Source organism: Pieris brassicae, chromosome Z (assembly GCF_905147105.1).
Source record: "Pieris brassicae chromosome Z, ilPieBrab1.1, whole genome shotgun sequence".
Lineage (NCBI taxonomy): Eukaryota > Metazoa > Arthropoda > Insecta > Lepidoptera > Pieridae > Pieris > Pieris brassicae.
Genome location: NC_059680.1, coordinates 11,803,183 through 12,047,563, shown reverse-complemented (window position 1 = coordinate 12,047,563; position 244,381 = coordinate 11,803,183). Strand labels below are relative to the sequence as shown.

Here is a 244,381-nt window from a genome sequence, read left to right as displayed (position 1 = left end):
CACGGGATGCGTGAAACTTTCCCAAAATGTTGTTCATTGTTTTGATTTTTTGTTGCCCTATAGTCTTTTGGAGCAGCAATTCAGAGAGCAATGTTGGCCTAGTTGCTTCACCGAGTGACTCTCATCACTGTCGTAGGTTCAATACGAAACTAAGGACACCTGTCTATAAGTGCATTTAGCATTCTTTTAAACGGTGAAGGATAACATTGGCGTGGGTTCAGGCACAGGAGGTTGATCGGCTACTTGCCTATTACGTATAAATTGAGAAATGATTATGAAACAGATACATAAATCTGGGGCTTAGACCTAAAACGGTTGTAGCGCCGGTGGCTTATGGCATTCAGAGGATCCATGGGCGGCGGTATCACTTATCAACAGGTGAGCCTTACGGTTTGCCCCTGGTCTGTAAACAAACCTATTTTTTAATATACTTATTTATTGACTTAACGTATGAAGAAATCAATCAATTAAGAAATACTAAATACAATATGAGTTGTATTTATATTGTCAATTAAGATTTACGGGACATAGGATGTATAATTAAAATGTTATGTCATATTGTAAACACAAATGTATGCCTTACAATCAGATGTACATTATGTCACTGAGAATTGAACCCCGTACTAACGTGGTTACATAACACGTCACGTAATTACGTAATGTGTGAAAGTGTTGAAGTGTAGAGTTTTTGAAGTTTGGCTAGTGACGGTCACTTGTGACGGTTTTAGGCTCTTCGAAGATTGAATAAGAATTTACCGTTTTGGGTCAGTATTAATAATATTAATAAAACTGTTACTAATTATATAAAGAAATTAATATAACTGCCGATATACCATTTAGTAAACTTAGTTTTTAATGACTACGCACTAAATGTTAATAATTTTTCATTTGACTGTATAGCAACGGCACTACGCAGTAGCGACATCTTCAGTCGAGGGCTGAAATCAGTTGTAACCCGGGGAAAGAGCAACATTACTTCAAACCCAACCCTAGAGTTGAATTACGAAGTCGGTTAATACCCCATGTGTAACAACATGATATAAACGGGGACCGACGCTTTTAATCACCGAGCACTTTACTCTAAATTCTTAATTTTCCGGAGATACTTTTAATTTCGAAACAAACAAAGCGCTGTCCATAGTAAGTGGTGAATGTTTGAACCTTTACGTTCGCGATTGATCGGTCCGCCCCCTTGCCCCGCATCCCTGTCACGCGCGTACTTCCCGCCGTGGCCAAGAGAGTAGCACCCACGAACCGCACCGCTTCACCAATTACCCTTTGTTTATTCTGCTCCATAGCCGTTGATCGTGTCGTTAAAAGTGCGAGGCGCTAGTGGCGTGCGAGCTGGTGGTGAATAGTATCTCGTTAGGGCGCGAGGCGCATGTCGGTCGGACGCGCGCTCGGCCGCGGAGCGCCGGGGGCACCACGTTCCGCCACACCAACTTCCGGTGCTCCAACCGCGCGCCGCCGCGGGCCTCCCCGCTGCGGCCCCGCCACTCGGTGAAAGCTGCGTCATTGAGCCGCATAGAGAGCGCGCCGCGCGCCGCGAGCTCGGCGAGCTGCGACGGCGGTGGCGCGCACCCCTGCTATCCTTACGAGGCCCTGTCGGCCGCGAGCGATGGCAGCGAGCCGGAGGAAACGGAGCCGTGGGCAGAGTCTTGGCGAGGTTCCGCCAAGGTGAACTTCCCGCCGGACGTGCCCGAGCCTCGTGCGGCGCCGACCTCGTACCGCCCGGCTCGCGGCCGCTCCATGAGCGCCTTCAGCGATATCAGCCGCTCTAGCATCCGTTTCGAGGAACGGTGAGTAAAATATACATACTATATGCATGGGAGAGAGCATCAATACGTTATTGCTCCGGGTATTACATGCCCACGTAAATATCATGAAAATAATGTTAATTTTAATTTATAAAATAATCGAAAATGGTATAATGACAGGTTTCTTATGCAACCAGTGGTTATAAAAGTGTATATTAAATGTTGACCTTAGCATATGATGAAATAAGGAGACAAATTGTCAAATAGAATTGAAGAGATTCATTGAGTATCAAATGGCTACATATGTTTCCACTCACAATATGAGAAAGAAAAGTTATGAGGACATAAAAGACAACATGATAATCATCACAAATGTCCCAACTACTTTCAGGAATTGTATAAAATGTGATAGTTTGTTAGTAAAAAACATAGAGAAACCTTTGACGCGATACTCAAAGTAAAAATCTAGTGTAACGTTTGACGTGTCATACTAATTATGTATCCAACAGATAGAATCCAACGACCCTAAGATAAGGTTAACGCTGAATCGTACCCAAAAAGAGTCCATTAAAGAGTCAATGAACTACATGCCACAGCATTCATTTATCGATTTTTTTTTCGAACATTATACTAACTGTTAATGTTAGTATAATGTTCGAAAGTTTAAATTATAAAGTTAATTTAAAAAATTGAGTATGGCCAGTGTTTATCCAGTGGAATCAACGTGCGACTCTCATACCTGAGGTCGTAGGTTTGATACCCGGCTGTGCACTAATGGAGTTTCTGTCTATGTGCCCATTTAACATTTGCTTGTACGGTGAAGGAAAACATCGTGAGAAAAGCGGCTGACCTTAGGACCCAAAAAGTTGACGCCGTGTGCCAGGCACATGAGGATTACCTATAAGATTATAGCGCCACTTATTTTTTTTAAATAAAAATCTACAATTAATAAAGGCCTTAAAAGCCTTCAGAAATGTGTGGAGTCCCAAAGATAATGAATAGGCCATAATACTAAAATATTAATATTTTCCTTTTTTTGGGGCATAAAAGTTTCCCTGGTTCCTTTTGTATAAAATACCAAAAAGAGAGGAAAAGCCAGTGGTCCATTAACGATTTCTAAACACACTTGTCGACCAATTGAGACGCTCATATCATCAGCGTCTGGTCTCGTACCAAGCGTCATCCGATGAAATTCGACTAAACGGGAAACTTCACTTAATAAAAGGTCAAAAAAGGGACTGCAGGGTTTGTTCAAGGCCAGATATAAGCGGTAAATTTCGTATCACTGTGATTCGTGTCCCGATAAACCTTGGATTAATTACAGAGAATCGCGTCTTATAAAAGTTTGGTAAATAGATTGATATCGAACAGGCTTAATTTATTTCCATAAAAGGAAAAATAACCAAATACAATTATCGTATATAAAGTAATCATACAGATAACATAAATTAATAAAAAAACAAAAAACAAAAATCAATATTAAAATATAATTACTAAAATACATATTACAGATTGTGTAATATGTATCAAAGTTAAAGACATGTAAAAGAATAACTATTATTTGTATATATTTGTTTGTTTATTTTGAAAAACCTATAAGACTATCCTTATTATTACTTAATATTATGTTATATATAAGTAAGTGAATAAATTTGGACATAATTGTCCTGAGTGCAAAGGAATTATTCCAAGGATGTTGGAATGTATCCAACAGTATTAGTTTAGTGACCTCAATTCGGTATTTTTTTTAAGTATTGTTTTCTATCGTATAAATCCAATTGTCTGTGTCCAATGATACGTTTTCCGGTTAAATAATCAATTATTTATTTCCTATATAGAAAAAAATTCGTAGCACAATTGGAGATTAAACGTAGAAGATAAGTTAAAGTTGGCAGTTAAGCTCGCTAAGTAACATTGCGAATTCTAATAATTTTCAAGAACAGAACAAATTCTAATAATTACCTACTTTTTAAATCAATGTTGGCTTCAACGGCTTCATCATCTACAAGGTAGTAGATTCGAACCCTGGTTGTGCCGGTGTGCATTTAACAATAGTTCGTACGATGAAAAACATAGAAAAACAAATGTTCACGATACATATGCATAAATCTAACGCCAAGACTGTTGTAACGTATTATATATATTTTAAACGTATATAGAATAGTGTATCATTTTACATAAGCACACCAAACTACCATATATGTATTATATACATCTTGATATACCACTTAACAGTTCTCGCAGCCGAGGACAGTTCGAACTTTATAATAACTTCGGCACATTATTAAAGGTCAAGGATGAGAGGGCCATTTATTATTTAAATTTACAGTTTCATAAAAATGTTATAAAGTTCAAAGATAAATACCAGGTACAACCAAACGCGGATGGCAATACCACTATACTTTAATCGGTGTCCTGTTTAAGATATTTATCATTTTTGCCGGGAACGAACTCGGAAATTATTGCGACAAATATTTACTAGAACAAAAAAAAGCCATAAAAGGAAACGAATAAATGTGTAAATTGGAATCCTTCACTAAGAAGGCCAAGGGGAACGCATTCTGAGGGTTGTACGTATTTTTCTAAAGAATGATTAAGCATAATATGACGCTTTTAGTTCACCACTTATATAGCTTCTTCATATAAAATATTTCGTGATTTAAAAATAGGATACAATATAAGTATTGGCTAATGAATCATTCATAATAAGAGTTTAATAAGAGTTGTGTAACTTTTAACTACGCCGTAAAGACAATTTGACGAAATATTATTTTACAAAAAATTAGGTTTAAAACGGTTTAGGTTTTTGTAATTATATATAAATGCTATTTCATTGGCATAAATTGTTAAATAAAGGAAGTCACACAAACAGTATATAGAATTTTAATGCCATATCAAAATATAATCCTCGATCGAGGTGCATTAAATTTTAATTAAATTTCCAGTTTTCATTAATTAATTAACAAATGCAATGAACTGACGTCTGAAACTTTGGCAATATTTCTTTAAAATAATTTAATACCTTCCCACTTGTACAAGGAACCAGCCATGAGCAATGATAAATAATTCAGTGAATGCTTAAAAGTCTGTCAAACGAAATAACACCATTTAATAATTAAAAATATTATTCCAATAATAATATTATTCCTTATACAAAATAATAAAATCACTGCGTATGAAGAGATAATTATTATTAAGCAAAGTAAATTAAAATATCCTTAATAATAGTCAACGTGCAGTTGGACAAAACCCCTCGTAAACACCAATATACTCGTAAAACACCAAATTTCTGATCGAAAAACGTGTTAAATATATCATTGCCTTTGCCAATAGTTCAATGAAGTTTCTACTATTCAAAATTCTTTCGACTAGTATTTTGAATCCTGCCACAAGAGAGAGGAAGTTATTTTTAAAATATAATTATAATTAATTAATTAATTAAATCACACATAATTAGATAATATATGCAGCACACATTATCTCATTTTCACTTGTAATTAAAGGATTTCCTCCGACCAATTAAGGCTTACTTTGTAGAGAATAATTACTCTTGATAATCAGCAGTTTTGAAATGAGCTTTGTAGGACATGAACCAGAAAAGTTTGAATATAGAACCTTTCTAAAAACATTCGTATCATTGGCAAAGCAGTGTTACGGAAGATCACACACATTATGTTTATTTTAACGTTTAATTTTAGACAAGTGAAAAATTTCAGGTGGTCATTGAACAAACTATATAAACAAAATTTTGCTATACGTTAGCAAACGTGATGTGCTCAAATGCTTATTGGTTAAATCCTTAAGCTTATTATTCCTCAGACGCGGTCTATGTCTCAGCAACTCAATCAGTAATACTAGTAAATAGATTTTTTTGCCAGAATAATTTGGTTCATATCAGATCCTTCATTGACAATCAACATTGATATATACTGATGGCTGTTATAAAGTGCTATTTAATGAAACAATGGGCTCTGCAATACCCAGTACCGCGAGATCCGAACTATGTACTGCAGACTAGCAATGGGATCACTATCTCTAATAGAAGATACAGGAAAATCGGCACAGGCCACGAAAAAATTTCATAACGTAGAATATCCAACAACCTAAAAGCGACTACAGGAAGCTCCAAGCAGAGCTTTTTTGTAAATGTAGTCTTTTAACTGTATTCCAATAAATCTTTATTAGAAGTCTAAAATTTATACAACCTGTATTATATGTGCGTGCTAACTGTATATTTACCTGCCCCCACAATAGATTTATACCCTAAACAAATAATTTTGACAAATAAAACACGGTATATTTATGAAAATTTAACAGCCTGCGTGGTCAATCTGTATATAAGGTGTACCAAAAAAACATTTTTACCATATTTACTCAGAAGACTTACAATTTTTGACTTATTTATGTACTAAATATAATAATAATTAATAGCGTGGTACAAAATTGTAAGGGTGGTACAAGCGAAAGTTCGCATTAGCTGCCACACATAAGGCGCAAATTTGTCTTAAAAGGGATTTTATATAGAATTTACATACATATATATGAGTTATATCATGATAGTGAATTCTTATTTTATTAGTAGTGATAAAATATCACATTATTAAAATATATTATTACGTTATCAAATTAATATTCATTATAATTATAAACAACTTTGTACACCAACATAAATTTTCACATATTGACTACATGAATTTTCACATATACGTACTAATCTATGTAAATATGTAGTTATAACACACTTTATAACTATATATTTACATAGATTACATATTAAATTATTTAATCTTATATCTTTGTATGCCTGGATACAAAGAATAAACAAAATAAATTAGTAGGAAACACTTAGCTGTGAATCTATGATGTGCGTTATATGCCCGATTTTTAATATTTAATTAAATAATACATTAAAACTTATTTATCACTGCAATGCGAATAGATTGACCACAAATGTAAAAATTGATGGGTGGGGGAGTGAGGTGTCAGGGATCGAGGGTACGGGAGGTACAAGGCATCTTAGAGTCGTGTTCGAACGCGGGCCGGATGCAGCCGTGTTTCGCACTGAAAATCGTGACAAAACACTTATATTTCTTTTATGATTGTGGCCTAATAACATTTTAAAATTAAATAGTCAAAATACCGTAAATTTAAATCGCGAGTGTTATTTTCGGATGGTTATTAAGTATATGTTGTACGGATATAAAGTATATCTATTTTACGGAAACTTAGAACGTGTTTTGTTTTGATAATTAAAATTTGATGTGTGGTGTATTAGATTATTATATTGGTAACAAGTCGTGAAGTAAAAAGCTTTGTTAAGAATATTTATAATATTATAAATTTTCTAATTCGCATCTTGTATTATAAATTCCCATGAAAAAATTGCGAAATTAAATAAATTGTGAAGCGGAAATACTATTAATTATGCAAATGCTATTGTTATTTGATAAATTCGTCTTGAGAGGAGGAATGCCTGCTGCTTGATTATTTTTTAATATAATTTATTTTAAAATTCCTCTTTCATTTATTAAGGTAACTTTAGAGCTTTGGTTCATAATTTTTGCGTGTAACTTTAACCAATTTTAGGTTACTTTATTATACAAAATTAGTTTTTACCCAATTATTGAGATAATATTCCGTTAAATAAAATTCATCTATTTAAGCTGTTGATACTGATATAAGATCATTACTTCAGTAATGATTATAATTATTTGCGTTAAGTTAATGAAGCGATTCGAAATTTTAAAACTCGTTATTTGCTTTCTACCAGGTATTTTTCATTGCCAAGCTACAGGTAGAAATCTTCATCTATCATTTATGCATCTGTGACAAAAATTGTTCGAGTATAACATAACATAACCTGTGTTACTGCTCCATAAGTGACAATATATATTAATCTATTAAAACCTAATTTGCAAGTGTACTTTATTTTGCTACAGGAGGTAACTGCTCATAGGCTGCCATAGTTTTAACCATACCTAGTTTATGCATCCCACCCAAGTCATTAGTAATGTTTGTTCTGTAAAAGATGCAACGTTTAAACAAGCGTGACCTCTCTTTAAAGGAACGTAATATCACTGTTGTACTTAGAACACTGCAATTAATTCTGTCGTGACGTTGTCTTTGTAATTTTTCAGTATTAAAAGGTGTTGTGTATTTTCCAAATACGGACATACGTTTCTGTCTATTTCGTAAAGGGACTGATTTAATTATAATTATTAAGCAAATATTTAAAAAATTCCGTTTGATATAATAACATAAACCAACATTAGTTCATAGTCCGTTGCATTTTTTTAAATGACACCTGCTAAAGTCTGTGTATTACTTGTAATAAGGTTTTGGGGCTTAAAAGCCTTGCCTACCTAAGTAAAATAAATAAGATCAACAATCATTGTTTCAAAAAACAAAATTAAAACAATGAAGTCGGTAATTTGTGCCACGAAGAGGTTATATTTTAAAGTCATTAATACAATAGAATACTTGCATAATCAAAAATAACAGAGAAATTACTTAGCATAACATTAAGAACAGAGTCTAGCAGTTGAGGCGACTTTTAGGCCTTAAGCTAGAAACGGCTGACACTAATTAATTTTTTTGGTGTGTGTGAGCGCTAACACTTGATTGTATGGTGACGGAAGATGTAATTAGAAAACCAGCATGTCTTTGACTGGAAAATCGAGACGTGACGAGACACTGATCACCTACTTGTATAAGAAAGATCATCAAATGCCTCATTCCTTATGTGAATGTAAGCTCGGAGTAAAATGATATTAACAAATTAATACAACCAAGCAGATAATTATTCAATACGGGATTATTTCAACCAAGTTAATTATTTACTTCATATAAGTATTGAAATAAAGTTGATGTAATTTAAATTATTCCTAGCGGCAAAATGTATTTTATCACGCAGCGAACTTTTACTGGATTCAATTTTTTATAATTTTTATTTTATTTCTATGGTATGTGAAATGTTTATTAACTGAAACCCAATATTTAAAAAAGGCAGTACTTGCAAAAAATAAATTAACCAATAAAATGTGTTTAAAATGTTTTGTATTTATGCAGTAAATAAGTTTATAACGAGAATGTTTAGATCGAAAGCTTCAGTTACCGTGAGGATATGGGAAACTGTTCATTCATGTTTGGGTTACGTGACGATGCCAGTGTTTCAACTACACTATAGGTTTAGGTATTAAGAATTTGCACGTTCATTTACATTTTCCCAAAATGGCATTATAATTGTCAGCATATATGAGGTGCATAGTTAAAAAAAACTTTGTTTCGACTTCGCATTATTTTCTTGACGGAGTCAAGTTCTTCAAACGGAACAAAGTTTGTCTTAGGGTGAGTCCTTTTCTGTACCTTCTCTATAACCTGACTTATGGATCAAATCATTCTTTTTCCGTCAAACCATATTGCATTAAGACCATATTGCGTAATAATTTTTTGGTTCTTCGACACAGAATTTTGCTACAAAACATTTTATGTAATTACGTAATTTAACATTCGTTTTATTAGCCTACCATATCGTCGTCTATATTATTGGAAAAGTGTTTTTGTGGGACGTATTGAATATTGTAAGTATAAATTGTTACAATTAGCGCTAGATCAAAGTATGCAGACAGAATATTATAAAAAATATCTTAACGCTAAGAAATTAATTTTATTCCTATTAGCTGGAATTAATTACAATCCTACATCAAGCAACGATTTGTATATTATTTACTAATTAATTCAGCGGTTACTTTAGTAATTTTCTCTGGCATTTAATTGATTTTTTAATTACGCATCCGTTACAGTCGGAACGTAAGAATGTTTTTATTTTCCCTACCGCTAAACAACTGCCTTAGGGCACCCTCAACTCTTTTATGCAGCGTATTTGGTTTTTTCGTCAAGTGTAGACCTTTCTAATTTAGTTCTGACGATTTTTGAAGATTGCACCCTTGCCAACTGATATTTATATGTACATATTAAAAAAAACATTTGTCTTACTATTTTTATTTTTCCTGGATTATTCCCCAGAAATGGATACGTAGGTTAATAACTTGTTTAAACATATTTAATATGTTGTTATAAAATATTAAAGCTAACTAAATGTGTCCAACAAAAAATATTTCGTATATTAACCAATAGGTTTACATACAAAATTCAGTTGCCCTTATTCAAAGACTCCGTTATTTTTTATTTTAATGTAAGTGGCGTTGTTTTGCATAAGCTACACAATTATGTAACACGGAAGAAGTGGCTATTTGATACCTTCTTCGTTCCTTGCATCTTTGTAGCTAGTTGTCGGTATTTCAGATAATAGTGGTAATACAATAAGTTTGCACAGTTTTTGATTTCCATGTTTTTTAACATATAGGGACAGGGTTTGTAGAGTGAGTGATGAACGAAGGAATGATAGAATGAAAGAGGTGTGTTGGTGATAAACCAATGAATTATGTATCCGCATTTCCGTATGTACTGGAAGGAAGAGAAAAAATTAAGTTAGTTTACTGTTTGTTACGTACAAAATATAAAAGGTTTGTAATAATTTATTAGAACAGGGGCAAACGGGCAGGAGGCTTATCTGATGTTTAGTGATGATTATACAATATATATATAATTTGTCTGGCCATAAATACTGTTACATAAAAACTTTTCTTTTTTCAACCGTTTAATTATTTTGAATATGGAATATTATTATTTTAAAAACTTTTTCGATTGTGCGCCATTTCACATATTTTATCGTGTTCATTATCAAATTACAATATGGAATATGTTAAAGTAAATAGTGCAGTGATCGCCTTGTCGCGCAAGTGGAAATGGAACCGTCGGTTATATTCCATACATTTCAAAAGCTTGGGCTACACCCATATGTTCGTATATCGTATTATCAACAGATACAACAATATTTCGTCGTAATAAGCAAGACCTGAAGACCGGTGCTTATCGTCGATATACAGGACATGCCCTAAATCAATCTTTACAATTAAAGAGAGTGGATCAAAACGGCTTATGTCGCGATACGCAGGTGAAAAGCACAGAAACATCCTCTTGAAAGAAAACACTTTTTTACCGAATGAAAGCTATGTAATAAACTTATAATTATTTTACATAATTTTAAATTAAAATTTTTCCGACGTTTCGCGTGCTTTACAGTGTGCGTGGTCACAGTGACTGAAGACAAAAGGTGTTGAATGTCAAAAATATCACAGCTGTAGAGAAAGTTGTGTTATCTGTATTTATTTCCCCGGAGTTGATATCGACTAAAAGAAGACAGGTTTTTGCAGAAATATCCTCTTTACAAAATAAAAAAATAATCACGATTGAAGAATACGTAGGAACACAGTTCAAAAGAAGCTGCTCAAGTGATCGAAAAAGTACAACGTGAACATGATCTTGCGTCAGCGATGGTTTTGTGGGGCGTATAGTTTTGTGAAAAAGGAGTGAAACTTCAGTCAAAGTGTATCATGATTTAGTCTTGGATCATGTCGTGAAACTTGTCAGCTTAAAGCAAAAGCTAGTCAAACTTAAAAATATACGTCCACTGATTTTCGAGCAGGATTCTGCACTTGGTCACAAGGCACGATCTACCCAAGCCTGGCTTGAAACCAACGTTCCGGACTATATAAGAATTGCAGACTGGCCTTCATCTAGTATAGTCATAGGCCATTTCTAATTGAATATTTATTTTATTTTTTTGCTGAGACATAAATAAAAATGTATATTACTTAATTTAAAAATGCATTTCATTTGTAACAGAAGTTATGGCTGGACTAGGTATAGTCGATTGTAATTACATGTCTTCACATTCTTCGCCACGACAGTTTATTTAACATTACAAACGTTTGAGATATTTACAAATTAAAATTAGGTAAAAACCTCGGGTTAACTGATTTAATAAGCGAGAGGGAACAAAGCTTGGTAAGATCGTTCTTGACCTGTTTCCATAAAGACGCAGAACCCGTATTTAACAGTTTTCATAAAGCTCACAATGTAAACATACACTTGACGCCGCTTCGTACCACCACGTACCAACACCACGGTGACTTTTGAACAGTGTTAAAGTTCCAAGTGTAAGTTATGTACGCTAGGAGATAAACGATCCAAGCGTAGAATTGTCCGGGTGTTCCGGGATAATGTCGATCTTCTTCTTCCGCTTACACAACCTACGGCGAGACGAGGGAAAGATGCGCCGATACAGACGAAACCTGAATGCTGATAATTTGACAGCTCCATCGCGTCTGCTGGAGAGACCGCTAAGCCAGCCTACAGACAGCCTCGACGAAATCGCCTTCCAAATACCCAGGTGTGCAACCCCCTTTCTTAGACACTACACCCTTTGTGATTCCTATAATTCTATGCACCTGTACCTTCTGCTTTGTCTATTGCACAAGCCTTTTTGGAAATACCACAGTCCACCGGAGTCATAGTTACCCCCTTAGATTAACTGTTCCATAATTGGTTTATATAATTTATATTGGTTTAACAGGTTCGAAATTTCAGCGAAATCCTTTATTACACATCCTAGGCTTTACACCTACTCGTAGTTACAGGTTTTATATATATATATATATATATATATATTGAATTTTCATATGTGAATTAATAATATTTTTATCGAAAAGGTCGGGACATAGCGTGGATATAAAACAGAGGGTTCGGTAATAACGTTTAATGTACTTGAGCGTAAGGGTGGAACTCGGAAAGTATTGGCCATAGGCTCATTTGTCGAAGGGAAGTGGGAGGCTCGTCGGGCATCTTTCCAGTTTTCTGTGGCAACTTTAAATAAATATTAGCCTCGAACAGTGTAAACATTTATTTCAAAGGTATAACTTGGGACCAGAAATCGTAGTGGTTGTCATTCAATGTCATCAATTTATGGTGACATTTTTGATGTCTTTATTTATCTTCAATAATTTGTATGGCTTAACGCTCATTTTAGGGATCAAGTAGTGTCGTATTAAATAAAGTTTTTATTAGTGCATATTGGGAGAGGTTTAAAAAAGTAGAGGATTATCATATTACGAAATTAACTCGCGTAAAACCGGAGGAGCTGTGTCTGATATTTAGGTTTCAGTTGTCCACACTAACTAAAGCGGAATATTCCAGGTGTAATTTTGTATCTCTGGTTGTCTCCTTAGAAAATCTACATAGAGCCCGTCCTATGTGATGTAGTAGGCGTGAATGAGTTACATAACAACCTACATAACATTCTCGTATTGGATCGTAAGATAACGCGATACTCTACATAAATAATAAGCTTGACCCATTTTATTTCGAATGTTTGTTATACAGTCATTTGTCTTTTCGTACCGTTATATGGGTATAAGGGGAATGTTTAGTGTAACGCTGATGTACTTTATAATATATGCACATAAAAAAACATGCTATATATAATTGGACTTACTAAAAACTAGCTTAACAATAAAAATAATTATTTCACTATGATACGCCGTTCATGATTAATTATTTTATTGTAATAAGTATCGCTTCCCATCTACTAACCGTGCTCAAGAATCCTTTTGCGGGATCTTCAACATAAAACGTTACAGTGCTATTTACACAAAACAATAATGAATTGTTCACATAAGTATCTTTTGAGTTTATCGCGTTCATATAGAAAGACTTTCTGGATCTTCATTAAATAAATAACTCGTTTATTCCAGAGAAAGAGGTACTCTCAGATTAATTAATTATAAAAAAAACCTCATAATAAGCCATGGAAATGTCATATTAATTATCGTAATGTAATAATAATAACATACGATAATAGGAGGCAACGGGCAGGAGGCTCACATGATGTTAAGTGATACCGACGCCCATGGACACTCACATTGCCAGAAGGCTCGGAAGTGCGTTGCCGGCCTTTCATGAATTGGTACGCTATTTTCTTGAAGGACCCTAAGTCGAATTGGTTCGGAAATACTTCAGTGAGCAGCTGGTTCCACATAGTGGTGGTGCGTGGCAAAAACTAATAATTGTAGTCTTCTGAACTAAAACCTTACTTTGCCTTAAAAATTTATCAATATTTTTATAAATCACATTATCCTTGAAAGCATTACACGGTTGTCGTCTATAGCTTCTGGGAAGGAGATTAAATAGTTCGATAGACATAGCGAAAACTTTTTTTGAATACATCGTGATGCTACTTGTTGACACCCACAGGCTTATTGAATCCTTATCGAGTACAGGCAAGTTTAAATGTTTTAAATATTTTGGATACGTTGTTTAACAGCTTCTACAAGCTATAAAATTGGTACCGAGTTCGTAAATTATATAATATTTTGTAACTATTAATACCTAAACACTACAAATAAATACTCATCTAGTCATAGACATATCAACTCGTCATACATTATTGCAGTAAATCATCTGCGATTACAGAGAACGAGCGCAGATAGTCCTTCTTATTCTTGTCGCTTAACAGTTTATCCTCCATTTATATTCATTTGAGAAAAATCAGTTTATATTTTAAAATGACTATATATTTTTAATGTTTTTTCTTATTGAGTTCAAGTCCGAAGTCAAGTTGCCCAAGAGTCTACTTGCCACTCCCTAAGTGGGCACTTTATGGGCAATTTTTGTCACTACTTTATTTAGAATTATCGATATACTTAGGGTGGATTGATGAGGGATGTCGTAGGTTTAATTCCAGATTAAATAATAGCTGTTGAAGGCCAAAAGGCCGTCCGATTTGGGGTTATGGGAGTACAAACAATGTTTTTAAATATGTTATTATTTATAATTCTACCTAAACTGTTGAACATGTATATTTTATTACTTTTTTACACTTCTTTGGAGAACATATAAATCAAACATTTTAACAATAACCTTGGTACGACGAACGGCCTCAATTCTACTAAGTAACTTTAAATAAATAGTGCTAAACATAATTTATAATTAAACAATATATATAAGCTAAGCTACTAACACCTACACACACGACCAATAAATATGACTATAATTATGAATATGAGTGAGTGTTTTTCTTCGTGAGTGTTTCAAGACGGCACTGACGATACACCTGCTGTACGCTGTGCTGGTTTTAAATACCCTTTTAACATGTATATACAACTAAAAACTTCGCTTAAAATCTTAATGTTGATTATAATGACAACAATGACACAGAAATATGATGCTGACGTATTTTCTTTACTTCCGGTAAAAAAGAAAAAAAAATCTCCAATAAATCTTCGCTCTAAAAGCTTCACAATAGGAGGAAAATTCTAATTGGAATAAATTAGGAGAATATTTTTAGATATAATCGATTGAGGTGTCCAGGTTCCAGGTAATTTTGTCTGAACTCTTATGAACCTAAACAATTCTGGTGTTGGCCAAAATTAGCTTAGCTTACGGTTGGCACTAGCAATACTTAAATAGTTGTTACCGATACATGTATATTTTGTGTACAAACTGCGAACAAGATTATATTTGATTATATTCGTGTAGCCAATGCAAAATTTACAAATTGTATAGACGCATAATTGACTAGCTACCAATCGTATGCACCAGATTTAAGTCGGTATTGGCGGCATGAAAGGTACTCAGCCTACCTATCTAAGGTCCACATACGTCTTGTCTTAATTTGAGTTGCGGGGTACTGATAAAAATACATTGAGCGGCTTCGGCTCCGGTAGCAGTTATAGACTATAGATTATTTCTTATTAAAATTAATATAACGCACCAAAATGCACTTCATCACCTATATAGTAGTATTAAAAATAATAGTGCTTTTCTACTGTCGCTCAACGAATTAATATCGCAATGCTGCCAGCAAATAATCACATCACTCACAAGTCATGGTGCACTGTCACTCCTAAACTTTAAAAATGATTATTAATATAATTACTATATACATTAATAAGTAATTAAATCAAAATATCATCATCAGCAGAATTTAAACACTTTGAAAACATTATGTTAAGGTTTGAACGGTTGAGTTATTCTTAAATGTACACAACATGAAAGATGCGACGAAGGCACGCCTCGCTTCTCTTACTAATCTCTTAAAGTACCAGTCGACAGTGATGTCTTGTAAACACATTATAGCCAATTAGGTGAAAACGGCAATATGGATGTCTTATTTAGAGCATGAAGCCGTTTGTTTATTGATCAATACTTTTAATAAAGACAAGGACAAGGACGCTTGTTCGAAAACAAAAACTGTTGGCCGAATGTCAGGCTTAATTAACTGACCGTCAATGACTACTTTTACCATATGGCCGTCAAATTATCTATTGTCTGATATTAAGTTTAAATTACTGGTCATAATCAGAGTGAGATTAAAAAACAAGAGAACGCGATCTATGAATCCCGTATGAGAAAATCCAATGTATTTACCAATCAAAGTCTTGTTCCTGAATATCATCTTAAGGCATCTGCATTTAAAAAAAAACTGTTGTGTAACAATATCTACAATCTGCGGTTACAAAACACACACATCCGGCCGGCCAGTTATTATTTAGACTGTTCAAGGACCCTCGCTCTAGGTTGGAGGATCAGTACGCCAACCTTCCTCCACAGTTAAAACTTGCAAATTTCCATACACGCGTAGTGTTTGACTACGAGACTAGAGATCCCGTAAACCATCGTGTTTTGTTTTACTTAACGAAGTACATAGCAACAGATTGCACATAAATTGCTAATATTATATCAGTTAGAAAACAAAATAAAGAAGAACGGAGCTCATTTTTTTGATGAACTCGAAATAAACCAGATTATGAGAGATCACAAAAGCCTCTTTGTTAATATAATTACGCAACTTTTGTTACGCCAATCCACATTTTGATCCTTCATAATTTGAATTTATAACTTGTTTATAATATTGTAAGGTTTTACATTTTGTCTAGTTCTTGTTCGAAACATTTAAAGCTTCTTTCAAATAATGCATTTGAAAAGTTAAGAGAAATATGACAAAATTGTTAAACAATTGTTGGGGCGGTAAGGTTGCTGAATTCTATTTTAATGCAATGAAACGACCGCTTCGCGTTAAGTCTACTTAATAAAGTAATTTTCATTAATTTTGTAAGTTATTACTCAAAATTTAAATTACAAACATACGAACGAGGAATGATTATGAAATTAACAATCATTATTTTACATACAGGCCCACTTAAAATTTAATTGTTACTTGCTTATTAAAAATATACCTACAATTAGGACAAAGGCCAAAAAGGTGATACTTGTCGGCAGAACTGGACAACTCACTAAGACTGGAAGTCCAGTGAATCATCGTCATCGAAGTCATCTGAACTGGAATTTGTCAGGAAATACCTTGGATCACTACCGTCTCATCAGGGAGGAAGTGAAAGAGAATAAAAAATTCTATAAGGCATAACAGAGTCTAGTACTGGATAAGCTGGTTGTCGAGGGCAAGGTGGAAGGCCGCCGCCAACCCGATGGTATAACAGCTGCGCTTAGGAAGCTATAGACCGAAGAAAGTGGGGAGATAACACTAGAAGGACCTGTGTGCCTGCTACTTTCAGCGATAAAGAATATGACTGAGAAGTAGGACAAAGGTCTGAAGATTAAACTCTCGTAGATAATAAGTATTATAATACCGTACCAGATCTGAAAAAGCCGGCAACGCACTTGCAAAGTAAGTGTGCATGCCTCATTCCCGTTTGCCTCCTGTTACATTTAAAAAAAAATCTTATTCCAAAAGCTCCGTTATTGCATCTATTATATGTCTGTAAATATGGCAGCGCTGAAGCGAGAATATATATCAGATATCCGTTACGTGAGCATAGCCTTTATCATGCACGCTTATTGCAAAGCAATAATCACTAACAAGATATTCATAGCTTGTAACTTTCAAGTTACAATTCAGATTTAGAAAGAAAAAACTTTATTTAACTCAATAAAAAGGATATTTAGGTAAAAAGAGAGTTTATAATATTAAAGTGACAGACAAAGCTATACTTTGTATCTATCTACAACTTGTGACATTTTCTGAATGAACCCACGCAGTAAAGTTATACCTTATATTTTAAAAGCCTCTTAATCCCCGATTCCAGTTTTAAAGTTTGGCTAATGGATTATTTTTCCATATTGGGTTCATGCATATTGAACGGACCTGGCGTTAATCACAACTTGAAGCTCACAGGTGCGTGTAGATTGAAAAAGCTGTATTTTAGAAGTGAAAAAAAAACAGGTCAACTCTAGCAAACAAAAATTGAAAACGAATTTTTCAATTTTCTTTTGTTACGGATTCTTGATAAATTATATAAATCAGTTCATAAATGTATGTTTATAGTAATAACAAATTCTAAATCATTTTAATGTAATACAATTAATTCAAGTACATTAATTATATCGACCATTGGAAAAAAATTGTTACTAACGTTTCATTTGACCTTTTTACAATAGGCCCCTATTAAGCAATCTCTACCAGAAATCGGATTTTAAAAAAATATGTAATATTCATAAAGCTTTGGTGAACTCTATACCTATTATTACCGGAAACGACATTGAATATGTCCAAGAATATACACAGCTGTGCCAGATATTTACCCACACTGATTAAAAGTTCTAAAGAACTCAGCTCCAAACAAGTCAACAGTACAAAAGGCAATGCGTGGAAAAATATTGGCTACTAAATGAAATAATGAGAAACAGGAAAATACTCGTAAGTATAGCAGTCCAGAAAATATATACGATATATATGCATTTTTCCAATTATTTAAATACGGATCCTAAACTTGGGCTTAGCAATGGAGAAAAGTTTACTAAATATAATCAAAGAAGACAAGGTTAGATAAAGTTACATTAGAAAAACGATCAGGAAAGAGGACATTACAAAAAGTATTCGAAAAGACATGAGGACATAGACGAGACACAGAAGTGCAGGAGGTTTAATGGGTTTATTAAAAAAAAAGATAAAGCAAAAAACCCAGTACAAGCGATGGAGAGATGAAAATAATGGTGGCAGGCTGGATTTGGTCAAGAATGTGGCGAGTACGGGCAGAAGGAAAAGGTCTGGAGGAGTCCTGTATGTTGGCAAACGGTATTAAGTTTGTATTTAATTAATTGTGTTTTAAAAAAGAAAATATTAAAATTACTAATACATATAACTATACCGCAAATGACAAAATGGACTATTTCTTGTCCTTCGACCTTATCTGAAGAAGGTGCGTCGTGAGTACCATGTTGTTATATAGCATAGAAAGTACTTTTTAATATCCACCACATTTATTGTGTAACATCCAATATAGACAAATTAAACTGAATGTGGTCATGCCATTGACAGAAGCGCGTCAGTTTCGGTTTCCATCGTGGTTGACGCGCAAAACCATGATTATGTGGTTGAAGGTAAAGTTGAAATGAAGGGAGCAGGGCAAGGAGTCTTAATTTGCAAGTACGATCGTGGTTCAGGCCAAGCCATTGTACGCAATTATCGCTTGCGATCGTGGCTTAACGTAAATACAGAGTACATTCGATATGCATGTAGACATAGCTTAAATGTAGTGGACATTTCATCTACTGTTTTTAGTCGTAGTTTAGTTGTTGTCGCCTGAAGTACCTTCGTTATCGTTGCACAACGTTGGGAAAATAAATTTAAGCACACAAATTTGTCAGATTCTGTGGTAATAAAAACTGAATTATGCTCTCTAACCCATGAGTTTTGTAAAACATAATAATTAATTTTCTGTATCGCTGTGGCTTCTTGTCTCTTGACCTATTTCGTAACTTTGACATTACTCATTATAATATTCGTAAAATAATAATTCATATTCGTTGTGGAGAACCTTATTAATTAAATTATATACGCCTTAAACTATAATAATATAGAATTTATTTAATAATCCAATTTTTTAAGTAATGTTTTTTTATTTATTTATATAAAAACAAAGAAGAATCATCCGGGCAATTTTTTTGCCTATGCTTAACATTGCTGCCTTTTTGAATGTAATGCATTCTGAAGCACTATTACCGAAATAATTGATTCTTATACATAATAATACTAATTGTAATTATAATAAAAAAAATGTTTATTCAATTTAATTAGGCGAGACGGTACTTCACTCCCGGCCACTACTTGTAACTCTATGAAGCGCTCATTAAGCCCCACATAGTACTGTTCTCACCTGTGGGTGGGAGTGGACTCCGCAGTACCAGCTCCATCCATTTCCATTCCACCGCATTCAACGAAAAACGCGAGCGGCTAGTTCTTAGCGTTGCGTAGGGATGTTGGATCTCTCAGCATGTTCTACCGTATTTACCATGGGGAGTGTTCAGGGTTGTTCAAATTAATACCCGAAACTGTGTCTCATCCTCGGACGTCGACGCAGAATACGAAATACCACCACTACAAATAATACCACTAGTATTTCCTCGACATCCCTCGTTCCACAACTGATCGTTTTTTTAAATCAGTTTTTGCCGAGCACTAAGTGGTGCTGGCTATTGAAGTATTTCCAAATCAATTCAACTTAGGGTTCAAGAAAAGAGCGTATCAATTTTTAACAGTGACGCACGTCCGAGCTTTCTGGCAACATTAGGTGAGCGTCTAGCCCGTTTGCCCCCTCTTATACTCGTATGTACAGAAATAAAGTTTATCAGTCCTATTTATTTAAACTTCGAATAAAAATCAGTAGATCATAATATATTACGTTCTTCATACGCGCTAGAAACGAAAGCCCTTTGATATGTAATACATATGTAACTACTGGAATATAAAAGTAAATAATCTGGCATATCGTGTCAAAACCCAATTTGAATGCCCTCTTAGGACAAATTGTCTCAATTTTGCCCGGAAAGTCGTAAGGCTCTATCTCAGCTCCATCCAATAACGTATAAAATTTCACGTCATTTCACCATTCTACTTAAAATTTACAACCGCAATAACTATATCTTATATACGATAGTTATAAAGAATTTATATATATATATATTTATTTTTTTATTTATTTATTTACACTTCGTTACACTACAAAATAAAAATAAAAATTAACATAATTAAATCAAAAGGAGGGCAACTGGCGGCCTTATCGCTTACGAGCGATATCTTCCAGGCAACCACTGTGAGTAAAGAAAAAAAATAAATGTATTAAATAAGATAGGCAAGTAGTGCAAAATACATGTAATACACAGTTATTAAACAAAACTAAACAGGAATAAAATATTAAAGATACATTAAAGAGTAAAAAGACACATAAATCACGATAATTTAAGATAAGTCTCACGTCAGTTAGTAGTTAGTAAGAAAGTTCGGGATACGATGTGGACAGGTAATGTTTGTACAGAAGAAATTTAAAGGAAGATAAAGAAGGAGCTAAGCGAATAGGGACGGGAAGTGAATTCCATAGCCTAACTGCGGAGACCTTAAAGGAATCGCCAAGAAAGGAGGAGTTATGAGATGGGATTTCAAGGGTATATATATATATATATATATATATATATATTACATTAAAAAAATATATATATATATACATATATTTAAATGTTACGTATTGCTTGGACAATGCAATACGTAACATTTAAAACTTTTGCAGACGTAAAATTATTTTTAATATCTAAGTAAAAATAACAAATTATAGGTATAATTTATTATTGAAAATATTGACTTTTATATTTAGTAGGATTGTAAATAATATTTTTTCAATAATATTTCTAGGTATTAAGGTAGGTAGCGAGGCAAGTGTTCAGGCATATATAACACACAATGTCACACTATGCCATACATTTTTGCTTACACTTCCACAGATATTCTCAGAGTGTCACTGCCTAGAAATTTGAGATTCTTTGCGGGAAAACGAATGGCTACAACCACTTTACTCTTCTTATCGCTTCCACAAAATGTTTTTTTATTTGTTTATAAATAATATAATTTCTTTAGTCCAACATAATTTTAAATGGGTTAGTATCTAGACAGACATAGGTTCTATGTTAGTATTGGCAAACAAGTGGTTATGATGTGTCACGTACGTTCTAACATCTGGTTGCATGATCAATTCACAGGTCAACAGAGCGTCATTAGAGCTTTTCCAAACGCGATGATTCAAGAACATCAATATTTTCTGAATTACTATCGCAATGAAGTATCTCAGCATCGCAACCTGAAAGTGTTGAAAACAACTTCGACACTTTTTGGGTAAAAAATGTATTAATTGATAATAAAAAACATTTAATTTAGTACATAATAACATTTGAAAGGTAATCAAAACATTGTTATGAAAGCAGACTGTCATACGCTTATAGATAATGTATGGAACCTAATGTATGCCTCTACTCAGCGAAAATAATAATTAATAATAAAATAGAATTTTGCGAAAGTGCGAGAGTATAATTGCGCCGCACAGTGCATCAATAGGAATATGTAATTCCTAATGTACTCTACAGGTAGATTACATAGGTTGATGGCCAGCTGCCAATTAATTTCCAGCGATAAATATATAATAAGACTCTTGTATAATGTTGTTAACGTTTTGATATAATTTCGTATCAACAATATTTTTAAAGTTTTTTTTCAAATATGAATGAATCGGAAACGGTTAGGTGAGTGTCACCTCGTAATTAGGCTTTACCTGTAAAACATATTTTGATGGTAACTTTAGATTTATCTCAAAAAACAAAACTATCCCAAAAATAAGTATTTGACACGTTTGTGTTTGCATGTAACTATTTGATATGTAACTGTTCCTTGATAAATTCTCGATTGTTATAGTCTAATATTGTTCCAAATTTTGATTACAAACTTATGTTTCAAAGTAGCAGTGATATCTTTTATACATATTTCATACTCATATACATTATATTTTCGTATTTAAACCCCGTGATTATTGCAAACGAGATGGCGCTGTATACTAATACTTTATTATTTTCGTATGTCGTATATCCGTTCTGTTGTATGTAGTTTATAAAATGTCGATACGTTTTACGGTACGCTTACTATTATATTATATTATAAGGAACCGCGGTATATACTTAGAAAATGAATGAAAAGGCGCAGACCTTTTATCTAAAGTATTGACTTCGTAGTTGAAACAGGAACCGATAGATGTCGCTTATACTTGTCGAGGATCGAACTCGCGTATAAAGTATTACTCATATATATTAGAGGCAAGCGTTGATAAATTGTCGTGATTCAAAATATCCTATACTAAGTAGTAATAACATAAAACATGCTGCTATAAGGGGTCAAAGCCAAGTGATTCTTGTATTTATAGGCCATTAGAATTGAATCGAATTAATCATGGCAATTCCAAAATGTTATAGATTAGACAACTTAAAGTTGTTATCCATAACATTGTAGGAAGAAAGAAAGTAAAAACTGTAGTATGTCTTCAACAATTAGCACTTTGAAGTAACTGTAGTCTGGCAAAACCACTTAGCTTCAGTCAGTGCTTAAAAGGAGATTACAGTGTCTTTAAATGCTTAGCATTTGCAAAAATGTTTTGAGGTCCAAACAAATTGAAAGTTTATGTTAATATAAATAAATAAATAATTTATTTGCAAAGATAATGGTACATTCTCTAAATTTATTAAAAAATCCACACAACCAGCCATATAAACTCTCACAACATGGCTGTGCCTAACCAAAGTCATTATTGTAACAAAATTATAATATGTCCTGTTAAGTTATTTATAATTGTCGTCATACTTATGATCTAATAAATTAAAGCTCTTTCGTTCGAATTTCTGATTTCTTGACAAGTAATATCCAAAATATGTTGATTGAATAAAGTTTTAATCCCTAAATCAAAATATCTATGTAGGTAAAGATATAAATACTGTATATTTGTATGTTGGAATTGAATTTTATTGGAAATGTTATGAACATATATTATATATAACTTTACTTTTAAAAGGCATATCTCACAAAATAAACTGAATTTATTAAAGTGTAATACGTCAACATAATTCACCTTTTTTTTTAAATTTTCACATTAATCAGCAACGAGGCTACTAGCAATGGTTTGCCTTTTTGTTCCTAGATGTATTCAATTTAATGCCTCATTATTCGTTTATTTCACTGAGTAACGGCTTAGAACGCTACGCGATTCATTAGTTTGCTACGTAATTGCGTAGCTAGAACGTAGCGGACATAAACGTAGCTCTACGGGATCTAGTAAGCGTAGCAGATACTTGTTCGTTCAAATAAATTTCACTTCATCTATAAAACATTTAAAGCATGTAAAAATATTTTTTTTTAACGTTTATACTTGAACCTTTTATAGTTGCAGTTGATAATTCATTACACATCTATTACGCGTCATCTCATTTCTATTGCAAGTAAATAAATTATTAAAAAACATAATAAATAATTAATTAATTTTAGAAAAGAACGTTTTCCTTTTCAAATAATCTTATAAAAGCTTCTAAACAGTTCATTTCATTCAATATTTATCGTCGAAGGCTTTTAGATGAAAGTGCTCGTGCTGGATTCGGGATAAAGTAAATTCTTCGTGTATATTCTACTGGGATGTCTTTATTTCCAAGGAATTTGTTATTAAGTAAATAAAATATATATTTGAAATTAGCATGCAATTTATACTTATTAATAATAACAAAAAAAAACCTGTTATTGTCAAATTTCTATTTCTAGTTTTCAGAATCTAGTATCTGCGTCAAAATTTAATTTAAGAAGAATGTTCAGATGTATATGTTATTTATACTCCCTTATACAAAAATAAACATATACGTGTTTTATTTATACCCGAAACTTTGGTTTGCTTAAATTCTCATGTCTTAAATACCAAGGTCGCTTTTTCTTAAGGCTTTAGGCAGATTGTCCTGAGATACTAACGAGTGAGGACTGTAAAAAATTTAAGGCATAAAATGCATTCGTATATCTTTAGTTTCATACCACCTCTCAATTTTGCCGTATGTTTTATATTTGAGTTGATAAAAGGCACCCCCAGTGTGTCGTGTGTCAGCTAGCGCGCTCGGACAGCCAGAAAGATCCCTCAGTCGAGGTTAGGTCGCGGGCGGGGCAGTCGTCCCGCGAGTTTCACATTTACTACTTATTTTAAAAAAATAAAGACAAAAGTGATGTGATGTCCTTAATTGTCTATGATTCACTTTTGACGGACATTAAGAGAAAGACGCGAATCAATTTCGAAACAATTTGTGGTTTACTTTGTATTTCTAAAATAAATTCGTATTATTCATATTTTATTTTTCAAAAATGTTTGTCCGATTAGTTAATTAAGCAACTGCTTAAGCAGGCTATCGGATCGCAAGTTTTATCAACTGAGGTTACTTCGTCAAACAATGATTACAATCTTGACTCATAATAATTGTCATCGTATGCTTAGTTTTGATGCTATTTTACATTAACAGAACTAAAGTTCCAATTCAAAAATATTATTTGATTTACTCCGAGCTCTCTAAAACATCAAACAATGGAGTCGACGCTCAGAAGTGAGATAAATAAGTTTATATCTCCCTCTGTAGCCTGTTTCTGCAAAATTATAACAGATAATCAACTACTAACTAAATCAGATATTAGCTTATAATTCAGATAGCTTATTGGATTGAAGTATTTTTTATTGACATAGACAATTTTCTTAAATAAATCGCAATAAATATTAGTTGAGCGTAAACCATGAATTTATTTATTTAATAATTAAAACATTAAAATATAAATAATAGAAAAATTATCTACTTAAATTAATGAATGCAACTCTATATGATCTATTGTTAAACGTTCGAAAACGTTATATTTAGGGATATACAAGCAACAGGTGCATAACAGTATATGTTACGTCACTTCTACGCACAGGCTTTAATATGTTAACTAACAAGATCTAAGAGAATATCCTCTCGCTTAATGCCCAGTCTAATAGAAGTGTAGGATAATCTGAATAAACAACACTTGAACAATGGCTGGCCTAAGTCGTTACTCGTCATACAACTGTTTAACTGGATGGGACAGCTACGACCGAATTCCGAGGTAATTAAGAAATAATTATGGCGTAATTGTTTTAAATAATATTATTTAACAAATTAGTAATATTACTTTAAAGGAGAACACGGTTATTTTCCTAACTAATTAGTGTGATTTCAAAAGTGAGCGTGTTTTAAATTAAAATCTATTACATTGTACTAAAATACGTCAAATTGTGTTTATAGACTGAGACACACCTAACAGTATGAAACATGATTCCAAATTTTTTTGAGATCTGTAACAGAAGTTCTATTATTACATTTGCGCAATTAACACTCACTCTTAGGGGAAGACATCAAAACCGACATATCTCGGATCCAAAAATCGACGGTGTATGTCTAATTCTTGTCTCTATATAATAAGACTAATCTAATAAGATCAAAGAAATTTACGCTGAACCAAGTGTTGAGACGTATGAGGACAAGAGCTATACAGAGTTGTATCACCTCTGGAAGGCTGTTACAGTTATTATGGTTTCTAAGTGGCGATATATTGATCACGCCATCATCAGCCATTTCAAGCATTTATGGCACACTAAGAAAACTTATGCTTTCTCAAATACCATATGTAGAGAGTGTGAAGATTACTTTGTTGTATCCCTTCGTCGGTAACTATTTCTGCGAGGTGCTGCGTCACGATCTAATTGACAGTAAAGTACTGAGTTTTATTATAGGACCATAAAACCTATCATAAACAATGAATCACATTTAATGGTTGGAGACATAAGATTAATAGGTCGAGGTTTTCGAGCGGACTTCATCAATCTAAGTTTAAGACGCTTTAGGATATTGTCTTGTGTGAATATTTATTTTTGACACCCATAAGATGGACCCGAGCTCCTAGCACGCATATGTTATATGTATATATATCAACAAATAATATAGATAACATAAGCGTGCTCCCATGTCTATCTTATGTTGTCAAAAATAAATATTTACACAGGACAATATCCTAAAGCATTGGAATCTTATGAATATTGTTTTGTTTTCAAATATTTCATAGATTCTTGTATTGTTGGATATAAATGTTTATAAACATTATAATGGAGATATCCATCATAGTTGAGTCTATTTTTGAAAGGTTATTTAGGTTACTGTTTTAAGCTGTACCATTTACGAATTGTAGCGGTATATTAATTTTGTCACAGCCTATTTGTTATGACTAAAGTTTTTATTATTATTATAACCACAAAAGATAGACAAAATTAATTAAAAACAAAGTCCTTTATATTTTAATTAAAAGTCTACAATTGTTGAGTTTCCTTAAATTAATTTAGCATAATTTACGATCTACTCATAAACATTAGTCGTAGGCGGACACGTGGTTGGCGCCATTAGTATTAAATTAATATATTTATTTTTACATTATACGGACTCTGGACCAGGAAAATGAATCGTTGAGAAGTGGTTGGCTTGTTAAGTGTAAACGAGGCGAAATGTGTACCGAGAATGATGCACGCTGTGTATGGTGGACTGACGTCCACAGTGTCTGTTACCGACAAAATTATCAAAAACGTCCACAAAATAATTTTGGCTAACCGAAAACTGAAGTAAGATAGCTGTTTGGAATGAATTGGATACAAGCGACTTTCTCCTATTCCTCAAAATAATGTTTCCTCGACAGAAATTTTGCGCTGATTAAGAGGAAATTGCCGAATCTAAATCCAATTTGTTGCTTTATACAAATCGTAGTATAAAAATGGTATCTAACTATATATTGAATAACCAAATCAAATGTTGTATTCGCCTACGAACTATTTAGCCTACCGTAACCATTACAATTAAAGTTAAATAACTCGGTTAAAGATCACCTACTTGTCTGCAAAATAAATTAATGTTAAAAATAGAAGCCGACGCCATATAGAGTTTTAACGACGTTATTCTATTCCGTATACAAAACATATTTTAAACTGTCCAAAAACTTGAAACTAAAGTTATGGCCAAGAAAGAAAAAGACAAGTTGATGAAGACATCAGAGTCGTTTTTGTAAGTTGCTTACTTGTGTTTGTACAGTTATACACACACATGTGTGTATGTTTGAATATATAAATAATACCTAACCTTTTATATATATATATATATATAAAACCTTCGTTAGCTGTTAATTGAAAGGAGCTTAATTATTTAGCTTTCCAAACTGAAGATAATGATAATAAGCTAAAATACTTTTGCAGACATCAGTGATATAATTAAGCCTACAATTGTGTTGTACAAATAAATGAGAATTGCCAATCACAATCAACCGAAACGCGCTCGCATCGCGTCATTTTTCATTTTATATCTCGCCACTATCTCTGGGAATGTAATGGAAAACAACATATCCCTAGTGTTATCTATAATTATTGTACTGTGTATGTAATTCAATAATCACTCAGACAGGAGTAATTAATTAATTGGAGATGATATATAGCGGTTTAGTTCTTGATGTAATAATTATTTAGAAGCACATTGATTGAGGATCATTCAGGCCTACCTCAACCGGGAGAACTAAGGTATAGCGTACATAGTACTCAATTTTCTTCATAGTTTATTTAAGTGATAGAGTTTACATTACCTGTAGGTGAAGTTACATTATGTTTTGTAGCAAAATTCAAACGAAACTTTGTTTAAAACTAATTATTTTTGCTACACCGGGGCGGTAAGCCAAACACAAACTGTTTCATTCACTCGTACCAAAAACCAATTTTAATGGAAGGAAAAAATCATATTTAAAAAAAAACAATAAATAAAATAGATTCCTCTACAATAATATTGCAATTGGGAAACCGTGTTTGGTTTCAATCACGCTAGAACGATAGATACATTTCATTCTAGAAAAACGTATGATTCCCGGCGGACTTGGTTCCCGGAGTATCGGAAAACGAGTTTATTTTTTCTTTATAGATCGGATTTCAAAATCAGTCTTCTTACCGTTATTGCTAACATATACCAAGTAGAACCACGAGTGATGGGGTTCTATTAGGTAGGTAAGATAAGCTACGACATTGCTAACTTAGGTTTAGATATCGTGGAAGCTCCCGAAATAAAAAAGCGTTTGACGAATAGTAGTCTAACTTGGAGCTACGTCCCTTTATGTCAAAATGGCATAACAAAATAGACTAATAACATCTTCCTTCAGATCAGTATCAATACCAGGAACTACCAACTAAAATAGATGGACGTTGGATTCAGTTCCCCAAGGGAGAATTGTTTACGAGATATGTTGCATACATTAATGATAGCTTTGAAAGTTCTTCGCTTGTTTACAAAGTTTAAGCTCGAGGGGACATTTTTATAATTTGAAAATTCCTTGATATTGCTGACGTCATGAACTTTGACACACGGAAGTCAAATTTAGTAAAAAAATGTGTTCATAAATCAATATTATTGCATAATTAATGTAATATATTTCGTAGGAAGTAAGTGAAACATCTTTATCGGCGTTGTAAAAAAATACCGTCACATTTTTCCGTTACGCGTCATCTTTTCCTGTCCCTACCATGGTTGATTCGAAGAGATTCGAAGCCATTTATAACAAAAATATATAATAACGATAACAATGACTGTATTAATTCTATTACTATTAATAAAATTCTGTAATAATCTTAGTAGTAATAATGTAAAATGAAATAATAGTATTATTTGCATTCATGTCTATTATAATAAGAGCCTTTTGTTAAACTTTATCTTATTTATTTTTATTTAACCAATTTCTGTAAAGTTGCATATAGTAGATCATTTTTCGAAAAATAAAGTCATAAAGAAGTTTCACTTCTTACGTGTGTACAGTAGGTAAGTGAACAGTGAACACCAACCACTTTTTTTTACATATTGAAGTATCATTTTGCGAAATTCGGGCGTACCTAGTATACTAATGAACCCTTATTTATTATAACGCAATAACAATTGATCGTTTGGCGAAAACAATTGTGAGAAAACTGCCATGCCTCTCATGACTGACGTGATTAAAAGGCAAGACAACAAGGCGACTGATGAATTTTAAATTACAACTGCAATGACATGATTCCGACCTTGTTATAAAATTACATAGATGAGCCGTTTTGTCGTTATTAATTCAACGAAAATAGAACCACTTTAACTATCAATAAATAAGTCGATAATTTGTACTTTAAAGTGGAAAAGATGCATAACACTGACAGGCGTAGTTGCTCCTATCATTAACTATGATTGAGTTCCAAAAATTTATAAATATATTAATTTATATATTGACATAAAATGACGATTACCAATGTTAGGATTAAGACTTATAAGATGCCTTACCGCTGATGATTTGATTCCCTAGATTCAAGGAAATTCTTCTGACATAGATTTAACAGGGATTAAATCAAATGTTCACATTTAAACGAGTGTACAGATTGCATTTCAGTAATTTACAAAAATATGCCTATTAGGTATCTTGTGGTTTGTTACGTTTTTTGTTCCCTTTATCAGTCCGGTAAGGTTAGTTAATAATATTAATTTTCCGATATTCCATACCTAATAAGCGTGTTAGGTCGTAGGATAGGATTATTTACAAGCCGATGGCAATTTATAACAAATACATTTAATGTGTATTCGTTATAAATTGCCATAGGCTGCCAATACCTTTTCACTCTAAGCGCATTTACGTAGTATAATGAACCTTAACACAATGGAATAAAGACGGAATTTCACTAAATTTCATTTCGTACTACTTAAGGCTGTATGTGCCCAGATTGTGCGTAACACATGAGGTAATTAGCTAAACACTGGCCTGGAACTGAACACCCCCCTCCTCCAGGCCCCGAGGGACGAGCGTGACATTTGGAACACGCTAACTTCTTCACGGCATTTACCTAGAACAATTTTCGCGTGTCAAATTGTTCATATAGTTTTATACTGTACTGTTACTCTAACAATAAGAACAATGTGTTTTTATGCTTGCTTCGCATATTTTTTTTAAATAAAACTATCATAAAAGATTGATGGGTCAAGAAAATATTTTTTTAAATATTAATAATAAAACTGGTACACAATCCTGAAATCTAAATAAACACTAAAAGTCCCTTCATGGCCCCTATGGGAAACTAAAAAAACGAGGCTCGGTATTAGCTGCAAAATTTCTTTATAAAAAATAACCAACACAGGACAGTATGGTTCCCATTCAAATAATAAATGATAAACACTCACCTACCCGTAATGTCATGCACAACATAACGGCACTCTTTAATTATTGATTTTGCGGTATAATGCGGAAAAACGCGGTGTAATATGAATGTGCTAATTAATAAGTAATATGTTAATTATTATTACTACTTATTCTTGATTAAGAATATCGTAAATACTTTATATTTGTGGGTTGGAAATAGATAGATGATATATTATATGTAGATTATATGTTCTATAACTGGTGAAAATGGACGGATTAATTTTACAGCCATAGATACTACTATAAAAAAGAGTAATATGTACAAATTATAATTAACAATGGAATTTCTATTCAAACATAGTGATGTCCTCTCATCTCGACATAAAACTCAAACGAGTATAATACTTATTTCTTTATAGTTGTTGACGAGATTTTTGTTGTTCGTATTTTATTCAATTTCATTTTAAAAACATCATAATTCAGTGTGGAATTGCCAGTTTTACTCTGGCCTCGGGGATAATTCGATTGATTATTTGTTTTTGGTTTTATTTGTTTTAGATAATCAAGATATAATAGAAAAGTAACTTGTACAACGTGCTTGTTTACAATTAATATTTTTGTACTACCTGAATCAATTAATGGAAAATATATTATATAATATAGTATATTTGTTAATAATAAGTATGTTTGTTATTAATAAACCATAACATTAAATGAAAAAACAAGCAGTCATTTTATCAGCAGTCTGCAGCATATACACGCAAAGTCATACGCCGCTTTATGATTTGATATATTTAAGAAAAAAAATATTAAATTAAAGAGAAAATAAAGCTTTTATTACAAATTAATTCTTCAAGTTCTATCAGTTATCTGAGTATTATAGACTACTAAATAGTATAGTATATAGACTAATAAAACGATACATATGTTTATTATAATAATTTTACTATTCGATTTTCGTATTATTCCTGTAAAAATTGTCTCCATGATCCTTACCCCAGGATTGTCAGCGAGTGGTTGACACATATCTGTATTGTTGCAGGGTCCGAGTGGAGTACTACGTCAACGAGAACACGTTCAAAGAAAGACTGCAACTATACTTTATAAAGAACCAACGCTCGAGTGAGTAATTCATTGTACTGTTAAGACCATTGTAATGCGTAATCTTGCTTTCATACGAACATGGAACACAATCCGGCTTTATAAACGTACTTTAAGCCTTCAGTTATGGTTGCTTTCTCTTGTTTATTCAAAGAGATACGAGAGTGCAAATGTAATTAGCCTTCATTTTACTTTACATAAAATTTTATAAAAATAAATCAGCGACGCAACAACCTTTTTAGGTCTGGGCCTTAGATTTTTGTATCTGTTTCATGACCATTCGTCAATCAGGCGGTGACCCGACAGACGCCGTCGACTTTTTGGGTCTACAGCATGACAGTTTCTTCACGATGTTTTCCTTCACCAGGGAATGTTAAATACGCACATAGAAAGAAAGTCTATTGGTGCACAGCCGGCGATCGAACCTACGACCTCAGTGAGACTAGTATACTAGGCCTACACAGCTAATTACACAATTACAGTTTACAAATATATACGCATTTGCCATTTTGTCGATGTAAAAATAAAACTGTTTCGGAAAATATACTAATTTGATTAAACCATTAAATTAAAAAAAAACCTTTTTTACAAAATAAAAGTATCATGTTTAAATTGATATGTTTCCCTCTCAACGATTTTACACTGAGCTAAAAAAAGCTGAACAAATCATATAATAGTGTCAATTATTGGCCTGACGGGTTTCTCAGTAATTTTCGTTACAAAATTAATTTGTCGAATTCTTCTTATCGTTATTTATTTAACGTGATGTAGCCAAAAGAAACAATAAAAAGTTACTATTTATAATTTAAGGTCAACTCAGTGGTCCTAAAATGTATTAACATTAAAACTTCGTCATATAACGTGTTCACCTGACAGTTCTTTAAGGTTGTTAGAGCTGTATGTATGTGATAATGTTGGTATTAAGTATGGTGTTTTCCATTTGGTTGTTTTACAAAAGACATTCAAATTTTTGATGATATCAGATGAAGTCAATATCTTATGTTCCAAGTATCATAAATAAAGCTGACAAGTATTTGAAGTCGGTTTAGTTATTATAAATTACATAGATTTAATATGAATTAGGTGCCGTTGCAATTGTTAAAAATAATAGATTCCAAACCGTTTAGCTGAGAGCTTTATGTATGCCACAATTTACGTACATAAATTCGCTCACAAAAATATTTTTTCTGACTATTAAATAACAAATACGTAACCTGCTACGAAATTCTCTACCAATTGATATCAGACGACGATTTTTCTCCTGTCTCGTAATTAGTTACTCAATTAAACTTTGGATTAGCTTTTACATTTTTGTTTATAAAAAAAACATTTATTTCAGACCATTAAAAGTCCATAAATTGTTAGTAGAGATACTTATAACTATGTTAGCAGAATTATTAAAACATTTAATTCAAAAATCTCCGTTGATTCGAGGCATCAGGTACATAGGCATGTATATGAACCCAGTGTCTCAAAACAGCACATTCGGGTTTATTAGCTATAACCATCAGGATATTGTTAGTACTGGCTCGAACCCCACGCATCAGTGAGGCTGTCCGTTTGCGGATGATTGATGAAAAGTCATCCACATGTGCATCTGCAAACATACCCGACGCGCTACAGTACCGCGATAGCCCCAAGAACATCCTGAAAGCGTTATTATATTGCACCCGGAGAGCATTGTATGCCCGCCGCGTATATCCAACCCACAGGGCACATGTATAAAAGGACTGGCAAAACACCTTGAACAAGGTTACCTTAACGGTAGAACCTGCGGGCCAGCATATTGCAGCGGACAGCCAACCCTTTCCCTTTCAATATCTGCATCGTCTTTAAGGTGCTCAGTTACAATATGGCCAAGGTACTTGAACTCCGTAACCCTCTTCAGTGGAACACCTCCGAGCGTTACTGGTGGCACATAAGTATATACATATTATTATTTATATTTTACTTTATTTCATTTTAGTTATAGTTACATGTTATTTTGAGTTTTTTTGTTAATTAATTATGCACTTCTTGTACTATACCCTCTGTGCGTGTTACTTTTTCTTTATTGTTCCATATTACGGTTGCGGTTTTTTTATATCTATAATTTATATATATGTATATTATGGTAACAAAGTGTAATTAAATAAATAACAAAGAGATGCTTGTCTTTGTTTCATACCCCTATAATTTGATTTGACGTCACTTCACGCAAGGACACACCCAGCACGACAATCAAATATCTCTTTTAATTACAAGGCGTAGGAAAAATCAATACTAAATAGTTTGCACATGTTTTTCAACAACATAATAGATAAAGATGGGTCTATCGTAGACAATAGAAGATTTGATAACGCGTTCCTTGTTTTGGTCGAAAATAAAACGGATCGTGTGGCGTAGCTGTGATTGGTTAAGGATGCTATTGACCAATCACATTGAAATGTACCGCGCAATTAGGTTCCGATATTTTAGGACGCATCACGTAAATAAACGATTGACAACTAAGCGTTTTTAAAGTAGTTTTTTTCCGCGCACCACCCCTATATGGAGCCAGCTACCCACTGAAGTATTTCCGAAACAATTCGACTTAGGCAACGTAATTGCGAGCCTTCTTGCAAATTGCGTCCACCCGCGGCGGTCTCACTTAACATCAGATGAGCCTCCTCCCACTCTTCTATAAAGAAAAAATAATGTTTCAACCCATTGCATCTAATCAAGACTTACTGTCAGTGATAAAATAGTAATATAGGTAAGATTCTTAACCCGAAGTCATGCCACCATCTACCGATAAATATTTCTTTCTCGGTGCCCAATTAACATGACAGTGAAAACAACGCGAGAGAACCAAGTTTAGCCAAAGGACGACTGTCCTATGCCACATTAAGGTGGTTAGGGACTTTTATCTGTCAAGGCCAAGCCACGATTTAAATAGCGAATGCGCCTAATGAATAGTCAACATGGTTGACCTAAAAACTGTTATTCTTGGAAATATACAATAATTATAACACCTGGTAACATGAGTGTTACATTGCGACTGTCAACCATGATATCGGGCGTTCAAATCACGGCCACAAATTTTCTTATTATAACTCTACGGTGAGGGAATTGTAAAGCAACCAGAATGTTTCAACAACCGAAAAATTTGTGTTATGTACAAACATACCTACTGGATTATAAAACTGAAAATCGTCAATGAAAGAAGCAGTCTGAGGCCAAGACCCGTATACAGTTGTAGCGCCGCTGGATAAACATTAAATCCTTGGTATTTTTATAGCTATAGAATTTTAAAAAATGTATACCGAGGCATACCGCGAAATAACAGTCTGTTCGAAAGTCACTTCAACATGGATTTTTCATAGTTAAGTTCTCTTTTTAATGAAAGAAAATTTTAAGGAAACGAATTTGAAATTTTAGCTTTTACATGTTGACAAGAAATTAAGTAGCAATGCAACTTAATATATTTGCATTGTAAACGCTATATAATATATTTATGTATTGAAAACTAAAGAGTCTCTTTGGATCTTTTGCACAGTTGTGTCACTTTATTAATAAAAACAGGTACTTTATAACTTGCTTATTTATGATTACAATTATTTAATCGTAATGTTCTTTTCAGGTTTACGCATTAGAATAGTCAACTTATTTTTCAAGATATTGGCATGCCTCCTGTACATATTTCGCGTGTGCGCTGATGGAGATCCCATTAATGCTACTTGGTGAGTAGATCAAACAATAATACTATATTTCATTGTATTTGACAGGAACTAATAAGGATAATAATAACTCACTTAGTTTAATAAACAATAAAATACATAAACATCTAATAACAAACAACTTAACCAATTTCTTATTGACACTGGAAGGAACTAGCGTTTAAGATACAGGCCAGGCCTAGTTTAAACGCTGGTGCTCGTAGAAGTAAATATACATAATAGTATAAGGTTAACCAAAATGAATATTGTATCTCAACGTTTCGTTGCCTATTGTATGTTTACAAACTTTAGAATGTGAGTAGAAAATGTAATGTTTTTTGAGTCAAATAAAGTAATTTTTAATTTTAATTAACATAGAAGCAAGAGTTGGATAGAACGCGGACATCTCACCCGCTGTGTTATAGCTTATCTGCATAGCAATAAAATAACCTAACATTGAACCAATAATTATACAAGCAATATCAAAATTTCTGTCCTTCCTATTCCTATCCTAATCCAATTCTAATCCTTCTAAACTGTAAAATTTAAATTATAATAATATAAAAGAAGATTAAGGACATCTGTCAAAAATATATGCATCATAAATCCAACTAAATCCAATAAATCTAGAGGAGATCCTTCAAATGTTTCTCGATATTCTAAACGGTTGTTTCTGTTCAGTGGGTACTAAATTAGCTTCCGTTATATTGTCCGTTACAAATCAGGCCCAAGAAATCCTTTGCTATAAAGTATCAATTACAGCTAAATCAAATGCTTTATTTTCCTTTATATTACAGCTGATGATATTTTAAGTAGCCGAGTGCTGTTTAATAAACATTCTTGCTACACCAATTCCGTATATCTGCAATCTTAGTTTTGAGCACCTTGCTCTTCCTTGAATCCTGTAAAATAGCTTTTATAAAAACATCCATCTAAAAATAGAAATTTCAAACTACAATCCCATTTGTCTTCTCCCAACTCTTGCTAAAATTACAGAAGAATAATTAACGTCCGTCCTAACGACTATCCATCAATTCGGGTTAAGACATATTACCTCTCTAGAGTCTACAGGTCAGGTCTACAGAAGATGCAACTGCTGGAATGCTGTTATATTGGTGTTTTTCTCGACGTAGTAAAGGTTTTGACACTGTTTCCAGGAATTCGTGGAATTTGAGGCTCCATTGGTTTCAGTCCTATTTATCGAGTTCTAGTTATTGGTATTGCTAGATTGAGGTTTGATGTAGTTTTCCCCGGGGAATTGTTCTTAGTCCAACCCTATTTTTACTTCTTTCGAGCTCCCAAGTGCCAAACTCTTCTACTTCGCTGATGACACAGAAATAGTGATTTACTCAAACTCTTGTTAACAAGCCACACTGTCAGCTTAATAAGGCCTAATAATCTTTCACTCAAGCAAATTCTATGCTTCCACATGTTGAAGTCCAGGAAACGAAACCTCTTCCCGTCTACTAAACTGTGCAACCTTCACATCAGCTTCAATTTTCATTTTCTGGAAATGGATTCCTGGATTTCCCAAAGCTTTGTTAGGGCCCTAAAACCTCTGTTCTCGAGTTCGCAAACTTATAAATGTATTCAAACGCCTCAAAAAACCTGATCTTTTAATGACTAAATTAAATTTATTTTCTAATAAAATGCGGTGTTTTCTAACATTCGGTGAAGAAAAAAACTATATTTGGTTTATTGTCGGTTTCTTTACTAAAAAATATAAATAATCAATTTCCAATTACTTGTATTATTCCCCCCCCCCTAACCCTTTCCGCGTTTTGCCTTACTATTATTTGTTTAACTTAGTCTACCTGGTCCAGCCGTCTTCGAGTGTTGCGCTTAGCAACATATTTTGTAATTGATTGTTATTTATACACTAGTAAGTATATACATCAGATACTACCATAAGTAATTTCTACATTATATTTAATGTTATTTAACTAAAAAAATAGTATTAATACGAATGGTATATAATCAAGCACGAGTAATAATAATTTGAATGTAATGACCACAACATCTAACCTTTTAAGTTAAAAAATTACCTAGGATATTAAATTTAATTATGTTAAGAGGAAGAGGGTTGTAGAGATAGATATACATAATATATTGCCTTATTTTAATGTATTACAAAGTATTTTAATAACTAAATCATACGATTTTAACTTTTCTTAAATCGTTAATTATAATCACTTATATGCAGGTGTATTTCAGTCAAGTGTTGCAGTGATTAGTTGAGAAACGATCTGAATATAAAATATAAGTTAAGTAAACATTACAATACAGATAGTAAGTGCCCGTTTGAGGTTTTTTAGAGTAATTCGAAAATTTTATTTCAGTTTTTTTTAATAATATGATTTTAATTCATGTCTAAGTCATTCCTAAAGACTATCATTAAAGTTTCTAAAGTGACCAATTCAATATTTTATTATTTAAAAGTATGTTTGTTTCATGGTACATGAATTTTAGAAAGGCTAAGGCACAAAAAAGTTTGGGAAACACAGGACTACACAGTTATAATTATGTTTACATAAGCATTTAATTGCGTGGATACATACGAAGAATAACAAAAGGGCGTCGTTCATGCAAAGACTAAAACAATTACCGAAAGAGCGTATATGAAATGATATAAACAGTTCTATTATCGTATAGTTTACTCACTAATCCAATTTAATATTAGAAAACAATTTTAGTTAAGAAATATGCTTGTTAATATCTCTTTAATGAAGCAAAGAGTCAGGAATAGTTCATTCAACTTTTCTTGTAGAAGGTCACTGTTACGTAGCAAAAGGCTTTACGCTAATGATTTGATCTGAAAGTAAGTATCATCATATAACTATTCTATATAACTCTAGCACATTGTAAAGGAGATTGGAATATGGCTCAAAATCTTTACCTTTATCGATATAATGAACAAAACATTTTCATCTACCTGTGTATGTGTATTTCACTCCATAATATTGGTATAATATAATAAAATGTTTCGTCTGTTTTACGTTGTTATTATTCTGATTCATTGCTTGAATGTTATATAGGTACCTTACCTTACTATCACCATGTAACCCACAAAACTTTGCAATAAAAAAGAGTGGAAGACAGTCTCTTGTCCGTTGACGTCCAACGCCTTTTCTTTTGAAAAATTCAATGTAAATTGAAATGAATATCTTTTTGACGTATATGCCAAACCGATTATCTAGGCAACGATCTACATCCACTTAGTATAGTCTTTTGTTAACATAGCTTTTAGACACTGAAAAACGATTTTATTTTGCAAAAACCCGTCATCTTTTAGTCGCTACCAACTGCAGGATAATAAATACAGATAACGCAACTTTCTCTACAGCTGTGATATTTTTGACATTCCACACCTTTTTTCTTCAGTCCGTTACCACGCACGCTGTAAAGCACGCGAAACGTCGGAAAATTTCAAATTCAAATTTATGTAAAATAATTATAAGTTTATAATAATACAAATAGCTTTAATCCGGTTAAAAATTGTTTTCTTTCTATCTCCACTTGTTAAGGTTAACCTCTCTATCCTGCTCTTTTTCAAGAACATTATACGATATTATTTTTCAAAAATGTAATTTACCTAACCGGAATACATTATAGCTACGGGTGTAAGCCGGGTAACAAGAGTGTGTTCGAGTACTCCGCTAACCTGACAGAAGAGGAGTTCCAGGAACATCCCATCATCAACTGGGATGGTATCGTGTGGGTTAACCGCCCACTGTTCTTGTGGGTGCTGCAGGTCATCCTCGCAATGATTTCGCTCTCCGAGGCTATTCTGTTAGCCTACCTCGGGTACAAGGTGAGTTTAGCTTACCCAACATTTTAAGAGTAGAGAGGTTCCAAGTATTGTGCATTAAAAACAAATTCTTATAATTATTAATAAAAAAAAAATATTCTTATAACTTACGGAATTCCTTAGACTACCAGGGTGTAGTTCTCCAACGAATGGTATGGGTCTCTAGGGAAGAGTTTTGGCCTTCAACGATTAGTAATAGATTAGGGAAAGCCCCACCCTGTTGGCCGAGTGTCCAGCTTGAACGTTGAAGTCCACAGTGGTATCTCACAACTCATTTACTAAATGAGTGTTAACTGGATAAAAATCTATTGGTATACCGCCGTCTGAACTATTAAATGACTAGACAACGCATTTAATATACTTTACAAATAAACGCAATGATAAATGATACATTTCACCATTCATTGGACGTTGCTTCATTTGAATGCATGAGATGCAATGTCGTAGATATCATACCTAAGACTAATGCAGAGTAACTTTATTAGTCTCAAAGCTCTCTCTGATATTGTATCCGATTGGCTATTATTAATATTTACATATGTAAATACAGTTATGTCTGTCAAATCAATAATATAGAGCGATAATAGTCGATTATATTCATTAATATGTAAAATTAAAGTTGGAATCCCGGCTGTGACTCATACATTTATCAATCCACTAACTTTTCTTTAATCTTCACAAAGGAAACTGTATTGAGATGAAAATTATTGCTTGTATGGGTTAAACCTCCTTGCTTAGCAAAAGACCAAGGAAGAGTCCGGAAACATCGTTCATTTCTTTATAATTTTCCGAGACTCAACCACCCTTTGAATTTTCCTTTAAATTTTATAATTTTATACCTAGTACGTATCAGTGTGCCAAACCTTGATTTTGCAAACAAAGTTACATAGTTTCCAAACATAATGTTTTTAAAAGTATATATTTGAAATTGAATAAAACTTGCTCAACGGACGACTTTATTATTTGATTTTCATAAATCAAAGTTTTCAGTGCTTTTCTGAAAACATGGTCAGTGAGAGCCGGCTTCATCTTAAGAGCACAGATTCTCAGTAACTCCCAATAGCGATTGCATCTTCAATATTAAATTTTTGTACCGGGCGATCATATCTATAAAAAATCAGCGCTACGGATATTAAAAGAATTATATCGCATTCAAAAACGTATTAGAATAAGTGTCGCTATTGGAAGATATAACATTGTTTAACTCATACAAACATTATATAAAATATGAACTATTAAAATTAAAAATAGTATAATAATTAAATACATTTAATTAGTAATCAAAACAATCGAATATACAGTATTTGCAATTTTCTTAATCTACACAGTAATAATAAAAAGAGTTAAAAATTAAAAAGTAGAAAGTTAAAACAAATTTAAAAAGTTTGGTCCCTGTGGCAGTGTACCTTTAACGCTGGCAGCATTTCTTCGCTGTATTGCGATCCTTATTCGTTAAAAGAGGAACAGCACCAGCTCTGGAGTCACCGGAACTATATACTAACCACCAACTGAAATCTTTGATTAGCACCTGTGCACTTGAGCTCCACGGCTTAAGAGTCTCTTCTTTAAAGGGAACAACATCGAAGTTGGATGAAGGATTCTTAAATTTGAGCTTATAGTTTTCCGCCTCCTCTGGGGCCGCAGCTTTTTTGCTTATCTGAGGGAAGTGAGATGGGGAAATTTGTCCACACAAGTATAATCCAAAGCCCGTCCCACCTTCCCAGAAATCAATGTCATACCATCCGGCCGCTTGCCGTCATCTCTTGCGAACTATTAAATACTTTTTTTTCCAGGGTAACATTTGGCAACAAATCCTATCCTTCCATTTCATACTGGAGATGGTGAACACGGTTCCATTTGCCCTGACGGTACGCAATTAAATTGTTTAATTATCTATTATAAAAATTCACAAATTAATACATATATTTATTATACTCACAGATACCCTATCCCCCTTTGAGAAATCTGTTCATACCAGTTTTTCTCAACTGCTGGTTAGCGAAGCGGTCTCTTGAAAATATGTTTGTAAGTATTAGATATTTAATTGAAATTATCGTAATTCGCCAGCTGTGTCTCTTTTTAGCAACTTTTAATTAAAAAACCAATTAAATAGATTCAAATGTCTGACCTTTGGCAGATTTTGATATATATTTATTTAGAACGCTGAAAATATAAGACATGATGAGGATTGCATAATTTTTTTTACATTTATTATTCAACATGTCGACGCACATTGAGCCAGCACCTCCAAATCTGACAGTTGTATAAAATGACAATAAAAATTAAGTCAAATCCTATTTCAGAATGATCTGCATCGAGCCATGCAGAAGTCACAATCCGCCCTGTCGCAGCAACTGATGATTCTATGCGTTACTCTGCTATGTCTCGTATTTACCAGGTTAGTCAACTATGGTAATATATGGTCTTAAACGAAACTAAAAGTAGGAAGGCTTTACATACATATAATATCTACAAAATCAAAGAAATTGCCGGGCTAATTTCTGTAGCAAATCTTAGGAAAACTGGTCCTTATTGCGGGAAGCCTATTACCTAGTGACATAAAACAAGATATTGTTGTACTAACAATTTAACTGTTTCATGAGATTTTTTAACTTATTTATGGATATAGCTGGGGTTAAGTCGGGAGATTTAGGCTACAATATGTCTCCAAAGCGGTTTATGATTTTTCCCGGAAAAAACGCGTTTAGTGTGTCCATGGAGGGCCTAGCTATGTGGCCTATGGCCCCAGCTAATACCATACATCTGACTTGTCAATATACTCTTCTTGCAGATGTGGTACAAAAAAAAATATGATTCATGTCAATATACCGGGTCGTAACTGTATCCGAAGCACCTTGGTCATTCGAAAGAAAAATGGTTAAAACCCATGATTTTCTTCGCCAATAGTGCACACCATACAGTAACTTTAACAGTCACTGGTCACGCAGCCACTCCCCTCCCGCTCGTCCCGTCGTTTATCGAGAAATTTGTGTTTAAAATTTAAAATCGGCGCTTTATTTTTCAAGATTATCCAAAATATGGCTACCCGAACTACAACCCTCATCGTCATGTTCCATTATTATTTATGATTTAAGGCAACATATTAATCTAACGAAAGGCAGGATCGTAAAATGTAGGATTCTCATGTAGATTCTAGGTCACAAAACTTTCATATAATTTATTACGTGTCGTGAATAATGCACTTAGTTGAGATACATCTGGGATCACAATACACCGCATTTTTCAGCCGATATTTTACATAAGTATTTTGGCCAAGTATCCCACAACTGCTAGCACTTTTATAAATGAAAAGCTTCGAAGTATGTATTAATTAAAATAGTTCAAAAATATATTATTTAAATGTAATTTTCGCTTTGAAATATTCATACGCCTATACGTGTAACTTGAACAATTACTTTATACATTGGATTGTACGATGTCTGAAGCCTAAGTTGTTCTTGCTTTCATCATATCAAATTCAAATTACGTGTAGATTAAACCGATAGTGAATTGACGTTAATCCAATTCTGCATCGGATTAAAGGCTTTTATTCGCTAACAGATTTCAGGGATTTAACGCAGAATGTGCCATAAAATATGTATGAAAGGGGAATCATATAGTGAGAACTAAGCGCTAGTTAAACAGACGGATAGTTTTATCTAATTGGAGCGCAATAGTGCTTTTATAGGAGCATTTGTAACTTTGGAATATTCAAAGCTTTTAATAGTTTAACAACTTCTTGTGAAATAATTTCAGTTTAGAACATATATTACTGTCAGTATTGAGCGATTTCATCTTTGGGAGTATAAATTAAAAAGCGGAAGTACAGGTAGCCTCCGACCTGTACGCGCTACGCAATATTGGCAGTCAAGCCTTGAGATAGGCATAGGCAAGTAAACGGGGTTGACGACTATGTAAAAACTGTAAATTAATAAATTTAACTTGAAACAAATAGAAAATTTGGTGGCGTTGCAATTGTTTCTTGGTCATTTGTTTTTCTAATATGCAAGTAGGTGATCAGCCTTCTGTGCCTGACATACACCGTCGATTTGGATCTTTGATCGTTTTTATTAAGATGTATCTGTCACTACACGAGCAAATATTAATTGTACACCCTAAGAACGCACGATCGCCGAGTTAAGAGTCGCAACAAATATTATTGCTCTGAATTCATTATTATTCAATGTCGACAGTCGACCCAAAGACCTGACACTCATAGAAATTCTGCTCGAACTATGAATAAATGCACTGAATCGCGGTATCGATTTGGCTTTGTGGGCCTCTTTTTATTTTCAGAGTGTATCTTTCACAAAAAAATTCGATTTCGTATCAGCGATCAAGATTGATTAACAAACGACCTCAATCATCATAACGTGTGGTGGCGTGGGTCGAGTTGTCTCTCACCCTAGATTATGGCGAGGGGATCATAGCTGTCCATATGTCGTACTTGTGACTGGTCTGACTTGGATCGGTGTATATACAACAATGTATGATTTATTTTCTACCGTGATTCATCTATATACTATATTAGTGTGAGGTTCTCACAGTATTGTAAGTGCATGTCAGATATGCCTGAAAATAATTAACAAAAAAACCTTAGCGATTTAAAAGAGCGTTGGCCACTTTACCAGTTCTTCTCGTCCGTTTACTTCATTGATTTGAGAACTGGCAGTAAATGCAAAAAAACAATGTTTTTCTGACGTTCATGTATAAGTTTCTTACACGATACGTGATACTTATACATGAACGTACTTATATATCAGCCGCGGCACCTCGACGTCCGTCCTTTCATAACTGGGCGTTTCTTATGTCAGTTTTTGCCACGCACTACCAGCTGCCCACTGAAGTATTTTGGAACCAATTCGACTTAGGGTGTACCAGCTTTTAAAAGGCTGGCAATGCACTTGCGAGCTTGCTGGCAATGTCAGTTTCCATTGGTTACAGTATGCAACATTTCAACAAACAGTCATCATTTATTATGGGATTCCCATTATTACAACACATTCAACTTCATAAACTAAAAATGCTTTTCTAACTAAGGCATTGTTTCTATTGTCTACCAGATGCAAAATGTTTTAGAAATTTCTCTCCAATTTTTATTCTCACAACAACATATTTGTTCGTATTGCTGGGCTATTGTGTAAACAAGTCATGTAGATTTTTTATTAAAACAGTTGTTAAGTGGTCCACAAGTACATTTGTGTTTTTGGCTTGAATCGCATCTGTTTCTTTGATAACTTCTCTTCACATATGCTGACACGCTTGGATGTTAGACATGCTGTATTCCAGGAATAGTTCTCACTTAAAAAAGCATTGGTTAGCTGGCGTTTCAAGGCACAACGTGAGGGTTGATGTCTGTGAAGTTAGCAGAGCACTTACCAGCAAAGCACTAAAAACATTGCAGTACTGGTACATAATAGTTCTATTATTCTGTTCTGGTTATTCGTCGAAGACATCGTAGTCGAAACATTTCCTCCAATAGTTATATGACAAAATAATATCGATATATAATAGATCTAATAGAAGCCGCGGAGCTCCTATGTCTGAGCAACGTATTTTTATAATAATAATAATAATGAATGGCGCTACAACCTTTTTTAAATCTGGGGGCCCCAGATTTCTGTGTCTGTTTCATGATCGTTTGTGAATTGAATAGGAAAGTAGGTGATCAGCCTTCTGTGCCTGACACACACCGTGGACTTTTTGGTTTTAAGGCAAGCCGGTTTCCTCACGATGTTTTCCTTCATCGTTCGAGCTAATGTTAACGTATTTTTATAGTTTAGTAAAAGTAAAAATAACTATTTCATTTGTAACTGTTGTTTAATTGAAAAAATTTTTTCGAAATCCAGGAGAAACGCTCTCTTGTCATCAGGATGCTGGCAGAGCGTTTTATGCTTAGTAAAAATTTAATTCTCTGGACTTAAGTGTGCAGACCTCACTATAAAATCTATCAAGAACTATAGAACTACTAGCGGATCCGACAGATGTTGTCCTGCATGATATTTCAAGCTATTAGGATATTAAACAAATTATGAAAATACCGACTGCAGCGCCATCTGCAGGCCCATCTGATTTGTGAATCAGAACTATCTAGGGCTCCACCCAAACGCATACAAAAAGAAACAATTAAATCGGTCCAGCAGTTCAAAGGGATTTCAGTGACATACACACGTACAGTAGAATTATATATATCCTATATTTTAAGTTATATCGAATTGCACACGGTGTGTTGATTGAAATCGGTTAAGTAGCTTAGGAGTTCATAGCGGACAATTAACGTGACGCGTAATTTATATATATTAAGATATGTGTGTTACCAGAAGTCAATTTTTGGTGCTTTCTGGTAAGTTACTCCACAGACACCTTAAGTTATGCGTCGTAAATCCCAAAGTGCCGAAAGTCGTAATAGTAATAAGTTTGAGTAAATTATTTACTCTTACGCTAATATTTTTTGGTATAGTCCCATTGGTCTACAGCAAAAGCCATTTCAGTAAGTTTATGTATTCACTAATGCTGAACGACGTATGGGGTATGAATGTTTAAAGACAATTATAGGATAATTATTTGAACTCCACTCCGACAAAGTCCGTAAGCAATTATTTCTGATTCATAGAAACGCTATAATTAACCTATATAACAACTGCTTAAACGTATCAATAAACAATTATAGTTTATAACTGATTAGAGAACCTTTTCAAATATTGTTGATAACGTTTTAGTCATTTTATGTATTTTGAATAATTTAGCTACCAACCTTGCTATTTCTAAGTTTATAAATTTTATGACTATTAGGATTACGAGTTGTTACAAGGAGCTTAGACAAAAATTACGCTGAGCGTAACCCGCTATATAAAACGCATAGTGGCGTCACGTGAACTTTTCTTTGAAGTACTTATCGCAAAGTATTTTTGTTTATGCCCTAGTGAATATGCGGGCTTAGTCAAGGTCAACTAAATTTGTATGAAAATTTGTCGACACGAACTGTCATTCTCATACAAATTCTATTTTCGACTTTTTACATACACTACTGTTAAGGCATCTTGACTAAGCCCCGAGGAAGATGCCATAAAATGTTGCCATTAAAAACTCGTTCCGAAGAATACAAATGTAATTCCTTTAAATGCTTAAGCATTTGACTATGATTATATTACTAGATTGAGTAATCTCGACATGTCAATTGTCATTGTCAAAACTGATTTCAGTTCAGTTTCTCTTTACATTAAGAGCCTTATTCCAGGAGAAACAACTATAACTACACTACGTTTTTCAATAGAAATGTCCAAACGTACATATATGATATGCTACAAAGTATAATTATTTTTATCAATAACAAAACGAATACATTAATGTTTTACAGTGTTTGTGGAATCCAGCATTTCCAACGTGCAGGACACCGGCATCTAAACTTGTTCCAGGCAACGTACTTTGTGGTAGTCACCTTCTCAACGGTCGGTTATGGTGATTTCGTACCTGACATTTGGCCCTCCCAGCTGTTCATGGTCATCATGATCGGAGTGGCTCTGGTAGTGCTACCTACGCAGGTAAATTATTACTATTTACTTTCGTAAAATAAGTAGTAATAATAATATGTAGTAGTAGTAATCACTAGTGCTAGACCCTCGACAGGTGTAGCACTACCTTCCTAAATCCGGCAAGCACTTGACCACATAGACGGTAAAATGTATGTGCACCAAATCTGGATTCAATTATACGACCTTACGATAAGCAAGCACAAGTTAACATAGTTGGAAATAGAATCGTTTCAATAAAGAAAAGAAAAAATTAATATAAATGGAATATAAGCATATTTTTCAGTTCGAACAACTTGCGTTTACCTGGATGGAGCGGCAGAAGTTAGGCGGATCTTACAGTTCTCATCGTGCCCAGTCAGAGCGTCATGTGGTCGTCTGCTCCACCACGCTGCACGCAGACACTATCATGGACTTTCTCAATGAGTTCTATGCACATCCTTTGCTGCAGGATTACTACGTTGTTCTACTCTCACCTATGGAACTTGATACTACAATGAGGATGATTCTACAGGTACACTTTAGGTTTAGTTTAACATAACTTTTTCGCTGAGAAGATGCTGAAATATCACAGTGATAACGTAATAATCTTCTAGACTTTAGCCACTTGGGTCTTCCTTCCCCATTTCGAAGGAAGAGCAGAACCTTCGTGCCTTAAAAAGTACCTCAAATGGCCAATGAAATTGATCTTTAGATCTTGGATAAAACAATAATTTCTTATGTCTGTTAACACAAACACTTAAATTTAAAGATGCAGCGACGTAAATATAAAAATAATCACAACTTAATTAAGCCAAGAACAAACCAAAGAAATATTGAAACTATAATAAATGACTACTTCATAAACGAATATAATATATTACATAGATAAAGTATTTAGTATTAAATGTATGGGAGTTAAAAGCTATTTTGATGCCACAGGTTCCGATTTGGGCTCAGCGCGTTATCTACATCCAGGGATCTTGCCTCAAGGACACTGATTTGATACGTGCTCGTATGAACGAAGCCGAAGCTTGCTTCATTCTAGCTGCGAGGAATTACGCTGATAAAACTGCTGCAGACGAGCATACTATTCTCAGGTAAAGACAGTGTCAATTGAAATTTTACAATGCTGCACTTTCTTCGACCAATAATGTTCTCCTTCAGAGGCTCTTTCATCTTTAACTACATTCTTAAAATCAATCTTATGCTGAAACGGATAATAATCTTGTGTAACAATAGTTTTGTCAACTAGAGGCCTAGTTTTTTTTAACTAAACTTCCTTTTTTATTATGTACAATAAACTGTTTTTTTTTTCTTCTCAATTAAAACACAGTATTGGTTATAAAAATAAATCAGCCTAATTGCACACTTTGAAATGACCTCAACAATCAAAAAGTCTCATCTTGTCTCTGACACAAGAATATTTAAGTAAAATGTTGTAACTTTTAAATATTTTATTGTTATCATTTAGAATAACGTAATATAAATTTGATTTAATTGTGTAGGTACTATAAGAGCATGATATGTGCAGTGTAAGCCCAGTGGTGCCCAGCTTCAGCGTGCGACTTTCATCCTCGAGGTCGTAGGTTCGATTGCCGGCTGTCCACCAATGGAATTTTTTCTATGCGCATATAAAACTCACTCGTACAGTGATGGACAACATCGTTAGGAAAACGACATGCTTTAGACACAAATAGTCGGTGGTGTGTGTGACAAAGAAGGCGGATCCCCTACGAGCCTGTTAGAAAAACAAATGATCATGTAACAGATACAGATGTGTGAGGCACAGACCTAAAATGGTTGTAGTGTCACTTTTATTTTTACTATCAGAACATTCCTATTACTAATTATGTGTAAAATAAATTAATGTCTTAAGAAAAACACTTTTTGAACGGATCGAAGCTATGTATTATTATTAAAAACTTTCCAAAGTTTTGCATGCTTTTCAGAGTGCGTGGTCACGGTGACCAACGGTGAAAATAATTGTAAGTTTTTAATAATAATACATAGCTTCGATCCGTTCAAAAAGTGTTTTTCTTAATGTGTAAAAGCTATGTTAAAATATAAAAAAAAACCTGTATAGATCCTGGGCAGTCAAAGATTTCGCTCCTGACGTGGCTCAATACGTACAAATATTTCGACCAGAGAACAAGTTACATGTGAAGTTCGCTGAATTCGTTGTCTGCGAAGACGAATTCAAATACGCACTTTTGGCAAACAACTGCACTTGTCCTGGGGCTTCCACTCTTGTTACGCTTCTGCTGCATACCAGTCGCGGACAGTAAGTATTTACACTGGATACATACTTATTAATGATAATATTATTTGTTCATCTTTCTTTGACTAAATTTATTTACGATTAAAAATCATCTCAATTGTATGACTCGTATCAATTAGGCATTGTTTAAGCATGTTGTCACTTGAAGTGATAAGCCCGCCCGTTGCAGCGAGTTTTTAAATTTACGTATAGATTTCATTATTTTCTTGAGCTCCATTAAGAGTAAATAAATTAACATCTTAACCTAACGAAATCACCGTTGCTGACGTACAAAAAAGACGGTAATTCGAAAGTAAACTTATGTTAGATTAATCTCGCAGCAACAACAACAAAAAATGTTATATCTTAAGTTCAAGTTCAAATTCAAAATCATTTATTCATATAGACGTCATGGTCATATCAAAATCAAAAGTTTTTATTTCAAATAGGCCTTTGCAGGCTCATATGAAACGTCTAGTTGCACGTTGCATATCACATATGAACGTCAAAATTAAGAAATGTATATGAAATGCTACTAATTTTACTTTTACTGCTAGTTCTCAAATCAAGGGCGTAGAACAGAAGAGAAGGACTGGCAATAAACTCTCCGCCACTATTTTTAATCGCCAAGTTTTTTGTTTTACACAACGCTTGTAAGGAGCTGCAACCATTACACTATGTTCGAAATGACATCTTAAGTAATTAATAATAATAAAATAAATTAAAAACAAAGATCAGCAGGAGGCCTGATGATGGGAGAAATACGAAGTCCAATAATTTAAAAGTCTCTATCCTCATTATCGTCTTATTCAAGTTAATTTAACGCTCAACAATGCGAAAAATATATTAATCGACTTATTTTACTTCAGGGAAGGTCAACAATCCCCTGAAGAGTGGCATCGGTTGTACGGCAAATGTTCCGGAAATGAAATTTACCATATCGTTCTTGGAGACAGTCGTTTCTTCGGTGAATATGAAGGAAAAAGTTTTACTTACGCTAGTTTTCATTCACACCGCAAGTACTTACATTTCGTAATTATTACTTCTTAGGTAGCATTAGATCTAGATATTACAAGCCTTGTCTTTTTAAGGTACGGGGTGGCATTGGTAGGAGTTCGTCCAGCCGAATTACCAGAATTCTATGAAGAAACAATACTTTTGAACCCGGGACCGAGACACATAATGAAAGCGAGCGACACTTGCTATTACATGAGCATAACAAAAGAAGAGAATTCCGCTTTCGTAGTTTCTGATCAACAAACCGAAAGCAAACCGTTGATTACAAAAGATCAAACTGCATGTAGCCTCCTCTCTAGCGAAGGAAGAAGAAAGGGCGGGGACGGCGAGGAGGCCGCGGCCCAGCCCAGAACAGCAGACGGTAGTAACATGGCTCAATCCGCCCTTCCACAAGTGGTTCTACAAGCTCCCGCGACCTCCCCACCAAATGCATCGCCATCACGCATCAATACTGTATCATCCGCTAATTTAACTGTTGCTAGCTGTGAGTGCCACGGTCGGATACTGTGCAAGTAGGCCGGATACAGATGCCCGAATGCAATACGGCTAGCATTCGACCTACTTACTAGACTTTATTTTGCTTAGGTTGCTCGATGTCATCAAAATTTACTGCGGCTACTGCGCACTAGCAACTAATAAAACATAATTGGCACAGCAGACAAAGAGCAGCTCACTCACTGTATATGTTGCAAATTGCGGACGCAAGGAATCAATACCAAGTTATCAGACCGGCTCAGTGGTGCTAACTTCTACAGAATGTTCCTACTAGGACTAACTTCAAATAACCCTAAATAAAATAATTATTATTATTTCTCCCATATAACATTTGCAACAACAATTCGAGTACAGTTAAGAAGGTACTGGTTAAGCTAGGTAAGAACCTGTGATATGGATTACCAGGCTTCCATTTCATAGCAAAGTCATACTGAGTGAAAAAAAAAGTACATACATATATGGGTAGGCAAATCGATTTGAAGTTTAACTAGTTAGAAGTTAGAAATAAAGTTGTGTGGGTGTATGTGAGGGTGGTGTGTGTATTACCCCTAAAATTGTAGTTGTACGCTCAGTTTGAGAGGTTATTCAAATATGCAAAAAAGAGTCATTCAAGTATATAAAATTTAGATTTTGGAGTTTTATACCTTTTTGATATTTTTATGCTTTAGTTTTTTGTTTTGGCTCTAGGCTTACTAAAAATTTTATAGAATCGTATGAATTTGAATAAATTGTTGCATCCCTAAATCCCTAAATAAAATGTACCTTCTAAAAACTCTCAAGACGTCTTGATTTCCCCTCAATTTTAGGGAAATCCCCCAAATTGGAATAGTTCGTTTCGTCCGCAATGCTATGGATGTTTGCACTATAATTTTTAATTTGATAATTTTTAAAATGACTGAAAATGGCTGGTAAGATCTCCGAGGAATGTACATGTTTTATTATCATCGTGAAGTTTTGGAGTTCGTCCATTTGTCGTAATAATTGAGATGCATGCCATTTAGAGGTATTAATGGCTTTCCTAGGATATGCGTAGAAAGTTTGACAAAATTGAAATTAGAACGTAAATATTAAACGAGTATCTATCGCAATTTAGTATTCGCTTTCATCCAGAAGTAAAATATGCTCGTAACGCTCATTTATAATTCGTCGGTTAATAATTCAATTCAACGTTAATTTTAATGAATTTTTCTCATTGGCATGTTCTGCTATATATTTTTTGGAACGTGCTACAGTTTTCATTAATCGGCTGCGTTGGTGCGGCTTCTCATGTATAATTTGCTCTCGCGATCAGATATTTTTATATCACGTAACGATGGCCAGGGCTGATGACATTATTCATGATGATATTTTATGACCTAGCCCCATCATGATAGTTGCCTATTAAACGGGTTTAAAATTCGGTACCATACAGCCGCATAACAAACAAATACAGATTTATGTTAAGTTTCAGTAAATTTGTCTATACTGTAAAGTTTAATGATGTGGCCTTTCGTAATTACCGTGTTTGTATCAGATAAAATGGACGGATCGGACCACAGGGGGGGTCTTAAAGATTCACCAGCCACAGATAGTGCCACGGACAGTCATTTGCTACTACCAAGAACAGATAATCATTATTTAAGTCCGGACACTCTTCATCATCGGCGAGGTACGTTCGAGGTTACAAATATCAAATATTTTTAATCACACCAGTTATCATGTTTATTTTATTTGCATTGTGCCGTCGATAGCAATCATCCCTTCTCCTGATTTTCCATATAAGATTTTTTAATTTAAATTGGAATATGTAAAAATTGTGTTTATCGTGATTATGTTCTGGTCTGGTCATGGTCGCTCCACAACTGAGAGCTCATTAAGGCTGTTTTTGCCGCGCTCCACCCAGCTGTCCACTGAAACAATTCGACTTAGGGTTCTTCAAGAAAACAGCGTACCAGTTCTTGAAAGGCTGGTGACGCACTTGCTAACATACTGGCAATGTCGGTATCACTTAACATCAGGTAAGAGTACTGCCCGTTTGGCTACTATTACATAACAATATGTCCTAAATTTCATTCATTTTAAAACAAGCCGAGAAAGATTTCTGACCTTCTGATTTTATGATTTTAAAACGTGTTGAGTGAGTTGTCATCTTTTTATATGTTTTATATTACAAGTTTAGTCGATATTTTAGGTAGTCGGCGACCATCCATCCTACCAGTACCGGACATGGTAACTAGTAGCTTTAACATCGCAGAAGAAGAACGGGAAGGGGAGAGGGAACTAGACATGAGCGAGGAAGAGTTAGAGGATAATGTTCCCTGGCGTACCCCTTCAGAGAAGATTGCGTAAGTGCAACCAGGCAAACAGTAATTGCTCATCCGCCTTCCACCACATATGCCACCCGCAAGCATGCAACATCCTCTTTATTCTATCTTTCTTCTCTATTTCCGTGTATCGTCGTTTTACTATAGACAAGGAGATGTTTTTCAACTTAAAGACTAAAAATAACTATTGAGTTGGCATTGACTGTGTTATTTGTCTAAAAGCAAATTTGTTGGATTATTTAATTGAGTATATTCTACGCGTTTTTACTCGTTAACTAAACTAAAGCAATGTTAAAAATGCCTATAACTGGCAATGCTAACCACTAGTGGTACCCAATTTCTGATATTAATAAGAATATTATCTACGCATCGATAAAATAAACATTAATGATTTTCTACTTTACCTCATATAGAATTTATTTTATTTTAGGTTATCGGAAATTGGGTTCTAATAAATACTATTTTTTTATAACTCTCTGTCGTTATAGCAAGCACATTCACTATAATAATACAGTTTGCATTTGGATGGACGCATTTGTTTTTTATTTATTGAATTTAATTATTATTATGTTCTTAAATAAAGCTTTGCATAAAATTATACATAAATAATAAAGAATGTTATTATTTATAAACGTTTTTCATAAAGATCAAATCTTTGTCAATAAGCATGCACGTTATTAAGTTACAATGATTAATATGACGATATTGTTTTTTTACCTTACACCTAAAAAGTGCCACTGCCTGCGCAGTGAATGTACATATTAGATATACAATAGGATATAGTGCGCAACGTGTGTGAGTCCGCAAGTGTGTAGCAGCCCCCAATAGTAATGCGTGCATTATGTGTATACTGTGTACTGTAAGCCCTAAGCCCCACGTCTGTCCTAATGTCCCGGCGGCTGCAGTGACGACGCCACGTCAACCAGTCTCTCATCGTTGGCACTCGGCGACGCGGCACCCGCCTGGCGCAATGACTTTACCAGGTAAGACTGCCTGCCCTACGACCCATCCCACCATCCCACCTAACGTCCACCTAAAAACGACCGCAGGGATCGCTGATATGTACCATCATTAGATTTTACTGTGATGCTAAGCATGCTTTAACAAATGTAAACGCACTTTAGTTGAAGATCACTTTTTAAAATAAGTATTTCACCCTTTTCAATTTTCACCTTTTGACTATTTTTTAGAACTAGCTTCGCTTTTGATTCATTTACTTTCTTGGCTTGAAACCTAACCTTTGGAGTAATCATAACATAATGGTATAGGATAGTGAAGGGGTTCCCGCCCGTGTCACCGTTCATCGGGGTCAGCCCTACTCTCTGCTACCTCTTGAAGGAGAAGAAGCCGTTATGTTGCTTGCAGCTAGCACAAGTGTGTGAACACTGCGCCTATCGGAACGCTAAAGAGTACCAGTGGCAAAACAAGACAATCATTCTAGCCGCAGACTACGCTTCAAATGGCATATACAACTTCATTATTCCCCTTCGAGCTCACTTCAGGACCAAAACATCTTTGAATCCTATCATACTTCTCCTGGAACGAAGACCTGATATCGCCTTTCTCGATGCTATATCTTACTTCCCACTTGTCTACTGGATGATGGGATCTATTGACTCGTAAGTTTCTTATGCGATAGTAGAGATTTCAAGATTACATTACATTACATGATTAAATAAATTCGTCTTCTGCAGGCTGGATGATCTACTGAGAGCTGGAATAACACTTGCAGAAAACGTAGTGGTTGTAAACAAAGAATTATCCAACTCAGCGGAGGAAGACAGTTTGTCTGACTGCAATACTATCGTCGCCGTGCAGACCATGTTCAAGTAAAGTCATTAGACTTATTTTTTAATTTAATCTGGTAGTATTTAATAATTATTGTCAAGAATTTCCGTTATCCTTAAATCTAATATATTTTCATTCTTTGCAGATTTTTCCCATCGATAAGATCAATAACAGAACTGTCGCAGTCGTCAAATATGCGTTTTATGCAATTCCGCGCACATGATAAATATGCATTGCATCTTTCCAAGATGGAAAAGGTAATATCAAGGACCTCTTTTAACATATAATGTTGTTATAAAACAGTAAAGTACTAATAAATTAGTCGACCTTACAAGCTTTTACCACCGCCACAGATAACATGATATATTATTTAATTAAGTAATGAGTTTTACAGAGTATTATAAATAAGTAGATTGTATCACAAAATATATAGGTATTTAATTCCTTTCAGAGAGAGAAAGAGCGAGGTTCTCATATCTCGTATATGTTCCGTCTCCCCTTTGCGGCGGGTTCCGTATTTTCAGCATCCATGTTGGACACACTACTCTACCAGGCCTTCGTCAAAGATTACGTCATCACCTTCGTGCGGCTGCTGCTGGGGGTCGACCAGGCTCCCGGCTCAGGCTTCCTAACATCTGTAAGCTTTCACGCTAGCGATACGCGACTGCATTTTCATTTACACCACCATTTCATTCATCCCCATCATGCTACGCGTTGTTTTTGCGAATGCTCAGATGTGTTTTTTAATAAACGATCCTTAATATGTTGTAATGTTTTTAAATTGTCAGATGAGAATAGGAAAGGAAGACATGTGGATTCGCACGTATGGCCGACTATACCAAAAGTTGTGCTCGACTTCTTGCGAAATCCCTATTGGGATCTATAGAACGCAGGATACAAGCCTGGCCGACCCCTCACACCACGTGAGTATGTCGCCACGCGGCTCGCCAAGTTGGTTGTGGTCACGACTGACGGGAATGCGACCATCGCGGCCATCGGTGAGTCGGTTATTTACTGGAATCTCCTCAAATACAGTCTGTATCCTATCCGCTATCTTCCGTTAATTTCTGATCTCACTTTATCTTCCCATCCTTGGACTGTATTTCAGGCTTTATAAATCTTTTTTGTCTTTTCCTCGAAACATAGGCACACACGTCAACTTTTGTACAACCAAGCCTACACTTGTGGCGTTCTTATAATTAGTTTAGCATTGACTAAAATTTACCTTTTTCACGATATCTAACTTATTTTGTATAATCCACGTGCTTAATCTTTATACCTGTATTTACATATATCATTGCAAACTGCTAGCAAGCAAGCTAAGTGACTACTAATGCTTTTGCGTTTATCACTTAAATAACTTATTGGGATATACTCTGGGGAGCGTCACGTTATGTTCGTGTGGTCAGCGTCGCGCGCGTCCTGTTCGCGTTATCAGACCGATTGTCGCAGTCCCGCTCCTTCGCATGTACCTAGCGTAGATGTGCTCTATACGACATAAATCTAGTTTTCATAACGTTCTCTAATAACGATAATATGTGTAATCTTGTAGCGAATAATTAATTTATAATTTTATTCTCTGTATGATTATACTTCAGCTGTACATTGATTGGACATTATAAGTATATTAAACAAAACGTTTCAACTCATAAAATACCGAGAACAGTGTTTGCATGTTTCATAGAGACTCAAAGCGAACTTAGATGGAGCATAAAAAAATAAATAGTTGCTGAAATAGATAATGTAATTAAATAATACAATTTGTAGATGGGCCATAGACAGCATGAGCATAATCGTCACTCTCATTTCCAACTAAAAATAATTTTGTAATTAAAATCCTATTATACTTCCATGTGCCATGAATCACCATGTTATATCACAGTGTGAGTGTGTGTGTATGAGTTCCTGCGGAGAGCAGGTGTAGGTGTGTGTATATGGCAGAAGTGTGAACAGCTAGTTGCAGCAGGGCGGGCAGAGCGAGGCGCGGTCTGGGGATTCGAGGGGGGCGCGAGACACGAGTTCCAGCTCCCCCACGGGCTGTCTCACGGGCTGCTACGGCGACCGCACGCCGGTGGTAAGCTCCCCGCAACTGGACGCTCGAGCCGGCTAAGGGACTCCGCGCACGCTCACCTTTACACCCTGCCTCATAGCAGCCCCTTGGCCGGCTCCACGCATACCCTAAATATATCTCTTCAATTATAACTTCCATTGTCACTCGGAGACGTATTGCAGGTACTAGATCATGTTATGTATAGAACTCACTGGTTCCAAAACGATCACTTTGCAGGCTTTAGATCCGCATAGTTTAGTGTTAGACTGTGTGTGTTTGACCCGCACACTTATGCCGAGGCCTCTCGGTGACCGGTGTAACTGCAAGCATGCAATATTTTTTTATGATAATAATTCTTCATTTAGATAAAAGATTGCATACTTGCAGTGACTCCAGGTGGAACCGTTTTATTGTAAGAATTTAGAATCTACCTATAGAAGTTATGCTATAGATTCTTAAAAAAATATTCACATATCAAGGCACGTATGTGCTTGAAGCTTTCTACGTCAATGTGTGTACTCTGTGGCGAGTAAACACGCTGTTGTAGATTTGCTTATAATTAACATGAATTCAGCATTAATATAAAGAAGAAGAGTAATATTTCCCAGTATTCAGCAAGTCTAGCCGACGAGGCAAGAGACAACCACGCGCAACAGATAGAACGCGCGGAGATTGCAAATCTGGTTCGCTCTCGCATGGAGTCGCTCAACCTTAACGTCATTGATTATGACGACGTGAGTGAGAAGAGGAACAGTCTCTCCTACGTTATAATTAACCCAAGCTGTGACCTTAACCTGTGTGAGGGAGACGTCATGTAAGTATACAATATTACCTGTAATAGAATGACTAGAATGTAAAATAAAATTTGTATATTTTGTAATTCAAATCTTTGTTGCATTTCAGATATTTGGTGCGGCCATCACCATTCGCAGCTCAAAAAACATTCGAAAGGCACAATAGCAGACGTAAATCGAACATTAGTTTTTGTTCAAGTGTATGCGCAATGGCAGCAAGTGCTGGGAGCGGACGACGTGGCTCTACACTTTCGGCTGTACGGGCACCACCACTCAGTACCACAAAAGCGAATTCCTTATCATTACCAGATAGTCCAACTGTCCTCACAGATTTTCGTGGTCGCTCAAACTCTCTGCGTGTTGTGGATGATGCAATGTTGTGCCGATCGGCATCGCTCCGTCAGGGGCTTGGCATAGCAAGCCCTCGGAGGCGAAAGAGCAGTCTCGAGGAAATCGGAATTACGCATTTTAACTCTCTGTTACAACATCAGCAACAACAACAAGAGCAGGACGCTGAAGCGATTAAATTGGCTTTGCAAGGCAGTGCTGGACTGGAGGTGACACCACTGGAAGAAAGATGGCCGGAGTTGCATCCATCTTCGCCTGAGCCCCAACACCTGCAGGGAACCATCGTGTAATTCGGTCCCATTTCGGGTTCTCTAAACAATTGTTAATGAATATTTATACAGTACTACAGCTCCAAAGAGTTTAGTGTCTGTCCCCTTCATAAACGTAATTCACCTTAAAGTTATTTTGCGAGGATTGCACGGAGTCTTCAATCTGGCTTTTGAAATTCTTCAAAGTCCCAATTGTAAATTGCAAATTAAATGACATGTTTTAGAATTGGGGCTGATGTATTGTGTAACTGGTTAGAGTAAAGGGCTTAGCGTCGTGTTAGTAGCCTGAAGTAGCGCGAGCGGCAGTGTATGTTAGCGGGATCAACTAGGTAGTTAGTGATAAGGGGAACACGTCGGCGTAAGGCTGTACATATTCGCTTCATCCCCCCTACCCCCTCACAGACCAGTTAACCCTTCACTACTCCCTCCATAACTTTATGCCTTGTCTGTAAATATCTAATGTATTACGCAGCTGCAACGTTAGGAAGTTTAATTTCTTCTGTGTTTAACACAATCAGATATCAAGACATTCGCATATTTGTTTGGACGAAAGAAAAAGTACAACAATGAACATTCACTAAGTTAAGTTATTCGACTTTAGAGCAATTATGTCGACTGTTTACTACGACGGCTAACGCGAAATCGTTACAGTTTTAACGTAATCGTGTGTCTGCACTTACTTTAAAATTGCCAGTGAGTCTTGGCCGCTTCAAATGGATATAATATTGAAGGGGTTTGATTCTATACAATTATTTTACTTACAATAAGTATGCTTGTATTATGTATTATGATATAAATGTGGTAAAAACATTGATCGATCGATAATATTTAAACAGGGCTTCTATGTAATACTATTAGCACTTCTCAATGAATATTTTAATAATCATTTCCGTCGTTATATGATGATAGCAATTTATTGTATTGTATTTATTGTATTTAAAGCGCTATTGATATTAGGGGGTAAGCCAGCAGTATCATCTTTAAAAAAACTGTATTTTTTCTCAATGATTACCAGCTGTATAATAGTAACTTTTCTTGATCTCGTTATCGGTATCAGATATGATTGTGAGGCCCCATTATTGTATTGTTCTTATTAGACAAAAATCATATTCATCAGATCCTTAAAATCTAGACAGGTTTATATATACTAATGCGATACTTGCTAGAATAAAAAAAAATGTATTGTTAGTGTAATGTATGAATTTCGACCGAGCTTATAGGACTTTTATTTTCCAGCCACAATTCTATTCTATAACAAATATTAAACACGTTTTTGACGTAAGCAACTCATTTAACAGAAAACGCAGATTGCGAAATATTTAATGAAATAATATTGAAATATTTAATCTTGTGTTTACGGCTTTAAATGTTGGTCATAGACCATGTCAATGTTAAATAGAGTCTCTCGGTTCAGATTTTGTAGTATACATGTGGATATATAGATACACATGTTAGCGGAATTATCCAGCGCTAATTAACCTTGGCCAAGACTTATTGGCCTTAGTGAAATTATAATTTACTATCAATGTAAAAAAGAGATTTATAATGTATTATTAGTATATAGCGTAGAATATTTGAGATTATATCAATATATTTATCTTTATTCCACTATGTTTAACTTTATCTTGGCGGTGATGCCTTTCATTTAATGCGATTCTAATAAATTTAACACACAGTAATGTATTTTTATTTCCGAGCCGCTGAGAGTGAAGATCATTATTTATTTCTGTATAATATATATATAGGACAGATGATTCAAATATTCTACATCACAGACATTTTGAGGATGAGAACTCTTGGCCATATTTTACAATCTGTAATCTGGTCACCACATTTCAAAATGCATATAAATACAATTGAAACAGTTCAACGTTTCCCTAGAAAGCTTTGCAACTTTTGCTTTCGTCACTTGGGTGGAATATTGCAAACATACGAGGCTGGACTATTTCAAGTTAGATACTCTAAAACTCCAACGTGACTTTTTTCATCTAGTTTATTTGTATATACTATTGAACTTTAATACTCATACTAACCTTCTTGCTGAATTCTCCTTTCTTTATAATAATAGAGTTACTAGAACTAAATTATATACGCACTTAATTCTTCTAATTTAAATGCTCCAGTGAATAGGCTGTCTCACTCTTACAACGAGTTACAACTTCTCTTGTAACGTTTTATACATACTCGTTGTTTTAGAACTAATAAATAAAATTAAGAGCATCAAAGTCATATCATTTTAAAACCGCTAATACTTGTTAATTATTAGCGGTTATTAGTTTAGTTTTTTAAATTCAATTTGCTAATATTACTTTATTTATAAATTACCGAATATTCTTTATTCGATTGTGTAGTTATTGTTATTATCGAAAGAAATATATTAAGTCGCAACAATGGCGTTACTGTCAGCTGTCATTTTGCCACAGAGCTAATAAACTATCAACATCGAAGCTGACAAAAATAAACGACTTAACGAAATGTTTTATTTTTAATGAAGCCAACAGAATACTTCGTTAATGATTTAATTTCTAGTCGTAGTAAATACTGATAAGTTGATCAACCAAGAAATCAATTAAACACAATAAAAGATAAGATGTCGTTATATACGGTCACTTTTGCTGCGTTTTTAATTATGGTAAAATTTTCTTCATTTTTTAAATTCAATTCAAGTTGTAAAGTAATTTTATTTCTTAGGTTTCATTGTTCTCTCAAAATGGTTTAATGGAAGACTCTGGGCACGTAAGTTTAATTACGCAAGTTTCATCATATATTTAGCTTTTTTTTTGCAAAAATCACTCATAAAAATACTCGTTCATGTTTACAACCGAATATAGATAACCAAAATAGCGAAAAGATCTCTATTTATTGTTTGTCTCACATAACCTGACTGATTCCTGAGACGTCCTGAGGTATGCTGGGTAATCGCGTGTTGCATCAAATGCACTCTGACTAGGCGGAGTAGTCTCCAAACCCAGGCCACCATCTACAACAAGACAAGGGCCGGTGAAATTTAATATTGTTATAATCTTTTTTTGATGGTTTAGTGTATGTAGCGTGTACCAATTGAGGGGCTGTTGGTAACGTATGAAGAAAAGTTATAAAATAGTCTATGAAATATGTGTCAATCAATTCTTTAAAGGCCGGTAACGTACTTGCGAGAACTTCTGGTAATGTAAGTGTCCATGGGCGGTGGTATCACTTAACATCAGGTGGACCTACTGCCCGTTTGCCTCCTATTCGCCCCAGAGAAGTGTTGGATTAGTGGCTAAAGCGTGTGATACCCATGACACCTATGATCGTTCAAATCAGTGATGTGGCCTCTTGGATTTTTTTTTCAACGTGTGCAATGAGTAGTATTGTGGGAGATAAAGGCAAACCTCGTTAGGAAACCGGCATGTCTCAAAACAAAAAATCTCGTGTCTGATGCAGAAGACTGATCTTATCTTACCGGATGCAATCTGAGGTAAAGATTCATGTAGGCTTGTAGCGCTACTGGATTATTATTAAGGATTACCCATAATTATTGTAATATTTCGTTAATAGCGCTTTAATTGGCCCGATTTCATTAATTTTATAGTAAATATTAATAGTTGAATTTTACTTTTGTTGAAGATGAAGAAGAACTGCGCAGCAAAGGTGTGTTTTATTTATATTATTTGTCGGTTTCATGTATCATAAATTCTCATACAGTAAATTTCTATTATTTACTAAAGACGACGCATTTGGAATCGAGTTGTGGGGCAATGATGCAATGCGATGCGTCATCGTGACCTTCAGAACTAAGAAATAGAACCTAGAAAAGAGATGACTAGAAGAGGTCCTTTTGAGACCACATTACGATCTATGCAGTTTCTCTATGATTACGTCGAAACAAACATTTTAATCTTACAAATTAAAAACTTTTATTTTAGATAGCTATAAATTATTTCTAGTAATACTTAACATAATTTAGCATATCGATCGTACCTAACCCTTTATTGAAAGTACAATTACGGAAATCACTTCATCTCTCCATAAGATCTGTAAGTGCGAGCGAGACAGTATATAAATATGATTTATGACCCGAAGCCTCAGTTCATATTGCGCCGACTATAGCGGAATCAATGTATGCAATGTTTATCATAATATAAGTTTTAGTTTCCAAAAATGTTACAGTTAAATAATTATAATACAAATTCTTAACTCTAGTTTTTACGTATGTTGCCATACGTATGTTGATGGGGTATAGGCCTCTTCCAACTCTTTCCAAAGTTTCCTTGCTTGGGCTTGCCGGATCCACGCAACCGCGAGGGTCCTTGCTCTCTCGTCACCTGGATGCTAATGCCTACATTACTCGTTCACTCGACCGATTGTCTTTAGCTTTACACTAAGTATGTAGTATTGAAATTGGTCAATCAAATTTAGTATTTCGATATGATTTAAAAAATTTCAGTGTAAAGGAAACGACTGCCATTCTTATGTAAGTATTTTTTTAAATTAATCGATATAAATAATTCCTTAAAGGTAGCTCGCATTCGGTTTACGATTTATAAACGTTTTCTTCAAGATGTACACCACGATGTACTATTTTCTCGTAGCAAAATTGTCAAATAACCGTTCTACGTTTTTTGAAATAGCAACATAAATTATGATGCTACATTTTTAAATGATATTGCTAATTGAGTCAAAGTTAACTTACAATAATACCCTTAAAACGTGTACACACAATTTGTTTAGTTGTACATTATTTAACTAAATACAGAAGACGCGCTGGAACGAATATTTTACCAAATACTGTACTAATTGTCTAGTTTTAACTAAAGTTTTCACATTGTAAACACAGAAAGAAAAAGAGACGAAAGTGTATTAAAGTTAAAAAAGATTTTAAACTGTTATCGTTTGAAGAAGAAATCAGGTTGAGCAGAACACAAAGGGGTTTTTGAACGCAACACAAATACGTAACCTTTTTGACAACTGTTTAGAGCGAGTTAAGAAATATATTTTTTAAATTCATGTTTTAAAAATGTTCTTTATAGTGTTACGGCAGCATGTCGACTGCAATGGTAAGTATATTAGTTGTACACACGCATTGCGATGCCATGCCAAGAAACAGAACAGTAATAGGCAAGCAGACTACATCTACCATAAAATAAATAGGCCATCAATATCTACCCGCTCACCATCCAAAATAAAGAAAACGGTTAAAGGACCGGCTTCTGAAGATACTTTACTCAGAATTGTAGATGATACTGGGACCTGACACCTAGTTACACATTCATACTCACTCTCACATGCACCCACACACACACTGAATGTAATAACTCATTTATGCCATTGCTTGTCATTGCCTTTCGCTTAACAAAGCTCAGTTGATACTATTGTATATATATATATTAGGATAGGATAGGTCTCTGGTTTTATTAATCGGCCTAGAAGTATTGCAATTTCTGTATGAGCTTCACAAACGCATAGAAAGATAGCCACGAACGCAAGAATCAGACGCGATGCCATGGATATATAGGAACTGAATTTTATATGGAATTAAACAGAAGAAGCCTGTAAGTCTTTTAAATAGTAAATCAAGAACGTGAAACGAAAGAAAAGAACTGAAAAGAAGCACTCCGCCATTCTTTTTAATAGCTAAGTTTTTTGCTTTACATAATGTTTGTAAGGAACTGCAACCATTACACCATGAAAAGAACATCCAATAATAAACAACCATTATTAAAGAAAGAATCAAGCTTCCAATGGACTACACAGTGCGAAGAAGCCTTCACCAAAATCAAAAGAGAAATGTGAGATGTTCTTGAGAGGGGAACTCCGAACACCATCAGTTAAACACCAGCCACATCTTATCAAAGAGTTTTATCCAGGTGATCGCATCCAGGCCTGTGATTATACCGTCGGCTCCACGGAGCGCTGGCGTTTCGGGACCATTCAGGAACGTTTAAGGAGACTACATTATAAAATAATAACTGATGACGGCTCTGTCTGGCGTAGGCACATTGACTAGCTCCTAGCTGCTTACTTGGTCCAAAGCTAGGGGGGAGAACTGTGGTGTACCGCTTCTTTGATAAGTAAGTTACTGGCTGGTAAGCCAGTGAGATTAAAATCATCATCAATCAATCAACATTATGTCATTAATAAAATAATGGAGATATAGACAACAGTGTATTTTATTTCTTTATGTATATTTAATATTCCACATGGCTTTTTTATGAAGGAGGTAAAAATGCACAACTGCAGGCCCGTGTGCGCATGCAGTCACTATCGCGGGGACTGTGAGGATGGTTAACTCTTATCCCTCTGCTAATCAGAGGGGAGAAACCCGACCCACAATTTTTTTTATCCTGAGCCCTCCATATCGCCTGTTATGCCGGATAGATTCATTATAAATTAATGACGTCCGGCACCACATTGAGTCCCTCGGGGGTCGCACTAGGCATTCAATTCAGGGAACTCAGGCGAATATGTCTGCATACGGGATCAGCGACGGCCCAGCGGAACGCTGTTGGTCAAACGCACAACCCCTCCGGCCATCGCCACGTACCTCCCGCTGACGCTCGGAAGCCTCATTCGCAGAGCACGCTCACAGAAGAAGGCTACCGCACGCCATGCCTCTTGGCTACCAAGCATTGCTGCAACAACGCTCGGTAGCGAGAGGTGCGTCCCGACGACCGACATAAGGTCGTGGCGTGGCCTCGACCAAGTGGCACAATCGGCTAGGATGTGCTCCGCCGTGTCCTCTGGGGCAATAGTGGCAGATGGGAAGGGTTTCCTACCTTGCCACCTTGTGCAGATACCACCGAAAGCACCCATGCCTAGACAGTATCTGCGTCATCCGAACGGACACGATTCGGGCAATTCACCCATTCCCGTAGGCATGGGCCAATCGCCTCTACGGTAGAGTAGATGACCCTACCACCGAAACTACCACCAACTCTACGGTAGAGTCAATGACTCTTCCACCGACTCTACCACCAACTCTACCTCCGACTCTACCTCCAACTCTACGGTAGAGTCCATGACCCTACCACCGAAACTACCACCAACTCTACGGTAGAGTCAATGACTCTACCACCGACTCTACCACCGACTCTACCACCAACTCTACGGTAGAGTCGATGACCCTACCACCGACTCTACCACAAACTCTACGGTAGAGTCCGCCAGATGTCCGTTGACCGACGCTTCACGACGATATCCTGCACTTGGCACCAAACTTGTCAACAACAAGAAGACGCCGAATATTGTATATCACTAATCATCAAAGATGCTAACACCAATATATCCACTCTTCTTTATCCAATCTCAGATATCTTCCGACTACTCAAACCGCCTAATGTAGACGAAGACGGTGGTTCTATTCTCCAGGTACTCAGACCTCCCTCCGAAATAAATTGGTTGTACAACCACTTCCAGATTTTGTAAAAATATTTTTGGCCAATTTCGTGAGCCAATTTTAAGATAAAAAGTACTCACATATACGTGGCAACCCACTACACAAGGAAACCACCAAAAACTAATATGTCATCGAGACAAAAACGACACAAAAAAAACACCGGGTCAACTTCCCACACTTCTTGTCCTTTATATATTAAAATAAATATTTAATATAAAAGTCAAAACATATATCACCAGACTCAGCACACCAGTGCGAATCTTTTGGAACCTTTCATTGCTCTCCAACACCGGAAAAGCCCTCAAGGTATTTTATTAGAACGCGAAGCGCAAGGAAACACTGCTAGGACGGCTCGACGTGAACTATGCCATCTTGAGTATATCCAAACCAATTCAACTTAGGGTCCTTCAAGAAAAAAGTGTACCAATTCTTAAAAGGTCAGCCACGCATTCGCAAGCCCTTTGCTATTGAGTCCTTGAGCGGCAGCATCACTTAACATCAGATGAGCCTCCTGCCTGTTTCTCCCCTTGCCTTGAAAAATAAGTGAGAGTGATTGAGCAAAGATGATGTCAAACATGCAAACACCTACGGTGATCTTATTTTGACAATACTTTATATATTTGATAAATAATAATTGCAGGCAGTTGGATTCAATTCCACAGCGAAGGTAAAGTATGTTTTTTTATCGCGTATTATTTAACCAAGAAATAATTTCACGTTCGGACAATCTTTTAACAATTTTTTTATTCTCAAACTAGTCTCCATAATATATAGAGACGTACGATAAAGGAAGTGTAATAATAATAAAAAAAACTATCTTGAAACTCATCCTACCTATGTTCTGTGCTATTGTATATAAACTCAATATACTTATTTTAAGTTGATTTTTTTGTTAATCATTCTCTGTTCAAGTAACTGTAAATAAAAAAAGTGTAACAGTAAGTAAAATCAAAATTATAAGTTTAATCAAATAAATTACAAAGTATATTTTTTATAGGACTTCACCTGTGTAAATATTCTATTTGTAGGTGAAAGGCGACCTTTCTTCAGTTGAGGTAAAGAAAAAATCATTATTGATAATTATTTATTAAAAAATTCTAATCTACATTCATGATAGATAGATCTGTGCGTACGTGCGATAAAATAAATATATGTAAAAATATTAAACTCTGGTCTATTTTCAGTGTTTTGGTCCATTCTGCAAATCGTCGGTAAGGATTTAAAAATCTTAAATCATTAAAAATATGTTAAAACATTTTAATTTCATAAATTATTAAGTCTATCAATATCTATATAATGAAGGGTTTTTTTAAATAAAGTACAATGTACGCAAGACTAAGACTTGCTCGTCAAAAGGTAAGAAAAAGCGCACGACGACGCAATTCCTTGCAAAAGGATCCAAGTCGCTAACTCTTACATTTGGAGTCGATATTTAGAAGGATCTATGTCTCCCATAAGTCAATACCAATACGTTATGATTATATACCCCAGAGTTGTTGCGGTCCATTTTGACATCACCATACATCTCTATGTCAAAAGCTACGCAGGATTAACTTACTCTACCAGTATTATAATGAACAAAGAATTATATTTTCACTGGACCGATTTCAAAACATTAATGCTCCCTGAATATTATTTATTTTCTAAAAATATCTACCCGTGCGAAGCCGGATCGCTAGGTGTTTATTATTGAATATTTTGTCCAATTCCCAATGGGACATGGAACAAAAATGATCTACCGATAATTTCTTTCATTAAATGGTCTGCCTGAACAATTATTGTTTCACGACTTCCAGCACAGCTGAGTTCCTGTGTTTCAAATTGATCATGAATCATGACTCAATAGTCGAAATAGACGTTAATTATTTTTCTGTGTGTGTTTTTTTAGTGTGATGGAGTACTAAACATATGTATGTCAAAGGTATAGTTCACCTCTTACTTTACGTTATGCCTATGCCACGAGGGCATCCTGGCTTTGGGACTTTATTCATAATCATTATCTAAATAAAGCTCTAGTTATCATTGCTTTAGGAGCAATTGACTAAGTTTAAAAAATAAAAATCAGTGGCGCTACAACCTTTTTTTAGGTCTGGACCTAAGATTTCTGTTCTGTTTTATGATCATTTGTTAATCAAGTTGGTGATCAGCCTCCGTGCCTGACATACGCCGTTGACTTTTTGACTTTAAGGCAAGCCGGTTTCTAACTTTTCTTCACCTTTCGAGCAAAAAATTAATCAAGTTGATTCTTCCAAAAGATAGTTTCATATGGAGAGGAATGAGCAAGAAACGCCATACATACTCTTTTAATATAGTTTTTAAACATTGATTTGGTAGTTATATCTGAAGACCAAGTACCTAGAATAAACAAACTATACTAAAATAAAATAGACGCAAGGTCTTATAAAAAAACAATGCAGCAGATAACTCAATTATTATGTATAGATTATATATTAATATTTATAGAAAATAAATAATTAACAAACAGTCTAACAGTGTGTGAGTACGTCAAAGTCGATTTCTTATTCAAAAAAGAAGAAGAAAACCCTGTCTTGATTAGCAACCAGTTCATTTTGTCTAGTTTGATTGTCCTTGGAGTAGGGCCAGTATGTTTAAAAGCATTTTAATCTTTCATAAATATTAATGCATAATTGCGAAATAAAATTTAATTTTCAGTGCAACGGTCGCGCGTGTCAATCTAAGGTAGTTAATAATATTTTATTGAGTTTATGCTTCCATGCTTCTCTATAACGCCGCCAGGCTGTTACAAACTACATGACTAATGTAGCACTGTTATTGAATATTTGGAGTTGAATTACATTCGGCATCACATAAGCCTACACGTATCTCTAAGGACAGATGAAAAACAATAGCAATGATTCTGTGACCTGTAGTAAAAATATTATACTGCGATAATATCAACAGCAGCGAATAAAACGCTGATGATATGATATAAATTATAATCTTACGTGAAGTGCGTAGCTTCAACTTGTACATTAAAATATATAATAATAAACAATATGATAGTTTTAGTTAATCTCTAATTGCAGTGCAACGCTGGTGCGTGTCTTACATTGGTAAGTTCAAATATGATATTTTAATAGCTAGTTTACAGTCGAATTAAATTGAAAAAACGTATCTTCAAACTTACTTTTAGTATGAGTGTACGTTTTTTAAATTCACATTAAGAATTAAATAGAATTTATAGAATTAATAGAATTAAAACACTGTTTTACCGGATACCTTTAGGACTTGATTATTGAAATTGTATATTAGCTATATAATAATAGGAACTATGTAATATTTTTTAGAGCGAAGGTGCATCCGCCATATCAAACGTAAGTTTTTTTTACGTTCATACGTATTACGTAAAGTACAATAAAATATATGTAGTTATTTTTGATTCAGACTAACACTACAATTTATTTTCGAAAAAATAAATAAAAAGTGCAAACGGGCAGGTGGCTCACCTGATGTTAAGTGATATCGCTGTCCATGGACACTCTCAACGCCAGAGGGCTCGCGAGTGCGTTGCTGTCCTTTTAAGAATACCCATTGCCGGCTATCTTAAGTACTCGTTAGTTAGTTTAATTGGTCAGCCATTTGGGATATACGCACCTCCGTCTATTACTCAACAAGAGAGCTTTTTCTAAATTAATTTTGTATGTCAAAATAAAACGTATTATTATTTTGTTAACGGTGGCAATTCTCTTCAAAGTTTGCTTGCGAGAACCTAATAGTTTCACTTCTTTAAGCGTTCACAGTTTTCTGCCAAATTTTTATGTCAGTTTAGGTCCCTAGACCATAGTTTAAATAAAGCATTCTCGTAGTATTATTTACATGCTTCGACGTTTCGACTGCTTTTCAGCAAGTTTAATATAGGAAGTCGGTCCTAAGTCGGGTGATTTTAGGTAGGATAAGAATATAATTTTTTGTTCGTACTTAAAAAAAACATTGTTATGTTATACCAATTTGGAATCCGGACTAAATCTGCCTTTTGCCAATATTGCATTATACAACATTTCATTTACTTCTTGGACTGGCAAAAGTTAAAAAAAATCGCGACTGATCTTCTGATTATTGTATTTCTGAGGTTGACCACTACCACACGACTTCTCGATGTTGATTTATGGGACATCCATGGAGAGTAGAGTACGAAATGTAGTCACTCGTGCGAAGTGAAAAATCGCAAAATATTTGTAATAATTCGGGACCGTCTTGTGTTCTGTCGTTTAATATTCGTATACAAATTTTGCTTTAATACTTTAGAGTTGCCATAATTGTATTATGTGTATTACAGTGTCATGGTCATAAATGCAGGTCGAATGTAAGTAGTAAACATTAAACCCCGTTTTTATTTAATGTTTAACGAAATGATTATTTCACCAGGAATAGAAACATTCCAGGACATGTTTAACAACATCAAACATAAGCATATTTTGAGCATCAAACAGAATGTACATGTAAGAAATGATAAAATCCATCAAGAGTAGACCGCCATCCTGGTCCGTCTTGTGCAGTCCTTTTAATTTCACTTTACAGCATCCTTCACCTCGACAATAAGGGCTCATTGCCATCTCAGTCTGTTTGGAGTTACAGTTAGGGCCTACTAACTAGTTGTATGGAAGCGAAAAGCGAAAGTGATTCGTACTATATAAACAATTAAGATTTTTATCGTTTTCAGTGTACAGGCGACTTTTGCGAAGCAATAGTGAGTACACGAGATTTAATTTTTAACGAGTATATTAAGAAATACAGTCCAACTTGAGTACTGACAACTGGATAAGAGTTGTGTCAGTGGCGGGTTTACCAGGCTGCAGAATATTTGGGCGGAATTTAGGAATTGAATTTCTGCATGACGGGCCTTTAATGTTTTGCAGATAGAACTGTTGTCTGCAACAAAATTTTCCAATGAGTTTCCCCTCTCACTTGTCATTGTACATTTGGACTAGCAAATTTCCATATTCTAGAGTAAAAGTGGTGATATTATTATAAGTTATTATGACCACGTATTTGCGTGTTGATCCCACGAGAAGGTAAGTGCGTGCTCCTATATCACCATGCCTCCTGCTGAAAGAGGACAAACCTTTGTTTTTGCTTTATTTCATTATTATTATTTACTAGAGATGTCATTTGGAACATGGTATAATGGTTGTAGCTCCTTACAAACGCTGTGTAAAACAAAAGAAACTTGGCGATTAAAAAGAGTGACGGAGAGTTTATTGCCAATTCTTCTCTTTCGTTTCTACGCCCTTTATTTGAGAAGTGGCAGTAAATGTAAAATTAAAAGCAAAAAAGTACATTGTGTTACCTATATGAATAAATAATTTTGAATTTTATTATAGTGCTCGGGAACATCTTGCTTAGCTGAGGTATGTAATAATTTAAATAAATTTCATATGTACGTCAACGTCCATAACACATGTCCAAAACTTAGGGTCCTTCAATTTCCGAAAAGTCCGGCCACGCACTTGCAAGTGTCCTGCCAATGTAAGTGTCCATTAGGTGAGCCTCCTGCCCGTTTGCCTACTGTTACTGTTACATAAGACAAAAATACCAACCATTACGCAGTAGTTACTGTTATTATATTTTGACCAACTCGATTCGAATTAAATAGTTGTAAATAATATTATAACTACGTTTGTGTGACAGTTTCACAAACTTCTCCTTTGCTTATTTTAGAATTTAAATGTCAAGTCGTAATTGTCATTACTGTCCCTATACAGTACGTATACATCGGCTTTTCACAACTGAGCATTTTTTGCAACCATTGCAATTGGTGCAACCAGCACCCCGCTGAAGTATTTCCGAACCAATTCTACTTAGGATCCTTCAAGAAAGAGCATACCATTTCTTAAAAGCCCGGCAACGCACTTGCGAGCCTGAGCGGTAATGTGTCCATGGGCTTCACTTAAAATCAGGTGTGTCTCCTTCCCGTTTGCCTCCTGTTCTAAATAAAAGTTAATGTGCAACGCTTATAAATAATTGCAGAAATCAGTGTAACTATACTTTTGGTATAACTTCCAGTGTCATTCTAAGAGATGTACCGCATGGGTAAGTTATGATTGGCTTAGATAAAACGTTTTTATTTATCTCACTGTACAGTGAAAAAGGAAATGGCGGTCATAGAAGGAATTTGCCAAAACACAGATAACAATTAGAAATATTTTAATGTATAAAAATAAATCACGTTATAAGACACCCATAATAAAAACTAAATCAAGACTGTTGGATCGCTTGAGTAACTATACTACCAGAATTAAGTACCTAAATAAATAAAATATCGTAGCAATACAACGTTTTTAGGTCTGGACCTTAGATTACTGTATCTGTTTCATGATCATTTCTCAATCTAAAAGGCAGGCAGGTGATCAGCCTCCTGTGCTTGACACACCCTGTCGAGTTTTTGGGTCTAATGCAAGCCGGTTTCCTCACGATGTTTTCCTCCACCGTACGAGCTAATATTATATGCGCACATAGAGAGCAAGTGAACCATTGGTCCATTGATCCAAGCTTGGGCTCGAACCTACGACCTCATGGACGAGAGTAGCACGCTGAAGCCACTAGGCCAACACTGCTCTACCAAGATTTACTACTCATAAATATTATATATTATTAATTTATCGTTAGACCTGAAGATCGTAACCACGTAGAGACTAAACTATTTTATTATTACAGTGTTCTGGAATTGCTTGCGAAGCTGTTGTGAGTAGAAAAAAAATTAAGCAATTAAATAAAATTCCGTACTTAGTGTATAGTGACCATTTAGTTATAAAGTACTACCGGTGCCTAAGAGGTTGCCAGAAGTATGTAATTCTAATTCATAGAAATTCTTATCATTTCTTAAAGTTAATGACAAAATTAGTATTAACTAATCCAATCCAAACCAATACAATATTGCCGATGTTTAATTTGGCCGATTAACAACATTATTGGTTTAGAGAGTTACAGAGTGGAGGGAGGTATAGGAGTTTTTTAAAGCAACCCTTTTAAGTCCCGTCTTCATTTTAATGTGGTTTAGCACTGTATGAACCATAAAATCGTTTGTCCCAAAGCCGGTGTTGCAGCAATATATTTTCCATGTAAACATTTAATAGTCGTAAATCCTTATATATTGACGTTACTAAACTCATCAGTCAGGCATCATCAAGAAAGATCAAACTATCAAGGATACAACATGTGGAGGCGATGGGCTGAATTTGCAGTGATTAACTCATTTCTGTATTTGATAATTTTATGTCTTATTAATCTTCCTTCTGTTGTTTAAGATACCGGTCTTCTCACGATATTTACCTCCCCTATATGCTAGTGTCCACTGCGGACACAAAAGGCAACTAGTGGTTCATAACCATATCAGAACTACCTTAGGGTTGACAATCGCATGCGCAAGTCACTAGGCAAACATTTATCTTTAACTTGCAGTAATATATAATATTTTAAATTCTCTACAGTGTAAAGGACGGCGCTGTCGTATAAGAGAGAGCCAAGCGGCAAAAGTAAAAGCTAAATCCGCGGCAGATGTGGCAGACCAACAACAGTTTCAGCGCATTTCAAAACGTACCAAATTTTAAAATCATTATTAAAATATATCCTTTTAATAATTTGTTTGTTTAAGCAGACAGTCATAAGTCCATATGGTTATTAATGTTTCATTTGTCCTAAATATTATAATTTATTAGTAGGGTAACTTAAAAGTATATTTAATCATTTCATTTAAATTTAATTCACGTTTCGCACGATGAATGTCTCTTCCTTAAAAGAATTTCCTGCAATTTTCGAAAACGATTATTTTCACGCGTACATTTAAACCGTAGAAAGAATAAAACTAAACTCACTAAAATTGTCGAACAACGTGTCAAATTCGCTATGCGCAAGTTGATTCCGCAGGCAGGATCGCCTTGTAAGGTTTGGTGACGGCCCGAGTTATTAAAAGTGAAACGAACAATACTACGTATAATCAAGACATAATGATTATTATATAGATTTACATAAAGTTGGGTATACATATAATGCGATAAACAGCATACATCACAGGGACACCAAAATTGTCCATTCCCAAAGAAAAGGTTTTCTGTGGATTTTGTAAAGGTGACCTATATGGATTGTAAATAAATAAATTTAACACTACCTCGTACAGTTAAGACAGTTATGCTTAAGGCTGGTTTCTCGAGTCACGCTGACGCTCGGCGCTGAGGGACCAATGTGTATGGTGACTATAGAAGCGTTTCAGAATGACTCCGACGCGCTACCCAGCCCAGTTATCACTACTGTTTCACGTAAAACGCACGCGCCGAGTACAGACAATCGAAAAATGAGTCGTGATAGAAGTTCGGTTGCGAAAATAACGAGTAACTTATCCTGTAACTTCACCAGTAACTCCTCAAAACTTCTTGATGACATGCGAAAGTAGTTAAAGAACTTAGTTTCGTCTACCCGTAATTGATCGAGTAATGTCACAAATGCACCCACTAGTAATCTTTGAGCAATATGTGGATGAACTTGAAGTCTTCGTTTCTCTTTCCATAAATGATACACGGCAGCAACTCGAACATTCATGGTGAGCATGTCTGTATTTCACAGCGGTCAGAATAACACTGAAACCAGTTGGCGCTGACAGCTACGCGCTGATAGCTACGCGTTGATCTACCAGCGCAGAGCGTCAGCTTGACTCGAAAACCAGCCTAAGACATTAAAGTCGACTAAAACTGATCAGCTACTCTGCTATTAGAAATCCCAAAAAGGATCAGAAAGCTTGTAGCGCCGCTGGTTTTTTATCATTATTTTAAAGTTAAAGCCCATATTTTTATCTATACAGTTAAAGAAAACCAGGACGCACTGCAAATAAATTGTAACAGTAAATAAAAATCGATACAATTCTGAAGTTTATTCATACAAGTGTACATTGACATAAGTGATTATTTGGAGAAAATATCGTGAAACATTGCTCTATACATACTATATACATTTGAATAGATTTACTTAATAACTATTCAATATAAAATTGAATTTAAACAATAAACATTTTTTACACCTGAAAATAGACACACAACACAAAAAATACAGTACATAATTCACTTAGATAGGTTAGGTCAAACATGTGACACAAGTAGATTCTATATCCGAAACCGGACAGAATTATCAGTCTCTGTTTGAAGATTTTGGTAGATGATGAAAGGGGTTCGAAAATTACTATTGAACACCTTAAAAATAGGAAAGCTGAAGGATATGACGCTATACCAATAGCAATCATTAAAGCTTCTATTGACACCGAGTACCGTGTCGCTGGCTCAGGAAACATGGGCTTGGCTGCTAGATTGAACCACGATCGTACTCGCTTAATGACAATTGGAGAGAAGTTATAAATGTTCCATTTCTTCGTCAAACGTTAGTGGCAGATACAAATTAAAAGGCGAGCAGTTATGTAGATATCATAAAGGTAAATACAGTTTATGTGTTAAAAGGAAGAGATTGGCTGCCCACAACACAGGGAATATGTGTGGAGGCCTGTGCAGTTTGCTTTACCTAAATATCCTGTATATTGTGTATAATAAAGTTTTTCTTTCAGCAATTAAACTTAAGACTAACGTCCGTCAGGAACAGCTGCATAAATGTATCTGCTAAAGTATACTATTAATAACATAACCTAACGCCTAAAACTACACGCTAACGGAACATTTATAACTCCACGAGCTCACATATTATTAGTGCCTCTGCAAAAAAGGCTCCATGAAGGTTTGCCGCAATTGCCGCCTCATCGCCGTAATATTTTAGGCCATGATAATACATATAATTATAAAGGAATGAAGTTTTTATTTAAAGAAATCGCTCTCGAACAGGCTTCGTAATTCAACTTATACGCCTTGACGTGATAACGTATTAGGGTGCGTTGAAGTATTACGCAATTTTTGTAGATTCACCCCCCCCCCCCTCATGAACACGCCGTAACGTTTTCTGTATGAAATAGTAAAACGTTTCGTGACCACCCCCCAGTGACTCTTTATACCTAAAACTAACCATTATGTGGTGTTAGGTACGGGAAAGTCGAAAATAATATTATCAATAACGCGTAATTCAATCCCCGCCCCGAATCGTAACGTTTTACAAGAGGGAACCCCCCCCCCCCCCCCAAATTCGTTACGTAATACTTGAACGCTTCCTTTTAAATGGATTAACATGTTAACAATGGTCGTCACGTTCTGCCTGAGCTGAAGCGCAAGCGAGAGAGCAAACGATAGAGAGGCACGATCGGCCTAAGAGCTTGGCCTGTGACGCATTTGTATTAAGATGCAAATAAATGTTAATTTATCGAAAAAATATATAATTTTCAATTTTTTTTTAAACAAAATAATGGTAACACTTCCATTCCTAATGTTTTTATATGACGTTATCACGTAAAATCATCGTTCGTAAACCGACTTTAAAGACAACCAATATTTTTGTTATTGACGAGGCCTGCACGACTATATAATGGTGGTATAACACTCCTTATTAGGCAACAAAAAAGCGAGAGGCTTCAGCCGCCTAAGGAGGAAATGATGATTGAAATGTTTGATACTGAGGGCAAATGTGGTCACTGATGCACCAAGAATAATGGCCAATGGCCTTTTTTGATGACCCCCGAAAGCCTCTAGTGAGTGAAATAATAATTACATACAGTTTAATATTTTAACACGTAATACTGATTATGTAGTTTTACTTTCGTTCTTCACAGTGTTGATGATGTATGGAGAACGGGCACGACGGAGTAAGGAGGCGGTGCTGGTGGTGGGACTGTTTCACTATAGTGTCCGTGGGCTCTACGGTGGTTATGCAGTGCTGTCCCCTAAAATAATGGCGTTGTTCCAGTTGGATCTTGATAGTAATAGTTAAATGGCGTGTTTTTTGTGAAATTATTATTACGCCACTAAATCCCCCCCCCCCTACATGGCGCAATCTCACTTTTTCATTTATCAATATCAAATTTGTACTCAAGCAGGGCTACTCTGTAACTTCCAATAACAATCCCGATTCCATTAATAAGTTTCTGTTCCGATCTCAAGGATTTTGAAATAACTAAGAACTTTCAAACAAAAACATCGGGAAAAGAGCCGACAACGCACTCGCGAGCCCTCTGGCAGTGAGAGTGTCCATGGGCGGCGGTATCACCTAACATCAGGTGAGCCTCCTGCCTGTTAACGTATCAATGAATCTCTGGCCATAACATACCTGTATGAACCGCTCGCCGCACAGCTCACAAACGTAGGGTTTGTCGCCGGTGTGTCTCCGGACATGTAGATTGAGATCGTTGCTTTGAGAAAACGCCTTTTCACAATACACGCATTTGTACGGCTTAACGCCTGTGTGCACGCGCATATGTCGAGAGAGCTTGTTGCTACGGCTGAAGCCTGAGAATAAAAAAATATCAGATAAATAAAAAAAAGTTTAAAAGGTGCAAACATATTTATCATGTTTGTCTGTAGCCTTTGTACTAAAAACATATTTTTACTTATTTAATTTCGAATTCTTCGCGATTATAACGGATTATATGTCCGGTAGTGGGCCGATCAATTGTTGCTTATCTCGTACCTAATCCACTGTTATCCCGTTTTTTTTTCATTTCTTAATATATTCTTAAAGTATTTTAATTGTTTTTAACATTTATGTTTACCAAAATTGTCATATATTTTGGATAAAAGAGCTCATAACCCAGTTCCTAACGTGGGGCCCACGACCCACAGGGGGGGGGGGGAAAGACATTATCTGGATATAACACAACATGGAGAGACTGATGCTAGCTATATTGGAACCCAGTAATCTCTGTGCAAGCGCAAGGATCTAACTAAATTAATATTGAAACATCTTTATTAAAATTATTTGGAATTTGAATTCCAGTTTTCCAGTAATAATATAAATTATGTTTGTTACATAGCCCACATAAGAATTTTAGGTAGGCTGTGAGCAGTCTTGGCCTAATGGCTTCAACGTGCGACTCTCATCCCTTAGGTCGTGGGTTCGATCCCCGGCTAATGAATTTTCTTTTTATGTGCTCGTTTAACATTAGCTCGAACGGTGAAGGAAAACATCGTGAGGAAACCGGCTTGCCGTAGACCCAAAAAGTCAACGGCGTGCGTCAGGCACAGAAGGCTGATCACCTACTTGCCTATTAAATTAACAAATGATCATGAAACAGATACAGATATCTGAGGCCAAGACCTAAAAAGGTTGTAGTGCCATTGATTTATTTTGCACAAAAAGGTTAGGAAACACTGTTGTACTATAGATTTAGGATTACGTATAATATAATGAAATTGAATAAATAAATAACGAATATTAGTTATAACTAAAGTATTTAAATTTGCGACCAGAGGCAACCCAAAACCCTAAAGATACAAATAAACAGAGATATAGTTTCGTATCTATCATCTACATCCAAAATAAATAAAACCGGATAATTAGGATCAACGAATCGTTTACGATATATATATTGTTAATCTATGTAATCTGTTTTGGCTTTCTGTATTGTTTAAGTGTTTTGTTTTATAATGTGTTAGCTGTAAGATTATTAGTAAATAATAAATAAATAGGCGAGAACGGTCATAAATAACTTGCGGTGGAAAGGTAAGCTCCACCATGTTAAAGTATTTCAGAAGCTGCGAAGCCCTTAATCATCAGCTGACATCATACACACCCAATTTCTTTTGCCCTAAATTCCAAAAAGATTTTATTTAATTATATAAAATAATCAGAATTGATGACAACATATCTTTTTAACCACATTTAAACAATGTGTATGTTTTTGTGTGTGTTAACGTGCGTGTGTATGAAATGTTTGAATCACCTTTCCCACAAACGCCGCAAATACAAGGCTTTTCTCCCGTATGCGATCGCCTGTGGCACTGTAGGTCGGACGAACGCGGAAAACCTGAAATTTAATACGTAAATAAAATATAACCTCAGGGCATTGACTACGATTCTTGGAAATAAATTTTTCCTCATTGTTAGCTATTTACAGGAATGCAAAGGATGAAAAAGATTAATTTAATATAATACACTAAAATCTTATGTATATTTATTTAGCTATAGATTTTATTATACTATTAGATATTATCATGAAACAGATACAGAAATCTGAGGCCCAGGCCTAAAAAGGTTTATTTTATATGAATGTGAATTCTTTGGCTTTTTTGACACATTTTATTGTGACAATACCATTTTCACAAGGTTACAATAGCCCAAGTTATATATATATATATATATCTTTTGTACATGTGTTTTATATAAAACTCAACAATGGCTTATCCGATTTTGATGACTTTTTTGTGTTTTCAAGCGAAAGATTGGTTTAGATCTTTTTTGCATTTAAGACGTGTGTACTGGTTAACGTCGGTATATGATAAGTACAGGTTTAAATCTGAAGAAATCTTACCTTTTCCACAGAAATCACATTTATATGGTTTTTCGCCTGTATGCCTGCGCATGTGTACAATGAGATTCGAAGAATTGGAGAAGCCACGGCCGCAGTACAGGCAAAGACAGGAGCTAGTACTCCCACCGGTACCGCCAGATTCATGTACACGCATGTGTGTTCTGAAATGTATACAATTTTATGAGTATAAAAATTGATATATCAAAAAAAAAAATTGTTCTTCATTCTGTTGAGAACCCGTCAAATCGCTTGGCAAGATGGGGTCGTGGTCCGTGAAACCTACGAAGTGCCCAGAAGACTTTTGTACTTCTGGAAGGAGCGAGGCTGGCTTACTAAGCCAGGACTTTACGCACAACGGACCTAGTGAGCAGACTGAGTGCGGAAACTGAGTCTCCCAACCTGGAGTCGTACTGTGAGGTACCACGCTTGTATACACGTGAACGTCACGTTTTTAAATGTTAACTATCAATGAAATGTCCATTCTAATTCGTATCTCAACTCACAGCCTCTTCCGAGGAGTTGTCAAATATGTCAAACCTCATTCGGAAAACAGGTTTGACAGACGTATTCTACAGACCTTAATTACACAGATACAGTATGAAATATTTCCAACTGTAAAACAGTCTCCGTCAAAATATAACTCCAAGACAGCCATGTCAACGATGACACGACAAATCATAGTGATAGTGACGTACATAATCATAAAGCCACTTTAATTCCATACTATTACGAGATGGTTTAGGTTTCTGGAGAGATATGGATCTGAGAACAGATCCAAATGGAAAGTTCAGGAGGAGGACTTTCCCTAAAGGTGGTCAATTTGGAACACTAAGTAATGGTGATAACAATAACTAATGTACACTAAGAGTAGACGGTTCCTGGGTCATCGAGATGATTTAAATCATAGAGGATTTTAGTTTTACTCTATTTTAAGTACAACAACAGAATATAAGCAATATAATGTGCACAAATGTTAATTGCTATGTAACGAATGAACAGTTGTCAATGTAACAGTTAAAGAAGTGGCTGCGCCTGGCTATACTCTCGGGCCGTAACTCTGGTTAGGCTTAGGTTAGGTTATTGCCACGCTTATAAAGCAAAAAAAGCTTTAGTGAGAAAAATGTCTTGGTAAAGAATATAACTCCCATTTTAAATGTAATTTTTAACAATATATAATATGGCTTTATTATTATTAAATATAAACTTTACAAATCAAACGAGGTTATGTATGTGTCGCAGTGAAGTAGTTAAATCAGAGAGTTAATTGAATCTCTAGACAGTTAATTAAAAATCGGTATTCAATCAAGTCGCTAGAGTTCCGTCAGACAAGTAAGTGAACAAAACGTTTAACTAGTTTCCTAAACGTTCCTAGACAACAAGACTAACTTAATCTAACCTAACCTAATCATTTACAATAATGCATAATACGATTTTTTTGTTTTACATTGTTAATCAACACGCTGGCTTTCGGTCAGACAGATAGTTAAACGTTTTCGACGCTGCTTCATTTAAATCAAAATGCTAGCGACTTGATTGAATATCGACATTTAATTAACTGTCTAGAGATTCGATAAACCGTCTGATTTAAGATATGGACCTCTTTTGGGTAAAGGGTTTCTGAACTTGTCATTTGAATCTGTTCGACCGGCATCCATACCTCCCCAGATGTATGACGTCGTCAGCCTATCGCTTTTGTGGTCTCCCAACATTTCTTTTTCCTGTAGGTCCCCTTGGTCGTCTTCGGCGGTCCATATTTTGTCTTGCAATATACCCTGCCCATTTCTGTTATAAGGCATGGGTTAGCGTGTGTTAAGTTTTCGCCCTGATCTAGTACTTCGCATTTGACTGACACTTTGGTAAATCGATGATTTGTTTTACTCCACAACACTTTTAAAGCCATACTTTGTACATATTTCTTTAACGTGCTAATAATAATAATAATAAACGTATAGAAATTAAATATTCACCTAAGACTGCATTTCCTGTGAAACTTCTTATTGCATGTGTTACATTCGAACACTTTTTCGCTCGGCTTGTGAACTTTCGCGTGTCTTGCGAGAAGATCCTTTCTGAAATTTAAAATGTTTTTATTTTTAAACCGTACTAGGTATATTGATCTGCCACTAAATTGCTATTGGGACTTATAATACCAGTTCTATAACATTAAATTCCTAGAAGAAGAAAAAAAACCTAATAATTTGTGTTTCTTCGGTCTGGTCTAGTCGTAAACGTCTGGTTAAGTTGTACATAAAAACATTTACAGTACAGATTTCTTTATCTGGTTATATTAGACAAGTAGGTGATCAGCCTCTTGTGCGTAACACACGCCGTCTACTTATGAATCTAAGGCCGGTTTCATGATCTTTTCCTTCACGAAAGTTAAATGCAAGAACGTCCATTGGTGCACAGTCGGCGATCGAACCTACGACCTCAGGGAAGAAAGTCGCACGCTTAAGCCACTAGGCCGACACAGTTCATTTTTATATTTTGTTTATATATATAATATAAACACATTATCACGCCTTTTTCCCGGTAGGCAGATACCATGGAACTCTACTTGTTACGCTCTTGGTATACCTCTTACTTTTAACTTGTTCCTTCTCTAGTACCTCCTGGATTTGGTCCTGTTAATATATCCTACTTCTACGTAACACTTTCTCATCTATCCATTCTATGGCCAAACCACCTGCATATCATAGTTATTTTTCATCCTTCTACCACGAACCCCCATTTTTTATTACCAGATCGGTAGCTACACTGAAATAATCTAAATAAAAGTGCTAAGTAAATACATGAGAACTAACCTGCAGAATTTAGTTGAACATATATCGCATCGAAAGGCGGGATCGCGGTCATTTTGCGGCGGAAGCGGCGGACGAACGCGCACGGGCTGTCCACGATGCGAACGCAAAATGTGTTTGTTAAGCGTTGCGGCATGGGCGAAACGTGCCGCGCACAATTCACACCTATACAAGACCGGACAAGTTTGTTTTTTATTCAAGAAGGTAACACAATAACACAGAATGGAAGCTTTACATCGAGAATTTTCCTGCCTCCAGTGAAATTGATTCACAAATGGAAATATAAAAATTAAAAGGATTATTAAGAAAAAAACAAAGCTTACAACAGCGCTGAAAGTAGTTAATATGACTTTGAGCGAATTATCTGTTCTAAAATAAAAATAAAATAAATCGGTGGCGCTACAACCTTTTTAGGTCTGGGCCTCAGATTTCTGTATCTGCTTGATGATCATTTGTTAATCTAATAGGCAAGTAGGTGATCACCCTCCTGTGCCTGACACGCTATCAACGTTCGGTCTAAGGCCAGCCGGTTTCCTCACGATGTTTTTCTTCACCGTTCTTTAATGTTAAATGCGACAGAAAGTCCATTGGTGCACAGTGCGAATATATGAAGAACCGCGCATCTACGAATAGGAGCTATGTTTCAATGACAAAATTTGCAATAACAAAAACATAGATTTTCTCAAATGAAAATACTTAGAAAATGCGGGAATATATCTTAAGAACTACTGAACCAAATTTGTTGAAGCTGTACACACTACTGTACAATCTGTGATCTTATATATCTTGAAACGCTAACGAAAACCAAAGATACACAGGACTACTACGAGTAGACCTTAGCCACCGGGCCATCAGGCCAGTCAGTGGTTAGACTGATATTTACGTCATAAATTACAGTTATAGAATATAGATAAGGACTTCCAATATATGTATATATATATATATAAATGTAAAAACAAATAATGAATTCACCGTAACGAACGTTCCCGATGCGTACAACGTGTTCTATGACGCGCCGCAGCCGCCACTGAGGCGAACGTCTTGCAGCAAAGCGAGCATCGCGGGGACATCTCTGGATGATCATCGTCCCTGTGTCTTGCAATCGCCTCGCGACCGGCGCAGACGCACCCGCAATAATCGCATATAAATATATCCGAGACACATTCCTGTGTATTTGTAAAGATTGATTGGTTATAAAAATAGTGGTAGAAAAGCGATAAAGTTTGTTAAATAATTATAGCGATATATAAATAAATCAAAAACATAACAATAAAAGAAATAGCATAAAATTGCTGAAAAGAGCGTATCAATTATTAAAAGACCGGCAACGCACTTGCAAGCCTTCTGGCAATGTGAGTGTTCATGGGCGGTGGATTAGACTTTTGTGCCTGACAAGCCTTAGAAACGAGACTTGCGTTCATATCTGTATACATAAATGTACGAAGATATATATATATATATATATATATGGGTTTAGATTGCTAAATTTATGTAATGATGGAAGTGGGTGTACATGGTCTGCGATGACTGCCCTTTTTGGGCGATACCTCGTAAGCTCGTTTGCCCCCTACCCTACAACAAAATAGGCTACTTGAGCGAGACTAAGCTTGGAATCAAGTAATTAAAAATACAGATACCAATTAATATTTAAATTAAATTTTCGCACTTTATTTTATTAGCTAATGGTACATTAAGATCAACTCAGTGTACTTTGTAAACAAAACCTACCAGACCTGACCTGACCTAAGTATCTGAATACAATTGTATAAAGTTGCCTTGGCTCTGCTTATCTCAGACTCCGACAGTGTTACAATAACATATCTGAATCTAACGTACGAACGAATTAAATTCCAAAATCCATTGATGAACGCACTGTACATTCTTATATTTAACTGAATAACTTATTTCTATATTATTCTATTGTAAATGTTTTATTTATTCAAAATTAACCTAATCTTTTTGTGACATGTCGCATAATACAGTATCAAAATAATAGCTTACCGAAATACATAACTACATGTAACTAACTATAATAACTATATACAGTGAAACCTGGTTAATTGGGATCTCAAGGGACCAAGACATATGTACCAATTATTGAGGGTTTTCAATAATCCAGTTTTCCAATTAAACAGGTTTAAATTTATAGTTGTCTCATTTACAGAGGTCGAAATGTGCCGTTATTCCATTTTTAGAGGTGGAAATGTTGATAAAAATGCGTATTTTTGATGTTATGAATTTAATGTAGGTATGAATGTACATACATAATGTATTGCGTCGAAAAAAAAAATACGGTAAAGTTTATGACTTAAAGTAAACGGTTATGTTTGTTTGTATTTGATTGCTAGTTGCTAGCAAAACATGAGATATGTAGTACTGACAATCAAAGCATGCGCGAAAAACGACGAGAAATGCATGTAAATACGTCAAAACGTGTTGAAACCTGATTAATTCGTCTCACTTATACAGGTAATTGAGCTACAGAGTCTCAATTATAGAGGTAAACATCGAAAAAGTCTTAGAATTCAAATCCTATTTAACCAGGTTCAAAATGTCCCATTAACAGAGGTAATTTAATGAAAAAGAACCGGGACTTCGTTCTACAACCTTCGTTGCAACTCTCAATAATAGAGGTTTCTCATTTATCCAGGTCCCACTTAACCAGGTTTCACTATACATACTAAAACTTACCGTATCGGGAATTTTTTCAATTATTTCTTGTAATGTCCCCTCTCCACATATATCTTTGCTCGCATCACCGCCGGGTTGTACCTTAAACACCCATTACTATATCATGATACAATTGTAAATATACGATAATTATCACTCAATATTGTAAACTGTAAGATAAATAATAAATGGTTGTCTTCAAAGTCAGTTTACGGACGATATTTGAACGTGACAAACATCATAACAAAACAGATGCATGATGATGATGAAATGATTGCATACTTAATGTTTTGAGTGGGAGAGAGATAGATGCAGCTCATGCGTACAATGAGCGTAACGGGACAATTGACGTAACAGGACAATTGACGTAACAGGACAATGATAATAACGGGACAATGAGGCATGCTTTTTCGTGCTGCAGCGTCGTTGTCAAAGTTCTGTTGACTCACGTGGGAACGCACATCTCGCTGTTGATCGAAGATGACGGTGGTTTCATTAGCTTTGCATATTGGCGATAACAATTTAGTTTATTATTGGAATATGTTATATATTTCAAAGATATTATTAGATAATAAAAAAACAGCATTATCATTTAAAACTATTATGGATGGCACCAACAGTTTCGATATTATAGGTTTTAACCACGCAAGATGAAATGTGTAAGCCGCACTGGTTAGTATAAAATTATGTACTTATATTTTTCATACTATATGAAATCTGAAGTATTGAGTAAGTAGCCCCTGATACGCACCAAGCTTTCGGTCTTGATTTAGAATAACATGATAGTCCTAGCGGAAATCTTCATTTCTAGCAATAAGATTTTTTTGTTCACCCTAATGGTGTTTCGATAAATTCTGGCTTTAACAGATTTGTCAGCCTTCGTAGTATAAACAGTTCGCGGTTTTCTGGACTTTGACAGACGAAGTGTTGTTGTATCTGTTGATAGCACGATACACGAACAAACGGCTGATACCAAGATACCAAGCTTTTGAAGTGTCTGGAGTATGACCGACGGCTCCATACCCACTACAACTCTATTTTTCAACACCCCATTCCATATTGTAATTTGATAATTAACACTAAAAAATATGTGAAATGGCGCAAAATCGAAAGAAGTTTTTAATATACGTGTTCTAAATTCAAAATAATTAAAATGTTAATTTTTTTTTAGAGTTACACTATTTACGGCCAGACTAGTTTTATACATTCGACCCAGTAGGTAATTCAATTAAATCCGTAGCTCACATTGATTATGGTAGATCTCCATATGTTACCAAGTATCGTTCAAATATATGAATCCTTTTCGTAAATAAAAGATAATGCCTCACCTCTGGCTTATCGCCTTTCTTGTCTTGGCCGCATTTATGTTTTCCAAAATCATCCATTTTCAAAAACATCTTCTTGCATATTAAACAATTCAATAATTTTGTATCTGAAATAAGACAATATATATTTTGGACGCCTTTAACCAAATTACTCCAATTAGACGTTTAATCAGACAACAGTCTTCCTTGAATATGTACCTGCGTGATCAGATTTCACATGCAAGTCTAAATCATCCTTTGATCTAAGCTGCTGCGAACAAAAGGTGCAGCTGAACTTCATGTCTGTCACCCACTTGACATGTACACCATTCTCCGAGAGTTTATTAAGAATTGCCTGAAAATGTTCATCTTTTGAAAAAAATCACGTACGGCATTCACTTGGCACTAATTATGACCTTTGTGTGTCAATAATTTGAGGTCACATACATACATACAAAATTCTTATAAACTATTAGGTATGTAATTAAATATCATTTTATATCATATCTGGTCAATATATTCTTGAAGCAATGTATGTACAAATAAACGATTTTAAAACAAATGGTGACTTTTACCAGTATAGTAATTGAAACAGAACTAATCTAAGCGTACGACCAACCAGGCTCCAGAAGATAAACCACAACAACACAAACTCCGAAAAGCGAAATTAGATAATTATCCCTGAATAAATTCATAATTTCGTTAAACGTAAATTAATCAATGAAGCTTTTTTATAAATTTGACGATTAATTAAATTATCCTAATCTTTGGGATGGATTTGCTCCAGTTCAAATATCACACTGCCTTCGAATGACACAAAATTTGCGATTGCGATTAAAAAGAATGGAGGAAAGATTTTGTCAGGTCTTCTCTCTCGCTATATCCCCTTGACTTGCGAACTGTTTACCTATACTATATGTATAAAGTTATTTTGTGTTTGATTTGAGATTGAAATCACACAGCCTTAATCTATATGACCTTTACAAAATATTACTCAAGAACAAAAAGTGGGTACCAAAATCTATAAGCAAAACATCAGATCTAAAAGTTAATAAAACTAAAAAATATTGTTAGCTTTTAATATTTACTAAATTAAATTATAAACATTTTTCTGAAATTTATAAACATATTCTTTAGATTTTACTCGTGCTGTTGTATACAAATTTGGTCCTTATTGATTTGGTGGCTTTGTGACTTATTGATTAAGCGAGGAAAGCACCAGCTCTGGAGAGACCAGTACTATCTACCAGGCGCCAACTTAAATAAGAGCATTTGCACTAGAACTCCACGGCCCAAAAGTTTCTACTCCAATGTTTAGGAAAACTCTTAAATTTTTGATGTTTTGTTTAACACACTGGTTACAAAAATGAATTAATTTAATGTATCTAATTAAAAGGCCTATCATAAGGTCTCCTAGGATGCGCATTTGAGTTTTATTTTATCCCAGAAGTAATATTAGTATATAATTTACTATTACTTCAGATTTCATTTGAACATTACCCAACTGCTGATACCGAGCGATTAGAACAACATAAGGTTCTAAATATTAACAGCTAAAGGTGTGCAATTCACCAACAGCTCACAAGAATAATATTATGTACGTGGGAATAGGTGTAAGTTGTATTTAAGATATTGTTTTATAACAATAAATCTAAATTTGAACATTCATTCATTCATCTATACAAATTAAGATTCATTGATTTATATTTGTTTAGGGCAATCCCTATCTTACTTATTTCTCGCTTTCTCTCAAAGTAGCGATACTACATCATCATAATCATCGTGGTAAGTCTGCCTAATAGCTTGGAGATAATTCCACCACCTTGAACCCTTGAGCCTACCTCCTCGTAGGCCTCCATCTGTTACCTTAGCGTCTTGGTGCAGACATCCCGTATTTATTTATATATTCACTATTTATGTGTTAGAGTATAAATCTTACATACCGTTGTGCCAAGCCTTTTGGGGCGGCCCCTTTTTTTAGGACCCATAATGTCAGCATGATGCTCCCACATATGACTAGTCAAACCATCTGAGTTTAGAAAGCTTGTGGCGCAAAGAGGACAATATGTACCACCATCTTTATCTGTCAAGAATACATTTATTTACATAGACAGTTATACATGTATTTTATAACAAGATGTACAAAGTATTTATTACAAGAGCTCCTTATAATAGCTTATCAGTATATACTAAATAATCAGTATGTATGACGTGAATTTACCTGAAGTTGGAATTTTATCTGTTTTCTTTTTTTCATTGATATTTGTCTCTGGCTCAGTTTTAATGTTGTCTGAAATGATAAATTTGTAATACAATATTAATGTATTAATTTTAGATGTCTAAATAATATTACTATTAGACTTAGTTTAGGAGACGCTACAAGTATTGACAGTCTTGAGGTACTGGGAACAATCTTTTCATATAAACATTTTCCATTTAATCTATTTATTAAAAACATTATATTGTTTGTGTTTATAATATATGAATTTATGCTTTAAATTATTCTCTTAATCTAGGAATAACACATTTATAATTGTTTTTCTCAATTTATTAAGTATTATGAAAAGATATTCAAGGTACATACCAAAAGATTCAAAGTCATTTGAAAAGTCAATCTCAAAATCTGTTGGGTCCATGAAGTCATCATCAGGTTCATGTTCCATTTTTACAAACTTATCTTCACACTGAAAAGAGACAACTATACTTAAAAAGAAAATAACAGATCTTTACAACATTGTACATACATAGGAATGTAAAATTAAACTTGAGCTAGTACAGTTTAGAAATAGAAGCGAAAAGTCTAATCCTTACCACTTTTGCTTCATGTTTTGTTTTCTTGTAAATTTTACGAAGGTTGGTGTCAGCTTGTATAGATTGTAGTTTGAAATCATATGCATTTGTAGCTTTTTCTTTGCACACAGAGCATACACTTGTTGGAAAGCCATCACCCGTTTCTATCTAAATCACAGACATGGTCATTTAAATATTTATGAAAAAGACAATTGTGTATATAGAAAAAGATACTTGATGTCATGTGGAATTTGTATTTGTTATTTGGGGTAATAAATTGTACAAAAAATATCCAGTGATGAACTCTTGGTCAGCATTCGTATCTTATGTGCGTCGAAGTTAAGTGAGAAATGTGTACATACACAAAACAGTTAATTCATGCACATCCGTTGTTCGAAATTACGCCATCGGGAATGAGAGTCGCAAGCAATAAATTGTACAAGTTCGTGTGAATATTTATTATTAGAATTAGTCATTATAGTTTATACCCTAATTATACGCAGCAGCAGCAGGAATTAGCAGAAGAGTGTATATTTCGCATAAAGGCGTCGCTACCAAGCAATTCGCAATGCTTGACAACAGCCTTAAAATTAAAATACTAAATATCTTTTAATTACCTTTATGCCAGTTAATGAGGATATAATATTTTCCAAAGTGGAATTTGAATATACTTCGTATACAGAAATTAAATCAATTTCCTTTGTAAGGCATGTTCGGCATAACTCTTCAACTTTAACCTGTGTTGAAACCATGTTTACATGTCTAGTCGATAATAGAAATTAAAAAAATGGCCCTGATAACATTTAAACTACAATAATAATAATTATCTAGAAATACTTTCCGAGATCAATATTAAACATTGTTTAAAATTGCTAACACACTCGATTTGGATTGAAATTCAGTCAAAGTGACAGCTTGACAGGTCACAAAAGTGATATTTTTAAATTCATGAGAGGACCACAGATACAAGACCTAGAGCTCAAATAATATAATATAAAAGCAAAATCACGAAATTTGTGTATGGTCCGTCTTAACTCCTTTTTAAGAAGTACAAAAAATGATACATTTTTATAACAAATAAAACTCACTCAAATAATGGATTAACTTCCTTTTTTAGTAGTCTAATATTACTTAATTATATGAACATTTTATCAGATTTTGAAAGACAACTTCCATTTATAAATAGTGCCTCATTTATTATCTGTACGTTCTTTCCGTAGGTAAAAAAATGTCAGTTCTCAAATAAGTGAGTCGAATTGTCATATTGATGTTAAGGTCTTTATTACTTTAGCACCTTCGTGTGAAAGTTTTGTTTTGATAAGTTTCAAAAGTTTGGCTCTATCTAGTTCTCTTGCTGAGCTGGCGCATTTAATTAGTGATTAATGTGAGCTAAAAATATATTGTGAGTAAATGTGCCATTTAATTCTACTACCGAATGGACTTACATAATACACAGTTATACAGAATTTTAGAATCATCAGACTCTTAGTACTTAGTAAATTTTAAATTATTTTACTTCGCGGCTTGCTTTTCAGAGGTAAGTCCATTAAATTTTAGTCTCTCCATTTTTAATCTTCAATTGTTTGTACTAATATTGAACAGAGGTAAGTTAGTTTAAATTATTAAGATTCAGATCTTTACTTTATTCTTCTTAATTACTAAAACTGTTGATCATGAACAAATAATTAAGGGTGATTAATTATCAAAATTAATAGGTTCTTATATATAAAACAAATTTGTAGTTGTTACAAATTAATTAGTAGTTAAGTACCTTTCCACCAGGGAACCTGCTCTTTTTTATACAGATAATACTAAAATTCTCTGTGTTTGTGTGCATATAGTAGTAGAATAATCTTTTAAATATATCAGGTATTTAAAATAGCAAAAGTCTAAAGTATTAAAAATCTTACATCATGACATATGTTATAAATTCAAATCTATTTATAACAAAAGACTATAAGAAAAATTTAGGATCTTATAGAGATTCCAATAAGAAAATAGTTATTAAGAAAACTATATTATTTTGAATTAAAAAGTAGTGCAACATTTATAGATGATACATATACTAACAAAATACATATTTTATAAATATATGTATCAAAAAGTAGTTTGTGGACACATATTTTATGGATTTTGTCAGAACAGTTTTTGTGAATTATATTAATTTTTGTTTAAATTTATCACTGTAATCTGTAAAACATACAACAACATACAAATTTAATTGAAACGATATATAATATATAACAATATTATCAATAGAATAAACTTTGCATGTATAAAAATTACACAAAATGGGACAAATTATTATTATTCTTTATTATTGTTTCCATAAAATTGACATATAACCTATTGTATGGTCATTTTGTTGTAAAGAGATTAATTATATGCGAAGGTGTTTTATAAGGGTGGTACAATTATTTAATAATTGTTGTTCAAATAAATATAATTTATCGCATCGCATTTTAATAACGCTGCGACAAAATAATTATCATAAATATAATATTATAAAGTTCCACGCGTGTATTGGATGTGAAATTGACGCGGGTTAAACCGTAGGACAGAGTTGGTAGCAATATAAAAACTATACAATAACAATTTCTATAGATTTTATGTAAACATTACATTGCGTAACTAAAACAAAATTTTAACACTAATTTTAAAATGTTAACAGGATGAGACAATATTCTCTTTCCATCCAAAACTTATGAGTGCCCAAACTCTGTAACTTCCAATAGAATACCTACATCGGTCTTGATCCTAACGAGCTTTATTTCGGCGCGATTTTAGGGTTGCGACATCAGCGCTACGGATTTTATGAGAACTACATCATATTTGTAAACACAATGGTTGGGATCGCTGCGCTATCCCTATTGGAAGTTACAGTGTACGGGCCCAGATGTCATGTTTATTCAACTTTCAACTTTTTATGCCCTAGCTCAAAACTTCAAGAACGATTCTTCTAATAGATAATTTTTATTTTATCATCACATCCATAGATTAATAATATACAATTTTTATAAGATGTCAGCTGTTGACATATCTCGAGAAATATGTTTATCTGGTATAATCCAAAGCCAAGTTTTGATTAAAGAAAAAAACGAAGGTTTTTGATTAAAATAGGTATTGCCTTATGGTTAGCTTGTCCTGCCTCCTACTGTGCCCCCAGATTAAAATATGAGATTTCAGTATCAATATGATGTCCCTCTCCGCGCTTTATAAAGCCAGAAGCAACAGCAACAATTTTTAAAACATTCACTGCTCGTTTATCTATATTCCAGTGCCTTTATAGATGTGTGAATGTAATGTACAGGTGTGGCATTTTTATTATATACATTCAGAAATGTTATTTTTCTGATGTGATCTTTGACATTATTATCTTCGCTATAAGTATAGTTCATGATAAATGTTGTATATATTTTAAAATACACGCCGAGGACTTGTTGATCTAGTGATACAATTAATATTACATTTTGGAAGCCTAGCCGACTGTTAATATTAGTTTTCTTTCCAATCAAATATGATTTATTTAAAGCAAAATAAATTATATAAACGTAGAACCAAGAATAGGTTGCTACTTTTATTGTTGTCTGTACATATTTAATCATAACATTTTTAGAAGTATGTAAAAGTACCGGGAGAGTTGTGATCCTCTTCTTGTGAGTCATTAGGTCCTTTTTATGGCCCTGTTATACTCTGTGCTAGTTCTGTCACCATAAACAATTAAAGCAAATAGTCAAACCATTGCTATGAGAAACTTGTAACTCTCGTAGTAGTTACAAAATTTGACGTTAGATGTCACAAGTTGTATCAAAAAGATTACATAATAATTCAGAATGTTTAAAGGCCACCGCGAGATGACGCTTTAAAAATCCTGCCTCTAAAAAGCTGGATGGGGTGTGGCGTAGGTGAGGTAGCCGATCTTTGAATAGCAACGGTTGAATGCAAGCAAGGCAACGACGCAAATGCTATGGGTTATATACTCACACAGTGGTCAATATTAACTTTCGTAAAAGGGGAATTTCATTGTTAAAATTGTGTCTTTAGGTATAGGGCTGACTTTGGAAATACATAGTAAACATATATTTTAAAAACATACTTTAAGTCTAATTAGGTAGACTCCTAATTTATATGTAAGATTATTCGTAAATAAATTGATATCCTTTATTGGAATTGCAAAAAACACTGTAAAGATACTAAGCACTGAATTTTAGCTGTTCTTTTTTATTTAAGTAGTTCTTAGGAATCTTAAGATATTTATACATTAAGCTAATAATAATAACGTATAGTTCTCTATACCTGCTGCACAGAACAGTAAATATTTCGCAATGTTTTAATCTTATGCGTATAAAGCGCTGGATTTTTATAGTGTCTAACTATAGGGTTACAAAATACAGTGCTAGATCTCATTAGGGATATATTTATCGGGACCCAACCTTCGACGTAAAGTCGTAAGCGCCATATGATAAAGGTGGCGTATATCACATTTAGATATTTCGACATCCATCGTGTTTTGGTACTCTGGGATTCAATAGAATATGAAATGCATGCAACAGACGTTACAGTTTTTGTAGGTTAAAAGAGACGCAACTTTTAAAAACATACATATATACATACTAGCGGACCCGACAGACGTTGTCCTGCATGATATTTCAGGCGATTAGGATATTAAACAAGAAAGTATGAAATATAAATAATACCGGCTGCAGGGCTATCTGCCGGGCAGAGTTGTGGTTACAATCCATCCAGGGTTCCACCCAAACTCATACAAAAAACATTCAAATCGGTGCAGCCGTTTTAGTGTTCAGTGACATACACACGCACAGTATAATTATATATATATTTAGATAGATCAAACTGCACACGGTGTGCAGATTTGATTGAATTTGGTTAAGTAGTTTAGAAATACAAACAAACAACGTGACGCATAATGTATATATGATGGTATAATATAGCTTGCGTATACAAACACGAAATGATCGGAACGACGACTGACTATATTGCATAAATATAAATATCGGTCAAAATCACACTTAACCTAATCTTTATAGTGTATAGTGTAATTTTCATCATATATGATTTTCATACAAATTTCAAATGCAGTATGACAATTTATCGTCTAATTATTCGTTTTAGATTGTACTGTAATTATTGTAAATGTACTTCCAATAGTTTGGTATTGATTTTTCTTCGAGGTTAATTTTTATTTATTTAATTGGACTATACGTTAACGTGCCATTTGGTGAGTTCAGTAAATCATTTTTGATGTAATGACTGGCCAGACCGCCAGACTTGCCAGTCAGCAACAATACTGGATATCAAAATTAGTAGTAGTTTTACGGAAAAAATAATAGTTTATTATCATATTATACAGGTGCTACATTAACTCATGAAATGACTTGAACTTACTGTCTTGTACAAAAGGGCAGAAGATAAATTCAAATCTTTGCGTTTTCTTGCTTTAATAAAATTACCAACGCGCTGTCATAGACAAATCTTTTCACGGGCCGGCTGTTCGGGTAGAGATATACGGGGAAAGCGTATGGTCGACGCACACGTTGCTATAGTTACGATTAACTACACTTTCTGTACTTATAAATTTATGAATAGCAGTTACAAGTAGCGCGCGATATTAATGGCTAAACACTACAAACGCCAATTTATTGCTTTCCACCGAAACATATTAAAAGATTTCTAAATTTGAATTTGGAAATAGAAATTATTAAAAAAAAACTTATTTATTTAAATTGTTTCATGTTCTAAAGTTGTAAAATAAGTTTTAGCGAATATTCGCAATAATAGAATCTTGGTTTTTTTTTCTTAGATTAAATGATGTTCATGGACGTCTGTTTATCTGTGGCGCCATCGCACCTGAATTTTCGGTATATTTATTTTTATTTGAATATTTATTACTATAATTGTCTCCGCTGTTTTAAAGAAAACATATTTCAGTAAAGGTAAACTGGAATTACAGAACCCTTTTACATTTTCCTCTAATAGTTATGTAATACATCTCAGGGTGAACTTAATATAACTCTTTTAAAGCTTACTGCTGCCAACTTGAAGGAAGGAATATCCGTTTCTTTATTATTCCTTAACGTTTGTTTAGAAAATAGACTACAATGTTAATTATTATTATTATTTAGCCTGTCAGTATAATACATTAACACTTATTTAAGTTACATAAAGATAACTTAATTCTAATACATAAATAGAACTTAATCTAATACAGCACTTGGCCCGTTTTGGGTAATCAGCGTGTCCTGTGACACATAGCTCCCTTCCAGCTGCTTCCATTTTTTTCTAATGTTAGCTCTTCTTGTCCAAGTTGTACCTCCTATTTTCAATGTTAATACAATGTCTTTATATCACAACGCATATTTTAACTATTAAACCATTTCCTATAATAAGTATATATATTATATTCATTTATTTCGAAGGTGATAAGTTTTAGGGTTTGGTATAGAAATTCTGAAAAATGATACCAGTCCAGAGATTTTTTGCGAATCACCAGAGACTCTTAAAAAGAATTCAACGACCTAGCGGGATCCAATTTGCGGCATTTGCTTAAGAAATTGTGGCAATTTGATGGGGTGGAAGTTGGCCGCCGCCATTACGATGGCGGCCCTACTTGGCAGGATTTTTTGCAAGGCGTCTTCTATTCCTTCGGGCAGCATTTTGGAAGAAACTGGTGCACCGGTCTCCCTCTTCAACTTTATCCCCAAAAAAGGGTCGACGGTCTGCCGAAACGGTGGCAGTTAGAGAGGGGTTGCTAGAACAAACTTAAATATATACGCAGCTAATTGGTATAAAATCGGGAATGTAGTAAGAGAATCGAATTGAAGAAATTAAGAATGAATTTAAGAAAACCTTGAGAAATTGATGGGTGACCTTTGGCGTGGTATCAAATGCTGTGGAATCGGCAGAATGGATGTGGAACATGTTATTTACATCCATTCGCATCTTTTAATTTGGCTATGGTGTTGGTCCGGGTGGCATGAAAAATTCAAAGAAAACTCATTAAATTTTCTATATTTTTCAAGACCGTTACTTTTGTTAGTTATATTGCCTACAACTCGCGACGTCACTCTCAACATAATGAAATTACCGAGAGCGGAAAGCATTTGACGGAGAATTTGAAAGTATTTTAACTTCACAGGTATTGCAATTACAGAGTTAATATGGTTCTAAAGCTCCATCACGCGGGCTGTGTGCAGCCCTGCACACTTTTGCCCTCAACATAAAGAATTTGCCGAGAGCGGCAAGTTCTTTTTTTTTTAACTTAGAACGTAGTTCAACGCATGTCTACTTGTACAAGTTTTTTCGACTTTCCATCGCGAAATCCTATTCTTCGTAAGGAATTTGATTTGATTTCCTAATTTATAGTGTATATGGCACGAAACCGTTATGCCCCCAACTTCCGGCCCAGCGCACTGCTCACCCTGGATGTAAGCGAGGGAAAGTCGTTTGATTAATTGATCGAAAGCATTTCAATAACTAGCAGGTATCCGTGCGTTATTCTTCCTTTTGTGACTTATCCCCGTATCTCTGTGTATGAAGTGGTTCTCGCCACCAACACCGCGGACATCTGGTAGTCGTATAAAATTTTGGCAAACACGTTCGTTAAAATTATTCAATTTGTTTATAGCCTCAAACATTTTTACGCCATAATCATTTAGTAAAGTTCCTTGTTGTCACTTTTGAAAAAAATGTGTCTAAAAACGTATTTTATATTGCAGATATGCTTTGGTGCATTCGGTCCGAAAGAATTCTTTGATGTAAATATTTATTATTTCCATGTATCTCGTTGTGCAATTTACGAGTTTCTCGGAACGGTTGATCGATTGCGAGATCGTTTAACTCGGCTAGGGGTGTATAGTTGACACACCGGTTTCATTTTCGTGTCCTTAGCGGCCAGCCTTCGATCTGAATGGGGCTTCCCAGTTTCCCTTCCTTAGAGGTAGTTTTTGAATTAACTCAAAAAGTTAAAAACTCATATGAGAAATATTTTAAACACAGCTTCATTACATATTACATTATAATTAAGGCTCAGGAATAAAAAGTTATATTTTTCTTAGCAAAAATAATCCAGGACCTCGAAACTACATCTATATTTGCTATCGTGGCCAAAGGAAGCACCTAGAACGTTAGACAAAGTCGCAGAACCTGTTTGGTTAAATGCAATTAAACTTTTATGAAAACTTAGATTAATTTTAAAGACCTAGAGGCCTTTGAGCTGCAGTTTCAATAAATGCTTACGGAGTTAGTACTTTGTTAGCCCCGTAATTATTCCGTACACGTGTAATATTTCAAGATAATAATAATTTGTTGTAACGTAATAGTTCGTACATGCGGACAAATAAAGGAATCCCAATCCCCGTACAGGATATTTAGTCCATATATGCAATTATTTTGTATCTAGTAATAATCCGTAGGTATTTATAAGAAAACTAATTGAAGGTAACCGCGATACCATTTAAGTACGCGGTTCATGACGAATGTTAATTTGTCTTCTAAACCATGTCAATTTCCTCATAAATTTCCTGTTAGAACTAGTTGGATTCGTGTATTGCAATCAGCGATCCAAAGAAAAACGTGGCGTCCCAGTTCACGTGTCGTTTCATAATTTTATAGTATTTGTTTCAAAGAAAAACAATTAAAGTAATTGAACAATTGTATCTGAAATTCACATAATGAATGTGTCCATAAACAGCTGTCGTCGTAATTGGCTACACCATCGGTAGGGAATAAGGTCAACGTTTAATATGCAATTGAAAGACTTATTGATCGTTGCATGCAAGAATCGTACCAAAATCGATATCGTTTAATATTTTATAGCTAGGCTACTTATATAATCTTTCTTAATGCTCGATAGCACGAACACTATGTTTATTTTTATAACTAGATTAATCCATAATATATAACCGTAACAAATCAATACATATTTTAGAGTTCATATTTCAAAAAGCCATGCAATATGCGATTATGAAATAGGTAGACATACCTACTATGGAATGTTTGAAATATCAAAGGACCAACTGCCTAAATCTAACAAAGGGAAGCATGCCGTTTGCGAGTGCAGCGGGTGATCCGAGGGTTGGGTGAAAAGGGGGAGGGCGTCACGTTTCCATTAAACAACTTTGCATATGCGATCCCCCCCCCCCGTGATTACTAGTCAATTAGATCTCCTAACTGAGCGACAGAAATTCTCCCTTGACGGCGTTTTGTTCACACGTAATAACATTCTAGTTACCGCACTACTCTGGTAGGTTTATTTTATTTGAGTTTGCAAGTATCAGAAATTATTTTCCAACAATATTCACAGCTATGCAATGATTTTTTAATTACACGCGAAGATAAAATGTCGTATGAAATATCATGCACACCACACGTCTCACAATGCCTAATTTTTACAGAGAGGCACACGAATGATATACTCAGCCAATCTCAAGAAGCTCTGAACTCTAATGGACATTTAGAGTTAAAACTAATTTACTTGTGGTCTGTAAAAGTAGACATTTTAAATGATAATATCCGCAATTTTTAATCTTCTGTAAACCGATTCACGATTGGAATGCAAACGTCAGATTTATAAATCGCCCGAGGTCTGAAAATTGTAACAGTTTTCTAGTTTTCTAGATCTAAATGGTTCTAAGCGAGCGCAGTAATTAGAAACTGCCGTCTACAGACACGTTTAAAACGTAATATTTTATAAAGTTCAACCAAAACGCAAATTAATTCTCCTGATATTATGCGAGTTGAATCCTATTCCGAGACGCTATTATGTAATAAGCCAAAACGAAAAAGGACACTTCAATAATACACGTGCGCTTATGTCCTTTCGTCTTAGGAAGAGGAAGGATATGGGGTGCAGGTAATTATCAATAGGCAACGATTATGTGTTGAATTTGGGTTACCATTCGCCGAACATCAAAAAATATGAATATGTTGTCTAAATTGCGGGCAATTTTTATTACGTATGGAAATAAAATAAAAACTATATTTTCCCTAAAACTTTCAATATCAGTATCCCATTCTGTATATTTGTTGAAACGTGACATTTGATTTCATAGTGAATTTTAATTACTATAATAATTGAAAATGTAAAACCCCTCCACGTATTTGTAGCCCACCAACGCACCCGCCCCCACATCGCACACGTTATAAATATACAATCGAATCCATTTTTACAAATAGGAGTTAACAATATGTTCCAATACATTTTATATTTCTTTTATGAATTTAAACCAATAATTTGTATTTGATATAGATATTTTATCATTTATATTTGGTAGGTGAAATAATTGTCAAGAACTTTTCCAAAAAGATTCTTCTCTCTTTTATCGCCGCATTGAATTTACGTTGTGATGATGACTGACAGATCAGTTTAATTAAAACGTTCGACATAGACTGATTTAGTTTTTATGTATACGAGAGTATATTTATTTATGTATTAGTTCTAAAACAACGTGTCGTCGATTCATAAATTTATACAAGAAAATTTGAAGTCACAAATTTTACACACATATACTATATTAAAACATAAGCAAGCTAGTAAGTTAAATTAAAAAAAGTAATAAACAATGTTGCGGTTAGCTGTAAAATATATCAATATTTTCATCAATGTTAGTAATTAAGTGTGTGACAGCCTATTAACTGGACGATTCAGATTAGCAGATAAGCGAACCGTAGGTACATATAAGACTTTTAGTTCTAGTAACTCTAGGATTACAAAGAAAGGAAAATTATTAAATTAGTAAGACAGAGTGATAGCTTTGATAGCCTCCTATTGGATTAATGGTGATGTTATTTAAACCTTTAGACATAATTACTCTATTCGGATGTTGTGTTGGTGTTTTGGCTTGAGCGAATGTCTCTTAAAACTAAGGTCGTGACTTTGGACCAATAGACTTGTCTTATTTGCGCATTTAGAACTCGCACGGTTGCGCCACAACCTCTGGCCTTTTATTTTTTTTCTATTATTAGTGTGTTTTTTATTTTGGTTATTGAAGATTAATTAATCAAACAGTAATTATTTAGTTTACATCCAGTTTTCCCTTGCTAGTACTCTGTCCCCGTCATCTGTCCGTCTTTTCTTTTGTCGTCCTATACCTCTCTTTTCAGTAGGCCCAGTCCATTTTTTTTGTTTCAAATGTCCATCTTTTCTCACGCTTTTATGTTATTGAATCTTTGATCCGTTTTTAATTATTATTATTACAATGTAGGTTAATAATTATAAATACTATTTATTTGTGTTATGAATGATAAATGTTGAAATATTTAATTATCCATATTTCTGACATCTCTTGGACAACATTCTTCTGGTCTCGCTGAAATGTGCTGCGGTAAACGGTCTCTCAGGTTCTCCTTTCTTTTTATACCTTTTACGTGTCAAATTTTTTTGATAACTACATTTGTGGACAGTGTGGCAGAACTCTATGCCTACATTACGTTATATGTTCATTACTTTGTATAAGAAGTTTATCTATTATAATTAATTATTCATTGTTATTTTATTATTAATATTATACAACTTTATTATTATCTCAGTAAGTGCAGATTTGCATTTGTCTATTTCATTTTTATTGAAATAAAACAGGTCCACAAACAACCAGAACACTTTTGAATTTTAATCTTGGTTTTTAAATCTTGACGTTAAGGTCAAACGAGATTTTTGAAAAATGTCTTTAATGATGATTTGTGTGTGAATCAATCGCTGCCCGACTTTGATATCAAAAAGAAAAAAATTGTCAAATCAATTAAGGATAGACGTGACTGTTCACTAACTATTTGCCGCTCTCTTCCTCTTGTATTGTGTGGTTCGCAGCTTATGGCTCGTTCAACACTTTAAATTGTAAATATATCGTTCACATTTATTTCTCTCTTTGTCATACAGACATGACTATGAAACTATGCCCGAACAGCGTAAATAATCTGTTCAACAATAGATCAAGCTTTACATTTTGGAACATTAATAATAAACTTAGAAAAAAAAGGTAAACGCGCTCACCACGCGTAGATCATACCAAAGCATCAACTCAATCACAGACGAACGGGACAGCTGTCAGATGTAGAGCAAAACTATAATGATATCCTAAAACTGGAAAAAAGGAAAACATGCAGACTGCACAAGAGATGGGAAGAATATATAAAACTGGTTACAGCAAGGATTGGTCAAGAGTGAGAGAAAGTACGGAATGGAAAGGTTTGAAGGAGGGCTTTGTCAGGACAGGTGAACGGACTTTGTTAATCATGTGGAAAAGAAAGGATTTTTGTTGATATTTATTTCAATATGAAAGTGCAGTGATTTTATTATATGCATTAACGTTACTTAAGAAAAGGTTACTTGCTGAACCACCTTTAGGATTAATCGCATTAAGATTTTTTGATACATTGAGCTTATAACTTGTTAGCAAAGGTGACGTTGATGTGTTTTGGACGTTACGTTATAATTCTCCGTGAATTGTGTTTATAAATTTGTAAATAGTGTATCCTTTCGTGTGTGGTAAGTGTAGTTTTAGTGAATTTAGCCATTGCTTAAGTAGTTAACGGATGCTTAAGCATTGGTTAACTACTAGCTTAAAAGTTATTTCGACAGTTTTAAATCAGTCGCTATCTAATACGGTTAAAAGCTGACTTAGGGCAGAATACATCCCTGAAAATTATCTGCTATATTTATTTCCAACATATTTTGAAAATGTCCAGTATATCTTAATGGACAATAAATTCGGCTAACGGTTTGACTGTTTGTTTCTATGCTCTGCTTATGGTGAATGCGCCTCGCGGCCAATTGGCCGAAGTATAGTGAAAGTGCCAACTCCAAACACTTTCACACGGCCTCATCGTATGTCGGCAAACATACCTAACATACATAACGGGTTCATATATCCAAATACCTGCCGCAAATGTACTACTAATTAATGGTAACAAAGGTTTAGACACATTTCTTAGATGTGACCAATTAGCTATAATGAGCTATGATGATTACATAAGTAATGTGTAACTGTCGTCTTAGCAGTTTTTTGAGCAGTGTTTGCCGGGGTAGGCAGGCGCGAATGTCCGAGGTGCGTAATTTAACTTTAAAATTGAAGGAAACTATTGTATTTGGAAAACCAATATGTCTAAGACCTAAATTGACGCTCTGTCACGCACAGAACACTGATTATCGTATCTATATGAAAGATACGAAAAGCGGAGGCCCACCAAAGAGGGTGTACCTCCTTGGTGGGCCTCCGCTTTTCGTCACTGTTTTATTAACAATAATAGAAACCAGAAAGATGTTTAATTCCACTCATATGATTTTTGTGGTCGTTCAAGATTGGCTCCGTCCGCGGACATCTAAAAATCTCTCATAAGTATTTAAATGAAAAGATCTGTATTACGTGTAAACGAATGACACTGAAGGGTCAGTGCATTTTAATACGTTATAGAGTTGTAATTGTTGTTATTTTATAGAAAGTTCGTATGCATGATGCAGACAGTCAAGTTTATCGCGGAACGTACACAGCTGCGCAGTTTTTACTAATTTTAGCAACATAAAAGTACTTTATTACTCAATTGTTGTCGCTATTGAGAATAGGTGTAATGCTAAGTAGATTGTATCATTGTACGAAAGACAACCTAAACCAATCAAAGCTAATTAATTTCGACGCTTTAGAGACTTCATCGTTAAATCGAGGGACGTTACAGAGGGAGTTTAAATTGTATTTGATACTCTTTCTTAAAATCTCGGTGCGATTTTGTCGGACTAGTATTACAATAAGATTAAAATGCCTTTATTTCTACTGAATATATATATACAAAAGATCCTACTCTTAAAATTAATCTTCAGTGGTCGACCTTTCGATGTAGGCAGTAAACAAATATCAGCCAACCCAACAGCAAGGCCCCATGTCTTCCATCTGCTTTTTGGGTTACCTTGTTTGCGTATTACGATCCATTTGGTTAATTTTTTTGTCTATCTGTCGTTGGACCACGTAAAACACTATATTAATAACATTTTATGGTTTTTAGTGCTCTTGATGCCTTATTACAATAATATAATAGCAGATAACTGCTAATTAGTGTTCGTAACGTAAAAAGCTGCTTTGTAGCCCACACCTACCTACAATACAATAACATAAGATTCTATGAAATCGATCAGTTTTATTGAAATATTCTTTGTAGTTATATTTTTTTATCCGATTAAGTCTATACCCTAAATGCTGTGGTAATGTCAACAGATATGAAACGACTTATTCTAATTGATATTTTTAAGACCACCTAGTCCTTTCAGGTAAAATTGTACTATATTTACAAATATATAAGAAGTACTACTTATTAACAACATCTTTTTAATCAATATTTTAACTAAACAGTATTCCTAACTGGTGTTGGGCTAGTATATTTGATATTCGTAAAATATAATAAAAAAAACAAAAGGCTTCTAATTCGTATAGATAATTTCAATATATGATTATATTCATATAAGTACTATTGCTTGGAGTTCCAAGTATAATCTACGACATACGCTTTGAGCGTTAAGAATAAAGGATAAGAGAAGAACGTGACTTCGCAAACTATGCCTTCCGTATGAAGAAATCCATTAAGTTTCTCGCGTACTAAAGTTATAGCATTTTAAACGATCACGATCCTGAAGTTTTCCATTTTTAAATGCATTTTACATGCCGCATCCACAGATGACAGATGGATTGTGCGGGACAATTTACTATGAGTACTGTGGATATCCCGAAAACCCCATGGCGCCACATACAGCGGTGTGCGAAAACAGCGGAGCATCATCTGCTCTCTGACACAACGGCTACCTTCGCGTCTCCACGCCCGTTGTTAGTTTTGGATATTATTCGACAACGCAAGTCTCAGACCCACCGTTCGCATTAACTTCCCTTAGTATCCGGAGTTGAAAGTCTCACACACTCCCAGTCTGTAACCCCTCAATAAACGCTGTTCTTGAATTAACATTATAATAATTCCTAAAATACTACTTAAAGCCGCTTTATATTCTAACTCCATACACAAATGACATAGTGAAGAATCCAAGAATGTTATTAACTTGCGTTATCATACGCTGAACAGGCCCTCCCTGGTTAGTTCGGTAACGAATCTCGGTCAACAATGGATGCTTTCAGGATTGGTAATCCATTGTGGTATAAATGCAGGGCTCAGTCGTGCATAATTTTGACTTATCCTTAACTACCGTCTCCTTTCTCTATACGGTTACAATACTCTTTGTTTGGCTAATATTAAATACTTTAATTTTGTAGTCAACATTTATTCAATTATTCATATAATTGCGTTTAATATACCCCCAATTATGCCTAGACTATGCCTGAGGTCGTACGTTCGATCCCCGACTGTGCACCAATTGTAGCGTGGTAACGTAATAAATCAGCGAACAATGCTATCATATATATATATATATATATATATATATTTCTATATATATCAATGCTATACGATATGTTCTATGACATATCATATATAATATAAATTTAGATAAAACATGCAGTGGAATATTTTTCTAAAATATACTTTAATACATCGTAATTTCTTATTGATTACGATATCAATTAATTATCAGAATTGGTCGAGTTTGTCTTAAATTTGGTGAAAAAAAATTATTACACTGTTTTAATTAACTAACATAACTTTGAATTTTACATAAAAGACAATGCACTCGCGAATATTCTAGTAGTAGTAGCTGATCTGTCTGTGCTTCTGGATTTGCAATAAATAGGCCGCATTAAAGTGTTTTATGATCACATACAATTCCAGATATTAATTTTCTTATGAAAAACCCAAAATTAATGTCGGTGGCAAAAGTTGTACGATGTTATCGTTATATCATCAAGCTGAACATGGGGACCATTCAAGCATTGTCTAAATATGACCTTAAAACAGCAAATAAATAAACTAAACACCTATATTTTACCAGGCCTTCAATAGAAATATAAAGCATTATCATTGTTACCTTACTTCTTAGCCTATTTTCGAGTCGGTAATATAATTTGTTAAAAAGGTATGAATGTAAAAATAAATTGAATGGTCATGTCTCGCCACGCAATATGTTTCGTCCAAAAAATTACCAAACTAATCTTTTATCCGATTTCTGTGCTCTGCAAAGTGAATAATCGGAATGTGTTGGAATTTTATATTATTGAATGGTCCACTCCCACAGAATCACTCAGCCGATTAGACGTGTTTAAAAATAGGAAGCATTGTGCACAAATTCGTGTCTCCTAAACGCGTTATTCAGATTTCCTTTGAATTTTGAAACACCGTGTGTATTAGTGCTCGCCGTGTGAGCCCCTCAAAGAGACACAATGCACGCCTGGCTTATTATGTAACATATACTGTATGCATCTAATGCTTGAATCCTCGTACATACAAATACCATGGCTATTATATGTAAAACTAATATTTGAAAGGATTATGACATACAGATTGATAGAACATAATAATGTAATTTATTAAACTGATACAGTAATGGGTTGAGTCAGAGCTTATTGCGAAGCCTCACAAAATGCCATTTAATTTAATCAAGTAGCTTTTACAGGGTTTTAAAACCTTGCCCTTTATAAATGAATTGAAGTGTAAAAATATAATTTAAATTCATCGGTCTTTTGTCTTTTCATTTGTGGAAATCTTAAGCTTGTAAAGCTTCTAAAGCTTAGACCTATAGATTTTTAATCTTGTTAGTGTATAACATACGGTAATGATTTAACTATGTAATGATTATTCCTTCGAAAGTATATGCTTGGAAGAGATAAAATATCTAAACCGGAAAAAATTGGAAACTCGGTAAAGGATTTTAGGAAATAAAAAAGTCCTAGGAATACTTCATATGTACCAGTGTACCCAAGAAGTACAAAATCCTACATTAGAGCTGAATGTTATTCAAGAACTAAATATACCTTCTCACGATGCAAAAACCCAGCTTCCCTCATTACTCTGCAGTGGTCTCAGCTGCATCACAATCTTTGTTTTGTGGGGGGTAGTAACCTACTACTAAATTACCTTCACCTTAAGGAACTTAAAATCATCATCAAATCTGTGGGTGATTACGTATCGGATATAAATAATCCTTATCCAGATATTAATCATTTTATGGACAACAAAAGGGCTTATATGCCTTATTCTCAATTGAACTGAAAAGCTACGAGCCTTGGTACTCTACTTATTTTCTGAAGTAAAAATCAAATCAAAGATATTAATATATTTCTAAGATTTGAACAATTTATAGTAAATCGATTTTATGCCTCTTCTAGTAATTGTACAAATCTTGCAACCAATACGAACAAACAAAATCTTGGTCTTGCAATCCGAGCTGTACTTATGATTTGATTGCATCCCTTGTAAAACTCTTGAAGTTGTCGCAATGTACAAACGACACAGCTCATCCTTAAATTGTATCTAATAATATGTACTGGCGTGGAAACCCCGCTAAAATAGCAAACGTAACAACGTCCTTACCTAAGGCAATCGTAAAAATGAAATAAAGTAATGTTTGTACTGAATTTTACGTATTGGCAGAAAGTCTCTCACGGACGAATATTTCGACATTTTTAATTGATATAAATAATTTTTATAATATCAGTTTGTTTAAAGGGTTTTATGAACTATGAACGCAATAAGTAAGATAATTGCAAGGTCGCTCGGTCTCTATAAAAATCGTAGTTATGAATATTTTGATAAATGAAAACCCTTAGTAATACGGTATTTGTCGAATGCGACTATTGACAGGTCGGGAATGACCGTAACTATGTTATAGTCTATATACATAAATTCAATTTCCTCCCTCCCACCCTCTGCATCCACTTCAATGCTCTGCGTAATGGCGTAATTGTATTAATGTATGTAAGAGAAAACTATTTATAAGATAAAACATGATATTTTATTACCACATTGATTCAATTTGTGCTTTTAAAAAATGATGATAATGTAGCTGAAATGTATTAGTGCATCGTATTTTATTGCAGATATGTCTCCTATACAACTTATGTACTTCACTTCTATAATGAATAGTTTTCGCAGCGTATGCGATGTAGTGATTACATTATCGAAGATTTCTTACAGACCCCTAACCTTTCTTGAAATATTCTATAGCTATGTTCATCAGATATAATGTCGGATTCTAACAATGACATATTTATTCAAATCGAACCTGCACTATGGCGTATACAATGAAAAAAAAACATTTCCTGTATAATAAATATATAGTGTAAAAAATTGTATTTCCAATATGGAATGCGACTTTTCACTTCTCTTATACAAAATCGTGGGAAATACTTTTAGAAATTCTAAGGGTAGAAATTCTATAAAAGACTTTCGTATGTCGGAAATGTATTGGATTTGACATACGTCATATTTATCACTAAGCCTCGCCTATAAGTTTTACGTTGAAATGGATTTTAGAATTCTAAAAGTCGAATTTAATGTAAGGGTTTTGAAATGAAATTTTTCAACCTCTGATTTGGACATTTATAAAAAAAAAATATTTAAACAACTCTTAATCAACAAAGTAATTATAAGTTAATATGTTTTCATTGCATATTAAGATAATCTTCGCGTTTTGTGAATAAATCTTAGAGGACGTTCGATCAATGACTTTGTCGTTACGTAATAACTATTAATATTTTCCTCAATCCTGTGATTATAATGACTTCGGTTTTTATAAAACTAACGAACAGACGATAAAGTTTCAGTTCGTCCTCATCCATATTTGGTACACCTCGTGATTTATAAATGGCTGAACCTACGGCCATACAAACGTGAAGTTATGTATGAGCTAATAACTTCATCGTGGGCTTCATTCTAGACAGACCAGAGTGCTGTTTTAGTCATTGTTTTTCTCTTTAAGAACTTGTGGTACCTCAACCAAAGTCTTTCTTATACCTTACCCATGAAATAAACGCTTGGCGGTGACTCATTAATTGATGAAAGGAATACGTTTAGACGTATAAATCAAATATAATGTTTGGTCCATATCATTCTCCAGCCGCGTTGCCATTTTTGGTATGAGGCTTTGTTTATATCTGTTTATCTAATTACTATTTAAGGGCGCCTAAATCCACTAAAATAATAGCTCTTAGACTGATACTCCCCACCTTTCTCGCCTTTCGGCAACCCAAAACCAACTGGGCATCTTCAATAGAAAACGTCCTTCGTAGATTTGACCTGTAGTGTTGTCAGTACTGGGTTTTATAAATTGATTTAATTTTCCATTATTTAATATTATTATAGGGACAGTTTACATATCTTGTCACGTTTAAGTATGACATTAATAATCACTTTCTGTTGGCCCGTGAGACACTTATATCATCGATGTATACAATACATATATGAATATAATAAATATATTATACTCATATACACAGCTCAAGATTAAATTAACAATAATTGTCATAGACTTATTATTTTCTTATTTTAAAAAACGTGTGTGTCCTTATGCAAACGCGTTTTTTTAAAGTATTTTTCTACGTTTGTAGAAAAAGCGACATTAACAAGAGAAAAAAGGGGTTTAATGCATTGAAAGTTTTATTAAAACGCATTTTTCTTAAGTAAAGTTTATTTAAATATCACAAAAATACTATGTTGACTATAGCTAACAGGGTGTCCGTTTTTTTGGGACAGTGTGCGCACGCATCGTAAAAAATTACTCTCATAATATTTTCCCTCACGCGCCAGAAGAAGTAGAACTTCAAAAACCTTTGTTTAATCTAAATTTAATTAGTTTTCGATAAGAAGACTTAGGATTTTACTCTATTTATCAAATAATATTTGAGGCTAATATTACGAAGTACTGAATTGCTATCATAATGAATCTGTAATCATGGGCCCAGCATCAGGTTACGTAATATCCGATGCAGCGCAGAGTCCTCGCACAAAATTATAGACAGTTTAATGATAGGTAAGTCATTAAAATAATGGCTTCTTCCGTTTATTAAAGGCTGAAATATTCTCTTATGACTCATGAGATGTTTATAGGCTAAATGAATTATTACAATAGCCGTCACACAAGAATTCTTGTGAATTCTTAAAGGCTAGCGAGAGGACACAAGATATAACAAGTGTAGACACTACATAATGCAATTGTTATTATCTAAAATGTAGCAGCGTAATTGTCTCAAATTAATAATTGTATTATTTTAATTAGGGGCGTAATAGATTACGCGGAACGTATAATATAAGGCAGTACATATTATATGTTTTAATTACAATTAAATCAGAATTTATTTCCATATGTGTAACCAATAGCTTTGTAAGTATTCAAAACTTCTGACAGTTTACAGGTTAACTCATACATAACGACTGTCACGGTAACATTTATTTAATGAAAAGTATTAAACAGTCGTAAAATTTCTTGTGTATGACTGGATTTTTATTAAACAACAAGATTATGCCAAAAAAATATATGTATATAACAATGCTGCCCTATCATAAGTGGAAGACAATATGCAAAAGCGTTAATATTTGGAAATAAATAACAAAAGTAGTAGTTATAGGCCTAAGATCTACTCGTGTTCTTAATAGGCTGCCAACGCACTTGCGGGCCTTCTGGCTCTTTGTTCATAGGCTGTATCACTTAATTCATAATTGTCTTAAAATTTATGCTTTCTAATTTGTTATTAAACAAAAGGCGCTCTTCTGCGATTTCCATTAAAAATTAATCAAACCGGAACATATTTCTTTAATGGCACTATTTAGATAACTTATCATTAACAGAGTTATATTGTAAAACGAAATTATATTTTAAATTTAAGATATTTTAAGGAAAAGTTAGGTATTTCAAAGTGGTGTCAGTGCCATTGTATAGGATCGATGCCGAAGGTTATATACTTTAACTGGTTATCGTGCGCTTTCTCCGTACAAGATTTCCCCAATTTCCATTTCGGCTTTTGAATGTAAGTAAGATTGTTTTTAATAGTTATAAAAATAGACTAAAATCATTTAGGTTTTGCAGCGTCTATTAGGTAACTTATTATTATTTGATTTCAAAAACACTAAAAGACACCGCCTCCACCTACTTACTTATACAATTATGATTTGTAAAAACGATTGTCATCTTCGAAAAGCTCCCATAGAGCTTTCTTTAGTCAGAAAAGTCTCATAAAAGATGTAAAACTCGGTCCTAAATCCATACAATATAAACCTACGTTGATAGAAGAAACGATTTTGTATTCAGACTTAATGTGGGCGTACATTATAGTGGTGATACTCAAATAACTATAATATGAATGTAAAAAGTATTCCAGCAATTTATAAATATTTTTCTGGGACAGGTATTGATTTTTTGAGACAGCCTTTGAAAACTCGTTATTGTCATGCGAGTAAATTATATGCCGTGTCTATACACTGAACATAGATGGCAGTATGACAGCGTTTAGTATCTGGATTTTATTAAATATATGTTAATAATTAATAATTAAGCCTTTTATTCGTTGAAAGATTCATCCACTTTTCCAAAATATGCACACACTTAAAATTTTCCTCTTGGCCTCTTCCAAGTGGTTCCATTTCTCTCTATCTGAGCATTTTCTCCCAATCTTCTCCATCAATTTCTTGAAGGTCCTCATCCCCCGTGCAAGAGGGTGACATCTCTCATTGCCTTGGTGGGCCTTTCTTGCTACCCACTTTGTCCCTCTGCCATTATTCAAGCGATTAAATATATAATAGTTAGACATCGTATATTACACTTTATTGTAGACATTGATGTGTTCTATAAAACTGTAGTATAATGTACTACACTTTCTTCTACTCTCAATTCGGAAACGCTTTATATTTTATTTTTAAAATTCACATAAAGTTTTTTTTTTATTAATTGGTAAACTCTACTGCCATCGTGTCCAGGGACGTTGGGTCTCACGATTTAAAAATATTGGAATTAATGAAATGTATCTTGTGGCGTGTAATGGCGTCACATAAAGTTTACATTTATAAAAAATTTCAAAAGGATTATTAACTTTTTTGAAAATATTATATTGTTTAACGGGGACAATGTAGAATTCTAATGGTAAAATAATTATTCTTATCAACGTAATAGCTTTGGAGTATATGAAAACAAGGAATCCAGGATTCTCATTTTATTATATTCGCTGTAGATAGATTTTTAGGATTGAAAAAAGGAAAATCGATATTTTATGGTTAACCTAGAACCGGTTTGACGCGGAGTAAATAGGAAGAGGATGCCCACCTCCTACCTCCTTTCCTCCTTTTCGAAACGAGGTTTCGAACATAACATTTACGCCCCGGTAGAATGCGAGAGTGACCTCGGACCCTCTGTAACGCGGCTATGTAGGAACTACTCGAGATGGAGTAGTCGGTTTCAGTGGGTATTGCTCACCCAGTATCTGCAGAGATTTTTGTGTGGGCTGAGTCCCATCCAGTCGCAACGTTCGGGGGATGCGGATATGCATTTCCACCTCGGATGAAAAAAAGATCAGGTTCGATAATCTTGACTATTGATAACTTCGGTAAAACGGCATATCAGGTATTATTCAATAGGGAGATTATTATTACATTTAGGGTGGATCAGGTCGCTTTGGTAAATTAATAGTGGTTTCAATTTCCGCTATTTAACATTCGTCTAAATGCATCGTATGGATTGCCTTCTGTCTAATATTGGCGGACTGTTTACAAATATGTTTGGATTGGTATTCGTAATAATAAAGTGTACACAGTTATCTATTTAAATTGAACTAAAATAATAATTCATATGCTATGTATCCTAAAGTGAAATGAGATGGCCGAAGCGACAATATTTCTGAAAACGAAATTTTCTTTTATGAATTTTGTGCAGCCGATATAAGCTGTGAAAACTGATTTAGAATGAGGATTTTAGTTCAATAATTGTATGATTAGCCCAGGAAGAACGTACTTGTCTATAAAAGAAACGTGTTAAACGGGAGCCGTCTTGCATTGAGACTGACCGACATTATTATAGTAATCTATACGTGTCACTTTACATTAGGTGAGCCTCCAGCCCACTGTGATATATAAAAAAATATTTTGTTTATCATTAAAAAACAGTTTGGCTGAGAAAATCGAACATGCTTATTTTTGTGTGTTATATAAGCGCTTGCACGTAAAGTGAAGAGTGATTGGCACAGAAGAGCTGTTTGGGCCCATAAAATAGATGATATCTGAGGGTAACAGATACCATTTTAGCACAAATGGTTACTTATTATTTAAATATTATCTTTTCGTAAAAGCATAAGGAAATTATAAAAAAAATCATAATAATTTCAAATTAACGTAAAACATACGTTATATTTAAAATGTTAATATTAAATTTATAAGAGTGAGCTTGAAGGCTCATAATTTTGTGCTCTTAACAGATTACATTGGCGATGTAACAAAAGATATTGCTTTGAAAAAGCCAATAAAATGCATCAGATAATAATCCGATCTGAAAACCCGTTAACCTAGTACCCTAAAGGGGGAGCTTTTTGGCATGTGAGTGGCACATTATTGAATGGATTTCGAATAATAACGGAATTAGGCTCGAGTCGTCAACAGCCTCGACGCACGGCCAGTAAACTGCATTTTGCTTTTTAATTTTTGAGTTGATTTTTGAAAGTATATGAATTGCTTTTGTTATAATTATTGACCTATCTACAAATTATCACTGGAATTTAAAGGTTTATTATACAAACGATGTTGATACAAATATTTATTCAATTTTTATTTCTATTAAAATAGTTACTGTCTAAACCGAAATAACTACAATTCAAAAATATACTTTTTAGTTTAGATTCTAGTACTAGTAGTACGAGTAGATATAAGTACTGAGCAGTCCCATTTAGTTTCAATATATTGTCCAATTTGATGAATTGATTGCAACGCCCCGAAAACACTGTATACTTCTTATAAGTTAGAAAGATAAAAAATGCAAATGTTAACAACCCTAGAACTAATAAATTTAGTGATACTATAAACAAGTTTAGACGGCTTTTAAATTAATTATATTTCTGCTCTCGGAGCTCATATTAATCGGTGCGTTCGAATCATGAGCCCACTGAGAATTCATAAAATTGTCACCACCACACCAATTATTATGAAATAAATTCAATGTTAAATAGGTAAGAAGTCGACGGCCAAGATCTGCTATTTTGAATTTAAGAAAAACATATTTTATGTCAGTATGAAAACCTGTCGATATTATCCGTCTAATGGTACAATAAAAACCTTGATGTTACGAGAATATCTCCGCCCATAGACACCTACGTTACAAATATGCTTTGTTAGCCGGTTAGGAGTGAGGGCGTTATTATGAAGTATGCTCCGATTATTCTATTTACAACTCAAATAGATTCGCGCTTTTGACTACGTAAAAATTATACACATATATCATACTAATGGTCGTATATTAAATAGTATTGTATATACCTAATTATATACATTCTTAAGTTCAAATTTACATAGCTGAATTAATCAGAAAGCTGAAAAGCACGCGAAACGTCGGAAAAAAAATTAAAATTATGTAAATAATCATAAGTTTTTAATAATAATACATAGCTTCAATCCGTTCAAAAAGTGTTTTTCTTAACAATATTCCTACTTACTGTATTTTTGAAATGAGATTTATACTTAGTTTTAGTTATTTACTGTTTAATTGTTTCCTTGCTAACCTGATATTTGTTTGTTTTAATATAATTGTGTATGCATTTGTTGAGTCATATTTTCTTGTATATTTTAATCATACATGTTTTTCGGATTTAAAAATAAATAAATGTAAGGTATACACACGCGTCTGATATATTTTTTTATGAAAATAGACCAACCAAATACACAAAAACTAATAACTAAATAAAATATTGGAACGCTGTGTTTTCTGCGAACTGAAAATGTACGTTCCGAGTTTTTCACTGCTTTATAACATTTCAATAAACTAAGTAAAATAAATGTATATTCTATGTTACTAAGATATTAAATAACATAATGTTGAATATTCGCAGTGTTTCGGTCTTTTGGTACCGCAACGCAAAGTATCGTGTTCGAGTTCCGGTCATTAGGTTAGGTTAAGTTAGCCGAAACGGCCGGAAGTAGGGCTACCATTGATACCGTGAGGTCTGGGTCATTTCCTGGGCCGAGGGTGGAAGTTGCAACATATTCCTTGGGTTTACTGACTTGGTGACCCACGAGGGCACCACGTCACAGAACGTTAAAGAATGGTGTAAGAATTGCTCAAATCGGTTCAGTTGTTTTAGAGTTTATTCATTGTGATACAAACTCACAGTTTTATCCTTTTCATACTAAACAAGAAACTTCCATTTAAAAGTAATAACAAAAAAAAAACTTAATTCAATATTTCAAAATTATTTAAATTATGCAAGTCCGGAGTTTTTAATGAAATTAGCAGGAGCTATTTTAAACTTCCGCAATGATATATCAAAGGAGAGCGCGTATAAAAAAAATATATTTTCCAAGGATTGCGGATTCATGTTGGCGAGTATTATTAATAGCTTCGTGGTGGTTGTTTGTATTAGAATGTAGATGTTCTTTTTTCAAAAATAAAGGAATGTTTAGGTTTTATGAAATTTAAAATTTAACTTGATTAAAACTTTCCTAGTAGTATTAAAACACTCCACCCACTATACCTTGTAGCAGTTTAAATAAAGAACAAATCCCAAACGATTTGATTTCCTCATTTTATAGCAATCTGTGTGTGCATGACGTCGTGTAATCCCCTTGACTACTTCCGTACTTATTCCGCTGGCTGAGACAGACAGGCTTTGGCCGTAACCAATATGCCATATTGTAGACAAAATACTCTGAGCAAATAGCCAAGTAGGTGCGTGCGTGCAAATCTAACCTTCGAGCCCTAAAATTACAGAAAATAAGTGTTTATTTGTTACTCCATTACAATTGTTAGGGGACTCTTAAGCAAAAGATACCTTTTCAGGGTGTCTAGATTCAAATCAAATTTAACATTTTACTCACAATATGTTATAAATTTTGCAGAAATATAATTTTCACGAAATTATTTGTCCCGGCATCAAACTCGCGGATATACGCAATGTACCTGAAAGTTTAATAAAATTCTTGAACGACGTTATGTCCCGGCAAACAGAAACGTCCTTTGTCTGAGTATTATTAACATTTAAAAGCGAAGGAAGATGTATATAATTCAAACAACTACTTTCTTCAGTAGCTGCCTTCAGCAATCGATTTGACGTTACATACCATTCGTGCCTCATTTTAACGTTTAATGTATCAATGCGTTCGTTTAAATCATTAAAATATGTCATTAAAATTTCGCAACCCATTGGTAACAGTAATTTCTTTTTCTACGAACTAGCAAGCTGTAAAATAAGCTCCTTGTGAAGGTTCCCTAGAAGGCGACCTCCAATTATTTAAAAAGCTTACGAAACGGTTGTGAAAGCCGCAGCCCATGAACACCCATTTTAATGGCTTCGTAGCCGGCCTTCGAGAGAAGGACCCCCAAAGACTTCTGATCTGACTTTCATGGCTGTCTCGTAGGCTGCCCCGCATTCAGTTTTCATTTGTATAAGAAATTAAAAAAAGGTGGCTCTTTCGGAAATAAAAACAAGCTTATGATGGAATATGGCTTCAGCGTGCGAATCTCATCCCTGTTTGGCTGCGCATTAATTTACTTTCTTGCTAGGTGTGCATTTAATATTTGCTTGAACGGTGAAGGAAAACATCGTGAGGAAACCGGCATGTCTTAGAAGACGTGCCGGTCTACACAAGAAGTCGTCGGCGTGTGTCAGGCACAGGAGGCTGATCAGCAACTTGCCGATTAAAAAATCTGAGTGCGAGACCTAAATTGGTGTAGCGCCACTGAATTATTTATGTTTTTGTTATTGTTGGTTAAACAAAAACATACATGTCTAACAAGAGTTCCAATGTTAATAAATTAAGTTCTGTGTCCATGTATAAAATTCATAATTTCGATTTTAGTTATTATTATATATTAATATAACCTTTATTATGTTTCCAAATTAGTTTTACATCATCATCGCCATTTGGTGATGGAGCTATATCAGCTCAGCATCTCCAAGGAACAGCTAAACCATATTTCCATACTTGTGGAACAAATGTCTATGTCTGATATAAACTTAAAGTATTTGAAAATAATATTTAAACCCGCTATAGAACGTACTTGTAAAGTATATGGGACGCACGTGTAAGTTTCTTTGAAAACAAGCAGGAGCTTACTGAAATGTAAGCAAGCATTCATTCAGAATATGCCCTCTACGATGCGCTTTGAACTTTGATACATGCAACAAGTAGTTTACAAAGAACGTTTATTCTTTAGGTATCAATCACGTACGTACACACATATAGATTGTTAAGATTAACTAGATTAAAAGCAAAACTAAATTTAACTATTGTGACATATGTTAAAATAAAGGTAAAAAGGTACCAGGGTTAGCTAGGGATGATAATAAAGCAAATGGAGATGAGAAAAGATGAGGTTTTGGCAGGATAAGAAGCTAAGATAGCCGGGGTCGATTAGTAAAAATGCCGTGGTACATAGTAAAGTTCATTAGTTAATAGTAATAAACGGTTAAATAAAGGCCTAATTTTTATTGATTATATTGCGATTTCAAACATTGCACCATTACAATAATAATGTAGTATAAATTGTGAGGAGCAGGCAATATTTCATTCCAAAATATTACAATGAATAATTGATGAACATAAACAATTAATTTAAAATATAGCGTTCACTTTGTTACATAATTTATTATTATTATTAGATGCTCTATTAGTGTCTGGCCTAATAATATTTTAGAAAACTGTGTTGCTAATATTCAAGAGAATTTTTTTCTGTCAAACGGTCCGAGGTTTACATTTAGACTGTGATTTATAGAATTAAAACGTCTCAAAGTCTAGGAATTGAATGTCTTTAAGATATTATCATTATCTTAAAACTCTTAGAAAAAGTTTCTTGCATCTAGATTAATGTTAGCTCTTAGCAACTTCATTTCTGTCATTGAAAACAGATGTCAGAAATGAAAGTTATCGGCGTTTGAAGACATAACTTATAATTAAATGCTGGACTGAAAAATCTCATCACGGTTTTTATGCCAAAGTTATATCTATATAGTGCGTTAATATTACTTAGGCCATTTCTTTGTAGCAGTGTTGGTCTAGAGGCTTCAGTGTGCGACTCTCATCCCAGAGGTCGTAGGTTCCATCCCCGGCTGTGCATCTATGGATTTTTCTCTCGAACGGTGAAGGAAAATAACGTGAGGAAACTGGCTTGGCTTAGTCCCGAAAAGCCGACGGCGTGTGTCCGGCGCAGGAGGCTGAACACCAAATTGGCACCGACAGATTTACAAATGATCATGAAACCGATACAGAAATCTGAGACCCAGACCAGAAAAGGTTGTAGAGCCGCTTCTGTCTCTGACGCACACCTTCGACTTTTTGGGTCTAAAGCAAGCCGGATTCCTCACGATGTTTTTCCTTCGCCGTTCGAGCGAATGCTGAATGCGCACATAGAAAGAAATTCCATTGGTGCAAAGCCGAGGATCGAACCTACGACCTCAGGCATGAGAAGCCTCTAAGCCAACACTGCTCTTTTCTGTTGATCATGATAACCTCTTGATTTAGTTAGAAACAACAGTTATGACCATGAAACCTTTAAATTTATCATTTGGTTTCTTCCTATAAACTTGTAAGCTTTGGTAAGAGTAGCTTTAGCCGCATTTATTTTAAAAAATGTCTCGTAGTATGGGACGTAATTGATGCATACATACAAAGTAAAAAATACCTTAACTTTATGTATTATATTGATATATATATACTATATAAGATACAGCATAATGAAGAAGGTGGAAATACCATATTAAGGAGATGGTACGCGACGGAGAGTGGCATATTGCAGATAGGAATGGCGGTATTGTTAGGAGCACATTACCTGAAAAGGGCACAGATATATATAATAAGATGATATAATGATAAATGTATGAAGCGTAAAGGTATGAGTAAAAATCTATTATTATTATCATTATTTTATTAAGTTCAGGCACAACAACAACACATGCAATCAACGCATTTGTGGGCCTGACGGCGTCTATGGGCGGCGGTAACAATTAACATCAGGTGGGCCTGCTGTGTGCTCGTTTGCCCCACGTTGTGTATATACATGTTGGTCAGGAATCAATTTGTGTATATTATTAATTATATGCGCCATGCACGCGCAAATAAAATTTGTATAATGATTAACGACGGCGGCCTCGTGTTATTTGAATCTTTAATTGGGAACGTGGTCGATGCGCCGTCGGCAAGAAAGCAAATTAATATTGTAAATATTTTTCATGATATTCTAACTGGTGTTTGTATTCTGTTTAGTTTATATTCCTACATCTGTTACGAGACAAATATCTATAATGATGTTAGCTTTGAACTCGACAGATTTCCGTGTAACAATAATTTAACCATCTCGTGGAGGTTCTATTATAATTCGTCAGCTGTATATTTCGAGTTTCTCCTCGTGCGGCTTGTCTTTGTGCTTTGATGTTCTACATTCATGAATCGGTTATGATAAATACCGACTATAATTGTATTAGAACATAAATAACAACTCTGATAGTGAGATAATTTTTCTTTTCAATCTCTTCTCATCGTCGTCTTCGTAAATCATCTTAATAAAGTTATTAATATTCAAATTAGTAATATAAATGAACCCAGAAACATTTGATTAGTGTTTCATCGCGGCATGCGCGAATTTTTTAATTTTATTGCTCTCATGCATAAATAATTGTGAAATTGCGCAGTTGATATTTGAAGAAATGGTTGGAAAACTGCTATATAAGTTAGGGCGGCAAAGGGGCGGCTATAGTTAATACGTGGGCGGGCGGAGGCAACCCGGCTACAACAGGCCCAGGAGGCTGCACTATCTGGCTGGCGAGCGTCGCGGAACCACGCATTTTGAATGACGCGGTAACTTTAACGGTGCCTCGGAGTCGGCTTCGCGCCAGCCATCGCCTCCCCTCAGTAAGTTTTACAATTAAGCTTTGCGATTTTTTTTTTCGCTCGTTTTTAGAACTAAAATGTTTGAAGTAGATTTTCCGTTGATGTAACTTCACTTCATAAATGTTTGTGGTACTAGTTGGGTTGAAAAAACAAGCAATAATTCTTCGTGGAAATAGTTTCTCTGATTTAATTTATAAAGACGGGTGCACGGTAACGTCCAGTGAGTCCTGCAAGTGCAAATACGAGGAGAACTTTGTTATTTCTCCTTGTATTTACGCTTGCAGGTCGGGGGGTGAAAACTGTTTGTCGAGTATCGGTTTTTCTTATTGATACATTGGGTTTGGTTTTTTTCTAATTAGATTTTTCAATTTTCAAATACCGAAGTAGCTAGTTAAAATTATAGGTGAAAGAATCCTGTCAATATAACTCCTGCGACTTGTACATTTTAACTTCAAACTTTTTCTGTTACAAAGGAATTGTTTTTTTTAATGCATATATCTTGTACCGGATTATGATTGCAACGCGATTGTCTAGTTTGCATTGTATTTGTGCGAATTTAATTTGCTTTATATGTTTTTAAATGTCATAAATGATATTAATAACATAACTCAAACCCTTAATTAACCCCGTTCGAAACACTTTCGAAATCGATGTCTATATATCGATAAGGTTTATGTAAAAAGTATTGCACACGGAAACCGGAAATGATCCGGAGTTTTTCTATCCGTAGAAAGTGTCAAGTTACGTTCGTATTGCTCGCTTCGCGTCTCGAGCTAGGAGCAAGGTCTTTACCATGGTCTCATAGTGAGACTGATAACATATAACTTTTTAATCTCATAAGTGTAAAATGTACCTTTATGCTCTTGTTTTAAGATGCATTTTACAATGCATAGAAATACGTAATATTGTTGTCATACTTTGAGCGCCTGGTAATTTAATAGTATTTAACTGTAATAGCACGAGAGCAAAACACTGCTTATATTCCAGTGAGTTTGTAAGCATTTCTAGAAATATCAATTTGAATCCAAAAACGTCAATTTTAAACTACGTTTGGATTTCTACTATTTTTATTTAAAGTATTTTCATCTACTCGTTCTATAAAGCATTTTCATTACCTGTTTCAACATACATTGTTTCTAGTTTTCTACGTAAAGTATCCGTTGGAATAAAAATAGATTGCTTAGTTATGGTTCCAATTTTAAAAATTATGAACACTCGTTGACTCGGCCCTATTCTTCCAAATTCAATTGTCTTTTGTCTCTAACCATTTATCTATTCTCCAACGGAAGATACCGTTCGATTGGAATTTGCTTAAGAAGTGGTCGACAGTGAAGTTTCTAAGTAAATATCGTTCATCTCGTTTCATAGTGCAGCTTTAGAATCAAATGATGATATTAAAATTACAAAACTAAGGTTGATAAAGATGAAACTTATTACGCAATAATGAAAACAATTAATTTTAAATCTCTTCTTGTATTTAATTAGCTTCTGCAGTCTTTTATTACAGTAAACTGTAAATGATGTCACAAAGTGTATAAAGCATTTAAATTTAATAAGCTAATGCTTTATTGCAATAAAATTTTATGTATGCTAGTCTATATTTTACTTTCTTATTGAATTTTAATTATTATTTGTGAAGCATGGTGTAATAGTTGCAGCTTTTCAGACACGTTGTTTAGATAAAAAATTTCTGCGATTCAAAAATTTTTTTGCCAGTTCTTCTGGTCCATTCTATTTATATAGTAAGGCGACATGCCTTTGATTTCAGAACTGTCAACTTTAGGGACATTTTTTTTTTATGTAGTTTCTTCTTAAATTATATATATTTTTTAAAATTTCATTGTAACGATCTGGTTGTATTAATTTCCTAACACGTGTAACTAGAACCTGTAAAAAGTATCAAACTCGGGCACAAAATTTTTCGTTCCGATGTAGTGGATATGACAGTTAAATTGGAAAAACAATTTCGACAGGGTATACTTTGAAATTTTTAATTGTTTTTCGGTTTTTGTAAAACTATCATATAGTTAGGAAAATGTTTGAAAAACTTTTTTAACGATTTCATGTTCACCCAGTGCGAGCCGCTCAATAATTACGACACTGAAAGATAGAAAAATAAAATGCATAATACAACGTTGAGAGCAGTGTTGGCCTAATGGTTTCAGCGTGCGATCATAGGTTCGATCCCCGGCTGTGCACCAATACACTTTCTTTCTGTGTGGGCTCGAACGGTGAAGGAAAACATCGTGAGGAAACCGGCTTGCCTTAGACCCAAAAAGTCGACGGCGTGCGTCAGGCACAGAAGGCTGATCACCTATATGCTTTTTACATTCACGAACGATTATGATACAGAAATCTGAGGCCCCAACCTAAAATGGTTTTAGCGACATTGATTATGTATTTTTTATTTTTTTTAATACAACTGAAGAATCGTCATACCTCACTATAGTAGGAAAACTATATGTACCTCGCGGTTTTAACCATAATTTAAATTTTTCTTTGAAATCAACATTTATTATATATGTATGTCGACATCATTGGCACCGAATTAGTCAAGCTATTCAAAGGGGGAATGCTGCCAGTATCTTCGGAACCTTGCCTAAAGAGAGTCCTTTTAATTATATATATATAAATATAGAATTTAATGGGGGTTAAGAATATTATATAAAAGATAAATATTATAGCATTATCATATAAAACATAAGTATGTAGAGCGTAATTCATAATAGTTTTTATTATATATTTACTTTCATGCTTAACACATTCAATCACAGTATTTATTCTTAAGTAGTATAAAAATGTAAATGAAATATAGTCTGTTAGTTTTTATGTTTGAACAAAACTATTTTTTTTATAAATTACTTAAATTGGCTGGAATTATAAGAACATACCGATAATAATACACATAGAAATTATGAAATCAAGTATCAGTTTTCCTTTAAATTTCAAAATTTGTTCTCAGAAATTTAGAGGCATAAAAGTAAAAGAGTGGTAGGGCGAGCAACATAGTTGTAACTTTTATATTAATTTTAACACACTACCATCACACAACCTTTTATATTTAATAATAACTTTCTTAAAAAAGTAATGTACTGAGGAACTGGATACCTATTATCTAATTATATAATAAGACTAAAAAACGCAATTAAATCGCTGAGATCAAATATTTTCGATAATTTCTAGTGGAGTAGGGAAATACTAATATACCCTTTTGCACTTAAATAATTTACGAGGTTTTGAAATAATACGTAATAAATAGTCATATTGTTGATATGATACATAATTTGCTACAAAATGAAATGTCTTTAGCGTATCATCAACAGGTTTCAAGAACACTATTTTCACATCGCCGTCATTGTCTACTTCGCATAATGCTTTGCCAAGGTAAATGCATTTATTTTACGTAACACTAACTATAGTTACCTAAAATAAAATAATATCTAAATAATCATAATCATAATAAATGATTCATAATATAAACAATTAATTTAATATAGAAGTACTCTAATTACGAGGTAGAAGAGAAATGCTGAGAAAGAAAAAGACTCAGGTCGTCTGATATCAAGGGGTAAGGAGTTCTAAAGCAGGAAACTTTGCGCTGTAGTAAAATAATATAATTCAGTTTTATGAGTAGGGATTTCCGGAATTAATTATTTTAGTACGAATTTAATTAAAATTATTTAAACTAAACAAGACATTTTTGACGGAATGAGTAGGATATGATGAGAAAGATTCAAGAACGACAAAGATAATTGACAGAAAAAGAGACGGAGACTGTCAAAAAGGACAAGGAAGGAGAATTATAACAAAAACAGGACTTTCATAAATCATTAGAAACGTCATTGCAGACGTCATAAATTAGTCGATTGGCCTTTTACCTTTTAAAGGCTTCTGCTTTGTTCGACCGCTCAATGGAAGTGACGGTCTTTGTTTTTTTTTTGAAATGGACCTCGCTGTTGCCCTGTTTTGGCGCAATGGCTTTTTCTCTCAATTTGCATCTCCGGCGAATCTTGGGCCGTCTCGTGGTGGGTAATTGTCTGAAGGGTAGTGACGGCTCACTGGAGCGATATACCAAGTAAAGGTTTACGCCTATAGAGGCGGTTTTTTACCCGAATCTAATTTTGGTTTGCGCGGACTGCTTTTATTATCCGGATACGCTTCCGTCCGGCGAAGGCGTACCAACCGGTGAATGTATTTACAGAAACCTGACTGTCCTATGATTATTTTAATACTGATTGCCTCTAGTGCTAATAACTTACTTTTAATAATAATAATGAATATCATTTCTATTAAATAATCTTTATGTAGATCTAATAATATTGGCAAAGCGCATAAACCACAAATAGACTAGAATAAGTAACGGTTATAGAGTGATTAGACTTACATTGTTAATTAATGAGGTCTGTGGGATTAAGCACCATGTCATATTTGATTACCGTAAATAACAGTTAAACTTTAAACATTACCATAAGTTCTAGATATTAAAAATTCCTTCATACATAATTTTCGATTACCATTCTTGAGTGGTTTCTAAGATTAGCGCGTGCAACCAAACGAACGACACACACTTCTTTATCTTATAATAGAATAACTATTACAATTTTAAACTCATAACCTTCGTAGTTATCGATTTAAAATTCCGTTCGTCGGAAACTTAAATGTATATTTTTAAATTGGTCAAATTACACTTCATCATTGGATCTCACAATACGATTTATGTCTAGTCAGTACATACGATGGCGTAATTGATAGGCACCGTAACTTGATGCTCAATATTATACGTAATACCAAATCCTTGTCAGCTGCCATCACATGTCGAGGTACTAAACTCGGATCACATAACGATATGGTTAGCAGGCGAATCTAAATTTTAATTATTTTTTTCTTTCCATTAGTCGATACATTATTAGTATAGTAATAAGCCGACTCTATGTGACATATTGCGTTGATATTAGTTTAGTTTTAAATATTGCAGGTTAATTAATTACTACATAATTAGAATACTGGGTTGCAAATGTGGAATTTTATATCGGTCAGTTGCCGACCAACTCAAACCAAGTGCTTACTTTTGGACAGGGTCACGGTGAGGCCATATTGCCGCATTCCGTCCGGCGGCTGTCAGTATTTCGCACAAAGCAACAATATCATGTCATTTGCAGGACCAGTACTGATATTGAAATAATTCCCACGCAAACGCAGCATATTCCCAATATTTCAAAATCGTATGCGTTTATTTTTGCTGAAAATCTTTGTAACTGAAAACCATGATCCGCGCTGCAATAAAAAAGGCGGGTATTCAAACAAACGGATCCGTGCTGCGAAACGTGCAGTAAGGGTTTTGTGTACCTTACCTATACTATTGATTCATCATGTATTGACAGGGTCTCAAACGCACAGATTTTATGGATTTACAGCACAAGTATTCGATACAAAAATCTGTCGGTATGCTTCGCGTTAATTAGTCGATTTTATCTTTCGTACTTACGAAACAAATACAGATAAGTTTGCTTTGTGACGTTTCCGTTTGTAGCAATGCAGTTAGGGCTAACGCGCACAGGTGACTTTTGTCACCGTGATTGTTTCCTCACTCATAACAAGTCTGTTGATATGGAGATGTGCGCGTGTACCACGTGACAACTGGGTGACATGACACTGACCGGCGAACAAGCCCATGACGAAACTCACCGTGCCGTTCGGTTAACATAGTAGTGCGCGCACTAGTGACAAAATTGACACTCTCAGCCTCGTTCGTTCGCATTTCTCTTCCGATTCTCCACTTTGGTGCACGCAAAATGGAGTAATCTATACTAAAAGTGATTATCCGTGAAGATGATATTGATAATGACATCATTATTGAAGAAGTGGAAAAGAGACCAGCACTAGCTATGATAAAAATCTGAAACTCTACTCTGACATTAATTCGAAAATTAAAGCAACTTTCCACTTGCTTTGACTCGAAAGTGGGTGTACCCTGTATTATTTACGTTTCTGTTTCTTCTGAGTCTGATGAGTTCATAGACAACGACCGTGTCTTCGAAATCCATGAGCTAATGACGCTTCGAATTCAAAAAAGTTCGTGAGCGCACTCCACTTTAGAAACATAACGTGACAATCACAAAAACTTTAATATGCCTTAGGTGACAAAAGTAACCCGTCCGCGCTCAGTCTTAGGTTACGGTGGCTTAAGTAACTACGGTTATGTATTTCATCGTAGTAAATGCAGTTTATAATCTATGCGATGTTGCCGATTGTCAAATTTGTGATTCAAATCAGACTGTATAATCAATGTGTTTAATTATAAACTATCAAAGACCAACCGTGAACAATGTGATTGTTACCTGTTTGGTTATAATGACAGCCAAATACAACGGCGCGCAATCACGTTGTTATTTAATAGACAAGAGAATGTAAATTATGCATTTGCACTAATCAGTTTATAATATATTGAAGTGGATTATGCAACGGAGACGTATGTAAAAATCCATCCATTATATAAATCCATTAATGAAAATGCATCCATAGTGGCTAAAAAAACTTCATGACGGAAGGCTTCATAAAATAATCCGCAGAGCTATTAGTGCGAAATGACACTGTAGTCTTTATAGGGTTTATTAGGATTATTCTCTCAATATACGTGGAATGACTAATAGCCGTACTATTGGCGATTCGACGTATTCCCATAAATGCATTTTTAATGTTATATTTTCGATTTTTTAAAAGATCTATGCTGCTGAAGGAGTTATAATTATCGCATAGAGGCACTCCTATATCCTAACTTCCATACGTCTAATGACCAATAAAACTGTTTAATATGACGATCGCTCTGTCTTTCACTATTTCTCCTTGCGCAATCTGAGTATGGTATCTATTGTACGCTGACGTTAACATATACTTTGTAAAAGTTATGTTACTAAATATATATTAAATTAGACTTTTGAATGAGTAAAGTATGTTGTTTACGGCAAAATAATTTAATACGAATGTTAACATTGTAATCACTTGACACCGAATCTTCGTTTCACCTTGGATACTTTATAGAATTGAAACAGGATCTATTATCATAATTTGTTTCGAATCTTATACCAAGTATTGACAGCTAATGTTACGTAACTAATCTTAACCTATATTATGATAAATACGATTGATTTTGATAAGATGTCTTCCTGACGTATTATCTTTATAAATGGCGTAACTGCTCGTGAATGGTATGTAACATTTAATTAGTGATATTAATAATATAAAACCGATACATGTGCTGCACATTTTTAGTTTGCATATTAATCGCTTTCATGGAAGATATTAAAGAATATTATAAACAGAATACGTCAAAATAAACCAGATCTGTTTTAGTGAAACGGTGAAAAATAAATTGGCTGCCGAATTTTCCACTTGAATGATTCCAAGATATCGATCTACTTTGAATTACTGTGATATGTTTCATTAATTAATTTAAGTTTACACGTTATAATAAATAGTATGGGTTAATGGTTATGTTGCCTTCGTTTTCCATATCAGCCCCGGTAACTCCTAACAACGATAGCGATTTTTATCTTGACTTGTGGAGTACTGTACTCTACAATCTTAAGTCGATGTCAGCGTTTTGTTCCGTAACTGAGCGTTGTAAGGCAGTTTTTGACGTCCACTACCACTATGTGGAACCAGCTGCCCACTGAAGTAGTTCCGACAAAAAAGAGCGTACGAATGCTTAAAAGGCCGCGAGCCTTCTGGCATTGAGCTATTAACCAAAGGGTTACGGATATTAATAGAACAAATGAAATTGCATACAAAACGTCTCCATCGCTTTTAAGAGTACTCTTACCGTTTCGGAGATGCATCACCGCGACCTTCAGTAAATTGTATAACAGATAGAGGTACCATAGTTGCAAATTCATATTTAGAAATTGCCCTTCATCGACCGGAGACAGTTCTCCGTACATATGAACCGACATAGTACTCCCTTTTAGTAGCGACTCATGAGTTTTAAATAATAATTATTCCTATATATATACTTTTTAATTACTAATATATTCATGTGTCCCGCCCGATAAAGGCATTGCTTGATTATGTAGTAGAAATTAACTTAATTAATAAAGATTTAACAACCGTAATTGTTTAGTTTGAAAAAATACTTTCATCGGTACTTGATAGTAGAGTTTTCGTTCGGACAACAACGTAAGTTATGCGTTATTACGGAACATATTATATTAACAGTTCAACGCAGCGATTAATTTAATTCCTACGTCAGTTCACCTAATTGAAATAAATATATTATAACAAAACAAGTCTCAAATAATAGATAACCTTGAACGGAACGCCAGTCTCCACTGTGTCTGGCGTTAGGTTTATTTCTAATTTAAGGGTCTGTAAAGTTCAAATGTTAAATATTTTGATACTCTCATACCTAGAACGATCTAGGGAAACCTATGGCAATATTTATTAACCTCTGTAAGTTCAGCGTTTGGAAATAAATTGCATTTAATCCACAATCCTAACAGGACATTTCGGTAGTGATTATAAATGTAATAATATTGTGTGCCGGCTTGAGTTAGCCAGAGCACAATAATGAACACCAGTGTAAGATAAGCTCTGAGCAGATTAGATAACTTTGCACAGAGATATCGGATGATACTTAGAGATTTAACACTAGAGCTAAGGACAACCTCGCCTAATCGTGTTAATCGTCTCATTGTAAAGGCCATGTATATCGTGAATTCAATAGTATTATGACGATGTCAAGCAGCAATGAATACCGATATTTGTCAAGAATATATTCTTATGCAAAAACGTCTTCTTAGTAAAACAAATGTTTGGGTTTCATTGTGTGGCACTTAAAAGTCCAATTATTTTGTCAATCTCATAATTCACCGGCATGCCCATAAGTAACCATAATTATAATTGAATTATTGGATCACAGTGGAAAATTATTTATTCTAATTTAATAAAGAGAACTAACACATATCGTGTATAGTTCGAATGAATACATTTTTTACACACACACACACGGTCATAAAGACTGTTCCATATTTAAATTAATTGTATGGATAAGTATTCGTTTTGAAGTTTTTTTTTCTGATGGGTACTGAGGCGTTGATGGCAAACTATTTGCTACAACTAATAGTGAATATATAATAAAGAAACACCAGTAAACACCTAGTGTGTTATATCATATATATAATATATCAACACAAAGATATTATAATTTCGATAGAAGTAGTATGCAACTATGATTTGGTAGGCGAATCTTGTATTACAAGTATTAAATACGATAGCTGCATTTAATGTAGTCTTGCGCAACGAATATTGAATAAAATAGGTGGCCGTAGATACAAATGCAAATTCTTCTTTAAATGTCATGTAAATATAATGAATACATTTACCTTGTAAATATTTATATGTGGAATGTAATACTGTAAAAAATATGTTTCGAATGCTTAAGAGAGAGAGATCGAGAGATTTTATTTAAATGTACGTGTGTAAATCAATATCAGGTTGTTCATTAGCGGTTCATAGCGTATGATGACCTTACAGGTGTTGTTCTATATAAATTGTTGTTCGAACTTTAAATTATAGTAAAATCATTAATTACCGTTTTTTACAACTTTTGATTGTTTAAAAAGAGAATTAAACTTAATAATTTATATACAAGTTGTTGCACTAATTGTCCAAAATACATCGAAGTGTGGAGAAATGATTCCATTTAAAATAAAATTATTTATATCTTCACCCCTTTTTCCCGAAGGGGTAGGCACACCTCGGATCTCTACTTGCTACGCTCCTGACATCTCACTTCATCCACTTTTATGACATTGTGCCTTCTATTTTGCGCAACGTGCCGCGCCACTTTGTAAATCTATGCAAATAAACGCGCGGTTACAGCGCTACAGCCGCGCTGCAGCCGCGCATCAGTTCATCGATCGACAAGTAATGCGACGTATTTTTTGTACGTCTTGTAACATGAACTTGAACGAAAATCAGGTTGAAGATTTTATCGATGAGGTTGAGAGTCCTCCAGCGATATTTGATTCGAGGTCCGATATGTACAACAATAAAATTTAAAAGAAAAAGGCATCGGAAGAAAGATGCAATAAATTTATTGAGAATTTCACAAACAAAAGCGCAAGTGAAAAAAAAATTGTTTATTATTAACACAATAATTTTATATTTTCATTGCTTCACACGACAATTCATTTATGGTAACACTCAGAACAGTGTTTCTTCGTCAGAGTCCATTTTGAAAATAAGTACTATATTACGATTCTCAAACTTAGCGACAGCAGTGCGGCTGTAGCGCTGCAGCTACGCTGCCGCCGCGCGGCATTTTGCGTCGAGGTCAGGTCGGTTATGGATAATTTTACCTTATTAGTCCTCTAATACGTCCGAAATTTGTTACAAAATCCAACCAATGTCGTATCTCGACTATATGAATGCTATAATGATAATAAATAAAAATAATGTAATACCCTTGACTAGTCGTAGATATATACAGGTTTATTTTTTTTATTGTCCATAACACTATAGTCGAGTCAATTAATACGTGCAACTATAGTGATATCAACTTCATGATACTTAGCAATACTAATAGCTTTATAAGAACATATATCGTCAAAAACAGATTGAGTTTACCCTTAATTTCTTTTTAAATAGGGAAATAACGTTACGCCTGCGATTTGCTAAGAAAACAATGACTTAGACTAATATTTATATTAATTAAATGCCAAGTGATGATACATAACATTCTGTTATTAAAAATATCCTTAAGTTGCAATTTAATCGTTATAAGAAAATTACTAGAGTGCGATGGGCCTTTGTAGTTTTGAAAAGACGGAGCACGGCTTAAGCGGAATCGAGTCTTCTGTGTAACTGACACAATAAAAAAAAATCCGACAAAGTCTCATTTGTAATCTCTCATAATAGGATCCTTTGTTCACATATTACATCAAAGTACAATTGTAATAGTAAAACTTTTTTGTTTGTCCTCTGTTTAGTAATGTGCAACTTTTAAACTGTTTAAAAATGTTCTACAACTTATCCAGCACATATTTCTGACACACGCCGTCAATTGTTGTTGATGTAGAAAAATACCTTTTTAGTTTTTGAGTCTGCGTAAATTGTTTTCCTTAAGGGTCCTAATCTTATACTGCAGTAAAACTTTTGTTCTCGTCTTCTTCCGTCGCCGACGGCATCGGAAGAGTCTGGTCACAGCACTGACCCAGTACACCGATTCCATATACATTTTACGTTAATATTCTTGTCTTTGTGTTTGTTAAGGTGCACATCATTTGGATTTGGTATACTGATAATAAAACGTGGGTGTCGGTGTAGATTGATTACAGGCACGCGTCCCCCAGCCTCTACAACCTGGGTCGGAAGTCCGCCGGAGATCCGATATCCTTAACAGAACATTAAATCTCTGATATCATTAAAAAATAAATAATATAAACGGAGTATGGATGTTTTTATTGCATAAGGCGTAAAATAATTGTGTTTAAAGGGCTTCCTATATTATTAATGATTTACTCATAAACAAATATCCAGATTTATTATAATTCTTTCATATTTTAATGTATAGAGACGTTTAGTTTATTCGGGACGAAGTCTATTTCGACTCAAAGACTCGAAGATCAAATTGGTTTAATGAGTCCATTGTTGATCGTATACAATTCTTTGTGGAAATCACTTGAAAAGGACTTGTCTTAAAATATTGTTTATAATTATTTTCCACAAATTTCTATTTTATTTTATGAACCAAAGTAATAGTTATTAATTCCAAGGGATTTAATACTGGCCGCAAAAGGACCAGGCTAGTAGCGGTAATTAATTTTATCTATTGGCTTTTGCAGTCCAGGGTGGTATGAATCTAGTATAAACATGAAAGCAATACATTCATTGATATTATGGACAGCCTGATTAATATGTAGGTAGGAAAATACATTTCTATTAACATTATTATTATGACCTCTTTTGAATAAAATTCATAATTTTAATTTTGATAAAAATCGTACATAAGTACAATGTACAGGGCATCTAGGTAGTTTTAGGGAGAATCCTTACCGGGGTTATAACACTTTACTCTAAGTGAGGCTAAGTACCCATGCTTTTTAAAGGGCTATGCAAACTTTCTTCACATGTGCAGAACGCACGATGCAAGCATCTCTGTATCTAGTTAACTGGTCAGTAAGCATACACAATTTAACACAGTTTTCATGAACGTAGAAATGCATGAAATGAACTCAGAGTTTGACCAAATGTGTGGCAAACTCGGAAATATTGATTAGAACTTCTCGGTATCGGTATAACATTTCATTTCTGCTCTGATAGTATCCAGGGCGTACATGTTCATCATGTTTTATTATTTCCTGGCTGGATATTTCATTAATAAATGTGCATTTATTTAGGAAAGGAAACTAAACATTGTTATTTAACAATGTCCAAAGATAATTTATGACACACCATCAGTAACAAACCAAACATGTTCTGACACGACATAATAGAAATAAATTTGGGTAAATACAATTCTTTCAGTAAATCTTTAAACCTTTAAATGCATTTCTATTTTATATCCTGCTATATGACATTGTGTATACAACTTGTGCACAAACATCGCGTATGGAGAGTGTTCAAATTGATGCTCCATCACGTAACTGTAAATGCATTCTGAACCTTCAAATCCTTATAATAATTGAAATAGTTATAGTACTTTTTAATCTACTTTAGTTCAAAGCTTATAAACGTTTGAAAAAATCATGAATCTAGTAAAAGAAAGAAATAGAATTCTCACTTGGGATTACGATAAGTGTTGTTCTTTTAAACTCCCGTTGTTTGTGAAGGTGCTTTAAATCGTCGAATCATCGACTTTATTATTGTTTATAATGTATTATCCTCTTATCGTTATTATAATTAATAGGCTCTTCAAAAGAAATAGATACTTGATTGGCCATAATGTAGCTTAATTCTATAAACCGATTAATAATGAATAAACAAATACTCCAATCAAATGTTCTGCTTAGTAGCAACATACAGACAATGGAGAATTGCTTCGATTTGAGAATTTCGAGAGAATACTTAGTGTTGCTAATTAAAATAGACTTATAGAGTAACATACTTTAATACAATTTAGCAGAGAGATGCCTAGTGAAGTCATATTGGCCCTGTATTCGAACATGTTATTTATTTAAATGAAAAATTTAAAAATATATACTTAAATATATATATAGATGAACTTTTACTAGATTAAGCTACTCGTAAATTAAATTTGAAAGTATTTTTTTGAATATACATTATTGACTTGTTAGAATTAAGATATTAATATTGTGTTACATTTTTTTTTGATTTAACTGTAAATATATATAATAATAATACAACAAAGTTTTATATATAAAATCTCTTTACAAAATTTTGCCCCTCAATCAATCTGCGCCAGTGCTCTGTAACTTGCAAAAGCCATACCGAGTGTGTTTTGTTCCCCACGATCTCCAGGAATCGGTGTCGCTCTTGCAAATTGAATTTAGAGAATACTGACGCTGAAACTAAAAGAACTAACTATTGAAAGCGACATCTATAATACTATTGTAAAATAATTTTATGTTGAAAATTTGGTATTAAATAAATTTCGAGAGTCATAAAGCTGGTTACTTGTATCGGAAAGTAATTAGTATCAATCAGTTAAAATATCGGGATTATTTAATGAATCATAACATGTAAATGATGATATTTTCGTGGCCAAAGTGAAATAGTTCAAATAGAATCAAAGTTATTTCATATTTTTAATTATAAACTCGTATGTTAGGTAAATTAATGAGGTGTGACCTGCATATTAAGTGACGATCATTAGTTTAAATTTCACGGGCTGGATAATAGCCAGTTTTCGGCTCTGATGAAGTTTGGAACGTTTGTTTCTTGCTTATTTGCTCTGGGGTTTGTAACGTTACTCAAAAGGCTTGTTTGATGGCCATCAGTTAAATAATCGTGGCTAAACGCGCCATCAAGACACGTTTTATATATTGTAAATTAAACCATTTCTTGATAAATCAGTGCTTATACAGCATTCACAGTAGGACTTATTCAGTGTTTGGATATCAATCATACCAGATTTATTCCATTAGAAGAACCCGTTGCACTAAGTGGGTAACTTTTATGGGGTTCCGAGTGAAGCTCGCATCTACTAAAATTACATTAGCATATGAAATTGTTTTAAAACTTTTGTTTAGACCGGTTTCATAAACATGTATATTAGTGTTAGACAACACAAGTCAAGTTATGAATAAAAAAAACTGACTGAGTGGTTTTATGGGCGAAGTTTTTGTTGAAGTTCTTTTTTATAAAATATCCAATAATTTATAAATTGTATTCTAACTATTTTTTTCTCGACATCATTTGAATTGTATTACGATAGTATAACTTTAAAATTACTCACAAGTGGTCAAGTACGACGCCCGCAAATATGACTTAGATAGCGTGAGTGATTTCGCGGAGAACATATATTACAGAGTATATAGATGTTAGTGATTCTAAATTCATTGATTAAAGACATAGGCTAGCTATAATGGTCCGTTTAATTAACTTTAATTCTAACTAATGCATGTATTTATAAACAATTATTCACGTTAAGCAACCCCTCATGAAAAACTAAAGTTTCATATATATCACATAGCGCAAAGTATGATTGTCATATCCAATTATTTTGAATTCTGAATAAATAATAAAAGTATGTTTAGTCCAAGTTATACTAATAAAGTTTTTCTCTTCAAGGGGGAGGCGATGGCGCTCCACGAGCCGCCCATGGCGTCGCCAGCTAGATCATCTAGGCTTCAGCGACAAGCCCCAATTGTCGTTCAGGAAACTGACCTCGATGACGACATTGTAAGTGTATATATTTTTTATGTAAGAAAAGAACAATCAACACTTGTCCTATAGCGCTGGACGCAACACTATTAATTCTTAGTAATTGTTCAAGTATGGAATGTACTTACGTGTTTTGCGTTGTTGAAAAAAGTAGGATTTTAAAACGCAGTTTGCGAAATTGTGTTAGCCTGTTAACTGAGTGACGCCACCCTGCGGCTGTAGAACATAAATTTTTCGATGAAAATATATGCACATAGCTAATAGGACATAGACAGTTTATATAAGCTTCTATTTGAGGGATAATTCTATTCTAGTCTTTATGTTAATATAGTCATATTAACATAAAGACCGTCCTTAACTGTTGTTTATTTAATTGATACATTTACTCATTGTGACTATAATGATTTTTAATATATATGTATATTATTAGTATGTATAAAAACATAATAGCAGCTTAATAAGCTGATGCGCGATGTCCAACCTATTTTTAAAAGCGTCCAGTCAGGGACTGCTCGGTTTGGGACAAAGTTCTTTAGGGAATTAGTAGTATAATGAGTGGTGTTTTAATGAACTATCCCTCAAAATAAAGAGCTTCTAAATTCCTGGAACATTATAATGACCAGTAAGGATTTTATAGGTTTCAATGAGATTTCCTCTTAATCGCCTCCTTCCTAAATCAGTAAGATCAAGTGCTTTTAGAGGATCATTATAAGTTTTGTTCCTAAGTGCTCTGCAATTCCAGTGGCTTTTTTAAAACCCTTTCAAGCAGATTAATATGAAATAATATTTTTTGTATGAAATAATATTTATACGTTTTTAGGAGACAATTTACCACTAGAAAAATTATGTCAGTTCACTTACTCGTTCATCTAACCTACTACAATTTACATACTTAAAAACTTACTTAAACAAAAAACTATCTAGCTATCATATATTTATTCAATAAATAATAATATTTTATCGTATTATCTATCAAGCAATAATAATGTATTTCATATTATTAGCAGACGCAGATAAAATTTTAACTTAAACAGTGCGTTTACTTATAAAAGAATAATTAAAATATAATTTTAAACCGGCCAATTAAACTTCCGTTATATAATATAATGTATTCACATTATAAAATAATATCCTTCAAAACCATACATGCGATGCGATATCTAACTAATTTCAAAACTCTCCAAACATTTGAACCGTTTTCCAGGAATCCCGAAAGTCTATTTGTTTAGTTCCGAGCATAGTTTCGGTCGGTTTAATGCATGTATTTATTACGATATTTAACAAACTACATAAACATGAAACAATAATTTAAATGGACTAAAAGAGACTTTTATTTGTTATTATGTATATTATATGATGATGGTATATATATATATATATATATATATATATATATATAAATATATATAATTTCCATGACACGATATTAACGCGTTGGTGACCGACGCGCAGTAATTTACTCTAATATAGTCTTAATATGTTTTTCTATTGCAGGAGAAGTTCGAAGATGCAGAGGAACCATCGTAAGAGATTTTATTATTTGTCTACATTTATTGGTTAAAGATTCATTTAGCCATTCCTTAGTTAATATTATAACTATATTGAACATACAAAAGACGGAACCGGACCGAAGTAATCGTCAGCGATTGAAGTTTACTGTTCCGTCGGAAAGCACGATTAATTAAAAAAAAATACTAAAGTTTATCTAGCTTTGATGTATGTTTTTGAATACGTGTTTTTAGTAAATTTGTATTGTTTTGTAAGGGTTTTTCCATACACGTATATAACAGAGTTTTAAAACAGAAATACTTTCAGTATGACACTAAAGAAGGCGCTAGCAGATTGCGAAAGAGCTATAGATAAATTCTTCTCTAATGACGTGGAAGGCGCTATGAACATCATGAAGCCCTGGTGAGTTTCTGTGACGTGATATATGCCGTTCAAACTTTTTCGATAATTTCTGAATTTAATTTATAAATAAGTATTTTATTAATCTTTGAGTATGACGTGAGATGTTAATATAAATGTACTAAATTAAAATAGTTCAGAAATAGACTTGATAGGTACCTTGATTATAGGAGAAGCTTGTCGCTATACCACAGTCATGGGTCGGCAGTATTTGAATTCATACCGGCGATGCTCACACTGGACCCACACCAGGTTCAGATAGCTATAACTGCCATCCAGGAAACATTTGAGCTTTGTGATGGCCAACGAAGGATTTACTCCGTCGTTGAAAGCCTTGGATCTTTGCTTAAAAAGGTATTAAACTTTTGCTTTATATAAAAGTTGTATTCATTATTAATAAGCTCTAAATAATGCTATGAAGACAGGCACAGACAGGACGAGACTTTCTATAGAGTTGCAAGTTCATGAATGAAGGGATTAGTTTGTAGTTGTGTATTTCATTACCGATTCAAAGGTCCATGTTTCAAAAGTGCCTTGTTAGAGATTTCACCTTTATGTATAAGGTTACGAGTCCCCCCTTGTGAATACAGAAGAATATATATATATATATATAGAAGCTTATTTCCCATATGAAGCAGTATTTGTGGTTCCTCAGCCCAATTATGGAATATACTCGGAAGCACAGGCGCATGCTGAATTAATTCGCGCAGAAGCACTGCTGGTACAGGCCTGCCTCCTTGCAGTGGATGGGGAGGATCTCGCAGGCATCGTACGTGCTACGTTACGCATTAAGAATTCACATGATTCTTATAAGTAAGTACTTATCTCATCAAAAATCCTTATAATAATAGTATTCGCAATATTCGTATTAGTATTATTAATTGAAAATAAATTTGTTTACTTTTAACGGTGTACCTTTAACGATGGCAGAATTTCCTCGTGATACTTATTAAATCACCAGCTCTGGAGTACTATCAACAAACTTAAATGTTTTATTACCGCCTGTGCACTTAATCCTCACTAAGAGTCTACTCCAAAGGGAATAAAATCAAAGTTGGAGGCTTTCCTCCAATATGTCTTTACATATTTGAGTCATTTATTATTTTACGCCTGCTCTGATACCGCACCAGATTTAGACTTATTTTGCTAAATTTGTATGCATGTTTGCTTATAGACTTTTATCGAGAAGATCCATTTTGATTTGAAATAGATTTATACCTATCTAGGGAACTACACATTCATAGGATCAGGCCAGTCGTTTTTGTAATATGCGTTCACAGTTCTGGCAATGTAATTAAATTTTTCATAATTAATTTTCAATTAATGTCAGATAATTTAATCGAGCTGTTTGCATGAAGACTGAAGTGACAGTAATGATTATAGTACCTTGAATTAATAAAACAGCAAAATAATTCCCTACATTTTACTGTTGGACGGCACATTAATCGACTCTTTGAGTAGTTCCGATTGTAATTTGCGCGTGTCTCGGAAAATAATTTCAGTGCATACTCGTGTTCATGGACGAATATAGGGGCCTGAACTTTATAACAAATATTGAACAGATTATGTTTGCGGATATGTACAGACTCTGTATAAAACTATCTAAACTTGTGTCCCAACGTGGGGAAACCAGCCTCCACAGGGGGGCAATTTGATTGTTGAGGGGGCTAATCGGAATCAGCTAACAAATTGGAACCTAAATCTCTGTTCAGTAAACATCAAGCGCAAGGATCTTACTAAATTACTATGAAAAAAAACTTTATTAAAATTATTTGTAATTTGATTGTCAGTTTTTAATTATGTTTTGAAAATTTACTAATAGTTTGTTTTCGTTAACAATTTCCTAAAATCGATCATTTAAATTTTTTTTTATGAACAATTCAATTGTTTATTATATATGTTATGTATGTTTGCATATGCATAAGAATTTAAGATAGGCTTAGCACATGCACAGGCGTGGCACAAAAGGCTTGGGAAACATTGTTAGTTGGTAGTATAAATAATATATATAAATTACGCGTCGCGTTGTTTGTCCGCTATGGACTCCTAAACTACGTAACCGATTTCAATAAAATTCGCACACCGTGTGCAGTTTGATCCAACTTAAACGATAGGATAGCTTACATATATATAATTCTACTGTACGTGTGTAAGTCACTGAACTCCTCTGAAACGGCTGGACCTATTTGAATGATTTTTTTGTATGCGTTTGGGTGACGCCCTAGATGATTTAGATTTACAAATCAGCCCGGCAGATGACGCTGCAGCCGGTAATTTCATACTTTGTTTTATATCCTAATCGTTTGAAACAGCAGAACTGTAGGGTCCGCTTGTCAATTATAAAAACATAGGCTTGTGTGGTTATCAACTTTGATTTGACCAACTTTGACTGCGTTTCTCATCCGCTATTGGTCGTGTCGTTCGGTTAGACATAGCAAAAAATGGTTTACATTAATAACAATTTTCTGTTAAATGAAAAACATAATGTAACTTAAAGTGATATTTCATTTGGCGTAAATGATAGGATATGTATGCCATGGAATGGAAATGCAGTTTTGAAGATTAGATTTTAATTTATTCGTATAAAAAATTAATAGTGAGACGTATCAAAATGATACTGGGAAGTATCCTAGTATCTGTAGTAACAGATATGTTTTTTTTTAAATACGCTTCACATTCACCTGATTAGAGAAAAAATCAGTTCGCGTTTCACTTTTATTGCAGCCTTACAGCTGCTGAAGGCCACTTTAATAACGGGCTGTGCATAATACGGTATTCTTGGAAAAATCCTTGATATTAAAATTGCAATGAAACTCTAATTTATTACATAGGTTTCCCGTTTTTTGTTTCGATCTTACATACATTTTACAAGGTTTGGTCAATTAGGTTAATGTACTTGTAATTATCATTTACACTACATTTTTCGTATCGTAGTTTTATAGATTATATTATCAGGTTGTAGTTCATTATTTCAAATAATTAATATAAAACAATATTATACGTATAATGCGAACTTTTGATAATAATTTGCAAACACATGAGATTTAAATACTTAGTTTTGTGGATGGATGGTATACAGTTCCAACAGTTACTTCTACATATAGGGGACATCTTCGACATTATATTATCACCGGCCCAAAGGCCTAGTGGCTAAGGTCGAGAAGTTCTATATATACTTAGCGGCCAGATTATCTACTCGTATAACGCGTTTCAGGGTTTCATGATATCGCAGTGTTTTGTTTAGTTTTTTGAGTATTGTAAAGTGACGTAAGCAAACTAAACCTAAGGAACGTGAAATGCCATATTTTGTATACATTTTCGTTACAGTGGTAACAACGTAACTTAACTCGACGGATGCGTTACGGAATAGATGTCCGCTACGATAAGGTGGTAGTAAAAATATATGGTATTTTTAATATCCTGTCGGTAATCCTGGTGATGCAAGAAATATAATTTAATTTGTTTAAATTAACAATTCAATTTTTATTCAAATTTTCTTACACGGGTATAAGAATTTAAAAAAAGTTGGGGCATGGCAGCACAAAAAAGGTCGTAAGAACGTCAAACGATGTTACCATAGAAACGCGGTTTCATTCTAATATGTAGTCCACGTTATAAGTCAATCATCTGTTAAGTAATCGTATCTTCGCGGAAAACATTATTTCCCTATTATATGCCAGGAATAATTTAATATGTATAAAATTTGCAGGCAGTGCTTGAAAATCTTGAACAAGAAAAGAACTTGGGAAGATGGGAAGTCACGCGAACACTTCGAGAGCGGAGTTCGAATGGGCGTCGCAACCTTTAACGTCATGATATCCATGTTGCCGCCCAAACTCATCACTTTACTCGAGTTCGTTGGCTTCTCAGGAGACAAGGTATGGTACTAAGACAAAAGCACTCGGTGATATGTAATTTTTGTTTATAGCTGCTAAAGTTCATGCATCCTAGAGAGACTTATGGCCTGTTTTCCTTTCCGTACAGTATAAACTTTATTCGATAACGTCGATAATATGAGTTGTGTGAATAGAATGTACCGTTTAACAAGAAAATATCCAATAATTTTTGGCATTCGCAGAAACATAAAAACTTAGTGATACTACTAGAATACTAGATTTTGGTGAGAGAGAATACACAGACACACAGGAGCAGTGTTGGCCTTGTGGCTTCAGCGTGCTAATCCCCTGAGGTCGAGGGTTCGAGCCCGGCAGTGCACCAACGGGCTTTCTATGTGCGCATTTAACAGTCGTTCGAACGATGTAGGAAAACATCGGGAGGAAACCGACTCGCCTCAGACCCAAAAAGTCGACGGCGTGTGTCAAGCACAGGAGGCCGATCACCTACTTGCCTATTAGACAAATGATCATGAAACAGATATTGATTTATTTATTATTATTTACTAAGGCACAGGAACATAAATAGAGTGGTCTGAACTATTTCAGATTTTATTGCAGCGTTCCGACCTTCCGATGTATAAAAATACTACAATTGTTGATTGAATTGCAAATTTAATAAAACAATTGTGAATTCTGAAAATGAGTTGATTTAACTGTAAAAGAGATTACCATTGCGCTTCGATATAACGAGAAAGTTATGGCTTATGAATGTTATTTTTTACACAGAAAATTATCGAGTTAAATAATAAATTTCGTAATACGTAAGGATCATTAAACAAGTTTTTCATATTCAATGTGTGCACTCATTGCGTGGAGTCTGACTCTAAATTTTATTTTTCATTCATATATTGTTCAAGTTTATCTGCCCGTTTTGAATCTAAAACATTTCCTCACTATGTTTTTCTTCATAGAGCAAGTTAATTGCGCTGCTTATTATATAATTAACTAAAGTAATACAACGTCCGTGACATAAGCTCAAAATTAATCATTATATTAATCTGTGATTGACGTCTATCCTTTACTGCATATCTCTTGATTAATATCCTATTCGCTTGTCGGAGTTTAGACTTCCCACATCGGCCAATAGGTTGCATGAGACAATACACTCTTGTCTCTTAGCTATATATTATGCTGTTTGTAATTTCCTTAAAACCAAGTATTAATAGCGATGTTATGGTAACGATTTTAATCATATAAACAGAAATATGTAAGGAAATTTATTAGAGAATTACAATAAAGAGATACTTAGGTTATTATAGAAGCCGGTTTGCGATTCCAACTATCGCCGGGATACTTACACTTCACTGGGCACATCAATTATTTAGTTGGAATTCTGCAGGCATTTCCAGTGAATTATTACTTCTGCTGACATTGTGTAATACAGCAACTATAATTGGCTGCGCTTTTGGTAGATAATTGAGATACCACTATAGATATACGTTAACAAACCCTAAACCCTCAAATCAACAGCAGTTGAACCATTGCCGTTTTGTTCTCACTATATTTGTGCATCATTATTGTGGAGCAAAATGCAATACAGTTTCATACAACATAGGAATTATTTACTTTTTTATGTTAATATTATTTTTAAAACTGTACCGTTGTGTACCGTTGATCTGGTTGCTTTAGCTTGGGACTCTCCTCTCATCCGAGAGATCGTAGGTTCGAACCCCGGTAACAATGGCATTTCTATCTGTGGATTTAATCCTCGGACGGTGAATAAAAACTTATTGAGGAAACCTACATCTCACTCTCTCAAACCTACAACTCAAGTAGGCGGCTTGTCAGGCGGCTCAGAGGGCTGATTACCTACTTGCCTATTAGGAAATAAAATTTATAAATGTAAAAACAGCGACATTGGTTTTTCACAATCCTATTACAGTGAATTCTTTAAATAGCTTACTTAAAGATTTTTTCTTCGCGTAACCATGAAAATGAAAGAGGGAAATGTCAGAATGTCTATCATTGCCTATTGAAGTACTTCATGAACAGTCTATCGAATATTATTCAAAGATTTTTTAATGCATATAAAATTATCTAAATGGAAACTAAGTATATTTAAGATTGCATGTTGGAATTTACAATACAAATGCAAAAAATGCAATTGTCGGTGCGTTCCGTTTGATCTCTCTGCAATACACGTAGACACGTCAAGAAGCAGCCATACTCAACCGATCGACTCATCGAAACATCTTTTAATGAGAGATTATGACTGATTAATGATTATTATATAAATGATTTTAATACTAAATGTTAGATGGAAATTTTTATTCTTAGTTGTTTAGATGTCACTTTGATTAAACTTATTATTATTATTAGATCTTTATTAACGAATCTATACATCAATTGGTTAGTTAACATTTCGTAATGATTATATTTGTATGGTTGTAGGGTAAAAGCCTCGTCTATATTATTGCATTTCTCTTTGTCTTGAGCAACATTCATCCAGTTTTTACCCGCTAGTTATATTATGTCGTCTGTACATCTTTTCTTTTGTCGTCCTATACATCTCTTTGCAGTGGGTCCAGTTCTTTTTGTAGTTTCGAGTGTCCATAGTTTATCCTGTGTTCTAGTAATATGACCGGCCCATTTCCAAATAGCCCTTTGAGAGCGTATGTACCCTATAGAAATTACATATAGGTAAGATATGTTGTAACTATTCTGTATATTTTTGAAACCCTTCCAGCAGTTTTGTGTTTTTTCTTGATATACAAATCTGTGCTCTTTGGAATATATGAAGCATATAAATCATAATATGTTGTATTCCTTCTGTTACAATTCGATCGCCAGCGCTCGAATATATAGTTCGTTTATACGAACCGGAAGTTATATTATAATATAGCAAGTTTATATTCTCGATTTGTGCTCTTTTCAATATACTTACTTTTAAAAGTGTTGAATACGCGCCTGATACCGGAAGTACAAAATTTTTCAAATAAATTCCATTTCTTGACGGTAATATTGGAGTTTGGTGCTATTCTAGTTGCAAATCATCAACCTTGTTCGAAGATAAAATGTATAATGTGGAAAGTCATAACTTAATTTTGTATTTGTGTATCCACAATATGTGCCGCTATTTTCGGTTAATATTATTTTGATTTATTCAATAATAAATGCATTAAATTATTGATTTATTAAATTCTTATGAGTATATCAGTTTAGGTATCCCCGTTGTGATTACCGGTTTTTTATTCGATGCTTAACTCTTGGAGGAAATTTCCTGGGAAGGCAATAAATGCTTATTATAATTAACTGTAGAATTATAGATTATGGCACTTGTAAAATGTGTTATATCATATCATATCAGGTTTAGTAACATATAGTTGTTGAAATCCCTCTTCCTCTTGACGGATCGATCTGAAATTTGGTACACACATTTAGTTTTCATGACAATATAATTTAATTCATTAACCACTGTGAACCCAAGATGGGTGCCGCTACAAAATGGCGGATTACATATTTTTTCACTACTTCCTCAATATGGGTATCAAATAAATGGGCTTGAGTAGTAGAATTCTTTGACAAATATAGACTAAGTAACTTTTATTAGTTTTTTTTAAATTTTGTTCCCCTTAAAAGACAAAAAACAATATTTATTTAATTTAATAACAATGTTCTAATTTATTTACATTTTACAGGAGCATGGCCTTCGAGAATTGCTCAATGGAGCTAATAGCCCAGGCCTACGCTCCGTGTTATGCGCCCTGACACTACTAATGCACAACCTGGTTATTGGCCAGTTTGCTGCCATCCCTCCAAACTACGACCTTGTCCGGAAACTTATCGACGAGAACCTCGCGGTTCGTACCTTTTTTATGGAAAGAGATTAAAGCTATATTCTTTTGAATATTCTATTCCGCGTGTTTTATTATATCGATGTAATGCTACTGTAATGCAACTTCAAAGCTGGGACTGGGTTTTCATAATATTTATTCTACATACCCATGTAAAATATTATATAAAATTGAAAAAGTATTATTTAATTTCCAGACAAAAAAAATACTTTTCTGTCTGGTTCCATTTAATTGAAAGAATTGAACAAATTCCTCAATTGCAGAAGTATCCGGACAGCGCGTGGTTCCTAATGTTCAAAGCTCGCCTCGAGCTTTTACTAGGGCAACCCGCGCAAGCTATTGAAACATACGAAAAAGCAGCTAAAGCCAAAGGTCTTTGGCCCCAACTCGTACATCTAGCATATTGGGAGACTATGTGGGCCTACGCGTAAGTACATTATGAGCTACATTAATGTGATGACACTAAGCTTTGATTTTATACCATGAAGTCATTATTGTTTGTGTTTGACCTTTTTGAAATTCATACTTCACAGAAGTTCTATAAATCACATTGACTGACCGAATTGCGTCACCTGATAACGTTGACCTACTTTTAATTAGTTCAGTGTATGAAATATCAGAACACCTATTAATTGTAATGTAATGTGTTCTTTTTAATATTTTTAGAAATCAAAGGATTTTCCTTCGGTTTAGTACTAAAAAGTGTTTTTATCTACAGTATGATGGGAGAGTGGGATAACTGTGCACTTTTTGCGTCCCGTCTTCTGGAAGACAGTGTATGGTCGCGCACAATATATGCTTACGTGCAGCTCGCCGCTTCTCTCCAAAAGGAAACTCCACCTGACAACGCTTGGATTGAACAGCTCATACAGTTAGTATATATATCATAGTTAAAATTTATATTTTGAAATGTATAATCTGGCAAAATATAATTGAGTATCGTAAAATAACTGATTGGCTTGAATAGTCCGATAGTGGAGCATGGGGAATGAGCTGCGTCAGTTTACGTAATTTCTTCTTCTTGGTTTATTGGACTTGAAAAAATCTAAAGTTCCTCATAAAATTTGAAGGAACTACACTGCTAACTCAACGAAAATGACTCTAAACTCTAGTTAGATTCACTAATTACAATCAAGATTCACAGTCAAGTCCACGCAAGCAAATAGGACTGGTTGATCAAATTATATGATTGTTGTTCAGATCAGCCAAAAACTTCAAGCAACGGGTCCTAGGCAGATCTGTGCCAATAGAGAAATTCGCTTTACGCCGTTGTGAGAGATTGCGCGCACGAGGCTTACTAGTCCTGCCCGGTATCGAGTTGCTCTGCCTTTGGAATATGTTTCCCGCTATTGCGAAGGACCAAAAGAGGGCCGACAAACTCCTTAAGGTATTTAAACTAAAACTTATGTGAGGCGTTATTAACTTTATCAACAAGGTTGTTATCAACTTCAAGAACTTTATACTTAGAACAAAAAAAAATTGTTGTCTGTAAAGTCGAACAAACGATAATTTTACGTGATAACGTCATAAGAAAACATTGATGAAAAATTGTATTTCTCTGTCTTGTCTTTATGAATTAAATAACAGTTCACGTATAGGTTGTGTGCTATCTCTCTTTTACTCGGACGCATCGGCCGATGGAGTGGAAGAGAGATAAATGCGGCACAAGTCATACGCTTAAGCCGAGCCTCTTTATCGCTTATTCCGTGCTCTCGGTTCAGGCGGAACGTGAAAATGACTCATCTATTTCGTGGGTGCAGTCGGCATTCGTCGATTTTTAAGGCGTCATCACGAAAAAAAATCTCAAATAATAATTGTCAAAAAATGTTGTTACAATAGGTATATAAAAAGCCATTAAATAATTTATCATGTTCTTTAGAACATTTGGCCTTTTCTTAATTAAATGAAAAAAAACCTAATCGCAGATCATCGAGGATGAATACAACATGATAGAGAAGATATTCCTCGACTACCTAAAGAAAGGGCGGACGGCAAGCGCCAAGAAAACCTTGGAAGAGAATGGCGAGAAATTGAAGTATGACGCTGATGACTTCAACCTGTGTCGGTATATGAGAGGAACAATGCTTCTGGCTATGGGCTTCCCACGACTTGCCCTTGAGTACTTTGATGCTGTTATTAAGTAAGTCTAAAGTCCTTAAAAAGTATTTGTGCTTGTTTATCTCTGGCTTTTTTCAGGCTTAGTGTGATTCAATCCTTGTCTAGGAATGAAAATTTTCACGATTAAAAGTGGCAGAGGATTTCTTAAAGTTCAGTTCTTCATTAGGTTTAATGACATTTACTCTCATAACAGACTAACATGAGAACGTATATACTAAAGATTCAATTTATCACGTCGTGGGTCATTGAAGATCTTCAAGGATGAATTAGCGAAGTAGAACTTTGGTGGACTTTCATTTACGTAAAGAACTGGGATTACTCCAAGATATGGTAGTCTTAATTTTATATTGCCAGGCTTCATATTTCTGCGCTTCATTTCTAAGAATTTGATTTGAGAATTGTCAGCAATACCTACATAATTCATTAATATTTTCACTTTGATAGTGTACGGTACCATGTGGTGCTTTAAATAATAATTTTATTTATAACCACTAGCCACACCAAATAAATAAATGCTAAATTATTCAATGTTAATTGCTATGTATCGAATTATGCCGTATAACACTTGAATAGTGTGACAGTGGCTGTACTATCGCGCCGTAACTCTGGCGATTTAGGTAATCGCCACGCTTATAAAGCTAGGAAAGCCTGATGTCCGGTACCGATGTATGTCCGATAGTGGGGCATAGGATGTTACTGCGTCAGTATAACAAGTTTTTCGTTAATTGTTTGCTAAAGCAGGAAGGTTCTTAACTTGCGGTATAAGTCCACTAGTAGGGCCGCCGTTAATTTCCGCGTAGTTGTTTTTTTATTAATTGGTTTTTTTCTTAATTTCGATAGAATTTCAAAGGTTTTTTTTTATTTAACACTTGTGATAGATGGGGCATTTATATGGCCATCAAGTTTATAATAACGTTGCACATTATTAAAAAATAGGTATCTATAGAAAAGCCGGGTTTATGTTAAGGTAAGATTTTCAGATATTTTTTAGAACTTGTGTACTATATAGTACGAGCCGTTGTGGGAAGGGCAGTGTTGGCCCAGTGGATTTAGCGTACAGTCATCCTTGAGGTCGTAACGAACCTCGGCTGTACACCTATCTTCTTTCTAAGTGCGTAATTTCATTAATTCGTTCGAACGGTGAAAGAACGCATCGTGAGGAAACCGACTTGGCTTAGACCCAAAAAGTAGACGGCCTCTTAGATTGACAAATGATCACAAAACAGATTTTGAAATCTGAGGCCAAGATCTAAAAAGATCCACAATTATTAACAATTAATATATAAATATTAATAAATTGTATACTATACGGTAGCTTGATGTTGAAGAGAGATTTCTCAAATCTCATTTACGTTTATTTAATTTTCCAGGGACAAGGAGAAGATTAAGGAGAACACTCACCTTATACCGTACACGCTGGTAGAATCGGCCACTTGTCACTACAGCCTTGGAGACACCGACTTGGCCTTGCGACTACTAGCCGAGGCGAGGTAACTACACAATAAATTTTAATTATTTGAGGTATAGTGGCTGTTTACAAGGGAGCAGAGCTGCGCCATAGGCTTTACAGGTCATAGGTTCGATCCCCAGCTGTGACCTATGGACTTTCTCTCCCAAAAAATATGACGTGTGTAAGATTGAACATTTGATCCGTAATCTGAGGCCCAGTTCTCAATTGTCATTGTCGATAAGTATATATAATTAGTCAGAATAATTTTGTGATGGCCTTTTAGGATACGTCAGGCCGTATGTTGTATGTTGCTACATGAAACACATGCATACAGTCTAATCTATACTAGGTTTATTCTCATTAAATACATACATGTCACTTACATGAGAAAAAACATAATATTAAAAATATAAAAAGAAAAATAAAGGCTATATCTTTTTCTACACATTGCCATAGGTAACCGTTTATATTGTTTGGTAGATCGCTATAATAAACAAAATATAAATTGTACAAAACAAAATATAATTATAAAGAAAATCTTCAAAAAGATTTAAATGCATGAATATAGGGGTATAAACAAAAGAATACGAGTTTTGCTCTCTTTTTATAAGCGAAAGCGGTAACAAAAATCTCGGTATAGCAACGTGGCCGTAGTGAGTAGCGAGCGACGTAGACAGACGCGGCCTCACACACGGAAGCAGGGCTTCATTATCCCATCTCATCATCATCATCATCTCAGCTTCAATGTATTCTCTAGGAAAAAATCTGGGTACCCACTCGAGTCGAGACTGCAGTTCCGCATCCACGCGAAAATGGAAATGATTCGGCATCAGCTAGAGCCAAGAAAAACAAACGCAGCCTCAAACGCGACGGCGCGGACCAAACTCGACACGCCCGCTACCTTGGGGACGCAAGGAAATCTTGTGGTGACCACTCCACCCCTGCCCGTCCCTGAGAAAGAGGACGAAGAAGATGATAAGGGGAAAAAGAAGGATAAGGGAAAGGGTAAAGACAAGGGAAAGGGCAAAGGGAAGGGGAAGGGCAAAGGGAAGGGAAACAAGGTATGTATGGTGCACCAAATGCTAAAATTTTAAGTGTCTTAGATTAATTTAGATTGTTTATCATTACGCTAAAGTTTCGGGTACGATCTTTTTATCCTGTCTTCGCAGTCTTACAAAAGTTTAGCACTTAATCTTGCTTTAATTGAACGTATTCTAGTTAGGTAATGAATACCCTAAATTTTATTTTAAGGACAAGAAAGAAGAGAAAAAGGAATCGGCGAAAAGTGTTAGGAAAGTTGACACCGTCGTGAACATTGAGGGTGTTGTTAGCGTCCAACCTCGCCCGGTAAGTGGTTGTGTCGAAATAAGATTATCGTATAAGAAAAGCAGAGTTGGATCAATTGTCGTCCCCTAAAGTTGGACGACCACCAATTTACCACCAATGTGTAACATTGCGATTTTTGTGTCTAAATAACCAAATTATCTACGACACGTGTCTGATATAAAGCTGACCTACTTGTCTATAAAATAAAAGAACAACAAAAGATGCAATCTGGCCAAAATATAGGGTTGCCACTCGATTTTAATTTTAACATTTACTTAGCGTAATCATTTTATAAGAATAGGAGGTTAGATTAAAGAGATAAGACTTGAGTCGAGCACAGAAATAAATTTTCAGTAACTATTTAATTAGTTTTAAAAAAAGGCATGACACAGTTCTGGGGTAGATTCTTTCCGGTAACGGCATATAAAATTAGAAAAAATATTCCTATCTTATCTTATAATTTAGGGGCCTATTTTAATACCTGGAACGCTATGGAATGGAATGGAAAATGTTTAGTTAACGCCAGTAGGTTTTTTTTAAATGTCGTCAGACATTAATTGCTAATTGAGTCGAGTTTTTGTTTTTGTTTTAGTAAGGAGTGTACTTTGTAGGTCTGTGTATTCATAAATATAGCTAATAAAAAAACGTTGATGAAAAAAAACTTTTTAGTATTGCTTGATTAAAATAAGTGGTATTTATCATGTTAAATGCAGGACCCGGTCATCTCATATCAAAATTCGGTTGTAACATATGTAAATGTAAAAATAAATTTCCAACCGTGAGATCGTAATTTTGAGGTACTAAAAAAAACTACTCAGATATATAATAATTAAAATTAGGCGGAATGTGTATATTCATTTGTAAATCTGGCAGCCCTAGACGGACAAGATCCGTATAGGTGGGGCCGAGGGAGGGGCGTTGAATTCCAGCGATGTGCATACATATCGTTACCGGGGTGTATCATGTGTGAACTTTGTTGATATTTGAACTGGCTGTTTCTTATAAGTTCAGAATTATTATTATTAATATTCAAGGACGAATCACTTCTTTTGTTTTGATTAGGTTTGGTGTTTTTTACTGTTGCTAATTTTTAGAATCCTTATTAACGGGTTTAAATTACAGATCTATATATTCTCGTTACATCGTTTAGATATTGTCATTAATAAATATTGATATTACTTATTATATGAAGCCAAATTAAAATTATATGAATTTAAGGCTTCGCCGGTGGCTGGCACGTCCAAAATGGATACGATGATAACGACCGAAGGTGTGGTGTTAGTCCAGCCCCAATCAAGCGACGTACCTCTGAGCATGTCTCCTCCGAAGGGCCAACGCAGCAAGTGACAATCAGCCTCATGCGCGGACGCCGCGTATAGCCGGTCAAACTTTAAAATCTGGCGATACTTCATCTGCCCAGCTTTTCTACCAGCTACTGATATGCCGCACGAGCCATTCGACTAAGCAAGTCTCGACCGTCTAAAATTGATTAAAAAAAAGAAAAACGCGTGCTATTTGCGATAGGACCTGTAGATATTTTGTGAATTTTTAAACTGAATAAATCAGTTTTGACAATGTGATAAAAGAGTTGGTTTGAATTAGCACGTGTCTGACCACCGGACAATGTACAAATGACGACTTCATTTTCAGGCAACCGAGCTTTCGCTCTCGAAAGTTGTAAAAACTATTTTGTATTGCCATGAGCCGAGCAACACGGACACTTCTAACAACATTGCATGTTACATAGTAGTTAATAAATATTTTGTATTTATATTGTAAAACGTTATCGATCAAAGTGTTATAGAGAAAAATATATTTGAATATATGTTTTGGATGTGAAGTTGATGGAGTTTTGATAAAATCTGTATCGAATTTTTACTCCCGTTTACGGTAAGCATACCTTGCATTTTGACCTTTCAAAGGTGTATTTAATATGAAATCGCTATAAAATCTATGTCAACGAAAAAAATGTTTGTCTCTAACGGACATTCTATTTATGTAAGTAGCTCAATTATTTATACACTTTTTGTATGAAATGTTTTGTAAATATCGTAAAATATTAATGATGTATAATCCCGGAAACAGGGCTTTTATAATCAAGCACTCTTTTATAAAGTAGTTTTCAAAGAATATTCACAACATCGTGCTATTCAATTCATGAATTCTTGTAAATAAATCATCCATGCAGTCGCATTTTCATTAGACACGAAATACAGCAGAATGCCGTTAAGCAAATTGAACTGAATTGAACTTTAGTTCGATTTCAACTTTTCAGAGGAAATTCAACAAACTTTCGTTTAGTTTGGAATTGTTTCGTTTGTTTTAAATGTTTTGCATAGTTCTGCAGTCATCACTTACAAAAACAACCTTATTGTGCAAGTTTATGTAGTAACACAAATGCCCTTTTAGAACTTTCATAAAATTCATAACCTGCATAGTATAATAATGGATAATTAAACAGATTGTTGGTCCCTGTGCCAGTGCACCCCAAACGCTGGCAGCATTTCCTCGCTGTATTGCGAATCTTTTTCGATGAGCGACGAAAGCACCAGCTCTGGGGTCACTGGTACTATGACGTGCCAACTCAGACTCTACTCCAGAGGGAACGAAATCAAAGTTGGAGGAAATTATTCAGTTATTTTATTTGTATAAATATTATATTATAATCAGAATTATTAAAGTATCTCCGAACAGTTTGCTTGACACTCATCTGCTTGATTTCTTCAATGCAGGTCTCACTTTCTTAAACGTCCGTAAACATTTGAGTGATAGCTGTTATGATTGAAACTAAAATGTGATGAATGCTTAATATTAAGATAGATTTTTCTATACTTATATCGACTGTCAAAAATTTGTATAACATTTCATAATCATGAAAAACTATAATATCTGGGATTTAATTGATGTCGAATTCATACCCCCGGCCTCTATTAGAAAATGTATTTTTCATATGAATATATCTCATCAATGACAAATGTTTCTAGTAAAACTATTATTAGCAGAAATAGTACAATCAATGTTTAGAAAGAATCGAATGCGCATGTAATGCATATTTTATATAAAAATAGGTTTTATTATAAATTATGTTTCAGCTTAACCTACTAAGTAAAAAGTAAATATAACCTTTTGTATTGTAATTTAATTTTTGGTACACGAAATACACAATAAACATCTGAAAGGCATCGGTCGCACTGGCAAAGTTGGAGTTGATATTTGGACGGGAACTGTTAAAAATAATCCAAAGTTAAAAATAACAAAACTGGCTCAACCCTGAACATAAATTGATAAATTGTATTTTAAAATGCAGTTATTTTGCTGGTCGTGAACATCATTCTAGTATTTACTGAAGTTATTGTGTTGAAAGTTAACTACGTAGACTTTGCCTACACGAATCTTGTAGCAAGCAACAAGTAGCCATAAAGGGATTGTTCAGTGCGAGCGGTGTCTCGTTGCTTGCGATTGCTTTGCAACTTTAATTCCTTTTCGCTTATCCTTAAGGACTCCCAAGCGTGACATAATACACTTTATCGCGAATGTGATAACTTTGTGAATGTCCAGCGCTCGTAGCATTTTTCAATACGAAATTTGTAAGTGCTCATGATAAACGGAAAGTTAAAAGAACTTACGGAATAGGCATAGGATTGAGTACGTTTTGGATATATTTACTGTAAAACCTAATTGAGTTTTGAATAATGGGAATTAATGGTTAGACCGACCAGTTCCTTTATTTTTATATGAGTAAATTTTTTTACTCTCATGTAAATATTGGACAGAAGTATAGTAACGAACGAATTTGTTAAGGATGGCCGAGCCGACTTTGTAAATTAGGAAGGAAAAACGCATTGTAGCTTAAGGCATTTAAAATGTCGATAAAATTATTAATGTCCAAAGTCTGTGTCTATAATCATTATAGAGAAAATGTATATGTAACAAAAAATTGGCTTTGGGTGCAGTTGTGAATGTGGTAATCACATATAGAATATATTCCTGTTAATACATTAGAATTATATAGATGTTTCATATATATAGCAAATTTTAAATCATGTTAATGCTTGAATGGATTAAATGTATATAACACTTGTAACCCTTAGCTAAAAAATATAATGTACTATTTGTATTTAATAAAGCTGTTCACATAAATAATTGTAGAAAATAATTAGCTTTGCAGAAATCCACAATCATTTTTATAGTGTATTAAATTGTCAAACTTATATAAAATTGTAAAGTTTGATTAATTAACTCACGCACTAGTACTGCATATATTGATATGGTTCTTCAATATGGATAGCCCCTGTGGCGTTATTTATGGTTCCCGGCAAAATGATGATTGATTCAAATTGAAAAGTACTGAGGGAGGGCTTTGTCCGAGGAAAATCACTGTCATCGGAAATGTTAGGGTTGTTTTAATATCCCCTTATAGTTGTCGGGAATCAACTCTTGTCACTAGTTTAGTAGTGGACTTTAAAACGTATGTATATATGTCTATTTCGAATAGTCGTTAGTAATAAGCTCAATAAAAAATGTATGTCAACTGATATGAAAATAGTTATTAGATAAATTTAGTTGAAACATTCCCGTGTATTCATTCTGAAGAATATAAAGCTTATTTTTCATCTATTGTGTTGTTTACTGCTATTTTTATTTTGGTGTAATGTAGTGAATAAATATGTTGTACAGAAATCGAAGTCTTTATTTGACAGCGTTAAGCCACTCCATCCACCTGTTGCTTTGAAAACATGCTTTCATTAAAATGAGCTCGTGTAGATAAATATGGTATTTTTATTTCCTAGCATTACTAGATTGGGCGATTTATCGATTTTAATATAAATAGATTTCAACAATTAGGGCAGTCTTTATGTATCAAAAAATTACAAATTCACGTAGTCTGGAATCCAGTGTCCAGGTTATTTCGCATAGCATTTAGAATTATGAAGAGTTTGATAATATTATGTTACTATCTGAGTTAAATTCTCCTAATTAATCGAATAAAATTAGACTTTTTAAATTAAATTAGAACAGTTTTAGCCTATTTTTGAATGAATAAAACACAGGATATATATTTTGGTGAGAAATAAAAAGCAATTAGGTTCATTTTATATTTTATTGTTTTACATCCCTGGTAGGGCCGCACTAATCTTCTACACAATTAGGTGGGAATTAACCTTGTCGGCGGGTTTGGCGCCTGGGGGATTTTCTCGCGTGCGTACTGAAGGGGAGACCACAATAGGGACACATGAACCGAAACATGAATGGTCCGTGAAGGCGAAGATTCAACCAGAACTCGTTCATCTGGCGCAGAACTTTCAGGAATTGATGTAGTTCTTTAACCGATCTTTTGATGTTGAACGGCGGCGCGGTATGGTCATAGTCGACGTCCAACCAGAACCCCCAATCGGGCATTTCGTCCGGCATTTTTTTAGCTGCTCCAAAAAACGGGCGTTCACTGTGAAAATTCCGAAGAACTTATATTTTATTGATCCTGTCAGAGTTGCCACAACTTGATTTACGATTCCCGAATTTAATATATATTTATTGCCACATGTTGCATTCGGTACCCCGAGATTAGACGCAGCCGAACTGAAAGAGTACATATAGGGTTGTTTTGTGGACAAGTTGGGTTTGAGTTTTATTCTTTGGCTTATACTATAAATTATATTTTATCATTTCAGACATTTTATGATTTCTAGTGCAGTCGAATTATCACGAATCGGATTACCGAATTAAATTTATCAATATAACATTAATAATGGCAATTTTATTTATGAAAAAAATTTTTTTGCATAAAAGTTTTATTTATTTAGTATTTTTTAGCGGTAAAAATATATCGTCGCACAGATTACTAATTAACATAAATTATCTGTTTCTGCATTTTACAAACTCCTGTCCAGGAATATGTTATACATAGTAGCGACTCGGAACTATTGACTACACTTGCACCTGCGCCTAAGGGCCTAAATATTCGCGTTTGTTCTGTTTACGCACCCTTTATAAAAAAAAACATATTTCTCTACAATAAAATTGTTCTTCATCACATAAAACTATGTGTACGGATTCAACACTTTATAACATATGTCATGAATGTTAATTTTGCCTGTTTACGGGTAATATATCGTGTATATTTCAACCAAACACTTGAAAGGCAAGTAACGTAAACACTCTATAATTTTCTTATTACATAACGTTTTTCTTCGCAATCTTTAAAAGCTTCGTCTTTATCTGGCAACAACGCTTAATTGAAATTTGATAGCGTTTAGTATTTGAATTATTTGAACGAGTTGTATATCATAATTAGTAGGTTCTATTGAAGTGCATGACCTGTGTGTAGGCATAAATAATAAGTGTATATAATGAAAATAAGATAATTGCCAAAACTCTGTAACTCAGATTCGATTTATGTCAAAATAATAATTGTTTCGCTTTGTATCTCGTGTTATTCGATAGTCCTTTGGCGGATGTGACTATTGCCTTCATACAGAACCTTCTTCTGACATGACCTTGATTCTATGTTAGTTTGCTGCTATGGTAGGCAGAAAGTTATCCAAGTTGTCACATATTTTTGGTAGAATGAGGAGAGTGATATAGATATATTTGGGGAAAATGCTGTTTTATTTTGTTGGGTCCATTTAAGCTCTCTTAAATGATTAAAAAATTCCGTAATATCGTCTTAAAATCTAGTATAGCACGGTGATATTATTAATAAAATTATAATAATAATATTAATTCATTTGTAATCGAATATTTTTATGGCGCCATCTCGTAGCATAAAACGTAACTACGTTGTAGTTTAAACTGTTGCAATTTAAGCTTATGTGTAATAGATGGCGCTTTAATAAAAAACTTGTACTAATCGCAATGTTTCTTATCCTGTAAAACTTCTGCCATAAAATTGCTAAATATGTCACTCCAACTCGCCCATAATTATCATGAGGATATGACCCGGCGGGAGACGCCAAGCCTTGTAAGTAAGCCTAGCTTCTCAGCCTGATGGGCCATGTTGAGGCCCCTTTTCATATAAATCGCAATGTATGTTTAATTTATCCATAAGAAATCCATTCAATATGTCAATAATTCTGATCAGCATGTTTACGTTTTAGCTCCCAACTGTGTGACATTACTCAAAGAAATAATAAAATTGGATGCCTAATGGCGTGGAGCTCATGGTATTGCGATAGTGGAGAAGTTTTATATATTTATGTATCAGGAAAAGAAATAAAACATTATGAATTATGATATCAATCAAACATTTATTTAATTTTCAGTGTTTACAGGACCGATTAACAAAACCATCATAAATACTAAAGATGCGTGTGAAAATTATACTAACTTAAACCTAAAACAACATGTAACGCATGATAAACAAATTGAACTGAAAAACTATCAAATTAAAGGTGCCACAAATGGGCGTGGCATAAAAGCTAGTTCTAATTCAGTATGGCTCTATGTCGCAGAAACAAACTTTGATTTAATGTGTAATTACAATTTGCAACATTACCAAAATGAATAAATAAATGCTCTTCCTTTTTTCAATATATTGAAACGAAAATAATTATTTCCGTAGAAATCATATTTATACAAAACATACATATTTTATTTCAAGTAAATGAAATTATCAATAAAAAAATATGTAGTTTCAATAAATATAATTAAGCTATATTGAAAGCAATTAAAAAAAAAAACACGCGCGACATAGATCCATATAATACATAAACATATTTGTAGATGGTTCACATCAAAAGGAGTGTGTCTCCGTAAGTTTTTTCAACCAGACAATTAGATTGACAAAAAGCTCTAAGCTCTTTGCTGAAATGTGATAACGTAATGCCGTTTATTGAATTGTGTCACGTTTAAAGCGATAACTTTTACACTGCTGAAGACTCACAGACTAGATAACGTAATAAACAGATATTTGGAAACACTATAATACCCGTGAATTTACAGAACGTCTTCTGTAGGCTTTCTGTGTATTGAAACTCATAAAAAATCAATAGATTTTTTTTAGAATAACATTACAAACCTTAATCACATAATAAAACAGCTCGTTTTATTAAAGAAATACAATTGGAAATGTTAGCATTTCATCTCTAAGAGGTGAACAGGGAAAGCTCCCAATCTATCTTTATTAAATGCTAACGAGCGCCTTTCCCAATTTGGCGCGTTTAGACACAAATAAGAATGCCGTTTATTTATGTTCACAGACATCTTTAGGTACAATTTTTTACATAAATACTATCCTAAATTGGCCTCAAACACTGAACTATCCTTAAACTAAGTTGACAGCACTTTTCAGTGTGAAACCTGCACAGCGGCTGTACTTAAAAAGCTGTGATAGAGGCAATTAACTATAACATTCACTATATACGGAAATTGTTTTATAGATGTAAAAGCCTCTAAAGAAGAATTAAGTCTCGTACAATTGGATTATAACTAGGACGGTATCGGATCTGGAAGAGAAATAACTGGTGATAAGCTAAACCCCTCAGGGAATTATTTCTATTAAAACACATTTTAATCGATAATAATTAAAATAATTAAATATATTATTAACATACCTATCTCCATTCTTGCCCATCCAGCGACCGCACTAAGTGGCAGCGAATGCGCAATTCATCTTGATACCTTTACAAATATATAAATTAAAAAAATGTTTACTAATAAAAAATGCTACATCAATAAACCAGGAAATTCTAAAAGAAATAAAGTAAATTTAAAGAAAATACTAATTTTACCCGATTGAAACTATGTATTATTATAAAAATATAAATATTTTACATTATTTTAAATCCAATCCGCGAAAATAGAGGACACCGTGAGTCATTTCTGCAAAAATCTTTTAGTCTATAACGACTCCGGGGACATAAATACAGATAACACATCTTTCTCTGCAGCTGTGATACTTTTGACATTCAACACCTTTTGTCTTCAGTCACCGTGACCACGCACGTTGTAAAGCACGCGGAACGTCGGAATTTTTTAAAATTATGTAAAATAATTATAAGTCTATAATAATACATAGCTTCAATTCGGTAAAAAAATGTTTTCTTTAAATGTGTAAAAGACAATACGCAATTTTAACATAAGCAATTTGTTTTGGATGATTTCATTCTTACCGTTTTCTGTCCTGTGGCGAAATAGTGTGATCAGTGAGGAGCCGCGAAGCGAGGAATCGAATCCTATCATAGTCTGGTGACTGCTGAGCGCGTTCCTCGATGCTGTTGGAGATAAACGCCAGGAACATACTGCGCATACGGTCATCGACATCTAGATTCTCGCCGAGATCGTTTATAACATCTAAAATCATGACGGGTTTAGGTTAACATCGTGTAGGTATCGCAATCGGCATTAATTTGGACCATACAAAAACAAAGTTCAAGGAATACATTATCAACTACAGTGTAAACTCTATATAGCGACATTGAAGTTACTGTTTATTTTATGACGTTAAATGAAGAGAAGATAAACGTATAGATAATCCATGACTCCTTCTTACTAGTCATGGTCAACAATAGTCTACCCGTGCAAGCGATACCAATTTGTAAACAAAAGAACCAATTTCTTAGAAAGTTCGTATGCATGATGCCGACAGTCGAGTTTATTGCGGAACGAACAAAACTGCGCAGTTTTTACTAATTTTAGCGACTTAAAAATTTATTTATATCGAGTGCGTCAGGTTTTCTAAGGGGATGTTAAGTGAACGATTTGGATGTGACACAAACTCGCGACCCTTATTAAAGTGTGAAAAAAAAGCCATTTGGAAACACTCAAACGCGTCAGATATATGGTTCATCTTTATTCGTTTAAGGGATTAGGGATTCGCCTAATCTGATATTTTTAAAAAAATCATTGTACTTAGGTGATTGAGAAGCTCAGGAAATAGTATGCAAATAAAAAAGTGTGTGTTGTTCAAGTAGAATACTTATATATTTTATTATTAAAAAAAAACTGTTTAAAAAAATCATTTTGTATGATTATTCATTGATAAATTAATCATCTTCATAGTGATATACTACATTTAATGAAGATTCTAACGGAAATTTTAAGATTCTCGTATACCGGTATACTTTGACGATATTCTAAAACATTTAAAATTTTTGTAATGTAAATTATATAGTTTTTTCGCAAAGTATTTTCACCACAAAATACACAATGTTATTTATTATTACTCATAGTTAATATTTTTAAAATTTCATAACATAACTCACTTATATTTAAATAAGAAAAAAAGGCCAAAACGTTAGATATATATTAGAAATAATATCATGCCACAAACGAGCTGTGTGATCAGCTGTGATGATGGCAACAAAAACCAGACTGGGGATGGAGTTAGTGAGTAGATAGATAGAGAAAATGTAATCCTCTATGCGGATAGCGGAATATAGGCATCATGCAGCTGCACGTTTGCACAGCAATTTTTGTTACTTCGGCTTGTGGAAATTGCCAGATTATATATTATTCGTTATCCTTGAATTGTTTCCTTCAAAATAAAAAAAAAAACAAATCAGCCACGCTCGAGGATGACGTTTTTTTACACCTTTGCAGCCATCCCCTTGCTTTACATCACTTGCAAATTGTCAGATTAGTGAAATATGCACTATTAGTATGTAATTAACTCACACTTAACTAAAACTAACATTTTTTTACTACTACTTGACGGGAGGCCATATACATGGGGCTCATATTTGGTAGAGGTACTTAACCGGGTACAAGGTATACCCCTGTATATTAATCTGTCACGCTGTAGTAAATCCCGAAATCCCTCTACATACAAGTAAATTTAAATGAAAATTACTTACACTCTGCAAACGAGTTGATGTCTGTAGGTAGACTTGATTCTTGGGTACGCTGAGAATTTCCGACATGATAGGCATCACTAAAGGGCGAATTACGGCCGGAGTCACGCGCTGCATCCATAGCTATCAGCCGATCTTCATCTAAACTCCACCAGTCAACGTTGGATTCGTTCTGAACAAAAAATACATATCACTATATAACTGCAAGATGGATTGGAAAGTTGTGGCGAGGATGAGTGACAAATGTAGGAATTTTGAGAAAGCCTTCACTTGGTTGGAGGTCGAGTACTAATGAGAGGCATAATGTAATCTAATTTAGTACTTAAACAGCTGTTTTAAAGGAATCTTTAGAAAAACTGGTATAAAAAAAGAAAATTTAAATGAATTTTAGCTATGCAAATCTTTGAGTAGTCGAAAATTAGATTGTTTTTAATGAATAAGTAAGATAGCCATATCACGTCTGTAAAAAGCATTCTAGAAGATCAAACAATAGCGAATACAACAGGATAAACACATCTTATCCAGCAAAGCTTGACATATTCGGTGGTGGCTTGATCAATTTAAAAAAAAGCGTTGTTATTTGACACCGAATTCGCATTAAGCAACAAATACTCGTCAAAACTAAAATTGGAAGTATAATATTATTATAGAATAGCTTGAACGATATACTTTAGAAACTTACTTTAGAATATTTGAATAAATAAATGATAATACATTTTAAATAATGAAACTTACCAGTAAAGAATAGGATGCCGCATCGTCAGGCACGCTGAAAGACACAAAAGATCCAGTTGAAGTTCTCAATTTTAAAGAATAATGCTAAAAGATTTTAAACATTTTTAGTTAGCGATAAAATTATTCCAAAACTGTATAAAAATTATCATAGACCTACCATTGAGACGAAAATCTTTATTAAATTGTGTTGTAGTTTGATGGATTTTTTCCCAAAATGATTTTTCGTTTATTACCAGGGTTTATTGCCTTGTCAGATAATATATTGTTACGAAGACGGGTTGACTGAAAGTTATACCCCTTTGATGAAGGAATATTCTAGACATATTTTTTTAGGTGTGGGAAAAAGATGGAATGATACGCGAGAGCGAGAGGGAAGATCGGAACCTTCTTGAAGCCAGACTGAACGGTCTGAAACACCGCCATACGATAAGGAAGTAGCCCCGAACGAGATAGAGTTCGTACGTTCTAGGAATTCTAGTTACTAGTGACCGTATTTTGTGTGCGTAATTTGTGGCGTTTTATCTCTATTTAATCGGCAGGTCGTGGTCAGCAACGATGCTTCTAGAGCGGACTATCTGCTTCCATCGGTTTCTGTCCAGCACCTCTGTTATGACAGTATTCAGTTTTGAGGACTTTCACTTGATCGGTCCATCTGGTTGGTGAACGGCCACGTGATCGCCTTTCGATTTTTGTATAGAACAGGGGGCAAACGGGCAGGAGGCTCACCTGATGTTAAGTGATACCGCCGCCCATGGACCACTCTAAATGCCAGAGGGCTCTCGAGTGCGTTGCCGGCCTTTTAAGAATTGGTACAATCTTTTCTTGAAGGACCCTAAGTCGAATTAGTAAATACATCAGTGGGCAGTGGGTTCCACATAGCGGCTGTGCGCGGCAATAATTGCCTTGAAAAACGCTCAGTCGTGGAACGGCGGCCGTCGAGGTGATACGGGTAGAATTTTGATTTCTGCCTCGACTTCCGATGATGAAATTCAGCTGCAGGTATTAATCCGAACAACTCCTCTAAGCACTCTCCATGATAAATGCGGTAGAAGATGCAGAGTGACCCCACATCTCTACGCATCGCCAAAGGATCAAGCCGCTCGGAGAGGGATTGGTCATCGACGATTCGAACCGCTCTTCGTTGAATACGGTCAAGTGGAAGGAGTTGGTATTGGGGAGCCCCCGCCCAAAGGTGAGAACAGTATTCCATGTGGGGCCGTATTTGCGCTTTATAGAGTTGCAAGCGGCGGCCCGGAGTGAAGTACCGTCTCGCCTTGCTGAGCACACCAAGCTTTTTGGAGACTAATTTAGCCTTTCCATCCAAATGACCGCGAAACTGAAAGTCGTTCGATATGTCAACGCCAAGTATTCCGATGCTGGCTGTGGCTTCAAGAAGAGTGTCTTCGAAAAAAGGAGTAGCGACAAGGGGTATTTTTTTCTTATCTTGTGTCTTCTCGGGGTCCGAGACTCCACGTAGTAGAATTTCGACTTCAACAAGTTTGTTCCGCTACTCATCGACAACTGCCCGAGAAATACCTGTCGGCCAGTGCAAAGAGTATCCCCAGTGCTGTCATCCGAATAGCAATGAATGTTGCTAAGTTGCAACATATCATTGATATGCAGAAGAGACAGGGTCGGGGACACAATAGTGTTATCACGATCAGTTTCTCCAATTTCTTATCGCCTCTGCGCATAATATGGACGAAATAAGATATTTTCGGTGTAAGTAAATGGTAGACAGGAGAGTCCGTATGCGGAGTTGGGTTAGGATCGATGTATTGGTACGCTTCGCTGTCCAATGTATTCTGAGCATTCGCCTTCAGCACCACACCTCAAAGGCTTCGATCCTTTTCAGCATTTCACGAGCCAAGATAGTCCACGATTCTACTCCATACAGGAAGATGCTCGTATCAGTCTTATTTTGTTTTTGATACCAAGTCCTCTTTCCTTCCAGATGTTGCCTAAACGTGTCATGGCATTAGCCATGCCGATTCGCCTTTTTATCTCAAGGACAGAGCTGCCGTTGTTAGAGATTTGTGGCTTTTTAGCGTAAAAACAAATTTCTCGTTGATTTGATTAAAAATAAACGCTTGAAAAGATCTACTTCGTTTTCTAAATTATCTCCAAGCGCGTAACAATATCATTTTGGGACAAATATAATAATTTAGTAACGTTTAAAACCCTACACGGGTTGGTTGGCCTCACAAATAAAAAACTATATAGGGTTGTTTAAAGTAAGTGATAATGAATACGTTGCAATAATTTTACATACTTAAAGTTACTTTTTTATCGTTTCTAAAGCTAATACTCTACTTTTAAATGTCCTATTAGACCTATTTGTTTGTACACTGGCTGAGTTCACAAGAGTTGCTTGCTATATTGTTAGTTATAAGATTAGGCAAATAAATATTTAAAATTTTTTTAGGATAATCGGTGTAGGTATTATTGTGATTTTTTATGGAATTAGAACTGTTAAGGTAGAATAATGATGTGGAAATAAATAAATAAATCTTAAGGTATCTCAGTTCCTATAGAAAGCTCAATTTCTCCTGTGATAAAACAAACAATAACATAAGGGAATTGTTTCTTTTTGAGTATTATATATGGGCTGGGTTATGCCAGTATTTATTTTCTTTTCAGGGAAAATGTATCCCATTACCACTATTTATTATATATATATTTTTATACCTACAAACTAAATTGTGACGAAAATTTTAAGGCTTAGTAGGTAAACATAGTCGACCTCCTGGAACCGAGACGTGGATTAATTAGAAGTATGCAGACATTATGAAATCCATATTTTCTTCTTATATATTGTGTTGATTTGTCAAATAAATAATTTATTTAAACAGTTTATTACCGTGGTCAACGCCATTTTGTAAGAAATGGTGACCATGATAACAAATTATTCAGATTGTACTCACTTGCGAAATACAAATTGCACTAACGACATAGGTAGCGTCGAAGCACTCCCTCGGGGAGCTGAAGTTGATGCGGAGCTAGAAACTGGTGCTGAAGCTAATGTAGACCTGGAAATGGATGCTGAAGAAGCTGAAGCTGATGCAGACCTGGCTACTGACGCTGACGTGGAACATGCTCCTGAAGCTGAATCTGGTGCATACGTCGAAGTTGATGCTGAGGGAGCTGTAGCTGGCACTGACGTGGAGTCTGGTCCTGCAGGAGCTGTAGCAGGTGCAGTGGCTGACGTCGAGGCTGACGTTGAGGCTGACGTTGAGGCTGACGTTGAGGCTGACGTTGAGGCTGACGTTGAGGCTGAAGTTGATGCTGAAGTTGATGCTGATGTAGAAGCTTGTGGAGCTGAATCTGGTGCAGACGTGGAATCTGGTCCAGAAGGAGCTGCAGCTGGTGCCGACGTGGAATCAGGTCCTGAAGGAGCTGTAGCTTGTGCTGACGTGGAAGCTGGTGCATACGTAGAAACTGATGCTGAGGAAGCTGCAGCTGGTGCAGACGTGGAAACTGGCCCGGAAGAATCTGAAGCTGGTGCAGATGTGGAAACTGGCTCCAAAGTTAGAGACGCTGACGTCGTCGTAGAAACTGGTGCATCGGTATCTGGAGGCTTAGCGGAATCCGTTCCGGATTGGGGGATCTCAGACCCGGAATTCCGGGTTGGCCTATTTGGATCCAGCGGAGTAGCTGACCTAAACACGTCAATGAGGAGAATTTGTAAATGTATGTGTGCGATTTAAATTAAAACCCCATATTTTAAATGAAAGCCTTACGGAACCTTATTAAACAGCTACCGTTCCAGGGCCAGGGTCAGAATGTGCTCTGTCATTTAAATTTTATTGCTTAGCAAAAGTAGTGAAATACAATTTTAACTGCAATTGCTGGCAACATTATTTACATTTTCGCTTCAAGAAATAAGTGGACATATTAAAAACTACTGAACCGATTTTGCTAATACTGGCAGTGTTCACTAAATCGAATTCCTGATAATGATTTGAAATAATTCGCGTTTATTCAGTTACTTGGGTTAAAATTACTCTCGGAAATATGGATTATATTTACCTCATTCTCATAGTTTGTACCCTGGAAGTCCACATTGGGCGGGCTCTTGGCAAATTTCCAGAATACATGTCACGGGTCAGGTTCACGTTGCTTTCGGTCGCCCGCGATGTAGACGGTTGTGGAGACGCGTTCCAACGAGCGTCACGCTCTCGCTGTTAAAAATCTATTATGCATTTTCTTTTTATAGAACATGCAGACAGGGGCAGAACAGAACAGGGGCAAACGTGCAGAAGGCTCAGCATATGTTAAGTGATACCGCCATGGACACGCTGAATGTCAGAGCATGCAGGCCCTATAAGATTGGTACACTGTTTTGCTGAAGGACCCTAAGTTGAGTACTTACGAAACCTCTTCAATTATCTTTAGAGCAGGATATCAGACAGGGCTTTGGGCAGAAAAGTGGGATAAATAATACATTAAGGTCTGTAGGAAGTTGAACCAGGGAGAAAGTGGGGAGCAGGAAACTGGTGACTCAAGGGCTGATTGTTAATTGCATTGACTTTTGCAACAAGAAGCATTTAGGGAAATATTTCCGGCAAGAGCTAGACTCTATGTGGTACAAGAAAAGCTTAGATCTTTGTCTGACGGTTTTAACGCGGCATACGTTTATAATAATTTACCAAAACATTCAAAGATCTTTCCACTAGTTTTATTACTTATACATTAATGATTATTTTTAGTGAAACACTATAGTTAATATTATAACGTAATGTGATAAAATAATATAAGAATTGATTAATGATAAGACTCATAATGCAATATGTAACTTCTATGTTAGTATTATTATCATTTAAATCTCGTAGCACTGCAATTAAAATAAATCCTGATAAAATCTAGCCAACGACAACGGCAATCGACCTGATAAGTTAAGTGTTGCCAAAGTTAAAATATTTACTAACGTTTTCGAAGTAAACTTTACAATTATATTAAAAGGGCGTCCGAACTTCATTAAACTTATTATATGAAAAAAATATTACCGGTTCACGGGGAACGATAAAATGCGGAGGCTCGTCTGGAGATATACTCGCACGGTACACTCCCGCAGACATACAATAAAATGCAATATTCAGCAGCAAGTCTCTGTTGGTCTCATCCATATTGCGAATGGAATCAATCTGTTAAAAATATTTAATTAATACTGGAAATCAAGTGGGATTAAACATTTAAACCAAACAATTCCAAGAATTACGATCTTTTTTATCTTCATGAAACCTTGACGTGTGACGTCACTCTACCAGCAAGGTTTCACAGTGGTACAGTGACGTCATTACATTTAGAAATCCCCACCCTGACTTCGATAAAACTATAGATTTTCTAAACAGGTATTCTCAAAATAAATAAGCATGTTGAATGGATTTTTGTAGAGTACATAAAACCGCACACCCTGTACCCACAACGGGCACAGTGGTAAATAATGTGAAACCTTTGTGTATACATGTTTTATTTTGCTTTACTTATATATTTTTTTTAAATAAATAGAATATATGTATGTATTTATATAGCAGAACTTACCAAATAAGCACGGAACACCGTCTCTAAAGCCACACTGCATTCCCCAACGCAATAGAAGAGCACAATACACATATCCTGATAAAACTGTGGCACCAAGGCCCTCATGCTTCTGCAGAACTCGTTCGGGTCCCTTATGGAGATCAAATTGAAAATCGCAGGCATGTGATGGCACAATACCGCACGTATGGACGCGGTCATATTGATGCTCGAAGACACAAAGACCATGAGAGGCTAAAAAATGGTTAACATTAAAATCACATTTATTAAGAAAAGATCCATACTAGAATTATTTGTGCTGTGGCCAGCTCTTCCATTCCACTAATTAACGGAACATGCTTAATAATTTCTAAATAAAACTTACAATTAGTTAAACTACTGTTGCACAATAATAATATTTTCTGTTTTTAGCATAGGTTGAGAAAATCTTTTTTTAAAATTGTTAGTGAATACATAAACTCAAAATAACGTTAAGTATATGAAGAACGTTATTTTGTATATGAATAACCAAGTATATGTATGAACGTCAACAGAAAAGACGTTTAGTTGTTTCGAAATTTACATTTACTACCAGTTCGCAAGAAGAAACTCTACGCCAAGTTTTGAGTCAAATTGTTTGAATTGGACCAAATCAATCCAAAGTATTAGGATCATTTGAATAATTTATAAAAAGCTTTATTGATTCATTTATGTTTAATGAGAGTTTTGAATTTATTCAGTGTTAATTCTCTTGTTTCGTAGAAAATATCGTTGGGTGAAGAGAGTACGTTGTTGTTATGAAGGTTTCCAGTTTTAACGGTTAGACATAGACATGGTGTGATGGTTGTAGCTCCTTACAAACGGTATGTAATACAAAAAAACAACTTTGCGATTAGAAAGAGTTTCATTCTACACCCTTGATTAGAGAACTGGCAGTAAATGTAAAATTAGAAGCATTTAATGTATATTTTTTATTGACGTTCATAAGTGTACATTGTGTACACTATATGAATAAATGATTTTTGACTTTGAAGTCTAATCGTTAAAAGTTTAAAGCGGTAAGTGGATAGAACACAAGAGTGTCTTCCCCTAAATAGACTGTTTTGATGTCTTTTGAACAACCACGACTGACGTGGCTGTTCTATACTTTATTAGCTGGAGATGCGATACACCAGCATCTCACAAAAATAGATGTAAACAGTATTTAAAATGTTTTAAAACAATTAATCAGTTTTAAATATTGCTTATTATTTCTCGCTCCCTCTCAAAGTGGCGAAGACTACTTCCACACCATAATTATCGTGATGAGCCTGCCTGATAGATTTGAGATAATCCCACCACCTTGAACTTCCGATCCTGGCAGGATCTGTTACGTGTCATCCTCTCATATCAAGAGAGGTTGTTATTGGGTTTCTTATGTTAATTGTTCTTTGTTCAGCCATTTTATTAAAAAAATGTCTAATTTTGAAGTCGAGTAGCGAAAAGGTTATTTATTACTTGAAAATAAATAAAAAAATCACTTACAACGCGTCTCAAAAATTGGGTATGCTTGGACATGATGATGTCCGTCACTCTATCAACGGATTCCTCGTAGGGTACACTTTGCAACAGGCCCCTGAAGTAGGTGACCACTACATCACCGACTTGAAGCACCTCGTGGGTGCTGAGGTAGCGGAAAGAGCTCGGTACCACGGCTTCTCTCTGAAATTATTTATTTATTTTATATAGTGCTTCCAGCAGCCGAATTGACCTAGAGGCTTCAGCGTGCGAATCTCATCCCTGAAGTCGTAGGTCCGATCCGCGGCTGTGCACGAAAGGACCTTCTATCTATGTGCGCATTTAAGGAAAACATCGTGAGGAAATGTTGCCTTAGACTCAAAAAGCCGACGGCGTGGTTCAGGCTCATGAGACTGATCACCTACTTGCCTATTATATTAACAATCATGAAACATATACAGAAATCGGAGGCCCAGACCTAAAATGGTTTTAGCGTCACTCATTTATTTATTTATAATGCTTTTAGACTTTTCCTAGTGACTTAAATGTTCAATTTAATTTGTATTCTTTACATTATATTGCAAACAGTTACCGCGGCTTAACGTTAAGCAACATAAAAAAATGCATTTGTCCCGCGACAAGACTACATTAAAACAAAGGTGGTTTTAAAATGTGACAATGGGCCAAGGGGTACAAGAGCACAGGCGCTCATTAAAGATTTTAAGTTGCCGTCTGGCAGTAACGGTGGTTTCCTCGCTTAATCAGCCAGCGTTAAAGGTACACTGCCACAGGGACCAAACTCTTTAAATTTATTATAATGATCTATTTATCAATTTTTAATTATTTTTATTATTGCAAATACTATATATTTCATTGCTTTGTTTTGATTTTAATAAACGATTTTTTTTTTATAATTATTTCATTGGTCTAAGAGCTGTATAATTTAAATAATACGCAAATCTCATTATAGTCAAGAAATAATTTGTTAAATTGACAAAAATCTAAAATATTTAACTCACCAGGAGCAAGAAGTATGCTGTCACCAAATTATCCGGCGATCTTGGGTTCCTGTCGAACCTGTCATACAGGGATTGGACCGTGAACTGTTAAAAAAAAATGTGTCCTATTAATTGCTTTTATGATTTTCTTTTCATTTTCCTGGGATACAGATTCCACAGATAAATAAAAGCATATAACCATGCAAATTAAAATATAATGACCATAGACACTGAACCTTTAGGAAGAACAATACATCACCACCCCATCTTCAAAGCTGCAAATATCCATCAACAACTGAACCTTCGGAAGTCTAGACTGGTCAAGGAATCTCTCTTTAGGTTGAAGGAAACACTATCACTCCTCCACCAGACATTTAGACATGACTTTGAAGTTTTTTTAATTTTTCTTCCATAGACACGATATTAAGAAAATTACGACAGACACAGGAAACAAATGTCAATGTCATGATAAAAACATAGAAGGCAACTCACAAAGGACCGGGTAGACGCCGCATCATTATGCTGCATAGGGAATTCGGCTGGATTGATCCCACTTGAAAAAGACAAAAATTAAACAATTAATAATATTATATGTGTATTTAAAATACTAAATAGCTGGACCGGTTTTGATTACGAGCATCGTATTGATTACGATTTTTTACGAGCATCGTACATCCTGTAGGCCATGCCATGCCATGCCAAGCGTTTTGGCGGGTGTTCGACAGAAAAGCAATTTCTATTGTTTCTAGTCAATAAAAAATCTAGAATTATTTTTAAAATTTTGTCAAATAGCCTATTAATGATATTGTACAGATATAGCTTTTGAAGTGAAACTTCTTTATCGGCGTTGTAAAAAAATCTTAGTAGTAATCTTAGTAGTAATAAGGTAAAATTAAATAACTGTATTATTTGTATTCATATCTATGATAATAAAAGCTTTTTGTTAAACTATATCTAGTGTTGGCTTTTGTTAACATAGCTTTTACACATTAAGAAAACACTTTTTAAACGGATTGAAGCTATGTATTATTATTATAAACTAATAATTATTTACATAAGTTTTTTCTTAAACTACACTGGAGAGCAAAAAAATCTACTCAATTCATACTTTCGTACTCAAAGTGCTCTAGGTTTAAAATTAAGAATTTATGACCTAAATTGAGATTTAGGTCATAAATTCTTAAAGTTTTAGGTCTAGCCATAAAAACAATGATCGCAGAGTTAACTTTTAGACAACGTCACAATAGTCACTGTATCATTTCGTACTCGTTTACTCAGCATTGCGCGACCTTAGGGCGTACAATGGGTATAAAAGGTGACCTACCCCTGTACCCTTATCAGTTGACCGTGAAACGTCAACAGGTACACATCTTCTCAATCTCCAAGGAAGAAAATTTCCCGGAAATGGATAAACAGCAGAAGTAGCGGCTCAAGCACTTACGCTTTTGCAACAGGGCTAGAGTCAACGACAAGTGGCTCGTACTTTGCAGATAAGCCAGTCAGCTGTATCAAGAATATACCGACGGCACCAGGAGACTGGTGGCTTTCACCGAGGAAGAGGTTCCGGTAGAAGTCGGTCCACTTCGGAGCGAGACGATCGCTTTATCGTCAGTACTTCGCTGAGAAATCGTTCTCTCAACTGGAGCTTCGAGAAACACGTGGGGTAGCTGTAAGTTCTTGGACAGTGAGAAGAAGACTCAAGGCAGCAACCCTCTCTTCAAAAATACCAGCAACGGGTCCCAAATTGACTGCAGCTCATCGCGCAGCCGGCTACGTTTTGCAAGAGAACACGTCGATTGGACTGAGGACCAATGGCGCTCAGTTCTTTTCTCGGATGAAAGCAGAGTATGCCTACATAGTAGCGACAGAAGGAGAAGCGTGTACAGAAGGCCGGGGGAGCGATACGCACAATGCTGCATAGCAGAAACTGTTGCGTACGGAGGAGGTTCCTGCATTTCAATGGATGCAAAAACCGAACTGGTTTTTATCGAAACTGGCCGCCATGTGGGAGGTTTGATGGCAATTCGGTATATTGAAGAAATCTTGGGAGACCACGTCATCCCATACGCTGGTTTTATTGAAGAAAACTTCATTCTGATGCAGGATAATGTCCGTCCACACAGTGCAAATGTCGTGCAAATCTACGAGACGTGGGTATCGCTGTTATGGACTAGCCAGCTCGTCCGAAAATGAGGAACCGATTAGAAGCTGTAATCGGAGCAAGAGGGGGTAACACCAGGTATGTTATCATGTTTAATAAAGTTTATTAGGTCCTTACATATGACATTGGCGTTTTGTCGTACTGGTACTTTGACCTCAAATACCTCCTCTTTGGTTAGGAATTTCAAATTCAAATTTGTGCAGCTATTTACTCATGTATTTGTGCTTCGATGACCGTCATTCATTTGTTTTTTTCTGTTTGCGTCACTCATTTTACAAAATGTAAAACTTAAAGTAAACGCATTATTTACGAGTACGAGTTCCGCCGTAGCAGTAGCTGCTGTAACGACTCGAAGGGTGAATGATGTGTATGGCGGTCATGTTGCAAAAGAAAACACAGTTCGTTTTTGGTTCCAACGTTATCGTTCTGGCAATTTCGACCTGCAGAACAAGCCTCGTGGACGGCCTGAGACCCAAGTTGATAATGAAGTGTTGAAGGCTATTGTAGAAGCGGATCCATCGCAAACCACGTCCGAGTTACCTGCAGGCTGCGGTGTTAGTGATAAAACTGTTTTAATTCACTTGAAGCAAATTGGGAAGATTAAAAAGCTTGAAAGATGGGTACCTCACGAATTGACTGAAGCAAACCGGCCGGTACATTATTGAACCGGCACAATAATGAAGGTATTTTAAACCGCATCATTACCTGTGATGAAAAATGGATTCTTTACGATAATCGGAAGCGCTCAGCGCAAGGGTTGGATCCTGGCCAGCCAGCCAAATCCTGCCCCAAGCGAAAATTAACCCCAAAAAAGTTACTTGTAAGCGTTTGGTGGACTAGTGCCGGTATTGTTCATTGCAGTTTTCTCAAATCTGGCCAGACTATTACGGCTGATGTCTATTGTCAGCAATTGCAAACCATGATGGAAAAGCTAGCGGCTTAACAACCTAGGCTGGTCAATCGCTCCACGCCACTGCTACTTCACGACAACGCTAGACCACACACTGCACAACAGACGGCTACCAAATTAGAAGAGCTTCAATTGGAATGTCTAAGACATCCTCCGTACTCCCTGGACCTTGCTCCAACAGATTACCATTTTTTTCGAAATTTGGACACCTTGCAAGGGAAAAAAATTAACTCTGATGGGGCAGTCCAAATCGCCTTCACAAATTTTATTGTTTCCCGTCCGACTGTTTTTTTTTTGTAAAGGGATCAATGAACTACCTATGAGATGGCAAAAGTGCATAGAAAGCAATGGTTCATACTTTGAATAATTAAATATATTGTATTTCGACTTTTTGTTCCTCCCATACAAAACGCCAATTTCATATGTAAGGACCTAATATTTTAAAATGTTATGTTGTTTTTTCTTTTAATTTTTTATCCTTAATTTTTCAAGTTTCACTACTCGCAAAGATTAAAAGCATTTCTTCTTCAAAAAAAATTGTGCAAGAGTATTTGTACACATTATAAAGCTAACATCTAGAAATTAAAGATTTTAAGACCTAAATTGAGATTTAGGTCTTAATTTTAAACATAGAGCACTTTGAGTGCGAAAGTATGAATTGAGTCGATGTTTTTGCTCTCCGGTGTATATCTAATTGAACTTTATTTAACCAATTTCTGTAGTTTTAAATTTTTCGAAAAATAAGGTCATAAAAAAGTTTCACTTCTTACGTGTGTACACTTTTTTTTTAAATAGCGTATAGAACATCACTGTAAAGGTTTAGTATTTTTAGATAATAGAGTATAGATCACCTACCTTCTCAAATGCAGGGCACGGCGGGTGTGGCGGCTTTCACATGGCGTCGCCTGATCATACACGATGTTTGAAATCGAAATACGCCTTGGTTCGCTTCCAGGTGAATCTAAAATTTTACCATTGTTATATAATCTGGCTCATGAACATACCCTACGCAGAATTAGAGCTTCTTCTGAGACCTAGTATATAGTTCAAACTTTATTCATTCACTCACCGACTCACTCACTCGCTTATGCACTCAAGCGTGTTGATAACAGTTAAAAAGCAATAACAAAAAAAAGTAACTAAATTATATATAAATTAAATTGTGTATAATTAAGTTAGTTATGAAAGAGCTGGAAACCCTGACACAGGTATTTTTTACTTAAAAGGGTTCCCAAATCTTACATATTGTGATGCAATTGTACTTAAAATGAATAAACAATTTTTTTTAAATTTTTTTATAGCCATCTGATGTCAAATAACTAGTCTCTCGAGTGCGTATCCTGCGTATAATCGGTACATGCTAACTAGCTTGTTTAATCTATAGTTTTAATAAAACATAAAAAAATTACGTGTTAAATTTAGTTAAGTTCAGCTGCTTTTAATAAATGCATTACTTGAGGGCAGTATTAGATATATGCTGACTATATGACTGACAGACAAAACATTTACTACTATCGAAACACACAAAACATTAATAATAAAAAAAGAAAAATAATGAAAATGTATGAACAAACAGGAATGTGTGTAATGTGTGTTTGTTGTGGTTGTAACTGGCTCTGCCCCTGTATAATGCTGTGGAGCAGAAGTGTTTCAGGACAGCACCTCAGGACATTCTGCGAGAGACCACAACAGTTAGTTGTGGTCTAAGAATGTAATAATAATAATAGTAAAAAATAACAGTGTACGTAAAGAAGTCTTGGAAGATTTGCGTGTAAAAGTATATAGCAAATATAAAATAAGAATAATTGCATTATAACTTGTAATAAAAAATCTTATTATTAATCTAAAAATGTTTAAAATAATACCTGCAGGTGGCCGTCTAGGCGGTTGAACATTTTCTGGTCTTGCACCAGGCTCAGTCGCATTCTGATCGGCGTTAGGCCAGTTAGCACCTGTTACTTCGTTTCTTATAACAGAAGACAGGATCTGCTGGATTAAATCCGATGGCACACTACCAATCATAGGCGATTGCGCTGTAAATAGAAATTTAATATTGCTTGATATATCTATTAGCTATTTATTTTCTCAGTACCTGTTATATCTTCATAAAATTATACTGAACATGACTAAAAATTAATAAATATATACAGTCGAGTCTTGATAATTTTAAACACAAGGGAACAACAATAAATTTCAAATACCAAGAGTTCCAATTACCACGAGGAGGGAAGAGGTCTGGGTACTCATGTAAATAATAGTTTGACAAAAATCGTGATTTATTATATTTTTTTTTAATTTAATTTATATATTAGGTTCGAACAGGAAAAAAAAACACATTCACAAATTTTTATTTAAAAGAAAAGTCCAAAGAAATAAAATAAAAAAAACAATCGACAGGTATGTGCGTGATAAACTTCAAATTACCAAACGGAAATTTTATTTAATATATCGAATATTTTTCAAGGAGACTACTGCATTTGTTAAGACGTTCTTTGCTGCAACCTTAAGTAATGTTTTATGAAACATAACTTATAACGTTATATTTATTTATTTATATAAACTTCGTTACAGTTATAGAAAACAAAATAATATAATACATAAACATTATAAGGGATGGAACGGGGGCGGCGTTATCTCTTTATCTTTATTTATTTATTCATTTATTCAACAAAACAGATCATCACAGACACATCTCTAAAAGTATAAAACAAAAACAATTAACATAAAATTAACACATTGAGTACACAAAACAAAACATGACAGCAGAATGTTATTTAAGTAGACAATACAATACAAAATATTTGAGTAGACAATACAACACAAAGTTTATAAATCGGGAGAACGTCAAACATAAAGGAGAAAGATACAAGGTTTAGGACTTTAATAGTTGATTTAACCTATTCTTAAATGAAGCAGTAGAGGAGTGCGAAAAAAGATCGATATTAGTGGCAGAATCCAAAGTAGAACACATCCTGTGAAGAGGCTCACGGAACCCAATGTTGGTTCTGGGAGGTTTTCGCCTTATTCTACGTTTGTAGAAAAACCGACACTAAAATAAGAAAAAAAATGCTCTCATAATTTTTCCCTAACGGGCCAAAATTATAACTTCAAAAACAATGAAAACAAGGTACGATCCCATAATTTTTATTCTTAACTACATTGTTTTGTGTGTTTTGGGATACAAGTAGCCAAGCAAGCGATATTTTGCTTTGCACACTACACACTACACTAACTGTATGTCCCACCTCAACCTCGACCTCAGTCTGTTTGCTTGTGTCCCTCGTTTTCGAAGCATTTTTGATAAGCTTGGTTTCCCTTTTTTTTTTCTTTTTGCATTAGAAAACATTACCAAATTTATTGTATAACCATGGGTCCGAAGATGTCTATTGAATTAAAGTGTGAAATGATGTTATTATTCAGAAACACTTAACAAAATCAAGTGTGTAAGTAGCAACTGAGTGATGAAACGGATTAATGGCATTTCAAATAATTCCGGAACGAATTAACGTTGTAGGCACAAGTACCACTGTACAATGGTACATATTGATACGGTTTTCATAAGTCTTGGACTCGGCTAAGAGCTAATAGAATAATACACAATTTAAACCGACCCAACAAAGGAATTGCTATACAATTGCCGTAGAATCGCCTGACAGAGAACAAATTATAGATATATAGGCTTGACAAGGATCGAACCCGGTACAATGCGTCACCGTCACTACAACACCGCTTAGCTTAATTATTAGTTAAGTGTGTTATATACTGTCAATGAAAAAACACATTGTGAAGAATTTTACCACAGAATAGGAAGGAAATGTCTAAATGGCTACCGGTTAGTAGCCGCGACGTGCATCACACGTTAATCCAGAAGATTATACACTTATGCAATATAACTAGTCTAGCCATAAATAGTTACATTAAAACATTTCTTTTTTTCAACAGTGCGTAAATCCATACATTCGCGACCATCTTTCAGGCGCCGTTTAGTTAAAAAACTAGGCTAGTTGGCTGCAACATACAGATGGCATTAGACAAATATCTTACAAAGGTGCAATTTCATTTTGAGGGGATAATATTGGTACACACACAGTAACGCTACTAAAAGCTAATTTAAAGCGAACATACCGTTTTGAACTATTCCTGCCAAATTTGGTGGGTTACCAAGAAAGTCCTGCAAATTACCATTGCCTAATGGCGAATCATCCACCTCCATTCCGAAGTCAAGCGCAGCAGCAGTGTTCCGCAAACCTGGTTGCATGGCACCTGTAAATAAATACTCCATGTACTGCATGTATTAGAAGTGTCGAATATTTTAAAAATTCGAGATTCCAAGGTCCCGCAATTCCTTGTGTTTATTGTCTGTTTCTAGTTCACCAATTTTAACCACCATTTTGTTATTACACTATTTCAAACCTTAAACATGTATTATATATTTAAATATATCTGTAACACACACGACGATTAAGAATATTAATGGCTTTAAACAGAGCTACATTCCCTAGGGATGTATTTTGTGATCATTTAATAGGCAAGTAGGCGATCTGACGCCGTCGAATTTTGGGTCTAAGGCATGCCGGTTCAGGATTTTTTCCTCACCGTACGAACAAAATAGAAAGAAAATACTTGAGTTCACAGCCGCGATTCGAACCTCGCGAAATAGGCTCAAGCGACTAGGCCAACCCTGTCCCCAATATATATTAAAAATGATAATCCCAACTGAGACGTCCACAGATAATTTACTACATAACTGTTAGTAAACAATTAAATGCTTTAAATATCATAAGTTATAAATATGTTAACTGTTCGGTGTTCAATAAAAAGTATGTATTCAAGGATCTTTTAATAAGTTATTAAATTTAGACGTCATCTTTACGCTTTATATTAAGATATACTAAATATTTGTAGATACTGTTTCTTAATGCTAAAAACCGCGCCATTTTGGACACTTTCTATATAAACCTTAATTTCTCCTATTACAAAACAAACACTGACACAACGATCCGTCAAGACAATGTTTTCAACTTTTTAACTATTTTGTTCAGTCACTATCGATGTAAAAAAAAATCAGGCAAGGATATTTTATTAAAGCGCGAACTATAATCTTCATTTTAAGAACGCGTTCCGACAGGACGGGAACAAATAACTTCTATTATAATAAGAGAATTGGTAATTATATTTGATTTATTTTTTCAATGAGATTATATCGTATTACCACTATTTATTGAACACCCCTCGTATAATTCCAATATTCAATTATAAAATCAAACATCATTTCGTGATGGTGCCAAAACATGGAACCAATAAACATAATAGTAGAACTTGTCCGCACCATCAATAATCATGGTCACAGTCTATGATGGCTAGAATTGCGGGTAAACGCCAACTCACACATCCGAGAGTAGACGGGAGTCAGATAAATATTTTTTTATATTGGTAATGAACGAGATACTTGGGTTATGTTCAAAGTTCTTGTGTCTATCATTGCCTCGATACATATTTATTCAATGATCATTTATTATTGACGTGACATTAGCCAACGGAAATAAGATGTTGCAAATTCTCAAACGTTTCATATTGTTGCAAATGTTATATTAGAGAAAATAAATAAATGATTATGGAGTTTTATTAATTTTAAATTGTATTATAGTTTAATTACAGTAACAAAAAGTAATAATTAAATTATCTTAATGTGCGCCGCCAGTGTATTAGGACAAGCGATTGCATATCTCAGTGGAGTTTGATTGAATCTGGCGTTCCGCAAGGTGGCGTACTTTCTCCTCTTCTTTTTGCTGTTTATATTAACTCCTTAACTTTCAACTAATTTTCATTTATACGCCGACGATCTTCAAATCTACGTACAATCAAGTCTCGATGATCTCCCTCAAGCCATACAATCCACTAACAATGAGCTGGCAAAGATAGTTGACTGGAGTAAAAATTTTGGTCTTCTAATCAATCCCAAAAAGAGTAAGGTAATATTTATTGGCAGCCCCTATGTCACGACGAGAATGGATTGGGCCAGGGTACCTCCTATCCATATCGGCGGTGCATTTAAAATATAAGCCGTAGAGTGAAAAATTTGGGAGTTTTATTTGATCAAAATTTATCCTGGGAGCAGCATGTTAAAGTAGTTAGCCGCAAATTGTACGGTGCCTCCAGTATCCTTCGAAGTCTTAGTCATTTTCTTTCCTTTAGCACTAAAACCTCACTAGCACAATCTCTTCTCCTGCCTTTACTGGACTACTCCAATTCTTGCTCCTCCGATCTTAACGAGGAATTGCTAAATAGACTGGATCGTCTCCAAAATTTCTGTATCAGATTTATATTCGGTCTAAGAAAGTACGATCATATCTCTGCGTTCCGTAAGCGGCTAGGCTGGTTGCCAATTCGTCAGCGACGTGATTCTCATGTTCTTCATCTCCTATATTCCATCCTGTTCAACCCTAAAACTCCTTCCTATCTCAAAAATGACTTCAAATTTTTGGGAGCCCATAACTATAGCTTACGCTCTTCCGAAAACTATACCCTTGAAATCCCATCTCTAGAAATCTCTCTCTCTTTGGAATTCACTTCCAGTCCCTATTCGCTTAGCTCCTTCCCTATCTTCCTTTAAATTTCTTCTGTACAAAGATGTCCACATCGTATCCCTAACTTTCTTACCAACTACTAACTGATGTGAGACTTATCTCAAATTATCGTGATTTATGTATCTTTTTACTTTTTATTTTTAATGCATCATCTTTTTAGTTTTTTAAAACATTTTTTTCTTTACTCACAGTGGTTGCCTGGAGGAGATCGCTCGAAAGTGATGAGGCCGCCAGTTGCTCTCCTTTTGTTTAATTATGTTAATTTTTTTATATTGTAATGTAACGAAGTGTTAATAAATAAATAAAATTATCTAAAACCAACACTAATATAAGTTAACTTAAATTCCAGCCAGGACAAAATCACGCGAAACCCCCAGCCTCAATAACTAAAAGACAATAACGTTTAATTATGCCCTAGTAGTAAAGCAAACCTCGTTCATTTTATATACGCTACTTAAATATTGGATATGTACAAACTACGGCATGCAAAGGTATACACGACTACTAAGCGATTGAAAAAATAAATAACAAATGCCTATGTCCGCTTCATTTTAAATCCATGCGTACCCATTTTCACTCCCATTTTAAGCCCAATACTTCTTACCAGAATGGTGAACCTCGGGGTAATTCGGGTACTGTAAATCTCGTTGAACTTGAATACTAGGATTCATATATGGTAAGGGTAAACATGGAATGGCTTCGCCAACATTATAAAGATTTTCGAACTCCCTAGCCGCTTGTTCAACGTGCTGTTCAATATCTACAACAAAACCGTACCGTACCCTACATTTTTTTATATAATTACTGCCGGGCTCTTAAGGCCGGGAAACAATAAAATGTTTTATAATACACAATCGGCAATTTTTTTATTTAACTCATGTTCATTTATTTCGACCGTTGAACTTTCCAGGGAGTTCCAGTACTAATGACTCGTTGACCATTCAGAATGTGTAAATTTATGTAATTTGTAAGAATTTCTTTTTTAATTTCGTAAATAAAAGCAAAGCAAATTGCGCGAAATTGAAAAAGCAGATGTCCAAGTGCATGACACAAAGCGTTATATATAAACTAAGTACAAACACACAAACGCCATTGCATACATACTTAACATCCTCTGTTCGAGACTCCTGAGGTATTCTTGGGAAGTGGCATAGGTGGCGTCCTGAGGCATCAGGTCATCGGGGTTTAAATCGTCCATATCTACGTCGGGCGGTGGATTTGCCGCATTTCTTTGGGCCATCGTTGGGTCACTGGTCTCTATTTGTAACTGGATCATAATGGGATCAATTTCCACATTAAACGGCTCGGTCATATTGCCGTCGATATTCCCAGTGCGTCCTGAATGCGTTTCGACGGTGGCCGTCTGACCCTGTATTGACAAATATACATTTGTTTGCAGTTCAAAGACACGTCAATAGTGAATACATAAATCGGTATGGGATCTACCAAGAGACCTAAGGTAACAGACGGAGACCTCCGTGTAGGATCAGAGGTTCAAGGTGGTAAGATTTTTTCAAAGCTAACGGGCAGGCTCGCCCTTTATGGGCTATAATATATATATAAATTTAACTCAAAATTGAACAAGTCTAATAACACTGTATTGAATAATGATACGCTCTATCACAACGTAAAAACAACCGAAAATGTCAAGTTTAAAAAGCTTGATTTAGAGTTTATGGTTAGGTCCTAGATTCGAACACCGGCTGTGCGCCAATCCTATCTAAGTGCGCATTCAATACTTGCTTGTAGGGTAAAGGAGGAAACCGGCATGCCTTAGACCCAAAGTTTACGGCGTGTGTCAGGCACCGAAGGTTGATCACATACTTGCCACTAAACAAATCACAGGCCAAGACCTAATAGGTTTTTTTTATATATATTGTAAATCAAATATATATTAAACTTTTTAGACATACAAATTGATTTCATGACATGTTTTGTTTACCATTAAACACATTTTAAATTAAATTATAATATACAATATAATTGATTTTGTACATGAACACTTGCTCATAAGGTACATTCATATACTTGTCTATAAAAATAAATAGTATTATATCATTTCTTCTTTTAAAGTCGTTTAAAAATAAATAAGAAAGATTAAAAAATTAACATTTATCACAACAATATGGCACAAGACGGTTGTGTGCATATATGTGTAATTGGGGTTTTGTATGGGAGGAATAAAAAGTATTTTTTTAAATAGAATATATTTAATAAATCAATGTATCTACCCGTTGCTATTATTGTACTTTTGCCATCTTATATGTAGTTAATTGATGCCATTAATAAAAACACCATTTGGACAGGAATCAATAAAATCTTTGAAGGCTTCGACCGCACCATGTTATGGTAATCTTTTAAAGCAAGGTCCCGGACCTAGTGATGTATGCGGAGTATGGTGGATGTCTTAGACATTCCAATTATTGAAGCTCCTCTAATTTGGTAGTAGTCTGTTGTGCAGTGTGTAGCGTTGTCGCGAAGCAGCAGTGGCCTAGAGAGATCGACAAGCCTTGGTTGTTTAGCAGCTAGCTTTTCTTTCATTATCGGATGTCAAGTCCAAAATTCCATCCGTATCACCTCGACGTCCAGCGTTCCACAACTGAGCGTTTTGTAAGGCAGTTTTTGCCACGCACCACCACTATGTGGAACCAGCTGCCCACTGACGTATTTCTAAACCAATTCGACTTAGAGTCCTTCAAGAAAAGAGCGTACCAATTCTTGAAAGGCCGGCAACGCACTTGCGAGCCTTCTGCCAATATGAGTGTCCATGGGCGCCGGTATCACTTAACATCAGCTTAACATGAGCTTCCTGCCCGTTAGCCTCCTATTACATTAAAAAATGATGCCTTTCCACAATAGCCTTCAATTCTTCCTCATCAACTTTGATCTCCGGCCGTCGAGTGGTTCTGTAGGTCGTAATTTCAGAACGAAAATGTTGGAACCAAAATGTCATTTCGTTTGAGACACAGCCGCCATACACATCGTTAATCTTTCGAGCCGTTTTTGTATCACTGGTCCATTGCATAGTGCCGCAAAGAAAACATATTTAAACGGGAAAAGAAAAAAAAAACATATTTTTCAAAAAACAAATGCATGTGTAAAAAAAAAGAATTTGGATGTCCTAACCGATTCCTAAAAGAGGCAATAGTTGAGGTCAAAGTGGCCAGTATGACATGACGTCAATTTCATACGTAAAATTACATTACGTGTTTTGAATATAATAAATACATAAGTGTGTCTGTGTGTGTATAATAAATACATACCTGACGTAAAAACGCTTCAGAAGCCAGTTGAGTGCCATGAGGTGATTCCAGCATTGCAATATCACTTAGCAAATGAAACGCGTGCGCCAAATTGTGAAATACTCCATTGATCTGCTCGGAGTAGCGCATTCTCGCCTGGATGCTTCTCTCGTCGCGGGGCCCCTACAGAAACAATGTCTTATAAGAAAATGAACAAATTTAAACGAAAACTATAATCTAAATGAGTCATAAGATGTAAAATTAGTAATTTAATTAAAACGGGGCAACTAAGTCCAGTTGGGACATTTAGAGTGAGATTCAGAAGCGATATTTGTTACTAAAGACGACTTTTTATTTATGTCAATCCATAGAAGAAGTTAGTAAACTTTTACTTAGTATTGTAGTCAAATACATAGTAAAAAGAAAAATACGGGTTGTCTCTGGATATATCAAACGTATACCAATTTTATTTTAAATAAATAATATGTATGACGTGTAATTTTATTAAAATGACTGATCTGTCATACAAAATAAGGTTATCCGGTACCCAATTAAATAGTTTACAAAACAAGGCTATCCAGTACCCAATTAGATAGTTCACAAAATAAGGGTATCCAGTACCCAATTAGATACTATAACTTTTTCTTATTGTTCAGAAATAAATAATATAACATATAAATTGATTTATTTTTCAGATTATTTCAGCTGCAAAGCCACTATTTTTATCAATTATACTATCAAATAAATACTTACATCGGTATCACGAAAATCATTAATGAGGCCGATGTAATTTTCTCTATGGGTTTCAAAAATTCTATCCAACCGATGAACCTCAGCAATCAGTCGGGCAAATTCGGCCACAGGGTTTTCCTCCACAGTCCTAAACACAAACACGTATTGTTAAAGTTGTTCTGAATAGAAAAAAACCAAGGGCAAATGTAGCAAGCATATATGTAATGAACAATGGCATGTTTCACTTGCTATTGGTGAAGCAACCTCTAAGACACTGACCAATGAAAATGTAAATTCTTAGTTTTTATAGTGAGAAGTAGTTCTTATTCTATCATAAGTTACTACAGTGAAACCTGGTTAATTGGGATCTCAAGGGACCAAGACATATGTACCAATTATTGAGGGTTTTCAATAATCCAGTTTTCCAATTAAACAGGTTTAAATTTATAGTTGTCTCATTTACAGAGGTCGAAATGTGCCGTTATTCCATTTTTAGAGGCGGAAATGTTGATAAAAATGCGTATTTTTCATGTTATGAATTTAATGTAGGTATGAATGTACATACATAATGTATTGCGTCGAAAAAAAAAATACGGTAAAGTTTATGACTTAAAGTAAACGGTTATGTTTGTTTGTATTTGATTGCTAGTTGCTAGCAAAACATGAGATATGTAGTACTGACAATCAAAGCATGCGCGAAAAACGACGAGAAATGCATGTAAATACGTCAAAACGTGTTGAAACCTGATTAATTCGTCTCACTTATACAGGTAATTGAGCTACAGAGTCTCAATTATAGAGGTAAACATCGAAAAAGTCTTAGAATTCAAATCCTATTTAACCAGGTTCAAAATGTCCCATTAACAGAGGTAATTTAATGAAAAAGAACCGGGACTTCGTTCTACAACCTTCGTTGCAACTCTCAATAATAGAGGTTTCTCATTTATCCAGATCCCACTTAACCAGGTTTCACTGTATAATATAATACTAATTAATTGTAATTTTTATATACTTGATAAGAGAAAGAAAAAAAACATTCATACTCGCTAACATATAGTCACAATACAATTAACCCAGTATAACTTTATATAAATAAATGTAATATTGAAAGTCAGTAAAGAATTCTTTAAACTAAATAGTAAAGGCAGGCTTTAACTTACAGTGGAGTACACTCAACATCTGAACCCGAGTCCTGTAAGTAGAATATGATTGTGTTGATCAAAAATACTAATTCACATATAGAACTCTAAATCAATCATTAATCAATCATTTAGCATTGACATAATACAAAAAGTATTTTCAAAGATAAAAAAAAAATCTATGGCCAATTCCCTAACTATATTATTGGAGGTATTAAGTCAAGTAATACATATGTATTATCATTAGCAAAATAGCATCTCTAACTCGTATGATTAATAAATCCTTATTTGAAATTTAAAAACAACTGTTAATAAGTTTCAGTATACAAGTGATACATTTTTTGTTTATATCAAAATATAAAGTAAACAAAAACCCCATCAATAACAGAAGTTATATTTTACGGGCATTGTATTTATATTGAATCTAATAAAAATATAATTTTTAGATGAGAAAATTATTATATTTGTTTTTGTTTTGTGTATTAATACAAGTATAAAATAATTGCTTTCTTTGTCAACATACTTAATTCAATGGTGGCTTATGGCCAGAGTGATTTTCAAAATTCTATTAACTATAACCACACAAATTTGGTACTATTAAAAATAAAAGCATTTGTTCATACTATTGAGCAATGTGAACACAACTGATAGATTTGTTAAAAGATTAGGGAGTGAGTGAGACATTATTTTTACATTTTTATGCTTTCACATATAGGCAAAAACTTTCACTGTTTTATAAGGTGATGGTAAGACAAAGGCCACAAACGCAAGATTGACACAACTTACTAGTTCCAGTAATCTTGTTCTTAATTCACAGACAATTGTGTGTAGGATCCTCAAGCGTATTGCAGTAGGTGACATAGACCCTTGATCTTCATGTGTGACAAATACCAAACTTGATGGACCCTAGATGTACAAAAAAAATTACAATGTCCATGTAACAACTTTTTTATAAATTTAAAGATAATGTAAATTGCCATTTATACTAGTTATATTCATAATGCAATTATATTTAAAGTGTGAGGTCTAAATTGTAAGCTAGTTAGATATAACCAATATTTAATATTTATTCACAAAAGCACATTATAAGATTTTATTTTGTATTTATATAGTCAACAACTCATGAAAACAACTCCATTATATGTACTTGCATGTATTAAAGTATAAATATACAATAATATTAAAATATTTCTTAAAACATGACTTGAAAACCTTTTAAATTATATATAATATATTATATACAGATTTTAAAAAAGGTAGAACAGATGACATTATTTTGTCTATTAAATATAAAAACTTTAAGATTTTAATCGCTTAGCTGCATACTTATCAACTTTGTTAATTCCAAACAAAAAATCACAATATTTCCAAGTTATATATGCATTGAAAAGAGATAGGTGTTTTGAATCTTTATAAAATATTCATAAGTCATATCACATGAAATGAGGAGCATACCTTTCCTCTTAATAATAGTAACTAACGCAAGCATTTTTTATAATACATAATAGCAAAAGTTCAATAATTGTGCAAGTAGTAGTAATCGCACCGAGTCTAGACGCATGTTTACAAGAGACACCAAGTTATAGAAAGATTAGTTGTACACATTAATATAATTCATTTATGAATATCAGTTGTATAGTATATCTATATACAATCTGAGAGAACCAACATAATCATTGTGATACAAATATCTGGATATTTCAATTATTAAGACAGAGTGTAAAGCATATAAAATATGCACCGCAAAGCTAGTATTTAAAATAATAACAGGCAACTTACTTCTGATGATTGACCAGGAGCATTGTCACTTTCAGACAGATCTGGTTCCGGTTCACTACTTGCGGGCAATGGTGGTGGTCTAGTAACCATATGTACCACCTGGTTATCGCTAATATCTAGAAATAATTATGATAAATTAAATTATTTAACACACATACAATACAATATGTATTTGGTAATGTATTCCAATTATAAACTGTGAACTTAGCTTATATTACCTTATTCAAATAATATATATGTAAAAAAAGCTACTTACTGCAATCAGAAATCGTCCGCGTATCATCCAGAACATGTCCACAAAAAATCAGCCGTTGTTGTGCAGGTTCAATACCCAATCGGTAATGAAGAAACTGTTTTAATTCCAATATTGTGCACTGTAAATGTAGTCATATTTATAATATACTAATAAAATTTGTAATATTGATATAGTTCACATAATTGTGAGGAAAATGAAATATGTTATGATGGAGCTTGAGTTTATACATTGTATGGGCATATATAATACATATAGATACAAGTATTTCAATTATAATAATAATATAAATTACATATTCCAATCCTAAGACAAAATCTCTATAAAAACTCTAACAAAAAGTACCTTATATCCTGACTTATTTTATTGTAAAAGGTAAAATTTTACATATTTTTTATTATTATTGTAAATTTATATTGTTTTACTAAAATATAATAGGCTATCAACAATGGAATCCACAATGAATATGAAAAATATGATCAAATCTGTGAAATTTCTGTTCTTAGACATCTCACAAACTTGTTAAGTTTTTGGGTGGGTCACTTGCAAAACATTGATTTTTTATACAAAGACAAAGTAAAACGGTCATTTGAATTGCGCCTTGGATAACAAATCAAATTATATTTCACTGGTCACTTGATCGTAATAGTAATTTACACAGAAAGGACTGATTCCTCAATAAATATGGTACTTACGCACTACCTTCTTTTTTTTGTAAAATGGGAAAATATATTTTAGACCTTTAATTTGATGTGGTTTAAATAATGTATACACGTACCTCATCATCAATCTGTATATCTTCATCGCTCCCTTGTAACCTTCTTATTTTCACTATAATTATCATTCTGCTATCAGATGAGAAAATTTAGCCTGCAACAAAAAACAAAATGGAGACTAGTCTAACATTGAAAGCACGTTGCTTTGGGAATCATTGCAAAATTATATTAACAGAGAAAAGATATCCATAAAACTAAAAATGTTTGATAAGAATATCAAAAATCCAATTGCCCTGATACTAACGAAAAAAGATCAGCAATAAGAAATAGCCTCCTCTGAACAATAACTTGATATGGCAAGTAGAAAAACTTAAGTCAATCATCGGCGGGAAACCGGAAACGTGACAACTGACATTACAGTTATGTCAATAACTGCCGAACAAAGTGCTGACCATAGAAAATAAATAAAGGTTAAGCCGAGTAAAAAGTAATAAGACTTATGGATAAGAGTCATGTCCATTTGCTTGGTTGACTTAAACTTAAATTAAAAGTTAATATATTTTGGGTAAATTGTGGTGTGATATCTTAACGTGTTAATGAATTGAAATATTAAAGAAAATCTAATTTATGTTATTATTGCAGTTTATATAATGATTGCAGTTTATGCAATTTATTGCTCATATTAGTATCAAAAAAATGTCTTTATATCCTATCTAGATTCCTTTATGATTTGTTGTATCGATTTATACTGTTGTCGTTCATATTAAAAGCAAAAAAATAACATCGTATATCTTGATAAATTGACTTACAAAGTTATAAATTTTGATTACCCTATTAGTCATAAGAAGGTAAAGGCCAAACAAAAACCTAAAAATTTAATTATTTCTTTAAACTATAACAGTAAAATGTAATATGATGATTTCAGAAAAACAATAAACTAGTTAATCTTGTAGTAATGTATAATATCTATAATTCAACACCAATAACAATTAATATCTATAAAAAAAAATTGGGTCATAATCATATGGGTTAATCTCCTTTAGATAGAATTCTTCTTCATTCTTGTATTTAACAAAATAGTGATTACCACTCTATTTTTTCGTCAAAAAATTAGACATAGAATGGCCTGGCCGACAGTTACTGCCGACCTACGTACATTACAGCACGATAAAAGTGTTTCAGCATTCCTTAGTTTGCTTTTCTAGTGCGGTGTCTATGCTAAGGCAATATTCATTTTTTTCGGAAGATAAAAATCTTGTATTTTCCTTTTTAGTTTATTGAGACAAATTGAAAAAAAAACGAAAACTACACTAACAAGCATTAAATAACAATACTTATTTGTATTTTTTGCTATTTAATTACCAAGATAATTCAATATGAATCATAGAAAACGATATAAATATATATGATATGATAATATAATAATACTTAGATGTAAAAGTTATTTTTTTTTTGCTTCTGACTATTCATAATAATTGTAATAATATATGTTGTATACGATGTCCATTAGTCACCGCTTCTGTAATTTGTTTGCTGCTTAGAAAATGATTTAGTTGTAATAACTATTCATTAACAGACAATCGACAAATCTGTTTCATTTAAGCAAATTGCACGTCAAGATTATTATACAGGGGATTGTCACAGATTTATTTACAATATATAACTATAGATTATGTATATAGATACCATATTCAGTTTCATTTATAAACTGCACTTATTAATAATTAAAAAGACCTACTAAAAATCCTATCTAAAAATTTACTTTATTGAATATTTGTTTAGTAGTCGTTAGTGGTATTTAGCCTTTACATGTTTTGCCTAGAATCGAACTCCGATGGGATATGACTATATCTAACGTATAAGCATTTAATCTAACACAGTTTCTTGAGATCCTCTTCAACTACTAGAATAAATTAATAGTATCTACCTTGGGGTCAATGTCTAGTTCACTTGTCTTCCCCACACAAATTGATAATTGGAGGGGGAGTCAGGCCTTGGAGTAAGTATCGACATCCGTATTTGCCCCATCGGTTATCTAGATTAAATAAAAATTGAACCCAAACACAAGTAACACGTTCTAAAATTGAAGAGGATATTTTTCTTCAAAACTAAGAGATTGTTTAGTCTAGGATTACAAACAAGATATACTAAGTCGAGTAATAAAATAATACGACATACGACAATTTGGTCCTACTCATTATCGCTTTTCATTGAACACCCCTAATACTTTTCGCCCATAGTTGATAAAACACCGGTTAACAGTACCATTTCTGACAGGCGCATTATAAATTATACATTTAAATACTTGACTACTAAATGAAAAATATTCCAATTACTTTGTTCCACATAAATATGCAGAAGTTACAATATTGTCCATATAACTCTACTCCTATCTTTAAAGACACTCTTCTTAAAGCCTCAGCTAGTTCTTTAACGGTCATTTGGAAGGAAGGCTAAATTAGTCTCTAAGAAGCTTGGTGTGCACAGCAGGGCGAGGCGGTTTTTCGAAAATTCGGCCCCACATGGACTATTGTTCTCACCTATGGCAGGTGCTCTCCAGTACCAGCTCCTTCCGCTTGATCGTATTCAATGAAGAGCGATTCGAATCGTCAACCACCAGTCACCGTGCGGCTTGATGTCTTGGCGTTGCGTTGAGATGTGGGGTCTCTTGTATGTAAAAATTAAAAAGTTTCTTTAAAAAGTCCCTTTAATGCTGGCAGGATTTTCTCGCTGTATTGCGATACTTATTCATCGTTTATTAGTTATTAGTTTATGACATCGAATTTCAAAGAAACAAAGACTAAAGAATGCTTATCGTTAACCTTTCTTCCTACCACGAATTGCCGGACTGACACTATTGATGAAAATTACAAAATTTTCTACTCCAATATATATTTAACATATATAGTTATGTATGAACGTACTGTATAGAATACCTCCTGACCTTCTTTTAATTACACTTTCAAGTAGTACTATTGTATGGGTAGTAGACCGTACCTATAAATACTAATTACTTAAGTTTAAATTACCGTTTTATTTTTATGAAAGTATTGTGAAGATATGAATTATTATTATATTTAATTTCCAGAAAGTATTTATGATTAAAAATATTTTTCTGGTATCGACCGCCGGACCGATGACTGTTTTAACTATGGATATTAATTTCGTATAATAACTAAAAAATATTTCAGAAACAAAGTGTTCAATATTCTAATGCTTTATGATAAACAACATTCATTGTTTTCCTGGCGCGTATATGAATAGTTTTGTTTGTATTCCTACACGGGAACAGGCGACATTAACTGGCCATGTGAAAAACGTGGATTTTCAAGATAAATTAGCGACTGTAATTATTTTATATATATTTTATCAATATAATAACTCCAAACTATCAATGTTATGTCAAACGCCATAAGGTTACATGAAAAAAGTTTGAATTGTAAAGCCTCTATGCACTAAAAAAAAATTTGCTATCGTAACAAAACTCTTCAAAAATTTTCACATTTTCCGCGCATTGTCCTTAATTTTTCTTTCTCATAAGAACCTTCTCCTGACCTGAATAACAAATACAACAAAAAATATAAAGCGAAATCAGTCCAGCCTTCGACGCGTGAAGCCGTGACCAAGGGATATAGGATTCATTATTATATATAGATTCCAGGTAAATAATAAAAAATCATCAGTAGTTAAATTAAGTGTATCTTTAGTAAAAAGCATATATATATATGCTTATCCTCCATACCGAAAAATAAGTCGAAAAGAATCCCTTCAAGTCGAAATAATTAGTAAGTTCCTACAACCTGTTTTGATACATATTTCTTTTCTATAACTCAAAAATGTAATTGTACCTCAGTATCTCGAAAATAGCATTTTCTTTAAAACCTTTACAAATCATTATTTGAGTATTACGTGATTTAGATATTATAGAAGAATACAGCGATATTATTAATACCCTTTTGCTGAAAAAAAATGCTCGTAGTAAACTATTCAAAATAAATTTTAAGCGCTTAACCCGCATTTATACAACGTATGTTGTTTAGACAACGTAAACGATATAGAAGTGTAACAAAACTTAATTTGGAAAATTTGACACCTGACAATTGTCGAAATGGTGTTTTAATTTTGGAAATTTTACATTCGTAAAAAAATTTAATTGCACCGATAAAAGATGGATTTTAAAGAACTATATAGGCGATGGTAAGGATGATGGAAGAGGCAATAGGCAGTGGTGGTTAGAATATATAGAAGCGTTAGAATAAAGCATATGGAGAAAGCCTTCAAATAGAGACAATTAGAAAAATCCTGGAAGAGGTATTTACAGGTGAAGGCGTTTCAATGGTACTGAAGGAAGTAAGGTGTAACAAGAAACAAAATCCATAAGGAATTTAAACTTTTATTGCTTTATTATTATTATTATTAAAATACTAGCTGACCCGGCAAACTTCGTTTAGCCATGTAATATACATTTATAGGAAACATTTTTTAGTTCAATAAAAATAACTATCTACTTTAATAAAAAATAGGGGTTGATCGTAGAGGGGTGACAATTAAGGGTTGTGTTGTATCATAAAAAAATTAAAACAAGAAAGATTGTCTAAAAATTAATAAATTTAGGATGGACACCCCTTATCACTTAGGGGTTTGAAATGTAGATATTAGCCGATTCTCAGAGTTACTCAATATGCATAAAAACTTTCATAAGAATCGGTCGAGCCGTTTCGGAGGAATATGGCAACAATAATGTGACACGAGAATTTTATATTTATAGATAAAAATCATTAACTTTTGCACATTGCTAAAAAAGCTTCCGTGTGCAGAAATTTTTTCCATGTCCTATTTGACTAATATTCTCACTATAAACCTAGTATATTACATTAAAACATGATATTTTTTAAAGTACAAATGGGCCAGTCAGCCTATGGACACGCATTTTATTCGGTACATTGCCGGCCTTTAGACTGTTTTTTTTTACAACAAAAGAGGTCGTATCTCCCAGGTAAGCCCTAATGGCAGTCAATTCCACAGTTTGCTGGTTCGCAAAAGAAAATTCCTAGCGGACCGTGGAAGACCAGCCATCAAGGTGATGCGATGGATGATGATGATTGCAAGATATATTAATATTGAAAAATATGATGCATTTGACATCATTGAATTTCAATTACTATCTTATTTGATTATAGATAGAGGAATAGATAGAGGGATATTGTAGTTTTAAGTTTCAACTCCGCAATAAATAGTCAAAGCACTCATTTATTGTGTGCTCCGTAACTCCGTTGCAACCGCAGTGAACTAGTGCATTACACATAAATTTGAAGCAATAACTATATTTTTATTTCATTTATATAAGTTTTTAAGAAATATTTCAAGTTTTATACATATTGTTTGTTACTTTAGTGTTAAATAAAGATACGTAAACAAGTATCTCGGGTGATTAAAGCAACGTCTTTGACACAATTTAACAAGTACAATACTGACATACTTAGCTTCCCTCTTGAAGTTGAAATATATTTTCATTAAGATATTTTGATTAAGACTGAGCAATGTTAGATGGTACCAATTATTTTTTTCATATACATTGAGTATAGTTTTGTTTGTATAAGCTTACACCTGGCGATTAAAAAGACTGGCAGAAAGTGATTCTATCTTTTTTTTAGAACACTGGGAACACGAGCCTCTCCTAAAGTAATACTGCCCAAGGACGCTCACAATGCCAGAGGCCTCGCGAGTTGTTTACCGGCGTAAGAATTGGTACGGTTTTTTCTTGAAGGACCTTATGTCGAATTGATTCGAAAGTACTTCTCGTATGTTCTACAGTTTTCGTACTAGCTGTAATTGTATTATTTGTATCAATAACTCCCGTAAGTATGACGAATTTCGACTTTCATCGTTCGTTATCATCGTAACGTTAATATGCACAAATTGCACTCTGCACGTAATAATAGAAGCTATGGTCATGGAATAAGCAATCATCATATTAAATTGAGCATTTGCTGTAGAGGTATACAATTACAGAATCTTCATGTATACATCAGGAAATTACTAAATGGGCTTGTATATGACAAATATTGTATCAACATTAAAATTGGTTGAAATAATTGTGATATTATTTGCGACGACCTTTTCGTTACGATGTCCTTAGAAGGGTTATTAATAGTCTCTAAGTGAGAATTAAGTGTGTGGAAAGCTATATATGAATATACGAGTAAAAAAGACTAGGTTGAATTTCCACTGTTCCATGGCAACCATTGTCTTACTCTTGATGAATTTTCCTTGTTTTTTGAAACTTATTTGCGCTTGAAAAGGTTTCTTTTAGTGGCTTCAGGGCTGGGGTGCTATATAGTATGCTACACGACGAGAAACTTGCGTGGAACCATTTGATTGCCACGATATTCGTAAAATTTCATGAATTTTATATATCACTAGAAGTTTAGCTAAAGCGAGGTTATACAATTTATATGGCTATACCGTCTGTTAATGTAACAGGGGGTTTGGTTATAACGATTATTTTAATGTAGTATTTGTTTGTTACAATTTTTTTATTCCCCCGAAGTCGACTGCCAATACAGCTACTTTCTTATGTTTTGTATAATCACACATATAGTCAGCAAAATTCCGTTTATCTTTTATTAATAGATACTGGCAAAAGAGTAGGTAAGCGAATATGTCTCGTTAGATTTACGGTTCAAATGACATTTCGGATATAAAGAGAAAATTAGCGCTTTCACTGTCGTTATACCCGAAATCCACTAAATTGTTAAGTTTCATAAATGTTTTAAGATATGTGCTGTTTGAGAGGATTAGACAACATTCTCTATAAAATTACATTCTATCATGTTCTAGGCTCGATTTCAGCGTCAATTTAGTCAATATGAAGACGCTACAAATATGAAATTATGTTTAATTTTACATACTGAGAAAGATTTACGTATTTTAACTAACTCATTTATTAAATATAAAGTTCTCTTAACACCGTTAAACAAATCTTTTTCAAATTAAGTACTTAAAAATTCAATGGGTTGGTAACAATAAAATCGTTTTAATCCAAAGGAAGCAATAAACTAACTAAAATTACTCGAGGAACTTACGGTACTACTGAACTTAAATTTAACTTACTGATAAATCTGCAAAAAAAAAATATTCATTGTTAATTTCCTTTTAACGCGTGTTATAAATGCATGCAATTGTGGTTATAGGTACTTGTAGTTGTAACTTGTAGTTGACAACCTTGTGGTTTATAAGTAAATCGGTGATACATAGACACAAACACGGGTATATAACTTACCAAAATTTATTTATTATTACAAAACACTTACCTAAAAAAATTTTGTGGCGCTACAACCTTTCTAGATATGGGTCTCAAATTTCTATATGTTTCATGATCATTTGTCAATGTAATAGCCAAATGCTTGACACACATCGAATTTTAGGCTTTAAGGCAAGCCGGTTTCCTGACGATGTTTTCCTTCACCGTTCGAGCGAATATTAAATCGCATATGGAAAAAAAGAGCAGTGTTGGTCTAGTGGCTTCAGCGTGCGACTCTCATCCCTGAGGTCGTAGGTTCGATCCCCGGCAGTGCACCAATGGATTTTCTTTCTATGTGCACATTTAACATTAGCTGGAACGGTGAAGGAAAACATCGTGAGGAACCCGGCTTGTGTTACACCCAAAAAGTCGACGGCATGCGTAAGGCACAGAAGGCTGATCACCTACTTGCCTATTAGTTTAACAAATGATCATGAAACAGATACGGAGGCCAAGACTTACAAAAGTTGTAGCGTCATTGATTTATTTTATTTTATGGAAATAAAGTCCATTGCTACAGCACAGCTCAATGATCGTGAATCGAACCTACGACCTCAGAGACGATAGTAAATGAAGATATAATTGTATATAATTTATTTAAGTCTAATAAATTAATGTATTTATAATATGTGATTAAATTGTATACATTGTATACAAAACGACGTTCAATTTGATCTGAGTGGGTAAGATTGCGCGTACTTTTGTTAATTTAATTTTAATTGTCCTTGGTGTCAGAGATTATACAAATGCCACTACCATGAATATACTTTTATTACTCCCAATACATTTCATTTGTTATGTGAGTAATGTCAAAAAATTCATTAACGTCCAAAAGATTTGACAAAAATAATTAAAAGACAAATTATTGTAAATCCGATATCCAATATAATATTAATATAATTGTTAATATAAAAAAATAATAAATAATTACATACTTTTAGAATTTTCATCATTACAGAAAACGTTATCTCAAAATCTTCGGATATGAGAAACTTTGAAAAATATTTATAACTAACTCTGACAAAAATAATAAATCATTAAAATTAGTGATAAGAATGGAATTATCTAGACCCCTAGTGACGCACACGCTTGATCCCATGACCCCTATTCTGCTAGACGATAGGTGATGCCCATTTTATTATTTTTTACATTTTTCGTATCACTGGGATCTTGGTGACATTTTTTATAAAATAAAAACGCGTGCGTACACATGTCAGAAGTGAAACTTCTGTGTAAATTAATTATAACTAAGGTAAAAGCCCCAATAGATGATCTTTTAACAGTATCTGATCACTCCATGTATTTGTATACCTATATTCACACTATTTTCACATTGTATACGTGCTAATGTTAATATAAATGAATAAAAATCTGTTATGTTTTGCTTCTGTATAGTTCTAATATGTGTAACTACTTAACGAATATATCAACTAATAGAGCATATTTTTCTCGATTTCCCTTTGTCACTCTCTCTCAATGGGAGATGCATCTCACTTAAATTTTACCCTCATGCGCCTAAAGAAATTTCACTTCGGTTTACCACGTTCTCTTTTTTTTTTTGGTAGCTACGTAAAAAAATACGGTTTACCATGTATGCCATGTATACCAATGACAGTTGATTCCACACAACGAAAATTAGACTGCCGAATTTAGTTTGACTAAAAGTATTATATACCAACAGGGTTCTTCAAGAAAATGGTAGCAATTCATTAAAGGCCGGCAACGCAAGCTATCTGGCATTGAGAGAGTTACCCATCACTTAATATCAAATCTCCTGCCCCCTGTTAAAAAAAATCTTGTTCAAGGCAGAAAAAGAGATGTCTTATCGACTAACGTATTTCTGTCATTCTAAACGTTTTCGTTAAGTGTATCTAAATGTGAACACAAATATTGAATATGCAAGTCTTAAGGAAAATTTTCTATCCAAAACCTCGTGACAATGTTGATTTTCAATAAAGCAGATCATTGACACTCAAATTGAATTAAATAATTTAACTAATTGGACGATGTAATAGTACAAATACAGTACAATTAAGATGTATTTGTGCGTCCGTTACTGAGGAACCAAATTTTGCGATGGGCTTAAGCCACAGAGGTGATTTATTGTCATCGGTATTATTTTTTCTAGAAGGTTGTTTTTTAATTAAAGTTCACGTATGTTCAAATCATCCAGTCTGCAATAAACTAGCAACTAAACCAGGACTATTGGATGTAGCAAAGCATGACTGTAATGTACAGATGTTTAGAAGCAGTCTATGTTGCCCTCAATATTCTCAAGATAAGGCTGATAAAAGGCATTATCTATCCTTGGTACAAATGTATCTTACATTCAGAAGGAGTAAAGGCTATCGAGCCTTTGTTTAATATTAAAGCTATAACAACACAATCGTATGCGTTTCCTGCCATTATTAGAACTTAGTCCATTTAATTATTCTGCCAAACCGTGTTTTTGTATTGTGTGTGTTTATATTGTTATATTACAGTGGACAATAAGCAATTGGTTTTGAACTCCATTCATACCTCGATGGCGTAAACCAAAGATCAATTTAGAAAACTTTGATGCCATGATATCGTGAGTGTCTACGAGCTGTGTAATGAAATAGCGTTTAACCGTGATTCCCTCTGGGCCGATCAGATTCTACAACATAGGATTCTTACCTATATTTCTTCATTTACTTCACAAGATTCAACATGGTACGCGTGGATGAAAAATAACTTATATGTGACAGAACCCACAATGATTAGATAAATTCACAAAGTGGGATATTATCTAAAGATTCTGCAGGATTTTTATGTGAATGGGCAAGATATGAGTGAGAACATAAAGCATTTTTATCTTAGAATCGAAGGCGTTGTGGTGATGGTTATATAATATATATATATGATATAACAGGATAGTACAGAAATTATCGTATATTAAAAAAAGACGTTGCTTCTTTACTATTATGATAAGACTGTAGAACATAGGGTAACGAGGCAAATCCTGAAGAGTGACATCGCCATGGATACGCAGATTGCCAGAATGCTGGTGAGTACGGTGGGTATAAAATTGGTTCGTTCTTTTCTTGAAGGAGCCTGATAGTAGCACAGTCGTCTCCGAATCCGGTTAAATAACTTTATAATTATAAGAACATGATGTAGGGACCTGGTAAGTTTTTAAATAAATAAACTGGCCACGTACGACGTGTGCTAGTCAAGAACATTCACAACAGATGATTGCTGCTTGTCAGGATAACAAATGTGACGCTCGTGTTTTGCATTACAAATCAGTTCAAGCTCACCAAAATGGTTCAACGACAAAACTCAATAATATTTTACTGTGAGCATGTTCAGTTACCGTCTTGTCGTTTTTTACAATAGGATCTTTTGGGACATTATGTTTAATCACCATCAAGGCGCTCCTTCTTAAACTTCATGCCTTGTCCTGGTCCTAGTGCAAGCATCATCCAGCCTGTCATATACGCATTTTGCTCACCCTTAGGTTGGAGTTCCTGTTGTTCCCCATTCAGCCTTGACAATGATGCCCGGACCAGTTCTACCGTCCTCTATGATGTCTCTTTTCAAGAAAACACAAAAGAATAATTAAAAACTTGAGATAGCGCATTCGAACTTGTATCAATGGATTTTTATGCTCTGAAGGATCGTAAGAAAATCTGCACGAGATCCATAAATCGTTGACGTGGGGCGGGCGCAGTAGTTTTAATTTATTTGCTTAAAACAATATTAAACAGTTCTCAGTGACGACCTCATTGTATGATGCCATTTCCCTTCGAAGTTTGATGGTTATTTTACAGTTTGGGTGCCGCGAATTTGTTTTGGTATTTGTCGACTTTCTTTAAGCCGAACTACTTTCAATGAGCGTGGCTCGAGTAATGTAATAAATAAATCATGAAGAAAAATTATATGCCAAAATAATATAATTATGTTTTAAACGTGTCTACCTAATTACTTTATACTTTAACTTCAAAAAAATACTATCTCACAGTTCACATATGTATCACGCTCTCCACTCGTGTAAGTTACTATGTATCTCGCCTTATCCGGTTACAGTTGGAATGCTATTTGGCAGACAATTAGAAGCCGGTACAATTTAAACTTCGTGATCGCACATATATGCTAAAAATGTATTATTATATATGAATATTAACTTTTTCGAAACGAATACTTTACAAAAAAGGATATAAGCGAAATCACAGAACGCTAAAAAGTGACTTTTGTTTATGTCAAATAAAGAAAATTGTTGTAAATTTTAACACTTGATTCATTTATTTCTAGATTAAATAATTCCGTATTGTGTAACCAATTACTAATTAAAAATACTTCAATACACACTCAGTCAGATTGGATGCGTCTACGGCCAATTAACCTAAGTGTTGTGTGAAATTTGAATCGAGAGTTTTCACGGATTGAAAAAATATTTTAAATGATAACCTGGATTAATGTTGCTTTGCATCTTACGTTTAAAATTTTGATGGAATATGACTAATGTATTCCTACGCAGTTGCTATAATAGAAGTTATTTATATTAAACCCTTTAACTTGATAATAAATTTACACAATATCATATAAAGTTTAAAGCATTGTTATAATCAGAAAAATTATCCAAATTCCATATGTAAAAACAAAGCTAGGAATTTTGAATTCTTCACGATTATAACGTATTAAACAGTACTTATTCGGCAGTGTCCTGATCAAATTTAACAATGCCTATCTCGTACCTAATTAGCTGTTTTGCTGGTATTTTTTGCTTTTTGCTTTTTTTTAATTTATATGAACCAAACTTGTCATATATTGAGATACTTATTTGATATATATAGATAAGAGAGCTTGTAACATGGTTTATGTTGATATAGTAATATGGATGATGTCGTAAACTTGAATAAATAAATAATTAAAGGATGCTGAGTTCGTAAAGGGTGTGCAATTCATTAAATTTATTTTTTAAATTGCATTCTAATATAATAATAATTTTAAATGAAAAGCAAAGATAAATAATTAGTAAATTACTGGTAACGTTTACTGAATAGTCAGTTGTAATGGAAAATAATTTAAACATAGTTAATACGTACATACAAAATTACTAGCAACATTTCGTTACTCATTCTAAAAATAATTATGCATACAATTTGTTTCACTGAAAGAAAACCAATACATCTTTGAATATGTAGTAGGTACCGTCAGAAAATTACGAAATTAGTAAACTAAATCAATTTTATTGTGCATAAATTGAAACATGGGCTTGAATGAAACATCGTGTGGTAAGCGGCAGATCTTACTGAGGAATTCAATTCAATAGGCATGTGTCAGACACAGCAGGGCATATTTTACTGAATGATAAATACGAATAAAATGCATAAGCATTGTTGCTGATGGTACCTTTCAATAAGGAAAAAACACAAACGTCGTGCATAGCGAATGGGACTAATGAAGTGAAAAAATCAAAGTTGTAACATACAAATTTTTATGTCGTTAATGTATTATATGTCTATCATTTTTGTGTATAATTATTAAGAATATTCATAATACTACTGTATTATATCGATTAGAGCAGCGTTGGCCTATTTATTGTCTTGCGTGCGACTCACATCCCTGAGGTCGTAGGTTCAATCCCCGACTATGCGCCAATAGACTTTCTTTCTATCTGCGCATTTTATTCTCACTCGAACGGTTCAAGAAAACATTGCATTAGACATAAAAAGTTGACAACGATTATCAGGAACGTGAGGCGAGTCAGATACTTGCCTAATACATTGACAAATAATCACGAAACATATAGAAATTTGGGGCCCAGATCTAAAAAAGGATTTAGCGCCACTGATTTATTTTATTGTACTATATCATTTATTCATACACGAGTTTATGAGAAAAAATCATCAAGTATATCCTTTCAAACCTGTTTTTTTATAAAACAGGGGACAGGAGGCTCATCTGATGATAAGTAGCATCATCCCCCAAGGACACTCACAATAATTGGTACGCTCTTTTCTTATAGCGTACGCGCCTCAAAGAATTGATTCGGAATTTTGTGGCGAAACGTGCCTCAACTCGCTCAGTTCTGGAACATTATAAATAATATGTTATTTATAATAAATATGGAAAACTTTTATGATTTGGGGCGACTTTTTGATACCAAATTACACGCTTTCGGCTCATGTGTATTGTTGTTCACTGATAAGTTTGAGATCTTGTAACCAACCACGATAAATTAAGGTTTGTTATCGGATGTTTGAAAAATTCTTTAAGCTATGTATGTAAATATATGCGAATTGTTTTTATATCTACATTGGTTCATAATTGTGTAGACACGCCAAATACATTTAAATCCGATTTAATATACGTATAAAATACGCTAATTATTAGTTGAGATGTCCTTTTTATTCCGAATATAATGTTGTAATTATCGAAACAACAAATCTAACACAATCTTGTACTAATCAATATCCATAATTATAAATGTACTCTTCCTTCTCTATTTATCAAAAAGATGAAAGAGATAGACGAGTTCTTTGGTTAAACTGTGTTTAGATTGATTTAGGTATATATATGCCAATATTTCTATTATGAAAACTTGCGTTAAAGATCCAAAAAAATAATCTATTTTTTTTAATGGCGCTTTAAACGTTTGTGTAAAGATCAATAAGTATCCAGTAAACGAACCCATGGACTCAGTTATTGAATTAGCTGCGCACAAGTATCTGAGCCATGGAGAACACGTAATTGGCATTAATTAAGACTACTTAAACGTTTATGTCACGAAAGGAAATTGTGTAAAATGTTAAAAATACGGAATATTTAACGGTTTCAATTGTATGAATTAGTTATATAAATTAAAATGACCCTGCAGGCTCCGAAGCTTTCATAAATGTCAACAACTCTTGCCCTAGAATTATTCCATTTATTCTTATTTTCTTTATAGGCAGGATGAACAGCCTCGTGTCATACGATTTCGATTTTCATGTCAAGGCATAGTTCTTTGCACGACTTGTACGACATGATTGTATGATGAATTGGTTCGGAAATACTTCAGTGGCCCCCAGTTCCACATAGTGGTGGTACGCGGCAGAAACTGCCTTAAAACGTCAAGGTGATACAGGTGTAATTTCGTTTTACTTACAATATGTTTATTTTAAAGACTAAACCAAAACTGTTATATTGTTTGGCGGTTATATGTTAATATGCACGATATATATAATATCCTTATTTTTTTATAACATTACAATATTTTGAAGCTTGGTAGCAATAGGTCCTGTTTCCCGACGCACTATATATTTCATTTCCTATTATAATATTTATCGTTCGTTCACTCAAGCAAATTCAACATCTGACTTATCTTAAAGATTTATAAGCCGTGCAAATTTCAGAGCGTCAAACATTTCAACAATTGAACTGTTCGACTGATGATGATGAAACAATTCAACTGATGTCCGGAGAAGTTTTTAGAGTTTCGAATTTAAAATGTTGATGGCTTTAAGAGCTACACATTAAGCAACCGTCGAAACGACGATTGTTTTGTAAAATCTATCTACTATATATTATAGTAGATTATGGAGTTGTTTTATTTAGAATTTATAAACGATATTTTGAATTTGACTCTATATCGAAAATGTATAGAATTAGACAAACATGAGATACTTAGAGCTAATTCGTGGCTATAGTTAAAAGTATATGCAGCTATTCATTAGTAAATGGGTTTTGCAAATTACTTAACCGCTAGCGAGGTAGCCCATTATGGAATTAAATGAAGTTAGTAAAAGCACAACGCAGTACAAAGGCAGTTTTTATACAAGAATCTTGAAATAAATTTTATGAAACAATATATATACAAACTGCTCTACAACCTTTGAGGTCTGGGCCTCCGATTTGTGTATCTCACGATGTTTTTCTTCGCCGTACGAGCTAGTGTTAAATGCACATATGGACAGATATACCATGATTGCACAGCCGGTTATCTAACCTACGACCCCACGGATGAGCCGCACGTTGAAACCTTTTGGTAAACGCTGCTGTAACAATACTATACTGATTGGTTTACTGCAATTGAAATAAATTCATCTATTTTTTTAAACATTTAGAATAAATGTAAATGCTTGCCTAATATTTTCAGTTTTTACCACTTCTTCGTTTTAATTTTCGTTCGTTATAACTTATAAGGAACGTTTTCGCTACTTACTATTCATACTTTATCCTAGTAGAAAATGTGTCAAATGAAGTCCGTGATAAATCTACGTCAAATTATGATAAGTCTAAAAATGTATAGTTTTTTACTCATGAAACATGAAAAAACCTAATTTAGAAGTTAAGAAAGTAAAATAATTACGGTAAAGTAATAATCTTATATGTCACAGGACACTGTTTTTCAAATTTCATTCTAAGTTCTGCATCATATAAACACACTGAAAAGTGTTTATAAATTTCTGCTGGTTCTAAAACGTTCTCTGGTCGACCCCAGTAGAACACCGTACCTATTCACGTCTATTTAACATCCTAGTCCAATTTGGCTGAACACTTTAATGATACGACGGATGTTGACGTACGGTACGGTGGTACAGTGGCACGCATCAGTGTTTTGCATCCGTACGACGGACGGAAATTTCGCATCTGCACCTGGGTGGATCACTGTAAATCTCCCACCACGCAGGCGCGAAGATGCGCGCGCATATAAACAACACGCACGCCGTTCAGCCATCAGTCAATCTGTAAATTTCGCCCGAGGCGGTTTTATTAGTGCTTCATTCGTTACGGCAAGCACGTTTCGCGCGTGACTTTGGACTTATCAAGGTACTGTAAATTTTAAGTTTTATTTCGAGTTGCGCGCGAGGGGGATTCGATAGTGGAATTAGCCCAGTACTCGTGTCAATCGGTATTTTCGTGCGGTTGCATTGCGAATTGCATCATTCTCCCGGTCGTGATCCATCGAATGCTCCCGCGTTATAAACTTTTTGCTAAGCGAACTTTTAAAGTCTCCCAGATCCAAGTTATAATATTGTTTATACATTAGGTCTTGCTTGTTTCGTCATTTAACAACCTGCCGAGAAAACGACTGGTTTCCCTCGGCTACTTGTTAAACTTGATCCGCTTTTTATATTTTGCTAGTACAGTTGGTTTCAACGCGATCCCTACTTAATTATGATTCTGGGTCACTCTACTCCTGGTTATGCCCTCAGGAGTCTTTGACGTCACTGACGCAACGCTATTTTTTTATTAGTTACACAATTTTCTACTAAATGTATTAAATAAAAGAAAATTCAATAGTCACATAGCTGAAACATATCTCGGGTAGGTACAAATTTTGTATGACGTATATTACTAAAAATAAATAATTTATGGCGCTATTTAATGGTTATGATGTGCTTAATGACTTCGCTCTAATGATATTTAATTAATGTGACCAAAGATCGTTTGATAAGTTTATTACCAAGGCAATCATTTAATAAGTAGGTTACCATTGTTTCAATACTGTGAATCCGTTTTATCCACGTCGATTTCTGTGTTTAAACAAATAACCTTGACGTAACAAATATTTTTAAGATCCTTACGATCCCTGTATATATTTTATACAGTTTTAATACTTTGTGGGAGTAAAAATTTTGTACAATTTTGTAATGGTTTACCAGAATAGGTAACTAGTATATTCGAGCACAAATACCGAGATAAACTGAGATCTTTTAACTACTGGTTGTTTAATTTGAATAACTGATAGTTATGTTTTAATTGCTATTGTCAACATGTATTTATCTAATACGTATTTTTTTAATCTTTCATATATTTCTTAATCAATAAATAAAAAAATATATAGAAAAGTATTCATACGTAATTAGCGGTTACATCACTGTTGTATGTTGGTAGGTACTAAAGTGTTTTTTTAAACAACCGTCTATTGAGAATTTATATCAAATACCTTAGCTATTGACAATTTAAGCCTTTGCAATTAATATTTTATAAAAGCAGCATAAAGGAGTAGGCAAATAGAATGATTGGAATAATATTTATGTTTTATACAATTAATATTATAATACTAATTGACCGTGAAATCTAGCTTCCCATTCAAGTTATCAACTTTTTGCTTTTGTTATTCAGTAACAAGTATTTATAAAATATGTAAATTTATAAGTTGGGCCTATAAATATCGTATCCGTTTCTTCGTTTAAATTATGTTTCGTTATTTAAACGCATTGTTAAAAGTTTTAAATTATTGATTCGTCCCTTAGCGCTAAACACTAAATCACAGCGCTGTCGGCATACCTTTTGACAGTTAAAGATCTCTAGTATCTATGTACGAAATTTTAAAACATATTTGTGTCTAATCAGAACGGATGACGATGATATATATGAAATAGATAAAATGTTAAATATAGTATTTTAAATGATCAACATACGCTTCATGAGTGTTAATATGACAAATGTTAATCTAGATAAAATGACAATATCTAGTCAATTTTCACAAGTACCATTGTGACGCTAACAAAATGATTATAAAAGAAAATACGCTCAGGCGCGTTGTCAACAATTGAAAAAACAAACAATGGAATTATTTATGGAATTTCCTGTTTGGTATGGAAGAGCTGGGAACCCTGACATATGTATTTTTTTACTTCAAAGCGTTCCTCTCACACAATTTGAGGGCGAATGAATGATGATGATAAGTTGAATTATGTAAGCTACATTTGCCAATTAGCTTCCCAATATGAATTCTTATTATAGCTGGGCACAGTATTTCATACAACAAGTTACATTACTACTAAAACATTCTTCAGTTTTTGATAAAGCTATAGTGTAACTGTATTTTATAATTAGTCTACTTTATACTATACTGGGCACTATAGCTACCAGTTTTGCGGCTCTACGTGATTAAAAAGACTTACAACTTTTTTTTTTTTTTTAATAAGTTACGTAAATAAAGTCGCTTGTCTAACAAAGTTTCTCAAGTCTAACAATCCCAATTTACGAGGTAATCCAATGTTGTTGATATCAAAATGATACATTTATTTTTATCATACAATACAGATGTTTGTATTTTCACACATATCACTACATACTTGAAAGTCATTCCGATAATAATAAAAACATAAAGATGATATATTTGATAAAATAATAAATTTACTTTAAACTATATTTTTATCGCATCAAGTGAATCTAGCTGCACGTGAGTGAATTTTTATTATTCACAACAATATTACTATTAATAGCCTGAAATAAAAAAGGGTAATAAATATGTAAAAGTATGTTATAAATAATCGTATTGCATCTTATTTAATTTGCAATATTTATTTATTCTCTATATAACAGTACATTTTTTGCAAGAATTTGTTTCAGAGATAATAAAAATTGTTTACATAACGTAAATATTACTTCAGTTGTATCATTAAATAAAACACAAGCAAACAATGTCAATATTAGTTTACCGTTTAACGCGTGTAAATTTTACAAACAGAAAAATACAGACAAAATATGCTTATGAGACGAATGTGGTAATGAACAAAATATTAAATAAAATTCTAAATAAATGTCTCTTCTATCTAAGGTAGAACTGCATTGTGACATCCCCAGTTTCCAAGGAAATAGCTTACTTTGTCTATCTTGTCTACCGGGTGGGCTATGGTACCAACTTCAGCCAGCGCCGACTGCTTACTCCGGAATCATGGTATTGGATAAACCGAGATTAGGGGACACCGTATCGTTGATAATATTGACCATACAACTCTTCGTCATCTTATTCACTTGAACGAAGAGTTGTGGTTATGGAAATACAATACAATATATTACTAGACATCAAGGAAAATCAATTTTATTATTGGAAAATTTGAGTTTATCGATTTTCTTGGCAAACTAATAGTAGTCTATACATTGCATTTGTAACACGCGAAATAGCGTTATTGTAATGCCAACAAAAACGGCCTTGCTCGTCATCTAAGTAAATACTGATATCGAAATTCAGTAGCATTTCTGTTTGTTGATAAGGAAAATAACTGGTCCTCGTACATTTTTTATTTCTATGCATTTCTATTATAACTTTATATGTGTAGTCATATAATGCACAAATGGGGAGGATACATAAGATTAACCAAACTATTTTTACCAGGAATCGTATCCGAGATTTGATTCTAGGAAATATAAAGTTTTGCCTGTCTAAAACGAAAAGAAAATATGTTTCTAAAATATCCAGTCAGTCCAGAAATAACATAATCTTGACATCATAGACCTTAATATAAACAGTTTTTTTTTTTAAATTAAATGTTTTAGACTCGAACTGGTTTGAAGATTTTATCTACTTCATAAAGTTTTTTCGTCTACCGTCCTGTACGAGTATCAAATTTTCCGCAACTGTTCTAATAATAGAAACCGGCGTTATTAACGTTCTGTATAGGCAATATGTGTTTAGCGTTTTGACTCACACGCTGTCGATTTTTTGTTTTATATATAATTCACTTACATGAATAAAAAACTCTACGTAGCTTAGCAACCCGTAAATGATTACAAATTTAAATATACATTTTATTGTTTTTAATATTAATACTATCAACGTGTTATCATTACTGTCATCAATTTTGATATATGATGGCTTATCTTAAATCAAGATACAAGATAAAAGTGCACATTTCCTAACGAAAATATAATCTCTTTATATCGGCAATATTTTAAGGAGATAATTGTACATGCTGTAAGCACCTGACAAGCATTACACTTTCACGTGAAGGCACTTATAACCTTTGATTACCGCTTTAACTATTTTTATACTTCTGATAAGCATCATTATCTTTAGTACCTTATAGAAACCTTTTTACTCAGAAAACCTACCATATATGTATACCGGCTCGATCAGGGGAGTAGCGTAATCACTATAAATGCCAATACCATTTTGAATACATCGTTCCACCCATCAACACCAACGATACAAAAAGCTCAGTTTTGTATCGTACCGGACGTACAATGACCAATGTTTAAGCCTTGATCTGTTGAAGCTATCGCGGAATATTCTTAAAACAAGTATTAAGAATATATATTAACTGCAATATGATCCATATACACACCTCACTTTTACACCACAGAACTCAGCCGAAGTAGGTATTACTTGGTAAAACGTATAGAATACCTTTATATCTTTTCGTTTGGTAAATTTTTGAACCTTTTTGTAAATATTATGTATTGCATCTTTGGCTATATTTTTTGTATAATTGTTGTTTGCTATATATATAGTGTTAGCTGTAGTATTACGAAATAAATAAACACAAATCTTGAAGACTTTGCTACATCAGCGAATCTAACCGGAATTGAAAAAAAAACACTGTTATAATCAAATAAACGGTTAAAACGGAAGTTATTTGCTATTACACATTAAGGCTATAACACAAAGAGTAAGTGTACAAACTTAATAAATATCAAATGTAAATCAATATCGAAACGTACGATAGATCAATCAAATATTATGTTCAAATAAAGTTGACTGCAACTGAATTATTAAAGAGTTTCAGTATTTGATTTATTTGGTACAATATGAAACGATCTATAATAACCATAGCGTGACCGAAAATATAGGATTTAGTAATGTGTTTGTTTTGTACAAGCATTTCTTACTACAATTTTAGAAGGTCGAATATTACCTGGTTTAACTCAATTTTGTTATCAAGCTGTACTTACAAGAGATTATGGCAAGATAACTTTACTCTGTATTTCAGTTTTATTATCATAGATTGTTACCGCTTGAATTGTATTATTTGCATTGAATATTATACATTTAAGAATATTGAATGATAACCGTCAAGGTAAAAGTTGCCGCGGGTCCTCGAAGTCTGTAATTTTCCGTTTGTTTCTATTATGTACACCTGGATAAAAAGTTTTCGTTCGTTTACTCCAAACTGTATAAAACTCCGTACATCATATAATCATTAATTAACTCACATATAATCATAATATTCATCCAACAACAACTATGGTATTTTTACACTTGCACAATTGGACACAGTATATATGTATATAATTAATAAATATGAATGAGTTTCTTTTAGGTTAAAAATAATTCTTTATAATATTGCGTTTTAACTATTATGTTAAATATTTTACGTAAATACTTTAAAGGTTAATTTTAATCCTTGGGTTTTAGCGCAATTCTCTTTAGCAGTTTTCCTCATATCATTTATTTAAACCAATAAAGAGGTTATAATCGTAAACATTCATAACGTCCTTAAATAAATTGCCTGCTTTATTGGACAGTTTTAATATATTTGATATATTATACGGTTTGTTGATTTGTGATTATTCTCACGTCATTGTTTAGTTTCCTTCGTACTGTCTTAACTTAATATCGGAGAGCATACCTATATGTTTATTAAAATAATATTGATAACATATTGTACCCTAAATCTTAGATTACAGTATGTCTTGATAATATCTTTAAAGCGCTGAGCCTTCTGTACCTGACAGTAATTTCTTCATAAACATTAAATAAAATCTCTTCAATTTAAATAAATGTACTATGCACTTTGAGATAGACTCCAATCGGATATACAAATATGATTTACATTGTAAATAATAAATTACAGTACATTAAGTTAATTACAGTAATAATAAAGGAAATAATGAAATAACGTGTTTATGTACTGTTAGTATTATGCATTTCACAATTATTAAGTGCTCAACGTATACTTAACGTTATGAATCTTTTGTGAATTCCATAAATTGTAGGTTACGTAATTGGAACAAGTTAAAAGTTATCGTTAACAGTACCGGGCTGTTTATTAATTTTCTTATTCATAAAAGTATATATTTCTATGTATTAATGTTATAACTAAAAAAAAATTTTCTGTTACCTTTAACGCTGGCAGCAATTGCTGTATAACGAATAAATGTATTCGTTGAGCGAGGAAAGCACCAGCTCTGGGGTCACCAGTACTATGTACCAGGCGCCAACTTATCCCTTTAATATACTGCTTGTATTTTTCGTAAGATGACAAATGCAAAGTCGGTGTTTTCAACTAAAATGGTTCGTTAATGTTCTCGTACAAAGTATAATATTGTGGTATTATTGTTTAATGGTTACCAATTTCAATACTATGCTAATTATACAGCTGAGCCATTAGACTATGTATTTTTTAAATACATGTTACGTAGGTTCGAATTTTACCTATGAATTAGTTTTAGACAATAGATCTCTATGTCACATCTCTTTTTCATACGTTACGTACTCACATACGTTTTTTGTTACATAGCGCAATTCAACATACAAAATCCGTAATAATTTTATATTACCACATTAGTTACCTAGTTTTATTTACCTGATAAATTCCTATAAAAATCTATTTATACTAAGTTTGGAATCTCTACAAAATAACTAATTAATTACCGTTTTAATATTCATATTAATTTACGATGTCGGTCTTATTGTCTCTGTTCCGTCATCGGCCAACGACGCACTCGTAGGTCATCAGATGCTAATATTAAAAGGCCGCTGCAATCACCCACGAATTTGCCATTTAGTATTAGTTACATACTGTTTATACTGTTATAATTGTATAGCTGAAAGTCCAAATAAAATAAAATTTGCCAGAGACCAATCCAAGTCTTCATATACATAGGGACTTAGACCTAAAAGAATAAATGTTATTTATAAATTTAAAGGTTTTACTGAAATAATATATTATTATCGAAACCAAACAAAGAACATTCCTTGTACGGAAATTTCTTTGTGATCTGAGGTCGTTTACAGTGTGTTATTATGTCAAGGTGATCGAGCGTTGACTCGCGCCAAAAGAATTATAATATTATTCACAATGAGTCTCGTTTCTGTGTAGATTCACGTGTAGCATTATTATCTAAACAAAATTATTGAGACAATGGTATCGCCGGTTATGCGGCCGCTTACATATTGAATCGAAAAGTCCTTTTTTTTTAATAATTCGTCATAATTAATTTTATGCTATTGTTGGTATGTTATATTCATTGTTGAAGTCCTTTATTGAAGTTATACAATTTTCATCCTCTGTACGTACTTCCCTGGTTCATTGCTACATTATATCATATTATCAGAAACCTGAATTGTTTGCACGAAACTTCAGGAACTATTGTATCAAATTATGTTTTTATATTAATCTTATATGACGATGTGTATAAGCAACACGATAGATCCACATGCAGTGTGTATTTGTGTATAAAAACAAAACACACACGCGGTGAATTACAATCCATCGGAAATTTTACGGTCGGTTAAAAAGGACGCTTTCTCTTGGTCAACATGGCAGATCGCGTTTTTTAATGGTCTCGGACTAAAGTTATGTACAAGAACAATTGTAGAATTTACAAGAATACATGAAATTAAGGTACATTTTTAAAATAACTGGATTTGTTTTATTCGATGAACAATAACCACTCGAGAACAGAACTCAATATAACACACAATATATTTTGTTATAAAAATACTTGACGTCATGAAGCGTGACGCAGTAGTACCTGAGTATCTGGTTATAATAACAATACAAATAAGGTCGATGATATATTGCTTAAGACTGTGAAGGGCCATTCTCAAACCACAGAATATAATGCTATGATGTACATATCGTTAACAAATATTTCAATTGAAATAAATAATTGTATTGGAATATAGCCGGTATCATTGACCGCGTTTGTGATGACTGATGGCTCAAAAGGACCCTTACATGGTATGACACAGTGAACAGAACAGACACCTGGGAAAATGAGAAATAAAAGAGATAGCGGCTATTGGAAAGTTGGTAGCAGATTTGTTGTTTTTGTATATTTAGTTAGATATATATTAGTTTATATATATAGTTCAAAGATAGTTTAGAATACAAAATTCTACTCAGGTCCTGATAGGGGATATGTCTTTGTTTTTAATTTATTTTATTATTATTAATTACTGAAAGATGCCATGTGGCACATTATGTAATGATTGCAGCTTCTTACAAACGTTGTGTAAAACAAAAAACTTGGCGATCAAAAAGAGTGGCGGAGAGTTCATTGCCAGTTCTTCTCTTCCTTTCTACGTCCTACTACGAGAACTAAAATAAAGTAAATGTTAAATTAGAAGCATTTCATATATATATTAATTTTTTGACGTTCGTAAGTATACTTTGTGTTACCTAAATGAATGATTGACATTTTTATATTTGGTTTTTTAATAAAAGAACGAGCCTTCTGGCTATGTGAGGGGTCCATGGGTGGGGGGCGGTTTCACTTAACATCAGGTGAGTCTCTTGTCCGTTTGCCTCCTATAACATAAAAAAATATATTTGTTTTTTCCTTACTGACAGATAGACTTCCTTATGACTGAAAGATTTCGAAGACTTCAATCTTGTTATTGTAGCATTGTGTAAACAACAAATTATGTTTAAAGTTTATATGTATTGCATTGTTTTATAAATTCCAATTATCTAGGCTATCTCGGTTTATTGTCCCTCGTCGTGCATAATATATGTTTAACGTACGATAATATAATTTGTGATAGCATATATTATCCTAACAAAGAAATATTGTTTGTGTTAATTTATATAGAGTTGAATTTAGAGGTATCCCAAAATACTCTAATAACTATTATATATATAAATAATTATAATTGTATTTGATTACTTTAGATATTATGAGGGTTATGCACGTATGGCATCATTTTCATGATAAAAAATAATGATTGATATTGTTTGTTTTTATTAAGGGGAAGTACTTTTACGCATTTGATTCCATATGAGAAGTATTTAAAGGTCTTTATACATTCTAGACGTTTAGAAATAAAATTTAGCAGTCCCTGCAACGGGGCAGCTTGTTAGAGTGTGGGGGTCGGACCGTGAGTTGCAATGGACGAGAATAATACAGACTATATCAACACACAAAAATTCCTTGCACTGATATAAAAGCGAAACAATACAATATAATAAAAATCTCCTTCATCTTGAAGGCAATATAATATTAATTACTTGTATAACTTTCGATCTATTGATTGCGTTCCAATAGTAGTTAACGGGCTATTTAAAAGTTAGCACCCATTATCAACATTGATAAATGATATCAATGGATCATACAAACATCCTTTATCACAAGGGTAACTTTTATCGGAGTTAAACGTCAATATAGCATTATCTAAACACGCTTCTGACCCAAATAAAACTGACGCAAACTCCGATAAAAATTGTAGTCTTCATTAATTCTTAATGAAATTGTTATGCTTTGATTTTACACCGCTCTTATCTTAATGTACACTGAAAGAAAAACATAGTAAATAGACTTCGTTTAAGATTATTTAATAACGCCCAAATCGATTACTAGGCCTGATCTGCCTCCGCTTTTGATAAATGAGAGCGAGAGAGAGAAGTTATTCGGGGATAATTAAGCAGTATCGTCCTAGTGCTACCACCGTGGCGCTCCGAATGAGACAGCTGAGCATACTTAGTGTGTCACCTGGATAAGGAGCGTCATGACTTGGTGTCAGTTATAGGGACAGACCTCACTTTACCGGGTATCATATTAGCTATGCTGGGACGTGATGAGGCCTGAAGTGCAATGGTCTAAGGAGGCTCCTAAACGATTGAGGGAGAGGTCTGGGGTTGACCACAGACTAGCCGGTGGTTCAATCTGGGGTCTCGGTCTTGAGAGACCCAGATCTCTCTATGTCGAATATAAGCCCTTGGGTAGAATGCCTGCCACACCCCGAGGGCCCATCTTATGGTCGTGTCGTTTAGTGGGTGGGGTCTGGCTACCCCTCTGAATAACAGAGGGCTACTGACTGTGGACCCAGCCCCAGAGTCCCCCGCGTCAAGTGCGACATCCACAGCGAGGGCCTGCGTAAGAGTGGTTTCACCTCATTTAAAAAAAGCATTATGGTTGCCTTCCCTTTCATGTTGGTAAACCCCGAAAGCTCATATTAAGCGTGTGGATGGCTCTGAGTGTCCCAGTCCTACAGTCCCTGTGGAAAGTCTAACATACGTAGCGCGGACCTAAGTGATTGAACAGAGTGATGAACATTTTCACCTCAGTTTGTTTTTACGTTATATACAATGAAACTGTGAAAGATAACATCCTAAGGAAACTGGCTCGCCTTAGACCTGAAAGTCGATGGCGTGTGTCAGGCACAGGAACATTGTACATATTCTTTATTTTCAAAGCATAGCATGACACCGTAATTATATAAATATTACGAATTTGGTTAATTTAAGCTTAAAGTTGTAGGTCTCATTTTAAAGTCAGTTAAAAACCATTAGCATTTACATGAACGATCATTTTGAGTGCTATTTATAAAAGCTGCTTGGCCACGTGGAGCTCACCTATATCAACAGTTTTTTTTTAACTCGAACCGGTAGCTTTTGGATTAGTTTGGATTAGTTGGAAGCCGAGTACTAGTGAAAACATAAATGTCATGGACTTAGAGTAATTATTGTGTACTCGAATAAAGGCTATTTAAATTTTTATTTTCACACCATTTCCACAAAAGTACCCTTTTTATCACAGCGTACACTCAATTTGATAGTAAGAGAGGAATGCATAAAAGTTTAGTTACAGAGATTTTTATTTAAATTTTGTGTACTTATAATGATAGTATAATTTAAACATATCTCGTATTAGATCAAAGTTAAGAATGTTATGTAATTCCAAATCAACATACTTCAAAGGCAGTGCGGACAGTTAAGTTGATTTGAAAACTGGTTCAGGGCGTACAAAACCTTTTCATCCAACATTCTTTAAAACTTAAGAACCGTTAGAATACCATTAACTCGTAATTAAATGTGATAAGACTTATGATATGGTATAATTAAAATTGAATCAGTGTTTTTAATTTTCAACCGCATTCTTATTTAAGCAAATGTTTAGCTATCTTGATGCTAATCCTTCTAAATGCCTAAGGCATTTTCCTTACGAAATGGCTTTGACGAAATATCGCAAAACTCAATTAATAATGGAAGACCAGGGAAGTTCGTCAAACAAAGGTTAAATTTGTAGCGACCACTACAATCTCCGCCTACGAATCAGTAAGATGACGATGCTCAGAAACTTGCTAACACGGTCGTTCTGGCTGCTAAGGATAAATATAACTTCTTAACCTTAGCCAGGCCTTTGGGTCAGTCAGCGGTTAGACAGTTCGAGGCTCCTCCCTTGGAGGGTGGAGGAACAATCCTTCTTCCACACATTCGCCACAAGCTGAGCAAAGTTAAAATAATGAACACAGCGCAGCATGTTTACAATATTAATTAAAGAACTTCGTTAATATTTAATTGTTTATTTTTATTGGGTTAACATGCACAACAACAGACTATAAATAGTAGTTATTGTCTTTTGTTAACATAGCTTTTACGTATTAAGAAAACACTTTTAAAACGGATTGAAGCTATGTATTATTATTATAAACTTATAATTATTTACATAATTTTAAATTTAAATTTTTACGACGTTTTGCGTGCTTAACAGCGTGCGTGGTAAGTATAAGTTTATAATAATAATACATAGTTTCAATCCGTTAAAAAGGTGTTTTCTTAAAGTAGTTATTGCATTATTTTTTATATGGCTTTTACATAGCGTTCTGTATTTCCGAATTATCTAAAATAAGCATTCCGTCTAAAAACAATATTTTGTACTAACAGTGGCACGGTTGTGTCATTATATATTTTTAGATTTTACCTCAAACTTGCTGCCTCCCATCGATTCTCATAAGCATCCATGTTTCTAACTCAACCAGTACTATCCAGTTATGATCGTTATCTTTAGTATCACACTGCACAAAAACTGATAAACCGAACATGTGTTATATACGTGCAACCGTACGTCAATCGTATAAAGTTAAAGATAAATCGGTAAGGTTAACGACCCCGCGTCCGAAACATTTAACCTTAGATAGTGGAATGGAAATCGTTCCAAAACTCGGCTGCAATGAACTTTAGGAGCATACGGGTGAATCACACGATGTACTTTTTTGTTTTGTACTGCAGAAATGTCGCTTAATTGTTTGAGGTGTCATTGCTATTGGGCAGACTTGGTATATATAGGCATGTTAAGGATGATCAATCTTCTAACGAAACAATTCACACTCAATTGCACACATAAACAATAAACGTTAACGCAGTTGAGTGCAACAGGCAGCTTTATGGCCATCCGATCTCTACCATGCTAATAATATCCTATACTCACAATAGTCATTAACTAATGGAGGATAAATGTCGTAACGTGCGCTTTCGAACTCACTTGTGAATTATAAATGAAGACTCTGAGTTAGACTGAAAGAGTTTCAAATGCAATTAAGTTTCTAACTTTCCTTTGTCCATATGGAAAATGTTCAAAGATTTATTTGTTATGAAATTTTTTATCAAGGTTTCATCTTCATACGTTTAATGGAATTGATGTTAAGTTGTTGTAAAAATAGAATATATGTTGATAAAATAAACATTGTGAATCTACATTAAAATGCCTAAATGCATTATTAAAACAAATTTAAAAAGTTTGGTCCCAGTGGCAGCCCTTCAACGCTGGAATTTTCTCGCTGTATTGCGCGCGTATCGCGATACTTATTCACCAGCAGCAGATTAAAGCACCAGCTCTGGAGTCACCGATACTGTTCACCAGGCGTCTTTTATTCCGCATAGAAATACTTCATTGCGTTACTCAAATTGAATAGTGTTTGTTGATAATATAAATTCTATACGCCGTGTTGTATTGCAATTATATAAATTACAAATGCATTCTATATTAATATAATGCATACAGTAAACAATATAACATTTTGCGGTTATATGCGATACATTATCCATTAAACCGATATCGGTTTTATCACGAAGTTAAAATAGATTAAAATCAATCTGGACCTTAATTAATCCACTATATTGAAGCTCCATGTCTAAAACAGAATCTAGACCAAATACAAAAATAGGAATAGAATCTTGAACCTAGACGATTAGGCTTGTTTGACTGAATTTTGTTCTAGAATACGTTTCGTCGTTAAGACCATTTCATTACAAACTTTGGAAAGTGAATTCATGACACTTGAGGTCCATAAATCCATCCAGTTTTTTCCTTAGAAAGATTTTAAAGGACATTACTATTGAATAGCGTCTATAAAAACATATTACGGTTTAAATACACCGTGGCTTGATGGATTATTAATTACTGTTACACTAGTTATTATCATTGAATGTATCTGCTACTTTTTGACGAATAATAATATACCTACTGTCTATAAGGGACTTTTATTAAATATTTTAACGCGCTCACGTATGCCAGCTCTCATTGTATAACGATACATTTATTTTACAATTCATACTGTTCACATTTCCGTCAAAACCCATGGTCCCATGCCATGTCCTGTACCATGTACCGGTTCAAGATGTTGCCATTTCCCAAGTAGTAAATTACTCGAGGGCTATAAAATCCTTGTCCAGCCACGATAAATGCAAATAAAGTCATTATTATGTAGGTGACATTGTTGGCGACGTCTTGTGACTATAAACTGATGTTCACCTTGGTACTAAGCTAATGAATAGAATTAAACTGTGATCCCTCGTATTATGATTAAAACTGTGTTAAATTATAATACATTATATTTTACAACTTTTAAATTCTCATTGTATCGATTATGTTGTGTTAAATTTACATATTTTCACTATTAACATAGTGTCTAACTAAGCTATAAGTTAGAAAAAAATTACCTAGCCTTTGGCTATTTAGATTGTACTTTTTTTGTGAATATTATAAAATATGTATGCGACCCATAATGCGTATTAAAAATAATATTTAGTTTAGGAAATAATTATAGACAGTGGATAGTAATAATAATAAGTCGAGAGCCAATCTTGTTAGGAGTGTTCTGAAACCGATGGACTTTCCTTTCTATGTACGCAATTAACACTATGTTAAGAAAAACGTCGTGATAAATATCCATTCCTTGTCTAATGAAAAACATCAATCTAAAAAACATATATCCCTAGAGCTCTATTAGGTGTAACTATGTTACAAAACATATACATAAGGAGTATGGAAAGTACCAATACAATATAAAAATTCCGTAACAAGTTGATATACAAATCGATTTTCCTAAGGCTTTTGGACGAAAACCGAAATCGAACCGGACGAATCCGTTCAAGGACGCTCACTAGACTAATCGATTGGGTAACATTATTTGTTTACATTACCTTACATTTTATAGTGATGTTAATTGGTTGCGAGGTTGCATAACAATAACAAACATTTTATCAGATGACACTATGAATACTAATCTACTATTGTAATAATTAATATTTATGCAAACCGTATTCAGTTATACATAAACAATGTAAAGTAACAAATATGCTTAGTTAGCGAGCCATTTCTAGGCAAACTCAATGAAGGAAAATACACAAAAAATTAAAGTCGCTAGTGAGCTTAAGCTAACATTACAATAATTACAAAAGCAAGGAAATTAAACAACGGGTAAAATAATGGTTTTACACAATCTGATGAAGAGTCAGCTATTGCGTGATTAAAGGGGTACGAGGTTAGTTAGAGTAGTTTAGACTGTATCCTAGCCATATGAAATAATTACTAGATATATATTTTTTATATAAAGAAATAATAAAAATGTTACAATAATTGTTTTACATCAATTATACAACGTGTGATAAGATGGCATACTTAGTCGCAGGGCCACAGGGGTGAGGCGGTGGAAGAGTTATCATATAAAGGAATACGAAAATTAAGTTATTATTCATAAACTTCGTTACTTAATTAAACAATACAACGTAAATAAGGTTGTTATGGAAGATCTGGGAACACTGACACAGGTTTTTTTTTACATAAACAGGTTCCCAAATCTTAAACATTGTAATGCATATGTTATAATGAATAAACACCTTTTTATAAAATAATTATGTTTAGATAATTTGGCCATGTTTCCATATGTCTTTCGATACCTGAATATTTACCCAATAATATTCGATATAAAAAAATACCTTAACATTTGTTTAAAAATATATTTTTTAGCAGCATTGAATGTCACGTTTGTAATTATTTTTTAGTGATCTGAAGCAAATCTTAATAACAATAGTCAATATTTTAATAATACAGTCCATTTACAATAAGGCCATTGTTCAAGGAAAATGACTAGGTCAATATTACGTTTGTTATAATGGAATGTCTAAGATCATTGTGGTTTGGTAATTTAAAAAATTAAATATATGAGACATCGCCAATCTGCAATTCAGTATATTAAATAAATTATTAGCAAACAGACTTCACTTAGTGGTCTTGTTATTTAAAATAGCAAAACATTATGACATGTAACTAAAATTAAATATGCTTAGTAATCACAAATATGTCTGTTCTACGCCCTGTAGGATACCATCTAAACGAAATAATTTTAGCCCATTGATTCATGGGAATATATTTCGCTCTTTTAAAATGATAAATAATCGTTATTACTGAGTGTAATGAATTTTAAACTCATGATAACCTGCATATATGTGTACCAAGGCCCGAAACACACAAATGGGTCAAGTTAACGAGATAAACGTATCGAACTAGATATAAAAACATGAAAGTTTTATCGCTCGTGTAAAGGTTCAGTGTACTTTGAGTTTAGTGTTACTAAACTTTATTTAAGTTCACTGAGCGGTGTTGGGCTTAAGCGGGCGACGCTTTGAGGGCGACGCTTGCTCGTATTCACTCGTCATCGTACCGTCAAATCCAGTTGATTGATTTTTTTTATATGATGTCTACCAAGACAAATTTAATGACGTGGAATAAATGATACCTACATCTTATATTCCATAATAATAAAAATGTTAACAGTCCAATTCACCGTCACATTCGACAGCGTTCTTGACAGATGATGAACCGATTAGCATCATATGTCAAGAGTCCCCTGATCACGTTATTGTATTTAATATACACAAAAGAAATACACGTCAAGTTGAAAATAAAATGACCAAATCTGAAGCCCAAAAAACGGTCATAACGCTGCTGGATTATTTGTTAAAGTTCACCATATTGCCAATTAATCTAGAAGAGGCATTGTGCCTCTTTTAACCATCGTCCTTGTCTATTACATTAATTTCATTCACCGTTCTTTGTGAGATAATTTTATGGACGTTTAAAAGGCTGTAAATATTGTTGTTTCATATATTAAATGCATGATATAGGCGTAAAGACACGTTTGTCGCATTAAAATATCAGTGTTTTATATTTTAAGGTTGTTTAATACAGAGGTTTCTTATTGTCCAATTTGTCGGAATGGTAAAAATATTAGGGAATTGATATTAATTTGAATAATCGTGTATTGCAATCATAAATTTGTTACCTTATAGTGAGATTTATGAGACATCGCGCGCTCCGCTGACTCTGCGATAAAATGAGTGAGATGAATTATTTTACTGTCACTATCAGCTAGCGCCTTCTCTATCTTCCATTAAATCTATACTATACAAGCGTTCTCTTCCCATATCGTATCTGAAGCTGTCTTTCTTGTAACCAATTGTAAATAAATAAGAAAAAGTAGCCAAATAGCCAGAATTATTTCTTTCAGCACGCACCGGGCCTCGAGCCAATAAATATTATATAAACACTTCCCTGAGAGGTATTCTTACCTATATACTTATATAGGTAGGTACCCATAAATCAGAAACAAAAAATTGTCCCGACTGCTTCGCTTTTGATATCTTACGTCTTGGATTCGATTTGGATCCGAGATTATTAAAGACCGTATTACGTTTTAATGTAAAAATAATGAGACAAGTATAAACCCAATTCCATATTGCTAAAGTGATTTAGATTGATGACGAAAATTTTATGCCCTGACGCCCCATCGTAAACGGTATTTTGTGTCAATGCCAAATGAGATGCATAACATTCCGAAATATTCCAATGGTCTTTATTTCATTAATACACGTGTATCTGTTATACAACGATAAGTAAAATTAAGATTTACAAACAGCACGAAAGTTTCATCAAGTTTTAATACGATACATAATTGTATATAATTTTTGTATGGAATACTGAGGCGCTGCGTATTTAGAACTAAAAGGGGGCATGAATGACACGCATAGTTGACGCATTGTCATAATTGCTTCTTATTTACAAATTCTTTAAAAATAGCAATTAGTTCAATAATTCCTCTGTGCCTAACCATTGTATTTGGATCTAAGACCATAATTCCTCTCAATGTTGATGTAATAAAAACATGCTTACAATATATATTATTTGTTACAGGTCTAACAAATAGGCAGGCATGGCAGACAGCACGAAAATAGAAAGTAAGTTTTAACACAAATCTATCTAGCTTCCAGGTGTTGGTCGTGTACACCTCTGCAGTGTGCCATGCAAACTTGCTGAGAATATACTAGTAGAAATTTGGGTATTCGAAAACAGTGAGAGCAAACGTATACTCGCCAGTTTGCTCTCCACCATATGTTGGTCTTTTGGCCCGAGTCAAAGGGTGTTTGCAGTTTAACGCAAGTGAGATTAAAAAACGTGGCGCGAGTTATGATTACCGGATGACAAAAACTAATATACGTTTTTATTTGTATTCAGAGACGCTCTAAGTCGTCATGTAATTAAAAATAAAAATACAAATGTAATGTTTAAATCTTAATCGTACTCGTAGAGGCTATAACGAGGGGCTCTCGAGTTGTACAGTCGCCATAACATTATAGTATTATTGAAAGATGGCGAAAAAACTCTAGAATGGCTGGTTTGGCTAATTGAAATATTTGTGGAAGTGTCAGGGAAGGTTTAAACGGTGTTTCAATTTTCCAATAATTTGATGTCTCTCGTCTTTTTAGAAAATTAAAAATCTTACTTGGTTGTCATATGTTTATAGATTGCGCTCAGAAATTTGTTTAATAGTTATTGTATGCGGTTCGATGTCTATGGTTTGTTTTAAAAAATTTAAGTTTTGACACAAATTTATGTATGTTATACGATATATATATGTAGTTCACCGGGTCATCTAGTAAAATATAATGAGTCCTGTGACGTTTAGTTTGACAGATCCTGTTACTAGATTATAAGAAATTCGAAGTATGAAACGTCATCGCTGATGAAATTGTCACTAAATTCGATAAATGGGAAATTTTTTGTGAAACAAACCATATTACAAAGTGTTGTTTTAATAAAATATATTCGAGATATAGTATCTTGTGAATTATGTAAAGTATTTTATGTGATGTCCATTCTGAAAGATCGACGGCCAGGTTGTCATTTTTATTTCAAGTTAAGAGAATAGGAATCAAAGTTAATTAGATTTTTTTATGTTAGCGACTTGTTCCGCCTACGACATTTTTTAAATATTATGTAAATTAACTAAATAATAGCCTTTTTTCTTAATTACCTACATAATAACAATCCGGTTGAAAATTTAGAGCCTCAATACCGTACACAGAGTCGTTTACTAACCGATCTACGGTTTGACATATTTTGTAACGATTAAAAACTGACCTTTCGGAAGTTAAAAACGGTGATGAATCTTAATTATTTAGATATATTTATTAATATACTAATTTATTATTATTATAATAGCTTATTAAGTGTATAAAGTGAGCTAGAAATACATGGTAACTAAATAACATCAATGTATAAATAGATGGCAACGCCGTTATTTGGTAAATTTAGAAAAACATAAAAAGTAATGATGGACTTCCTTGCCAGTGTTGGACAAGGCAACCGCCGTATTCCGGGAAGAAATTACGTCTGCAATGCCACTGACTGATCGCTTATTTATATCTCCATATAAACATTGCTGGATTTCGAGCACAAGCGTAGAAAGGTCACAAGTCTGAGTAAAAATCAAATAATCAAAAAAGATTTTTGAACCAAACCAACAACAAAAAGGCTTTTAATGTTTTCTAAATTCTCAACCTTTTATACCTATATAATATATAGCTCAGTTTATATACTGACTTAGTATCTTAAACGCTAATTAGAATATGAAAATATATTATGATTAAATTAATATTTAAACATCATGGAAATATGAAATATACAATTCATGTGTTAATTATGTACTTATCGTGTTTTCTTTTACAGATAACCCTAAAATCCTATCGGGGCCGGTTCTAACGAACTCGCCTAATGCTGTGTTATCAAAAACATTGCTAAGCCGGTACCAAGACCTACCACTGCCAGCTGATAAAATAATTGCCACATACATTTGGGTAGATGGCACTGGAGAGCACTTGCGATGCAAGGACCGTACCATCGGATTCATTCCAAAGCAACCAAAAGGTATTTGTCTGAAAACTATTTATACGTATATGTTTTATTGGGTCTGTATAACACGCGGTAACAGGTTTCCTTGTCGTTTTCATTTTGTATTTATGTTCAATAGGATGCTGTCTGAATATATTATAGATATGAATGACATGAATTAGAATTTTTCTCTTGTCATTGATCAAAATTACATATTGTGCAAGACATACTATCTGCATGCATATAACAACATATTTATGTTTTTCAACTCTATCGCTTTAACTATCCGATCCAAAATATATTTGGATTTTCGAGTGGTTTATTCAAGTCAGTTGAGCAGAGTTGGCCTAGTGGTTTCACTCGAACGATGAAGGAAAACATTGTAATGAAACCGACTAGTCTTAGACCCAAAAAGTCGTCAGCGTGTGTCAGGCACAGGAGGCTGATCACCTTTAGAATGATCATGAAACATTTACAGAAATCTAAATTTACATCTACTCGTAACAATTCACAATTTCACATTTTACGTTGAATGACGCAGTTGTACGAATTCTTATAAGTATTGCTTAACACCAGGTTGTCCTCCAGCCCGTTTGCTTTCAATAGAAAGTATACATTTCTTAACCTCATTCACGTGAAGGATTCTAGTCTAAGTCAAGTTTCAGTATTAGTCCGATAATTAAAACATTTAATAATGAAGGCCGCATGATAATTGTAGTTCATAATGCGGATGTTCCAGTTAAAATGTGTGGGTCATATTACCTATGATTACATAATTACTATTTTAGTTCTATGTAGTTACCGCGTATTGTTTTCCGCTCTAGATTATACTATTCGTTATTTACTGATTACTTTGAAACAATAAATATGTGCTTTGTTGGAAAATATTTCGAAATGTACCACCAATCTTTTGACAAATTATATAAATTAAAATTGTTATACTAGTCGAATTAAAATCGTATTTCTCTTTTGAGACGAACTATACTTAATAGTTTAAAACCGCGTAGGTCTTTGCCATGTTTTTACAGCACCGTGAAGTGTAGTACGGATCATTAATTTTATAAATGATACTTGAAGTGATGAATAAGTCCTACCGATCCGGGAAATATGTTAGTCTGTTTCGTTGATGGTTTTTATATTGTAGACAATAACTTTTGGAGAGATGCCCTCGACTTAGGCATGAAGGTGTCCTCACCATGTTTGTCATCACCCTAACAATGAGTGTTAATTGCTCATAGAAAGAAAAATGTAGCTGCTGCCGGGATTTATAGCACGAACGTAAGGTTCAACGGCGAGCACTAGACCAACACAAAGACAGTTAAAAGATGTAAGACAGTGTAGATTAGATAGATTCTGATTCGATATGTGGAGATTTAGTAATTAAACCTGGATTCTAGTTTGTTTGTAGTTGGATCCTGACAATAGCATGGTTTCAGTGTCGTCAGTTATTTGTTTTACAAAACAATCTTCAAATTATGCAGATATGTAGATTTGACCCCTATGTTTAGCAAGAAGGACAGAGGCTACTAAAAGGTATATAGGCCGAGTTTCATCATCAGACGTCGAGGCAGAATACATAATTCCACCCGTCTCACCTCGACGTCCGCTGTTCCACGACTGAGCGTTTTTCAAGGCATTTTTTTTGCCGCGAACCACCACTATGTGGAACCAGCTGCCCACTAAAGTATTTCCGAACCAATTCGACTTAGGGTCTATCAAGAAAAGAGCGTACCAATACTTGAAAGTCCGACAACGCACTCGCGAGCCCTCTGGCATTGAGAGTGTCCATGGCGGCGGTATCACTTAACATCAGATGAGCCTCCTGCCCGTTTGAACCCTGTTCTATAAAAAAAACCAAGCTTCCAATTTGTGTAGCTCTTAAAGCTTCTGTTTATCTTTAGACAAATTGACAAGGATATTGGAAGCGATGACCGAGAACTGTCTGTATGAAGCACACACCCGTAGCAGTTCCATGTATACTGTAAAATATTGCTCTCCGTTTTTTAACCCTAAAGACTTAGAGAGTGAATTCGATTTCCAATGCAAGTGGCTGGAACGGACAAATAAGCGCTCTTTTGATGAGAATTTAAAAGGTTTCATCATTTGTATCATTGTTCTGGATAGGGTTGTGTATGAAGTGAATTTTATATAGTGTAGATTAGTACTATATTGTTAGTTTAAAGTATATACACTTTACCAGCCATTCGACTTAGCCAAGACAGAGAACGCAAAAACTTTCCCTTTTTGCGTTCTCTGCCTAATTATTTTAAATTAAAATTAAATTTTTAATAATACGATGAATACGATGAATTATGAATATTATACGGTAACGTGTGTAATTTTTTGTATATTTGGTAATAGTGTAAGCGTTAGAAACTATTTGTTAATAACATCAAGCTATAAGTAAACATATCGTAATTTTGTTGTAATTTTCAGCATTATTATTCTTGGCTGAGGCACAGATGTAGTCTATAAATATATTTGCATAATTTAGTGTAGATTCTTGTTAGACCGCTTTTGTGCAATATTAACCAATGACTTGTTGACCAGGATTTTATCAGATTAATATTAACCGATGCTTGTTACGTATTTTAATCACTTAGTTGCGAATTTGATAGATTATTAATTTGCGGTTGCCTATATAATACGTATAAAGTCTATATAATGTCAACGCGCAAAAACGATGTTTTTTATAAATATTCTATCTATATTCTTATATATATTACCAGCCACATCACGCCTTTACTGATGTACGGTAAAATTCAATCAGACCTATTGCACTGTTATTTTAAAGTTCTCTTTTATTTTTTTCCGTCAAAATGTATTTATGTTATAATGAAAAGGGACATTACTTCATGAATATTAAAAGTGTTTACTTAGAGTGACTTATTTTTTATAAAGAGGGTTAAGTAACCCCTGTGTGCGTGGCTCGTGACGTTGAGTTTAATTATATAGCTCTAAGTTTATATTAAAAAAGTGTTTCGTTGCGTGAAACGTAGGTACACGCGAGTAATGGTCTTGGCAGTTAAACGGGCAGGCTAATCACAATTGGTTTTCCATATAGTTTTTAATAAGTTAGGTAATTAATTAATAAAAATATAATTCATGTATTCGCTTGTTTCAATTCAATTGAACGAAGCATAGCTGGGCGATGTGTAGCATCAGATTTTAGTGTTTGACTGCTATATTGGACAAACAAATTTTTAGTTTTATAACTTTATTAAATTTTAATCTGGAAATGTCCATTTTAAGTTTGTAAAACACCAAACGTGCGCTGATTGCACGCAGCGCAGTTAATTAGTTGATAAAAGTTATCATGTGATAACTTTCGCCTGTATTTGTCGCCTGGAAGTCCTGGGTCATTACCTGAAACGGATTTAATTTTCACTTTTATCAGAACTTTCCTATCCATTATGAATTTCATCTTAAGATTAAATTCCTTTTTAATTCCCATTAATTTCATGTATTATATTACCGATATACGCGATAATTATCGCGTAAAACCCAAAATGTTTCTGTTCGACGATATTAGGCAAGGGCTAGAATTCTGACTTAAATTCTAAACAATTGTATTATTATTTTCAGATCTTCCGGAGTGGAATTTCGACGGAAGTTCCACTGGACAAGCTGAAGGCCACAATGCCGATACCTACCTTACTCCGAGGGCTATTTACAAGGATCCCTTCAGACGAGGAAACCACATCCTTGTTATGTGTGATACCTATAAATACAACATGAAACCTACTGGTAAGATGAAGTTATATTATATACAGTATGTAAAAATCGTTAAAAGATAGTGATAGGTTAGCAGGCACTCATGTCTGCGTTTGAGTGATAATTTTATTACTTTACAAACGATTTTAATTAAATTTATAGCTTAGCACGACAAAGAACTTTAACATATTTTAGAGTGATCAATGTTATTATTTCGGAGAGAACTCAATACTTACTCGTGAAACAGTATCTAATTGAATTTCTTTAATCACATTAAATATTATAAAAGTTTGTCTGATATTTTAATAGAAACAAACAACCGCATTAAATGCCAAGAAGCGTACGACCAATGCGAGGACGAGGAGCCATGGTTCGGGATTGAACAAGAGTACATTCTCCTGGACGCAGACCTTCGGCCCTTCGGATGGCCTCCTGGCGGCTGCCCACCCCCTCAGGGACCTTACTACTGCGGCGTCGGGGCCAACAAAGTGTTCGCTAGGGATCTTGTCCAGGCTCACTACATGTGAGTTTATTCAATTAATTAAAAAAAACAAGACGTTTCGGCTATTTACGGAATCGAGTTATTTAATTAATTACATGATATTTTAAAACATTTTCGTTTTCTACTAATTAAAAACATTGTAATTATTCAATTTCTCATTTAGTTGCTGTCTGTACGCTGGTGTGCCGATTTCTGGCACAAACGCGGAAGTGATGCCATCTCAATGGGAGTTCCAAGTTGGTCCATCTGTGGGTGTGACCGCTGGCGATGATCTTTGGATAGCGCGTTACTTATTACACCGTTTGGCTGAGGAGTACGGTGTTATTGTAACCTTTGATCCCAAACCTGTAGCTGACTGGAACGGCTCTGGCGCACACACTAACTTCTCCACGAAGAAAATGAGAGAAGAGAACGGTATTATGTAAGTATTATCATTAATATATTTTGACTTTGTAATTTTCCATAATCTCAAAGCAAAGGATATTTTCTTTTAAACTATTTTGGTCAATAATACCATAGCTGATTTACGGTATTGAAAGCTTTGTGAAATACTCACTTTATTCTAACAAGTAAACTATACTACCTATTTGACTATACTATACTGTTCTGTTTTAGGTTTTGTAACTATAATTCAGCTTATATACTATTAAATTTCCAGTGAAATCGAGAAGGCGATAGACAAGCTGTCCAAGGTGCACATGAAGCACATCAAGGTGTACGATCCTCGCGGAGGCAAAGACAACGAGCGCCGTCTCACCGGTCTGCACGAGACCGCCAGTATTAACGACTTCAGTGCAGGTAAGATTCACGTTTACTTTACTTTCCTTCCTCATCAGGTTCCCAAAGAAGGTTTATTCTACCCTTGAAGACCTACATTGTGTTCCAATTTATAATCAAAGGTTAAACTGTAAAAAATCAAGGGAAGCCACTTCTTGTATGAATGTACATGTACCTTGGCGTGGGTTGGTTTTAAAAACTTTACATCTATCATTAAAAGACTCTGCAGCTAACAGATTAAGGTGGACAAGAGGACTGACTACTTACTTGCCTAAAAAAGGGTATAGCAATGAAAATCATGCAGTAAACTTAATAAAATTACCTAAATTTGGTTTCAGGAGTCGCAAATCGCGGCTGCAGTATCAGAATACCGCGTGCAGTGGCCGAAGAAAAGAAAGGCTACCTGGAGGACCGTCGACCAGCATCCAACTGTGATCCTTACTCTGTCATCGATGCACTCATGCGCACCTGCATATTGAATGAATAACATGAAAGTGATAGCAATGCCGCCTTTAAACGCGTTAGCTAGCGCCTTCCCACTTGATATGTCTCGGAAATTTCCTATAGATTTACATGAATCTACGAGGAGTAACGCACATATATTTAATATTAGACTTGTATTAATTTTTATACATTTTTTGTAACTCTGATCAATTAAAGGTGTTCCATAATTTAATAGGTATATAGAAATATAGTATATGTAAATAATATTTCTTTTATAGATGACATATTAGACTATTGAAGCATCTCCATACAAATGCACAATTTTTTTTAAATCTAAGATCATAAAACATTCCAAGGGCAGCTTATGTGCTAGGTTAGAGACTAGCGTGTTAAAGGTAGCGTATAATCGGACCACATAAGATATTATAAATAATTATAGAGGATATTTTACGAATATTATGTGATATTTAAAGGTTAATTATTATTGTTATTTTCATATCATAGTCTACGCATAATAATCACATGAAATATTATCGAACAATTTTATCATGTCGTCTTATATCAAGTTAGGCTTAGTTTAGAATATTGTCATATAGCTTAGAAAAATTAAGTGGTACACACAATTTATTAATTCAGGAATTTAGTAATTCTGGTGGTCATCTATAAAAACTTCTTAATAACTATTCTGTGCTATACAAACAGGACTTTCTTAATCTTCCATTTTCTATTACATTGTATCAGTATTACCTGTTTCCGATACGGTTCTGCTTATTTCTGGTAGTAGAAATTTTATTCGTGTTATTATTGTATAACTACACCGTAATACAAATTTTACATATCTTGAAAGAATTTGCATAAAATGCTTATAAATATTTTGCATGGCCATTGTTAGTGTAATTTTATTTAAATAATAAACAAGGAATTGAATGAAACATTTTTATTTAAAAAATGTTTATCAATATATTATGGAATGAAATGTTAAATAATGAAATTAAATAATATTGTTGTATGATATACTTGTTTTATTTATATCCGGATTACTATGAACTAGGTATAATGTTGAAGAGACTGATTTCCTTAATTCACATCATCTACCCCAACATTGCGCATCAGTTAATACTGATGGGCCTTAGGATTGATAAATATTTTTCGCCATCGCATCAATCTTGGCAATTTTCAACACCTATTGTTTCGAGGTCATTGTCAACTCCATGCCCTCAACCTAGCCTTGGTCTTGGTTCAGTAAAGACTTTGGGGCTCTGTCGTCAGCTCATAATCAACCTTTTATCAGTTAACAATTAGTAAACTATATATTTCTCTTAAATATTATAAATTAATGGTGCTACCATACTATGCCAGCCACGTTTCATCGAACATTTTCCATGGAGACCGTCAGTTTATACTTGTTAGATGGATGTTTGGGTGTACCGGTAGTCGCTTTGGCACTTTCTCGTGTGACAAATACACTGGACTCCTACCTAAGTTTAGTCTTGACTCTGAACCTTAAAGTTAGGAGTAAAATAAGGCTGACAACTGGGTGCTGACACTATAGTGTTTAGCATAGTATTGCTAATGTAGTGCTTCCAATACACCAACAGATTTTCTTTCTACCAATACACGCGGGGTGAAGAAAAATAAAGAAAATCGCATGATTTACATCCAAAAACAAAAAGCTCACCAAGTTATATAAAAGAAAAATGTTTGTTCCAGTACAAAGACCAAAGTTCAAAAACGTATGGACTCTAAATTATACTGAGGGTGTCATAAATGTCTGATATTAATTTATTTAATAATAATATTATTAGAATTAAATTAATTATAATAATAATATAATTCATAAATATAATTATAATTAATTAATTTTATTCTAATAATATATAATTATTATTATAATTAATTAATTTTATTCTAATATTAATGAAACTACAGTACGATAGAACATTTAATTTATTTCAACACCAACTTTTATCCGACGAACATAGAATGGGATATTGATAATTTCAATGTTTTACAGTTCAAATGAACAATTCTTACAATTAACAGCCAGATAACTACATTAATAATACAAGTAGTTTTACAATGTATTAGATAAAACGCGAAACATTTGCGCGCTGTATATTTATTTATTGATTTACTAATAATGGTATAGCTACATAGCCCTATAATTTATTTTAAGCGGAATAAGTGAACGCACAACATCGACCCTCTACTTAATTGTAAAAGTGCGCCAACTACGACAGTTTTGATAGTTCATTTAAATCACACAACATTTTATTTGCAAAAGCGAATTGTTCACAATGAGATATGGAAATACAATTATTCAGTGCATATAGCTGCTTAACAAGTCTAAAGTAACGAAAAATTAATGAAATCCACCAGATACCATTGGTACGAAGACATCAATTTACTATGAACATCAAAAAAAAATCAATGAATCAATATGACAAGTTTTGAAGTAAAAAAAAGGAGCTAACAGTTGTAAGTAGCAGTATCTAAAATACATAATTTCAAGACCGGAAAGTTCATGTTTATTAACACAGCTCAAAAGATTAAATCTTAACCTATAAATATATTAACTTTAAACTTAATACTTTTAAATATACCTGTTACACGGCCCTACGAGTTTGAGCTATTCCAGTTTTTTAATTTTTTTTTAATAAACACTAAATGAAATTAATTTTTTTGCGTATCATGTGGGATACATCACATGATTACTGCATTGTCACTACCACAAACACTTCACTTGTGTCACTATCACTACGGGAATAACGTTATATGTCACTAAAGTTTAATATTCCCGTAATTGAGGGTAGACGCCCTCAACGAATTCCTCTAGTTAGTGGTCCATTTGGTCCGGTGGTACCTCCTCGTTGGAGAAGTTCTCGCAGTTGGAAATAACGATTGTCACAAGTCTTTTGATGCTGGCGAACGAGCTGTTGTATAGTGAATAAGATGGGTGTAGGAGTTCCTTCAACATCTCTATGCCGCCCTCTCGCTCAAGCAATTTGCAATACTTCTCCGCTGTAGAGAAAGAGGACTTTATAAAAATCAACTAAAAATATTCAGTAACTCGTACGGTACGACACGAATCTGTTTAAAATAAAAAGCATCAATGTAGCTTGTTAACCACATGAATTCTACACACGCGTCTTATAAAGGGTGCATTGCTTTTCATCTAAAATGGCCATGCCATAATCTAACACCCCTAACGCGTATAGTAAACGAAAAACAGAATTAACAACGCTGAACGTAAAATTTCTCTATAATATAAATTTAAACGGCTACCGATAAACTAATATATCTAACTTTTGTGAATGTTTCAATATGGGAATGTAAAAACGTAATTTTTATTTTTAGGTGTGATTTTTCATACCAAAGTGAATTAATAAAAATAGCTATAATTAAGTAACAAACGTCCAATTGGTGGCAACATAGCTAAAAATAAAATAACAGTTACATGCATGCATTTAGGAGAATCGAAGTATATATTCATTAATTTATTGATACTTTACCGATGATTCCATAATCTAGTCGTCCATTTTGTGTAGACAAATAGACGAACACATAAATACTTACGATACACGGTGGTAAGATTGGCGAGAGCCCAAACGGCCCATTGCTGGCATTCAGGAGTATGACGGGCATTTAGAAGATTCAAAATCGGATGAAAGGATCGGTAATTGATGTTCCTTTCGGCTTTGCGGTCCCAACGGTGTATGGCTGCAGACATACGGTTAAGCACTGCTGTACGAGAAGGCTCGCGAATTGTCCAGGCTTCTGGACCATCGGAGGCAATATGAGCGATGACACCAGCTGCATTGTAACTAACCTGTAAATTGGAATATTTTATTTTAAACGTTGTACACTCCTTTTTTGATCCGGAACGTATTTATTTATTTCCACATAACTATTATATTTACAGTTATAACGAATGCTATTGAACCACACAATATTACCTACATATGGATTGTTCTACAATTACAATTTTAACCAATACAAAAATGGAGACCGGGACCACCGACAGAAGTGATAATATTAAATTTCACTTACTTAAATTTTATGTTAATATAAGGTAAGGTTATTTATTAAAAATATATTCTATACTACTAAGTAGAGAGGGGAGAGCATCTGTCTAAAATACGGGTTAGAGTGAGACAGCAGGAGTCTGCCTACCGCCTCCGCATGCGTGAGAGAAAGGGAAGCTAGACAGACTGGCGCCGTAACGCGTTACGTAACGAAGCGGTTTATTGTTCCATAAGAAATTATAATTGTTTGTTGACTTTTTGTTGATTGTTTTATAGGCTATACGTGGTCGGTCTCAAAATTTTGGCATAAATGGAAAAAATGATAAAAACAAAAGTACTGATGACTTTAATGAGTGATATATCAATTAGAAAAAAATAGTTTATTAATTAAGGAATAGAAATATATATAAAGGAAGAAATGACTTCCCTTATTTTTAATACAGGCCATTAAGCCCCTCAGCCAATCGTCTATCGCAGCACAGACCATAATCATGTCGATTTCAGTGACTGCTTTTTTTGAAGATGACTTCAGACTCTCCAAATTTTTATGGGGTTTATCACAGACCTTCCTCTCTAAGACCTGCCAAATTTTATAGTCCAAAGGATTAAGGTCCGGACCAGAGGAAGGCCAACCCTTATGTCTACTTAAGTCGATGTTTTGACGCTCAAACCAGGCTTTAGTGGTCTTGGCTGTGTGCAGGCGCAGAGTTCTGCTGGAAAACGAAGTGATGTCGCGCAAATAGCGTGCTGGGCAGGGCTTTGACAAGCCGAACCAAAACCGTCTCTTGGCTCACTTTTGCACTGGTTCCCCCTTTTCGCAAAAATGAACCTCAGTTGGCCCCGTAACCCTCGGAACTTTATATCCAGCTTCCTCAGAACTTCTAGCGTACACTATCATTCTGTTTATTGTACTTCTCTTCAATATCGAAAAATGTTTCGTTCGTAAAGAGGATATCACGGTGTCGGTTTTTCGTGTACGGTTTTAACAAAACCCGAGATCTCTTAAGCCTTATTGCTTTTAGAGGAGCATTAAGTGATTGCCCACTCTTTTATTTGTATGCTCGTAGACCAAGATTTAATACATTTTTTACTGTTTTCCTACTGACACCTATCTGCAAAGCCATCAACATCGGTTTTCGGACAGGATTTCTTGCTTTCCATGCCTTGTGGCTTTGATCAGTGCTGGTATTCTTGTGGAGTGTGGCCGTCCAGTTCTTTTCTTGTCCTCAACACTGGAGACTTTATACCTACCAATAGTACGGTACACAAACCTAAGCGTTATATTCAAATTTTTCGAAGGCAGTAAAAATTCACAATAATATCTGATATACACTTAACAATCTACAAAAATTTAAACTAACTATTTTTAAAAGTTATCTACGTAAAAAGTATTCTACAGTTAAATAGAATTTCTCTTTTGCTCGTATGTGTACCATGCGCAAACTTTCCCCCACTCGCTTTTTTAATTCTCAAGAAGTTTGCCGGTATCTGTAATGAACTCCGCAACCAAATCCAAATTCAATCTAAACATAATTTCGATGTGTGAATACTTAAAAGCATTGCAGAAAGTTATGATTGCACTGATATCCGTGTCACTCCGCTCACAAGCTAGCGCAATATGAAAATTAGGTTGCTGTAATTCTTTTTGAATATTTTGTTCATATATTACACCAAGATCGCCATAAAAATATAATCTACCTATGAAAAAATACAATATCCATTCTTGTCTTCATATCGTGCTATGAAATACATTTTGACAAATTAATATCCTGCTCCAATTAACCACTCGATGATTGTCTTGTTGTACAGCGGTATACAGTCGTCTATACGGTTGGGCAAGAACAGTTTGAGTTCGACGTGCTAATCCGCAGTTTTTAGCATCAAGGTCGTCATCAACGGAGCATGGTGCCACAAGGCTGTTTCCTATCCCTGACCCTGTTTCCTCTGCATACGTTCCAACTCGGCAACATTCATTGCTATACGGACGACAGCACTTGGGATACTCTTTACACTGGCTGTGCAGGTTTTTTTTTTATGTAATAGCAGGCAAACGGGCAAGAGGCTCACCTGATGTGAAGCGATACCGCCGCCCATGGACACTCACATTGCCAGAAGGCTCGCAAGTGCGTTACCGGTCTTTCAAGGATTGGTACGCTCTTTTCTTGAAAGACCCTAAGTCGAATTGGTTCGGAAATACTTTAGTGGGCAGCTGGTTCCACATAGTGGTGGTGCGCGGCAAAAACTGCCTTAGAAAACGCTCAGTTGTGGAACGACGGACGTCGAGGTGATACGGATGGTATTTTGTAGTTTGCCTTGACGTCCGATAATGAAACTCAGCTGCGGATGTTAGACAAAACAACTCTTCTGAACACTCCCACATGGCAAATGCGGTAGTAATTCCCGGGCAGTTGTCGATGAGTACCGGAACAAACATGTGTCTGAAGTCGAAACTCTGCTACGTGAAGTATAGGACTGGGGTCGATTGAATTTAGCCCAATTTAACCCTAAGAAGACATAAGTTTGAGCGTTTTACAAAAAAAAAAATCCTTTGTCACTACTCCTCTCTTCGAAGACCTCCTTAAAGCCTCAGCCAGAACCCGGGTACTGGGAATTGATATATAGAGCCCTTGGCATAGCGTAGTACAGATGTGGGGTCTCTCTACATATTCTTCAGCATTTACCATGGATAATTTTTAGAGTTGTTTAGATTAATATCTACAGCAAAGTTACATCATTGCTCCTCGAAAACGAAAATTCACTCACAAAACTGCACACTAATTCGGCGTAGGGTACTTCAAGCTAAGATCGTACCAATTCCTAAAACACTTGGTAACATTCTGGCAGTGTAAGCGGCGGTATAACTAAACCACGGGTGAGCTTTCTGCCAGTTTGCTTCGTATACTATAAAAATATTCATCGGTAAGGTGCAAAAACTTTAGGTTCTTGACAAATTGCATTTGTTCAGCATAATTCACGTGTCGTAAATGAAGTCTCTGACCCAGTTGACTGATATTCCACTCTGTTAGCATGTACAACTGAAGAGTTTTCAATTTTGTTAAGAAGCAAGTCAATGGTGGTTAGAGGTGTTTTAGTAGTGGTTTGTCGTTGCGAATAAACCTACATAACACGTACACAGCTACAAGAACATCATTATAACTATTACTACTACAGTTAGCAGCGATTCATCGGGCTCATTGTTTACAGCATACTACTAACAGCACACCGTCTCAACCTGTACAAGCTACAGCAAAAAACCCATAACTCCGTAAAAAGATTAGGATTGGCAAATATGTCGGGGGAAAACTTGAACCGGGGACAGTTGACTGGAGTAACAAGCCGTCATACTACCAACTACAGAGTCATGGTATTACTAAAACACTCTCAGTGTTTTAGTAGTTTCAACCTTTATGAAGAATGAACTCAACATTCCTAATGCTCTGAGACATGCTGAGGAGGAACGGCTTGGAGCCAGCAAGTCGACGCAACTAATGCAGCCATCAGCCCCATTTTATGTGCTGTTCAGATTTTATTTGAAAATTTACCAACCGCTAACAGAGATGGCGCGGTTGTCCCAATACTTTATAACTGAAGGTGCGCGAAACAACAATCTCTCACGTGAATAATATTGTGTGAATACTGGTGTTTAAGATGTTTTATAAAACATCAGAATTGAAAGTTGAAGCCCTGTTTTATTTATTTCTTGCATACCAAGTGGTGAGGACTGCTTCGTGCCTTTAATCATCGTGGTGAGACTTCCCGAAGGCTTTGACAAAATCTCACTAACTTTAACCTCTGATCCTACTCGTAGGGCTCCGTCTAATATCGTAGAGCTGTTGGTGCAGACTTTCCGTAATAATTTATATATTCATTACTTAGGGAACTTCTGTATGTCTTAGGGATCTGAAGGGTTATTAGGTTTTTAGTTCAAATCCCCTGATATATTTAACACTTATTACATATAAATTGAAATACACATTTTATAGTACAATCGTTAGCAAGCTACATATGCGTTGCCGGCTTTTGCAGTACGCTATCTTAACGATTAAAACATCGAAATAAGTTATCAAAACGTCAGGTTCTTTATATCCCGATATCCTTATTTGTAAAACGTACCTCAATCCCATCAGCAACAGAGTTCAGGAGATTATAAAAAGCATTTATTATGACAGGACGCATCAGTTTAGGACGTAGGGCTGCTACTTCAGCAACATTACCGAGGAGACCCATCATGTTCCGGACTAGTTCGAAATTACCACGGAACCACTGTAATAAAAACAAATACCATCAGAATTGCATGAAAATGGCCACATACCATGAGCTTTGTTAAAACGATCCAGCTTTTTTGACAAACATGTTTCGACAGATGTTTCTACGATAATCTTCATTTACATTGTAAAAATAATATTTTTTTAGATCAAGCTTGACTTGTCAAACGCTGAATAGACATCTTGGCAAAGAAGAGCCCCAATGAATTACATCATTATACCTAATTGAACTTTGCCCTAAGAAATACTGTTATTAGACTATTTTTTGTAATTGCTTTTAATAAATCCTTATTCAATAATCCATAGGCTTCTCATTCAATTCATGAAGATAATAAGAAAAAAAATATTACAAAAAATACAAGTGATGTATATAAATGAAGAACCAGTCGGCGAATATCTCTATGAACGCAATCATTTCAGAAAATACCTCATTGATGTTTGTTGACTCCTAAAGGTTTAGATGCGTAATTCACTGTGGTATTTAAGGGCTAGCGGGCAATAGTATATTTCAGTGCGGAAAGGCTGTCATTGCAAAGTGTTCCGACAAATTTCTACGTATAAATAAATACAGATAACACAAGCTGAAGCTGTGATACTTTTAACACCTTTTGTCTTCAGTCACCGTGACCACGCACGCTAAAAACCCCGTGGTTGACTGTCGGAACAAGTTGCAATGACAGTTCCGCACGCGTACTGAACAACTATTTTTAATGCAGTTGCGAAAATTTTTGCAATTTAATAAAACTATTTGCTTTTTTCTCTTCTCTCCACGCAACAAATTCGTCGTATGTAAATATGTAGCGGCTTTTTCACTTTTCCGGTGAAATGTTTTCCGAAGCTTTTTGTGCAACAAACAACTAAACTAGCAAGAATATTTTTGTAAAATGGCGCCAACCGTAAAAGAATATAAGCAGACGTTTTTTTTTTTGTTTTCTTTACTCATTCTGGATAGGCAAAGGGAACTATCTATGCGCATACAGCCAAGTCTTCAGTAGAATTTTTTTATTGATAGGAAATGAAATTTATTGAACTCAAATGAAACCTTACTTATTGAATCAAATCATTAAATCTGATATTGAAACAAATAGCTTCTTTTTAGAAATATTTGCAATCATAAAAACTTCTTTTAGTAAAAACTTCGTGGTTGGTTTTTTTTCTTTTTAATAGACATTGTTTTGACATTTGGGAAAGAAAACGCACGAGTGCGGAAAAGGTAAAGAAAAAGCACGAGTGTGTAATAGCCCACATCCCGAACGCTATACGTCCCTGCAATACTCCACTTTTTGAGCAACTGTATTAAAAAGGTTATTTTTGTCACCGTGACTCCGTCCTCACTCATAACAAGTCTGTGGAAATGTATGGAGGTGAGCGCATTTTACGACGTGACAACTGGGTGACATTTATGTACGCAGACCGCCGAACAAGCCGACGTTTGTACACATTTATATTGCCATATATTGCCTTTCGATTCTCGACTTTGGTGCAGGCAAAATGGAGCCATATTCTACATTAAAAGTGAATATTCGAGATGACAATGTTGACATTATTGAAGGGGTGCAAAAGAGATGATAAACTGAAAGACTACTCCGACATTAATTTGAAAATAAAACCATGGGAAGAGATAATTAAAATTAGAATAGGTTGGGGAAAAAGTTTCTTCGCATTGTTTAAGAAATTCTCAACATTTTTTAATATAGTTTATTAACATTTAACTAAAGTATGTAGGTACCAATTTGTTCGATAACTTTTTGCCATCTTGTAGATAGGGACGTGATCTCATTGCTATATAAATTTTTGGGCTTCTGATCAAAATACCGCGACAATTGGTTTTGGCAGTCCCCTCGTGATGTTAACTGCCTAAAGAATTCTGACGAGACCGAAACAGGTGGAAATCTGAAGGTCAGGACTATACGGCGGATGAAAAGCCACACCCCTTCTGGTGATTAATTCATCAGTTGTTCGCAATAGAGTTCAGAATCGATGGTCCTGCCTGGTGGTATCAGCTCAGTAACAGCTCATAATAAATAATGCCCTTCCAATCCCATCACACACACACTATCAACTGGTTGCGAGTTAACCCGGGTTCGCCACAGTCTGTGAAGCCTGACCGGCATTTGACCACGAGCTTTTTCGCATGTTCTTGTCGTATGTGATCCACTTTTCATCACCAGTTACTAGCTTCTTCAAAAATGTTTCGGTTTCATTAAGTCTTAATAAATAATCACAAATGGGTACACAGGTTATTAGGTTTCTATCCGTGAGCTCGTGAGGTACCCAAATATCGAGTTTTTTTTTGTGTAGCCAGTTTTTTTTCAAATGCGCCAAAACTGTTTTGTGGTCAATTCCCAGTTCTTCAGGTATGTCGTAACTACTGATGTGTCGATCTTGCTCCACTTTTTCAAAAATGGCATCCATTTTATCCGTAATAGGGCGACCAGAGCGACATGCGTCTATGACATCAAAATTTCCGGATTGAAAACGCTTAAACCAAATTTGTGCTACGCTCACTGTTACCTTTTTTGTAGTAAAATTTTAAAATGTATCGAATTTCTTCATAAGACTAACTCGACTGTACAAAAATAAATAAAAATCACACATTTTCCTAATTTGAAATTGGAATTATCTTCTTTAAAATTTAAACTTTTAATGACAACAAAACCAGCCAGAGAGATTTTATTACAAGTTCATACATACTATAATGCGAAAAGACTTTTTCCCCAACTTATAACCTTTGAAAACGACATTGGCAAATGACGTTTCGATTTCAAAAAAGGTTTGTCACTGTCATCCTTCGTGAGCGCACTACACTTTAAAAACATGAAGTGACAATGACAAAAACCTTAATGTAACGATGACAAAAGTAACCCGGCACGCTTAGCCTTATACACGACATCATTGTTGAAGAGGTCGCAAGAGATTATGGTAAAATACTTCAACGAAACAAAGTACCATTCATCCATACAATAAACTCAGTAAAATATAAATATCTTCGAAGTAGAGGGGCTTGTCCGTCAGTGTTTAATAAATGCTTCATAATCACACAAAATTACAATTAAAAATTAACACAATATTAAACAATTACTAAAAATACAAAAAATATTCAATTTTTTTTACTACATTAGACATACCTAGTATATTTTTTAAATCTTACTTAATAAACTATATATTAAGAATACATTTCATATTTATTTAAGAAATATTTGGACACTTCGATCCGAAAAGCGTTCAACAATAAGAAACTTTTTCGGTTTTTCGGGATCGCTTGTTTGTCATAGTTTAACGACTAAACAATCTAATTTAGGTTCCGTCAGGTCGAAGGTAATGGTATGAACATCATACAAATTGCAATAGCTGTTGCGATTTCAATTTCGAGTTCTTGTACTGATGTACGTGATAGACTTCGGCAATATTCACCGTATAGTCTAAGACGGACTTCAGTGACGGCTCAATAATTTCCTTAAGACGTGTTTAAGCTTCATGATCAATTAATATGTTAATATAAAATATAGTCGCAGGTCAACATCAATATCGCTAGATTGAATGTAATCATTGAACTCATAATTAATTTACTTTGGACATATAAACTAATGATTCATAATATCAAAAACATTGTTAATCTTTCAAGACCTTTATTTATTTATTTTTATAATTACCTACTTGTTATTATTATTTTGAAAAGCACTGGAACATCATACATATAAATACTAAGATATTAACATGGAGCTTTGTATTTAGAATGTATTATTAATATATATTTTCTTTTATAAATTGTTAAGTGTGCTTTATGTTTATGTTTGAATGTGTATTTCGCGTATAATGTATTTGTTCAGATATTGTTCAGTGAGTAGCTGTAGGAAAAAAAATACATAAGTTATTCAGACAAAAACATACCCTAAGACAAGCTAAGAAATATGTCATCCCGTGACTGTCAAGGAAACGTTGACAGTTGATCGGTGTCTCGTCAGTCACATTCCACATTGTGGACCAGGCAACCTCCATAACATCGTCGCACTGTCTACGATCGACTCGCAAGGCAATCACATGGAGCATTCGCTGTAATTATAACAAAATTAAATTAAATCGAGTTTCACATTACTATCGTGTTTAAGACAATTTGCACGTGTCAATTGATATTGAAGTCAAAGGAAACTTACTATATTAACTTAGGCGCCAAGCTCAATAACTACACCTTATCATGAAATTGAATCATATGAAATATCATATAATTCAAATTGAGGCAGTGACAACTTTAAGAATACTACGCCCATAACGATAACAAATACTTGTAACTAAATACTTGATCTTTTAACTAAGTTTAGTTTAAATTTTAAAACTTTTTTTTTTTTCATAAAAAATATTAATAAAATTCATTACAACATATGTTTGTGACAAAATTGATCAAACGCTAAGTAAGCTAACGCAAACACTAGGGACCCCTTGTGGCTTACTACTTACTAATGAATAAGGGGCATCATTCAATATTCTTCACTATTTATCGCAAAGAATTGTTAAACACTTAGACTACAGGTATTCGCATAATTTCAATACTATTAGAATATCGCATTGCCAGTTTATTAAGTCCACAAAGATTAAAATGTTGTTAAAACATTTAAGAAATACAATACTGGTAGTTGATTTATTTATTTACAATTAATTGATTTGTATATAACTAAAAAAAACAATTTAAGAAAAACTCCAGATATTGCAAGTAACAGACATTGAAGATTATCGATACCCTCTCAAGTGGTTAATGCTTAAAATAAAAAAAAGACATTCCCTAGTTTCACATTTAATTATACAATAATTATCTAAACTACAATAATTATCTAAACATGACATGTCATAAAATTGAAATTCTGTTTATAGTAATTGTTAATTCTCAACTTTGTAGTAGTTTCTGAATACCAACTATTTTGAGACATTTGTCACATAAATATTATTTCAGAAAGAAAGTGTTATACAAACGCAAAGAAAGTCGCAATTAATAAAAAAATAATAATAACAGTTAAGTGATACTTCTTAACCTATTTGGACAACTCAATTGTTTAAATGACGTTATATAAAATCATTTCATCCATGGATCAATATAATAGCTTTATAGTCATAACTCAGCATTACAGTACAGAATTACAGTACATATGTATATGAAAAACATAAATAATATAGTTTGTAACTTCGCCTCTGCCAGTGTTTTATGTAAAATGACAATCATAGACTCAGTATTTAAAGTTAATATTATTTTCGGTGTCACAATATCTGCACTAATCTATTATCATGTAGCTTTGCAGCTCAACCTTAGAAGGGAGTTTGCCTGGAGCTGTATTATTGTGCCCGACTTTAATAACACTATATGAATATAGCCGTAAGGGCAGCAAGCATAAAACATGTTTTATCACACAAAATCTAATCATCGCTATAATATAAAAATCATAATAATCGCAATTTATTTAATAAATATACTCACAGTAATGGCTCCCCTGTCACCTAAGAAGAGTTTCTGCTGTCCGTCAACCTGGCACGCAAGTGAGTTGAGGAGGTAAATGGCAATTCGTTGGACGAATGTGTAATGACTGTCTTCGGAGACGTCCAGCAGAATTTGCACTATACGGTCGTACTCAAATAGCTGAAAACGTATAATACAACTTACTGTACTAACCAAACCAAATTTCCAATCCTATTATTACGGATGGTACGCTTTTATTGGTGCTTTGCATACGTTTGTCAATATATTTTTGACATACCTCGTCGACATTTACCCTAAATTACAAGGTAACGTTAATAATAAAATGCTGACTAAAAACATAATAAGAAACCCATAAAAATACTGCTTTTGTGTAAAATATATGGAGGCTTTGATATATATCAAAGCCTCCATATATTTGTATATGCAAGAACACATACCCATTATTTTTGTAAAAAAAAATTTTTTACAGTGTAGTGTGGCCGTGGTAAATGGCATTGTAAACTACCATTGCCTTAATATAATTGCCGTAAAATAATTGCGATGTGTATTTGGTTTTAATTAAAAATATATATTTGTTAGTACAGCATCTAAGTAGTATAGCACCTAACAGGTACCTAGATTACATAAGTATCTTTAAATAAGTAATTATTAAGTTAAAATAAAAATACTTAGAGAAAAAGAGAATTGTATTATGTGGCGAGCTTTAATAAAGAAATAAATAAAATAAAAATAATAAAGAAAGCAATATCTACGTCCCCTTGTCAGGTGTAGACATGGGTAATCAAAATTAACTTACAACATCTTCAGGAATCCTAAATTGGCAGAGAGCAAGACATCCATTTCTCATTAAGGTGTGATCAGTAATGTGTGTTTCCATACTATCCAGCAACAATGTTATAATACGCCTCTTCAAGTTTAAGCCAATATTGGCTTTTTGGTTGCCTTTCACAATATAGTATATTATTGCACTGAAAAGATTAGTACTTGATAATTAACATGACATAAGTGTAGGGTACCTCATGAGTGTTATGAACACATAATTACAGGTTTTGTGAGTACTTGCCTGTAAAAATTATTTATATAATAAACATATAAGATTATGTAGAAAACAATACATTCAGGCAAGTGCATTCATACCTTCCCGAAATTTGGATCTGAGTCTCCAAAGGGAATTTTTTTAGAGACAAAAGTACAACGCTCAGAGCTGCTCCAACATTTGTTATGTTCTCAAAACGGAAAAAGTAGTATAAATCACTAAGAACTTTTGAGAGGATGACTGGGTAGTCAATGGCAGCCCAGGCAGCTGTTAAAATTTGCTTTTCATTGGCATCTCCAGATATCTGTTAACAATAAAGCTGCATTATCTAATACCAATGATGTGAATAAACTGTAAAATGAAGTTGCCTGTTTGAGCATCTCTCATAGTCTATCAATTTTTATAATACAAATCCTATCCTGACTACTGTCATTACACCTTACAATTACTACCCAAAAAGATCATTTTAATGGACACATTTCATTGATTCATTTTATGTGTTATAAATAACACAATATAGATAAAACAAAGCAGAGCCAAAATTCTTTTTGAATTCTAATTTTATATTATTTATATCTATTTCTTTAATTTATTTGCCAATATCAATTAAGACAAGTGTATTTCATGTTTATCATAATAATTTAATGTTACATACAAATAAAAATGAGTAATTATCTGATGGTATTGTATAGTTGATAATAAAACAGTTAAGAGAATTGAATTATTTTCATAAACAAAATAATGTGCACTGTGCATTCTTATTCTTAGGACATTAATGTTTAAAACTTACCAGACTGGCAGGAATATCATGTCTCTGACAAGCCCCATGATGGGTTCCATATAAACCTAGGAATTCTAGTGGGTTAGTTGCTCGGCTTATAAGCCCTGGTATGTCACTTTTAACTTCCACTTTCCCTCCATCTACAGTTGTTACCAAAGACTGGCCCTGTCCTGTACCGGCTAGATTAGTGCCGGAAATGTCTAGGTATTGCAACTTGGGCAGTCTAGTAACCAGTTCATGGAGTACTGAAGATGCATTTTCTACTGTGCCTTGTGTCTCATTTTCTTGAGATATGTCCAGTAATTTAATATTGTCAGATACTTGTAATATCCACTTCATATTGTTAGGAGTTAGCGGAACATTATGTAATATCAGGAACTTCACAGTTTCTATACGCATTTGCAAGGAACTAAACATCTCTGGTAATTTGGACAGATTCAAAAATGTTATGTTATGTAATGATTTTAATCGTAGAACTGGTATAGTCATGGCATTATCAATTTTTAGTGTGAGTTGTAGCAAATCTCTTTTGATAACGTTCATTCTAATATGAGTGTCAACAACGCCTCTAGAATTTGAAGTAAAGTTTAAAGGTCCAAATTTAAGTCGAACCAGATTCTGGTTATAAGCCGCGATTATACCAACCGCCGCTTCTGAGATGCAATCACAATGGACTAGCTCGACCTGTAGTGGTCGGTGCGCAAGAAGATATCTAAGTCCTTTATCTGTAATAGTAGCATGTTCTAGTTTTACAATTGTTAATCTTGTGCTTTCACGATCACGGAATATGTGGGCAATTCTGTCGTTCAATCGATATTTTTTTTGATAAGCTTCTAGAAATTTGTCACATATTTGTGCTGGTAAAACGATGTTACGACGGAGGACACGGCTACGAGTAGTTGGATTCGGGATCGATATTGCATCCAGATTGTCTGTTATAACTGATAAACACTGATCAAAAAGACTGCTCGGTGTCATATCGTTTAGAGACAAAGTCTCTTGATGCAGTGGGAACCACATTGTTATTTTTTTCTTAAAACTCAGATCGAATCAATAGAGCTCACGACATCTTCCCTCCTGTAATGTATTCGAAGAAGACTTGAACACTTAATCTTCAAATAATTCGTACCTAATTTTTTGAAATTTTCACAAGTCTTAGAGCAGAATATTTTAATACCCGCACTAAATAGGATCACTTTTTAAGAGAATACAAAATACAACGATAAATTCTCAAGCCACGGCCCTTTTTATTTTTTAATTTTTATTTCGACCATAGTCCACAGAACACTTGTCATAGACACTAATATATTTTATAAATTAAAATTTACAAACGCTAGTCGCTACTTTTGCTATGGGGGATAAATAATAAAAAATTATATTTACCACAGACTAAAGATAAATAATTTTCTTATAATTGCCACTATTTTGTATTTTATTTAGAAAATCAAGTCTCAGCCTGAATTCTAGAACGTCAATTAAACCTAGGTTCAAGAGCTGTCAAACAATTTTATCTGTATGACGTTTAATATACATAGTATTCCAATTTCCAGTTGATCTTGATCCATGATCACCAAATTTTATCTCTGCCTTTTTTAAAAAAAACGCGTTAAGTCCTTTATAAGATCTTTACTCAATCTTCATTTATTTTTATTACATTTCAGTTACCCGTTAAGTTATGTTTGTTTATTTTTAGGATATTTTACGTTACCAGACTAGTTAGAACATATTTTTTACTATTTTCGTATAGCTTCTAAACATGTTTAATGAGATCAATTATTACACACATCGTTTTGATGATGAACATCATAGACATGTTGATGAACAGAAGCATACCTACCGAAAAGGTTTCTATGGGTCTCTCAAGACCCATGTACGATTTTACATGATTTTAAAAGAGGATGTAGATTTTAGCTGAATATAATAAAAATCAGATTCCTATTAAATTAATAAGTAGGGCAGAACAGATTTCTTTTAAATTAATAAGTAGTACGGTACTGCCAGTATCTCGTGAGTTGCAAATATTGATTTTCCCTCAGAAATATGCAACAGCCACTTTTCAAGTAAATATATTTTCACATAATAAATTTTAATTATGTGTATTTGTAGAATGGGTACTATACAGTTATAGTATTGGTATCAGTATACCGGACTAAGATATATACTTATGTATGAATAAAAAGAATTGATTCAAAATTTTCCTGATTTCAGTGGGGATATATTAATAGTATACCAACCACAAGATTCTTGCGTAATCACAAACATTTTTAAAGTCGGGAAAGAAATTCCATATTTATCAGTCTTGTAAAATACTTTTTACAATATTTTGTATACTAAAATAAAATAGGTGCATGGTGTTACAATAATAATGCAGCAGCTAACTAAATTGTTTTGTAGACACATAGGGCTCACATATTTACAAATATTTTGAACTATAGACTTTACATTATGCTTTATAAAAAAACAAAGATATTATCAAGCAATGTGAGCTAAGTCATAGTTGATTTCTTTAAAAAAAAAGAAAAACAATTGCAAATATAAACCTATATAACTAGATTTATAATGAATTGTCCTATGGAGCAGGACCAGCATATTTTCAAACATTTTTATCGAATATAATGAATATAATGCTATAATTTGTAATATGCTTGCCTTCAAAGTTCATTTTTAAAAAACGTTTTAAATTTTCTTTTGTTTAGTTGTAACATGTCACAAGGTATTTTGTTGTAACACAGTTTAACACATCACCCCATAAAAGATGTTTGTATTAATTTGAAACATGGTTGAGTAATTTGATCTTTATTTCTAGTTTAAATTAAACAAAGGAGTTCGTTACCATGATGAGAATTTATGTTGATTTAAACAAAAAAAAACACGATTAAAAACAAAATTGAATGAAACACACAAAAAAATAGTTACACCATAACAAAATATATATATATTTTGTTATGTTTATGATGAATGAAACTCAAATGTGTTGATGAAATACATATCTATTGTGGTGTTGATTTGGTATCAAATTGTTAAAAAAATCTTTAAATTAAATTATAATTTAAATGATAGGCTAAAACTAGCGACTTTTCCACAGACTAACAAACAA

General features: G+C 34.1%; 7 protein-coding genes across 26 annotated transcripts; 4 read left to right on the top strand and 3 right to left on the bottom strand.

Moving 5' to 3' along the window:
- The first annotated feature begins 11,881 nt into the window (after positions 1-11,881).
- Positions 11,882-59,821, top strand: LOC123718852 (potassium channel subfamily T member 2). 11 transcript variants are annotated; one of them, XM_045675780.1, is made up of 24 exons: positions 11,882-12,051; positions 31,784-31,863; positions 35,444-35,543; positions 39,132-39,330; positions 41,121-41,195; positions 41,269-41,352; positions 41,631-41,725; positions 46,685-46,868; positions 47,143-47,370; positions 47,778-47,935; positions 48,922-49,119; positions 49,965-50,114; positions 50,187-50,473; positions 52,121-52,255; positions 52,778-52,931; positions 53,816-53,893; positions 54,179-54,529; positions 54,605-54,739; positions 54,844-54,955; positions 55,132-55,335; positions 55,487-55,696; positions 56,665-56,772; positions 57,357-57,562; positions 57,652-59,821. In XM_045675780.1, exons 1-24 carry the CDS (start codon positions 11,882-11,884, stop codon positions 58,178-58,180), a joined length of 4,230 nt encoding a protein of 1,409 aa, XP_045531736.1. In that variant the 3' UTR covers positions 58,181-59,821. The 11 variants fall into 11 exon arrangements, with proteins under 11 accessions (XP_045531736.1, XP_045531731.1, XP_045531729.1 ...); XM_045675775.1 differs by having other exon boundaries at positions 50,187-50,596; positions 55,150-55,335; XM_045675773.1 differs by having other exon boundaries at positions 50,187-50,596.
- An 873-nt stretch (positions 59,822-60,694) lies between these two features.
- On the top strand, positions 60,695-73,132 carry LOC123718565 (keratin-associated protein 5-4-like). 2 transcript variants are annotated; one of them, XM_045675185.1, is made up of 18 exons: positions 60,695-60,791; positions 60,851-60,895; positions 61,769-61,792; positions 62,589-62,615; positions 63,172-63,198; positions 66,178-66,204; positions 66,566-66,592; positions 66,722-66,748; positions 67,426-67,458; positions 68,211-68,237; positions 68,585-68,611; positions 68,846-68,872; positions 69,835-69,861; positions 70,219-70,245; positions 70,880-70,906; positions 71,562-71,588; positions 72,213-72,239; positions 72,986-73,132. In XM_045675185.1, the coding sequence occupies exons 1-18, from the start codon at positions 60,750-60,752 to the stop codon at positions 73,103-73,105; spliced, it is 615 nt and encodes a 204-aa protein (XP_045531141.1). In that variant the 5' UTR covers positions 60,695-60,749; the 3' UTR covers positions 73,106-73,132. The 2 variants fall into 2 exon arrangements, with proteins under 2 accessions (XP_045531141.1, XP_045531142.1); XM_045675186.1 differs by having other exon boundaries at positions 60,743-60,895.
- A 2,534-nt stretch (positions 73,133-75,666) lies between these two features.
- LOC123718951 (zinc finger protein 436-like) lies at positions 75,667-89,390 on the bottom strand. Its single transcript, XM_045675964.1, has 15 exons — positions 89,122-89,390; positions 88,526-88,672; positions 88,299-88,398; positions 87,936-88,004; positions 87,658-87,797; positions 85,934-86,069; positions 85,739-85,842; positions 84,432-84,512; positions 82,713-82,906; positions 81,744-81,905; positions 80,907-81,008; positions 78,940-79,100; positions 78,352-78,435; positions 76,740-76,918; positions 75,667-76,356 (listed from the first exon to the last, which is right to left on the bottom strand). The coding sequence occupies exons 1-15, from the start codon at positions 89,254-89,256 to the stop codon at positions 76,240-76,242; spliced, it is 1,911 nt and encodes a 636-aa protein (XP_045531920.1). The 5' UTR covers positions 89,257-89,390; the 3' UTR covers positions 75,667-76,239.
- Positions 89,391-89,800: 410 nt separating this feature from the next.
- Positions 89,801-152,423, top strand: LOC123718659 (tetratricopeptide repeat protein 39B). 4 transcript variants are annotated; one of them, XM_045675349.1, is made up of 16 exons: positions 89,801-89,906; positions 133,199-133,309; positions 134,786-134,814; positions 135,107-135,202; positions 135,370-135,553; positions 135,855-136,012; positions 138,909-139,077; positions 142,734-142,895; positions 143,153-143,316; positions 143,608-143,760; positions 144,090-144,276; positions 144,815-145,029; positions 146,378-146,497; positions 147,215-147,518; positions 147,709-147,804; positions 149,002-152,423. In XM_045675349.1, exons 2-16 carry the CDS (start codon positions 133,208-133,210, stop codon positions 149,128-149,130), a joined length of 2,268 nt encoding a protein of 755 aa, XP_045531305.1. In that variant the 5' UTR covers positions 89,801-89,906; positions 133,199-133,207; the 3' UTR covers positions 149,131-152,423. The 4 variants fall into 4 exon arrangements, with proteins under 4 accessions (XP_045531305.1, XP_045531303.1, XP_045531306.1 ...); XM_045675347.1 differs by having other exon boundaries at positions 89,812-90,041; XM_045675350.1 differs by lacking the exon at positions 89,801-89,906 and adding an exon at positions 100,924-101,006.
- A 2,582-nt stretch (positions 152,424-155,005) lies between these two features.
- On the bottom strand, positions 155,006-185,224 carry LOC123718410. 3 transcript variants are annotated; one of them, XM_045674851.1, is made up of 25 exons: positions 185,141-185,224; positions 184,899-184,990; positions 184,124-184,241; positions 183,868-183,983; positions 182,875-182,994; positions 182,110-182,141; positions 180,971-181,097; positions 180,239-180,400; positions 178,080-178,344; positions 177,580-177,735; positions 174,514-174,651; positions 172,254-172,421; positions 171,244-171,349; positions 167,810-167,870; positions 167,339-167,422; positions 166,347-166,523; positions 164,847-165,077; positions 164,312-164,449; positions 163,335-163,486; positions 162,230-162,964; positions 159,306-159,339; positions 158,574-158,742; positions 156,891-157,071; positions 156,333-156,399; positions 155,006-156,224 (listed from the first exon to the last, which is right to left on the bottom strand). In XM_045674851.1, exons 2-24 carry the CDS (start codon positions 184,962-184,964, stop codon positions 156,333-156,335), a joined length of 3,603 nt encoding a protein of 1,200 aa, XP_045530807.1. In that variant the 5' UTR covers positions 184,965-184,990; positions 185,141-185,224; the 3' UTR covers positions 155,006-156,224. The 3 variants fall into 3 exon arrangements, with proteins under 3 accessions (XP_045530807.1, XP_045530808.1, XP_045530809.1); XM_045674852.1 differs by having other exon boundaries at positions 162,374-162,964; XM_045674853.1 differs by lacking the exon at positions 177,580-177,735.
- A 15,600-nt stretch (positions 185,225-200,824) lies between these two features.
- Positions 200,825-226,665, top strand: LOC123718498 (glutamine synthetase 2 cytoplasmic-like). Of its 4 annotated transcripts, XM_045675066.1 has the most exons (9): positions 200,825-200,917; positions 218,300-218,343; positions 220,115-220,312; positions 222,178-222,369; positions 223,862-224,023; positions 224,300-224,513; positions 224,656-224,913; positions 225,151-225,290; positions 225,608-226,664. In XM_045675066.1, exons 2-9 carry the CDS (start codon positions 218,319-218,321, stop codon positions 225,754-225,756), a joined length of 1,338 nt encoding a protein of 445 aa, XP_045531022.1. In that variant the 5' UTR covers positions 200,825-200,917; positions 218,300-218,318; the 3' UTR covers positions 225,757-226,664. The 4 variants fall into 4 exon arrangements, with proteins under 4 accessions (XP_045531022.1, XP_045531024.1, XP_045531021.1 ...); XM_045675068.1 differs by lacking the exon at positions 222,178-222,369 and having other exon boundaries at positions 200,830-200,917; positions 225,608-226,661; XM_045675065.1 differs by lacking the exons at positions 200,825-200,917; positions 218,300-218,343 and adding an exon at positions 219,147-219,282 and having other exon boundaries at positions 225,608-226,665.
- Positions 226,666-227,645: 980 nt separating this feature from the next.
- On the bottom strand, positions 227,646-242,575 carry LOC123718643 (protein zer-1 homolog). The gene is made up of 8 exons (XM_045675330.1): positions 241,294-242,575; positions 240,605-240,807; positions 240,264-240,435; positions 239,468-239,626; positions 237,895-238,056; positions 233,852-234,001; positions 229,290-229,542; positions 227,646-228,734 (listed from the first exon to the last, which is right to left on the bottom strand). Exons 1-8 carry the CDS (start codon positions 242,302-242,304, stop codon positions 228,550-228,552), a joined length of 2,295 nt encoding a protein of 764 aa, XP_045531286.1. The 5' UTR covers positions 242,305-242,575; the 3' UTR covers positions 227,646-228,549.
- Between the last annotated feature and the right edge of the window lie 1,806 nt (positions 242,576-244,381).

Excerpts from the sequence above, each read along its gene's own strand:
- LOC123718852 (XM_045675773.1), top strand. The coding sequence starts at position 11,882 with ATGTCGATCTTCTTCTTCCGCTTACACAACCTACGGCGAGACGAGGGA. Across the intron at positions 35,544-39,131 it reads GATCCCATTAATGCTACTTG|CTACGGGTGTAAGCCGGGTA; the intron begins GTGAGTAGATCA and ends AATACATTATAG. Across the intron at positions 54,740-54,843 it reads GCCGTGCAGACCATGTTCAA|ATTTTTCCCATCGATAAGAT; the intron begins GTAAAGTCATTA and ends CATTCTTTGCAG.
- LOC123718565 (XM_045675185.1), top strand. The coding sequence starts at position 60,750 with ATGTCGTTATATACGGTCACTTTTGCTGCGTTTTTAATTATG. Across the intron at positions 68,873-69,834 it reads GTGCATCCGCCATATCAAAC|TGTCATGGTCATAAATGCAG; the intron begins GTAAGTTTTTTT and ends TGTGTATTACAG. Across the intron at positions 70,907-71,561 it reads GAACATCTTGCTTAGCTGAG|TGTCATTCTAAGAGATGTAC; the intron begins GTATGTAATAAT and ends TATAACTTCCAG.
- LOC123718951 (XM_045675964.1), bottom strand. The coding sequence starts at position 89,256 with ATGGTTTCAACACAGGTTAAAGTTGAAGAGTTATGCCGAACATGCCTT. Across the intron at positions 82,907-84,431 it reads TTGAAAAAATTCCCGATACG|GAATGTGTCTCGGATATATT; the intron begins GTAAGTTTTAGT and ends ACAAATACACAG. Across the intron at positions 78,436-78,939 it reads ATGTGATTTCTGTGGAAAAG|GTTTTCCGCGTTCGTCCGAC; the intron begins GTAAGATTTCTT and ends ATTAAATTTCAG.
- LOC123718659 (XM_045675349.1), top strand. The coding sequence starts at position 133,208 with ATGGCGCTCCACGAGCCGCCCATGGCGTCGCCAGCTAGATCATCTAGG. Across the intron at positions 135,554-135,854 it reads TTGGATCTTTGCTTAAAAAG|CCCAATTATGGAATATACTC; the intron begins GTATTAAACTTT and ends GTGGTTCCTCAG. Across the intron at positions 146,498-147,214 it reads CGACTACTAGCCGAGGCGAG|GAAAAAATCTGGGTACCCAC; the intron begins GTAACTACACAA and ends TGTATTCTCTAG.
- LOC123718410 (XM_045674851.1), bottom strand. The coding sequence starts at position 184,964 with ATGATAATTATAGTGAAAATAAGAAGGTTACAAGGGAGCGATGAAGAT. Across the intron at positions 184,242-184,898 it reads ATATACAGATTGATGATGAG|TGCACAATATTGGAATTAAA; the intron begins GTACGTGTATAC and ends CTACATTTACAG. Across the intron at positions 156,400-156,890 it reads TCGCCACAGGACAGAAAACG|GTATCAAGATGAATTGCGCA; the intron begins GTAAGAATGAAA and ends ATATTTGTAAAG.
- LOC123718498 (XM_045675065.1), top strand. The coding sequence starts at position 219,255 with ATGTCCATTCTGAAAGATCGACGGCCAG. Across the intron at positions 219,283-220,114 it reads TCTGAAAGATCGACGGCCAG|ATAACCCTAAAATCCTATCG; the intron begins GTTGTCATTTTT and ends TTTCTTTTACAG. Across the intron at positions 224,914-225,150 it reads AGAGAAGAGAACGGTATTAT|TGAAATCGAGAAGGCGATAG; the intron begins GTAAGTATTATC and ends TTAAATTTCCAG.
- LOC123718643 (XM_045675330.1), bottom strand. The coding sequence starts at position 242,304 with ATGTGGTTCCCACTGCATCAAGAGACTTTGTCTCTAAACGATATGACA. Across the intron at positions 240,808-241,293 it reads ATGATATTCCTGCCAGTCTG|ATATCTGGAGATGCCAATGA; the intron begins GTAAGTTTTAAA and ends TATTGTTAACAG. Across the intron at positions 234,002-237,894 it reads ATTTCTTAGCTTGTCTTAGG|TGGTTCCGTGGTAATTTCGA; the intron begins GTATGTTTTTGT and ends TTTTTATTACAG.